General features: G+C 47.6%; 1 protein-coding gene across 2 annotated transcripts; it reads left to right on the top strand.

The window, feature by feature from the left end:
* Positions 1 to 4,892: 4,892 nt before the first annotated feature.
* On the top strand, positions 4,893 to 159,255 carry LOC146829944 (nicotinamide N-methyltransferase-like). 2 transcript variants are annotated; one of them, XM_085604207.1, is made up of 6 exons: positions 4,936 to 5,226; positions 56,954 to 57,082; positions 69,443 to 69,650; positions 79,102 to 79,150; positions 100,652 to 100,701; positions 157,483 to 159,255. In XM_085604207.1, the coding sequence occupies exons 1-6, from the start codon at positions 5,076 to 5,078 to the stop codon at positions 157,916 to 157,918; spliced, it is 1,023 nt and encodes a 340-aa protein (XP_085460333.1). In that variant the 5' UTR covers positions 4,936 to 5,075; the 3' UTR covers positions 157,919 to 159,255. The 2 variants fall into 2 exon arrangements, with proteins under 2 accessions (XP_085460334.1, XP_085460333.1); XM_085604208.1 differs by lacking the exon at positions 56,954 to 57,082 and having other exon boundaries at positions 4,893 to 5,226.
* The last annotated feature ends 46,734 nt before the right edge of the window (positions 159,256 to 205,989 follow it).

Raw genomic sequence — 205,989 nt, 5'->3', positions numbered from 1 at the left:
TACGGGGCAAAAGACGTTGGGTAGGATCTGCTCCTCGGGGACTAAGTGCCTGAGGACACCGGTGATGCTGGCCCCGGTGTCTCGCAGGGCTTCTATTTGGTGGCCATTGATCTTGACGAGCTGCCCGTACTTCTTCGTGTTGGAGGGCAGGAGGCTACCAGGGACCATCTCTCTATCTCCCAGGGATACTAGGGCCATAGCTGCGGGTTCCCACTCCCCGGTGTCCTCAACCTCCTCCCCCAGGGCTACGTTGGCTATCTGTCTAGCAGGGTTTGCAGCAGGGGGGACCTGGGGGGCCATGGGGCACTCCGGGTCATTGGCGTAGTGCCCGGGCCTCTGACAACGGAAACAAGTGATGGTTACCCGGTGCCCCCGTTTCCCGGGGGGTCCGGAGACTGGTGGGGGGGGGCGCCGGGAAAGGTGGAGGTTGGGCCGTCGGGGGACTCGACTGGGACTCTCTCTGCCCTCCCTGGTTCCCTCCCCCTCTCTGGCGGGGTGGTCCCTGACTGGCTCGGGGGTATTCTCCTACAATGCTCCGGGGGACCCGGGTGTTGGTCCAGCGGTCTGCTTCCACAGCCAGCTTCCGGGGATCGGTGAGTTTGCTGTCGAGCAGATGCTGGCGTAGTTCCACAAAGCAGTTCGCCGCCAGGTGTTCCCACAACATGAGGTCGGTGAGTTCCTCGAGGGTGGTGACCTTGCTGCCCTTGATCCACCCATCGAAGGCCCGACTGAAAAAGTTTACATACTCCACCCAGGTGGTGCCCGGGATCTTCCTGCAGTCCCGGAATCGCTGACGGTACATCTCTGGGGTGAGGCCGTACCTAGTGAGGAGAGCCTCTTTCATGTGGCTGTAGGAGGTCTGCAGGGAGAGGGGTAGGTCGAGCAGGGTGTCCCTTCCTTCGCTCAGAAACCGTCCCCACAGCCCTGCCCCCCAGTCCTTCTGCGGGACCCGATGAGAGGTCATGGTGACCTCGTAGGCCCTGAACCATTGTTGAATGTCATCATTTTTATAATATTCTTTGACCACGTCCTTGGGGATGTGGACCTTCTGTTCCGCCGGGGAGGCCGCCTCTCGGTTCCCCGGGGGCCTCCCTTCCTCGTTTCTGGCTTTGAGCTCGATCTCCTTCAAGCTGCGTTCGTGCTCTAGTTGGAGCTTCCTTCCTTCGTGCTCCCGTTGGAGCTTCTTCTCTTCCAATTCGCCTTGTACGCGCATTTGTTCTACTGCTAGCTTTTTTTCCGCTAATTTCAATTCGCCTTCGATTTTGAGTTTGGCTAACTCGAGTTCGTGATTGCGACTTCTCTCTCTGTCTGCGAGCTCTTCCGGGGAAAGGCCCCCGTCTGGCACGAAGCCTCGCACCTGATTGCTGCTGCTTTCGCCTTGGGTGGGTTCTGCTTCGTCGTGTCGCTCCCCCATGCCTTCTGGGCGGGAGGCCCCGGCATCCACCCAAGCTTTCAGTGCTTTCTGCAAATCTTGTTTGGTGTTGAGACCGGTGGTAGCGATTTTAAGTTCTTTGCAGAATTGCTTCAGTTCTTTGTGCGTGTATTCTTCTAGTTGTTCCACCTGGAACACCCTGTTGGTGTTGGTTTCTGCGGGGCTCATGGCGCTTCCTTCTGCCATCTTTGTCGGTAGTGTGTCAGTCGTTCACGGTACGATCTCAAGGTTATGGGCCCGAATCCCACCGCTGCCACCAATGTTAGAAGGCGACCTCAGAGGGGCCCGGAGGGGGCCCTGACTGTCCTGAGACCCACCCTCAAAGTATCGTAGCCGGGCACTGGCGGGAGATTCCGCAGGGGAGGAATCTCGTAACTAGGATCGTACACTCGGCACCACACGACAAAGAGACACTACACCGAGGGTTCTTAGGATTCAAGCTTTATCAAATCGAAGTGGTAGGATTCTTATGATCAGCAAGGCAGATATTTACAAGTAGAGCGTGGGCTCACAGAGTCTTGGCGGGGGTAGGAGGTAGCGGGACAGTCTTTGGGGGGGATATAGATCAAATGCAGGAGCGTACCCGGCGCACAGCTCACAATCCTCGAGCTGGGGGATACGCTTGTCATCGTGGGGTCCGGCGGGACCAAAGAGAGTCTGGGGGAGCCGCGAGTCACTCAGCAGGCTCAAGCACGAGTTCGGAGGTCTTACGATCTTCAGGGAGCCGCGAGTCACTCAGCAGGGCTCAAGCACAAGTTCGGAGGTCTTACGATCTTCAGGGAGCCGCGAGTCACTCAGCAGGGCTCAAGCACAAGTTCGGAGGTCTTACGATCTTCAGGGAGCCGCGAGTCACTCAGCAGGCTCAGGTACCAGTTCGGAGGTGTTACGATCTTCGGGGAGCCGCGAGTCACTCAGCAGGGCTCAGATGTTCCAAGGCGAATCTGCCGGACAGTCCCGGAGCACCCCTTGTTATAGGTCGACCCCTCTTTGATGTCCGGAGTCTGTGCAGGCAGGGGTCTTGTCACCTGGGGGTCGCTTGTCGAGGTTTCCTGCCATTGTCTTTTGATCCTTTCAGGGCCGGGTCGGGAGGAGTCCCAGACACCCAGCAGGCGTGGAGCCAGCCCTCAGGGAGGCCGGAGGGCCGATCGAAACCCATCGTCCCAGGGGAGTTCAGAGGTGCGATAGAAACTGCTCCTCCCTCTCTCATCCCCTGGAAGCGTGATGTCCTCCAGCTGGAGTGGCGCCTCTAGGCCCGGGTTGTGCTGGGGCCGGGCGGCCATCTTGGTGCACGAAGTGGGCACGCGTGCCCGGGGTGGCCGAAAGGAGAGAGGCCATGGACGGGGAGGCCCGGGTCGAGTGTGGGTGTTCTGGTGGGAAGGATCGGCTGGGCCGTGTGCTTGGGGTCCCAGGTACCAGGTTAGGTAGTGCGGGGACAGGAAGAGCCATGCTACGAGGCCGGGTCTAACAGAAAAAGTATGACAGAGCCTAACTGAAGCCAAGGGTCTGGAAGAGAGAGTCAGAGGTGGCCAACAGTGGGAGAAGATAAGCCCGAGCAGGAGAGAGAGCGCGAGTGAGGAATAGAGAGAGCGAGAAAACATGGAAAAAGCGTGACAGAGCCTAACTGAAGCAAAGGGTCTGGAAGACAGAGTCAGGGGTGGCCAACAGAGGGACAAGATAAGCCGAGAAGGAGAGAGAGCGCGAGTGAGGAATAGAGAGAGCGAGAAAACATGGAAAAAGGGTGACAGAGCCTAACTGAAGCAAAGGGTCTGGAAGAGAGAGTCAGGGGTGGCCAACAGTGGGACAAGATAAGCCGAGAAGGAGAGAGAGCGCGAGTGAGGAATTATGGGGCATATCAACAACAACCGGCGATAATTATCGCTAAGCGCACTTAGCGCTCGGATAATTATCGCCGGCTAGCGTTGATTTTTATCGCTGAGATAGCGTGCTATTAGCAACGCTTATCTCAATAGCGATAAAAATCCTCACGCTAAGTGGCTAACGTGAGATTATCGCTGGAAACCCAGCGATAATCTCACGTTAGCTTGTTGATAGGGACAGGCAAACTTAGCCATGATATCCTCCTTCCATAGGATATCATGGCTAAGTCAGAAAAATACCAGACGTAAAAAAGCAGCGTTAACCACGGTTAGCGCCGCTTTTTTTGTCTCTAACAGGGTTAGCGATATTCTTGACAATAGGAGAAATGTCGCCTAGCGACATTTCTCCTATTATTGTACTCTGGAACGCCCCCTTTGCATCTCATTAGAGACGCAAGGGGAAGCGTAGAGTAAAAGGGTGCTAACATGCAAATTTGCGTGTTAGCACCCTGTTGTTGATAGGGCGCTAGTTTTATCTCTGCTTTTTTGGCTTTTAAAGCCAAACAAGCAGAGATAAAGCCCTTGTTGATATTCCCCAGAGAGCGAAAAAACATGGAAAAAGGGTGACAGAGCCTAACTGAAGCAAAGGTCTGGAAGAGAGAGTCAGGGGTGGCCAACAGTGGGACAAGATAAGCCCGCGCCGGAGAGAGAGCGCGGGTGAGGAATAGAGGGGCATATCAACAACAACCTGCGATAATTATCGCTGAGCGCACTTAGCGCTCGGATAATTATCGCCGGCTAGCGCCGATTTTTATCGCTAAGGTAGCGTGCTATTAGCAACGCTTATCTCATTGGCGATAAAAATCCTAGCGCTAACTGGCTAACGTGAGATTATCGCTAGAAACCCAGCGATAATCTCACGTTAGCTTGTTGATATGGACTCACAAACTTAGCCATGATATCCACCGTACATAGGATATCATGGCTAAGTCAGTCCTGAAGCAGCTGTTAGGAAAATAGCGATAACACAGGTGTTATCGCTACTTTTCCTGCCGCTATGCTTCATAGCGTGGGGCTTGATGATAGGAGAAATGTCGCTTAGCGACATTTCTCCTATCATGTCAGGTCAGGTACGCCCACTTTGCATCTCATTAGAGATGCAAAGCTGGGCGTTAGAAATCCCCACGCTAAAGCAAGGTTTCACGCGTCAGCGTGGCCTTGCTAATATGGCGATAAAATTATCGCCGCTTTTCGCCGGAAACGGCCGCTAAAGCGGCGATAATTTCTTATCGCCTCGTTGTAAATATGCCCCAGAGAGAGCGAGAAAAGCAGAAAAAGAGGTAGACGGTAGAACTAAGTGAAAGTCCGGAGGAGGCGATTTGGGTGGCAGAGCCCGCCCTCCTGCCAGTGGTCGCATCAAGGCACGGACATGGGGCATCGTCCCTGTTAAAAGGAGTTCCCCTGGCGCTGGACTCCTCCTTTCACTTGCGGGTCCCTCGCCGCGGGGCAGTCAGAAATAATGAAAACCAGAGCAACATGTCACGTGGCGCTGGCGGGGTGACGTTCAACAGGAAATGCAAATAAGGATCCGGAGGGGGCGTATTTACAAACCCTTGCGCAGCAAATGGGACACTTTTTCTAAGGGAATAAGTGACGTCACGGCAGCACGCGGGGCTTGTAAATAGCCCCAGGTTTGAGCCGAACGGATCTGTCTGTAAACAGAGCACCTTGTGTTTGACGATCATGTATAATTCACATGACTCTATATGTATATATAGCCGAGTGCGGGCACCGCTGCAGTTCAGGTTGGCACAGCCCCGGCAGACATGGCGCCCACCGCTGCTGACGTCAGGGCCTTCTACGACCTGCACTTTGACCCCAGGACAGTGATGGAGAGGCAGCTGTCCCCACAGGCGCCCTTCCTGGCAGACTCCTTCATCCACGCGCTGCCCTATGTGCAGAAGTTCTTCTCAGCAGGTACGTGCCGTGTGCTTTGCACCAGTGCAGCGCCATAGCGCTTGGTGGCTGCGTCGGTGAGCTGTGCCCACCGATGGCCTCTTTACCAGTGTGAGGTCAGGCTGGTGTTTTCAGCTCCTTGATCGAGTGAGCAGTTCTTGTCCACAGTGGGGTGGGGGGGGGGGGGTCTGTTTGTAGGTACCTACAAACTTTTCTTTGCCTCATTCTCATCCCGGAAAAGATCTAAGGTGTACTCCTTCAAAGGGAGGAGTAAATCCATTTTCAGTGTAAAAAGGGATCAGAACCCCGCGAAGTAAATGTGCAAATTCCCAGCGGGCTCTCAGCTCAGTGAAAACATCTCTTCTACGAGGGGAACCAATGTGCCACTGGCCCAGTGGTCGAAGTGGGGGAAAAAAAGTAGGGGAACTGTGGGCGGAGACTCAGGGGGCGGGAATAACCCAAGGATTGGATTAGTGGGCGGAGTCAGAGGTGTGGCTAGAAATAGCAAAACATACCAATTTTTGAACGTTTGGCATTTCACTGACCAGTTACAGCTTATAACGTTATTTAATTCAAAGACTCAATAAACATGTTTATTTGAGGTTTAATATATAAGTTGTTTATATTTAATTCATTTACAATGTGGGACATGTTTCCAATCACAGAATATTCCAAATACGCTTATAAGTGAAATCATAAGCCATTTGTCTCCGAGCCATGCAGTTTCTTTCATCTGCACTTCTCCTCCCTTTTTCTAACCATTTCTGAACATAAAATTCCGGTTTAAATTCTATGACAGGTGGCCCCACGATATTTATGAACATTGTAGAAGACAGACGATTGATTGATATTCTGTTCCGCAGTGGTGCGGGCACATCATTCATTACACTAAAGCCCCGTTCACATTCAGCAGTTGAGGTACAAAAGGTGTTTATAATGTGCATTAATGGTTTCAGGCTTTCAGAGATGCAATTTTTATTTTGTTTGTACTCTCTGAAACCAAGGATGTACTGCCTGGTATCAAATACATGCAACCTGCTACAAAGGTTTTGTAATTCTCCCTCACCGTATAAGATGTCTGCTGGATCTGGCCAATAAACTGGTTGTAGGGGTTTCATTCTATGTACTAACTCTTTGTATTCTATTTCATCATTGTTTGTGGTTGTGCATCTAGAAACATTTGATGCATTAGACATTGTCATCCTTTTTCGCAGGTTATTTGCTAAGCTCCTAAAGAACTGTGCCCTATTGATGCTAACACAGCCTTTGTTCTGTTGCAGTCCTACACCAGCAAACTGCATCCGTTCAGCAGCATCTAATGCAGTTGTAGCAAACAAAGGGCCCAGGTGCATCAGCCATTGATTCAAACACTAAAATCTGCATCTGTATTGAACGATCGGCCTCATATATGGTCATATCACGCCGCTGCAGCCTTCTGGATAGGTCACTCAATTCTGTGAGAGCATCATATAAAATGCCCATATTTTCAACAAACACCAGGGAGGTTAATAAATGGTTTAAACCATCATATTTCCTCTGCTCAATGTCACTCCTCGTTGAGTCTTTGGAAGATTCCATGAAATGTTTAATAAGTCCTTCATAGTTATTCCAAACAGCTCTCAAAGATCTTTCACTTGAGGACACCCAACGTACATCTAGCACCTTTCCAATTGCCAGAAGTCTTACTTCTACCTCCAGAGCACATTCCCCAAGCTCTCTCTGATTTTTCGGAGAGGCATGATAGGTGGTATATAGTTTATCAAAAAAAAATTTGAGCTGATTAATGCCTGCGACTTCTTTACAAACATCACCCACAGCAAGCTCCAGCTTGTGGTTAGCACAGTGCCATACACTCAACTGTGGATATTTCAGTTTCAGAAGAGTTGCCACACCGGATTTCCAACCTAACATATTGGAAGCACCATCTGTTACAAGCTGAACCAAATGACTTTTTAAATACTCATCAGTAAAACCGTGTCTCTCCAAGCATGCAAGTAAGGTATCTAAGATTAGATTTGCTGCTGTGCTTGGCAACTCAACAAGGTCCAAGAAAAAGGTCACTGGCTCATTGTGTTTATCAATACATGCTCTTACACAGATAATTAGTGTGGTCAATTTACTATTTGTGAGCTTAGGGACATATTTATGGGAATGGTGGCGCAGGGCAGCACAGCAAGTTACTTTGCTGCGCTGCTCTGCGTCACAGGGAAAGGGCGGGAATGTGCCGTATTTATCCAATATGGTGCATTCCGGTCTTTTCCCCCTGCACTGGCGCCATTTCGACAGCCTAGCTTCAACGCAGGCACACTTGCCCCATGGCGCAAGGGTGCCTCCTTTGCATGCAGGATTGTTTTTGTGCAGGAAGGGGCACCTTCCTGTACAAAAACAATCTTGAGAGGCTTTTTAATCTTTCTATGTGGGCTGCAGAATAAAGCACAGTTTGAAAGAGGAAAAAGCAAGGAGAAATAAAGATATTTCTCCTAGTTATGCCTCCTCTGGGGCAGCGCAAGATTTTGCTGCATTCCCAGGATTACAAGTCCTTGTTACCTTAACGCTTTTACTCTCGTTCAGAAATCAATGAGTATTTTCTGTCTCAAACATTGAGGACATGAATATAGGGCTCCTCCTGTACACATGTGTTAAGCAGGGCTCAGAGACAAAGGAACTCTTCAAGAGAATCTGATCTGACTCACGGAAACCCACAAGGGCTCCTTCTTATCCACAAATTGTGCACTCTTGATTGTCAGCGCCAGGATGCCTGTTAGGTGACAGTGCGCTTTACAAGTGAGATAAATAAATAAATAATTCTTATTCATGTCAGCCAGCTAGCTGCTCAAACATAGTATAGCACATATGTATTCAAGTGTCCTGCAAAGAAGAATGAGTGCGAGTAAGTAAATGTGGGTGTGAATGATTGAGTGCCTGAATGTAACTGAGCATGAGTGAAAGAGTGTATGTCGATGAAAGTGAGAGAAAGTGAGTGAGAAGGAGTCACGTAGAGTAAGTGAAACTGTAAGTTAGAATGAGGTAATCAGAGTAGGAAAAAGTGGTGAGACTGATTGAGTGAGAATGTGATACCGAATGTTGAAGAGTGAGTGCAAGTGAGCAATTTTGAGTAAAAGGGAAAGTGAATGAGAATGAATAATGGGGGTAGTGTGCCTGAGTGAGATAACATGTGAGCAAGCAGGACAAAACACAGGCCTTGGCAAAGTGGAGGTAAATATTTACTTATGGGAGGAACATATTGTGCATCTTGAAAAAAAATGTGGTCAACTCCTGGGGATGTTGTCTTGGCACAGTAATGGCTTTTGAGAGAATTTGTGTAAAAATGGGGTGTTGAAAATAAAATGCAGTATTTGACCCTATAGTTTTTTTTTTCAAAATTATCTTGGGAGTAGCAACACCCAGACTGCAAATCCTCCGGGCCCTCCTTTATCTCTTCTTAGTCTTACAAGGCCCAGTAAATCGCACGCTTTTCCAAATCTCTTTCTAAATATTATCACTCTCAAAAACTGTTTTTTCTATGTAATTTTCCTTTGATGGGAAGAGGAGGTTTCTGAGGTGGTAGTATCAGGCAAGTGACACTACTTGGGCTCCCTCTGTTCGAGCCTTCATGGAGGATCCCTCTTCATTGCTACCTCCACCTGACCCCAGACTCCGCAACGCACTACCTTACAGGCTTGATTATCCACTACTCCTCTCCAGTGCACCTTATCTCACAGCTGACCTTGGGCCCCAGCCCCATATCAGGCACCATCGGGCTCCACTTTCATTTTTCCCGGTAAAAACATTAGTAAAATCACCTTCAAACTTAAAACATTGAATATAGCAGTAAATACAATTAGCACACACTTTAAAGTATGTTCCACAGTAGCCCTTATGACCCGACTGCTAATTAAATAAACAAAAACAGAAAGGCCATGACAAGGCCGGCTTTAGCGCTGATGCGAAAGTCTTTTTTGGCGCCACACCAATAATCACTGCCATACGCCACAAGTGCTCCTCATCTCCCCATAGCCCCTCCCCCTCATGACCTCCTCCTCGGATTTCCTCACTGCCACCCTCCACCAGTGCCCTTCATTTCTCTGTAGCCCCTCCCCCTCATGACCTTCTCCTCAGAATCCCTCACTACCATCCTCCAGCAGTGCCCCTCATCTCTCCCTAGCTCCCCCCTCCCCCCCATGACCTCTTCTTCGGATTCCCTCACTGCCACCCTCCAACAGTGCCCCTCATCGCTCCATAGCCACTCCCACTACCTCCTCCTCGGATTCCCTCACTGCCACCCTCCAACAGTGCCCCTCATCTTTATGTAGCCCCTCTCTCATATGCAATTCATTTGTTGTGTAGCGCTACTCATATCAGTGTAGTGTGTGTCAGTACTTTACACCACGCACACATTATACAGAGACAACGAATCATACAAGTATGTAAATCAGCCTACAGGGAATGTCACATAAGCCAATGAGGATTACAAGGTGTATGAATCACATGTCATCCATACTGGTGGGCAGTTATTTTAAGAGGGTTTGGTCTGGAGAAGCACAAACTCAGGATTTAAAGAGTACTCCAGTGGTTAGGGGTTGGCTTTACTGATAAAAATGTATATCTGCCCAAAGATACTCATTTTAGCAACATTAGAATAATGAAAGACTGGGGAAGTTCTAACTATATCACAAAACAAAAAACGCGAAGTTCTAACTATATCATTCAGGTTTGCATACAGCTCTTTGATGACAGTTCATTGGTCACTGTCCTAGGTTAGGATTGTAACTTCTGAACTGCAAGTAACACAAGGATCTCTTGTCACAATGACAGTAACCCACTGAGCTTCCACATACAATACAGTTCATCTGCACTTAACTACTAACAGAGAAATGATTGCTCTCCAGCAGGATCATTAATACCCAGCGTTATCTGGGCATTTTTTTATTGTCCTATTGTTGTCCTGCATCAGCCATGATAACGATAAAAACGGATTAAATGAAGCACACAGAAAGTACATGTCCTGCTGCGCCTGTGTAGAATTTAAAAAGAAAAACAAAAAGTGACACATTCTCCTACCTACTCCATTAGTCAATCTTAGTGTCGCAGCCTGAAGTGATAAGCAGCTGCAGGGGTTGGGAAAGGTGAATCGAAATAAACAAACTTCTTTTCTCCTGCGCTGCATAGAAAAAGAATATCCACGCAGCAGGACAGTAGGCAAAGGTTACCGCGGCCGAAGAAAGGATTTGTCGCCTTTCGCCATGCCCCTGTTGGAGATGAAGGGGTGAAAAAATAAACAAAGCCTCGTTAACATGTAAATGGTCTTTTAAAGACCTGTGAAGTACTCAGGTACGGCTGCGATAATCTCTGAAACTGTCTGTGTGTGAAGCACTTTGATCCCCTTGGCGCCTACCTTCAAGCCCTTACTAGAACCGGGTCTGAATTAGGGCAGTCCCGGGACGCTTTTTTTTAAATCAAGAAGTAGGGGAACGGACTAGCATAATTTTTAAAAGTAGGGGCACGCCGTGCCCTTCCGTTCCCCCCCACTTCTAACACTGCACTGGCCCCGATGAAAGCCATTTCTCCTTCTCATAAGATGCGTCAGTAAATTGGACTCACGGACGCCTCCTGGTGGGCAGCGCCGACCTGCGCCTGCTGCACCTTGGGGGCCACTCTTGCAGTCCTTGTGAATTCAGAACAAGCATTTGCAATGCAATCGGTCTCGCCTCCGGGACCTTATATGTATTTAGCTGTGCAGCACATTAGCCTGGGCGATGAAACATCTACTGTTCTTTAAAATGGAGGGAACGTGAGCACCAAACTGGGGAACACGCAGGTATGGGAACACATGGAGAGAAATATTACCTTTCAGAGGGAAATGGTATAGCCCAAAGCTATTTTTAACATAAAATCAGGACCTTTGGTGGTCATATCACTGAAAATACAAGATTTGACAAAAATATTATTGTCAAGTACTCGTGGAAGACAATTTCTATGGACTGGAACCTAGAGAATGCTAAAGTGATTCTGGTATTTTACTGACCTCTGCTGGTCGTTTTCTATCAAGAAAATTAAATAGAGGCAGCTGCCAGAAAAATAGAAAAAAGAAAGTCCTACAGTAGAAAGCAATTCTGGCATTTTACTGACCTCTACTGGTTTTCTATCAAGACAGTTAAATAGAGGCAGTTGAGCAGAAAAAAAGTCCCTAAGCGGAAGCAGACAAGTCCTAGGGCTAATCTCCAGAGCCCACAAAGTACATACACATATAATTATATAATAAGTATATACTAAAGTATATACAAGATGTCTCGAATGCTCGACCTAAAAACTGGCGATGTGTGAAAGCTACTTGAGAACATTGGTGATATTTCTGAATGTGGCACAGGATTGTTCTTCACTGAAACTTCCACTGTTTACTTTTTAGGTCTCGCCTACGCAGCGCGCATGCGCTGCATAGGCAAAAAGACCTTTTGCGATCGCTTTGGCTTTTCAGCCAAAAACGTGCACACGTTCCATTGCCTTCAATGGCAACTCATGCACGTCTGGAGATTCACTTGCGTGAGCGCGCGGTGCCATATGGTAGCAATTATCGCTCCAGGCACTGCTCGCTCTCACAAGTGAAACGCTTTCACTCGCCCCCTCCTCTCGCCCCTCCCCCTGCTGCCTCCTTTTAGTGCGAGGAACGCGCTTGTTTTTAAATGTCCATCATAACCTGATTACTATCACTACACCGTGCACTCTGTGTGCTCCCCCGACGTCTGCCTCCTCCCTCTCTTGCTCTGTCCCTCCCCCTCCCACTCTGACCCCTGAAGCCAGCTACTCACACCTGTGCCATGGGTCCTCCTTTAAACAGCCCCTGGGGAAATTAACAGCAGAGCTTTGATTGCAAGAGTAGTGTCTGGATCAGAAGTGACCCCCCTCCTCCTTCCCCCACGCCCCTGACACAGAGACAGCAGGAGGCACGAAGGTCAGTCCTTCGGGGTAAAGAAAAGTGGCCTCTTATTGATTTATTGACTGGACAGCAAGCTAAACTGATTTATAATCCTGGTGTTACCACTTCCCGAGCAAATAGTGTGACCCCGGACGAATTACTTTATCTCTGTGATTAAGTTTCCATACTTTCCAAAATATGTAGGTGCATGAAACAGGTCACATGTCACTGTTAAGTGCTAAATTAGGGAGACAGATAATGACATTTCTCAACCTTTTCTTTGTGCTCACTTTAGGGTTGAGAGTCAGAAAATGGCAGACGTAGGACAGGTATCCACACAAAAGGCTCTGCCCACCCGAACCTCTCCCATCTGACAAATGCTCGACCTACAAACTGGCGATGTGTGAAAGCTACTTGAGAACATTGGTGATATTTCTGAATGTGGCGCAGGATTGTTCTTCACTGAAACTTCCACTGTTTACTTTTTAATGTCCATTATAACAGAGGATATAAGGACATTGTTTTGTTACCACTTATTTTTCAGGCTGCCCAAGTGTGACACATTTTTATCTGATATGTAAGATTTCAATATAACACATATTTTCAATTCCCAGTCTTTTAATCCTTTGCCTGAAAAGAAAATGCAGTAAGCACCGAGACGTGTCTCTCCTTCTTTATTTGTGATGAGCTAACGAGAAATCAGGAGTGATAGCTGTCCTGGTGAGTGAGTACAAGGTTGCAAGATATTCAACAAACTAAGGGGTTCATTTATGGGATTTTGACGTAGGGCAGTGCAGCAAGTCAGCGTCCTGCACTGCCCAACACCAAAGTGAAAGGGCAGAGATGCGCAGTACTTATCCAAAATGGTGCATTCCTGTCTTTTCTCCCTGCTACGGCACCGTTTCGGCACCCTAGCCCCAATGCACGCACCCTTGAACCATAGTGCAAGGGCGCCTTCCTACACAAAACAATCCAGAGAGGTGTTTTACTCATTCTATGTGTGCTGCAGAATATATCACACATGTGAAGTGGTAAAAACGAGGAGAAATAAACATATTTCTCCTTGCTACTCCTCACCTCAAAAGGCGTACGTATTTGAGTCTTCCCCAGGTTTACATGATTTGCTAAATCTGGGGCAGCGTCAAATTCCATGGCTGTTGCAAGAAAAGCCCACCACCACGCCCATGGAACGCCTCCTGAGTGCAGAGTAAGGCAACGCGGCGACTTGTGCTGTGTCATCTTGGTGTCTTTGTGTGACTTCAGAAATCTTTATGAGAGCTCTGTCTCATGCATGTACCACTTTATGTGGTGCAAAGGTGACACAGAGCTCTCATAAATAAACCTTTTATCTTTTATCTCTTGAGTTTTTCTTTTTTAATCAACAGTCTTTCCGTCGATTGTCACCCAACCTGCATCCATTCCGTGATTTCCACACAATATACTGGGCCACACCACATAAAGTGAGCACCAAGGGCCTGATTTACAAACATTTTGGGGCATATTTATGAAAATATTTAGTCAGGGCAGCCGAGCAAGTCACCTTGTTGCGCTGCCCTGCATCACTGGGAAAGTGCTGCAAGGAGCTCTATTTAAGCAATACGGTACATTCCTTTACTTTCCCCTGCACTGTTGTTGTTTTGGCACCCTAACGCCAATGCAGGCACCCTTTCACCATGGTACACGGGTGCCGGGGTTGCATATAGGATTGTGTTTGTGCAGGAAGGGTTACCTTCCTGCATACAAAAAATCCTAAAACGATTTTCCTCCTTCTGAGTGTGTGTGCAGAATGCAGCACACATATGGGCCTATTTACAAACCCCTCGCACTGCCAATACGCGACTCACCGGCGGAGCAAGGGGCTCGTAAATAAGCTCCATAGAAAGAGGAAAAAATGTGGAGAAATGAACATTTTTATCCTCGTTACGCCAGGAACTCCTGGTGCACTGTGCTGGTCCCAACAAGCAAGGCAGCACACTTCAACTTTCAACATCTGACAGCAATTCTTCGGAGGGCCTCAAAGAGTGTCTGGAAACAATTTTACTCATATCCTCTAAGTAGTGTTTCCTCAGTACCTACCGCTGCTGCCAGAGGGGGAGCTTCTCTGTTTCCTGGTTACTCCATGTTAGAACTGGGGGTCTCTAGTTGGCAGAGGTAGGTACCTTTGACAAAATAGGGAACCTTGATTCGAAGTCAGGGAAAGGGGATTACACTACTGGATAACCCCTGCTCACCCCCTTGGTAGCTTGGCACGAGCAGACAGGCTTATCTCAGAGGCAGTGTGTTAAGCATTTGTGAACACATACAGTAATACAGTGAAAACACTACACATGAACACCACACAGGTTTTATAAAAATAAGTATTCTTTATATAGACTTAACACAAGACCACAAATGACAAAAATCCACAATACTGTACTCAAAATTGACTTGAATATGGTGGAATTAGTTTAGTTCAAGCTGTTGCTAAATGCAACACAGTTCTCACAAAAGTACCTGGATGCGTAACGCAAAATAAACAAAAGGTTTGCAGCGTTGGAGATGCGTCAGTTCCTTGCTTCGGGGGAGATGATGTGTTGCGCCTCAATGCCTACGCAGAGTAGGGGATGCGTCTTGATCCTTACCGAAGAGGAGGTGATGCATAGGTTCTCGTGCTGCAGCCCAGTTGCGATGCGGCAAAATGGTGCCTCGATGCAATAATCCGGTGCGATGCGATAAGATGGCGCCCTTGATGTGACGACGTTGAGACGGTGCGACACGCCCTGGCAGCCTTGTGGCGACTCTGTTCTTTGGAGGCGCGACAGGCCCTGCGATACGCTTTTTCGATGATGCGATGGCGACCCTCACGGTTGCGACGCTCTTCTCCGGTGATGCGACAGCAGTCAGCTGCGACGTAGGCACGCTTCTGGGAGATGCGGTGGTGGGACTTCTCTGGCGATGCGATGACTACAGCTGCGGCGGCAACGCGCTTCTTCTCGTGGCGTCGCGCTTCCAGCTCCCAGTGCGACACGCAGGCTTCTGCAGATAGAATTCCCAGCAAGGAAATTCAGAGGGGAGCTGGTGGTGAAGTCTGTTGTCCCTGAGACTTCAGCAGGAGGCAAGCACAATTTCAAGCCCTTGGAGAAATATTCTACAAGATGATGAAAGTTCTGTAAAAGTTCCTTCTCCTCTCCTTGGCAATGAAGAAACCACTGCAGGCCAACCCAACAACACAGCACACAGCTTCCCTTGGTTCTTCTCCTTGCCAGAGGTTTCTTCTTGTTGTTCCAGAAGTGATCTAACGTCTTGGGGTTTGGGTCCCCATATTTATACTACTTTTCTCTTTGTTCTCTGAAGGCAGAGAGGCCTTTAACTAGTCCAAACCAGTTCTGGTCGGTCCTGGAGCACTTTGTTTACCTGACTCCTTCTTTCCTTTCAGAGTGCAGGGCAGCATTGTGGAGGGAAGGCACAGCCCTATTCAGGTCCCAGGTGCAGCTCCTCCCACCACTCTACATGCAGATCTTCCTATTCAGCCCTGTGCTGACTCACCCTCTCCCCTGGAATCCCCAGCCCCTGTCACTCACAGAACCAGACACACAATACACAACCTAGCAGTGGCAGGCTTGGATGGTTAGACAAGAAAATACCTACTTTCTAAAAGTGGTATTTTCAAACACAGAGGGGCAGATTTACAAGCCCTTTGTGCCTCATTTACGCCGCTGTTGCGTCACTTTTGTGACGCAACGGTGGCGCAAATCCTGCGCCATGGTGCGGGGTACTTACAACGTGATGCATCTGGGAGATGCGTCACGTTGTAAAGCCCTGCACCAGAAGTAGGCGTTCCTGCGCAGGGGGGGGAAGGCGTTCCATCGCAGGAACGCCTCCTAAAAGTGGCTGAGTGAAATCTACAAGATTTCACTCAGTCACTTTTAGGCCCATGCTGTGTCAAAACCCTGCACCTGCCTGAAGCAGGCGTAAGGATTGACGCAGAATTGTAAAGATAGGGCACCCCAGAGCCTTGCTGGAGCTGCGTCGCGCTTGCAACGCAACTCCAGCAATGTGCCACTTGTACGGCACAGATGCGTCACGCATCTGTGCCATTTTTGCCCCATGGTGCGCCGCATTGTAAATGCATCCATGGTGGCGGAGCTGTGGCGCACAATAACTGGCGCATCCCTGCTGATATGCAGGGATGCGCCAGTTATTGTAAATATGCCCCAGAATGTTTTTTTTTTTTGTTAAATAGTTTTTATTGAAGATATAAATGCACAGAAATACAACTATGTACTGAGCCAAGAAAGAGAAACAATGCTTAGTATATGACATTGAATTACAAACATTCTAGGCAGATAATTAAAATAAATATAATAATTCAATAGGAGAATAATTTTCATTTAAAAGGGAAGAGGAAACAAGAGAGAGGGAGAGAGAAAGAGGGGACAGAAAGAAAAAGGAAAAGAAGGGGAGAAGATGAAACAAAAAAGAGTAAAGAGAAAGAAACAAGAAAATAAGAATAGGTTGAAATTATGATGGTGATGATAGAAAAGAAGTAAAAGGTAGCCAGAGAAGGTCAGATTTAATTTGTAGGTGAATGGAAGATTGAGGAATAGAAGCAATTCTATGTTCATCACATATATAGTTCCACCAATGAATTATCCTTCCAGCTAGAGAGTATAACTTTAAAAGCAACAGCGAGAAATAAATTCAGTAATGGTGAAACGGGAGGCATTAGATCAAAATCTGGCGAAACAGTGCCTAAAAAAACATTTTGAATACTAAGTTGTACATTATAGGAAAAAATCAATGAACATTTTAGCCATATATCATTCCAAAAAGCAAAAACCTTAGGACAGTAAAATAATAAATGTACTAAAGAACCTTCAGCATTAGAACAAGACCAACAAGATGATGTAACAGAGTGGTTGAATTTATGTAACAAAAGGGGAGTAATGACAACTCTATTATAAATAAAAAATAAGGATTGTGTGATATTAGCAGCTTTGGAGGTCTTGAATAATTTCTGCCAAAACTTATCCCAGTGTGATAATGATAAAGACAAAGATAAGTCTTGTTCCCACTCCAGTTCCACCTTAGATTTAGTCCTTGTACAGATAGAGGTAGACAAAGATTTATAGATAAAAGAAGCACTAGGAATAACATCAGGAGAGATTTGAAATAATGAAGAATCAGGAAGAGAGGAAGTAGGTTGTGGAAGAGAAAGAGAAAGGATTTTCTGGAGGCACCCCTGTAGTATTGAAAGTAAAGTATCATATTGCTGGATGCAGGAATCAGGAAGGTGAAAAGATTCTTGCAATTGATGGAAAGAAAGAAACACATTATTAACAATCAACTGATGTACATAAATAAGGCCCTTTTCCTTCCATTGTTTGTAGTAGAAAGATTTGTGGCGAAATTTAATGTACTTGTTAAACCAAATTGATGACGCAAGAAAGGATTGGTAGGTATTCAATTTCTTAAAGAACAGTGCGTGTAACAAACCTTGAGAGTGTTTCAAAATAGGGTATTTGGAAATAAAAGTACAGTTAGACATGTGAACAACATCTCATATTGAAAAATCATTTAACAATAAGCATTCAACTTTAACCCAAGAAGGTTTAGGTAAATCCCGATAATCTTTGGACAAGGCAAAAAATTGACGAATCAAAAATGCATTATGGTACAAATTAAAATCAGGAAATCTTACCCCCCCCCTTCATTCTTAGGACGAATCAATTTAGACAAAGAAATACGTGCATGTTTGTTATTCCATAGAAACTTAGTGCATAACGAATTAATCTGAGAGAAATAATATTTAGGAATTTTAAAAGGTAACATAGATAAAATAAACAGTATCTGAGGGACAATCATCATTTTAATTGTATCAAGTCTACCCCACCAAGAGAGAAACAAGGGAGACCAGAGATTTAACAAATTAGTGATTTTAAGTTTTAAGGCAGAGAAATTATGAGATAATGTATCACGAATGATAGGGGAAAACCAAATGCCGAGATACTTAATTTTTTTAGGACACCATGTGAAATTAGACGATTGAAACATATATTGATAACAGGAAGAATTTAAGGGTAAAATCTCCGTTTTAGAGAAGTTTAATTTGTAACCTGAAACCTTAGCATATGATGCAATTTCCTGCAAAAAGGGGGGAAGGGAAGACACAGGGTTAGACAGATAAATAAGAACATCATCAGCATAGGCAGACACCTTAATTTGGTGAGATTTAAGGTGAAAACCAGTAATGCGGGGATTATTTCTGATACGTTCCAAAAATGGTTCTAAACAAAACAGGAAGAGTAATGGTGAGAGAGGGCAGCCCTGACGCGTACCTCTTTGAAGGGAAAAATAAGGGGAAAAAATGCCATTAACAAAAATACATGCTTTAGGATTGGTGTATAACAATTTAACATATGAGATACATTTCGGCCCAAAACCAAACCATCTCAAAGTATGAATCAAAAACTCCCAATTAACACGGTCAAGGGCTTTTTCGGCATCCAGGGATAAAGCAGCTAATGGGGAAGGATACTTTTTACTAAGAGCAAGGACATTAGAAAACATTCTGGCATTATCCGAGGCCAGGCGACCTTTGACAAAACCAACTTGGTCCGGATTAATGAGCAAAGGGACAATTTTCTCTAAACGTGAGGCCAAAATTTTTGCAAAAATTTTACAATCGTAATTAATGAGTGAAATAGGGCGGACATTTTTACAATAGGAGGAATCCTTATCTGGTTTGGGGATCACAATGATAAGGGCTTCCAAAAAAGAACCACAAGCTTGGGAGTTGGATATAAAAGAATTAAAAAGTTCTAATAATTTGGGCGCAAAAATTGAGGAGAAAGCAGAAAGCAATTCAATTGAAAAGCCATCGGGCCAGGTGCTTTTGCTTTCTTCAAGGCTTTAAGAGCATCAGTTAAGTCTTGTAAGGAAATATCTTCTTCAAGGGATTGAAAAATATCTTGGGAGGTTTTAGGTTTAGGGATATCTCGGAAAAAAGAGGCGAGATCTTCATCAGAAGGCTTGGTAGTTTCTGTGTATAAGAGATTGTAATACGATTGAAAGGTGGCAGCAATATCAGAATCAGACGAAAGGAGAGAATCATCCAGTTCTGAGTGAATGGGGCCAATGGCTTTACGTTCTGATTTAATTTTTAAATAATTTGCTAGCAATTTCCTAGCTTTGTTTTGCCCCCCGTGATATTTTGACTTAATCTTGAGAAGGACATTACAGGCATCATTTGTTACGATTTTATTCAGGGTGGATTTAGCTTTGATTAAGTCTTGAAGTGATGAGGGGGAATTGGAGGAGTAATACGTATGTTCTAATGATTTTATATGGGCTAAGGTGTCTTTATATTTAGTGTGCAGCAACTTCTTCTTCTTGGAGGAAAAGGCAATGGTGAATGCTCTAAAAGATGTTTTAAAAGCATCCCAATTATTATGTAGGGAGGTATCTGAAGAATTATTGAAGGAAAAGAATTCCTTAATAAAAGAGGTTGCTTCTGAAATAAAAATAGGGTCTGATAAAAGGAAATTATTGAAGCGCCATCTGCCCTGTTTGGAAGTGGTGAGAGATAAGTCAATATGGGTGGAGACAGGGGCATGGTCAGAGATAAAAATAGATCCAATGTCAGAAGATTGTAGACATGGTAGTAGTGATTTGGACACAAGAATATAATCAATACGGGACCTAGTATGATGTACAGGAGAGAAGAAAGTAAATTCGGAGGAATCAGGGTTACATGTTTTCCAGGAATCAAAAAGTGGGCGAGAGGAAATAGCTGATTGAAATGATTTGTGGGTTTTGTCAGGTTTGAATTTACACTTGGATTGCGTATCTGTGAACGGGTCCAACCAATTATTAAAATCAACCCCCAACCACAATATCAGAAGTGGAAATTGATGATAGTTTCAATTTTATAGATTGCCAAAATTCAGTGTCAGGTTTAACAGGACCATAAATATTGAAGAAAGTCACTTGTCTTTTATTTATGAGTACCTCAGCCAATACCCAACGACCATTTGGATCACATTCAGACGAAATAATCTGTACATTAATAGACCTGTGAAATAAAATAGCGACACCATCATGACGATCTATAGCAGGAGAGAAGACAATCTGATTTACCCATTGGCGTTTAAGTTTAAGTGATTCTTTATCATTGCAGTGGGTTTCCTGTAAAAAAGCAACCTGGGTGTTAAGTTTAGCAAGATGAGACAATACCTTCTGACGCTTGACGGGATGACCCAGACCACAAACATTCCACGAGACTACATTAACCATACTTCTGGATGGAGGGGAACGTACAGGAATAGGACCACAAAACTGCAGGAAGGACTAAATAAAAATAGGAGGGACATTTTACAATGAGTAAGACAAAAGACCAACTCTTAAGAGACGAATCTGAACAAGGAAACAAGGGCGAAACTAAGAGAAAACGAGGAGAAGGATAGGAAAAGTAAAGAAGAGGGAAAGGAGGAGGAAAGAAAAGTAAAAGGAAAAAATAGAGACAAGTGGACAGATCAAGGAAAAACATCCAGACCTGTAAAGAGAGAGGAAATTTGAGAACGGGAAGCGAGGAGACACCGAAGGACGCGGACACATTGAAAGCAGATGCAGAAAATGATAAATGGGCTATAAGCCCAATAAGAGTAGAGATTAGAGAGGGACAGAAATTCAAAGGAAGTAGACAAGTAAATCAACCAAAACAATTAAAGAAGAAACAACCCAACACTATGATTAGAATTAAGAGCCAGTATCCATGCCATGTGAGGGGAAATTATGAAGAAAAAGTTTGAGTTTATCCGGATCCTCAAAGGAACGCGTGCGACCATCATGAGTGATCTTGCAGAGGCAGGGATGAAGAATTCCATATTGAATATTAAGCTGACGCAATTGAGGTCGAAGAGCAAGGAATTCTTTGCGTCTGGCGTTGGTAGCAGTAGAGACATCTTGGGATATAAAAATGTTATGGCCAGACCAAAGAAGACGACGTTTGATTCTCACAGCCTTCAAAACTTGCATAAGCTCGGTGAATTCCAAGAACAACATTATAATACCACGAGGCTTGTTAGACGATGGCTGAAGCCGACCCAACCGGTGTGCTCTTTGAATGTTGAGGGGAGTAGATGTAGACTGAAGGTCAAGAAGCTCTGGCAGGAATTTTTGTAGGAATGAGACTAGGTCAGCCCCTTCAACGTTTTCCGTCAGGCCAAAAAGGCGTAAGTTATTTCTACGATTTCGATTTTCAAGATCCTCTGTGTGGAGTTTTAGTTTATGAATTTCTTGCTCAAGGAAAGGAATCTTTACAGAGACATCTTGAATATCACTGACCCGTTGCTCAAGGTCTAAAACCTTACTTTCCATGACAATCCATCTTTCCTCAATTTGTTTGAGCTTGTCGTTGGTAGCAGACATGAAAGGCTGAAGGCCTCGAACCTCATCCAAAATGGAGTCCAGAACAGGATTTTGTGATGATAGGATTGGCGAAGGTGGGTCATTTTTGTGCCGTTTCGGTTTTGTACCAGAGACCGATGGCCTGGACATGAGGGGATCATTAGCCATCCTTAAAAAGCAAAAAGGCAGAACACAGCAATCGCCGAAGAGAGCAAAAATCGCCAAAGAAGCGAGAACTTGACGATACTTTACTGAAGATAAAAAGCAACACCACGCCAACAGGGGCACTGCGTCAAATCCAGGAGAGGCAGCAGGACATGAAAGTAATCCGCTACATGTAGGAGACAAATTCGAACCCAAGGTGATTATACCGCCGGAGCACAGTCACAAAATCCAATGGGAACACATCTTATCTGAAAGTGGCACAGCTACGGTAGGCTGAAGGCACCACACAAAACCAGCCAGAGCAGAAGAAGTCAGGGGCAATAATGGTAAATCATGTTATAAATAGTCGGAGGAGCACATGAACTGCACCAAGCGCCAAGACAAGGCATAGCTGTGACAGGAACTGATGACAATCCGGAATTAATGGCAGTAATAATGCCCCTGACCAGTTTCAAGCATTTGAAAAAATCATATTAGAGGCAAAAAGAGCCTCAACGCAGATGCCAAGACGAGCTGACAACAATAGGAGAAGAAGATGCGAGCGCCGCGAAAATGCACCTCAAAATGGCGGCCGCTCGCATCTCTGAGGAGAAAAAAACGTCGCAACAGTAAAAACCGTTAAAAACAAAGATATGCAGGAACAGAGGCGGCCAGCGGACTCACTGCGACATCTTATTCCAGGACAGTCCCTCCAAGCAGTAAAAACTGCAGAAATGAAGAAGAAAAGAGGCTCCGAGTCCCGCGTCGGAGCGGAGCTCACTCGGGATCCGCCATGACACTTCGGCGGTCAAGCCACGCCCCCCGCCCCAGAATGTTTAAACCAACTTCACTAAGAGATGTATTTTATCATTCTGAGTTCAGGCATACTAAACTCAAATGTCTACCATGTTCCCAGAGTCAGTTAGGATTATAAGATGTAATAATCAAACTGCCCATTCTAGCCTATGGGGAACAGTTAGCCTTGCAATAGTGAAAAACGAAAATGACTGTAATTCACTATTAGGACATGCAACACACACCATTTTGCATGTCCGACCTTATATTTACAATGCACCCCGCCCTTTGGCCTACCATAGGGGTGTCTGATATGAAGATAAGGGAAGGTTTAGGAACTGGCAATTGGGTGCACTTGGTCAGTCAGCATGGCAGTACCAGACTGTACATAGGCTCTGCAATGGCAGACCTGAGACACACTTTACAAGCTGCTTCTGTGGGTGGCACATCCAGTGCTGCAAGCTGACCAGCAGCATTTGAGTTACAAGCCCTGGGCACACGCAGTGCACTGTACTAGGGTCTGACAAGTAAATCAAATAATCCATTCATGGAGTCACTAATCAATACATCAATTTAACATAGGGAGCACTTGCAGTGTGGCACTGAATAGCAGTGGCACAGTGCCCAAAGCATCTAAACCAGCAAAACATATAAAAAACAGAGGAGGCAATCGGAAAAAATGGAAGGGAGACTCACGCCAATGGTACCAGGTGTAACACTCCATATGGTGTTTTCTGAGTACCTTCCACTTCCTCCAGTGCCTGAACTTCTCTGTCTTCTGAGTTATTTCATAAGTGTGTAGGAAAGTGGAATCTGACTGCATGGTTGTCCCCACTATTTTCCTGGTGTTTTGCTGGTTTTCGACTTAGTCTGGCTGGGATCCTGCTATTCAGGACCCCAGCCTATCTGCTTTCTCCCTTAAATTAATTACATGTACTTTAGGTACACTCCAGATTGGATTCTGGAGTACCTTTATGAGTCCCTAGTATATGGTATACTATGTACCCAGGGCATACGTACCCCAGAGGCCTACCAGGGGCTGCAGCATATATTATGCCACCCCTGGGAAGCCTTTCAAAATGACATCGCAGGACTGCTACTGCAGCCTGGGTAAGGAGGTGCATGCACCCCTTACTGAGATATAGGTTCACTATATCTCTCCATATCACTGCACATATAAAGCTATCAGTCACTCCTATTGGAGACCTTACTAATCCTGAAGGCAGGGTGCTGGGTTTTATGTGAGAGGGTGCCAATGCATGAACAGAGCCCCTCTGCAGCCTTCTGGACCTTTATTCCGGGGTTGTTTGTGATGCAGCCAAACCCTATTCTCTTAAGTGCATTATAACCAAACAGTAAATGCTAACTTTGGGATGGCTGCACGGAAACATGTCGTGTTTGGTGTCACACACCTTGGAATCATACCCCCACACCAGTAACTGAGTATGTTCCCACGCTTCTAGAGGGAGAGACATGACAGCACAGGTATACCCAGTACCAGCTAAAAGAGCCCTGGTATCACAAAATGGATGCTGCCAGCCACAGACACGAGTCTGCCCCCCTGCTGCTGGATAAAACTCCGGCAGGGGAGGCCTGGACAATAGGTGTCCTGTTGCAGGGAGGTGTCACCACCTGCCAGACAGGCTTTAGTGTATTGGGGCTGGGTGGGTGCACTCCAAGAGTGCCATGAAGTCAGCACTGGGGGCACATTGGATGTCCCTGTGCATAGTCCAGTTCAAACCGGTTGCCGGGGCTACCAGCCCCTGCTCTGGCACAAAACAGGACAAAGGAAATGAGTGTAGCCACCCCTCTTTGCCTGACCCTCCCATAGGTGGGTCCCTAGAGTTTGTACCACCCCTTCCTTGGGTATAAGATAGGAACCCCTGGTAACAGGACTTTAGATTACACCTGGGCGAAACTCTGATACTGAATCCTGGAACTTCGACGATCTACATTGAACTAGATGACTGAAGAATCTCCCTTGGAGTAAAGGAGTTACTCCCCTGCAAGGCAGGCACCAAAGACGCATCTGACTGGTTTGCATCTCCGAAGCTTCCGCCGGACTCCGAAGAATTTTGCAACACAGGAGATGGATTTCCGTGGTCTTAGAGGTCGATCAGTGCCCACAGCAAGTCTGAGGCCTGTATCCCTCTTGGCGACCGTGCAACCTGAACCCCGGACACCACGTCACTTTGCAGAAGTATCAGCTTTCCAACAACTCCTACAGCTGAGCTTTGGGTTACTTGTAGCCCTGACCCCGAGCATCATTTGCACCGAAGATTGCCCACCTACATTCCACGAGTGTTCCGTGAGCTGGTCCTTTGTGTTTTCTCTCGAGGTCCCTTCGCGATCCCTGGTCCGTCGACTGGTGGGTCCCTGTGAAGGCAACTTTAACTTTAATTGGGCTTACCTAGTTGCTCCAGATGTGCCCTGACTCTCCCTTGCTTGGAGAGTCCCCAGGACCTTGCTGGTCCACACCGAAGCATCTTTTCTCGTCCTGCATGGGTTGCTGTTGCCAAGGCTTGTTGGGTCCAATCCAGGCACCGACACTGCAGCACTCGACATCCTTCATGGGACAGCTAGAATCCAACTCCTGGTTATCGTTGACACCTCCTGGTCCTCGTGGCTGCAGAGTCAAGCCTTACCTCTTCACCTCTTCGCACCTGAAACACCCGACATCGGTAGGCATTCGTCTATCATGCCCCTGGTCACTGGCAAGCAATTTAAAAGACAAATTAGTTCATACATGGACAGTGGTACTGCAGAAATCAAACGAGACAACAGTCCCCTATGGACACTATCCCTATGGGACCTGTTCGGTGTGTGGACTGATTAAGAAGACATTGAGTGTAGTCCTAAATTCAGGTAAAGCATGGCATTTGACACGATTTAGCAACTGTAATACCATGAATGTGGTGTACAGGTTGACATGCCAGTGTGGCCTCCATTATATAGGACTCACTACCAGAAAGATCAAAATCAGAGTGCAGGAACACCTTAGCACCATTAAAACAGGGAAGCTAACTACGAAACTAGTGCAGTACTGTCAAGAACAGAAACATACCTTCACGTGGGTAGTACTGGAGAAAATAGTAGGGGATCCACATAACACCGATGGCCTACTGGCTTCAAAAGAGGCACGTTGGATTTTTCAAGAGGCAAACGATCAATTTGGGCTCAATGACTTTATGGAATGGAACAGGGTTAAATAGTAAGTGGTTTGGCATTAGATCTTGGGCAGAATGTAAACATCTGTGGTGTCCGCGAGTGCGCCTTGCACCAATGTTCCCATTTTGGCTATATGTGACAACACCCCCTGACATTAGCCCATAAGAAATGCTTGTTGAGTGAGCCTGTTTGTTGACAGTAATGGTTGTCAACAATGACGCCCATCAAATAGATGACGTGAAGCAAGTTTAGAACTCTATATAACATGCCCCTCGAACTCTCTATGTTTTTTTGAGAAGCTGGGTGGCCTTCTAATAAAAATTAGAATAAGATCTAGAATGTTTGGAAATGAATAAATGACTTGAGGCGTTGTAGATGAGGTGCGTGTTTGATTTGCCCACCGATGTGCTAACAGGAAAGAGAGATGGTTTTTTCTGAAAATGTTGTGAATATTAAAACAGAAATACAAAATATAAATGGAATAAGAATTTTGGAAATCGTTATGTCTTTAGAAAAACGAAATGTTTATGGTTGGGATGTACCGTACTTATGATTGAGTATTGAAAGATTTGACTATAGCTGACTCCTTTCTAGGATAACGGTGCATTTACCAGTTGTTGTTCTCATGAGTAGGGCAACCCGTAAGAGTGTATAATTAGTACTTGAAAAAGTTCTCCATCGCATTTTGAATAGCACAGGGGCCGTATGCTATAGCCGTAGCTAAACCCGTTCCAAGATGGCGGCGATTTTAGAGTGGTCTCACGGGTTTGGAAATCTCCACGCGAGAGTTTTAAATATGAGGTGCCTGACCGGGAGCAAGAAACGGTTGAGACAAAGTGCTCCGTGAGGCCCCGGGCGGTAAGTGTATGTGAGAATATGAGTGCACGTTGAACGATAAGAAAAGATTGAAGGACACCGGTTCACGTGCGGATGTGTGTACAATGTTTGAACATTCTGAACATACAATTGGTTGCTTAAAACAAAGCCGCAGTAACGTAAATTCGGGTGTGAAAAGAAAGCATCAGGTTTGATTTTAGAGTACTTGTGAATAATGATACCATGCGATTGTCTGCCGAAACCGCGGACATTGTCTGCGATACAACCACCTCAATGGAAATAAAAACACAAACCACAACACCAAAAAACCTGTGATGGACCACAGCCCGATGAGGAAATCAGCAATAAGCAGTGCAACCCACACTGGGCAGGTGAGAAAAATCACCATAAAAGTAGAAAAAAACACCCAAACACAAATTGACCAACACCCAAGCACCAGGGAAGGAGCCGGCGCAGGCACAGAGGACGAGCTCAACCCAACAAGCACACCGGACAACCAGCCCGGGACCTCGGGGACAGGGAAGGGCAAGGACAAGAAGATGAGGAAGACGAAGTTCAGTCCGCAGGCGAACAGGATCATAGTCACGGAGGTGATGGAACACCATCAACAACTGTTTGTCACCTCCAACGTGTCATTGGGCACCAAAACTGGAATGTGGCGGGACATCGTGGACAAGGTGAATGCCGGCGAAGAGCACAAGAGGACAATGGACGAGGTCAAGAGGCGATGGAATGACATCAAGTGGAAGACCAAGGAGAAACTCGCAGCCAACCAGAAGGCAGCAATGTAGACTGGAGGACGGGGACCAGCGCCACAGGTCGTGCTGGATGACATGGAGGAGCTGGTGTCGACAGTCATCAGTGTGAAAACTCTGGCCGGAGATGGGGGATCGGACACTGCTCAACAGGACACAACACAACCGCAACAGGGTGAGTGACCACCAGGTACTGGGGGGACGGTGGAAAGATGGTCACAGTGGCACACATGCACAATCAAGCAGAGCACAGTGCACACCCTCAATGACTCTGGGTCATCGCCCGGATCTATAGAATGTCACAATGTACAATGCCATGCTGTCTGAATGTCAACATGTACCATGGGGCTACATACATGTGGACACATTACAATACACCATCACCCCTTCACATTGCAGGGGCACCGTCAACACCCCTGCAGAGCAGTCCCAGCCACTCTTCACTGATGACAAGGAGGACAACCCCAGGATCGACACCCAAGCCCTCCTAGACATCATTGACATCATCCGCGACTCACCTCCAGGATCAGGGCTGACCAGCTGCATCGAGGAGACCACACCCACCACCCAAACCACCTGCAGGAGCACCCACGGCCCCGGCAGTCTCCCAAGACCCCCAGGAACAACACACGGCGTTCCAACGCCGTGTGCTGGAGGCCCAGAGGGTGATGGCTGAGCAGGTGCGAGTGGGGTTCGACCTCATGGCCACTAAACTGGACGCCATCCATGGCGGTCTAGGCCCGCTCAATGGTCTCCAACGAGCCCTAACTGACATCGCTGAAGTCCTGACACCGAGAGAAAAACACCTGTCCGCTCAGAGGGGCACCAGCGATAGCAGCTGTGAGCTGGCACACATGCAGAGGCTCATGGAGGACATGGTCGGATGGAGGCGGAAAGGATGTCAGCCAACGCTGCACATCAGCGAAATGTAGCTGGGATCTACCATGCCCTGCAGACCATCATCATGGCATCGCTGCCACAATGCGTTGCGCTGATGAATGCTGCTGCCCCCACACCATCCACATCTCCGCCCTCTGGTGTGTCAGTGCCTCACAGTGCAGCAGGCGTATCCACTCCGGCACCCGATGTGTTACTGCCACACAGTGTGGCAAACAATCCTCCTCTGGCCCCTAATGTGTCAGTGGCACACAGTGCCGCAGCCAGTACTGCAACTCCCACAGGTGGGGCAGAGCACACATCTGGGGACGAGTACGTGGATGGGTTTGTGATCAGGAGGCACTAGTATTAATTTCCACCACCTTGCATGTTTCTGCTTGGTGCCGCACATGGCCTCATGACCTTCCACTGACCCCCGATACACTCCGATGCACTCACCTTGAACAGCGACATGGATTGCTATATCCTGTTTGATGACCAATGACACGGCGACCAGACTGTGGACTGTACCCTTCCTCTTCCGCAGTACTTGTCATCCCCGGATGGACTCTGGCTGGCCCTCCACGGGCCCATATTGTGTAGTGTGCTCGGCATTGCCCTGTACCGCTCCAGCTGCAGAACTGCACTGGATGTGCAATAAACATCCAGTGACACACTGCTGTGTCATGTCTTTCATCATTCATGTATGCATGTGTGGATGAATGTAGGGACAGTGATTTCCCTTGTGTCAATGATGCTCATCGTGTGTGATGCCACTCAGAGGGTGCCACATTGATTATTGTGTACCAGGTCCCGTGAATACTACAACATGGACACACACATCAGTCACTTCCATGTCCGAACATGGACTGAAACAAGCCCAGAGCCCTGCTCTTGGTCTGGCATATAGCAGGCCATACCACTCTGCTAACGCTCCGAGGGAGGGCCCTCATTGCTACCCGACGCAGGCATACTCGCTGGTGGTGTGCAGGTTACTGGTCTAGTTGTCAGCATGTCACAGCCACTTCCTGAGGGCAGGTTTGCACGCACACCACACCTATCCGGCGAAGGCATCACAGGCCATGTGACCCCACAAATATAAGGGGCTGACTACGTCACCTTCCCCTCTGCCGGTGGTGACTGGATGATGGACGCTCCACGGTTCCCAATCATAAAGAGCCCATGACTTGTTGCGCACAGGGTTAGTGCATCCGAAGCCTTGCGGCCGTCACAGGCCTACCACCACGTGGCGCTGACTGGGGTTGCACAGGGTTAGTGGCACCCGGAGCATTGCAGCCAGCACAGACACCCCGCCATGGGACGTTGACTTTGGGTGTACTGTCAGTGGCACCTTAAGCTGCTGAGCAGGTATGCAGTCTGCCATGATGCCCCGTCCCGGCGGTCCAGAGAGCTCAAGTTTTGTGTGCCCTGCTGGACTGCAGTGTAGGCCAGAGCCAGTGGAGAGCACGGGCCTACTGCCACGTGGCATAGCTTCCGGGATCCCAAAGTTAGTGGCACCCATTGGGCTGAGCGGGTGTGCAGCCTGCGATGATGCCGGGTGCACTGGTATGTCCTATGCCATGGAGCACCAAACGTGAGACCTGGTGACCTGTGAAGTGTGGCTGCATGGTGTGGAGAGTGCCATGTCCGCGGACCCCAGGCTTGTGTCTTCCAGCAGCACGTGATGGGACCTCCTGTCTACACGCCGGTGGCGGAAGGTGAGCAGTGAGGCCTGGGTATGCAGGCGATGTTGTCTTGTGCAAGTGTGTGTACTGTGCCAATCATGTTTCAGGACTCTATTTCAGATGACAGCTCTGTCTCAGATGTGTGATCTGGTGTACTGCTATACGTACCGGCAAGTGGTTGGAGATACACCGGTGGCAGCAGGTGGGAAGTATGGCCTGAGTGCGCAGGGGCGGCACTCTCTCTCTCTCCCCCTTTCTTCTTCTTCTCTCTTTCTCTCTCTCCCCCTCTCTTCTTCTCTCTTCCTCTCTCTCTCTCCCTCTCTCTTCTTCTCTCTCTCTTTCTCTCTTTCTCTCTTTCTCTCTCTCTCTCCCCCTCTCTTCTTCTCTCTCTCTCTCTTGCTCCCCTCTCTTCTTCTCTCTCTCTCCCCCTCTCTTCTTATTTATCTCTCTCCCTCTCTTCCTCTCTCTCTCCTTTGCTCTCTCTCTGTCGTTTGATGTGCGCAGTACACACCTTCTCATCATGATTTTTATCTTGCAGGCTGTGACCTACGCATTGTCCCGAGGGGAGCCGCCATGTTTCTTCATTTCATTTCAGTGTTCCTTTTAATAAATTTTCATTTGTTGCTTCGAAAGTGAATGTGTGATGCTCATTTCTGTGACGACACATGCATGTCACCAGTTGTGATTGTGCGACATGAAGCGGATTATTTTCTACGTGTTTAGGTGTAGCTGATGTGGCATGTCTTTGGTCGGGGGGATGCCGAGGAGTGGGGGTCCTGGGAGTTGGTGGCGGAGGTTGTTGTTGCCCTTTTGGCCCTCCGGGATGCATGTTCAGTCACCCGGGGCATCTGTTGTTCTTCAGGTGTGGCTGTGGGCTGTGCTCCCTTTTGTGGTGCAGGCTGCAGTCCGACTTTGCACCAGGTCGGAGCAGGTGTTATTTTCCTGCTGCTAACGCACCTTATTGCCTGGTTTGTGTTCTTATCGCAGTTCTGCCCGGTCATTGTGAATGTTGTGGAGTGGTGTTGTCGCGGGTTTTTGGCATGGGAACCCATACTCTGCATCTCATTAGCGATAGTTGCGGGAGTCTGTGGCAATAATTTTTGCGGCTGCTATCGAAGGGATACTGGTGGTATTGGCTGTTAGCACCAGCTTGTGAATAGGGCGGCCACTTTGGCTGCGATAAAGTGCTGCTAACTCGGCGATAAGTCCTTCAGAATATTCCCCTCTGTCTCTTGAGTTGCTCCATATGGTATTTCTGGAGTACCTTCCACTTCCACCAGGGGTCGAGCTACTCTTTCGCTTGAGTTACTCCGTTTGATGTTTCCTGAGTACCTTCCACTGCGTCCAGTGGGTAAGGTTCTCTGTCTCCTGGTTACTCCATATGGTGTTTACCTACCACCTTCCACTGCCGCCAGAGGGGCGAGCTTCACAGTGTCTTGGTTACTCCAAATGGTGTTTACTGAGTACCTACCACTTCATCCAGTGGGCAAGCTTATCTGTTTCTTGAGTTGCTCCATATGGTATTTCCTGAGTACCTTCCACTTCAGCCAAGGGTTGAGCTTCTCTGTCTCTTGAGTTATTCCATATAGTGTTTTTCTGATTACCTTCCAATGCTTCCAAGGGGCGAGCCTCTCTGTTTCCTGAGTTACTCAATATTTCCTGAGTACCTTCCACTGCTGGCCCGCAGCCAAGCTTCACTGTCTCCTGAGTAGCTATCACTGTGGCCGGGGTTGACCCTCTCTGTCTTTGAGTCAGAAGCTGGGTTTGAAGTACCGGGGATTTTAGGACCCCAGCGGTGCCAGGGATAGCACCCTATGACTTCGGGTTATCCTGTTGCTGTAGTATTATAAAAGACGCTCTCATGGTAATGCAACAAAGAAACTGGCAGAAGAAGCTGAAATATGAAAAAGACATCTTTATTAAACATTAAATGAGTGAGACTACGTCGCACAGAAGCCTTAGCAACTGAATGAGGCAGTCTCCAGAACAAAAACCAGTGTTCTCTTTTATAATGCATATTACGCTCTGGGCAACACCGCCCTTCTCTTGCAGTTGGTCATTCACATATTTTACTTCAAAGAACAAGCAGAGTCATGATTGCAATCTCACATTTCAGTTCAGCCAGCCCGCAATTATTTACCCAGCAAGGCTCAGATCCCACATCTGACCCCAATAAACATGAGCATCTCCTGTTTTGAGAAACAGGCCATAAAGCAGGAACAAGCAGGTGCGAAAGTGATTAGCCGGAGGCTTGTGTGCGATGAAAGGACTTTATGGTGTGTCAAGCCCTGATGCTAATCACAGGTGGCCGGAGGAAGGGGAGCTCGTGAGACCGGACTGACCTGGGGCAGCGGAGACCAGCTGCCCAGGTCATGGAGAAGTCAAGCAGAAAGTACATGTATTCTAAAGGCCCGTACTTGCTTATAATGTGTTTGTCTATGTGAGGGCAACTTATAAGATGGCCACCACTCCAAGATGGAACCCACGGAGTCAATGTATAATAACGTATACATAGTGCATTTGGCAATGGGACGTTATGCAAAGCGCTTGTACATACCGCATTGACCAATCGCGGTTTGCTAATACATGAATAAACAGGGGTAGGGCCCTGTCTCCTACGTGGTCCCAAATACCAAAGTACGACAGACCCTCCTTTTGCCCTTACATAGGCAATCACTATACTCATACTGATCTTAGTCCAGGTCTACAGACATGAAGTCATGGAGATGTTGCTGTAGCATCATCCTATTACTTAGCGACTCTCACGGGACACATGTAGTAGCACAAAGGCCACATATGGCAGGACAAAATAAGGAATACCTCTATCTAGGTGGCATAAGATCACACCCCCAACAATTAGTGCTGTTTACTACTATCTAGTGTCGATGCAGAAGCTGTATAGAAGAATTGCTTAAGAATTCTGATCTTTTAACCTGCTCATGTTCAGGAAAAGGGTGAAAAAGAGTGCAAAGAAACAGTAGTGGGAAAAGACATAGGTTGAGAAGCGGGTGCAGAAGTCAATTGGGTAGAGAAAAACAATCCCACCCATAAATGACAACGTCATGTTTAAAAAACACTAGAAAACATAGAGACAACGGGAGAAAGTAGTAACCACTATTACAAATGAAACAATAATTTTTATGTTCAGGTGAAACAGTGGTGACCCTCATCAATGCTCTGAGGTGAAAAGGGGGCACCTTTCCACAGAAAATGGATTTTATTCTGCTTATACTAGACAATGCCAGCAAAACAAACAGTCTTCTAACACCTAGTCTATACAATCACACGGAAACCTCTCGTGAAACCACCTATGCCCAGAGTCCGTTCAAAAAGCCTCTCTGGCAGGCTTCTATTGTCCATCAAATCTTCTTCTGTTGTTTTCTTTTGCATGGGCCTCTTCATTCAAGCCTTTCATGAAAAAAAGAAAGTACTGCTCAGTTGGAGTGCCCTCCTGGCAAACACTCACAGCTCACGGTCTCAATGTTTCAAGGCAGTGCACCTGTGTCTTTCCTCTGCTGCAGACACTACAAATAATATGCTCTTCATTGGTCATGGGCACAGATCATCTTGTGCAGACCCGGGACCATTCTCAGGATCCAACACTCATCATTCAGTGTCAGAGGACGCTCAGGCTGCTCTTTCATGGGCACTGGAATGTAGTGCCTTCTGTCAATCTTGGATCCGCCGGTGCACTGCACTTCCATTGAAGCAAAGGAAAAGAGGGGGTGTGTGTGGCCAAAAACTCAGGCCAAGGGGCTCAAGGGACTGCACACTGTCAGAGGTTACCAGCACATGACAGGCGCTCTTGTGTACTGAAATTCTGGTTCTGTGGCAAAACCAGCTCCTCCATCTTTTCTGATGTTGAACGCCTTATGACGAAGCAAGTGTAATGCTTTAACCAGTTCGTTGTGTAACAAGGGGACTGTAAACAGGTGGCCTGCGGTCCTTCAAAGGAGTGGCCACACGCCATGGGACAATTTTGGTCCAGAATACACTGTCTTTCTTAGGAAGCAAATACAAATAAAAAAAGGCAGTAGGCAAAACAGTGCCTCTAAGCTTTTAAATTGGGTTTCCGTGTGAGAGCCTTCATCATCTAAGGGTAGATAACTACACGAGAATTCTATCTAAAATGGATGTCTTCACATATGGTGGCATTGTCTAATAGGGCAAACACACATTTTTTTTCTGAATGATTACATATAAGTGTTTCTAAATTCCTTATCTAGGACATTTCAATAGAGAAATCACATGGTACAGATTATCATACGCATGTAGAAACCTTTCATATCAGGTGCACTAGGCAATACATAGGCTAATAGTCAGATATGAAAACAAAAGACAAGAACTAGAGGGTCCTGATATTTGCATGATTAGAACACATCTGATCCCACCAAAAATTAAAGCAGCAGGAACAAAAAGGGTAAAAACCACATTAAAAATAGACATTGAAAATTCGTCATGTTCAAAAGGGTAAACGCAAGATATCCCCTATTGGTATGGAAAACTTGTCTTACTATAATATTGAGTCAGTTAGCCAGGCTATCGCTACCCTGACAGTCAGGCTGGAAAACATTGCAGCAGGCCTAAGGAAAATTCTTGGAAACCAGTCTGGTCATGCAAAAGGGAATTGTACATAATATGGGGGTTCCTGGTGCATCACTGCAGTCTGGAAGTATGTACCTGAACAATACACCTACAATAATAAATGGGCTGACTGGTGAAAGGAATACGGAAAAGGGAGCCAATTTAGACATGCACTGGTGAAGTGTTGCCTCTCATGTTCACAGCATGAAATATCATTAGCTGTGGAATTTAGTAACCAGAACAAGTTCAACCAACTGTTGCGTAGCGATGGGCATCGTCATGACCATCCCCATACAATATAGGAAAACTTGTAATAGTATAAAAAGCAGCAACAAAAACAACGAAAACATGCAAAAAATAATAAAAACGCACAAAACGTAAAGCCATCAGATATACTTGCTGTATATCAAGCACAAAAAAGCATAGACAAAACAATAGCATATGTAAAAAGCGGTGACACACAACACCATGTCATGTACTTTATGCACTGTAAAACTGCAGCCCAAAACCCAATATTTGGGCCTGTTTAATTTGTCAGGTTTAAAATACTTACCCTCCTTTTTGACAGTAGATCACCAGGCAATGGAAATCTGCTGTCAAACATAACTCTACTGTTTCTCTTCTAACATACAGGACCAGCAAGAACAATTCATGATAGAACCAAATACACAAAAATAAATTGCATTACTTAACTGTTACCCTCTTGTCAGTCCTTTCAACATCCAGCCACTCAAGTTTTACATTTCTAGAAATAAAAAATCGTTACACTGACACTCCATAGTAATTTGGCACCTACAATTTCCACTGTGAAAAAGAAGTCTTAATTGGCAATGCATTCTCACGTAGGCATGTAGCCTTAAAGAAATTTTAGAAAAAGGCTGCATCTTGTTTTCTGTCTAAGACTTAATGCAACACTTCGTTTTCTGTTAAATAAGAGCAACTATAGCAGGCATCATTCTATTTTTTAGAGCACCAATGTATCAGCAAAGCATTTAACATGATGTTTGGACTTTCAAAGAAAACCCCTTTTCCCGGTGGAATTAAGTTCTTTAGTTTTAGTGATGCTATGGAGAAACCAGAAACCCCCCCTTTAGAGGCCCGTGTAGCAAGGTCATTCTGCATTCCACAGAGGCAAGGCCCTAATTTAAAAGGTCATAAAAGTCAACGTGGCAGCCTACTCATTGTTTACACTAAAGATAGCATCTCAGCAGCCTGACCGAGCCAGCCTCTGCAGCTCCCAACCCCCAGCTTCTGACACTCTGAATTCGTCAAAGCCAGAAGGCCTTCCTAATCCCTCCTAACTTGCAATAATTCGCTCTATGTTGAAAAATAATTTCTCCTTTTTAGGCGCTAAAAAAATTATCCCTATTCCCAGATTGTTAAACTACATGTACTGTGAATAATTCACAAAACTTAATAACACACATACCAGTTTTTAGAATAAATGCTTGTTGTAATCCTATGCAATGGTATACATTTCATCAACCTTAAGTGAATTGTATTCACAATGAGTTTTGATATTTTCTTCATCATTTAGTCATTTGCCTTTATTCGAGCTCTGTTTGTCGCTTTCATATTAGCATATGAAACTCAGTGCCTCCCGCCAGGTAATTACAATATTTTCACCCCTACTGCTAGAACCTGCAATCTCATCTTTCCCCTCCTACTTACTCAAACCGATACCACATTCCTCTTCATTCCCTTCGTCAATACAACCTTCCTCACGCTACTCTTCATGTCTTTATTACTCCCCTTCATCATCTCTCTTCCCTCCACGGCATTGTATTTTCCCAATTGTTCTTCTCCTTCCTACGTATTACCCAGTTCCTATAACCGTAGTTGTACATTTCTCCACCCCTCTATCATTACTGACTTCATCACGTACCTGCTCACAAACATCATCTTTTTCCTTCATCAAAAAACAATTCTCCATTTCTCTTTCTCTATGTGGGTGCTAAATCCATTAAGGCCGTTTTTTATTAACATCAAATAGTTGCGGGTTGTGACGCCATATTTTATTTAATTTCTCCAAGTTTTAAAAAGGTCCTGTTTTTCATAGCGTGTTCAGTAGTATCGTGACAGACACAGCTAAAGTTAGAACCTTCAACCCTGATATTAAAACAAGCCTTTGTACTGGCACATTGACTCATTGAATCATAAGAAGGCACAACCCGTAAATATATATCAAAACCTAAACGTATGCATTTACTGAAGCCTGAGACACTTTAAACAGTACTCTGAATGAAAGAAAATGCAATTGAAGCAGTCTTTCTACCCAAATTCGACTTTGATATTTTAAGCATTAAAAAATGAATATCCTACAATTTTCTTGCATAATATGCATTACCAGAATGTCTATTACATAACCCATGAGTCAGGCATTGGAAATAATAACTTATACTTTATAAAAATGAGCTTGTTTGCGCCTGCGCCAAGGGAAAATTGTACGCGCGAATGCTTGTCATTTTAGTGATGCAACACAACTTAAATCAAATTTTAATGCTAGGAGGTCATAGTATGAGCATTAAGCTTTATAAATATCAAAAAACGATTTTGAAAAGCACTTATTTTTTAAAATAATTTTTCCCATGATTAATAATTTTCTTTTAAAAAAATCCCAATTATTCGTTTTTGTGATAATCCCATGTATAAAAAACAAGCTGCATCCCTTGCCTATAATTTTGGGCACGTTTACTCACAAGCCTAAGCGCATAAGCCGAATTTGAAACGCGCCACATTTTTGCACCACTTTCATTTAAAAGGACGGTTCTACAAAATTCCACCCGTGTTTAACTGCAGCTGAAAAGTTTGCCTGTGAACATCTAATAAACTGCATCTAAGGAAAATGCTGTAAATTTATTTACTCTTGCAAAAATAGATAATTTCGTTTTTGGGGCCTGATTTATATCTATCGAATGTGTTTCTAATTTTATCCTTTAAGCATTTAACTGCAGTTTTGTATATGTGCACAATTGCTCATTCTATAAATTAAAGAGCAACACATAGCTATTGTAGCACATCACATTGTTCATTTCTGGATTTTTGTTTTAAGTTTCTACTTGATATTAATTAACCAGCAAACTACTTAACAGACTGGAAACATCAGAAGACCCACAAACACATATTGAGCTCATTTCAGACATAAACAGAAAGGGGTCAAACAGACAATACAGCGCGCTTTAGCCATTTTTCATAAATAGCGCCGTCGCAATTTACTTACAGAAGTTGCACTAATGAAAAAAACCACAGACATTTAAACACACAGTTGACTTACAAATCAATACGCATGACAGAAAGAAAGAACAGCTCACAGACTATACTTGAAACAAACCATTTGCAAATACTGTTGTAGGTCATATTTACAAGCAACGCTTTTCAATAGTGTTCCAAAAGGCTGCATGAACAGCCCCACAGACAGATGCATGTCCAAGAAGTAGTGAATGCACTCAATTCACTAGCTCTGCCTAGCAGAACACCACACAAAATCGTTGTGCATATCTTCATTCGTGAAACTGCGCAGAATGAAGGATCCTTGTTTTGTATTATGTCATATTTTAATTCCCTGGGGATACAAAATCACCAAGGAAGAAATATGTTTCTAAATCTAACCTATTTAGATATTTCCCACACTATGGTACCTTTCAAAACAAAAAGCAACACATTTTTCCATGTGAGCTTACAAACAGGCATGCCAAAAATATTGCGGAAAACGCAAGTATTATAATCAAAACCAAATGGAGAAATATCTCCTCATTACCTGCCTACACAAATTGCAATTCGCATATCCAAACTTATACAAACCAAAAGCTACATTTCCAAATTTGCTAAGATCAGGCATCTTATAGCTCACTAATCTAGCTCCAAACTTCAAGGGTTTATCTCTACCAATAAACTCGCAAATATGCGAGACCCTCGGTTTTGGTAATTGCAATGACCAAATCAGAAACCAAGAAACCAACCCCTCGGCTTTGGTAATTGCGATAACCAAATTAAAGACCCAAAGAACCAAAGGACTGGGAGCGACCCATTTATACTTAACTCTTACTTTTATTAATCAAAAGGTTATCCAAATTCTAACTGTCAAGTTCTTCATAACAAAACGTCTTTTATAATACTCACGCCAAAAAGGGTTCTAATCGGGAGTGACATCTTTTGGAGAGTCAAAGTCAGAAAGATCAGAGATATACTGGGCCGCAGAGACAAAGAATCCCCCAGAACCTCGGTACCTGCTTAGTGGATTTCTGTCCTGTTCTCCCCAGTAGATCTCTGTCCTCCGACAAGATCGCTCCTCCAGATAGTCACTTGTATTGATGCCACGCTGTCGGGCGCCAACTGAAGTACCGGGGATTTTAGGACCCCAGCGGTGCCAGGGATAGCATCCTATGACTTCGGGTTATCCTGTTGCTGTAGTATTATAAAAGACGCTCTCATGGTAATGCAACAAAGAAACTGGCAGAAGAAGCTGAAATATGAAAAAGACATCTTTATTAAACATTAAATGAGTGAGACTACGTCGCACAGAAGCCTTAGCAACTGAATGAGGCAGTCTCCAGAACAAAAACCAGTGTTCTCTTTTATAATGCATATTACGCTCTGGGCAACACCGCCCTTCTCTTGCAGTTGGTCATTCACATATTTTACTTCAAAGAACAAGCAGAGTCATGATTGCAATCTCACATTTCAGTTCAGCCAGCCCGCAATTATTTACCCAGCAAGGCTCAGATCCCACATCTGACCCCAATAAACATGAGCATCTCCTGTTTTGAGAAACAGGCCATAAAGCAGGAACAAGCAGGTGCGAAAGTGATTAGCCGGAGGCTTGTGTGCGATGAAAGGACTTTATGGTGTGTCAAGCCCTGATGCTAATCACAGGTGGCCGGAGGAAGGGGAGCTCGTGAGACCGGACTGACCTGGGGCAGCGGAGACCAGCTGCCCAGGTCATGGAGAAGTCAAGCAGAAAGTACATGTATTCTAAAGGCCCGTACTTGCTTATAATGTGTTTGTCTATGTGAGGGCAACTTATAAGATGGCCACCACTCCAAGATGGAACCCACGGAGTCAATGTATAATAACGTATACATAGTGCATTTGGCAATGGGACGTTATGCAAAGCGCTTGTAAATACCGCATTGACCAATCGCGGTTTGCTAAGACATGAATAAACAGGGGTAGGGCCCTGTCTTCTACGTGGTCCCAAATACCAAAGTACGACAGGTTCCCTCTCCTCTTTGCTGGGCTTGATATGAAACTTCAGAGGTTCCACTGTTGCCAGATGGTAGGTGTACTTGGGTTCAACAGCCACTCCCATGACAGCCTGCATGGCCACTTCTTTCCCCCATGCGTAATCACATGACTCACCAATCGTTAATCACCTGAACGGCTGGTGCGTGACAGACTGCATCACCTCTTCAAGACACGTCGCATCACAGATTGCAAGCCGCTTTGTGACGTCTCACCCCACAACTGCCTGATGTTGAGCTATAATATTCTGGTCTTTGACAACTTCTGACAAAACCAGGATAAACCACTTTGTAGGAAGGTTCAAGTCCTTTCTGGTCGCCGACATCGCAGCACTAGATAGTCTTCATGGGACAGCTTGAATCCAGCTCGTGAACTTCGTTGATGCCTCCTGGACCTCGTGGCTGAAGAGTCAAGACACCCATCAACTCACTTGAAGCACCCGACATCTGCGGGCATTGGTCCATCCTGCCCTAGGTCACTGGCAAGTGACCCAGACTCTGTCCCCTCTGCTTTCAGGTTCCTTCCTTCCTAGATCCAGGCTTGGATCTCTTCGGACACTTCTCCTCTTCACGGCAGCAGCAGTTCTTTGCAGGCTTCCATTGAAATCGACAACGCGACCCGACACCAAAAGACACCTCTGCACCCGGCTTCCCTGGGTGAGGTAACTCGAGTACTCCGGTACTCTCATGGGTGCTAGCCCTAGAACTACCTAAGTCCAAGAGGGTTTGGTCCTGACTCGATTAGTAGTGTCCCTGAGCTTTAAATTTCCAACCGCGACATTCCCCATAGAAAGTAATAGGAACCGCGGGTCACCTGTGTCACTACCTTCGGTGGTTCCTTGGGGTCCCAGCGATTCTAGAGGCAATAGGCCTAGTGCCTATTACAGTTGTGGTTCTTATACAACTTTTTAAGTATATGGCTTGGTATGCCCCTAGGGCCCAAACGTGTATTTGTGCTTTTACTGATGCTTAATCACTTGTAACTTAAGTACTTTGAACTCCAGTCTCATAAAGAGTCTAGAGGGGTGTGTTTTATCTTAACTACATATATTTTGAATATATACCTGGTGTGGTTGTCTTTTCATTCGATCATTCAAGAGATTATAGACTGGTGAAACAAGCTGCTTTACATTCCTTCAAGACTTAGCCTGAAGGCTGCTCTCCATAGCTACCACTAGGATAGCTTTCAATAAAGGTTGTCTTTGACCAATTCACCATAAGGGGTTGTTTGGACTGATACAAGGTGCCCACTATAACTAGTGGACAGCATATATCAGGCCAACTTATCACACCTGCCCTCAGGGAGTGGCTGTGACATGCTGACCTGCACACCACCAGCGAGTTCGCCTGCTGTGGGGAGCAATGAGGGGCCCCCTCTGAGCCGGACCAGCGCAGGGCTTGCTGCAATGACAAGTAGGCACTGGGTGTGGTTCAGTCCATGTCAGGACCAGGAAGTGACTGATGCATGTGTCCCTTTTGTAGTGTCCACGGGACCCGGTACACTAAATGCAATGTAGCACCCTCTGACTGGCATCCCACAGGATGAGCATCATTGACGCAAGGGTAATCATTGTCCCTACATTCATCCACACATTCACACATGACTGATGAAAGACATGACACGGCAGTGCGTCAATGGATGTTTATTTGCACATCCAGTGCAGTTCTGCAGCTAGAGAGGTTCAGGGCAATTCCCAGCACACTACACAATATGGGCCCGTGGAGGGCCAGCCAGAGTCCAACTGCGGATGACAAGTCCTGCTGAAGGAAAGGGTACAGTCCACAGGCCGGTTGCCGTGTCACTGGTCATCAATCCGGAACTGGCAGTCCATGTCGCTGTCCAAGGTGAGTGCATCGGAGTGTATCATGGGTCAGTGGAAGGTCATGAGGCCATGTGCGGGGCCAAGCAGAAACAGGCCAGGTGGCGGTAATGAATGCCAGTGAGCAGTCCTTCTGACCACAGTCCCATCCACGTCCTCATCCCCGGGTGTGTGCCCTGCCCCACCTGTGGGTGTTGCAGAACCAGCTGCCACACTGTGTGCCACTGACACATCAGGGCCTCAGTGGATACGCCTGCCGCACTGGAAGGCACTGACACACCAGGGGGTGGGGATGTGGATTGTGTGGGGGCAGCAGCATTCATCGGCGCCACGCCTTGTGGCAGCAATGCCATGGTGGAGGTCTGTAGGGCATGATAGATCCCAGCTTCATTTCGATGATGCACAGCGGTGGCTGCCATCCTTTCCGCCTCCATCCGCACCATGTCCTCCATGAGCCTCCGTATGTGTGCCAGCCGTGGCTGGCATCGCTGGAGCCACTCTGAGCGGACAGTTGTTCTTTTCTATGCGTCACAACTCCAGCGATGTCAGTCAGGGCTTGTTGAAGACCATGGGGTGGACATAGACACCCAAGGATGGCGTCCAGTTTGGCAGCCATGATGCCGAAGCCCACCCGCACCTGCTCAGCCATCTCCATCTGGCACTCCAGCACACAGCGTTTCTTTTCTACTATAACTAACTACTGTCACTTTTATCCAACTCTTAACAGCTGAAATGTAACATTAGACCGGTACCATCTTTCCTCCCCCCGTGCTATTCGGTGACACATTTCAAGAAGATCAATAAGCTACTTTGTTACTGTGTGTACGCGCGTCAATTTTGCTATTCTGGCAGGAGTGCACACAAAGTATTGAACGCCTCTTCTTCTTGTAACGTTTTCGCTGCCTTTCAGTTTCCTTGTGCTTTTTTTGTAGTAAATAGGTCTGTGTTCTGCATCCATTTGAAAATACTCATCTTTATGTGCTTGTGACCTTCTGAAATTGTGTTTCAGACCCCTGTGATCCAAACATGGGCACAGAATAGAAGTTACGACTGTGAACTGCCCTTTAGACTGCTTTGTGTCCACATTCTTCTGAAACACAAGGCTCCGAATCTGCTGGCTCGTTCTTCAAAAATGGCTTTCCTTCTCAGACTGCTTAACCGTCGCCAGAAGATCAAACATATGTGGGCTTTGCTCTCAGTGGCAATGACATGTTGTGATAGAGGCATGGCAAGATCCAAAGACAGGTCGCCTTATGCACCAAGTATTCCTCGTACAGGACTCCCGCGGGTCCCCCTCTCGCGCAGCGGCAGTGGCAGGGCTGGGAGGAGGCAGGAGTGCTAACGGTTGGGGATTGCTATCGAGATGGTACGCTACTCCCGCTATATGACTTCCTGGACTATCATGACTTACCACAGGGACAGTCTTTGAACTATCATAATATACGGGGAGCACTGGCTGAGCTTTGGGGAGGAGACACTATGGAACCTGCCAATCATGCGGCCCTTCATGCAATGGTAACTTTGGGTATGGCGGGACTCCTGGTAAAATGGCTCTACCTAGCAATAATGGAAACGACTACCCGGCCTTGGCCTCGAGTGAAGGAGAGATGAGAGGGCACCATAATTAGACAGCTGACTGAGAAGGAGTGGAATACGGTCCTGGGAAGCCCAAAAAAGTGTCTAGAAATGCGGCTTTTAAGCTCCTACAATTCAATATCCTGCATAGAACATATCTTACCCCCCACAGGTTGAATGTAGTATATAGCAGGAGCGATCAGGCCTGCGCCAGAAGTTCATTACTCGATGCCAACTTTGACCATATGGTATGGTCTTGCCCTGGGCAGTAGACACTGTCAACAGGGTCTTGGGGTGCAAACTAGTATACTCCCCGGAGGTGTGCTTTCTGGGACTCTTCCCAAGACCAAAACCCCAAAAAATGGATCACAGGTTTGTAGACTTGGATTTCCTCTTGGCTAAGAGATGAATAGCCTTAGGGGGAAGGCAAAGCTGAGTCTATTCATTGTAGATTTTGAAACTGATGTATCCTGTTGGGTTAGAGCACAGGAGAAGGCCTTGATCTGGGAAGATAAGATTTCGAAGAGGCGCAAGTCTTTGGCTGAGCCGTGAGCGGACATACTGCAAGCATGGGACACATGCAGCACACCGGATCAAGAGTCACAAACAAGCATGACTGACTATGAGAGTCCAGGAGAGGCACACCACCCCGAATAACTAGCTGACTAGAGTGGTGCTTGGGCAAGATTTAGCCCCGGGTAAACGGACTTTGTTAGCCCCCCTATATCAGGCAGCTACTAGGATGCCTCCATGGATATGTGTGTTGCTGGTCCCTGCTCCTAAATATATGGGGCTCTCTTGGCATTCCCCTCTTCTTTCTCCCCCACTCTGGAGCCCCCCAACCTATTAGTAGTGCTACTCACACTGCCTTTGTTAATGATAATGACTGAAGAACCCTGGTAGGCGTGCAGTTGTTAGTTGTGCATCACATTTATGGATGCACTGAGTTAGTTTACCTTCTTGTTTCCTTTTTTACTTTAAATTTTTCTGAACTATTGTATGGCAGTCACATATGCACCCAAAAACATAGGTATGTGTGTTTTTTAGGGATGAAAACAAACCCAGCCATTCACTCTCACACACGCTGCCACAGCGAGAGGTTAATTTATTGTTAACATAAAGCCAGAGGCGATGATCACGTTGGAATCAACAATCATGATCTCACTCATGCAGTGGGCTGATATCTTGACTCAGAGGTATATAAATAATATCACAGTAAGAGAAATGTTAGAAATGATGTCTGCAATGACATCCCTGCTACGGACATGAAACTGTAATTAATGTGGACATTTTACTATTCTCCAAATGCCAATAAAACCGATCTTTTAAAAAAAACAGGGATTCAGTAGCTTCACCTGGTCCATCTTTCTCTATGGAAAGCGAATAGGATGGGTTACAGAGTCATTGCTTGTTAAGGGTAATGGTGGTTGTCATCCAGCAGCCAATATGCCCCCTTTGTCTTTAAGAAGCGAGGAGAGCACTTACGTGCTTTGCAGAAATTACAGGGCAGTGAGGGCCCATCTCCTTGTTGAGGCTGCTCTGCAGTTTTTCAAAAAGGAGCATTCTGTTTGGGTCTTGGTAGGTTTCCCTAGATGGATGCCGACCCCGAGACCAAAAACGCAGATGCTTCCTAGGGGATTCTGGGTAGGGAAATGTTGGGGGACCCACGCAAAACATACCTTGCTGTACTCCCCCGGGTGTCTAGTTTTCAGAAATGTGTGGGTTTGGTAGGTTTCCCTAGATGGCCACCGAGCCCGGGGCCAAAAACTCCTGGGACCCCCTTGCGAAACCAGGTTGTTTTGAGATTGGTAATTTTGATGTCACTTCAAAAGGTTTTGGGCCAGTGCCTGTCGCAGGTACTTGACCCACCCACGTGAGTGACATACCATTTTTATCGGGAGACCTGGGGAAACACTGGGTGGTAGGAAATTTGTAGATCCACGCATATTCCAGAACTTTCCCACACAGAAATTTGGAAAAAAGAGATTTTTTCAGCTAAATTTGAGATTGCAGGGGATTCTGAGTAGGGAAATGTTGGGGAACCCACGCGAGCCATACCTTGTTGGACTCCCCCGGGTGTATAGTTTTCAGAAATGTGTGGGTTTGGTGGGTTTCCCCTGATGGCCGCTGACACCGGGGCCAAAAACTCATGGGACCCCCCCTTGCAAAACCAGGTTGTTTTGAGATAGGTATTTTTGATGTTGCCTCATTAGATTTTGGGCCCATCACTGTTGCGGGTACTTGACTTACCCACACACGTAAGTTACTATTTTTCTCGGAAGAAGTTGGGAAATGCGGGGTGAGTGGAATTTTGTGGATTCACAGAGATTCCAGAACTTTCCACCACAGAAATGTGAGAATTCTTTTTTTTCTTTTCTTTTTTATACATTTTGAGGTTTGCAAGGGATTCTGGGAAACAGAACCTGGTGAAGGCCAGACAAGTCACCCCATCCTGCATTCCCCTAGGTGTCTAGTGACTGTGAAAATGTGGTTTGTCCACTTTGCGTTTTGGGCTGTTTCCTGTCAGGGGAACTAGGCCTACCCACACAAGTGAGGTGCCATCTTTCTTGGAAGACTTTGGGGAATTTGGGGTGTGTGGAATTTTGTGGATCCAGGCAGAATCCAGAACTTTCCACCACAGAAATGTGAGGAAAATGTGTTTTTTAATTTTTTTAATTTTGAGGTTTGCAAGGGATTCTGGGTAACAGAACCTGGTGAGAGCAAGACAAGTCACCTGGCTTTCCCTGGGTGTCTAGTTTAAAAAAATGTATAGGTTTGCTAGGTTTCCCTAGGTGCCGGCAGAGCTAGGGTTCAAAATCTACAGCCCAACACTCTTTGGGGGTTGGGGGGTTGAGTGGGGGCATTTGCATGCCCATTCTGGGCAACCCCAACCCCGCGCCTATAAAAAAATAATCCCTGGTGTCTAGGGTGCTTTCTACCCCCATGGGGGGCAGATTGGGGGCTAATGCCCCCGGGGGGACAGAAGACTGGAATTCGTGGGGGAAGGGGTGGGGGCAATTGCATGCCCATCTTGGGCAGCCCCCACCCCTAAATTAATTGTAAAAAAAAAAACTGTCGTCTAGTGGGCTTTATGCCCCCCGAGGGGTCAGATGGGGGTTACTGCCCCCATCTGCACCCCAGGGGGGGCAGAAAGACTCTAATAATACTGGGGGGATGGGGCATTGGCATGCCCATATTGGGCAGCCCTAACCCCTAATTTATGTGGTAAAAAGAATTCCCTGGTTCTAGTTTGCTTTCTGCCCCCCGGGGGGGAAAAAGAAAGACTGAATTTAGCCCAAACTTTATGGGGGGAGCAAAGGCCCTTGCCCAAGGGGCTACTCCCCTTCCCTTGTGCCTAGTGGGTGGATGCCTGCTTAAGGCTACTGCCCCCATTTGCACCCATGGGGGCAGAAAGACCGTTATTGTGCAGGGGGAGGGTGGCTTTGGCGTGTCCATATTGGGCAGCTCCCACCCCTAATTTACATATTAAATTAAATCCCTGGTTTCTATTGGGCTTTCTGCCCCCCGGAGCAGAAAGACTGGAATTTTGTGGGGTGAGGGGTGGGGGCATTGGCATGCCCATCTTGGGCAGCCCCCACCCCAAAATCAAACGTAAAAAATAACCCCTGGCATCTAGGCGGTTTCTGCCCTCCCGGGGGCGAAAAAGACTCTAATTGTGCAGGGGGGATGGGGGCATCAGCGTGCCCATATTGGGCAGTACCCCATCACTAATTTATGTGGCAAAAAGAATTCTCTGGTTCTATTGGTCTTTCTGCCCCCCAGGGGGGCAGAAAGACTGAATTTAGCCCAAAATGTATGGGGGGAGCAAAGGCTCTTGCCCAGGGGTTCCTCCACCCTCCCTGGTGCCTAGTGGGTGGATCCCTGATTGGGGATCACTCCGCTGGGGCAACCCCCAAACAGGGATCCACTAGGGACATTCTCCCCTTTCCAATGATACCTCTCCCGTCTTTCTACGTGCTCGGGGGGCTGAGATAGCCCCCTGAGCATGTAGAAAGTGAAACAGAAATGAGCCTCAAGGCTCATTTCAGTTTTGGTTTCACTGAAATGACGTCAGCGCGACATGCGCTCTGATCGCCATTTTAGGGAAACCAAATGTTGGACCTGGCCTCGTGGCGTGGTCCCTAACCCTACGGATTGTGCCCGTTCCCCGTCCCGGCCTTCACGGGCCCCCCGTCTGAACTGCACCAAGGCCCTTCACCCGGAGCGGCACGCGGTCGCATCCTCCTCGTGGCTCCGCCATCTTGTTGGCATCCACGTCACACTCTGCACCAGCCAGCGCGTCCCTGCTCAACCCGGCCTTGACCCCAGCGAAGCCCCGACATCCAGGCACCACGAACTGGCCAGGGGGCGCCGCAGGGACCATTCATCGCCCCCGGCGGAGGGCAGTATCGATGGGACCCCCAACTGCCCTCCCATCCCTAGGTGTGATCGGCCTGCAACTCTCTCGGGCCTGGCGCCACTCCTGCTGGGCGTCTGGCCACCTCCACCCGGCCTCTCCGCCCCCCCTCGGGCGCCTGGGTCCGGACATCAAAGGGCTCCAGTCCTATATCTGGGGTGACCCCGCCACAGATCGACAGTTGTATCCCGGAGTCGAGAGCCCTGCTGATTGAATCGCGGCTGACCCTACGGAGACGAACTCTTGCCGAAGCCATCACGAGCCCTGCGGACTGCGTCGCGGCTCCCTCTTGTGAACCCTTTAAAGCCACCTGGAACATCGGAGCCCTGCTGACGCTGTCGCGGCCCAACCTCGCTGGAACCTTCCTCGGAGCCCTGCTGACGACGTCGCGGCTCGAGCTGAACAGAGACCATCTTGAGAGCCCTGCTGATTGAATCGCGGCTCTCCCCGAACTGTGCGCCAGAGCCCTGCTGACGCCGTCGCGGCTCGACCCCTCCGAGATCGGAGGTCCTCCAGCGTGAGGATAAGAACTGGGCCCCAGGTACCCTCGTACCACATTCCTGCCAAAGACTGTCCCGCTACCCCTACCCTTCCAAAGAGACATTGAGACTTTTTGTGGATCCCTCGATCCCTGCATGTAAATATTGAGAGCGTAACCTTCTATTGATGATAAAGAATTGCTTGTCTTGAGACAACCCCCTTGAGTCCGGTGTGGTGGTATTACTGTGCCAGTACGTAATAGGAGAAGGATCTCTCAGGAGGCTTCTCGGCAGCGCTCGGCTACTTCATACAGCGTGAGGGCCCCCCCCCTTGGTGGTCTCGCCGACTCCTCGGGGTCCGCCTTCCAACATTTGGTGGCCAGCGACGGGATCCGAGCCGAACGCAGTACGTACCAGCCAGTACCCACTAGCTACCCATCCAAACGAACAGTAATCATGAGCAGCCAGGAAAACAACGCGACAATGGAGTTCCAGCCCGAACGGCTGGAAGAATATACGCACAAAGAATTAAAACAGTTCTGCAGAGACAAAGGCATTGCAACCACCAGCCTCGGTACCAAGGAAGAGATGCAGAAAGCTCTGAGGGCATGGTTGGAGGCTAGGGCAGGCCCCTCCCAGGAAGAAGGGCCCTTGCCCCTGACGGAGACCACAGCAACCGCACTGACCCCGGCAACCGGAGGAAGAAAGAGCCTAGAAACCGGCCTCTCCGAGGAAGAAATACTAGAGCGGGAAAAGGTCCGAAGCCACGAACTAGAGCTCGCCCGCCTGCGGCTGGACGGCGAACTCCAGCTGGCAGAAAAGAAACTGGCCCTCGAGCAGCTACGCCTTCAAGAAGAAATAGAAGAGAAGAGACGACACCGGGAGCTGGAGGAAAAGAAACTAACTCTTGAGCACGAGCGCAGTCTCAAGGAGCTCGAGATCAAGGCCAAGAACGGAGGGACCAACACCCCCAGTACCAGAGACACCCTACCGCCCCACGAGACCAAGGTGCATATCCCGAAGGAAGTCGTCAAGGAGTATTACAAGAATGACGATATCCAACAGTGGTTCAAGGCCTACGAGGTGGCCATGGCCTCCCATCGGGTGCCCCGAAAAGACTGGGGCGCGGGCCTGTGGGGGCGGTTCCTCAGTGAGGGTCGAGACACGCTGCTCCAGCTGCCGGAGGAGGTGATGACCTCCTACGATCACATGAAGGAGGCCCTGCTCACCCGATACGGGCTAACAGCGGAGATGTACCGCCAGCGGTTCCGAGACTGCAAGAAAATCCCGGGTACCACATGGGTGGAGTATGTGGACTTTTTCAGTCGGGCCCTAGAAGGGTGGATCAAGGGCAGCAAAGTAACCACCTACGGACAACTGGTCGACCTCATCGTCTGGGAACACCTTTCCAATAATTGCTTCGTGGAACTGAGACAGCACCTCCTCGACAGCAAAATGACCGACCCGCGAAAACTTGCCGTCGAGGCCGATCGATGGGTCAACTCCCGGGTCCCCCGGAGCTCAATGGGGGAGTACCAGAGGAACCCCAACGGACCCCCACGCCAGCGCGGTGGGGGGGGAGGGCCGAACAGGAACCGAGACCCTCCCGCTGGGGCCCCCAGGAGCCCCCCTCGAGGGCCACCGCAGCCCCATCTCTCCCCGAGCCTAGCGCGAAGGGTGGGCCCGGCCCGACCCGGACCACGGCCACCCGTGACCTGCTATGGCTGCCAACAAACCGGACACTTTGCCAGCGACCCGGCCTGCCCCCTGAACCGAAGAAATGGGGCCGGCGGGCCCCCGCCCCGGCAGCTGACAGCCGCCGCCTTGGGGGGAGAGGGGGAAGAAGAGGCCCTCGACCAAGGAGACACTGAGTGGGAGCCGGCAGCCATGTCCCTGGTCTGCCTGGGTAGCCGAGAGATGGTACCCTGCACCCCCATCCCAACCAACACCCAGAAGTACCGGCAGCAGGTCACGGTCAACGGACAACGGGCCGAAGCCCTCCGCGACACCGGCGCCAGTATCACCGCTGTCCGCTGCCACCTGGTGACCCCGGAACAGATTCTGCCGAATGTACTGTGCCCTGTGCGGACGGCCGACAACAGCGAAAGCCTATGCCAGATGGCCCTGGTCCCCTTCGAGTGGGGAGGGGTGACGGGCCTGCTGAAGGTGACGGTGCGCGACGACGCCCCGGTCGACTGCCTCCTGGGGAACGACTTGGAGAGTTCCCCCTGGGCTCAAGTAGAACGACGAGAGCACCTCCGAATGTTGGGACTGGCTGATTGGGCCTGCGCCATCACCCGGTCCATGACCGCCCAGGCCCCCGCTCCTCCTCGACCTCCAGGACGGCCCAACCCGAGGGGCTCACACCCCCTCCCGCCAGCAGCGAGGAGGCGGCGGATACCAGCCCCGGGCCCAGCGAATCCTCCCCTGAAGGGATGACTTCTCCGAGCGCCCTACCAGAACTGACGCAATGGCAACATGAAGGGGGCCCCACCCGAGAGCAGTTCCAGCAAGAGCAACAATCCTGTCCCTCTCTCGAAGGGGTCCGACAGCAGGCAACCGCGCAAGCCAACGGTGACCAGACCGGCACCCACTGGATCTACTGGGCCGAGGGCCTGTTGTACAGTGAACAGAAAGTGGCAGAACTCGGGGCCAGCCGCGTGTTGGTGGTCCCCCTCCGCTTCCGGGAGTTCCTTCTCAACCTGGCCCATGATGTGCCCCTCGCCGGACACTTGGGGCAGGATAAAACGTACAGTCGTCTGGTGACCCACTTCTACTGGCCTCGGATGCGGAGAGATGTGGACAACCACTGCCGGTCCTGCCAGACCTGCCAAGCCAGCGGAAAGACGGGGGGTCGGGTCAAGGCCCCCCTCCAGCCCTTTCCCGCCGTCAGTACCCCGTTTGAACGAGTCGGAATCGACATTGTGGGACCCCTGGACCCCCAAACCGCCCTGGGCCACCGCTTCATCCTGGTCCTCGTCGACCACGCCACCAGGTACCCGGAGGCGGTCCCGCTCAGAACTATAACGGCCCCTGTGGTAGGCCGGGCCTTGATGGGGATCTTCTCCCGAGTGGGATTCCCCAGCGAAGTGGTGAGCGACCGTGGCACGAACTTTATCTCCAAGTACATGCGGTCCCTATGGCAACAGTGCGGGGTCACATACAAGTTCACGACCCCATATCACCCTCAGGGGAACGGGCTGGTTGAGCGGTTCAACCGAACATTGAAAGGGATGATCCAGGGCTTGGAAGGACCCCTCCGGCGGAAATGGGATGTCCTGCTGCCCTGCCTCCTGTTTGCCTATCGGGAGGTCCCGCAGAAGTCCCTGGGGTTCAGCCCGTTTGAACTATTGTATGGGCACCCGGTCCGCGGACCACTCAGCCTGGTCAAGGAGGGCTGGGAGATGAAGCCCCAAGGCGCCCCTCCTGACGTCTACCGATACCTCCTGACCCTCCGAAACCAGACCCGCAAGTTCCGAGCCATGGCCGAAGCCAACCTCGAGGCCAGCCAGGAGGACATGAAGCGGTGGTACGATCGAAACGCCTCCACCATAGAATTCGAGCCAGGTCAGAAAGTATGGGTCATGGCCCCGGTCGAACCCGGCGCCCTCCAGGACAAGTGGACCGGGCCCTTCAAGGTGGTGGAGAAGAAAAGTCCCGTCACCTACCTGGTCGATCTGGAGTCCCCCCGGAACCCCCTCCGGGTCCTACATGCGAACAGACTAAAACCCCACTTCGCCCGGACCGAACTGAGCCTGCTGCTGGCGACCGACGAGGGGAGCGAGGACGACTCTGAGCCCTTACCCGACCTCTTGCAATCGAACAGTCACGATGGATCGATCGAAGGGGTCCAACTCGCCTCGTCCCTGACCCGGGAGCAGCGCAACGACTGCCAGCGATTACTGCGGGACTACGCCGCCCTCTTCTCTCTCACCCCGGGGGTGACCCACTGGTGCGTCCACGACGTCGACACCGGGGAGAGCCCCCCCATACGACACAGAGCCTACCGGGTGCCTGACCGAGTGCGGGCCTGCATCCAGGCCGAAGTAGCAAAGATGCTGGCCCTGGGGGTCATCGAGCCTTCCGACAGCCCGTGGGCCAGCCCTGTCGTCCTGGTGCCCAAGGCCGCAGCTCCCGGTCACCCCCCGGAGTTGCGATTCTGCGTGGACTACCGAGCCCTGAATGTAGTAACAAAGACAGACGCACATCCGATACCCCGGGCCGACGAACTGATCGACCGCCTAGGGGCCGCCCGCTACTTGAGCACGCTGGACCTCACCGCCGGGTACTGGCAAATCCAGCTCACCCCCGGTGCCCAAGAAAGATCCGCCTTTTCTACTCCGGATGGGCATTACCACTTTCGGGTGATGCCCTTCGGAATGAAGAACGCCCCGGCCACCTTCCAAAGACTGGTGAACAAGGTTTTGGCCGGGCTTGAGGCCTTCAGCGCGGCCTACTTAGACGACATTGCCGTGTACAGCAACCACTGGGCCGAGCACCTCCTCCACCTGGAGGCCGTCCTGGCCGCCCTCCAGCGGGCCGGGCTCACAATCAAGGCCAGCAAATGCCAAATCGGCCACGGATCCGTGACCTACCTGGGCCATCAAGTGGGGAGCGGGCAGGTGGCCCCCCTCCCAGCAAAGATAGATGCCATCCAGACCTGGGAACCCCCCACTACCCAGACCGCTGTCCGGGCCTTCCTGGGCCTCACCGGATACTACCGGCGGTTTATCCGGGACTATGGGAGCATTGTTGGCCCCCTCACAGAGTTAACGTCCAAGAAACAGCCCAAGAAGGTACACTGGACGCCCCGCTGCCAAACAGCCTTCGACACCCTCAAAACGGCCATGTGTACTGCTCCGGTGCTGCAAGCCCCGGACTACCAGAAGGAGTTCGTGGTACAGACGGACGCCTCCGAGTATGGGATCGGGGCCGTCCTCTCCCAAACTGACGAAAGGGGGCTCGACAGACCAGTGGCCTTCATCAGCCGGCGACTACTGCCCCGGGAGCAACGCTGGAGCACTATTGAGCGCGAGGCCTTCGCTGTGGTGTGGGCCCTCAAGAAGCTCCGGCCCTACTTCTTTGGCGCCCACTTCCGGGTCCAAACCGACCACAGGCCCTTGCAATGGTTAATGCGAATGCGGGGCGAGAACCCCAAGCTGCTGCGATGGTCCATCTCGCTACAAGGGATGGACTTTGACGTTGAACACCGGCCCGGCAATGACCACGCCAACGCCGACGGCCTGTCCCGCTTCTTCCGCCTTGACGAGGAGAATCCCCAAGGAGATGGGTGACTCTCCATGCCTTCGGCTGGGGGGGACGCCTGTTGGACCTGGCCTCGTGGCGTGGTCCCTAACCCTACGGATTGTGCCCGTTCCCCGTCCCGGCCTTCACGGGCCCCCCGTCTGAACTGCACCAAGGCCCTTCACCCGGAGCGGCACGCGGTCGCATCCTCCTCGTGGCTCCGCCATCTTGTTGGCATCCACGTCACACTCTGCACCAGCCAGCGCGTCCCTGCTCAACCCGGCCTTGACCCCAGCGAAGCCCCGACATCCAGGCACCACGAACTGGCCAGGGGGCGCCGCAGGGACCATTCATCGCCCCCGGCGGAGGGCAGTATCGATGGGACCCCCAACTGCCCTCCCATCCCTAGGTGTGATCGGCCTGCAACTCTCTCGGGCCTGGCGCCACTCCTGCTGGGCGTCTGGCCACCTCCACCCGGCCTCTCCGCCCCCCCTCGGGCGCCTGGGTCCGGACATCAAAGGGCTCCAGTCCTATATCTGGGGTGACCCCGCCACAGATCGACAGTTGTATCCCGGAGTCGAGAGCCCTGCTGATTGAATCGCGGCTGACCCTACGGAGACGAACTCTTGCCGAAGCCATCACGAGCCCTGCGGACTGCGTCGCGGCTCCCTCTTGTGAACCCTTTAAAGCCACCTGGAACATCGGAGCCCTGCTGACGCTGTCGCGGCCCAACCTCGCTGGAACCTTCCTCGGAGCCCTGCTGACGACGTCGCGGCTCGAGCTGAACAGAGACCATCTTGAGAGCCCTGCTGATTGAATCGCGGCTCTCCCCGAACTGTGCGCCAGAGCCCTGCTGACGCCGTCGCGGCTCGACCCCTCCGAGATCGGAGGTCCTCCAGCGTGAGGATAAGAACTGGGCCCCAGGTACCCTCGTACCACATTCCTGCCAAAGACTGTCCCGCTACCCCTACCCTTCCAAAGAGACATTGAGACTTTTTGTGGATCCCTCGATCCCTGCATGTAAATATTGAGAGCGTAACCTTCTATTGATGATAAAGAATTGCTTGTCTTGAGACAACCCCCTTGAGTCCGGTGTGGTGGTATTACTGTGCCAGTACGTAATAGGAGAAGGATCTCTCAGGAGGCTTCTCGGCAGCGCTCGGCTACTTCATACAGCGTGAGGGCCCCCCCCCTTGGTGGTCTCGCCGACTCCTCGGGGTCCGCCTTCCAACACCAAAGAAACAGCCTCAGGAGCTGGGGAAGCTCTTCTTCTGCTCCCGAGGCTGTTGGGGGGTAAAGGGAATCATTCTGATGCCTGCACCAGAGGGATTCCCAGTGCCATGTGATCAGACGGCCGGGGGCCGTCCTACGCACATGAGCATTGGTGCGTCGGACAGCCCCAGGCCGTCCGTCGCACCCAAGGGGTTAAAGATCAATGATATGTGGGAGGGTTGGAATGGGATTTATTGTTTAAAGGTTCTGTGAAAGGCAGGAATTATATTGACATAGAGTATCTTTTAAAATCGCCTTAGATCATGTTTAACATGGCTTTTCTATCTTTGTATACCTTATTAGTAGGGAACAGTGCCTTAAAGGTGTCGGCACTCACATCTACTAAGTACCGGCACTTATACATTTTCTCCTCTGAAGAATGGAAACGTCTCTGTGCAAAGGAGAGACAAATGTGTTGTGTCAGAATAAAGTGCATATCTGCAGCACTTTTAAAGTCAAAGCATTACCTCTGCTGCTGTTGAGCTGATCAGCCATTTAGGCGAGCTCATTTACGTTCACTAAGGGGGCTGGAAGGGGCCTGAGTCCCCTACAAACAGTTTCAGGGCCAAATTGTCCCAGCATAGTGGTTAGTTAATAAGCTGTATTTATGTTTGAACATATAGTCGTTTGATTTTCAGCGATTATATTTGTCAGTAAAGAAGGTGATTGCATGAATGTCAGAGCGCCTTGGAAGGTATATGTTGTTTTCAGTTAATAATTTGTGGTGATAAGTACATTTTTCAGTATAGGAAAATATATAGCATTAGTTTGGGAAACCTGTTTCTTTAAAGTTTAAGCGTCATGGCAAATATGCAGAATGTTGGTGTTCCTCCACCATTTCTCCAAACACCGGGTGATCCCCCTGTGTCTTGGAGAAATTGGTATAGAGCCTTCACGAAATATTTAGGGGCAATTGGTGGAAATAGATATCGACCAGAGTGGAAAAGGTTTTTGCTAGAACACAATCTGGGCTTCGAAGGTCAATCTATATATGAACATCTTCCACCGTATGTCATTCCCCATGACCAAGAAGACTTAAACGAATTTCAATTAGCAGTGAAAAAATTGGAAAAGCAGTTTGATGTTCAACCGAGTCTAATTGTAAATAGACATACGTTTTTTACAAGAGAGCAATTGCAGGATGAATCCATAGATACTTATGTTGCTGTTTTACGCATGTTGGCTGCAGAATGTGAAGTTGAAAATTTTACAGACCAACTCATACGCGATCAAATAGTAGTACGTTGTTTTGACAAAAAAGTACAAGAAAAACTGCTCACAATGCGAAATCCCAATTTGATTGAAACAATTGATATAGTAAAAGGGATTGAGGTCTCAAGAAAAGCTCTTAGAGACCTTACACGTAAAGAAACCAGTGGTGTGTTTGTGGTGAATGAAAGTACTGTTGCAAAGGCACATGTGAATGAAAGCACAGTTTCAAAACAACATATTACTGGGAAAAAATTAACAAAAAAAAGAGAGTATAAAAAAAAAATTCTCTCAAAAGAATGTTTGTTTTAGATGTGGAAATTCGAGGCATGGACTTAACGGGAGACCGTGTCCAGCAAAAAACGTAAAATGTAAAATATGCAACAAAATTGGGCATTTCGGTAAGGTTTGTCAGACACCCAAAGATAGAATTAATTACGTACAAGATGGAGAGGTATATGATAGCTCAGAGGAAGAACAAAATTGCTCTAGAGGTGTCAGAGACATGATTGTGGTCGTACAGGACGATGAGTCTGATTGTGTAGACCCGTATGAAACATTGTGGTAGATGGTAAAGATATCAGACTTCTTATTGATTTGGGTGCTAGAATGACAATGGTAACTGATGAGCTGTTTGATGAAATATGGGGTAAATGCAGGTTGTTTCTTCCAGATAGGAATCCAGTTACATACGATGGAAGAAAAATAGAATTGTCAGGATATTTTGAGTGTGAACTTAAATTCAAGGATCGTAGCATCTTTGGAAAAGTATATGTGGCAAAGAAAGGGTTAAATAATCTTGGGTGGTATCACCAAGGCCTTTTCGGTATGACGCTTAGACCTGGGAGAGATGTTCAAGTTTCATTAGTAACCGATGGAGATGAGAAAAATAGTGAAAACAGTAACAATTGGGCTGGAAAATATCCCACAGTTTTTGGTGACAGGTTAGGTAAAATCAATGGATTCAAACATAGGATTAAGGTCCAGGAGGATGCTACACCTGTGAAACATAAATTGAGAAATGTACCGTTCAGTGTACGTGAAGATTTAGCAAAAATTCTTTAAAAAATGTGCGATGATGGGGTGATAGAACCTATAGAGTCATCATTATGGTTAAGTCCATTGGTTATCGCGAGAAAAAAAAATGGTCAATTGAGAGTGTGTGTTGACTTAAGAAGCCTAAACAAGGGGATTTGGGTTGATTCCCACCCTTTGCCCAGAATTGACGACATTATAAGTACATTCTCAGGTGCTAATTTTTTTTCCAAAATTGACCTAGCATCTGCATATCATCAAATTGTGCTTGATGAATCACCACGACATTTGACTGCTTTTGTTTCTCCAATAGGTCCTTACCAATTCAAAAGAATGCCTTTCGGCCTCGCATCGGCCGCTGCAGTTTTTCAACGTGTGTTGGAGAATGTGCTGAAGGGAATTGATGGGGTAGTGATCTTCCAAGATGACATCCTTAAAGCTGGTGAAAATCAAAATGTTAATGACAAATGGATGTGTGCTGTTTTAGAAAGATAAAAAAGAATTGGTGTTGTGGCTAATCGAGGGAAATGTGAATTTAGTAAGAACACAATAGAGTATTTGGGACATTTAATTTCAAAAAGAGGAGTAGAACCCAGACCCGGTTTGGTTGATGCCATCACCAAAGCACCTACCCCCAAGTCTAAAGAGAATGTAGCTTCATTTTTAGGGCTTTGTGAGTTTTACTCAAAATTTATTAAGAATTTCTCGGCAAAAACTGTTATGCTAAGGGAATTATTGAAAAAGGACAAAAAATTCTCATGGGACGGAAGTTGTCAAGCTGAATTTGATGGGTTGAAAGAAGAAATTGTCTCAGCTGGAGTTCTTGGACCTTTTGAACCGTCACATGAATGTATAATTACTGTTGATGCAGGCAATGATGGTCTGGGTGCCACCATTGCTCAGATGAATGGGAAAAATGAGGTGACAATTGGGTTTGCTTCAAGATCTCTAAGGTCTAACGAGAAAATTTTCTCTGTCATTGAAAAAGAGCTTTTGAGTTGTTGCTGGGCAGTTGAAAGGTTTAAGTGTTTTATTTGGGGAAGGAAAGTTCTGCTTAAGACTGACCACAAACCTTTAGTTAGTATCTTAAGCGGAACAACTATAAGAGATCACACCCCCAGAATAGCTATCTCGTTCACTGTTAAGTTTTACAGATTACAATGAAAACTGTGAGGAAAATGACGAAGAATGTTTAATTGCTAGTATCGATATTTGTCATGACACCACATTTAATTAAAAAGAATCGTTGGATGAATCCTCAAAGGATTTGGAATTGGATAGTGTCAGGGAGTATGTCATGAGTGGGTGGCCTAAAGAAAAACATCTGCCACAAAATTTACAACCATACTTAAAAGTTGCAGATGAGTTGTCGATTGAAGAAATAGGGATGCTTGTATGAGGAGAAAAATTCATTCCACCCGTTTCTTTGAGGGAAAGGATTATCCTTTATGGTCTTGAGGGACATCTGGGACAAACCATAACAAAAAGGAAAATTAGGGATAGCTATTGGTGGCCCGGAATGGACTCTGCCATTGTGGCCACTGTTCGAGGATGTGTTTTATGTTCTTCTAGCAACAAAAGTCTTAAAACAGAGGCGGTTCCCTTACAGCACGTCGAATTACCCAACACAGTTTGGTCCAAGCTTGCCATAGATTTTATAGGTCCTTTTGGCATCCTTCCACGGAAGTTAAGATTTGCATTCGTAATTGTAGATTACTACAGCAAATGGTGGGAGGTGGAGTTCGTAGAAGAACCCAAAACTGTTAGTGTAATCAAGTTTTTGAAAAATCTGTTTTTAAGAGAAGGGTTTCCCAAAGAAATTGTATCGGACAATGGTGTCCAATTTGTATCTAAAGAAATGGAGAGTTTTCTTGGTTGCAATGCCATCAAACACAAGTGTGTCGCTTTATACCATCCACAGGCAAATGGTCTTGTGGAAAAAATGAATCGCACATTAGTTGAGTGTATTCAATGGGCCATACAGAATAAGCTTGATATCTGTAAATCTATTGAGGAAATGCTGTGGTCACAAAGATGTTGTCCTGTTTCAGGTTTTGCACCATTTGAAATGTTAAGAGGACACCCACCTGCTTCTAGACTGTGTCCTGCATGGTTGAGAGAGTGTCAACATAAAAATGATCATATGTTAAAAACGGACCAAATCGTGAGGCCAAAGGTTGAAAATTTTCAGAGAAAAATGAAAGGTCATTTTGACACTACCCATAGAGTCAAACCTGTAGAAGACAAATTGCAGATTGGAGACTGGGTTCGTATCAAGGATCCCAGTCACGTTCCCAAGGGAATGTCAAAATTTAGACCTCCTGTCAGAATTGAGGTTGTGACTAGGAATGCAGTGAGGACTAGCAAGAATGAATGGTGGAATAAGGGAAGAGTGGTGAAAGTGCATAATCACATTGTTTTTCCTAATGATTCTTCTTTTCCATCCAAACCGGTCTTGCACTCCTGTGTTTCTCCTTCATCTTCTTATTCTGATATTGATGTGTTAGAATCAAGGGGTTCTTTTCATCCTGAACCCGTACGTAGGAGTAATAGGCGAAATATTGTCAAACCTTTAAGATATTGCAATTGATGTTCATTCTTATTAAGTTATCTACTGTATGTTTATGATTTGGTGTATTGATGCCATGAAATTTTATTCGCTGTTTATCTGTTTTCATTCATTGTAAACAAGGGAGATAGTGTTGTGATCTTGCATTCATTCCATCATGGTGACATGTCATTGGAATGTGGAATGTACTGTGTGAGCTTGTAGCTCAGAGATTCCAGAGGTGACGGTTACTCTGGACTGCTGCAGCTGTGGCTAATAAACACACATCTTGAAGTATCCCTGCCTGATGTCCTACATTCCTTCATACATCATTACAGTATATTATAAATATTCAATGCACCTCAGGTGACAAATTGAATCCTGGCGAGGCAGATTTGACTTTCATCCTTCCCATGCTGGGAGAGGGAAATCTGCGTGTAGTACCCGTTATTAAAGGCATTCAAGTGCAATATGAAAACCTATATACAGACAAAAATGCAGTTTTGGTTCTCAACAGTAACAGTAAAAACCCTTTATATAATCCATAGCTGTATGCAATGCTTGTTTACAACTCACATATTGGATGAGCATACATCCTCTCACTTTGTAATGCCATGTGAAGTACCTCAGGGATCGGCACTTTCACCTACCCTGTTCAACATATACGTTTCTCCTCTGGCTAAACTAATTCGCTCACATGGCTTTAAGGCCGTTTGCTATGCTGATGACACACAGATTATTATCTCTTTAGCCACAAATCCAGAGACTGTGGCTGAGCGTTTTAAGTTCTGTATGAGCCAGATCATTTGCTGGATGCAAAATAACTGCCTGAAATTGAATACCGGGAAGACGGAGGTAGTTACGTTTGGAGGAGACATGTCTCTTTGGAATTCAAATTGGTGGCCGGAAGCAGCAGGACTCTGCCCCCAGCCAGTAAAGAAGGTAAAAAACCTTGGAATTCTCATTGACGACCAACTCTCCCTTATTGACCAGGTAAATAGTATAACCTCCTCCTGCTTTTACACAATTAAAATCCTTAGAAAAGTCCTTCCGTTTATTCCCATGCCGTTGAGGAAAATGGTTGTAACAGCACTGATCCTGTAAAAAATTGACTACTGTAACTCACTCTACATTGGAGCCAAGAAAAATGTAATCCAAAAGCTCCAGACTCTGCAGAATGTTGCTGCTAGATTGTTACTGGATCTACCTAAATTCAGCCCTATTAGTCAAATTATGCGTGAACAGCTACATTGGCTGCCCATAACCGCGAGGATTCAGTTTAAATCAATGTGCATGATACATAAGAGCCTGCACAGGCTAGGACCGTCACAGATAGGTCAATACTGTAAACGGTATACCCCTTTGAGACGTTTACGCTCTGCGTCAGCCCACCTGCTTGTGGTGCCAAAAGTAAGGACTCTGAAGTGGGGGGGGCAGAAGTTTTCGGCACCTGGCTCCTAAAGTTTGGAATACTATGCCGCTGCATCTTAGAATGCAAAACGATTTATTACAATTTAGAAAGGGACTAAAAACATGGCTTTTCACAGGCATCCCTACAAAATCGTAAGTTTATCCGATCCAGATGTAATGGCAGTAAGCGCTAAGACGCCAAGGCAAACACGCGCTATATAAAAACCAATTTTCATTTCATTTCATTTCATTACATATTCACTTCCATTATACTTCCCCTAAATGTATTTGCTTTTTCCAGATGATTCTGTAATAGTAGGGCCCGATTCACAGAACTAACAAGACAAAATCCTAAACTCATTACTTTTGGTATTCACAGAAGTTAGGATTTTGTCTTAAGTTTGTCTTAAGACAAACTTAAGACAGACTTAAGACAGACTTAAGACAAACTTAAGACAGACTTAAGACAGATGTAAGACAAACTTAAGAATGACTTAAGACAGATTTAAGACAGACTTAAGTTAGGATTTTGTCTTAAGTCTGTCTTAAGTTTGTCTTAAGTTTCTCTTAAGTCTGTCTTAAGTCTGTCTTAAGTTTGTCTTAAGACAAACTTAAGACAAACTTAAGACAAAATCCTAACTTCTGTGAATACCAAAAGTAGTAAGTTTAGGATCTTAAGTTAGTTCTGTGAATCAGCCCCCTATTGTTTATGCAACAATCAGGGAGTGTGAGTTTCTCACAGAACATGTCAGTGGGTGATAAAGGTGGTAATACTAAATGCACATCCAATCCTTGGCTTCACAACAGAGAGCAATGGTCGCTTATGTGCAGGGCTGCTGTATTTATGCCGCACCACCCAAGCATCAGTGCAGCCCCCCACCTTAAAAGAACTCAGCACCACTTCAGCATCACTGAGCACCACCTCACCATCACTGAGCACCACCTCACCATCACTGAGCACCGCCTCACCATCACTGAGCACCACCTCACCATCACTGAGCACCACCTCACCATCACTGAGCACCGCCTCACCATCACTGAGCACCACCTCACCATCACTGAGCACCGCCTCACCATCACTGAGCACCACCTCACCATCACTGAACACCACCTCACCATCACTGAGCACCCCCTCACCATCACTGAGCACCACCTCACCATCACTGAGCACCACCTCACCATCACTGACAACCACCTCACCATCACTGAGCACCACCTCACCATCACTGAGCACCGCCTCACCATCACTGAGAACCGCCTCACCATCACTGAGCACCACCTCACCATCACTGAGCACCGCCTCACCATCACTGAGCACCACCTCACCATCACTGAGCACCGCCTCACCATCACTGAGCACCACCTCCCCATCACTGAGCACCACCTAAACATCACTGAGCACCACCTCACCATCACTGAGAACCACCTCACCATCACTGAGAACCACCTCACCATCACTGAGCACCACCTCACCATCACTGAGCACCCCCTCACCATCACTGAGCACCACCTCACCATCACTGAGCACCACCTCACCATCACTGACAACCACCTCACCATCACTGAGCACCACCTCACCATCACTGAGCACCGCCTCACCATCACTGAGAACCACCTCACCATCACTGAGCACCACCTCACCATCACTGAGCACCGCCTCACCATCACTGAGCACCACCTAAACATCACTGAGCACCACCTCACCATCACTTAGCACCACCTCAATCTATCCTTGGAATATGGCATCTATTCACTCCCCCCTCCTGTCTGTCCCCTGCTCGCATTATATTTCAATAACTATTTCACCAACCCTATCCTTCCATTATTTATGTCCCCCCACCCTATAACAAACAAGCCTATAACAAACAAGCATTGCAACAAGCAGAAAGAAGATGCCACTATTTCAAGGGCAAAAAATATGCAAAACATTGATTATGATAAATAATTTTTCAAAAAGGTCTTCAGTTGTACACAATGTCTTCCAGGTGATATTTAAAGGACAAACATGCTCATAATACTTTTTTATTCTAACTTATAAGCAAGCTGTGCAGCAGCCACATTACTCTACAACATAGCTTACAAAAATTGGTAAAAGCAGTAGGTCTGGCTAAACATTTAAAAGGTCCCAAAGGCAAGACCTATTGGCTATACCAATGTTTCCTCTTTGGTCCTCATCGTTCTTGGTCTTTCTTTGTTCTCTGCTATTTTTCTGTTTGTATCAGTTTCCATCCTTAAAATAAATCATTTCTTGATTTACAGAAAAAGAGAAATATATCCAGTAGACATCTACAATATGGCTAAAATACAATGGTAGAGCGAATAGTGCTCGAATAAGTGAGAACTATTGGCTTTGCCAATGCTTGTTTATATTGCTGAGCCGGTCAATAAGTCTGTCATTTTGGATGGCAATTTGGAAATTCAGACCACTCACCGTGTGAAAACTACAATTGAACTTTTGAATTAGTGAGCTCAACAGCCAGATGCAAATGTGAAATAGATGTGGCAAAAGCACTGATCCTTGTGGCGCCCCAATGTTCAGAGCCCTTGTTCCAGAGAAGAACGTATCCCCCATAAAGGTGCGGCTTTGTCCTTTATTCCACAGTCCAGAAGTCTAAAGAGGAGTAGATCAGGGCTCACCGTGTCGAATCCCACAGACAAACGCAGCAACAGGCAGTGGAACCGATTCTGTCTCCCATTCAGGTGGACCCCTCCTTGAGGGTCACCTAGGGTTCGTGACTCAGTCGTTGGCCGGCTACAAGGCTTTCCATGACCCTTGAACCTGCAGTACGAGGAGTAACTGGCCAATCCCTGGAGAGTTCTCCAGGGTCAAGGATGGGTTGCATGAGTAAGAGTTTTGCTATTCACTGTTCGAGGTCTGTGGTTCCTAAACCATGTGTGAGAGCAATTTCACTCGTCACCCATCAGTCAATGTTTCTGTGTCTGACCTCAGCATCAGCACCAAAAGAAAGACAACAGGTCACTTTCTTTCAGTTTATGAAATTAAACTTTCATGTGAAATCTACAAAGTGTCAAAACATAGAAAAGGCAACTATCTGACAAGAGGGAATCTTTGAAATAAAATAATATTTATATTTCAAGTTAACATTTTTATGGAGCAGAGAATTGTTATTATTCCATGCAATATCAAAATTTGAATGGGAGAAATTAGGTTGTAGGTTGCCCTGGGTGCTAACCCTGCTCAAGCAGCAGCCACAATCCCTGTCAGGGTGATGCACCTCCAGCGGAGAGTGTGGGGGACTATCTGGGGCACAGTCAGAGACTTGGGCAACGTTGGACTTGGCCCTTTTTGCAGGGTCATCCCTAAACGTTTTGCCTTTCTCCTAGCCGTTTCTCTGACATGGTGTTGGTGGTTTTAGGCCTCTGCGCACTTTAGCACTGCTGTCCAGTATAAAGTGCGTGCGCTCTCTGTGTTACATTTGATAAGATTGGTCTACACCTGTTTGGCATATTTAATTTACCTGTCAGTCCCTTGTAAAGAGGTATCTCATATACCCGGGGCTGGTCAATTAAATGCTACTGGTGGGCTTGCAGCGCTGATTGCGTCATCCACCAAAGTAGCCTTTGCAACCTGTCTCAGGCCTCTGCCATTGCAGGGCCTGTGCACGCAGTGTTACTGCCACGGTGACATGGCACCTAAAGTGTGTGCCGAGTCTGTGACCCCCCTTTTTCCTGCATGTCAGTTACCCCTAAGGCAGGCCCTAGCTAGCCCTATGGGCAGGGTGCATTGTAGGTAAAAGATAGGACATGTGCCTTAAGTGTGTGACATGTGCTGGTAGTGACAAACCGGCATTTTAGTTTCTCACTACTGTGGAGCTGCCCTCCCATATGAATACATTGGGGATTCCCTGATAAGTGTTTCAGTGGTATTTCCTGATATGAGAGGTGCAGCGTGGTCAAGTTTAGTATATTTGGAATTGTCATAATAAATGCCGCGCAATGGTGTGCGCAGATTTATTATAACTATTTTAGAAATGCCATGTCATTTCTGCGTGCTATGTGTCCGCCTTCCTGAAGTGAATTGCATGTCTGGCTTTTGAGTGACAGGGGCGGGGAGGTGTGTGTGGCTCCAGGAGGGGCAGGGTGAGTCAGCACTAGGCTGAATGGGACTTCTGCATTGGGAGTAGTGGGACAAGTAATCCCCTGACCCTGAATAGATCTGTGCCTAGCCTGAACAATGCTGGCTCCGCCCCCTGTGGTCTGTCTAATCACTGAGCCCCCACCTGACAAAGGGGAAGAGGAGCCTGGTACACAGAGTGCTCCAATTCCCCCCTGAACCAGTTGAATCTGGTTCCCCCAAGCCCTGTGCTGCAGACAAAGAGAATCTGGGTATAAGTATAGGGGCTGTGACCCGATCAAGGTGTGCTGTTCCTGAACCTGCTGGGGCGTGCTGCTGCTGGGGCCCAGGAGGAACTGCCATGAGGGATTGCTTCCCTGGGCCTAGACTTGCCCCCTTAATCTCTAAGGACTTTTTGGTGCTTCTTGCGCCCTGTGAGCGCTTTCTTTTAATTTTCCCAGAAGCGGAAAGCCTGGGCTTCGCAGCACGGAGCTGCAGCCCCTTTCAGAGGGAATCCCGGCGTGAGGGATTCCCCTGTGATGCCTCGTGGAATGGGTGCCCATCCACATTCTTTTCATACCGAGTGGGAGCCCATCCCGCATTTATGCTTACTTGGAGCAGCGGGTGTCCACCCCGCATTTGCCCTTATTTTCGCGGGTGCCCACTCCACATCTGTGCTATTTTGAATATGCGGCTGCCCACCCCGCTTTGTGGCCTGAGTGGTAGCGGGAGCCCACCCCGCATTTTGTGAGATCACCGCTGCGGCCCGAGCCTCCGAGAGGAGAGCGCGGAAGAACGGAAGTCAGGCACTTGCGCCTGACTGTGGGCGGGGCCTGCGTGCATGGTGGAGCCAGAGCCTTGAGGGCTCCTTTTCCGAACCTTCCGCCGAGGAGATCAGGGGAAGTGATGCCCCCGGTGCCAGAGAAAATAGATGAAGGCAGGCGGCGCCCACCCCACCTGCGTGGAGACTACTGAGTGTGGCCGGATTCCATACGGGGCTCTCATGAGCAGAGAGAGCCCCGCGTGTTGCTGCACTGACGGATCCAGCCTGGAGAAGTCCTGCCTAGAGCCCGGTGAGTGGGGTTCATGGGGGTGCTGTGTAGGTGCCAGATAAAGGCACAGAGAGGAGCCCGGTGAACGGGGCTCCAGGGGCGCTGCCAGGGCATCTTGGTTTTCCACACAGCTGCACCGCCATTGCAAGCAGCTGCAACATTTTGCCATATTTGTGTCCAGGGCCCTAGTGGGGGTCCAGAGGGCACCGAGGTGCCCGTGCCTGCTCTTTGTTTGTTCACAGCTGCGCCGCACCAGCGTGGGCCGCTGCAACGTTTGGCAGCATTTTATGATAGGAGTCCCAGTGGGGATGGAGAGGCACAGTGGTGCCAGGCCAGTGCGGGCAGCTGCAATGTTTTGCGCACACTTGTTTTAGAGAGTCACAGTGGGGACCCACCCAGAGGGCACAGTGAATGCCCATGCCTAGTCCTCATCACAGCTGCACAGCAATTAGTGGCAGCTGCAACGTTTAGGCATGCGCAACCGCACACTTTTGATGTTGCTGCATTGGCAGTCCAAGCCCTGACATTATGGACATAGGGCATTTGAGCCCTCTGAGAAGGCCAGTTGGCCAGGGGGACAGTGTTAGTTTGATAGGGCACCAGGCCCTAGTGTGATTTATGTGGTGCGCAGGAAACATTATTTATGCACCCTGATTTATGCCTCTAATGTGGTTTATGATTATGAGGTTTTGCATACTTTGGTTTCAGTTTATGAGGTTATACTCTTCTGTGATTTATGCCTCTAATGTGATTTATGATTAGGAGGTTATGGTCGAATGTGGTTAGGCTTATGAGGTTCGCGCATAATATATTTTACGCCCAATGTGATGTTGATTGCATACTATGATTTATGGTGCGGGATATAATGCTGAGTAGAGTGTTTTGCCAGTAGTCACTGGTTGTGTTCTATATTTACTATTTTCACTTTGTGATGGTTCTTGACAGTGTCCCAATTGGCCCTGTCATGTGTATATAATCCCCTGTAAATATTGCCTAGTGCCAGTTGGCACAGTGTATATTGTGTGATTACTATTCTTATGTGTTCATGACAATATAAAGGTTATTTTTATATATAACTTTGTGTGAAGTTCCTTTTGTGGTGTGCCTAGTGTTTCACAGCTGTGTGTGTGTGGTGCAAACGCTTTACACATTGCCTCTGGGATAAGCCTGACTGCTCGTGCCAAGCTACCAAGGGGGTGAGCAGGGCTTGTCTTCAGCGTGTAACTCCCTTGCCCTGACTAGAGTGGTGGTTTCTGCCTGGCTTAGGCCGAAGCCCTAGCCAACCAGAGATCCCATTTCTAACATTGGTGATCAGCAGTGAGGAAAGGACTTGCGTTTGCGCAGTACCACAGCCACAACTGATTGCACTACAAACTCTGCATTTATATGATCACATGTTTGGGGGTTATTGTTTTGATTTTGTTTAAAGCATCATTTGGGGGTCCTGCCAAGGACAGAAACCAGAGAATCTGGAGGAGTTTTGTACTGCCCTTGTGCAGACTGTTATTTCTGGGGTGGCCCTGCCGCGCAAGCTGGAGGAGGTAACTGCCCCTGTGCTGTCTGCTACTTCTAGGGCTGACCTACAGTGGTGACTTAATTGGCATGGAGAAACTAGCTCGGGGGGTAGTTTATCCCCTAAGTGCAGATGATTCCCTTTGAAGTGCTTGAAGTTTGCTAACTCCCCTGCACAAGCTCCAAGCTGGGAGCATGAACAATGCAGGCGTAACAAGTCCTTTGTATGAAGGCAGAGCACAGCCTATTCAGTTGCAAGTGGTGTTGGGCCCATCTCTGAATCCCCCCATCCTGACAGTTGATAGTCCATCCAGGCACATCTAATCCATCTATTGTGTGGCTGTCTGGGACAAATTCCAACTGACAACTACACTCAGTCATGTGACCTAGGACAGACAGCAGACACCAAATAGCAGGAGCAGGAAAATACCAACTTTCTAAAAGTGATACTCCGGGCACAAACTTGCGCACCTGTCTGTCGCACTGCTATGTGGGAAACGACCCTCATATTAAACCGCTCATTATAGAATCATCCATTTCTACCATTTAGTACCAGTGATTATAGGATGCCTTGTTCCATCACTCTTCAAAACTTTATTGAATCACTGCGGAGACAGCGAGGTTCCATCCTTTTTCTTTCTTTAATTTTTTCATATGTCTACTGAGTGCCCATAGGCATTTCACAGTGACACATTAAAATAAAGGTCAAGGTAAAACGTACAGCAAAGAAGACTCATTACTTATGCCCAAAGCACTTCGAGCCCATTGGCTCTTTGTCGGGGGTCTCTGCAACAAAATAAAATTAAAAACTCAGCTGACCATTCACTGCTGACCTTCACAATACAAAACAAACATGACACTCCCAATGTCCCCACTCTCGCTATACCACAACTCCTGTACCTAACTCATTAAAAATCAAACCAAACGGGTCCCTGCCCCTCCCGCGACTCAACCCCCTTCACCCTTTCATAACTGCAGAACTCACTACTGAAATAAAAATGTGAAGAACTAGTGTGCGACTCTCAAACTAATAATGTTAATGGATCCCATGATTTTACTCTGATTTCACCCTCTCTTAAACCAACTACCCCATGTCCCTTGTTTTCAAAATTATCATAAATACCTAGTAAAAGTCGCCGCAAGCAACCTGACCGCCTTGTGCTCATCTCTCCTTCCTGATAACAGTGTTTATTCTCACTAGCGGTCTGACCGATAATTTAAAGCAAAACCTCCCCTGCATGTGCCCAATCAAATGCAGTTCCCCTCGACCCGACCCCGTGACTTATGACCCCTAAGGTTATACTAAATGATTCAAAAACCCTAACATAATGCATTCCCCAGTGTCGTGGCTAAAGCGAAATGAATGTGAATTAACCATAATCCCACCCTTAAGCTATCACAAAACAACATCACATTCTCAATAAACTATAAATTAATGGTGTTATATTAATAATCAAATGCATGAAAAAAGTCACTTGCTCTAACAAACACAATCCTTGTGAAGAAAAGCAATGAATCAATCATAATTCAACAGTCCAGTGATGGGAGGGTGCAGTATTCTGGAAGGGGGTACAGAGGGAGTAATTCCTTTCAGAGAATATTATCCATACAGGCACACAAGCAGATGTGTATCAAATGTCAACGCTCAAGAAAGATTACAACTTTAAACAAGCATTGGCATAGCCAATAGGTCTCGCCTTTGGGACCTTATAAGTGTTTAGCCATGCAACAGTTGCATAACTAAATACTTATAAGGTCCCAAAAGCGAGACCTATTGGCTATGCCAAGTGGCCGTGCAGCCGTGAAAGTGAAAGTAATCGCGTCAAGTGCGGCGCGCGTGCTCGCGCACATGCACAGAAGCCCTAGGCTGGCCTGGTAGCACTTTTTGGAGCCCTCTCAAAAAGTCTCGCCAGACCAGCGCATGCGCTGGGTCAGGCGAGACCTAAAAATGAACATGTGAAATGATGTTGTATTTACCCAGGCCTAATGTGACCGCTTAACACTTATAAACAACCATCTTCTTCTGCTCTTCTGTGAAGGTGTAATATGCCCAGTCCTGAAGGAGACTAGGCAGCCACACCGTATGTGTAAATGCTAACGATAAGAGCGCTGCAGATGCATGAAGATTCCAGTTTGATGATTTTAAAGACATTGGGCTCATATTATAAACTGAAATTCACTCACGTGTACTATTTCTCTGAACAGGTGCTGTGAAGGGAGGGACTCTCCTTGAAATGTCCCTGGCCCCGTTGGCGCATTGCGCTGTCACCGTCAGTGACCATTTCACTGATACCTACTTCGCCTGTCCCAATGCTAAGGCCATGGAGGAGGTTGAGAAGTGGGTGAAGAACGAACCAGGTTGTTTCGACATTACTGACTTAATAAAGACGACTATTGAGCTCGTGGGCAGTGGGTAAGAATCCAACTGTGTATTAACTTTATACAACTTTGCCTTCCTATTAAGATTCGCATGGAGTCTCAAGAAAACCCTCATAAAGATACTCTTAGGTCCTGATCCGCAGTTTATCATCATCATGCCAGGGTATGGCGCTGTTTATCGCAGTCTGTGAATAATGACTCCTCCAGGTCCTTTGATATTAAGTGCCATATTAGGAAGGACTTGCGATAATCATCACAAAGCGCGCTTAGTGCTGTATTTTTTATCACCGGCTATCGCTGGTTTAGATCGCAGAGATACCGCGTTATTATCAACGTTCATCTCCAAGGCCAACGATAGCGGCGATTCTCCATCAATAACGTGGGAATCCCAGCGATTAATTCCCATCGCTAAGGAAAAGGTCGCTAATAGGCAGGTGAGGATTCAGCCGTAGAATCCACCTCCCATAGAAAACAATGGCTAAGTCAAGATTTTAGCAGGTTTTAAAATCCAGCGATAATCGCGGTTAGCGTGAGTTTAGTTATCGCTTTGCGGGCATTGCTAATGGGAAGAAGTTGTGTTAGCGACTTCTTCCTAATACTTTTAGTGAGGTACGTCCACTTTGCATGTCATTAGTGATAAATATCGCTGACATGCAAAGCGGTAAAAAATCGGCCGCTATCGCCATTAAGTTGTTAGCGACAGCTTGATAATAGGGCCATAAAAAAATCACCGTTTTATCGGCAAAAAAGTGCCGCTAAAGCGGCGATACTGCCCTTGCTAGTATGGCCCTGAATGTGATAAATAACACCTTGGAGAACAATAAGCAGAGTTTGGTACTTACTGCACCAACATCAGCCTGGAACGGTATATCATGTATGCTTTCCCTCTGTTAAGTTTCAGCATTTAACTCCTGCCGGAATTTACCAAAGGGTCAGCTATTTACCAAACGCAGGGATTACTGGATTTGTTAAATAAAATCCAACTCATAATTCCAATCCCTCTGCAAACACCAACCCGCTCCAAACCAAGGCCATAGACTGAATAAGAAGTGACCAGCACATGTTCCTTATATGAGAGCTTCCACAAGACTGAGATATTCAAAATCGACCCTTGACCTTGATGGTAGGTCGCTCCCCCACCACACAGCTGCGCCTGTGTGTCCTGACCCTGCCCCAGCTGCCGCTGCTGTAGAAGTTGAGGCCCTCCTCCACCCGCAGGCTACCACCTGCGCCTCATCCCTGGTGGCCAGTGGTAGGCCTTAGGTTTGTATCACTGTCGCTGTCTGTCTTTCCCTGTACTGCCCATGCTGTCTTCTGGTGTCCGTGACCGCTGTTGCTTGTCTCCGCCCTGTGCCTGCATTCTTATCTGTGCCAGTTTTTCTTGCCTTCTGTTCCCCCTCAATGCCCCTGATTTGTGCCCGTTTTTCTTGCCTTCTGTTCCCCTCATTGCCCCTTCATTCTGTGCCCTCTTTTGCCTTCTGTTCCCCCTCGCTGCCCCTGATTTGTGCCCGTTTTTCTTGCCTTCTGTTCCCCTCGTTGCCCCTTCATTCTATGCCCTCTTTTGCCTTCTGTTCCCCTCGCTGCCCCTGATTTGTGCCCGTTTTTCTTGCCTTCCGTTCCCCTCGTTGTCCTTTCATTCTGTGCCCTCTTTTGCCTTCTGTTCCACCTCACTGACCCTGATTTGTGCCCGTTTTTCTTGCCTTCTGTACCCCTCAGTGCCCCTTCATTCTGTGCCTTCTTTTGCCTTCTGTTCCCCCTTGCGCCCCTGATTTGTGCCCGTTTTTCTTGCCTTCTGTTCCCCTCATTGCCCCTTCATTCTGTGTCCTCTTTTGCCTTCTGTTTCCCCTCACTGCCCCTGATTTGTGCCCATTCTCTTGCCTTCTGGTCCCCCTCGCTGCCCCTGATTTGTGCCTGTTTTCTTGCCTTCTGCTCCCCTCGTTGCCCGAAACGCACACACGGTTCCTTCACCTGCCGGAACTGCAGCTACACCAGCCTCAGAGCCGCCGAACAACCCTCCAAGAAAGACCTCAACCACCTCTGATGCATCCTACTGAAAATCCGCTCTGCACGCAAACATGCCGTCGAGCTCTGGGACCTGCTCGCAACATCATTCCCGGATGTCGCCTTCCTGACAGAGACTTGGATGAACGATTCCTCCGCACCCGACATCGCCATAGCGATCCCTGACGGCTACAAGATCACCCGCAGAGACCGCACCAACGGAGTCGGAGGAGGAATCGCCATCGTCCACAAGAACAGCATCAGGGTCTCGACCAGCACCGACGACAATCTCAGCACCGCCGAACACATGCATTTCCAGATCCACACAGACCCCAACTCCACCCTCAGAGGCACCCTCGTCTACAGACCCTGACCCCAGTTCAGCGACTCCATCGCCGACTTCATCAGCACGCACGCCCTGACCTCCACCGACTACATCCTCCTCGGAGACCTGAACTTTCACCTTGAGAACAACAACGACAGCAACTCGACAACCCTGATTGATAACCTCATTAACCTCAGACTGAGGCAACTCGTCACAACGCCTACCAACTCCGCCGGCCACACGCTTGACCCCATCTTCTCCGCAAGCCCCCACGTCTCCTTCAGCCACACCACTGCACTCCTCTGGACCGACCACCGCTGCATCCACTTCTCCTTCCAGAAACCCATCACACACCACCGCACCCAACAGATCCCTCACCGCTGCTGGAGAAAAATCCCCGAAGACCAACTACATGCAAACCTCGCTCTCAGTCCACCCACCAAACCCTCCAACACCGACGACGCTGCCCACAGCCTCAGGTGCTGGATTGGCGACTGCGCCAACACCCTCGCCCCGCTGAAGAAACCCCCCCACAGAGACACCAGCAAGAGGGCCAGCTGGTTCACTCCTAGCCTTAAAGCGAGCCTGCTGGAAACTAGAGAAGAAATTACACAGCGAACAGACTCCGGATAGCCAGGCAGCCCACAAGGACGCCACCCGCAACCACGATCACCTCATCAGGACTGCCAAGAGGACCTCCTTCAAAGACCACCTCGACAACAACGCACACAATAGCAATGAGCTCTTCAACATCATGAAGAAACTCTCCAACCCCAGCTCCAACACCAATGACTTCCCGCCGTTGCAAGCCCTGTGCGACTCCCTCACCACTTTCTTCCACCGCAAGATAGCAGACATCCATGACAGATTCAACAGACAGCAACTCAACAGACTCTCCGCACACCATCGACTACGACCCCCTGCTATCCTGGACCAGCGTGAGCATCGATGACACCATCAAGACTATGAGCGCAATCCACTCCGGCTCCCCGTCAGACCCATTTCCGCACCAGATCTTCAACAAAGCCAGCATCTCCATTGCACCCCACCTGTACAAAGTCATCAATCTCTCCCTCGAGACCGTGACCTTCCCAGAGAGCTGGAAACACGGCAAGATCAACGCCCTATTAAAAAAACTCAAGGCAGACCCTAGAGACCTCAAGAACTTCCGGCCCATCTCTCTGCTTCCCTTCCCGGCCAAGGTCATTAAGAAGATCGTCAACCGACAGCTAACCCAATACCTTGAAGAAAGCAGAATCCTGGACCCTTCCCAGTCAGTTCCACGGCAACCACAGCACTGAGACCGCCCGAATCGCTGCCACCGACGACATCAGGACCCTGCTGGACAATGGTGAGACTGCAGCCCTCATCCTCCTGGACCTCTCCGTCTGCCACCGCACACTACGTGCACGTTTTCACGCCATAGGGATCCGAGACAAAGCCCTGGAATGAACCACCTCCTTTCTCTCCGGCAGAACCCAGAGCGTCCGCCTCCCCCATTCCAATCAATCAATCAATCAATACATTTATAGAGCACGCTACTCACCCGTGAGGGTTTCAAGGCGCTGAAGGAAGGGGGGGTGCTGCTACTGCTCGAATAGCCAGGTCTTGAGGTGTTTCCTGAAGGTGAGATGGTCCTGGGTCAGTCGTAGGTGTGCGGGGAGGGAGTTCCATGTCTTGACTGCCAGGTAGGAGAACGATATTCCTCCGGTGGTGGTTCTGCGAATCCGTGGGACGGCGGCGAGGGCGAGGCTGGCGGAGCGGAGCTGGCGGGTGGGAGTGTAGAATGAGAGGCGGTTGTTGAGGTATTCGGGGCCCATATCGTGGAGCGCTTTGTGTGCGTGGGTGAGGAGCCTGAACGTGATCCTCTTGCTGACGGGGAGCCAGTGCAGGTTTCTCAGGTGGGCGGATATGTGGCTGTGGCGAGGGATGTCGAGGATGAGTCGTGCGGAGGCGTTCTGTATGCGTTGAAGTCATTACTGAAGTTTGGCTGTGGTTCCTGCATATAGGGCGTTCCCGTAGTCCAGTCGGCTGGTGACGAGGGCCTGGGTGACCGTCTTTCTGGTTTCGGTGGGAATCCACCGGAAGGTTTTTTGTAGCATGCGCAGGGTGTTGAAGCATGAGGACGAGTCAGCGTTGACTTGCTTGGCCATCGTGAGGGAGGAGTCCAGGATGAAACCCAGGTTGCGTGCGTGGTCCGTGGTTGTCGGTGCGGTGCCCAGCGCTGTGGGCCACCAGGAGTCGTTCCAGGTGGATGGGGATTGTCCGAGGATGAGGACCTCCATCTTGTCTGAGTTCAGCTTCAGATGACTGAGCTTCATCCATTCTGCGACGTCTTTCATTCCTTCCTGGAGGTTGGTTTTGGCGGTGGCTGGGTCTTTGGCGAGGGAGAGTATCAGCTGGGTGTCGTCGGCGTAGGAGATGATGTTGATGCTGTGTTTGCATGCGATGGCGGCGAGGGGGCTCATGTAGATATTGAAGAGGGTTGGGCTGAGCGAGGAGCCTTGGGGTACGCCGCAGATGATCTCGGTGGCCGCGGAGCGGAAGGGCGGGAGGCGGACTCTCTGGGTTCTGCCGGAGAGGAACGAAGTGATCCAGTCCAGGGCTTTTCCTTGGATCCCAGTGTTGTAGAGGCAGGTTATTAGGGTGCGGTGGCAGAAGGCTGCCGAGAGGTCCAGGAGGATGAGGGCGGTTGTTTCTCCGTTGTCCATCAGGGTCCTGATGTCGTCGGTGGCTGCTATGAGGGCGGTCTCGGTGCTCTGGTTGCCTCGAAATCCGGACTGGGATGGGTCGAGCGAGTTGTTTGTCTCGAGAAATGCAGTCAGCTGTTTATTGACGGTCTTCTCGATGACTTTGGCCAGGAAGGGAAGAAGAGAGATGGGGCGGAAGTTCTTGAGGTCTTTGGGGTCCGCTGTGGGTTTCTTCAGAAGGGCGTTGATCTCTGCATGCTTCCAGCTCTCAGGGAAGGTGGCTGACGTGAAGGAGTTGTTTATGACGTTCCGGAGGTGGGGTGCGATGATGATGTCGGCTTTGTTGAAGATATGATGGGGGCATGGGTCAGAGGGGGAGCCAGAGTGGATGGTGTTCATGACGTGGGTGGTGTCTTCAGTGCTGATGGGGGTCCAGGCACTTAGGGTGGGGGTCGTTGGTTCGGTGTCTGGAGGCGGAGTCTGGGGTCCGAAGCTGTCGTGTATATCTGAGATCTTGCGGTGGAAGAACGTGGCGAGGGAGTTGCAGAGGTCTTGCGACGGTGTGATATCGTTGTTGCTGGCGCTGGGGTTGGATAGCTCTTTGACGATGCTGAAGAGTTCCTTGCTGTTGTGGGTGTTGTTGTCAAGCCGCTCTTTGAACGATGTCCTTTTGGTGGTGCGGATCAGCGGGTGGTGTTCGCGAGTAGCGTTCTTGATGGCTGTCATACTTTCTGTTGTCCGTTTGTGGCTCCAGGTTTTTTCGAGGGTTCGGCCAGATTTCTTTGAGTCTTTGAGGGCGTCTGTGAACCATGTGGTTTTCCTGTTGCCGGTAGTGCCTGGGGGGTTCTTCAGTGGAGCGAGGTCGTCGGCGCAGTTGGTGATCAACTGTGCGAGATTGTGGGCTGCGTCGTTGGTGTTAGGGGTGTCGGCTGGCGGGTTCTGGCTCAGTGATGAGAGGAGCTGGTCTGTGGTGATTTTGCTCCAGCATCTGCGGGAGATCTGTTGCGTGCGGTGGTCCGAGATCATTTGCGGCGTACCCCAGGGATCCACCCTCAGCCCGACACTGTTCAACATTTACATGGGCCCGCTCGCACACGTCGCCCGACAGCATGACCTCAACATAATCTCCTACGCCGACGACACTCAATTGATCCTCCCCCTCACCAAGGACTCCATCATCGCCAAAGCCAACCTCCACGATGGAATGAAGGCCGTTGCCGACTGGATGAAGATCAGCCGACGGAAGCTGAACACGGACAAAATGGAGGTCCGCATCCTTGGCTCCAACCCTTCAGCCTGGGATGACTCCTGGTGGCCGACGGCACTGGGGGCAGCCCAGACACCCGCCGACCACGCATGCAGCCTTGGAATCATCCTCGACTCAACGCTCTCCATGACCAAGCAAGTCAACGCCGTCTCCTCCTCCTGCTTCAACACCCTCTGCATGCTCCGCAAAATCTACAGGTGGATCCCGACAGATACAAGAAGAACAGTCACCTAGGCCCTCGTCAACAGCAGACTCGACAACGGAAACACCCTCTACTTGGAAGCCCCGACCAAGCTCATCAAACGACTGCAACGCATCCAAAACGCCTCGGCACGACTGATCCTCGACGTTCCACGCCATGGCCATATCACCCACACCTGAGAAACCTGCACTGGCTGCCCGTCAACAAGAGGATATCCTTCAAGCTCCTCATCCACGCACACAAGGCACTCCACAAGACCGGTCCAGCCTACCTCAACAGATGACTTTCCTTCTACATCCCCAACTGCCAGCTCCGCTCCACCGACCTCGCGCTCGCCACCGTCCCACACATCCTAAGAACAACCACCGGTGGGAAGATCCTTCTCCCACCTCGCCGTCAAGACCTGGAACACCCTCCTACTGAGCCTACGACAGACCCAAGACATGCTGACCTTCAGGAGGCTACTCAAGACCTGGCTGTTCGATCAGTAGCGCCCCCCTCCCAGCGCCTGTAGTGCGCTCTAAAAATGTTTGATTGATTGAAATCAAAGGTTCACCACACCTCTGTAAGGGCTCCTCCACTCTCTTTTTCATATTTTTTGCTGAGCTTGAGGCTCCGCTTGGAAGATTTGTTGGATTATGTAAAAAATATACATAGGTCGAATCAAGAACTTTATATATAGTAACGATCTACACAGTTTAAAGAAAAGATAATATACAAGGTCAGAACAAGAACAATATATATAGATTAAAAAAAGCATAATAAAAATGCCAAGTAAGAACAATATACAGTGGTGAAAACAAAAACAATAGTCACAGGTTAAATCATGAACCATATATATCAGATAATGTACCATCAATGTAAATTATAAGAATATTGCAAGTAATTGATTAGTTCCATGAACATATAGAGAAATGAGGCTGAAGGCTGAGTTCCTTTATAAGGTCATGTATCGCCAAGAAACTTGCTATATCTGTCTAATGTGTAGCAGAGGGTATTTTATTCCTTCTAATAAATAGTTGCACCAACACCATTCCCAAACACTGCTTAAATCCTTGATAACTTGTTCTTTCATATTCATTGCAGACAAGAAGAATAAAAGCAGAATCTTTACAGTGAAATTAAACATACCAAAGGAACATTAGTATTTTTTGCAAAATTATATTAAAATCCGTAGAACAAATTATGTGGCTCAGCAAATTTACCCTATTTTTTTCTTTCCTCGTTCCTATTCTTCCCTCATTAGGCTCTCATTTCTGAACCAACAATGAGGGAAAAGGGTGACAGCAAAGAAGGAACTGTCATTCACTCTGCCACCGTGCTGGGAGAGAATGCTGTTGCGGAATGCACAAATGGATTGTAGACTCACTGTCCCACCATACACGGATAGAGAATGCTGTCTGTCATTAAAGAGAATGCTGTCTACTTTGGTAATCCATTTTTGGCAGAAAAACATTCATTCACTGTCCGGCCATATATTGGAAGAGAATGCTGCTATCGGAAGTGCCGATAGAATGGATATTCCCTGTTCACCCATACACTTGGAGAGAATGCTGGTGCAGACAGTGGAGATGGAATGGACATTCACTGCTCAGCCATGTAGAATGAGAGAGAATGCTAGTGTAGGCAATGCATGTCTAATGAACATTTGCTGCACAGCCGCATAGAAGAATCATCAGACCAATTGAGCTGTCACGGTCATCGCCCTTAGTGGTTACATGCAAATGCAATGGGGAGTTGAGGGTATGTGTTGACTTCTTTGGTCTCAACAAAGAAACATACCTAGATTCACACCCTGTTTCCAAGAGAACAGAGATGCTGGCAGCATTGGTTAGTGCCACAAGAGCTTGATAGTGTGTGATCTAATTACCAAGAAGGATTTTCCCCCCAATCCTGGCATTGCACTACTATTGTGTTTGCTGTGGGAAATCATTTTTAAAGGATATCTAATTGAGGCAGTCACTGGACAGCTAATGAAAATTGAGCAATTATGTTGCTGTCTTTCAATAATTACAGATAGGTTGGTATGAGGAAATAATTCTCTGCTGTGTAGTGCTTACTGTTTATAAATCTAGCTTGTTGTGCTCAGTACTGACAAGCTTCTTCTCTTCCATAGTGCTGGTACCCATTATGAGTTGGCAGGAGCAGTATCCCCAGGGGAGATAACCAGGTGTTGGAAAACTGGACCCAGTTTAAAGGGGCAGGAACTCACCCAGGCTGCGGTGCCTACCACATGATGCAGGGATATGTATGCCCTTGACCCAGTCCCATGGATTAAGGGGGGCCCACTACGGGCCCCCAAATCCATTTCCACCATTTGCTTTGCTGTGGTTTGTCTGCCTCAAAACAAATGTAGGAAAGGGATATCATAATCGCAATGTTGGGTTATGTTTCTGTTCCGACAGGCGGTCGAAAAAGGACCGTCTGCCAGAACCGTGGAGGACGGTCTTTACAACCACCACGCATGCCCAACGATTCCCCCCATCATAATATGGCAGGGGGAAAACAGCAGTACGATGGCGGAAGGCCCGCCACCGACCAGCTGTCGGTGGTGAGCCTTCCGCCATTGTAATAAGCCCCTAAGTGCCATGTGGCACACACACATGCCCTTAGGGCATGTATGTGCACCATATGTGCACACTTACTTTTTTGAGGTGGCATCACGTTGGCCTTTTGGCCCCCTATCTCCCTTGTAATTGCATTCACAATTTGCAATTAATAATTTTGTAATCACATATAGCCTTTAGGCCCATAGGAATGAATGGGAAGGCATTCCTTAATAGCGAATCGCAAATTGCGATTCGCTCTTAAGGAATATGTAGTAATCGCAATTTTTGGGGCAAATCCTACATACGTTGCATTTTGCGATTCTTAAATAGAGAATCGGTAAAATAATCTATTTATTAAGTGCAAAAGCTATTCTTGATGCATCTGGCCCTTTGTCTCAGACTTTTTGTTACTGACCAATTATTACCCATATGTTCTTTCTTGTCTTCATAGTCTGGACTCCCTGTTTGGCGTCTCCCTTGGAATCAAAAGTGTACCTGTGGTGAGTATGGTACATCTCTACCTCTCAAGCTCAATTTTTTTTTATATTTCTTCTCTTTTACTTATGCTTCTCTCTCTGATATTTTCTTCTTTCTCCTTCTTTTCACCCAGATTTCTCTATATGTTTTTTAAATTATGCTCTTGCACTCTCTTGACTCTACTATCTCCAAGCAGGAAGGAAGAGAGAAAATGTTTTGCTGAAAAGAAATAACATATATAGTGTAATTTTCTTGATGAAGGGTTTTCTTTTTCTGTGTTAGAGTATATCACTCTTCTCTTCTTTCCTTTTTCTGAGGGATTCTCTGTTTTTATAAGTTTTATCCTTAATGTGTTTATTTTCCTCCTACTATTTATTTCTTGATTGTTTTTCCTCTTCTTCTTTCTTCTCTTTAGTCATAAACTACCATCAAATCTTTCTCTCCCACATGCCCACTCGTGCCCCATTCCATTACCTGCATTCAGTGACCAGTCTTTGGGGAGCTGCAGGTCTATACTTTCATGATTCTAGGGGCATGTGTGTTACTCACCCCACCTTGATGTGTGCCCCTCTCCCTCACTGCTGCTAATGTTCTCCCCACTGTCGGCCTAGGGATCTTTCTCAATCAGTTAAGTAGGATTCTTTTTTCTTGGTTTATGCCTTAATTTTGACAATTTTGGATTCCTATGCTTGCGGCCCCTGCCTTGGTCTGGTGCTCTAAGAATCCCCTTTTCGGGGGTTGTGACTTGGAGCATGAAGATGGCGGTCACACTCTAAGAGTGCTCCAGTCCCCTCAGTCATCCTCACCAAGATTCGCAACCATAAGCAGCCATCCATCCCTTTAACCTGTTGCCAACATTTTGCCATAACCTATAATACGTGTCCGTGACGAGGAACGCCGTAACATCGGGTGCAGCACCTGGCTATTGGCCCAGGTCTCCTGCTCGCCCTGACTCCAAAAAGGCAGCGGCTGTTCTCTGGATCCGAGGCCCTGATCTGTGCCTTACGCCGTGAAACCAGCGGCGGACCTATCCCACCTGCTGGCTGGGACCCCCTGCGCTCTGACCTGCGGACCCGGTGGCTCACCTGTTGGTGGGAGGAGGAAGAGCTGTGGGGCCGTGAGTCATTCCCGCTCACGGCAACCCAGAGTGAGGCGTCCTGCTGTGTGGCCTAGGGTGAGGCCTTCTTCCCTTTGTCGCTGTGGGGGCCTGCTAGGTAAAGACTGCAGCCAACAGCTGTGCTGAAGGGAGACTGGGTGATCGTCTGCCACCTTGGGGACTCACCGGCTGCCCTGTCCCCCCCTCTGAGCGCTGTGATCCTACGGGGGGAAGACGGCCCGGACTCGACTGGGACTGCCAGGCCCGAGTGCGGTGGTGACTTTCGCATGTGCCTATCGGAACAGCGGGCGTGCCCCCAAGCGGACCGGACGGTGGATGAGCGGTTCCCCTCAGATACCCCGATGAGAGCAAGGGTCAGCGATGTAGGGGATCCAGAGGCCTGTCCTGAGTGAATTCCCTGGCCTGGTGTGGTCGCAGTCCTGGGGGCCCGCATCATGACGGGTCTGGGATGGGGTGAATTGGCTGCACTGATTGGGCAGCGGGGTTTCAGGAGGGGCCCCCCACCCCACTCCCTCCACTCAGGCATGCCTGACTGGCACTGCAGCACTAACCCCCATGATGCTTGGTTAGGCCCCATTTGGAGACCGTCCGCCATCCGCTGCTGCCAATGTGTCACCAGCGCACGGTCTGAACCTGGGGCCCCGGGTCTCATAGAGGGGTGTCCTGCTGACTGGACCCCAAAGAGACCAGACAAGAAACCAGGGAGGCACCCGTCCACACAAGTCTGACACCAGAGCTGTGCGGGGATTGACCCCTGGACTAACCCTCCCTAACCCATCGGATTCCACGAGTCTGCATGGCCCTGGCCGGCCCTTAGACCCTTGTGAGGCCTTGCATATGGCACACAAAAGCATACCGAGCCCAAGTGAACCCCTGGAGCGGACCTCTCAGGGTCCCATCCTATGCAAGGTGGTGCTGCGGGAGGGGACGTTTGGGTGGGGTTGGGCTAGCCTAGCTGCCACTGAGATCTTCCCAGGGGTGTGACATCCGGTGTCTGACACATGGGGAATCGACTGTGACGTCACGCATCGATGGGCTACTGGCAGGGCCCCTGCCCTGCCTGATAAATCGGCATGCACACTGTCTCACAGGGCAAAAAAAAGCACTTACTCCTGGTGGGCTGCTGCCTGGCCATACTGGGACCGGCACCTGGATGACAGACGACCACCAGACACAGAACACTCACCTTTATCCTTGCAGGTGACACCGCCCAGAGGCGCCCAGGCCCTGGGCACAGTCACCCTGATTGAAGCCGGTCACCACTCACCCTGACCGAACTATGACTGTGCGTCAATTGGACGCTTTTCCCCTCAAGGCGACTCCACCCAATAACCATTTCAATCCCAACTAGGATACACATGGAGTCCTCTCCACAGTAAAAGACCACCAGTCACATGTGGAAGCTCTACACCACCCGTGTGGGCCGGCCAATACCTCTCCCCTAGTGGGATCGTCTGTCGACTGTCATGGGGAGAGACCGGGGACCAAAGACACCTGCGACTCATACCATAATGGACCAATACAGAGTTACTGACCAGGGGACCCGGTACGAAGATGCAGGAGGTCACACTCCAATGAGTGGAGTCCTCAACACGATCCTGCAAGCCATCTCCACTTCGCAGGCTTCAGTCGAAAACAAGATTGGAGAGTTCCGGGTCGACATGGCCCTGATCAGACAAGATCTTCTAAATGCAATGGCCAGAATCACCGAAACAGAATCTCGTGTCTCCTCAGACGAAGAAGATGTGACCAGTCTAAAAGAACAGATGACTCGCCTGCAGATCCAAGCTAAAGAACTTCACAGGAGGGCTGAAGATAGAGAAAACCAATCCAGGCGTAATAACTTGTGCCTAGTGGGATTCCTGGAGGGAGTTGAACACGGACCGATGGAATCCTTAGTTGAAACTTGGATTAACTCCTGGGTGACCAATGACAAGCTCTCCACTTGGTTTGCCATTGAATGAGCGCACAACTCCCTGGCTCCAAATCCACCCCCCCCTCCGGGTGCTCTGCATCGACCCATCATAGCACGGATCTTTAACTTCAGGGACAGGGACCTGATCCTGCAGCAAGCCCGTACCATTATGATGTTTCCAGACTACACCAGGGAAGTTCAAACACAGAGGTGCTCCTACACAGACGTGAAACAGAAACTCTGCACCCTCAATCTACACTACAGGCTCCTCTTTCAAACAAGACTAGTGGTCTTCCAGGATAAAACACGCTTCTTCAACAGTCCCAAAGTTGCTTGGACCTGGCTGACAGTGGAACGGCCACTTCGACTCAAATCCAGGTCTATGGCCCTGGGGACTCAGGCAGCTGATACCCACAAGTCTGCCCCGAGGGGAAAACGCACGCAGTCTCGCAGGGGCCAGAAGGCAGGGCCGGATCAAGCTCACAAAGGGCTGGGTCCCCAAAGTCCCAGTGCCAGGCCCCATCACCGAGACCCTGTCATCCACATGATGCCAACTCCCATGATGGTGATCGTTCACCTACAGGGAGCACTCGTATTCTGACTATGCCCACCTGAAGTTCCATGGGGTGCTGAGAACGAAACTCTTCACTATAGAACACACTCATCTGAACAATGGCGAAATCCAAACCAATCTGATATCCCTGCTGATGTACACCTTGATCTTCTAGCAAGAGGGATCTCCCACATTTCATTGACTCTAAACGTAATCGTTTAGTTCATCTTAACAGTTATGGGGCGACAGATGCTTCCTTTCCTGAAGTATAGGGTGGGGGGGAGGGTTGGGGCCATTGTCCCGAGTTACTAGTTGTTTAGCAATCCAAGGTTCATAGCATTCCAGCTCCACACTAACGCAACAGGACCTTGCAAAGGCACACCAACAGGTGAAACACAAGGCAAATACATCTCAGCTTCCAAGACATCCACTACACAGCAGGCCCCCGCACCACTGCAGGTCTCTCTTGTTCATCACGGCACAATGACCTATCAAGGAAACCCTCTCCGAATCATGTTGTGGAATGTTAATGGACTACTAGATAATATCAAACGGACCACAGTCCTGCGACAAGCCCAAAGACACACTCCCGACAATCTCCTGCTCCAAGAAACCCAACTCCTGGGCAATCTCTGTCCCTTCCTCGCAAGATATGGCTTTGATAGATCCTGGCACTCAGGCTTCACACAGGGTTCTCGTGGGGTCGCTATCCTCTTAAAGTGCAATCAACGTTTCGTACCTGCTCAAATTACCAAAGACCCCAACAGGTGTTTTGTTACCCTCTCCAGATCCCAAGGTGAGGAAACCCTTAATGTCCTTTACATTTACATTCCAAGCGCCACCCACGCACAGACCCTAAACTGTATAGGCAACATACTCTCCTCCCTGCCTCCCGGAACAACGGTTTTAGGGGGAACTTTAACGTTGTCATGCAACCCATGATAGATGCCACAAGGACTCCCTCTCTCACATGCACTTCCCGCGCCAACAGCTTATAGACTGGGCCGAAGACATGGGTATTTGTGATGTATGGTGAACATGCAATCCATGGGAAACCCACTACACTCACATCTCAGCAGCGCACCACAGTCACTCTTGTATTGACATGATGTTTATGCCTGCCCCTGAGTGTAGTAAAGTCTGGGAAATAGGTATCCTGCCTCAGGGCATTTCAGACCACTCACCACTACTTCTGACCCTGGGCGGTCCACCCACTGCTCTCTGCTCAATGTGGAGGATTGTTAGACCTGGCGATTTCCGGTTGGCTAAGGCTTGCGCCAAAGCCAGGCAGAAACCGCCACTCTAGTCAGGGCAAGGAAGTTACACGCCAAAGATAACCCCTGCTCACCCCCTTGGTAGCTTGGCACGAGCAGTCAGGCTTATCTCTGAGGCGATGTGTAAAGCGTTTGCCCGCGCACCCAGCAACAACACCCAAGGCCCACCACAAAGGAAACTCCACACAAGGTATTCTATAAAAATAGCCTTTGTATTATACACAACACATTAGATAAGAACACACACTTTACAATGTGCCAACAGGCACGGGCAGAATTTACAAGGGATTCTGTACAAGACAGGGCCACCTGGACCACTGTCAGGAATTAGCACTTTTAGATATTTAGCACATAAAATATATAAAATCACTGTAGCACAAAAGTAGTATGTATAGCACACAACCAGTACTTACTGGTATCAAGACAGTATCACCTACGCAACCCTAACCACCTTAGGGGCGGTCACGCAGGGAACTAGAACCTCACTAGCACCACCTGTACTAGGAGAAAGCAACAACCACCTACGTATCACAATACAATAGGGGTAATAGAACGTTACACATGATGCATCACATTCAGAGGTGTAGGGAAGGAAAACACATGATGCATAAAACATTCAGAGGTGTAAAGCAATGGCACATGACGCATCAAAACACATTCAGAGGTGCAAGTAGGAACAATTGCGCAAGGCTCCACATGAGCCACCACCTGTGGCAGTCCCTGGGCCAACTGGCCTGGAAGGGGCTAGGACGCCCTGCGTTTAGTCAAGCTGCGCCAGCTGCGCAGACTGAAACGAAAATGGTCCCCCACCTAAACGTGGCAGCTGCCCACTAAGTGCTGGGCAGCTGGGAAACTGAGCATGGACACCACCAAGGTGCCCTGGGACACGTAGGAGCGGCCCGCTGCCTTCCGGGGCCGCTCTGCTCACTACGAAATGCCCCCTAGAGCCTCGGGGCTCTAATCAACAATGACAGCCTCCTGGAGCCTTCTAGGCTCGAGTGATCAACACTTTGCCCCTCCGTTGGAGCCACGGGGCTCAGGAACCAATACGCCCTATCTGGGAGCCTCACAGGGCTAGTGAGCAATGCGGCGTTGTTGGAGCGCCACGCGCTCAGACCTCGACAATGTCTCTGGTCCGTCAGAGTCCCACACGTACGGAGTCCCCCAGCCCTTCACCACTTACCGGGCTCTTCCCTGGGGACTCCGGCGTCAGGACGGCTCTCTCTCGCGGCGGGGCAGGCACCGACAATGTGCCTCGGGGCCCCGCCGCCTCAGCAGTCCTTCTCCCCTGGGGGAAGCGCGGGGTAGGCTCCTGCCCGCTTCCTCCCACGACGTCCTCGCTTCACCCGGGCACTACGCAGGAGCGCGGGGTAGGCTCCCGCCTGCTTCCTGCTTCGAAGCCCCGCCCCCGTCTCAACAAAGGCTGCCTGACTTCCGGGTTTCCCCGGACCGGGCTGCGGCGGTGATCGGAAACCTCAGCAATAAGAGGGGTAGGCTCCCTCGAAATAAAACGCAAATAAGCGGGGTGGGCACCCGCAAGCTGAATCCAAGCGCTCACAGCGCTACCAAGCCCCACAGCGCTCCCAGCGCTCAAGAGCCCATAAAAGCGCTCCCAGCGCTAGAAAGATAGCACAGTCCAGGAAAACAGCGCGCACAGCGCTACGAAGTCCAGAAAGCGCTCCCAGGCGCTAGAAGCAACGTCCAGCAACCAAAAGTTCCTTCAGAGAGCAGGGGGGCAAAGGCTGGGCCCAGAGCCAGCTCACAGGGCCCTCCAGCAGGGAGGCAGTCCCCAGTGGCGGTCTCTCCTGGCGCCCAGCAGCAGCAGGCCCCCCCTCAAGTGGATCCTGCAAGAGAACACATGTAAGGGGACACAGCCCCTTTTTATACAGTACAAGGCTTTGTCTAAGGTGCAGGGAAGGGGCGAACCAGTTACATCTGGTTCCTGAGCACTTTGTTTTGCTCAGCCCCTCTCCCTATTCACTGGCAGGGCTAGGGTCATCAGACGCACCACAGGGGCCGGCGCCAGCATTGTGTGGGGGAAGCCCTGTCCTATTCAGGACCCAGGTACACTCCTCCCCAGCCATCTACATGCTAACTCCCCATTCACCACTGGGTGACTCCTCCTGACTCTGGGGAATCCCTAGCCCGTCACCTGACCTCACCAGCCAATCGCCAGACAAGCCACACATTTCATACTGCACACTGAAGTGCCCACTTCTAGAAGTGGCACTTCCACACCAGGTACATGCACGCCGCACACATCAACGCGCAGCATTCACTCACACGAGTCCGCACATACCAAACACGGGCCTGCACACCCCACGCGTCAGGAACTACCAGGGCACAAACATTCCCCCATGCATTCCTATGGGAGGGCAGGCCAACCTCACAACACGCACGCACTTTACCCTGGGACACAGCGGTAAAGTGCGCAGAAGTCAATAAAATCACTAAACCAAGTCACAGTATTAAGCAAAAAGTTCCGGGGTGAACCGGACAGAAGGGCCAAGTCCAACACAACCCCCTTCCAGCCAAAACGCAGGGTAGACCAATCCCCACCGTGATGGACTTCCCTGCTTGGGGCGATAGAACACGGACGCGGGCCCGCAACTGCCGGGACACCCTCCTGTTCTACGCCACGGTGAACCCATGGGGTTTCTTCTCAAACCACTCTCCGGACCAACTGGGCTACCCCACTGGTACTCCCAAGCTGTCCGCGGCCAAGACCAGGCCCTAGGCCACCCAGGTGCCACTGGTCCTTGCCTAACCACAGAGTGGGGGGTAGTAACCCCTGGCACATAGCAGCCATTCTCCACTCTACCCCTCATCAGGGCAGTTCTAAACTGCCACTGATCTTCCAGCCTAGGGTCTGTACCCTCAGGCTGACCAAAAGTCACGGGTGAGGCTCTCCTCCCCTACCTCTTCTTCTAGGGTTCCGCCCTCTCTTCCTCTGAGAGGCGACCCCGTAACATAACTCACCAACCAGCTCAGGACCCCTCCCTGAGAACTGGTCTACCAACCTAGGGTTTAACCCCTCAGGTTGCACCGGGGTCAGAGGTGGGCTCTCCCACCCTCTGCACCCCCTTCCAGAGTCCTGCTCCCTACCAACTGGGGCGGTCCCTCTGGAAGAAGAACCGGTCAGGACACGGGTTACAGTAGTCAGACCCTTCAGGTCAGGCTGCTCCTGAACCTGGCCTCCCAACCTCTGGTCTAAAACCTTCGGTGGAATAATTGCCTGGCACTCCAGGACTTCTGGGGACTTACACACCATCCCCCTGAGGCTGACACATGACCCAGGTGTCGTGTGACTGTCTGCCTGGCGCAGATCTCCCGTCCCCTGTCCACCTGACAGTGCGCGAAGATCCCCCAGAACAGAAGTGGCGCCACCCGGGTCCCCCCAAGAAGATCTAGCCCAACTGGCTAGTCCCTGTTCCACTGGTGTATCCACTGGGAAACTCATCCCCCAACCACTCCTCACGCTGGACTCCTGTACCCTCCCTACCGGAGCGGTACTGCCAGACTCTAGAACCACAGGAGCCCTGCTTACAGGCGCCCCAGGTCCTCTACTCACTAGGTGATCCTCCTCAAATGGGCTAACAGGACAGCCTAGGTCCCCAACTTGGTGTTCCCTCATGAAACCACCCAAGTCCTGAGGCAGGGTTTCGTACGTCTGGGGACCCTCGGTCACCCACTTACTCCCGCTCCACTGAGCCAGGCCGTAAGCCCCTACACCCTCCTCGCTATCCTGGGACCTAGCTGGGCTACACTGAGCCTCTTCCACCACGCTGGGCTGGAAGATACCTGACCCACTACTTTTGGATTCACTCCCTAATGACTCCAGAGAACCTTTAGCGCTTTCCCAGCGCTCCGCTTCCTCTGCCAGCTTCCAAAGACAAAAGCAGTCATACCTCAACAGGTGTTGGCGCAACCCTGGCGAACAACTACTTAGCATCTGCTCTTTGACAATCATTTTGAGCACTATATCCACATCCTCTTCCGTGTTGACCATCAGCCAGTCCACCAGTGCATCATGACAGTCATCCACAAACCACCCCCACGACTGGTGAGACGGTTTTCTACTGCCCCTGAACTTTAACCTATACTCCTCCTCTTGGGAAACAGGTACCAGACTGGGGGAACTGGGACTTCCTATACTGAAATCTATCTCGCTGCCACCACTGGACTCAACCCTCCCTGGGGAGCCCAGAAAACTACCACTGCCCTCTGGGGACAACTTACCCTCCAGAGCTAATCTCTCCCTGGCGAAGGCCCTCTCAGCCTCCGCCATCCTCTCCTGCGCTAAGACCCTCTCGGTCTCCAGCTTTTTCTCTTCTCTAGTCAGCTGCGCCATCCCCCAGGCATGCTCTAACCTGAGCTTCTCCATGGCCAGCTGATGCTCCCTCTCTTCCCTCCTATCGACCCACTCCTCTGGGGACAGGGAAAGGGATGGGGTGCTGCTCCTGACACTGGACCCAGCAAGGGACTCCCTATCTATGGGGTCTCCACTCTCTACTGGCGTCCCTGTCAGGTAACCTTCCTCCTCTTCAGATTCCTCAGGGCTCCCCTCAGACCCACCACCCTCTCGGCGTGCGGCCCGGGCCCTATCTTCCTCGCTGCGCTCTCGCTCCCACTCCTCCTTTTGCCAAAGGATCAGGTTGTCCCTCAGTTTGGACTGGGTATCTGACTCACCCACCTCTATGTCCCTCTCCTCACAGAACCTTACCAGCTCCAACCTACTGTACCTAAACAGACCACAGAAGTTAAAAGCAGGCTCCATTTTGGCGGACGTTCCTGAGAAGAGTTTAACACAAGGAACCTGGGGATCGGAGCTACACAGGAGTACACAATTCACAAAAGGTTTCAGTGAGCTCTCTATCCTGGAGAACTCACACTCACTGTCTAGTGCCACACACACCATCCACACACAACCCTCCCCTCGGACTGGTAAGGCAGTTTCTACCACCCCTGATCCCTCAACCTGACCACCACGTGACACAGGTACCAACTCTGGGCGCAGGGCGGGGGACAAATGTACTGGACACAATTACACAATGATACCTTCAGGAGAAGAAATAAAGGAACTTCAAAACAATAATCCCTAAAATGTGATTTATCTAATGCAGAGTTTTGCAGTGTAGCCAGTCGCTGCTGCGGTACAGCGCAAACGCAAGTCCAAATCCCACCGCTGATCACCAATGTTAGACCTGGCGATTTCCGGTTGGCTAAGGCTTGCGCCAAAGCCAGGCAGAAACCGCCACTCTAGTCAGGGCAAGGAAGTTACACGCCAAAGATAACCCCTGCTCACCCCCTTGGTAGCTTGGCACGAGCAGTCAGGCTTATCTCTGAGGCGATGTGTAAAGCGTTTGCGCGCGCACCCAGCAACAACACCCAAGGCCCACCACAAAGGAAACTCCACACAAGGTATTCTATAAAAATAGCCTTTGTATTATACACAACACATTAGATAAGAACACACACTTTACAATGTGCCAACAGGCACGGGCAGAATTTACAAGGGATTATGTACAAGACAGGGCCACCTGGACCACTGTCAGGAATTAGCACTTTTAGATATTTAGCACATAAAATATATAAAATCACTGTAGCACAAAAGTAGTATGTATAGCACACAACCAGTACTTACTGGTATCAAGAAAGTATCACCTACGCAACCCTAACCACCTTAGGGGCGGTCACGCAGGGAACTAGAACCTAACTAGCACCACCTGTACTAGGAGAAAGCAACAACCACCTACGTATCACAATACCTATAGGGGTAATAGAACGTTACACATGATGCATCACATTCAGAGGTGTAGGGAAGGAAAACACATGATGCATAAAACATTCAGAGGTGTAAAGCAATGGCACATGACGCATCAAAACACATTCAGAGGTGCAAGTAGGAACAATTGCGCAAGGCTCCACATGAGCCACCACCTGTGGCAGTCCCTGGGCCAACTGGCCTGGAAGGGGCTAGGACGCCCTGCGTTTAGTCAAGCTGCGCCAGCTGCGCAGACTGAAACGAAAATGGTCCCCCACCTAAACGTGGCAGCTGCCCACTAAGTGCTGGGCAGCTGGGAAACTGAGCATGGACACCACCAAGGTGCCCTGGGACACGTAGGAGCGGCCCGCTGCCTTCCGGGGCCGCTCTGCTCACTACGAAATGCCCCCTAGAGCCTCGGGGCTCTAATCAACAATGACAGCCTCCTGGAGCCTTCTAGGCTCGAGTGATCAACACTTTGCCCCTCCGTTGGAGCCACGGGGCTCAGGAACCAATACGACCTATCTGGGAGCCTCACAGGGCTCGTGAGCAATGCGGCGTTGTTGGAGCGCCACGCGCTCAGACCTCGACAATGTCTCTGGTCCGTCAGAGTCCCACACGTACGGAGTCCCCCAGCCCTTCACCACTTACCGGGCTCTTCCCTGGGGACTCCGGCGTCAGGACGGCTCTCTCTCGCGGCGGGGCAGGCACCGACAATGTGCCTCGGGGCCCCGTCGCCTCAGCAGTCCTTCTCCCCTGGGGGAAGCGCGGGGTAGGCTCCCGCCCGCTTCCTCCCACGACGTCCTCGCTTCACCCGGGCACTACGCAGGAGCGCGGGGTAGGCTCCCGCCTGCTTCCTGCTTCGAAGCCCCGCCCCCGTCTCAACAAAGGCTGCCTGACTTCCGGGTTTCCCCGGACCGGGCTGCGGCGGTGATCGGAAACCTCAGCAATAAGAGGGGTAGGCTCCCTCGAAAGAAAACGCAAATAAGCGGGGTGGGCACCCGCAAGCTGAATCCAAGCGCTCACAGCGCTACCAAGCCCCACAGCGCTCCCAGCGCTCAAGAGCCCATAAAAGCGCTCCCAGCGCTAGAAAGATAGCACAGTCCAGGAAAACAGCGCGCACAGCGCTACGAAGTCCAGAAAGCGCTCCCAGGCGCTAGAAGCAACGTCCAGCAACCAAAAGTTCCTTCAGAGAGCAGGGGGGCAAAGGCTGGGCCCAGAGCCAGCTCACAGGGCCCTCCAGCAGGGAGGCAGTCCCCAGTGGCGGTCTCTCCTGGCGCCCAGCAGCAGCAGGCCCCCCCTCAAGTGGATCCTGCAAGAGAACACATGTAAGGGGACACAGCCCCTTTTTATACAGTACAAGGCTTTGTCTAAGGTGCAGGGAAGGGGCGAACCAGTTACATCTGGTTCCTGAGCACTTTGTTTTGCTCAGCCCCTCTCCCTATTCACTGGCAGGGCTAGGGTCATCAGACGCACCACAGGGGCCGGCGCCAGCATTGTGTGGGGGAAGCCCTGTCCTATTCAGGACCCAGGTACACTCCTCCCCAGCCATCCACATGCTAACTCCCCATTCACCACTGGGTGACTCCTCCTGACTCTGGGGAATTCCCTAGTCCGTCACCTGACCTCACCAGCCAATCGCCAGACAAGCCACACATTTCATACTGCACACTGAAGTGCCCACTTCTAGAAGTGGCACTTCCACACTAGGTACATGCACGCCGCACACATCAACGCGCAGCATTCACTCACACGAGTCCGCACATACCAAACACGGGCCTGCACACCCCACGCGTCAGGAACTACCAGGGCACAAACATTCCCCCATGCATTCCTATGGGAGGGCAGGCCAACCTCACAACACGCACGCACTTTACCCTGGGACACAGCGGTAAAGTGCGCAGAAGTCAATAAAATCACTAAACCAAGTCACAGTATTAAGCAAAAAGTTCCGGGGTGAACCGGCCAGAAGGGCCAAGTCCAACAAGGATGAACGCTTGGTTCCTCCAAGACCGCAAATTTAACGAAACAATCAAAGCTCAAACTAAGCAATACTTCCTCACAAATCAGGATTTCGTCTCTTCACCGGGCACCCTGTGTGAGGCGGGAAAGGCCATGATCCACAGGCTCTTCACAGCCCAAAAAACAGCAAGAGACAGTAGGTTCACACTCCTTGAATTCCAAGCGGTCCAGCTGGAGAGAGGCACCACTGGTATGTCGGGTGAGACTCAGTTGCGTCACCTGACGTTAGTGCAGGATGAAATCAGACAAATTTAGTTAGATTATGCAAAACCCCTTTGGAGGTCCTTGGTGGCCCGAGTTTAGGGGTGGGGTGATAAGAACGGAAAAATATTGCACATACTACCATCCTATCCCCTGGCAAATCGGATGATTCCAGAGATCCGTGACTCAGTGGGACGTACCCATTGCTCTCCCCGAGCGATAGCCCGAACCTTTGTGGATTTATACTCGGACCTATACACTACTCGGAAGCCAGAATTTTCATTGATAGAACTGATCGCCTTGAAGGACATCCACCTTCCTACTATAACTACAGTTGAGTCTGATGGAATGAAAGGTCCGATCACTCGTGAGGAAATATAAGGGGCCCTCTTGCCAATTGGGGCTGGTAAAACTCCTGGCTCAGACGGCTACCCACAGGAATACTATTCCACAAAACTTATCTGGCATCCCTATATGATGAAGCCATAGGAAAAGGCTCTTGTCCTCCAGAGAAGGATTCGGCTACCATAGCTATCATTTCCAAAACGCAACTACCTTCAACAGCGTGCGCAAACTACCGCCCCATCTCCTTGATTAATACAGAGATCAAAAAATATGCCACGGTCCTGGCTCAACGTCTTAAACCATACCTCAATGAGTTGGTCCACCCTGACCAATGTGGATTCATGCCGGCACGGAGTACTAGACACTGCCTACGGAGTCTCCACGTGGCCCTGGCCAACCGTCTGTCACTAACGCTCTACTTGGCGCTCCTCCTAATCAACTTTGAGAAAGCATTCGACTCTGTCGACTGGGGTTATCTGGGGGACGTCCTAAGGGTCATGGGCCTGGGTCCCAAGTTTAGCCATAAGGTCCAAGTCATATACTCTAAACCAACTGCACAGGTGCAAGTCAACGGTGCGCTCTCTGACACTTTCCCAACTGGAAGAGGAACGAGGCAGGGGTGTCCCCTTTCACCCTCCTCTTTGCCTTAGCCATGGAGCCTCTGGCCAACCTCGTCCATTCTCACAATCAGGCTCGGGGCTGGCAATGGGGGGAAATCACATGAAGACAAAATTGCTTTATACTTGGACGATGTCTTGCTGTTTCTCGCAGACCAGGTCCGATCCGGCTCCCAATGCTTACACATATTGCAGTCCTTTGAACGGGTCTCTGGACTGCGTATGAACTTAGCCAAGTCGACTCTGGTCCCTCTGCACCTCTCTAGGAATTGCTTCGACTGGCAGTCCACTATCCCTATCAGACCACAATCTTTCAAGTATCTAGGTATATGAGTTGCCCTATTACCCAACCTAGTCTGGGCACCCAATGTGACCCCCTGAGTCACTAATACCAGGCAGGACCTGCAGAAGTGGCAAAAACGACCACTCAATCCACTAGGGAGGATAGCACAATTCAAAATGATGATCCTCTCCCGGTTCCCTTACATCACCGGTCCTCATAGTATGGCCCGCAGACCTTGCAGACATAGTGCCCTGTGCTTGTCAGCGAACACCGCCGGTTACAGCAGCGCGGAGCTGCGAGGCCGGGAGATTCTTTTAAAGGTCATTTACTTGTTAATGAGGCTTTGTTGTATTTCACCTCTTCTTAGCGCCCCTGCATCTTCACTCTGATTGAGTGGAGATGCAGGGGCGCTAAGAAGAGGTGAAATACAACAAAGTCTCATTAACAAGTGAATGGTCTTTAAAAGACCTGTGAAGTACTTGGGTGCAGTGGCCGTGTGCATTCCCTGGAAGCAGTCTCAGCGCGGGGTGAGGTGACAGAGGACAGCAGGGTGAGGTGATGGAGGGCAGCAGGGAGTGAGAGCAGGGGGTGAGGTGACAGCGGGAGGAAGACAGAATGCGACAGAGGGAGGAAAAGGGAGGGAGAGGAGGAAGACAGGGAGAGGAGGAAGGGAGGGAGAGGAGGAAGAGAGGGAGAGGAGGAAGAGAGGGAGAGGAGGAAGAGAGGAAGAGAGGAAGAGAGGGAGAGGAGGAAGAGAGTAAGAGAGGGAGAGGAGGAAGAGAGGAAGAGAGGGAGAGGAGGGAAAGAGGGAGAGGAGGGAGAGAGGGAGAGAAGGAAGAGAGGGAGAGAGAGAGGGAGAGGAGGAAGAGAGGAAGAGAGGGAGAGAGGAAGAGAGAGAGAGGAGGAAGAGAGGGAGAGGAGGGAGAGAGGGAGAGAGAGAGGGAGAGAGGGAGAGGGAGAGAGGGAGAGAGAGGGAGAGAGGGAGGGAGAGAGAGAGGAAGAGAGGGAGAGGAGGGAGAGAAGGAAGAGAGGAAGAGAGGGAGAGAGAGAGGAAGAGAGGGAGAGAAGGAAGAGAGGAAGAGAGGGAGAGAGAGAGGAAGAGAGGGAGAGGAGGAAGAGAGGAAGAGAGGGAGAGGAGGGAGAGAGGGAGAGAGGGAGAGAGAGAGAGGAGGGAGAGAGGGAGAGAGAGAGAGGAGGGAGAGAGGGAGAGAGAGAGGAAGAGAGGGAGAGAAGGAAGAGAGGAAGAGAGGGAGGAAGAGAGGGGGAGAAGGAAGAGAGGAAGAGAGGGAGGAAGAGAGGGAGAGAAGGAAGAGAGGAAGAGAGGGAGGAAGAGAGGAAGAGAGGGAGAGAAGGGAGAGGAGGGAGAGAAGGAGAGAAGGAAGAGAGGAAGAGAGGAAGAGAGGGAGAGGAGGGAGAGAGGGAGAGAGAGAGGGAGAGAGAGAGGGAGAGGAGGGAGAGAGGGAGAGGAGGGAGAGAAGGAGAGAAGGAAGAGAGGAAGAGAGAAAGAGAGGGAGAGAGAGACAGAGACAGAGACAGAGACAGACAGACAGAGACAGACAGACAGAGACAGACAGACAGACAGACAGACAGACAGACAGACAGACAGACAGACAGGCAGATATGTGTGCATACCGGGTCTGGTGGCTCAGTGGATGAAGGCGTCCGCTGCAGGGGCCTGTGTTCAACCTCATGGTCATAGTTTTTTTTTGCTCTAGCCCCGCCCCCTCCCCCACTGGCCCCGCCCCCACCGGTGCGGCCCTCAGCCAGAAACCACACTGTAAATTTGGCCCCCGAGAGAAAGTTTGTGAGTACCCATGCCTTACATTATCAAGAATATTCTGCTCTACAACCTCCGAGCCTGGTTCAGAGGCATAGACAGTCTAATCATAACATTTCTCTGGAACGGCCTGCGGCCATGTATGGCACTCCGGCACTGCCAGATTCCACCCTTTGACGGAGGCATGGGCCTAAGGAACCTCTACCTGTATTATCTTCCAACCCTCCTCCTGGTAATACAGGATTGGTTCAATGGCAGTTGGTCTGACCGGGCCTACAAGACCGAACTTAAAGATTTGGGCCTCTCCCAAATTCAAGCTATGTTATATGGATCTCTTCAGGGACCTCCCCACAGTGACCCGTAGAGTCCTTCCGGCCAGGCGCGCCTCTCTACAACACACTTAGTGGCCGGACAAATTGACTCAGCAAACACCACTTTGGCAGGGTGCATGGCTACAGGAGGTGGGGGGTTTGGATGGTTTTAGGGCTTGGGAACTCATTGGCATCTCGCAACTTGGAGACGTGTGGGTCAGTGATCATATTTGTTCCTTTGCCGACCTGCAGACTAGATCTTCCCTTCACTCTTCCCAGTTCTACAGATATTTAAAAGTCCGACACACCCTAGAGAAACATATAAAACCCGGAACTTTACTGCCAGAACACAGCCTCCTTGAAGCCCAGGTCATGATGGGTAGCCTCGGGAAGAGTGAAGTCTCACGCGTATACCAATCCTTAACAAATAATGGTCCTACTTCCCTCGACCAGCTGAGAAATAGATGGCGGACAAGGCTGGGTCTGTTGGAAGATGAGGATTGGAGGGATGCACTGCTGGCAGCTAAAACTATCACTGTCTCAGCTAAACTTCACCTGGTCCAGCTCTATTACCTGCACACCTGATATCCCGCCCCCAGCCACCTGCACAGAGCAGGCCTAATTCCACATCCAAGATGCGGTACTGAACCTGCAGATTTCTTTCATATGGTATGGTCATGCCCACACATTACTGGGCCGCATTAGAAGCAGAGCTTCCAGAGATACTGGGATGGGAGTTCCCACACAACCCCCTGAACATATTATTGGGTATCACTGACGGGTTAGATGGATGCAGGGCTGATAAGGCGTTCCGGATAACTGCTCTGGCAGTAGCCAAATGCGACATCGCAACGGCGTGGAAGAACCCCACAGCGCCCACCATAACTAAGTGGCGCTGAGGAGTTGACTGGTGCACTGCACAGGAACTACCATTATATGAAGCCAGAGGTTGCCCAGCCATGGCTAAATCTCCGCCACCGGCCGGAATCCCCACCTCCGGGCCAGAAGCTCCGCCTCCGGGCCGGTATCTCCGGCCCGAGTGCGGACGTAAAGTTAGTAGTCGTAAATGCATTCTGTGAATACCAAAAGTAGTAAGTTTAGGATTTTGTTTTAAGTTGATTCTGGGAATCGGGCCCTAGGCATTTTCTTGCCTCACCATCCAAGCCTGCCTCTGCTAGGTTGTGTATTCCATGTCTGGTTTCTGAGTGACAGGGGCTGGGGGGCTCCAGGAGACAGGGTGAGTCAGCACAAGGCTGAATAGACCTATCTGCATGTAGAGTGGTGGGAGGAGTACACCTGGGCCTGAATAGGGCTGTGCCTGCCTTCCACAATGCTGGCTCCACCTCTTGTGGTGTGTCTGAGGACCCGGGCCCTCCCTGCCAAAGGAAGGAAGGAGTCCTGTAAACAAAGTGCTCCAGGACTGCACAGAACTGGTTTGGACTAGGTACATGCCCCTCTGCCTTCAGAGGACAAAGGACTTTGCAGTATAAATATGGGGACCCAGACCCCAATATTTTAGATCACTTCTGGGAATCAAGATGAACCTTTGCTGAGGAGTAGAACCAAGAAGCTGAAGGAGGAGACTACCCCGGTTCTGTGTGTTTGGGGTGGGCCTGCAGTGGTTGCTTCATTGCCAAAGAAAGGAGAAGAGGACTGAGTGTGCTTTTCATCAACTTGAAGAAGAATCTCGAAGGGCTTGAACTTTGAGCTTGCCTCTTGTCTGAAGTCTCAGGGATACAAGACTCCACCAACCAGCTCCTCCCTGAATTCCCTTACTGGGAATTGAAGAGACTGCTGTTGTGCTGGGCCTTCTGAGAGACTGCGTGTCACTGGGAGCTGGAAGCGCGACTCAACGACGAGTAGCGTGTCGCCGTGGCAGTAGTTGCCCTCGCAACACCAGGGAAGCGTGCCGCCACAGCCGCTGTCGCCATCGCATCGCCAAAGTGCGGCGAATCACCGGAGAAGCATGCTGCCACCGTAGAGGTCGCCACCACATCACTGGAGAAGCGTGTTACAGGGCCTGTCGCGGCTCCAAAGATCATTGACTTGCCGCACGGCCATTAGGCGTGCACACATCGTATGAACATTGTCACAATAGAACCAAGACGCCATTTTGTCACATCGCACCGGAGAAGAGTATCACATCGAGGCGCCATCTTGTCCATTTGTACAGGAGAGCAGTAAGAAACCAACACATCACCTCCCCACACAGTAAAGAAGCGAGCGGCAACTCCCCTGCGCAGCAGTAAGGAACCGACGCATCCACTCCCCTGAGTGTAAGGAACCAACGCATCACCTTCCCTGTGACCCTTTTATTTGCTCCACGTTACGCATCCAAGGTACTTTGAGAGTAAAGTCGCATTTACAATCTTAAGAGAACTGAGCTATTTCCTACCATTTTAAAGTCTATTTTTGAGTACAGTATTGTGAATTTTTGTTGTTTGGTCTTGTGTTAAGTCTATATGAAAATGCTTATTTTTATAAATACAACCTGTGTGGTGTCCATCTCTAGTGTTGTCATTGGATTACTGTATGTGTTCACAAATGCTTTACACACTGCTTCTGAGATAAGCCTGCCTGCTCGTGCCACGCTACCAAGGGGGTGATCAGGGGTTATTTTGGGAGTTTAGCCCCTTACCCTGACTAAACGCAAGGGTCCCTATTTGGTCAAGGGTACCTACCTCTGCCAACTCCAGACCCTCATATCTAACATTTCACCCGAGCCTTATCTTATCTTCTCCTACCTTACCTGTGTTTCCTCTTTTCCACACTTCTTCGTGTCCTGCCCTTCCATGCCAGCATTTCCTCTTTCTCTGCTCTGCACCTACTCTTTTCCTCTACTTCCTTTTCTGTGTTTCCTCTTCCTCTTCTACATGCCTGCTCTTGTTCTCTCTTTCCTTACCTCTGTTTCCTCTTCTGTTCTCCGCACCTTATCTTGTTCTGTCCTTCTTTGATTGTGTTTCCTCTTCCAATTTCCTGGTCCTCCTCTTGTCCTCTCATTCCTTACCTGTGTTTCCTCTTCCTCTTCCCCACACGTCCTCTTGTCCTGTCCTTCCTTGTGTTTCCTGTTCCTCTTCTCCAGGCCTCTCATTGTCCTGTCCTTTCTTGCTGTCTTTCCTCTTCCTCCTCTCTGCGCCTCCTCTTGTCCTCTCCTTCTTTGCCTGTGTTTCATCTTCTTCTTCTCTATACCTCCTCTTGTCCTCTTCCTACTTGCCTATGTTTCCTCCTCCTCTTCTCCACACCTTCTCTTGTCATCTCCTTCTTTGCCTGTGTTTCCTCTTCCACTTCTCCACACCTCCTCTTGTCCTCTCCTTCCTTGTCTGTTTCCTCTTCCACTTATCCACGCCTCCTCTTGTCCTCTCAATTCTTACCTGTGTTTCCTCTTCCTTTTTTCCGTGCCGCCTCATGTCCTCTCCTTACTTATCAATGTTTCTTCTTCTTCTTCTCTGCACCTCCTCTTGTCCTATTCTTCCGTGTGTTTCCTCTTCCTATTCTCCATGGCTTCTCTTCTTATGTTCTTCCTTGACTGTGTTTCCTCTTCCTCCTCTCTGCTCCTCCTCTTGTCTTCCTCCTCCTTGTCTGTGTTTCCTCTTCTTCTTCTCCACACGTCCTCTTGTCTTCTCCTTTCTTGCCTATCTTGCCTCCTCCTATTCTCCAATTCTCCACACCACTTCTTGTGTTGTCCTTTGCCACACAGGTTTAATCTTCCTCTTCCTCTTCTCCAATCCTTCTTTTGACCACTCATTCCTTACATGTGTTTTTGTTTCCTCTTCACTGAGAGTAACAAAGAGGGCATGTGATTCGCTTGATGTACAGGTCAAGGAAATGCAACATCCCCTCCAAGACATCGCGTAGCACCCGACTAAACATCGTTTGCGACATACCACCAGCAGTAGCCACAGTGTACTGGAAGGTACCAGTAACAAAGAAGTGCAGGGCTGCCATCACCTTCACCTCTGGGGTCAGTGCTGTAGGGTTTGTCCGGCCAGGTAGCAGATGTGGCGCCAACTGCTCCACCAACTCCACAATCAGTGGCCTGGTGAAGCGGTACCGTCGGATGCAGTCGCGTTCCTGCATGGTTTCAAGGTCTGGGAACGGTCGATGGACAGCTGGTGCCCTGCAGAACAGAGATGAACAAAGGTTCATCCACCCACGTGGCCATGACCAGGCTCAATATCACAAGATAGATCATGACATTACACAATGTACTGAGGTGTGTGCTGTTGGGCATGGACACATATGTCACCTACTTGATCATCACCTCATCTGGCTGTGTCACCCGACCTATGTGCTGCTGTGATGTTACAAACACACACCACAGTGACAAGTGAGGCCTGATGTCTCCCAGGCATCACAGATCTTTTCCATACAGATGCACAGGGTCCTCTCTTCCAACCCTTCTCTTGTCCTATCCATCCTTGCCTGTGTTTCCTGTTCCTCTTTTCCATGTCTACTCTCTTCCTATTCTTTTGTGCCTGTTTTTCCTCTTCCTCTTCTCCACGCCTCTTCTTGTCTTCCCCTTGACTGTGTTTCCTCCTTCTCTTTTCCTTCCTTTCCTGTGTTTCCTCATCCTCTCCTTCACGCCTCCTCTTGTCTTAAACCTCCTTGCCCTGTTTTCTCTTCTCCAGGCCTCTTATTGTTCTCTTCTTCCTTATCTGTGTTTCATGCTCCTCCTCTTCACGCTTCTTCATGTACTCTTCTTCCTTCCCAGTGTTTCCTCTTCCACTTCTTTCCACCTCCTCTTGTCCTCTCCTTCCTTTCCTGTCCTTCCCCCTCTTCTTCTCCAGACATACTGCCTGTTCTGTTTCCTCCGCCTCTTCTCCCACCCTCTGCTTGTCTTGTTCTTCCTTGCCTATGATTGTTCTTCCTCTTCTCCATACCTCTTCTTGGCCTCTCCTTCCTTGCCTGTGTTTCCTTTTCATCTTCTCCACACCTCGTCTTGAGCTCTCCTTGCTTGCTTGTGATTCTTCTTCCTCTTCTCTTTGCCTCCTTTTGACCTCTCATTCTTTATTTGCGTTTCCTCCTCCTCTTTTGCACGCCTCCTGTTGCCTTGTCCTACCTTGCCTGTGTTTCCTTGTCCTTTCTGCATACCTGATCTTGTCCTGGCCTTCCGTGCCTGTATTTCCTCTTCACTTTCTTCATATTCTTATTCTCCACTCCTCCTCTTGTCCTCTTCTTTTCTGCCTGTGTTTCTGTTACTCTTCACCACACCACCTCTTACCCTCTACTTCCTTGCCTGTGTTTTTTCATCCCCTTCTCCACGCCTTCTCTTGGCTTGTTCCTCCTTTCTTGTGTTTCCTCTTCTCTCTCGCTCATGATCTTTTTCTGTTTTCTTCCCTTTGAAGGTTGGCTCTATTCTCGGAATCGTTACTCAGACAGTCACATCTGTAGCTTCGTAAGTATTCCCATGACTGTAACACTTTTCCTCATATGATTCTCTCTTTGGTGCTCCAGCAACATCCAGTCTATGAGGTCTTTACTTTATTCTCCAAAGCATCCCTTACATCAGGAATCTTCCCTGCCCTCTTTGTGTCCTCCTACATTGCCTACCTTGCCAGTCCTCAATATATGAGCGATGTCTCTATCCCGCGCAGGACTCTTTTTATAGACTGTTTACCTCGCACGCCCCCAGTATGCCCACTGCAGGAATGCGTGGTTGTAAGTAGAAATAGGAGGTGCCAAGAACTTCACCAGCACTTCCTGTGTCGTTCTTTGTCTTCCGACAGGATCATCCAATGTGGAAAATATAAATTTGTATTTTTTCACCTTTGCATTGTTTTATTTATTTTATGTTTTTGTGCATTCCACACCAATAGTAGGTCTGCTGTTGTGGAGCAGGTGTTGGTCTGTCATGCAGCATGGCTGTGCCTGCTACCTTCTCCACTAACAAGGTGTTAGTTTTACATTGACATAGTCCTATTGTGATGCTCACCTTGTGTAGGCCACACTCATTTGTTGGTCACACGTGTTGTTAGTTACATTGTATGTTCTAAGTCATAATCACTGTTGTGGGCATTTGTCACAGACTACAAACTGTTATCATTATGTTAGGGGGGATTTATTTTGCTGACATACATAATGTTGGAGTGTGATGGATGTGTGGTGCATCATTCATCCTATGGGTGGGAGTGGCAGTAGTGCTGGGCAACAGGTCCCCTATGAGTGGGGGTGGTAGGGGTGATGGGCAACATAAGCCCTATGAGTGGGGGTGGCAGGGGTGATGGGCAACATAAACCCTATGAGCGGGGGTGGCAGGGATGATGGGCAACATAAGCCCTAGGGGTGGGGGTGGCAGTAGTGATGGGCAACAGGTCCCCTAGTGGTGGGGGTTGCAGTAGTGCTGGGCAACAGGTCCCCTCTGAGTGGGGGTGGCAGGGGTGATGGGCAACTTAAGCCCTATGAGTGGGGGTGGCAGGGGTGATGGACAACATAAGCCCTATGAGTGGCGGTGGCAGGGGTGATGGGCAACATAAGCCCTAGGGGTGGGGGTAGCAGTAGTGCTGGGCAAGAGGTCCCCTAGGGGTGGGGGTAGCAGTAGTGCTGGGCAACAGGTCCCCTATGAGAGGGGGTGGCAGGGGTGATGGCCACATAAGCCCTATGAGTGGGGGTGGCAGAGGTGATGACCAACATAAGCCCTATGAGTGGGGGTGGCAGGGGTGATGGGCAACATAAGCCCTAGGGGTTGGGGTGGCAGTAGTGATGGGCAACAGGCCCCCTAGGGGTGGGGGTAGCAGTAGTGCTGGGCAAGAGGTCCCCTAGGGGTGGGGGTAGCAGTAGTGCTGGGCAACAGGTCCCCTATGAGAGGGGGTGACAGGGGTGATGGGCAAAATAAGCCCTATGAGTGGGGGTGGCAGGGGTGATGGGCAACATAAGCCCTATGAGTGGGGGTGGCAGGGGTGATGGGCAACATAAGCCCTAGGGGTGGGGGTGGCAGTAGTGATGGGCAACAGGTCCCCTAGGGGTGGGGGTGGCAGTGGTGCTGGGCAACAGGTCCCCTATGAGTGGGGGTGGCAGGGGTGATGGGCAACATAAGCCCTATGAGTGGGGGTGGCAGTGGTGATAGTCAACATGAGCCCTATGGGTGGGGGTGGTAGTGGTGCTGGACATGCAACCCCTATGGTGGCCTGTTTTTAGTGGCCAGGATATGGATCCCCTGTGTGTGTGTGTGCCATTTTGTGGGTATGTGTGGTTTGTTTGTGTTGTAAGTGTCCGACTTACCGTCTGCGCCTTTGCCGTCGGTTCCTGATCTGGTCATAGATGTAGAGTACTGGTATGACCTGCGCGATAGGATTCATGATGTGTTTGTGTCGTACACTCTGCTTGTTGCGACGTCTTGTACCCGTTGCAAGCTGGTCTGTCTCGTAGCCATGGATTGAGTTCTGGCGCGAATCGTAGCTGATATGCTTGTTTTCTAGATGCTGTGATGTGCCATACGTGGCGACCCGTCTGGCGCGTAGGAAGTACGCATCATACTTGTCAGGGCGGAAACTGCTATGGATACTGCTTTCGGGTGACTCGGTTCGGTGTTCAGGGTTACGGATCGGACGGAGAATGAACCTTGAATCACAGCCTACGTGTCGGTCGTGTTTTTGGCAGTTATGCGCATCGTACTTCATCTACAGGACGAACCGGCTACGGGTACGTGTCAGTCGCACGGTAAGGCTACAGACAGCTCTCGGAGAGCTGTCCGACACGGATCGGAATCGACCCCTTAATGTAGGAAATTCAGAAATAAAGCTCTCTCCGTATACTCACGCGCGAAATAAATATTCACAGTTAAATTATGTTAAATAGGAAGCATGTAAGAAGGCTTTGGCATCGCTAGAGTAACGTAATAAGGCTATGTTAGAAAAGGTAGACGGACCGGGAGGGTCGGCCGGGGTCAGGAGGAGAGGTCTCCGGGGAGAGCCGTCTCCAGCGATCGTACAGACAAGTAACTTCCCCCCCACAGACAGATATCACACACGGATAAGGTTCAGTGTTCTTTATAAGCACTTAGTTAAGGTACGGTTGAATGGTACAAGGAGGTCTGGACTCAGGGGTCCCCTCGATTAGAGTCTTGCAAGGTAGGGAAGGGGCTAGCGGGACAGTCTATTTACCAATCAGGTAATTCGGATGAGGTGATGATGAGCTCACAATCCTCGAGCTTGGTGGTTAGGTGGTACGGACCGCGGCAGCGCCAGCAGGTCCCCGGAAGATGTACGGTCCGCGGCAGCGCCAGCAGGTCCCGGTGAGGATGGTCGTTACAACGGGCCGCGGCAGCGCCAGCAGGTCCCCGGAAGATGTACGGTCCGCGGCAGCGCCAGCAGGTCCCGGTGAGGATGGTCGTTACAACGGGCCGCGGCAGCGCCAGCAGGTCCCGGGAAGATGAAGGTTGCAGAGGGCCGCGGCAGCGCCAGCAGGTCCCGGTGATGATGGTCGTTACAACGGGCCGCGGCAGCGCCAGCAGGTCCCAGGAAGATGAAGGTTGCAGAAGGCCGCGGCAGCGCCAGCAGGCAGGACGATGGTTCACAAGAGCGGGCTACGGCAGCGCCAGTAGACCGTCAAGGCTGAGTTCACTCGGTGTCTCTCGACTCCAGGATACAACTGCCTTCCTGCTCCGGAGCTGCCTCAGTTATAGGGCTGGTGCCCTTTGATGTCCGGACCCTCGCACTTGGAGGTCGGAGGGTCCGGGATGAAGGTGTCCAGACACCCAGCAGGGGGTGGAGCCAGTGCCTGGGGGAGCTGGGGGCGATCGGCACCTGGCGGGGGAGAGGCCTTGACACTTCGTTCTCCCATTGATCTGCCAAGTGGTCCGCTCACCTCCTGGGTGGATGGTGGTGCCGGGATGTCGGGGCCGGCCAGGCCCGGAGTTAGGGTTGAGGGAAGGCCATGCGGCCGCGTGGTGCAGGGCCCAAGATGGCGGCTTGACCCGGCCGGGGGAGCCGGTGGGGCTGGACCCCGTGATGAGTAAAGGTCCGAGGGCAGAGGGTCCGTCGGGAGACGGAGAACAGGTGCTGGTCGCGGGGGTATGCCTGGTGGGCCGGAGCTCGGGCCCTGTCGTGCGGGGAGGGAGCAAGCCCTCTGTGTGGCCTGTCCAACATGCGTCCCCCCCAGCTGAAGGCGGGGAGAGTCACCCATCTCCTTGGGGACTCTCTTCGTCGAGGCGGAAAAAGCGGGACAGGCCATCCGCGTTGGCGTGGTCTTGGCCTGGGCGGTGCTCCACAGTGAAGTCCATTCCCTGCAGGGAAATGGACCAGCACAAGAGTTTTGGGTTCTCCCCCCGCATCTGCATCAGCCATTGCAGGGGTCGATGGTCGGTTTGTACCCGGAAGTGGGTACCGAAGAGATAGGGTCGGAGCTTTTTGAGGGCCCATACTACTGCAAAGGCCTCCCTCTCGATGGTGCTCCAACGCTGTTCTCGGGCCAGGAGACGTCGACTGATGAAGGCCACCGGCTGGTCATGACCTTCGGGGTTCAACTGAGAGAGGACGGCTCCGATGCCGTGGTCGGAGGCGTCGGTCTGCACCACAAATTCTCGACTGTAATCGGGGGCCTGGAGTATCGGGGCGGTGCACAGGGCGGCCTTCAGCTCCTCGAAGGCCGCTTGACAATCAGGAGTCCAATTGACCCGCTTCGGTTGATTCTTGGATGTGAGACCCGTGAGGGGCCCCACGATGCTGCCGTAGTCCTTCACGAACCGCCGGTAGTAGCCGGTGAGTCCCAAGAAGGCTCGGACCTCGGTCTGGGTGACGGGGGGCTGCCAGGACTGGATGGCAGCAATCTTAAGTTGTAGTGGGGCCACCAGGCCGCTCCCCACTTGGTGCCCAAGGTAGGTCACAGACCCTTGGCCAATCTGGCACTTGCCGGCCTTAATGGTGAGGCCGGCCCGCTGGAGGGCTTGTAGGACCTCTTGGAGGTGTCGGAGGTGGTCGGACCAGTGGCGGCTGTATACAGCGATATCGTCCAGGTAAGCAGCGCTGAATTCCTCAAGCCCCGCCAAGACCTGGTTCACAAGGCGTTGGAACGTGGCGGGGGCATTCTTCATGCCAAAGGGCATGACCTTAAACTGATAGTGGCCATCGGGGGTGGAGAAGGCTGACCGTTCCTGAGCCCTGGGTGTGAGGCCGATCTGCCAGTAGCCCGCCGTTACTTCGAAGATACTAAGGTAGCGGGCGGCCCCCAGCCGGTCGATCAGCTCGTCTGCTCGGGGAATGGGATGAGCGTCGATCCGGGTGACAGCGTTCAAGCCCCGGTAGTCGACGCAGAATCTCAGTTCAGGGGCGGCGCCGGGGGCAGCGGCCTTGGGAACTAGTACGACCGGGCTGGCCCAGGGACTGTCTGAGGGCTCGATGACCCCGATCGTGAGCATTTTGGCCACTTCCTCCTGTATGCAGGCCCGTACCCGATCTGGTACGCGGTAGGCCCGGTGCCGGACAGGGGGACTGTCCCCGGTGTCTATGTCGTGCAAACATCAGGGGGTGACCCCGGGGGTGAGGGAGAACAGGGCAGCGAACTGCAGCAGGAGGTCCCGGCAGTCCTGGCGTTGCTCCGAAGTGAGGGCGTCAGAGAGCCGGACCCCGTCCACGGAGCCGTCCTTCTCCTGAGTCTTCAGGAGATCCGGGAGGGGCTCGGAGTCTTCTTCTGTGCCACTGTCTGTAGCCATCAAGAGGCTTAGTTCGGAACGCACAAAGTGTGGTTTGAGCCGGTTGGTGTGGAGGACCCGCAGGGGGTTCCGGGAAGACCCCATGTCGATGAGGTAAGTGACGGGGCTTTTGCGCTCGACCACCTTGAAGGGCCCTGTCCACTTGTCTTGCAGGGCACATGGTTCGGTGGGGGACATCACCCATACTTGCTGCCCAGGTTCGAATTCAACGGAGGAGGCATTGTGGTCATACCACCTCTTCATGTCCTCCTGGCTGGCCTCGAGGTTCGCCTTGGCCATCTCCCTGAAACGCCGGGTCTGGTTTCGCAAGGCCAGGATGTATTTGAAGACGTCTGGAGGGGTCGTTAGGGGGGCCATCTCCCAACCTTCCTTGACTAGGCTGAGGGGCCCTCGCACAGGGTGCCCATATAGGAGTTCGAAGGGGCTAAAACCGAGGGACTTCTGGGGAACTTCCCGGTAGGCGAAGAGGAGGCACGGGAGCAGTACATCCCACTGGCGACGGAGAGGCTCTTCCAATCCCCCAATCATCCCTTTGAGGGTGCGGTTAAAACGCTCCACTAGTCCGTTCCCTTGGGGGTGATAGGGGGTCGTGAATCTGTAGGTGACCCCGCATTGCTGCCAGAGGGACTTCATGTATTTAGATATGAAATTCGTGCCTCGGTCGCTGACGACTTCTCGGGGGAAGCCTACCCGGGAGAAGATCCCCATCAGGGCCCGGCCAACCACCGGAGCGGTCACTGTCCGTAGGGGCACCGCCTCGGGGTAGCGGGTGGCATGGTCCACTAGTACCAAGATAAACCTGTGTCCTTGTGCCGTGCGGGGGTCCAGAGGTCCCACAATGTCTATCCCCACCCTCTCGAACGGGGTGGTGACCACAGGGAAGGGCTGTAGAGGGGCCTTCAGCTTCCGGCCACTCTTCCCGCTGGCTTGGCATGTGGGGCAAGATCGGCAGTGGTTCAGGACGTCATTCCTCATTTTCGGCCAGAAAAAGTGGGTCACCAGGCGACTGTACGTTTTGTCCTGGCCCAGGTGTCCAGCCAGGGGGACATCATGGGCCAGGTTGAGCAGAAAGTCTCGGAAGCGGAGTGGTACCACCAGAACTCGCCCGGCCCCCAGCTCGGCGATTCTTTGCTCGCTGTAGAGTAGGTCGTTATCCCAGTAGACCCAGTGGGTTCCGGTGGTGTCCCCGGCGTTTTGGGTGCTGGCTTGTTGGCGGAGTCCCTCGAGGGAGGGACAGGTCTTTTGTTCTTGGCGGAACTGCTCTTGTGTGGGCCCCCCTTCTTGCCACCACTGCGCCAGTTCCGGAAGGTCCTGGTGTTGCGGGTCTCCTTCGGTAGTCGGGTCCGGGAGGTCGGACTCGCCGTTGTCCTCTACGGGGGCAACCGGGGGCGGAGGTGCTGGCCATTCGGTTTCTTCTGATCGGGGGGCGGCACGGGCGGCCATGGATCGGGTGGTTATGCAGGCCCAGTCTGGGAGGCCCAGCATCCCCAAGTGCTCTCTTCTCTCGACGGTGGCCCACGGGGAACTCTCGAGGTCATTCCCCAGGAGGCAGTCCACGGGGGCATCGTCCCGGACCGTCACCTTCAGTAGGCCGGAGACCCCTCCCCATTCAAACGGGACGCAGGCCATCTTACACATGCTCTCCGAGTTGTCTGCCGAGCGGACGGGGCAGAGAATGTTCGGTAGTATCTGCTCGGGCTTCACCAGGTGACAGCGGACGGCTGTCACGCTGGCGCCGGTGTCGCGCAAGGCCTCGGCTCTCTGTCCATTAATGGTCACCCACTGACCGTATTTTCTGGTGTTGGCGGGTAGGGGAGCCCTCGGAACCATGTCCCTTCCCCCTAAGCATGCCAGGACCATGGCGGCCGGTTCCCACCCTTGCTGGGCCGGCTCATACTCCTCGGGTCCCTCTGATGATGGCTCTTCCCCTAGGGCAGCGGCAGCTACCTGGCGGGGCTTGGTCGTTTGGTTTAGCGGGCAGTTCGGATCATTGGCGTAGTGGCCTAGTCGCTGGCACCGGTGGCACGTGACGTTGGCTCGGTACCCAGGCCGCAACGGGGGGTTGCCCCGGCCGGCTGGGGGCGGGGTGCTGGCCACGGGTGTTGCTGGTAAGGCGTCTCTCCCTCGCCCCTGGCCCCCTCCTCCTCCCCGAGGACGGTGCTGGCCTTGGTTGCTTCTGTTCTGGTCGTGTGGCCCTTTCCGGCCCACTCGGGTGCTTTCCCACCTGTCAGCTTCGGCGGCGAGCTGCCGGGGGTCAGTCAGCTTACTGTCGAGTAGGTGCTGCCTGAGCTCGATGAAACAGTTGTTTGATAGGTGCTCCCATACCATCAGGTTGAAGAGTTGTTCGTAGGTGGTGACCTGACTTCCCTTGATCCAACCCTCGAAGGCCCGGCTGAAATAGTTCACGTATTCCACCCAAGTTGTACCTGGGATCCGGGTGCAATCTCGGAACCTCTGGCGGTACATCTCGGGCGTGAGGCCGTAGCGGGGGAGGAGGGCAGCCTTCATGTGGTCGTAGGACGACATTTGGTGATCGGGGAGCTGCAGCAGGGCATCGCGACCCTCGTTGATAAATCTCCCCCAAAGCCCGGCTCCCCAATCACTCCGGTCGATCCGGTGGGAGGTCATTGCGATCTCATAGGCTTTAAACCACTGCTGTATGTCGTCTTCTCGGACATACTCGCGGACCACATCTTTGGGGATGTGAACTTTTTTCTCAATGGGCCCCGGGGTGTGTGGTCGTTCAGGCACCCCCAGGTCCTTATTCTGTTTGCGCAGTTCTATTTCCGCCAGTCGGCGCTCGTGCTCGAGCGTTATTTTTTTCTCTTCCAGCTCTCTCTGTCTCTGCTTTTCTTCTCGTTCCTCTCGAAGTCGCATATGCTCGAGGTTGAGTTTCTGTTCGGCTAACTTGAGTTCTCCATCCATCTTGAGTCGTGCCATCTCTAATTCGTGTAATCTGACTCTGTCTCTTTCTCGTATCTCCTCCTGCGAGAGGCCCGTTCCCCGCTCCTCGGGAGCCGTGGTGTTCCCCTCTGGTGTGATGCCGTTTTGGTCTGGTGTGACGCTGCTTTGGTCGGAGGGTCCTGCGACCCCAGTTTCTGTCCATGACTCAAGAGCGCGTTTTAGATCATCCTTGGTACTCAGGCCGGTGGTAGCAATGCCAAGTTCTATGCAAAATTGTCTCAGTTCGCGGTGGTTGTATTCTTCTAATTTCTCCATTTGGAACTTCTCGGTGGAGCTGCTATCTTTGGTCGACATCGTGCTTTGTCATGGGGTGAGCTACTTTCTGTACGATTACGCGTTGATTCGGATCGCGCCGCTGGCCACCAATGTTAGAAAAGGTAGACGGACCGGGAGGGTCGGCCGGGGTCAGGAGGAGAGGTCTCCGGGGAGAGCCGTCTCCAGCGATCGTACAGACAAGTAACTTCCCCCCCACAGACAGATATCACACACGGATAAGGTTCAGTGTTCTTTATAAGCACTTAGTTAAGGTACGGTTGAATGGTACAAGGAGGTCTGGACTCAGGGGTCCCCTCGATTAGAGTCTTGCAAGGTAGGGAAGGGGGTAGCGGGACAGTCTATTTACCAATCAGGTAATTCGGATGAGGTGATGATGAGCTCACAATCCTCGAGCTTGGTGGTTAGGTGGTACGGACCGCGGCAGCGCCAGCAGGTCCCCGGAAGATGTACGGTCCGCGGCAGCGCCAGCAGGTCCCGGTGAGGATGGTCGTTACAACGGGCCGCGGCAGCGCCAGCAGGTCCCCGGAAGATGTACGGTCCGCGGCAGCGCCAGCAGGTCCCGGTGAGGATGGTCGTTACAACGGGCCGCGGCAGCGCCAGCAGGTCCCGGGAAGATGAAGGTTGCAGAGGGCCGCGGCAGCGCCAGCAGGTCCCGGTGATGATGGTCGTTACAACGGGCCGCGGCAGCGCCAGCAGGTCCCAGGAAGATGAAGGTTGCAGAAGGCCGCGGCAGCGCCAGCAGGCAGGACGATGGTTCACAAGAGCGGGCTACGGCAGCGTCAGTAGACCGTCAAGGCTGAGTTCACTCGGTGTCTCTCGACTCCAGGATACAACTGCCTTCCTGCTCCGGAGCTGCCTCAGTTATAGGGCTGGTGCCCTTTGATGTCCGGACCCTCGCACTTGGAGGTCGGAGGGTCCGGGATGAAGGTGTCCAGACACCCAGCAGGGGGTGGAGCCAGTGCCTGGGGGAGCTGGGGGCGATCGGCACCTGGCGGGGGAGAGGCCTTGACACTTCGTTCTCCCATTGATCTGCCAAGTGGTCCGCTCACCTCCTGGGTGGATGGTGATGCCGGGATGTCGGGGCCGGCCAGGCCCGGGGTTAGGGTCGAGGGAAGGCCATGCGGCCGCGTGGTGCAGGGCCCAAGATGACGGCTTGACCCGGCCGGGGGAGCCGGTGGGGCTGGACCCCGTGATGAGTAAAGGTCCGAGGGCAGAGGGTCCGTCGGGAGACGGAGTACAGGTGCTGGTCGCGGGGGTATGCCTGGTGGGCCGGAGCTCGGGCCCTGTCGTGCGGGGAGGGAGCAAGCCCTCTGTGTGGCCTGTCCAACAGGCTACTAAGGAAACCAAAATGGCCGTCAATGATGTTGCACGCTCTTGACGTTTACACGCTCTTGACTCTGCGTGTTGCGTGAGCGCGTTGATGATCGAGCTTGTGGCAGTGTTGAGGAAAGCGTTCTCAGAACAAAGCTAAAGGTGGAGAATGGATTCCATATGTCACCCGCTGCTTTTGAAGAATGCAGCAGATAACGGAATGGTGGTATTTCTCCTTTTCCAGTTTGAAAGATACAGGCAGGTCACGGTGAAATGCGGTAAGCCGATTTTACCGCTAGGATTTAGACTGGTTGTAATCCACTGCCCAGAAGTCATAAACGCTGTGAAAACTCCCGCAGGTGCAATCAAGGCACTTCATAGAAATAAAACAAACAGCCGCTGGTGCGATCTAGGCACTTAAAATGAAAATTAGAAAATGTAAAATATCTAGGAGATGCAGAAAAAAGTATAACTGCGATGCCTTAAGGTGAAAATGAAATCAGTGATAATAAACAGGTATCTGATAAATAATTTCCAATAGGAAGAAAAAATGGAAATAAAATCCCTGGGTTCAAGAAACTCTCTGTACCCGTGCTGATGATCACAAGAGTGGTCCTTCAGCTCGTCACCAATGTTAAAATGAATCCTATTTCCAAAAATAAATTAAATGTAGATTTAGGGGCCGATTCCGATCTGGGTCGGAAGGGTACCGAACGCGATCGGCCGGAAAAACTACGAGCCGTACGCGTGTTTCCCGCCCGACTCGTACAGCTGCACGAGCGAGCCAGTACGATGCGAGCTGCATGAAATTCACCGACTGAGTCGTTTCTGGGTCCGAACCGCTCCGTACGTCTCGGTCGTAAGCTAACCGTGGTGTGCAATGGATGCAATTCACGCCCAAGCCAGTACGATGCACGCGTCAGACAGCCTGTGCGAGCTGGAGTGTCCGGCTCGCAGAAGCTCCCAGAGTCGGACTTCGGGGGTCTGCGTCGGACCCCCTGACACCCGCAGCCTTACGACTCGCACACAGGGGGAGACCCATTGGTCTCCCCCACACAGGCATGTACGGCGCGGATGGCACTGGCGCGTACCCACTGTAGGGGGCGCACTTGTTTGAGACATACCAATTCAGTCAATGGGAGCGCATGTACGCGTCGTACAACTGGCTCCCATTGACTTCTATGGGGTCCAGCTTGGTCGGAAAACACTCCGGATCCGACTCGGTCAGAGTGCTTTCCGACCCGGATCAGAATCGGCCTCTTATTGTCAGCACGGTAAAGTAGGTCCTTCTATGTACAGCTCGAGATGCAACTGGGCAACAGAAAGGAACCTTGTAGAGAAACAGCCATACAGAATATGGAATGTAATAAGAAAATAAACAGAGTGCATGCCAAGGTTGGCAAGCAGCAGGGTGACGTAATAAAGATGGAAGGGAGAGATGAAAAGAAGGGATGTAAAAGCATTAAGGAGAATCTAACACCTCTCTCTTGCCATAAGGAGGTGGGGGAGTCAAACAGTTCTACTACAAAACAGTAAGCAGAGGTGTATATAGAAACTGCAGCAAAAGTGTGCAGGATTACCATTGTGGACTTTTACCCCATTGGTTATGAAGGGGCCAGGAGTCACCCCTCCAACAAGACCATGCCAGACATACTTCTCAGAACACTAATGAGACTGAGGAAGATCCCAAGAGGCCTAAACCTGCTCTCTGTGACCTGAAGGAGATGTGAAGGACTGGGCCTGCTCTGTTTTGTACCAAGCGCACGGACACAGACCGCAATATTCATATGGTTGACCTCCTGTTCAAGTTACAGGAACACACAGATCTCATAGGTGCCTGTTCCAGCAAATGACCAGCTGATCAATACCTAATATACCTGCTGTAGGCCTCTGCTGCAGTGAGTCCTGATTCACAAAGGTTTTTCTCCTTGATGTCCTGGACCCCTTGGCTGTGTCTGGATGGGCTTATACCTTCGGTGAAAAACTGGGACTTAGAAACCTCCAGAGGAATAGGAGAAACCTGTGAAGGTGATTCTCCCAAGGTGTGTTGCTGCTCGGCTAAGGATTCAGGTTTCTCCCACTCAAAGCTTAGCTGTGGCAGCACATCCAGTTCAGTAGGACCTTGTAGAAAAGGTACCCGGCCTCATGGAGTCATCATCAACTATAGCTTCTATCTCGCCCTGATGAAGGGTTCTGAGCGCCAAAAAATTGTGAACGTACATACCTTGACCAGGTGAATGCACAACCAGTATCCAGCAGGCAAGAGGATTTCCCTTAGTGCAAAATCCAAATTTCTCCAACTTTGACCTTTTCCTGTCAAAACTAACAGCTTTATGAGGTGGCCTTACAAGTGCTAGGGCCCGATTCACAGAACTAACTTAAGACAAAATCCTAAACTTACTACTTTTGGTATTCACAGAAGTTAGGATTTTGTCTTAAGTTTGTCTTAAGACAAACTTAAGACAGACTTAAGACAGACTTAAGTAGGATTTTGTCTTAAGTTTGTCTTAAGTTTGTCTTAAGTCTGTCTTAAGTTTGTCTTAAGTCTGTCTTAAGTCTGTCTTAAGTCTGTCTTAAGTCTGTCTTAAGTCTGTCTTAAGTCTGTCTTAAGTTTGTATTAAGTGTGTCTTAGGTTTGTCTTAAGACAAACTTAAGACAAAATCCTGACTTCTGTGAATACCAAAAGTAGTAAGTTTAGGATTTTATCTTAAGTTAGTTCTGTGAATCGGCCCCATCGAGTCCCAGAGGAGGCCTGAGGGGCTAGCCTGTTTTAGCACATGTCCATTCCTGGGAGGCATGCACTACTTGCCTTAGATGCCCCAAAAAAGAGGCACTCAATCTAACCTAAAATAACTATTGCCTGAAATTCAGAGAAATTCAGAGATAGCCAGGAGCAGTAAAACCAGTCTTGGGTGGACTTTGTAAATACCGCTAATAAGGCCATAAGTAGGTGTGTGAAGGAAGTAAAATAAAGCGTTATGATGGACTATGCAATTTCTTATTAGGAAGCGCAGCTTGAGTTATTATTTTGCAGGACGGACCCCATCCCAGAGAGGTTCCAAGCTAACGGTACCAAGAGACCTTGGGAAAGAGGCTGACCAGAGTATCCAAGAAGGGGGTACACACAACAAAGGTTGTCCACGCTCCCTCCACAGAAGGAACGAGGAGACAAATACAACACAAGGGAGTTCTATAAAAGCTGGCGTCTGGACCGGGCAGGTTTCCAGTGCCGTCACCTGAGTAACCCCCCTAGATGGTGTGGGCCTCCTACGCCGCTTAATCTCAAGGAGTAACCCCAACTCCCTTTTTAGGTCTATTGCAAAGGGGGCATAACAGACTCCTTAATCACACACTACCTGGTTAGGAGACACTATACCCCCCTGTTGCCCAGTGAGAGGGTGATTATTACCCCTCCCACTACACTTAGTCTGTGCACCCCTTTCGCATTACTCCCCTCTACTGGTCCTGATGAAATGCCAGGGATCGCTTTGACCACTTAAGGCGCGAAACATGTCGACCATTTTTTGCCAGCTATCATAGACACATTACGTCTTGAAAGGTAACAATTAACTCACGTTTTTTATTGTACCAAGGGTACCTCTTTATTAAAATACTCCCTTAGGCAACCCTTTGGTATTTTTATCTTTGCACACACTACCCCCACCACTGACCCCGGTACTCTCCCTCCACATACCCGCATGCACCCATCGGCAGCTCTCTAAAAGATCTCCGCTAAAGAGACCCTTCGGGGGACCCGTAGGGCATTGCACCGCCGGCCCGACGAGGAGCACACGCCCGATGATGAAGCATGACATCCTTCGGGGTGTGTGAGGGCAACAAGAGACACTTTGCTGTCTCCCCCCATCTCTAGTACCTTACCCTAGACCCAATATCTATATATATTTTTTCTTTGTTCATTTTTCTTTATTTTTGTGGTTGGACTTGGTTGATCCACAACCATACCCACCCCGGAACAGTGCCTTCTAGTGATTATCTCATTGACATTTCGGAGCATAGGCACTGGACCATTAACCAGCTCCTGGTCCCCCCCCTCTTCCCTTTCTGTTGATACAGTTCTATAAAGGGCCCTAAACAAATCTCATCTTCCTCTTCAGAGCATAGGAGAACCGATTTTCTTGGGGAAGATTCTAGAAACTGTTTCCACTCTGGGCAGAAGATGGTTGAAGTCATATGTCACTAGAGGATGTCCCTCACTGTTTGGGTTAGCATTGGAGAATACTAGACACTGTGCGTTCCTCGGTATAATGTGTGAGATGACAAAAGCATCAGATAAAAATCTGTGCTCTGCCCCCCTAACAAGCGTACATGTGTTCCTGTAAAAAAGTGCAAGCCACCCATTCTGGGAAGTATCTGCTACTATCAGTGGTCCCCATCCCAGTGAAGGGTGATGAAGGGCCCCAGATTTCTCCAAGAGGCTTGTCTGGTCATGGACTGTGTATTTGATCTGCTCACATGCAGCCACCATGGCAAGCGCTGACAGCCAATCAGCAGGGGTGGAGACAGACTGTGTTCTCCATTGACATATTCTGCCCATGTTTGCAGTAGATAGAGACATTACCAGCCAGTGTTTTGTGTACTTTTTAGGCACCACATCATCTACCATGCGGTAGAGAGGGGCAAGGTGTTTCTAAGTAGGGATGTGTATTCCGGGCATGTTTATAGTACGGGCCACACTGCAGCCCAGTGGAGTCTCAGTGCTGTGCAGTGCCAGAGGATGCGTGGAAGAGTGCCACCCCAGGCCACATTTCCAGGAAGTATCAAGCAGCAACATCCTGGTTCTGTGTAATCCCTTGAGTGTCCAGTACCAGTTGTGTGTGATTTGAAAAGGGCAGAATTTCATTCAGCAATATTCTGCTTCTGCATAATCTCTTGTTTCTCCCGCACCAGTTGTGTGTGATTTGAAAACGTCTGAATTTCATGCAGCAATAATCTGCTTCTGCATAATCTCTTGTGTGTCCAGCACCAGTCGTGTGTGATTTGAAAAGGGCTGCATTTCACACGGCAATAATCTCCTTCTGTGTATTCTTGTATGTGTACAGCACTAGTTGTGTGTGATTTGAAAATGGCTGAATTTCATGCGGCAATCATCTGATTCTGTGTAATCCCTTGGGTGCCCAGTATAGTTGTGTGTGTTTTGAAAACAATTGTATTTCATGCAGCAATAATCTGGTTCTATATAATCCCTTGGGTGTCCAGTACGGGAAACAACCTTTACAATACAGTCATTACAACGCAATGCCTTTACAACGCAACCATTACAAGGCAGGTACACTTACATTGCATGATTTTACAACGCATGCTATTACTCCACGTATATAGTTACAACGCATGCGTTTACAATGCATTGGTAAGTATTGTATGGTAAGTGTTTGTTATATTTTTAGATAATGCATGTTAATTAATTTAAGAAATATTTGTTTATAAAACAGGATAATTTATTTATAGTTCATTCGTTTTTATATATTAAAATTGTTATTAAAGAGTTAATATGTTTGTTAATAATAATAAATAATTTATGGAATAGTTATAAGTTATGAGTAAATTAATACTCAGGTATTATTATTAATGCTACCGTTATAATTAATATGGAAACCTTTATAGAAAATGTATTTTTAAATATGAGATATATATAAAAAATACTCGGGTATTAATTTTGTTGGTAAATAATTAATGTGCATGATATTAGTTATTTACTTTATTTTAAGGTTTACGGGAAAAGATTTACTAAATTAATACTCGGGTATTAATAATGTTTATGAGTATTTATTTGTTTTGTAAAACGTTATAGAAAATATTATTGTACACTAATTAAATATCATTCAATATTTTAAATAACAAAATATATAGAAAAACAATAAAGTTAATTTTATGTTTAAATACTATTACTGTTAAGAGTAAATTGTGAATAATGATATATATATATATATATATATATATATATATTAATGTAAAGTATATGTCAATAATTATTCATAAATGTCAAATATATATATATATAGATTTAAATAAATAAATAAAATTGTATTTTCTATTTTTATGAAAGATAAATAAACATGTACAAATAAATGGGAAAGAGGTCATTTCATTTTTCAGAATTTTTTATTGTTAATTTAACATATTCAGAATCCTTTTAATAAATTCAGAACCATATATAGAAGAATAGAGTATATATTAGCATATGTTATAAAAATGGTTTTGTATTTTATTATGTTGAGTAACATTTTATAACACATGTTTTAATAAGTTTCTCATGCTTTTCCATTGCTTTCTATGAGAGAAAATGTCCTTTTATAATTTTTACTAAAACATATGACGTTGACGCGTAGACACATGTTCCATCATTACGGAGAATGTTGCTGGAGAGAACAGAAGCAAGGGAGAGCTGCGTTAAGGTAAGGTGAAATTACATAATTAAAATAAATAGTGTAGTGGCAATGTTTATTGTAAGGAGAGATGAGGGCGGTATATCTATTTAGTAAATGTGTTTTACGTATGTTTCATGTATCTTCACAAACTAATTTCCTCCATTACATGTTGCAGTAGTAGTCCCACGTCGGGTCTATTATTTCCAAAACTAAATTTGTTTTGTTAAGTGGTTAATAGTATATATATTAAACACTTAATTGAACAAAAGTGTTTGGAAATGTGTACCTTTTTAATTTAGCGGTACTTTGTTTAATAAATAATACATTTTTATCATCTTCGCGGTTCGATGTATTTAAAGTTTGTTTAAACTGTAATACACTTTGGATGTGTTCATCATTTTTTTTCTACAGGATTTTGGCCCAAGATGCATTTTTGGAATTTGTTGAGTTTTTCAATGTAAAAAAAAAAACTATCGGTATTTTTTTCTTGGGTTTCCTTATTTTGGATTTCTAGCGATTTGGAAATGTTATTGGATTTTGATTAGAATTGGATTGCAACGTTGGAATTTGTTGTGATTTTAAAAAAAAAAAACATTTTTCGGGATTTTTTTATTGGGTGCGTATTTTGACATATGCACTGATTTTAGTGTGCATATTAATATATTTTTCATCGGGTGATGGATTTTTAAAATGGATTCGCTGTTATTTACTATGGATTAAAGAAAAAAGGAATCTTGGTGAAGTAAGGGATGGAATGTAAGTCCAAGAGTTGAAGATAGAAAACTTCTGAAGTTAAGAAGACCCGACTTTTATTTATAATTTTTATATTTATTTAATATGATCAATTAAATTAGTAGGAGTTGTTTTAGGGTAAAACAGACAAGTGAAATAAATGCGTTTTAAAAGTGTCGGATGTGTGCAAGATTATAAAGGTAGTCTGAAGCCACTGTCAACATAAACTGTTGAATTACTCCTGATAGTTTTTCAGACATATCCTTAGTTCTGGTAGAAATACGTAGGTTCAGACTACCTGATAATGATTGCGACATTCCCATTTCTTGGAAACTTTGCTCCTTCTTCAAAATTTCCCAAAAATGATAGAAATTAGGATGAGGTTTGCCAATTGCTTTGTTGAAAGAGTTGTGCCACCCTTCTATGGCATTGTTAGTATTTGCTCGTCCCTCTAAGCAGGTCGAGTAACAGTTCCACCACTCCACATGGAAACGTGGTCTCCTCCTGTGCTGTGACCCGACCTGTTTAGATGGCCAATCCATGTGTCTCCAAAATAATTTAGTATGGGTGCCAATTTATCTTCATTTGCTATAAAATATTGAGATTCAGTAATTGAAGTGTAGTATTCGTCTACACTGTCAGGAGGAACAAAGCAAAGTGCAGTTAGTTTTTTGAGTTCAAACTGTAGTTTACTGTCTGATATATAATCCTCAATTAAGGATTATTTTCGAAGTTTGCACCAATATGCCTGAGAAAAGTGAAAGAAACATCCTTGAATTTGGGTTTGTGGAAAAGTTTTTGTTATTGTATTAATCATAGTTAATTCAAAGTCAATTATTACTTTTCTAGGACTTTTGTTAGATGTTTTAGATTTTATCACTAATACAAATTTAGTGTGTGTTAAGGATTGTTTATCAAAGAGTAAACTGTATACTAAGGGAACTATTGTATTGTTAATGTATGCTTGAATAGTGTATATTTGGGTGAATGGATGGGGCGTGCTTTTAAACGTTTCATCCATCATCCAAATATCATTGTTTTCTAACCTTACTAGATTATGTGGTGTGCTGAAGATTAGGATTCTCTTTTGAGGGTTTTCGTTATCATGCAATAGGAACGGTTCATTAGAAACAGTAACAGAGAGTTCAGGTGGAATTGTAAGAGTATGTTTGGGGTGTTACTCTTTGTGGGTTACTTGTCTGTTTTTTATGTTGAATAATTCTTTTCAAATTAGGTATTGTGGGCATACTACTTGCAACATGTGGGGGAATTTGATGTGATACCTCCCTTAAAAGTGAACCACAGGGTTCATTGGAGGTGGATGCAATATCTTTAATTTATTCTTTCACGAACTTCAATCTCCATTGCAGAGGCAGAGTGGTTATGGTTTGTGGTCCTTAAAACAGTGTCACGAAGAGTAACCACTCTGCCTGTGCAATGGTTTGAGTAATATTGCACACACCTCCAATGGCACCTGGGTTCAGATAGGCTCTCCTTACAATAAACATACCCACTAGGGTTCAGCAGTCTGTTCCATCTTTTGCTTTGGATGTACTTTGCTTCTTTGGATGGTGTTGCCATTTTTTTTCTGAAAAGAGAAGAAAGAAAGAAACAATGTTTACAATTTAGTGACATATACCTGTTTAGAGAGAAAATGACAGTATGTTTCATATTAGTTTTTTCACAGTTTATGTATTTTCAAAATATGATTATTGTTTTTATTTCGATGTATCTCTATTTTTGTTGTATTTTAACATAAACAATCCTCCTTTATTGGGAGGAAGGAAATGTAATTAATTGTATAGAAAAATAAATCAATTTGCTTACCTTTGAATTAGATGTGGCAATGTTCTTTTGTGCTGGAAAATTAGTTGTGGTTTTCTGCGTTTCGGAAAATAAAAATATATTTTGAGTTTTATTAGATATATATAGTTTACTGTTCATGTTTCCTACTGTGAGTAACTAGGGGTCCATTACGATGGCAGGCAGACTTTCGTCGCCACGGAGCCAGGGACAGACCGCCTAAGTGGCACCGGTCCCGCCATGTGCATTAGGATGTGCCCGCCACACTGGCAGGCGCATCCTGGGCCATATACATTGTGGGTGGATCTGCTGGCTGCAGACCCACTCAGAATGTATACAGATTGTGCACAGCATTGCCATGCACTACGTGGCAGGCACCACATGGTGCCTGCCACGTAGTGCATGGCAATGACGGGGGTACCTTAGGTACCCCCATGTGCACCCCACACCCCCCTCCAGCACCATGGGGGCCTGCAACGGGCCCCCATAAGCAGGAACCGCATGCCTTTTCATGGCGGCAATGCTATCCAACACTATCCAGCTTTTTCTGTGAGGCAAGCACCCTTTGGAGTAGGAATAGTAATTTTAACATATTATTATCCTACACATTTTCAGAATCAAGCACCTTTTGGAGTTAGAATAGTTTTTTAACCTAAACACTATCCAGCATTTTCTCTCAGGTTTTGGAGTTGGAATAGGTATTTTAACTTAAATACTATTCAGCATTTTCTCTTAGGTAAGCATCTTTTGGAGTTAGAATAGTTATTTGAAGTTAAACACTATCCAGCATGTTCTCAGAGACAAGCACCTTTTGGAATAGCAATTGTAATTTTAATATACTAGTATCCTGCACATTTCCTGAATCAAGCACCCTTTGGAGTAGGAATAGTAATTTTACCTTAAACACTATCCAGCATTTTTTGTGAGGCAAGCACCATTTGGAGTAGGAAGAGTAATTTTAATATATTATTATCCTGCACATTTTCTGAATCAAGCATGGTTTGGAGTTGGAATACTTATTTTAACTTAGATACTATCCAGCATTTTCTCTCAGGCAAGCATCTTTTGGAGTTGGAATAGTTATTTTAACCTAAACACTGTCTAGCATTTTCTCAGAGGGAAGCATACTTTGGAGTAAGAATAGTAATTGTAATATATTTTTATCCTGCACATTTTCTGAATCAAGAATCTTTTGGAGTTGGAAAAGTTATTTTAACATAACCACTATCCAGCATTTTCTCTTAGGTAAGCATTTTTGGAGTTGGAATAGTTATTTAACCTAAACACTATCCAGCATTTTCTCACAGGCAAGCACATTTTGGAGTAAGAAAAGTACATTATTATTCTGCACATTTTCAAAATCAAGTGTATAAAAATGTTTGAATGGAAACATTATTTTAACTTTGAATATATTTTGTAAAGTGAATAATAATTATTTTTTATGGTTCAGTCTCGTTTGTTTTCGGATTATTTACTATACAACAACTATTATACATTTGGTTTTAAACGGGAAAAAAAACATATGTTGTAACTTACTTTAGATATAGATTGTCCCAAATAGAGTATTTAGTAAAGTTGGTTGGAGTTTGTAAAGTTTTGTAACAAACTAAAAAAAAATAATACTATGTTGGATTTTAGTTTATTTGCATCTCTACAATGTATTAAGTAATTAGCATTTTTATAGTTTGTACTTACTTCGAGTTTTAGCTGGTTTTCTTCGACGAGTAGAATTTGCAGTGTGTAATCCCTCCGTGCAGTCTATGGTAATCAGGTAACTATCGTTGTAAAAATGGTGGATGGGTCCTTTTATACGTTTTGTTGTCTTGAACGTTATTTGAAAGTAAAATATGTTTTGAGTTTCATTTTTCTTTTTGTTTTTAATGCTGTGTGAGAATATAAATAATTATTTTGGTATGTTGGTTTTTGTATCTTTTTATTTTAGTATGTTTTAACATCTGTTTTGGCTATTTCCGGCTCAAAGTAATTTCATTGAAAGTGTTGTAGGACATTTTATTTCGCATGTTTAAAATGGAAATTTTCTTTTTGGTGTTGATATTAGTTGTTTTATACTGTTTTTGTTACGGGAAAATTTACGATTTACTGATAGTAGTTTAATTTGCGTTATTAAGTAGTGATTTCATGTTTGTGTATTTTTTTGTGTTTACATAATAACATTTTGAAAATGTTGGTTAAATGTATGTTATGTTAAAATGTCGTAAATAAATTATTTCATAATAATTTAAGTTTCATATTTAACCCCTTCGCTGCTAGGCCTTTTCCCCTCCTGTGCTAAGCCTTTTTTGGGCTATTTGGGGTAGTGCGCGCTTAGGCCCCTGTAACTTTTTGACCACATTAGGGGCCTCATGTAGGTAGCCAAATACCGGTCGGTAACGGCCGATATTCGGTAAATATGCCGTTACCGACTGGTATTCAGACAAGTGAGATGTAGGAGTCCAAAAACCACTTTTCGGTAAAAATGAGGCGGTAAATACCGATTCATATTTACCGAATTCCAAAATACCGAATCAGATTTACCGAATACATAATTAACGAATCGGTAAATATGAAGTGGTAAATATGAAGTGGTAAAAATGAAAATGACATGTAGGAGCACTCGGTAATTAAGAAATCCAAGAAAATCGGTAAATAAGAGTCGGTAATTAACACGGATTGGAAGCAGGTGGTAACCATCAACAGTGCAGATAAGCAATCCCAAAATGCAACAGCGTGGACTACATGGCCGCTATGTACGTCATTGCAAGGCGCCTACGTCTACAGGCAGCAGGACTGAGGGTTTGGCGACGGGAGGAACGCATCTACAGACAGCGCATCACACTCTTCCAGCTGACTGATGCAGAGATACATGAGAGGTACAGGCTACACCCCGAAACCATCATGGACTTAATCAGGGACCTGCACCCACTCCTGGACCAGCCAATAAGAAGGGCGCACGCCATACCCCCACATGTGCAGGTGCTCTGCAGGCCACATCTGTTGTCATCCAGCAGTAATCAGGTGGTGACAGCTGCGGTGGGTGGTGTATCCCAGAGTTGCCTGTCCCGTTCCTTCAGGAATTTCCTGGATGCCATGATGCAGAGAATGCACCACTACATCAGCTTCCACAACACACAGGCTGCACTGCAGAAAAAAAAAACAGACATTTCTCACATGGCACAGTTCCCCCATTTCATTGGCTGTATTGATGGTACACACATCCCAATCTGTCCACCAGCTGACACAGAGCACATCTACAGGAACAGAAAGTCCACCCACTCCATCAATGTGCATACCGAATTGAATGATTTTGTGAATGGTCCTGTGGGTGGCAGAACCAAAAGGTGGGCGTATGCTATTGACAACGAAGTCTGCAAGTTGTCGCACAGTGAGGCGGCTTCCAGATTGAGAGCTATTGACCAAGCAAACATGGAGAAGGCCTTAGCCGTTATGGATAATAGCTTTAGCACTGTCACTTCTAGGATTCATACATGAGACAATAGGCACATGCAAGTACACGGCGCATGCAATGTACAAGCCCCGAATTTGGCGTGCGTCCTACGAGGTATCCCAGTGCCTGTGATTACACCTTCTTTCACTCTGCTTGCAAACGGTATTTATTTAATTTTGAATAATGAAGCTTGCTGCGGGATGTGAGTGGGAATCCCGTACATAACTGTCTCGCATCAAGTTGTCTGCTGCAATACTGTTCTTTTTCCACCCCCGCATGTGCGGCTGGATGTTTCCATCTGGCCTTCGATTCCAACCTTGAAAGCAGAGTTCAACAAGTTGAGCAGAATAGAGCGCTATTGTCCCACAAAGAGGTGCCTTTGACTTCCTCTCGTGAAATATTTGTCCTTCACGTTGCTAATACGCGCACTGAGGTACAGGCGCCTCTGAATACTGACCTCCCCCTGCATTTCGGCTCTTTGATCCAAACTATTTTCAATGCCTCGTCCACGACCGGCCTGGCTCATTTTTTTAAACATGTGGGCTCGGGTCTCGTGACCTCTTTCCAAACTATTTTTGGTGTAATTCCGCCATTTGTTCATTCACTTTTCTCGAGCATCTTTGGAGGTGTCCCGCTGCTCCTGGCGCTAGTGGCAGGTGTGCTGCTTTTCCTTTTCATACTCCGGAATGTCTGCTCCTTCTGTGCCACACGAGCACCTGTCCCGTCTGCATCTTCTTCGTGATAGGATGCTTGACTTCTATGGTACTTTGCCATTGGCGACTTTGAGCCTGGCTTATGGATTATCCTTCAGGTATTCCTACTTCACCTGCGTACAACCTGTATTTCACTGCCTGGATTGTCCCTTTGAATGGCCTCTGGATTTGTGCTTGACCAACATGGTGTCTCCGGTGCCGGATTTCGATCGACTGATGAGGCCCTTAGTGTCTCACGAGTTGTCCTGTTCTGGTGTCCGGATCATGGCGTGTGGTGCGGCGCATGGTATCCTGGGTAATTGGGACATCTCAGCGGCAGCCTACGACTTCTTGGCTATGAGCTATTTGGAGGAACATTCCGGGTGCCCTCTGATTGTGCTAGAGGCTCCGTTGGTTGGAGAACACGTATGTTCCTTTTCTTTACTTAATTGGATGGCTGAGACTTTTAGTGGCCCTGCAAAGATTTTTTGTTGGAAGCCGTGGCCACATATGCTGCCTATACATTCATGGATTAACTGGACTGTCGCCCATTGCGCCTGTGCTACTGGACAGCACCCTGGCGCAACATTTATTTCTTTTATTTCTCTTTTTTGTATTCCTGATGGTCGGCTTGAGTTTTTTACTATACTTGCATTGTTTTTTTTGGATTTTTATGCAGCAATTAATTGGACTTTAGGACTTTGGCGCTGCATTGGTTACGCCTTGTTCTGCTCTGACGAAACTGAACTCTGCGTTCTCTCTTTTCTTGCCTATGAAATATTGCTTCGCTCAAGGGGGCGTGTAGTGAGTTCTCCCTGAATACGTACATACATTGTTCAGTTAGCATAACCACGTTGAATGTTATGTAGCCATCTTTTTGTCTTTGCACACGACACTGCGTTTACATGTTCTTTCTTGAATAAACTGCTGACTCGAGACTTCCATCAGACGAGTGCAATCTGTTGTTACCATCCCAAGCTCTGCGCAGCGACCTTGGTCTGTACATGCTGTGACACACAGTCTGGAATTTTACGCAATGCATGTTTTCCACTCTAGGTTGTTGGACCCACTATTTAGCCATGACACACGCGCAGCTGCAAATACCTGCAAGTTGGTGCTTTTCATATCACAGACATCATGTTTATTATTCAGACCGAAGACGAGCCTTCCTGCGAGAAGGCTCCTGATGCTCCTGTGATGTGATTTCACTAAGCTGATTTTTGAGGTATGGGGTCCCCTATTCAAGCCTAAGAGACCTTCTATTATAGCATGATTATGATATTAGCTACTTAGTTGAGGGAAGGTGGTAGTATCCTCGGTATTTTCCGAATCGCTAAATACCACCTCGGTATTTACCGATTTGGTGAATTCCGATTCGTGATTACCGAATGTTACCGAATCGGTAACTGTTACCGAATTTTTACCTACATATAACTTACCGATTCTAATTTACCGATTCGGTACGGCTCGGTATTTAAGAACCGGTAACATTTATTTACCTACATGAGGCCCTAGGTATCCACGCCAAATTTGCGTCCTTTTCTTCCAACATCATGGGGATTCTAAAGGTACCCAGGGTTTGTGGATTCTCTTAGAGGGTTCCCAGAAATTAGTCAAAATACAGCAAAATTTAGATTTTTTTGTGAAAAATGGGAAAAACTGGCTGCAAATGAAAGCGTCTGGGTTTTTCTCTGCAAATGGTATCAAGTCAAGTCAAGTTAATCTTTATTCGGTTATTAGTACAAAATAACCATAAATGTACATAGACAAAATTACACTTATATAAAAATTACAATTATAGGGCCACATATAATAAAAAACCGAGTAAGTTCAGATCTCAATTGTTTTCCGTAATTTAAAAACATTTTTAAGGAATGAGGAAATAAATACGACAGTTAAAATATTATCCAGTTTCTGTACAGCTAAAAAAGCAGGGCGACACCGATTAATTTCCATCATTTTTAGCAAAGGAACAACAAACATTTGTCTTGGTCTTGTATAAAATTTACAAAAGAAAAGTATATGCATATCAGATTGCACTGATAAATCATCGCAGGGACATTTGCTCATGATTTTTGACCAATTATTCATAGCTGGAAAGCTGAGTGATCTGAATAGTAGATTAAATCTAAAACGTGTCAATAAAAACCTTTCGTAATCACTCGTTTGTAGCTTTAAATATGGCTGTAAACTATTGCAAATTACAATTTGCTCATGAGCTACTACCGTAGATTTCTTAAACTCTGTTCTAGCTCTGGTCTCTTGCAAATAGGTCATACATCTATCTTTTAGACATTTCCTAGAAATATTACAAAGAGAGGGCGGGTCAGTATAATAATCCCCTAGCCCTAATAGCATAAGAAAATTATTAATATAATGCAGCCATCTGATTTTCCCACACTTCTCTAAGCCCATTGCATTTTCCATAATCATTCGGTTTAAACCAGATTCATCTGCGGTCCATATTCTATGCCATAATAGTACTGGTGCAGTTTTTATTATATCTTCTAAGTATGGTTCCCCTAGTTCTATATGGCAAGAATATGTTGAGACACTCTGTGGGACGCCCAGGAGATATTTCATAAAATTGTTTTCGACAACTTGTAATATGCTGACGTTTGCATATCCCCATAGGCCTGCTCCATAAGTGACGATAGCTACACAAGTTGCTTTGTAAACAGTCAATATTTCCTTAATTGGTTTCCTCCCTATTTTCCGACTAAAATTTTTTAAAGCCATGATAGATTTACAGTACAGCAGTTTCCTTGTCTTAATTGTATTGTTCCATAGCCCGGAGCTATCAATTAAGACCCCTAAATAGGGAAATGTTAAGGTGTCCTCTACTGGGGTAGTTCCAATATAAATTGCTTTTTTCTTCCTCTGTGCACCCGGCCCACAGTGCATGGTGAATGTCTTAGAACAATTTATGCTTAAATCAAGCTGATTCATAAAATCCGAAAAGGAAGTAACTACTCTTTGCATGGCCTGCGGTGTTCTAGCCGTCAGTACCGCGTCATCTGCATATAACAGAATTGGGATTGATCTATTTCCTACCATTGGTACGTCCCTACACTCTGTTATCAGTGTCTTTTCCACGTTATTAATATAAAGTGTAAAAAGAAACGGCGCCAGGACACAGCCCTGTCTTACACCCCTTCTGATTGCAAAGGATCTAGTGCATTCACCATTTTTCCCATATCTTACTCGGGCCGATGCTCCTGCATAAAGGTCTCTCAGGAAGTCAATAATCTGCTTATCCACACCCAGTTTGTCCATTACTAACCAAAGTTTACAATGTGTTACTGAGTCGAATGCTGAGGTAAGATCCACAAAAGTTAAAAACATTCGTCCCTCTTTCACTTTGGTATATTTTTCAATTAAAATATGCAAATTCAAACACTGTTCAATGGTACCAAGACCTTTCCTAAAGCCATACTGCAGGTCACTTAAAATATTAGCTTCATTAGCCCATATATGTAACCTATCTAAGATTACCCTTCCTAGAATTTTAATAGTAGAATCCAGGAGTGATATTGGGCGATAACACTTGCAGTTTTCACGGTCGCCCTTTTTAAAAATTGGAACTATCAGGGATTCACACCACGATGGGAGGAGGCCTTCTTTCAGAGTGGCATTAAACAAACGTGTAAGGATTGGTGCCCAGAGTTCCTTGTTATTTTTAAATAAGTCAACAGGGACTCCATCAGGGCCTGGTGCTTTTCCCGCCAAACTTGCATCAATACATTTCTGCACCTCTGTTATTGTTATTTCAGGTTCAAGTTGGATACTCCTCTGTGCACGATCTCTCAATTGGTTATCATCATTGGTACCAACCGTGTGATCCTGTACAATGGAATACAGCTTAGTAAAATATTCGGCCCACTCACTCTCGGTGATTGCTACATCTAGTGGGTCCGTATCACTGAAATTTAAAAAGGGGGCATTAACAACTCTCCAGAATGCGGCAGAATCTTTACTTAGCGAGGCGTCACATAAAGCATCCCATGCTTCCAGCTTTAATGCATTTTTCCTATTTTTAAGGGTCTGCTTATAGACACTCCTACACTTCCTGATTAAGTCAGCATCCTTCTCTGTAGCATGTATAGCATGCTTTAGACTTCTGTACGCCTTTGTACATTCAAAATCAAACCACCTTTTCTTCCTTGTGTTCCCTCCATTTGTACCAACCCACAATAACTTCCTTGTTTGGGCAATAATCAATGAAAAATTACTAATAAAATCAGAATCATTGGCATTTACATCTGTACAGACATAAAATTGAAGCAGCATGCTTTTAATTAATTTCTCCTGGAAATCTATGGGGCAAATTTTTGTCCACTTCAGAGCATAGCCATTTTTACGGACCATAACGATGTTATCTATTATCACTTTAGATTTGGTCCTACCACGATATTTCTTACATCCCATGGTTATTTTAAAGCTTAATGGGAAATGATCACTAAGTGGGCAGTCCAGGATTCTATAATTCTGGATCATATCCCTATGTCTAGAGGTCATTAGGGCATAATCAATAGTTGTATTTGCCCCTCTGCCATTAAACGTTGGTAAAAAGGGGATTTCTGGACTAATCAGCTTATTTACAAAGTCCAGATCATTTTCAAATATTAATTCATTTAAACAATCCCCTCGTCCAGAATGTTCAAAATGACTAGAGCCAATGTCTCTATCCAATTTTATCCCACATAGCCCATTCTCACCGCTCCTGCATATTTGGCAGTTAAAGTCTCCTGCCCAAATAATACAGGTATCCTCTGTCCTCCGCCCAGTTGCCGAGGTGATGTTACTACCTAATAATCTAAAAACATCCATTGGGTCTTCTCCTTGGATGTTATCATAGAAATTAATCAAAATTATGGAAAACCCCTTGTTGACTGTGATCCTTATAATATGATAATATACATTGTTAAAAACTAACTCAGTTTTAACTCCTACTAGCAGGTTCGAAACATACGTACACAAACCTCCTTTAGCCGTACCATAAGCTGAGCTGACCGCTGGGGAAAAGAATGTTTTAAATCCATTAATGTGTATAGGTTCAGTTGTCCATGTCTCCTGGAGGCTAATAACATCAAAATTGTCTACCAGTTTTTCCCAGTTTTTATTGCCCAATTTGGACCTCAGTCCTGCGATATTCCAACTCATAAGGGACCAAGCCTCCCCACTAGATTGATCATCCACTAAATCATTATTACTATCAAGAGGTGTTTCTTCACCACAAAATACCTCAATTTGTGGACTATCGCTAATAGAGACCACCTTAGCTGTCTCTATTTCGGCGGAGGTATTCCGAAGCCCTTGGTCCCTTGTCTTATAACTTTTGAGAATATTCAAATCAGTGGGTCTGTTGTCTCCCTTGAGTCAGTCAATGTCTTCTAGCCCCTGCAGGATCTGAAATCTATTTGCTAAAGGGATTTTAAAATTTGGGCTAACATTACCTCTATGTCTGAACCTATAATCCCCAGAATACCAGGTATCATCTCTCCTTAAATCCATTAACGGGTAAAAGTAGGTTAGATCTAGAGTATGAATTCTGCCAGTATTATAATTTGGTTCCCATTGACAAATAAAACTCACAGCTCTTCTGTCCCTCAAGTTTACGATAATACAATCTCCTTGAATATCTTTATGCCTCTGTCCAATCCAGTGTACCCTCCTAACATTTAGAATTTCTACACGAGTTTGTCCAGGCAGTGGCCTATTGTGATTCAGCCAATAAATTACCTTATTCTTGAGTTCCTGATAGTTTTCTACCTTTCCGTTACTCAACTCTGGTACCCCGGTCAGCACTACTGTATAGGGTAATGACTGTGGAGGGAGGTCAATATGTATTCTCTTATCCTTATCATTCTGTTTATAGACTTTTTGGTCTGCCATTCCCTCCTTCTCATCATATCCCTTACCTTTCTCTTTTTCAATTCTTTTTCCACCAGTATCTATTTTATTCGGCATATTTGCCCCCATAGGTAGAATAAGGGGTGCATCATCCTTCTTGCTCCTTTCAGGTAGAGTCGCAGGTGCTAATGTGTGCGGTACATTAATAGCAACATCATCTGTATTAGTAGTACTTAATGCAGCTTTAGATTTAATTAATGCACCAAAATGTTCCAAAGTTTCTAGAGTACCTGCCCCTTGCTTTTCTAAGCCCTCAATTTTATCAAAAAGGGTCTTTAATCTTCCTACCACTGGCAATATCAAGGACTTCATTACCTGCTCTATTTTTATCATGAAATCTACCAAATCACTCAATGTAATGGCTTCTTGTAGGGTGGAGTTATCTTCAATACTATTTAATGACTTTCTATTAACTCCATCCTCTTGGCGAGGGGGTAAAACAAATTTCTTATTTTTCCCTTTTGGTTTCCCTTTCTTGCGCACAATCTGCGCCACTTTTGTTTTTGGTCTACTCTCCTGTATCTCCTGCAGGGAGGTTACACCAATTGTCGAACCCATAGTGTTTATATCTTCATTTTCACAAACAATTATCTCCTCCCTGTGATCGGGGACATTATTTGTATTAGATTGTCCCTCACTTAGTCCTAATCTAGGAGTTAGAGACAACCTGTTATCTCGATTCATAAAATCATCAGGAGGTGTACTTTGTGAGATTACAACACAGTTCGAGTCCTTGACCGGGAAGTCCGCATAAGTGGCCATTAATATAGATTCTTGTGATAATTGCATACTCAGCATAGCATTGGAGCGATCCTCTGTGTCCTGTTGCTGTTGCGCTAACAAACATAGGCTAGGAGGTAGTGATAGCCGCCTCTCAGTGCTCTCAATAGCATTGGCGACTACTCCAATTGTTTTTTGCAACATCCTGTCTATTGCTGTTAGACTTGGAAGAGGGGTCTTGGTTGGGGCTTTAGTTTTGACAGATGAGCGAGTGGCCATCCGTGTAGATTTCCCCATTATTCACAGTCAACGTACGCTCAGTATATACACTTAACCCCTTAGATTAAGAGAGCAGCTAAATACCTGTAGTATGGATCAAGGGGGGTGGCCCAGCCCAGCCACGGTCTGCCCCGGACGGCCACAGACGGCCCGCCCTTTGCCCGGGCTTAGCCCGGCGTTGCCCGCGCGCGGTCCCGCGACGCGGGGGTCGCGGTGGTGTTTTGTGCGCCTCCTGGCGCGAAAACTGCGTGGGCGGCTCCCCTGCCGCTAAGGGTTCTGGGGGATGTAGTCTCGTCCCCACTCCGCGGCCGCAGATGGTGGAAGCGGCGGCGGGGGACGGAGCTTCCAGTGACAGGGGGTGTCCGGCGTCAGAAAGCAGCGGCGGAAAGCAGCGACAGCGACAATCCCAGGTAGGTCCAGAGGAGAAAGTGGAGCCCGCTCTGCCGGGGTCGCGGTGGTGTTTTGTGCGCCACCTGGCGCGAAAACTGCGTGGGCGGCTCCCCTGCCGCTAAGGGTTCTGGGGGATGTAGTCCCGTCCCCACTCCGCGGCCACAGATGGTGGAAGCGGCGGCGGGGGACGGAGCTTCCAGTGACAGGGGGTGTCCGGCGTCAGAAAGCAGCGGCAGAAAGCAGCGACAGCGACAATCCCAGGTAGGTCCAGAGGAAAAAGTGGAGCCCGCTCTGCCGGGGTCGCGGTGGTGTTTTGTGCGCCTCCTGGCGCGAAAACTGCGTGGGCGGCTCCCCTGCCGCTAAGGGTTCTGGGGGATGTAGTCCCGTCCCCACTCCGCGGCCGCAGATGGTGGAAGCGGCGGCGGGGGACGGAGCTTCCAGTGACAGGGGGTGTACGGCGTCAGAAAGCAGCGGCGGAAAGCAGCGACAGCGACAATCTCAGGTAGCTCCAGAGGAGAAAGTGGAGCCCTCTCTGCCGGGGTCGCGGTGGTGTTTTGTGCGCCTCCTGGCGCGAAAACTGCGTGGGCGGCTCCCCTGCCGCTAAGGGTTCTGGGGGATGTAGTCCCGTCCCCACTCCGCGGCCGCAGATGGTGGAAGCGGCGGCGGGGGACGGAGCTACAGAGGAAGGGTGCGAGAAAGGGTGGGGGAGGGAAGGAACCACATGGGTGAGGCAGCACATCCACGAGCAACGAAGCAGGGACCGGGAGACACCATTGAACACGAAAACATTCCTGCCTGGCTGTGCTCCCTGCGGCTCCTTCAGGCCCCAACGACTGCCTCCTCCCTCCCCGGAAGCCTGCCTCACAAGCGGAGCCTGCAAATGGTATCAAAAAAGGGTTTGTGGGGCTGAAATCACCATTTCTCCAGCTTTTAGGGAATGACAGATTTTTGTCAGAATTCCAACATTTTTTACACAGTTTTGGCATTTTTCTGGGACATACCCTATTTTTGCTATTTTTTGTGCTTTCAACCTCCTTCCAGTTAATGGTAGAAATGGGTACAAAAGCAATAATGGATCCTGGAAAGCTATACATTTTTGAAAAGTAGACAAAATTCTGAATTTAACAAGGGGTCATTTGTGTAGATACATTAAGTTTTCTTTCTAGAAACTAACAGTTAAATATAGGAAAAATTGAAAATTATTTGAAAAAAGCAGCCTTTTGTGTCAACGTTTTCACCTGTAACTTCTTCTAATTATGACATCTCTTTGAAAGCAATGTACCGTTACATCCGCTGGACCTTCCTGGTTGTGGGAATATATAGGACTTGTAGGTTCCACAAGAGCCCAACGAACCCAGAGTAAAAATCTGAGCAGCATTTTGTAATGGTTTTTTATTATGTTCCGGGTATATAGCAATTATTGTGGGAAAATGTATACATGGAAAAATCGGTATGAAAGACACCTATGTATTTCTGAAATGGGAACAAATTACAGAGTTTAGAAACAGTGCATATTTGCACATTTTCGAAATTGGGAATACTCATACTAGCATGAGAATTATTGGTCATTTTTCAAAATGACTTTTTTTTACACAATGCCTTTCATTTGGAATGGAGAAATGGATCAAAAATCAATAGGTAATAACAGTTTCTTTACAAATCTGAACTACTCTTAGTCTCCCGATAAAAATGGTACCTCACTTGTGTGGGTAGGCATAGTGCCCACGACAGGAAGTGGCTCAAAACCTAACGTGAACACACCACATTTTTTGCAAAGCGTCTAGCTGGAGTTTTTGAACCCTAGCTCTGCCGGCACCTAGGGAAACCTAGCAAACCTATACATTTGTGAAAAGTAGACACCCATGGGAATCCAGGATGGGGTGACTTGACTGCCTCCCACCATGATCTGTTACCCAGAATCCCTTGCAAACCTAAAAATTGACAACAAAACACTTTTTCCCCACATTTCTGTGGTGGAAAGATCTGGAATCTGCGTGGATCCATACATTTCCACCCACCCTGTGTTGCCCAAAGTCTTACGAGAAAAATGGTACCTCACTTGTGCAGGTTGGCCAACTGCCCGCGACAGGAAATTGCACAAAATGCAATGTGGTCACACCTCAATTTCGTAGTGAAAATTGACCCTTTTTTGGCAAAGTGCCTAGCTGTAGTTTTTGAACCCTAGCTCTGCTGGCACCTTGTGAAACCTAGCAAACCTATAAATTTTTGAAAACTAGACACCCAGGGGAATCCAGGATGGGGTGACTTGACTGCCTCCCACCATGATCTGTTACCCAGAATCCCTTGCAAACCTAAAAAATTGACAAAAAACACTTTTTCCCCACATTTCTGTGGTGGAAAGTTCTGGAATCTATGTGAATCCACAAATTTCCACCCACCCCGCGTTCCCCAAAGTCCTACGAAAAAAATGGTACCTCACATGTGCGGGTCGGCCTAGTGCCCGCGACAGGAAACGGCACAAAACGCAACATGGTCACACCTCAATTTTGCAGTGAAAAATGACCCTTTTTTGGCAAAGTGACTAGCTGTAGTTTTTTAACCCTAGCTGTGCCGGCACCTAGGGAAACCTAGCAAACCTATACATTTTTGAAAAGTAGACACCCAGGGGAATCCAGGATGGGGTGACTTGACTGCCCGCCACCATGATCCGTTACCCAGAATCCCTTGCAAACCTAAAAATTGACAACAAAAAAACTTTTTCCCCACATTTCTGTGGTGGACAGTTCTGGAATCTGCGTGGATCCACAAATTTCCACTCACCCCGTGTTCCCAAATGTCCTACGAGAAAAATGGTACCTCACTTGTGCGGGTCGGCCTAGTGCCCGCGACAGGAAACGGCACAAAACGCAACGTGGTCACACCTCAATTTTGCTGAGAAAAATGACCCTTTTTTGGCAAAGTGACTAGCTGTAGTTTTTTAACCCTAGCTCTGCCGGCACCTAGGGAAACCTAGCAAACCTATATATGTTTGAAAACTAGACACCCAGGGGAAAGCCAGGATGGGGTGACTTGTGTGCCTCCCACCAGGGTCTGTTACCCAGAATCCCTTGCAAACCTAAAAAATTGACAGAAAAAAACCCTTTTCCCCCACATTTCTGTGATGGAAAGTTCTGGAATCTTTGTGGATCCACAAATTTCCACCCACCCCGTGTTCTCCAAAGTCCTACGAGAAAAATGGTACCTCACTTGTGCGGGTAGGCCTAGTTCCCGCGACAGGAAACGGCACAAAACGCAACGTGGTCACACCTCAATTTTGCAGTGAAAAATGACCCTTTTTTGGCAAAGTGACTAGCTGTGGTTTTTGAACCCTAGCTCTGCTGGCACCTAGTGAAACCTAGCAAACCTATATATTTTTAAAACCTAGACACCCAGGGGAATCCAGGATGGGGTGCCTTGAGTGCCTCCCACAAGGGTCTGTTACCCAGAATCCCTTGCAAACCTAAAATATTGACAAAAAAAAACCCTTTTCCCCAAATTTCTGTGTTGGAAAGTTCTGGAATCTCCGTGGATCCACAAATTTCCACCCACCCCGTGTTCCCCAAAGTCCTACGAGAACAATGGTACCTCACTTGTGCGGGTCGGCCTAGTGCCCGCGACAGGAAACGGCACAAAACGCAATGTGGTCACACCTCAATTTTGCAGTGAAAAATGACCCTTTTTTGGCAAAGTGACTAGCTTTAGTATTTTAACCCTAGCTCTGCCGGCACCTAGTGAAATCTAGCAAACCTATATATTTTTGAAACCTAGACACCCAGGGGAATCCAGGATGGGGTGACTTGAGTGCCTCCCACAAGGGTCTGTTACCCAGAATCCCTTGCAAACCTAAAAAATTGACAAAAAAAAACACTTTTTCCCCAGATTTCTGTGATGGAAAGTTCTGGAATCTGCATGGATCCACAAATTTCCACCCACCCCGTGTTCCCCAAAGTCCTACGAGAAAAATGGTATCTCACTTGTGCGGGTCGACCTAGTGCCCGCGACAGGAAACGGCACAAAACGCAACGTGGTCACACCTCAATTTTGCAGTGAAAAATGACCCTTTTATGGCAAAGTGACTAGCTGTAGTTTTTTAACCCTAGCTCTGCCGGCACCTAGGGAAACCTAGAAAACCTATATTTTTTTGAAAACTAGACACCCAGCGGAATCCAGGATGGGGTGACTTGAGTGCCTCCCACCAGGGTCTGTTACCCAGAATCCCTTGCAAACCTAAAAAATTGACAAAAAAAACACTTTTTCCCCAGATTTCTGTGATGGAAAGTTCTGGAATCTGCGTGGATCCACAAATTTCCACCCACCCCGCGTTCCCCAAAGTCCTACAAGAAAAATGGTACATCACTTGTGCGGGTCGGCCTGGTGCCCACGACAGGAAACATCGCAAAACGCAACGTGGTCACACCTCAATTTTGCAGTGCAAAATGACCCTTTTTTGGCAAAGCGACTAGCTGTAGATTTTTAACCCTAGCTCTGCCGGCACTTATGGAAACCTAGCAAACCTATATATTTTTGAAAACTAGACACCCAGGGGAATCCAGGATGGGGTGACTTGAGTGCCTCCCACCAGGGTCTGTTACCCAGAATCTCTTGCAAACCTAAAAAATTGACAATAAAAACTTTTTCCCCACATTTCTGTGATGGAAAGTTCTGGAATCTGCGTGGATCCACAAATTTCCACCCACCCCGTATTCCCCGAAGTCCTACGAGAAAAATGGTACCTCACTTGTGCGGGTCGGCCTAGTGCCCGCGACAGAAAACGGCGCAAAATGCAACGTGGTCACACCTCAATTTTCCAGTGAAAAATGACCCTTTTTTGGCAAAGTGCATAGCTGTAGTTTTTGAACCCTAACTCTGCCGGCACATAGGGAAACCTACCAAAGCCATACATTTCTGACACACGGGGGCTTCCAGGGAGGTATGGCTTGCGTGGATCCCCCAACGTTTCCTTACCCAGAATCCCCTGCAAACCTCAATTTTAGCTGAAAAAATCACTTTTTTCACACATTTTGGTGTGGGAAAGTTGTGGCATCACCGGGCTCACACAAATTTACCACCACCCAGCATTCCCCCAGGTCTCCCGGTAAAAATGGTGCCTCACTTCTGTGAGAGGCCCAAGTACCCGCGGCAGGCAAGGGCCCAAAACGTAGTGAGGCGACATCAAAATGGCCTATCGCAAAACCACGTGGATTTGCACAGGGGATCACTTGGGTTTGTGGCCCGGTGCTCGGCGGCCATCTAGGGAAACCTACCAAACCCATACATTTCTGAAAACTAGACACCCGGCGGCTTCCAGGGAGGTATGGCTTGCGTGGATCCCCCAACGTTTCCTTACCCAGAATCCTCTGCAAACCTCAATTTTAGCTGAAAAAATCACTTTTTTCACACATTTTGGTGTGGGAAAGTTGTGGCATCACCGGGCTCACACAAATTTTCCACCACCCAGCGTTCCCCCAAGTCTCCTGGTAAAAATGGTGCCTTACTTGTGTGGAAGGCCCAAGTACCCGCGACAGGCAAGGGCCCAAACATTTTTTGGATAGGCAATGTTGATTTCGCCTCACAAAGTTTTGAGCCCTTGCCTACCACGGGTACTTGGGCCTCCCACACAAGTGAGGCACCATTTTTACTGGGAGACCTGGGGGAACGCTGCGTGGTGGTATATTTGTGTGAGCCTGGTGATGTCACAACTTTCCCACACCAAAATGTGTGAAAAATGTGATTTTTTCAGCTTAAATTGAGGTTTGCAGGGGATTCTGGGTAGGGAAACGTTGGGGGATCCACGCAAGCCATACCTCCCTGGAAGCCGCCGGGTGTCTAGTTTTCAGAAATGTATGGGTTTGGTAGGTTTCCCTAGATGGCCGCCGAGCACCGGGCCAATAACCCAAGTGACCCCCCCTTGCAAAACCAGGTGGTTTTGCGATAGGCCATTTTGATGTCGCCTCACTACGTTTTGGGCCCTTGCCTGCCGCGGGTACTTGGGCCTCCCACACAAGTGAGGCACCATTTTTACCGGGAGACCTGGGGAAACGCTGGGTGGTGGTAAATTTGTGTGAGCCCGGTGATGCCACAACTTTCCCACACCAAAATGTGTGAAAAAAGTAATTTTTTCAGCTAAAATTGAGGTTTGCAGGCGATTCTTGGTAAGGAAATGTTGGGGGATCCATGCAAGCCATACCTCCCTGGAAGCCGCCGGATGTCTAGTTTTCAGAAATGTATGGGTTTGGTAGGTTTCCCTAGATGGCCGCCGAGCACCGGGCCAAAAATCCAAGTGACCCCCCTTGCAAAACTAGGTGGTTTTGCGATAGGCCATTTTGATGTCGCCTCACTACGTTTTGGGCCCTTGCCTGCCGCGGGTACTTGGGCCTCCCACACAAGTGTGTCACCATTTTTACCAGGAGACCTGGGGGAATGTTGGGTGGTGGAAAATTTGTGTGAGCCTGGTGATGCCACAACTTTCCCACACCAAAATGTGTGAAAAAAAGTGATTTTTTCAACTAAAATTGAGGTTTGCAGGCGATTCTGGGTATGGAAACTTTGGGGGATCCACGCAAGCCATACCTCCCTGGAAGCCGCCGGGTGTCTAGTTTTCAGAAATGTATGGGTTTGGTAAGTTTCCCTCGATGGCCGCCGAGCACCGGGCCAAAAACCCAAGTGACCCCCCTTGCAAAACTAGGTGGTTTTGCGATAGGCCATTTTGATGTCGCCTCACTACGTTTTGGGCCCTTGCCTGCCGCGGGTACTTGGGCCTCCCACACAAGTGTGGCACCATTTTTACCGGGAGACCTGGGGGAATGTTGGGTGGTGGAAACTTTGTGTGAGCCCGGTGATGCCACAACTTTCCTACACCAAAATGGGTGAAAAAAGTTATTTTTTCAGCTTAAATTGAGGTTTGCAGGGGATTCTGGGTAAGTAAACGTTGGGGGATCCACGCAAGCCATACCTCCCTGGAAGCCGTCGGGTGTCTAGTTTTCAGAAATGTATGGGTTTGGTAGGTTTCCCTAGATGGCCGCCAAGCACTGGGCCAAAAACCCAAGTGACCCCCCTTGCAAAACCAGGTGGTTTTGCGATAGGTCATTTTGATGTCACCTCACTACGTTTTGGGCCCTTGCCTGCCGCGGGTACTTGGGCCTCCCACACACGTGAGGCACCATTTTTACCGGGAGACTTGGGGGAACGCTGGGTGGTGGAAAATTGGTGTGAGCACGGTTATGCCACAACTTTCCCACACCAAAAAATGTGAAAAAAGTGATTTTTTCAGCTAAAATTGAGGTTTGCAGGAGATTCTGGGTAAGGAAACGTTGGGGGATCCACGCAAGCCATACCTCCCTGGAATCCGTTGGGTGTCTAGTTTTCAGAAATGTATGGGTTTGGTAGGTTTCCCTAGATGGCCGCCTAGCACCGGGCCAAAAACCCAAGTGACCCCCCTTGCAAAACCAGATTGTTTAGACATAATTATTGGTTTGTTTCCACAGCGTGAGAATTTTGGAACAATAATGCAATGAAAATGTGGCAGACATTTTGAGGTTTGCAGGACATTGGGGATAAAAAAACTTTTTGAATTCACAAGAGACATCACCATGAACTCCCATGGGTTTTCGATAATATCTACAGTTGGTGGGTTATTCTTACATGGAAAGTACACCTTGGCAGAGAAACTAAAGACAAAGATTCCTGCACAACCATCTATTCCTCAAACACACACACATACTGGTTGGATTTGGCACGAGGGCAAGTCATGGTTCAGTGTATTAAATTTTATTAACAAGAGATTTCACAAAAATGAAATGTACTGTCAATAATTAAATGCACATAAAACCAAACCAATGACTCGCAGCTCGTGAGCTGTAAAGCCACGTCAAGGCACCAACCACTTTACAGGCCATTCACACACCTTTCATACGTGATACAAACAAGACCATTCACACCATCAGGCACAAAAGCAACACATTACAAAATTCACAAAAAGGGACTAGGTACACCCTTCTTCAGAAAGACAAATATTACTGCACAGCCATCTAATCCTCAAGCACACACACATACTGGTTGGATTTGGCACGAGGGTGAGTGATGGTTCAGTATATACAATTGTATTAGCAAGTGATTTCACAAAAATGAAATGCACTGTTAATAATTGAAAGGGCGAGAAACTGAACCATTGACTCACAGCTCGTGAGCTGTAAAGCCACGATAAGGCACCAACCTCTTTACAGGCCATTCATATACCTTTCATACGTGTGAGACATACAAAACCCTTCACACCGCCAGCCGTGGGCCCATCACATAACAAAACTCACACCAGCACACAGCGCCATTCAAGGGCCCATCACTTTCACACGCCCACAATCCTGACACAGCAACTACACAGGCTGATGGATTGCGTGGAGAGGCACTCAGCTAGCAGTGTGTGTAGTGACCAGCAAAAAGTCACTACTCACACACAGCCAGCCGAGCACCAGTCCACACACACCGCTAGCAGAGTGCCAACCCACGCACACCGCTAGCCAAACACCAGTCCACGCACACCGCTAGCCAAGCGCCAGTCCAGACACACCGCCAGCCAATCGCCAGTCCAGGCACACCGGCATCCAATCGCCAATCCACGCACACCGCCAGCCAAGCTCCAGTCCACGGACACCACCAGCCAAGCACCAGTCCGCACACACCACCAGTCCACGCACACCGCCAGCCAAGTACCAGTCCACGCACACCGCCAGCCAAGCACCATTCCACACACACCGTCAGCCAAGCTCCAGTCCACGCACACCACCAGCCAAGCACCAGTCCACGCACACCACCAGTCCACGCACACCACCAGCCAAGTACCAGTCCACGCACACCGCCAGCCAAGCACCACTCCATGCACACCACCAACCAAGTGCCAGTCCACACACACCAACAGCCAAGCGCCAGCCTACACACACTGCCATCACATTTAGGATTTTTTTAGAAAAAAAATAAAAACACAAACAAATCGCAAATAGATACAAATCTACAAACACAAAATCAGCAACTAAATACATTGCACTAACGCCAACCTTGAAACAGAATCAAATTTTCCAAAGAATACAGACCAGGCAGTTCACTTTACCACTCATGAATGCTCCCAAAAAGTTTTTTGCGTGTGGTACGCTCTAAAACAAGCAGGGACACACAGCCCAGGTTTAGAAGGACAATCGGGGCAGTACATACGAATCTCCTTCCGCGTACCTCTTCGCCAACAGACTCTACATCTCCTACTGGGAAAATCTTTTGAGGGTGTGGGAGGAATGTGATCAGGAAAGTGGCGATCTCTCAATCTAGCAACATGCTCCACCACTCCTACTCTAGGAGCACTTGCCTGTTCCACTACAACAAGGCTGCCTATTACAGACTCCTGAAACTTAGCAAAAGTCATCTTTGACTCAGGGCAAGAATCCTGGAACACAACAAAAGCATTAAAGATTGCCAAGTGGAATAGATGGATAGCCAACTTCTTGTACCAAATGTAAGCCTTACGAAGAGCAGCGTAAGTTTCCTACCTCTGATCTACTCTGTCAACACCACCCATGTGCCTATTATAGTCTAAAATGCACACAGGTTTGCGCGCTTCAGCGACCTGACCCCAAACAGTCACAGGTGCAGTGCTTTCATCATGGATGGTAGTCAGCATGTAGACATCTCTCCTGTCTGAAAACTTCACAGCAAGAAGCTCCTCGCAACGCAACGCACTGCACTGTCCCCGCACAAGCTTTTGACAAACAAGTTCTTTTGGGAAACCTTTACGGTTAGAGCGGATTGTGCCACAAGCAACAGTGTCCACTTTGGCCAATTCCCTGAACAACCGCACACCAGTGTAGAAGTTATCTACATATAAATGGTGGCCTTTGTTAAAAAATCCTCTACCAAGTTCCCAAACAATTTTCTCAGTCACTCCAAAAGTGGACGGACAACCAGGGGGGTTAATCCTGGATTCCTTACCAGTGTACACCCTGAAATTAGAGACATATCTAGTCCTACTGTCACACAGCATATACAGCTTTATTCCATAGCGTGCCCTCTTACTAGGAATGTATTGCCTAAAAACCAAGCGGCCCTTGAGCAACACCAAAGACTCATCCACTGCAATTTCTTTCCCAGGAGCATAGATCTCAGAAAATCGATCAACAAAGTGATCAAGGACAGGCCTAATCTTAAAAAGACGGTCACACTCAGGGTGATCTTGTGGCAGCGCTAAACCATTATCAACAAAATGCATCATCCGAAGCAGAAGCAAATACCTGTCACGACTCATGACTGCCGGAAAAATAGCCGTTGTCATCAAGGGACTAGTAGACCAATATGAAGACAGTGATGGCTTCCTTAGCAAGCCCATCAAAAAAGTTAAACCCAAGAACTTCTTCATCTCTTCAAGATTTGTGGGAGTCCACCGGGTAGCTCTAGAGTGTGGCTTTAGACTGGCACTGCAGTCCCTCAAAAACTGTTCAGCATACAAATTAGTCTGCTCAACAATCTCTGCCAAAAACACATCGTCCATAAACAACTGAAAAAAATGTATCGGCAAAAAGTTTTCTGTATTCACTCTACACCCTGGAACACCAGTATAGTCTGGCAATGCCGGCTGCACCATGCCAGGGGCAACCCAGAGGTCATCACTTTCAAAGGGAAGCCTTGCAGCCCCAGCCTGCAGCCCAGATGCCTCTTGCCGCACTACACCAACGGGAAGCCTTGCAGCCGCAGGCTGCAGCCCAGAAGCCTCTTGCCGCACTACCCCAACGAGAAGCCTTGCAGCCCCAGGCTGCAGCCCAGATGCCTCTTGCCGCACTATCGGCACATCAGTCTCCTCCTCTAACACAGGCACTTCATCCGCACTAAGAGTATCTTCATCATCCGATGACTCCATATGGAGAGAAAACTCACTGCCAGAGTCGTCCCCTGCCTCCTCTCCCTCAGATGCAGAGTCAGTCTCTGAACCATGGTCAGAGGAAGACTCAAACAGCAAACCAACAACCTGCTGAACATTAATCCTGCGGCTAGCCATTATACTTACTAAGATAGAAGACTCCACAAACAAGTCAACAACAACCAACAATGTGCAAACCAAGTAAGTAAAGAAATGTGTACCTTTAGCACAAAGATCAATGTACTCAAAAACTATACAATTCAATTATAAGAGACAGCTGCCCTCACCAGAACCTACTCTGCAGTGACACAGCAAAAACCAACGATATCCAACTAGAAAGAAAAAAAAAACAAATTACTCACAAGACAACAAAATACACATCGAGCACCAATGCAAACAGTTTTTGACACTCAAAAACAAAACATACTGCTATTATTACACCATTTGCAAAAAAAAATTTATGCAGAGAAATCAAACACATTTACATTGTAAAAAAAAAAGTCTCTTATCAAACTACACAAACAGCAGAACCACCAGTAACAAAACCGCAAACTGGAAAGAGCAAAAGCCTTCACCTAGAACAAAAAAGTAAAAAAAAAAAACATTACAATTGCAATTCACAAAAAATATAACAATAAACATTATAATAGGCTTTGTTACTACCCAAATGGTCAATCGGGTTGTGTGCCAGGTGGGGCAGAAAACAGCAGGAAAAAAAACAGGCTAATCTGTCCAGGGGCGGGGGGTCCAAATACATATTATAAAAATTGCCCGCTGGAAGCGACCCTTGCCGCTTCCATTTTTATTTAAACTAATTCCCTGGTGTCTAGTGGGCTTTTCTGCCCGCCCTTGGACCAGAAACGGCTACACACAAGACCGATCTGCCCCCAGTGGGGGCAGAAAAGTCTTGATAAATAATTGGGCCCCCAGGAAGCGACCCTTGCCCAAGGGGTCGCTTCCTTTACTCAAAAAATAACATCCCTGGTGTCTAGTGGGCTTTTCTGCCCCCTCCTGGGAGCGGAAACGGCTACATAATCAACCGATCTGCCCCCAGGGGGGGGCAGAAAAGTCTTAATTATATTTTTAGTCCCCAGGAAGCGACCCTTGCCCAAGGGTTAGCTTCCTAACACTACAAAAGACATCCCTGGTGTCTAGTGGGCTTTTCTGCCCCCCCTGGGAGCAGAAACGGCTACATAATCGACCGATCTGCCCCCAGGGGGGGGGCAGAAAAGTCTTAATTACATTTTTGGCCCCCAGGAAGCGACCCTTGCCCAAGGGGTTGCTTCCTAAAACTAGAAAAGACATCCCTGGTGTCTAGTGGGCTTTTCTGCCCCCCCCCACCCCCCTGGGAGCAGAAACGGCTACTTATGCGACCGATCTGCCCCCAGGGGGGGCATAAAAGTCTTCATTCAATTTTTGGCCCCCAGGAAGCGACCCTTGCCCAAGGGGTCGCTTCCTAAAACTAGAAAAGACTGTTGCAGGGATTCTGCTTATACACAGAACTATGCGTAGAACCCCGGGACCTCAGTGAATTGTGGTGTACCAGAAACTCACCTCAGAACCCAGAACCCAGTATCCGGCTAGCATAAGTGTCCCATTCGTTATCCGAGATTTAGCTCGGCGGTCCCAATGAAAAGACAACCCAGAACAAGCGACTCAGTATACTCTCAGGAATGGTGGGAATCGGATATACCTGTTTGTATATTATTCTCACATCAGTCCAAAACAATAATCAACAGAGACATGGTGTAAATAAAAAGAGTTTATTTCTATAGACCACGTGTCCTAAGATGCAGTACTTTGGCTAATACAAGCAGACAAATGATTAAAATCAAAACCATCAACATAGTTACAATACCATAGAATATAAAAGGGGTGATCATATTATAATGACAGTGGATACTACCACCTTCCCTTTACTAAGAAGCTAATATTATTATTATGCTAATAGAAGGTCTCTTAGGCTTGAATAGGGGACCCCATACCTCAAAGATCAGCTTAGTGAAATCACATCACAGGAGCATCAGGAGTCTTCTCGCAGGAAGGCTCGTCTTCGGTCTGAATAATAAACATGATGTCTGTGATATTAAAAGCACCAACTTTCAGGCATTTGCAGCTGCGCGTGTGTTATGGCTAAATAGTGGGTCGATCAACCTAGAGTGGAAAACATGCATTGTGTAATAATCCAGACTGTTTGTCACACCATGTACAGACCAAGGTCGCTGCGCAGAGCTTGGGATGGTAACAACAGATTGCTCTCGTGTGAAGCAAGTCTCGAGTCAGCAGTTTGTTTAAGAAATAACATGTAAACGCAGTGTCGTGTGCAAAAGCAAAAAGATGGCTTTCTAACCTCTAACGTGGTTATGCTAACTTAACAATGTATGTACGCATTCAGGGAGAACTCACTACAAGACATCCCTGGTGTCTAGTGGGCTTTTCTGCCCCCCTGGGAGCAGAAACGGCTACTTATGCGACCGATCTGCCCCAGGGGGGGCAGAAAAATCTTAACAAAATATTTGCCCCCAGGAAGCGACCCTTGCCCAAGGGGTCGCTTCCTAACACTGCACAACACATCCCTGGTGTCTAGTGGGGCATCCCTGCTCCACGATCGCGACACTGTGCGCGATCGTGAAGCAGGAATGCCCAGCATTGAGACATTCAGGGAGAGGAAATACTCTTTCCTCTCCCCTGATGCCTCAAGGCATCCCAATTTCCCCCCCCCCCGCCACACCGGAGGCAAACACCTACCTTGTTTGTTGGACGCGCTGGAAGAAATGAATTCCAGCGCGTCCAACGCTTCCTGATGACGTCAGCGCGCGCGTGCGTGCTGACTTCATGGGGAAGCGTGGGGGGGCTCGGGGATGGCAGCGGAAACTCTTCCGCTGCCAACCCCCCAATTGGTTACAAAATCGAACCCCCAGGGGGGGAGCGCCAGCGCTTCCCCCAGGGGCTGTGCTCATGACAGAGCGGTTCCGTCATAAGCACAGCCCAACCGATGCTCATGACGGAACCACTCCGTCATGAGCATCGAAGGGGTTAATTTATATGTGTATTATGCATGTTGGTAATGTTTACTAAAATTATAAAGTAAAAAAAATCCCCAAAAGTACTCGAGCATTAATTTTGTTACATGAGTATTCTTCTTACTATTGGGTAATTTAATCGAATATCGTGTGATCGAATAGTATGTGTTGTAGCAATTATTTTAATAAATGTACATACTCTTTATATTTGTAATTATTGATATTAACAGTGAGTATTAATTTTAGTGCTTGAGTATTAATTGTAATGCTTGTGTATTACTTTTCAATAATTACGTTTTAATACAATTCCCCATCCAAAATCCCTATTTTCCCTGCATCCAGCTCCAGAGGTTTATTATACAAAAATATATAAATATATATTGCGTGGTAAATGTGCGCGTTGGTGTAATATGCGTTGTAATGGATCATTCAATTTATTATACTACATTTGCATTGTAAAGGTTTGCGTTGCAAAAACTTGTGATGTATTGGTAGTTGTGTTGTAAAAGTTGCCTTGTATTTGTTACATTGTAACGCCATATATTGTTCCAGTACAAATTGTGTGTGGTTTGAAAACAATTGTATTTCACATAGCAATAATCTGGGTCTGTGTAGTCTCTTGGGTGCCCATGACCAGTTGTTTGTGATTTGAAAATGGCTGCATTCCAAGCAGTAATCATTTGAAAATGGCTGACTTTCATGCAGCAATAGTCTGGTTCTGAGTCATCTCTTGGGTGTTCAGCACTAGTTGTGTGTGATTTGAAAATGGCTGCATTCCAAGCAGTAATCATTTGTCTCCGTGTAACCTCTTGGGGGTCCAGTAGCTGTCAATTTGTTCTTACAGAGGACGGGAGGATGTGAAGGTCTACTCAATATTCAGTTTAGGCTAGCTATGTTTCTCATATACTCAGTAATAGAGATGGAAAAGAGTTCCCCTATGAGGACAGCATAGAATCAGAAATCACACTCACATCTGCCCCACATCTCTCATGTGTGGAGTATGGAAGAGAGTCGAGGTTCATCTACCACACAGCAAAGTCTCATTTGGATGTTTGGGCATTCTTGGGGCTGGTCTAGGTTAAATCCACATTGGAGGTCCTGAAAAGATGCAAGAGTATCCCATATGAACAGTTTGGCTACGCCCATGACCTCCACACGACCCAGGACACTTGTAACCCTCCTAGCTGTATTCCTCAGTTATGCAAGATCGGGGTAGTGTCATTGAACCATGGGTCAGCTCCTAGAAGTCTGTGACTGTGCTTCCATTTCATTTGCATGGCTTCAATGACCAGGTTGAACAAGCTCCTATGTTTCTTACACCTCATAGTAAGTAGATCTCCATGGTAACGCAGGGGGGGTCCTAGGATCCAATGTCTCAAGTGTGAGTGGTGATGGGACATATAGGGGCCGATTCCGATCCTGGAAAAACCGGGTATGAACCGTCGGACGGAGCGTTTTCTCCGTCCGACTCGGGAAAAACACCTTACAAACCCCCAAGTACGATTCGTACAGAAACACCATATCCGTACAAAACGTAAAAAACACCGACCGGCTAAAATATACCCACAATTCGGATCTGGGACACCGCGTACGTACAGTGCGTACCCCCACCCCTGTATGTACGCTGGGGGTATGCACTGTACATACGGGGGTGGAGGTACGCACCGTACATACAGGGGTGGGGGTATGCTCCATACATATGGGGGTGGGGTGGGGGTACGCACCGTACATACAGGGGTGGGGGTACGCTCCGTACCTACGGGGGTGGGGTGGGGGTACGGCGCGTACTTGGGGGGGGTGGGCTGGAGGGGTGTTCGGCACGTATGCGGGCACATGTTTGGACGTCTCCATGGTTGCTATGGGAGTTCGCTCCGTACGGTGTTTTTTCCATACGGTTGTGCATTCGGACGGACGGGACGGATCGTACTTGCGTGCTCGGACTTCAGTTTACCGATTCGTACGTAATGTCCGGGGACGTGTCGGACACTTTTTCTGACCCGAGGACGTGTCGGGGAATTTTCCCAATGCGATTCATATGGATTTTTTAACATACAAATCGTACTTGCCAGTTTGTACGGGACTTGTACGATTCGTACGTAAAAAAATCCGGATACGATTTGTACGGGGAATATTTTTAACGGATCGGAATCGGCACCATAGTCTGATGGTCCATGAGTTAGCCTTAGCCCTCCTCATTCGGGTCATGCATGTAGTTTTCAATTTTAAGTCTAGAATGGTTCATCCCCTGTATTGATGATGATTTGATAGTTGAGCCAAATTCCACCATCAGTCTTTTGGGGATTAGAATAGACCTAGGTATATTAACGCAAAATGAGCATCTTCACGGCTTGAACCCGGCCCCAAAGGATTATTTAAAGACCCAACCGTCTGTAAAAGTTGTTTTTGTTTTAGTCAACTGGGTTAGTAAATTATCACCCAGTTATGTTGGCTAAACTACTGACACACTCCCACAAAGCCCTTCATGATCACAAACCAACAACAAACATGAACCACCATTTGAACGTCCACCAACCATCCAGAAACCTTCACTCTGTCTCACCTCACATCTGTCATAACCACAGTGGAGGATGCTACTTCTCCCAACTCCCCGTCAAGTCCTGGAACGGTCTCCCTCTCCACCTCCGAACATCTCCCTAGCTGATGGACTTCAGGAAGAAACTCAAGGCCTTGTTCTTCAACTAAACCCAGCAAGCTAGCACCTGTATACCCTCAGGGATGATAAGATGTTCTTTACAAGTACTGTTTGATTTTTGAGGAGAAACCCATGGGACTTCATCTGCTTCGGCACACTTCTGTAGTGGTATCTCTCCATACCGGGTCTTGCAGTGGCCTGGGACATGGGCATCACCTCACATCTGTTTTGAAGAACTAGAAAAAGGTGCTCAAGAGATCCCTGGGAGCTGAATGTGACTCCTCAGGCTTACTTATGGTCATTAGAATGTTGTGCTTTAACAGTGGTCATTCGCAGGGATACGCCATGAATATGAAGGGAGAGTCTAAGTGCCAGGGCTAATAAGAACAGTAATGGGCACTAGGTTTAGCAATGCTTAGTTACACAATGTATAGAAAACTGACAGATTGGTAGATGACACCTCAGTTCACTCTAGTGTGTTAAACCGTTAGCAGGTGTCCTAGCCGCTAAAGAGATGCGGGCTTTAGAACGCCTGGATTCTCATTTGGGGTTGGCCTTTCAGATGCTTTTGTTACTATTCCCCATGGAAATAATTGTGGTCCCGACTTCATGTGCACAATGCAGATTGTTTCTAACTTGTTTATTCAACGTTACTGCATGTATGTGTGTGACTCAGAGCCCCCTGCATGTATGTGTGTGACTCAGAACCCCCTGCATATATGTGTGTGACTCAGAACCCCCTGCATGTATGTGTGTGACTCAGAGCCCCCTGCATGTATGTGTGTGACTCAGAACCCCCTGCATGTATGTGTGTGACTCAGAACCCCCTGCATGTATGCATGTGACTCAGAACCCCCTGCATGTATGTATGTGACTCAGAACCCCCTGCATGTATGTGTGTGACTCAGAACCCCCTGCATGTATGTGTGTGACTCAGAACCCCCTGCATGTATGTGTGTGACTCAGAGCCCCCTGCATGTATGTATGTGACTCAGAACCCCCTGCATGTATGTATGTGACTCAGAACATGTTGCATGTATGTATGTGACTCAGAACCCCCTGCATGTATGTATGTGACTCAGAGCCCCCTGCATGTATGTGTGTGACTCAGAACCCCCTGCATGTATGTATGTGACTCAGAACCCCCTGCATGTATGTATGTGACTCAGAACCCCCTGCATGTATGTATGTGACTCAGAACATGCTGAATGTATGTATGTGACTCAGAACCCCCTGCATGTATGTATGTGACTCAGAGCCCCCTGCATGTATGTGTGTGACTCAGAACCCCCTGCATGTATGTATGTGACTCAGAACCCCCTGCATGTATGTATGTGACTCAGAACCCCCTGCATGTATGTATGTGAATCAGATCATGCTGCATGTATGTATGTGACTCAGAACCCCCTGCATGTATGTATGTGACTCGGAGCCCCCTGCATGTATGTGTGTGACTCAGAACCCCCTGCATGTATGTATGTGACTCAGAACCCCCTGCATGTATGTATGTGACTTAGAACCCGCTGCTTTTGCACCTTAATGTTCAAACAGTCAAATTCAATTAAAGAAATCGGAATTAGCATTGGAGTCTTATATTAAACCGTATTTCTCTTTATCAAAGTCACAAAGCACTCCAACACTAAGGAATCCCTTCTATCTATTGCTCTCACCTTTAACTAAACCTGCTGCAAGCAAGAAAATGCAATAAGGCCATGCTCACACAACAGGGCAGCACGCGACAAAAGCATTGGTAATTCATCTGTTTTGCCTATGTAATGAATAAAGAGCTGTTTTCATCAATCATCGTCCGGGATAACGAAAGAGCTCCCTGACAGATAACATGGGAGTGGAGAGAATGTAGTGCAGCAGCCAGAGCTGCTGACTCCAGAGCTGGGAATCCTGGCACAAGTCTCAGCGGAGCCGCACAACATTCTGTGATTCTATGCAAATCACTTAGGGAACCATTACGATGAGAGTTGGAAAGCCTCCGACCTCAGGTCGGTGGCTTTCCAACACTCATCGTCAGTTTCAATTCCGCCCGGCTGATTGTGTTACAGCCGTCAGAATTGAATGCGGCTGGTCATTCCGGCTGGCTTCCGACAGGCTCCAGTCAGAAACCAGCCCGTAATCAAAATGGAAGTTATATCTGCCTTCTGGATTATGAAGCACGATTTCAGGCAGGGTTTTCCATGCCGGCCTTTCCTAAATGTAAACCCTGTCGGAAACCGTGTTTGGGGGCAACTAGCAGGGCCCCCTTCAGTTTTTGCCTCCGGTTGGGGCCAAGGAAGCGCCATAGGTGCCGGCTTGTTGATCCTTGTACCTTGTGGAAGACACCTTGAGGTGCCTGCCACGGTGGCAGGGATGAACGCAGACTCCCATTCCTCTAAGGGAGCTTGTGTTGCAGCCAGTTTATGGCCGTGACACAAGCTCACACAGAGGAATGGGAGCAAGTGGCCGCACCATGTTCGGTCGCATTGTGATTAGGCGGTCGGGACCGCCGACCCGAGGTCGGTCGGTCCCGTTTTCGCAAAGGTCCGCCCGACATCAGATAAGCCCCAGGTGATAAATTGTTATATAAACATGCAATATAGTAAAAGGCAAAACTTTATGAAAATAGAGTTCCACCAAAGTGGATGTTAACAGTGTTAAGTCAGCGGGAAAAGAAAAGCAGACGAGGAATAACCATTTGTAAATGCTGGAAAATATGCTACAGCCAAAAGAAATGGAGGAAAGGTAAGTGCCACGCACAGGAACCAATGAGAAGCCAGGAAAAAGAGGAGGAGGGATGTAAGTCCCTTTTAAAGTTTCTAATAAAACAATAGCTTTCTCAAGCACAGCGCAAGCACTGTGCAGGCGAAACCTAAAAACCTGTGGGCCAACCAGACATGCACAGGAGCAGAAACAGGAAAACAGCAGCAGATGTGCCCTCCCAGTGTTGTTGCATCTGTGCAGAGGGGGAGCCAGGAGCTTCCTGTGATCCCATGTGAGCTGAGGATGAGAATGGACAGTGCCGTGCACGAGGCGTGTCACCTCAGCTATCTCAGCAGCTGCATCAGCAGCGATCTGTGTTATCTTCACCTGTGGTTCAGCTATGATTATCTTTTGTATTTAATCCTACCTCATAAAGTAACCCCTTGACTCTCTAGGCTATCTGACAGAATTTAGAATTGATTACTTTTGCTATGGAAATTAAAACACAAAAGCGAGATTGAGGCAATAACTTAGACTTCATACAAAAAGAGTCAGGGAGCAGGCAACTGTACCCCCAATAACCTGCTGCCGCTGTCCCAAAGGCTGCAACTGAGGAGTCCATTGGTAAGGTTTATAAAACACAAGGCATTTCAATTGTATTTTCTCGGTAGATGGAATGAAGTGCAGATGGTAAGTGGGATCTGAGTCACAACAACGATAACAGAAATACTCTTCCATATAAATATGGTGGCACAAATATTGTTTATAAACGTATGGCTCCATTGGGTGTAGGTTTTCTTATGGGGTGGCATTGTTATATTTGATATTTAGGGCACACTGGGGCATATATACAAGAAGATGGCGGAGTATTGCCTTAAGCACAAAATGCTAACTCTACGCATTCCAAAAATGCAGGGATGAGCCCATATTTACAAAGATACCGCACACCCCTGCGCCTTCCGGTTCACTGACAGAATATCGAGGAAAAATATCGAAGAAAGAGTATAGAATGCAAAAATATCAACTGCTTATACTTAAAAAGGTAAGTACAAAAATATCTGAAAAAAAATATTGTTTACCAAAAATAGTTGTATAAAATATCGATTTTTAAATATACATAATTTAAAATATTGAAATAAACATATAATAAAAACTAACATTAATTTATTTAAAAAATATATATTTAAATGTATATTTTAGCAAATATAACAAATAAACTTACTTTTAAAAATGTAACATACAAATATATATGTGAACATATGTATATATAAAAATATAAATAAACTGATATTTTAAATAATAATATAATTTACAAAATCGTAAATGATGTAGCATAATCAAAAATATATGTATACATATTTAAATATACCTAAGCATAGAAGATAAAAACTTTTTTAAATTTAAAATACAAAGTAAACTACACATATTTTTTGTAATTGAATAATAAATAACTTACACACACAAAATATTGACTGTTTTAAATATTACAATTATAAAAAATCAAACACATAACTATTTCAATTAGAACATAAATTAAATTATTAAAAATTAAAATAAATACATATAAATTCACACCACATTAAAATAAAACAAAAAAAAAAATATATAAGAATAAGTAGTCCCATTGAACACAACACAACAAAACAATAAAACAATTCTTTACATCACACAAAAATAAGATTTACTACTCTAACTGCAATAAATATAAAATTAATTAAAATATAACATTTACTATTCCCATTACTATTCCTAGTACAATTAACACAACAAAAAAATCAAAACAAAAATATTCTCACTCCCATCAGTGCAACAGTAAAGAAAGTGTTGAATTGCGGAGGGGTAAAATTTACTATTTCCACTCCTGTCAGCACAACATTAAAAACAAGTCAAATATCTTAAACAAAATTAAAATAATTTAAAAACGTAAATAACTTAAAATATATGTTACAAATGCCTATGCACACGTTTTTTATCAATTGCAGAAGCAATACTGCATAATCTCAATTCATGCAAATTCAGGGTACATTTTACTATTCACACGTCAAAAAGTGAAATAACAGCAGAACACTCCAGGTGTATCGTGTTCTTATGGTTCAATGAGGATCGATTGCCTAGCCAACACGTGTTTCGTCAGGTTATAAACCCACAACTTCTTCAGGGCTAGCAGATGTACAATAACAAGGTCTCAAAAACTATAACAACATGTATTGAAGTTCAGGCAACAAGTGACTTTAGTGTTTTACACCCTCGGTGACAACCCAAAATCTTGTGTACCACCAATTCTGATGTATCGGTCCTATAAGTGATGAGTGAGTGGACCAGTGTGATGAAGGGGTGTCAAGTGACATCCTAATTTGGTTCACATAGTTCCTAGTGCAAAGATATCGCTTTAGCTGTTTCTAGTGATACCTTTTGGTGACTGATCTAGAATCAAAATGCCCATGGTAAAGTGGATTTTCAAATATAACAAATTAATTTGTTTCATGATTGCACCACTGTCATTCAAAATATGATCAAATAGTCCGCATTGAATCCATCAAATAATTAAATATTTTTTGAAACTTTAACGGGACTTCGCGTGGCGGGAGATCGACAACCACTATGTTGCTTACACGACAGGTAGTGCCGTGATGACCCTGCTGTAATCATGGACTAAGGAATGTTTGGTGACTATCATATCACAACCATATTTGAAGATACTAATGGAATATGACAACAGCACTTTTTTCAACCTACAAGTTGATCTACAACCATCGGGCGTATAGGTCACTTTGGATTAGGACGACACAGTCATAAATATCATACCGGTTTTCCTTCGTGGAAATTCTAAATGCCCTGAAGAAGTTCTCTGTGGAGAACGAAACGCGTTGGCTGTGTGTTTTTTGAAAGAAAAGAAGATCACGAATCAATAATAAAGAAGGACATTTAATTATTTGATGGATTCAATGCGGACTATTTGATCATATTTTGAATGACAGTGGTGCAATCATGATACAAATTCATTTGTTCTATTGACCCTGTGTATCGGGGTGGTTCCTTTGGACAGAGGGTGCCTTTGTGATTCTGCACACAGAAGGATTTTATGGTTCTGGTGGTAATAATTTTTGGTTTACTTTATGAATTTGGTGCCTTTTGCTAAGTTGGTCTGCTGTCCAGTTTGTGTGTGAACAATGGATTTTCAAATATCAATAGGTCTAATCTTGCAAAAACTAATCTCTTACAGTTGTATTGTTTAATAAAATACATGTACGGTGTGCTGATCAACACAATTCATGACAGGTTCTGCGACTTAAGGAATAGGTGTGTTAAAGGATTGAGAGAGTGAACAAAACAAAAAATGAAAAATTGGAGGGGAGGAGGGGAATGAAAGAGAAAAGACCCAGAGTGAGTCCAGAGCAAGGATCACTTAATAGAAGATTAGGGCTACCAGTGAGATATCAAAATCGTTCCTCTATGGCAAATGCAATGACATAGTCGATCTGCAAAACAAGGAGTAAGAAGGTGTGGATCAAAGATATGTCCATACCACAGGGCTGTGGTTTAAGCAACGCTGACGTCTGCGCAAAGTCCAATAGACAATATGAGGGAGACTTACCACACCGCTGGTTGTGCTTCTGTCCCGGCTGGCATAGGAAGGAAATAAATTCCCAAAGACAATCAAAAATGAAACTATCAAATCGAACGAACCACTCACTGTGGACAAAAGGAAAATAGTTGTCTAATACTAGGAAATGCAATGTGGTGTATGCATCAGACCCCTCAGTGCAAGGTCGCAATTAAAACAAATGGCCAAAAAATGTTATTATTATAATGGCCATACAGTGGCAGGGACCCTGAATGACCTGTAACAGTTAAACCAAGCTCTGGGGGTGAGGCAGCCCCAATTTACATGCCCTTCACCAGCCTTAACTACAAGGACACTGTCATGGGGAGTAACGGGTCTGTAAGGTATCTCAAATGATGTGCCTACTATTGCTGCATCGAAAAGACAGAACAGCATTGCGTGGGCTTACCCTATTGGCACAGTATGTAAATTTAAGTCTAGTAGAGTCATCATTATTAATATCTGTAACACATGCCGCAGGGCGCGGCGAAACATTAGTGTAAAATCTACCTCCAAATAATCTTAAGTCTAGGCAGCAGGGCATGATGAAACACAGAGCATAAAATTACCTTTAAGCGATGTGATAGTATAACATGGCTCTTAAAAGAAGAAAGGGCCGAGTTTGGCTCTATCCAGGGTCCTCTATGCAGTGTGAATAATCACATAAGGTACCATTCAGTGAGGGTGCACACGACGCTATATGAATATAAAAAATATAAACAATTAGCATAATTAATTATCGATAATTATATTAATTTGCTTCTAATTATCAATTAATCAAAAAAATTGCTTTCCACCACTTACCCCTATAAATCCCACAACCAGCAAAAAACATTCCATTAAAAAAATAATAACAAAATTAAATATATCAAATAAATAATATTAATCTTTAAAAAATCATTAATTTATTATAACTAAATCACTTCCCACCATATACCCCTATCAACCCACAACCACCTACAGAACTAAAAAGCACAAAATGTAACTAAATTATATTTCATAACTACAAAAATGTAATATAGTAAGAAACATAAACAATAATGAAACAAAATAATTCTGTCATATACCTTTAAAATATATACTAAAAAAATAACAATAATAAAAAAAGATATTTTAAACAACTAAGGGGTCTATTCCGATCCTGTATCTTTTTTTTTTCCGTACGACTCGCATCTGTAATTATTTCCGTACGAATCATACAAGTCCCGTCCGACCCGTGAAGTACGATTCGTACGGGAAAAAGTACGATTCGTACAGGAAAAATACATACGGATTGGCCCGATCCGTACGAATCGGATCAGGAAAAGTTGTACGAGACGGACCCGGACACTTTTCCGTATGAATCCTAAAAATACAGTCCGACCATACAAGTACGATCCGGACCGGCTTTCCGATTTACGACTCGTACGGAAAACGTTCCGTACACGGAGAATGACTTTACCCGCTATGAAGCGAACTTTGTACTAGGGGTGGGCGGAATTTGCGAAATCCACTTTCGCAAATTATCGCGAAAATGTTAAAAATTATCGCAAACACGCGGAAATATCGCGAAGATGCGGAAGTTTTTTCCCGCATGTTCGCGAGACTTTCTGCATGGTTGCGGCTCGCCAACTTACCCATGTGGTTGCTCGCGGGCGCGGCCATCTTGTTTTCAGTTGTCAAGACAGCGCAAATGGCTAAAAACAATACAACATCTCATGGAGAACGCAACCGGATCAAGAAAACTTGTCGGCGAACGCAGGGATTCAGGTAAGGCGATCGCGCGCGCGAGAATGTATTATTTTACAGCGCGAGCAAGAAACAAATTATCGCCAAGCTGCGGAATGCGGAAAGTTTGAAATTTTCGCGCTTTCCGCGGAACACGAAAATGTCAAATTATCGCAATTTCCGCGAACGGAACGAAATTTTAGCCCAGGCCTACTTTGTACGACTCGTATCCCGGGAAAAGTTGTTCCCGGGGTGTGAGTCGTACAGGTGTACGAGTAGTACATACAGGGGTACTAGTAGTACAGGGGTACGAGTCGTACAGGGGTACGAGTAGTACATACAGGGGTACGAGTAGTACAGGGGTACGAGTAGTACATACAGGGGTACGAGTAGTATAGGATAGGGGTACGAGTAGTACAGGGGTACGAGTCGTACAGGGGTATGAGTAGTACAGAGGTACGAGTAGTATAGTACAGGGGTACGAGTCGTACAGGGGTATGAGTCGTACAGGCCCCCCATGCATATGTACGCACCTTACAACAACATTGCGTATGTACGCACCGTACATACGCAATGTTGGGGTATGCACTGTACATACACAACACATGTGGGTATATGCCTGTATGACTTGTACCCCTGTATGACTCGTACCCCTGTACTACTCGTACCCCTGTACTATACTACTCGTACCCCTGTACTACTCGTACCCCTGTATGACTCACACCCCTGGGAACGTGTCGGAGTATGACTCATACTGCGGAGATCATCGCGTACCGGGGCTCCGTAAGAAAAGAGCCTTACGAAGTGCCGTAGGGACGAATCGTACTTGCTGGTCCGGAAACCGCTGCTTACATACGTCCGGACGTCGCGTACAGGCTGTTCCAGATCAGAATCGTTGTTTTTTTTTACCTATGGTCTTCTGTACGATGCGTACGGAAAGAGGCTTTCTCTACGATTCGTACTTCCTAGGTTGTAAGGATAGTTTACCGGGTACGAGTCGTACGGAGAAAACGCTCCGTACAACGATTCGTACAGCTTTTTTCCAGGATTGGAATCGGCCCCTAGATGTGGCCTTAGTGTGATGGTGCCAGGCAGTGTATGTGGCAAGTGTATAATCTCTTGTGCATTGGCAGGTGGGTGTCAACTTACTTCAAACAGGTGAATTGATCTGGAGAAGTCTGATACAGAGGCCTCGATTAAGATGTTGGACGGACCTGTGTCTGTCTGACATCGATTGGGTACTGGGACTGACCAACCTTCTATCGGCAGTCCCAACCCAACAATTAGGATGGGACTGGATACTGTTCGGTCCCACTCCTATTCTTGACAGTGCGAGCAAGCATTCTGACCAGAATGCATGCTCTCAGTGTAAAGTGAAGAGGTGCTGTTCATCCCTGCACCCCGTGGCAGGCAGCTCATGCTTGCCACGGGGTGCAGTGATTAACAGGGGGGCACCACAGCTGCCCCCTCGGCCATCATCAGGAGGCGTTGCACCCATGGAGGCCCTGCTGGGAGACCCCAAAGTCAACTACCAACAGCCTTTCTGTGTCGGAAAGGCTGGCACAGAAAGGCTGTCAGAAACTGACATTGTAACTCCATGGGATTACATGGGGCTTTCCGAATGGCAGACCGGCTCTCCAACCCTGTTGGAAGCCATTCAGAAATCCAGTTAGGTTTCATTTCTGACCTACTCCATCTAAATGGGTTGGTTGGAAATGACTCTAAACTGTTGATTACAATGCCGCAGGAATGGCTCAGTCCGAGGGTTGGAGCCCTTTCCTGCGGCATCGTAATCCCCCAATTGTGTACATCACCAATATTTGTGGAACTTAGCTCTTATATCCCGGATGAATGTAATACTTTCCACCAAGAAAAAACGTATTAAAATCAAACAGATAAGTGTGTGTTACAAAGTATACAGCAGTGCCCATCTTGAGACGTTCTACCTCATTTGATCAAATCTGGTAACAATGATGGTAGCTTATGATACACACAAGTTGTTGATGAATAATTCATTGCATGTTAGTAATGACATATATCTTTATTTTCAGAGGTGTTTTGAATCAGATACAAAGTGTGTTCCGAAGGCAAATCAAGCATATTCTCCCATGTAATTTCATGAGCAGCAATCCAGTGGCGCCCACCGTCCTGGCCCCGGTGGACTGTCTGGTCTTGTCCTACTCACTGGAGAACTTTGCAGCAGATGAGAAGTCCTACATCGATTGTTTGAGAAATGTCTCCCCTCTGTTGAAAAAGGGAGGACATCTAATGATGTATGCCTGCCTTGGAGCAACATTTTACAAGGTTGGGGATATCAGCTTTCCTCTGTTCTGCCTCAAAGAGGAATTTCTTAGAAAGGTTCTCATTGAAAATGGTTATAACATTCTAGAATCAAACATTTTGAAACGGAAAACACAAGGTTCATACGATGTATCCGATTTTCAAGGCTTTATCATTTTGAAAGCGTACAAAGAAAGAGACATGTAGAATCACTGTGACTGACAGTGAAAGAGAGATCAGCTCTTACCTGCATCACATTCCTTCATATTACACCTTTATCATGATCATTTTTAAATGCTATCTTTAAAATATTATGCAATATAGGCAACTATAATAAATCAGTTTAATGATATAAATTAAACAATTAAAAAGCATTCAGGTCTAAATATGGGCAGCATGATTAAAGCCTGGTGAAACCTTGCTGAAGCATGCTAATAAACGGGAGATGATTAAAATCAAACTGGTGAGCAGTAAGATAACTTTACTTCACAACCGTGTTCCTTCTTCATTCCATCTTGAGCCTTCTTTGTTCTTGTGAACCATGCTTCCCTCAGGAAGTCTCCAGCTTCCTTCCCCTATTCCTTCATCTTCTTGGTTCTTGTAGACCATGCTCCTTTAGGGAGTTTTCCAACGTCCTTCCCCTCTCCCATGCTTCCCTTGGAAGTCTGCCAGTCCTTGTCCTGTATCTTCTTCCTTTTGGTTCTTGTGGACCATGCTTCCCTCAGGAACTCTGCCACCTTCCTTCTCCCCTCCATTCTTCTTCTTGGTTCTTGTGGTCCATTGTTCCCGAGGGAGTGTGCCAGCTTCCTTCTCCTCTCGCTTTATATTGGTTCTTGTAAACTTTGATTCCTCAGGGAGTTTGCCAGCTTCCATCTCCTGTCCCTTCTTCTTATTGGTTCTTGTGGACCATGCTTCCCTCATGAATTCTCCAGCTTCCTTCTCCTCTCTCTTCTTCTTATGGACCATGCTTCCCTCAGGAAATCTGCCAGACTCCTTCTCCTGTCCCTTCTTCTTATTAGTTCTTGTGGACAATGCTTCCCTCAGGGAGCCTGCCAGTTTCCTTACTCCTCCCTCTTCTTCTTCTTGGTGTTTGTAGACCATGCTCCCCTCAAGGAGTCTGCAAGCTTCCATACTCCTCTGTCTTTTTCTTCTTGGTTTCCCACTACCTAGGCTATGGTCTGAGTGGCCCTGTTTCCTTCTCTATCAAAAACACAAACTGCCTTCCCCTGGTGCTCAATTTTATATAATGACCAGAGCCTCTGGAGGGGCTTCAAAGCATCTCTCATCAAATCTAAGAATACACATGCTGGGTCAGAGCTTGCTTTGTTCTGTAAACTCTCAAACATCAGAACCCTAAGACAAGATATTGTTTTTGGCCTAAAGACATGGGAACCTTTTATCTGGTTAACTGTGAGTCAGCATTATTGTTCACTCTTTACTGCACACTCTTTATCTCATTAATTGTGACTCTGAAACAGACTTGGGAAGTAATGTGTAATTCATATTACAATGTGTACCTGACCTAATAAAACCTGTGAACCCTTGTTTTCTGTGCCTGGTCTTTTTTGTTTTACATTCAAGATAAAGCCATTGAGCAGCAGCTACATTGCAATAATATTGTTCACACAATACATTGCAGATGACACCATTCTTTGCCTATAAACCCCTTTGTAAGAATGGAGGAGCAGGATAATATTTTGCGTTTTATGGATGGCACTATTACCTAACCAGAGAAATCAGCAGTTATAGTTAGCTGAGCTAACTATAACTTGCGTTCCTGCAACGCACTGCTTATGACCTCACATATCAATGGAAAAAAAACAAGGACCCCCTGAACAGCAAATCGTTGTATTCCTAGGACAGGGTAATATTCATGTAGAAAAATAAATTCCTAGGCAATCTCCAATTTCATAAGTAAACATCCATCGTATTTAAATTATAGGAAAACAAGAGAAAAAGCTAAAACATGCATTTAGTACAGGTGTTATGGATTTTATTTCTTTATGTTACTCACAAAATCAACAAAAATTTGACATACAATGTAAATTTAAAAATAATGAAACAATAATAAAAGTGTATATACAATACAATATAAAATGGGTGGCAGCTAGTAATGAATATTGGCAATCGACGCGCGTTTCGGCGTACACAACGCCTTCATCAGGAGTAGCCACTTAGGTATTTTCACAAATCAAAGGATAAGAGAGATCATCTTGAGAGCGATCCTATTTTGATGCGAGATATAATAGAGAATCTTTTGTGTCCCTTAAGGATCGGTGAGAAAATGATGATCCGAAAAAAGCCTTGGTCTGCGTGATAGCCTAATTTAAATGTTTTGATAAAATCGGTTGAAGTAGAGTATCATGGCTCAAATTGCCTTTCAGTTAAACGATGTTGTTGTGATACCTCTACAATTCTAAAGGGATTCCACGAATGGTATTTCTGGAACCTTATATCGTTCTAGTCGGGCAGAAAATGGCCTCCGGCATATCGCGCAGCACAGAAGAAAACGGGATACTGCTATCCCGTTTTCTTCTGTTTTTATCTGTCTGATTTTATCAAAACATTTAAATTAGGCTATCACGCAGACCAAGGCTTTTTTCGGATCATCATTTTCTCACCGATCCTTAAGGGACACAAAAGATTCTCTATTATATCTCGCATCAAAATAGGATCGCTCTCAAGATGATCTCTCTTATCCTTTGATTTGTGAAAATACCTAAGTGGCTACTCCTGATGAAGGCGTTGTGTACGCCGAAACGCGCGTCGATTGCCAATATTCATTACTAGCTGCCACCCATTTTATATTGTATTGTATATACACTTTTATTATTGTTTCATTATTTTTAAATTTACATTGTATGTCAAATTTTTATTGATTTTGTGAGTAACATAAAGAAATAAAATCCATAACACCTGTACTAAATGCATGTTTTAGCTTTTTCTCTTGTTTTCCTATAATTTAAATACGATGGATGTTTACTTATGAAATTGGAGATTGCCTAGGAATTTATGACCTCACATATTACATCACTCATGACGTGGTCAATGACATCACTCATGACATCCTCCAGTGACTCTGAGGGACCGATTACGATATGGCCCGTAAAGGCTCCGACCTCCCGGTTTACTTTCTGACTGCCTCATTATGTTGGTCATTCCGGCTGGCTTCTGACTGGCTTGGAGAGCCCGTCCGCCAGTTGTAAACTGGCAAGTAATCTCAAGAGTGGGGCTTTCTGCCCTTGAGATTACGATCATGGTTTCTGACATGGTTTTCATGCCGATACCAAAGGGGATGATGGACGGAGCGTTTGAGCAAATCTAACACTCACCCCCTGTCAACTGATCTGGGTTTAATCCATCATTATTCTTTAGCTCACTCCACCACCCAAGTTCAGACATGGCCATATGCAAATAAGACTGACCCTGTGCCTCATGGGAACAGTCTAGCCCGAACTGCCAAGCCCTGTCTTCCCTGGACCGGAAACAAGCATCCTGGGATCAGTTTTGGGTTCATAAGCCTCATCAGCCAGGCTATCTTGAATCCAGTGGCAAAGTGAGCAAGGGACCCACATCTGGGCATACCCTACCAACTTAGGGCAGTTCAGGCTGGACTGTTCCCATGAGGCACAGGGTTAAGACTGATTTGCATATGGCTGAGTTCAAACTGGAACGGCATGGTGAGCAAAAATCGATGGATTTAGGCCCAGATCTCTGTACTGGGGTGAATGTATAACATTGTTCTGCATTCTGTCCATCAACTGTTGTTTTTGCATTTGTCACCCCGAGTGAGAAGGGTATGCCCAGACGTAGGTCCTGTGCTCTCCATGCCACTGGAATCAAACTATCCTGGCTGAAGAGGGGTGAAACCCCAAAACCAGTCCTAGGATGCTTGTTTTCAGTCCAGGGAGGACCTGGCTTGGCAGGTCGGGCTGGACTGTTCCCATGAGGCACAGGGTCAAGACTGATTTGCATATGGCTGGATTGAAACTGGAACGGCATGGTGAGCAAAAAAACAATAGATTTAGGCCCATATCTCTGTACTGGGGTGAATGTATGACATTGTTCTGCATTCTGTCCATCAACAGTTGTTATTACATTTTTCACCCCGAGTGGGAAGGGTATGCCCAGACGTGGGTCCCGTGCTCTCCATGCCACTGCAATCAAGCTATCCTGGCTGAAGAGGGGTGAAACCCCAAAACCGGTCCTAGGATGCTTGTTTTCAGTCCAGGGAGGACCTGGCTTGGCAGTCCAGGGCTGGACTGTTTTCATGAGGCACAGGGTCAAGACTGATTTGGATATGGCTGGGTTCAAACTGAAACAGCATGGTGAGCAAAAAAACGATGGATTTAGGCCCAGATCTCTGTACTGGAGTGAACGTATGACATTGTTTTACATTGTGTCCATCAACAGTTGTTTTTGCATTTGTCACCCCAAGTGGGAAGGGTATGCCCAGACGTGGGTCCTGTGCTCTCCATGCCACTGGAATCAAGCTATCCTGGCTGAAGAGGGGTGAAACCCCGAAACTGGTCCTAGGATGCTTGTTTCCAGTCGAGGGAGGATCTGGCTGGGCAGTTCGGGCTGGACTGTTCCCATGAGGTACAGGGTCAAGACTGATTTGCATATGACTGGGTTGAAACTGGAACGGCATGGTGAGCAAAAAAACAATGGATTTAGGCCCAGATCTCGGTGCTGGGGTGAATGTATGACATTATCCTGCATTCTGTCCATCAACTGTTGTTTTTGCATTTGTCTCCCCGAGTGGGAAGGCTATGCACAGACATGGGTCCCGTGCTCTTCATGCCACTGGAATCAAGCTATCCTGGCTGAAGAGGGGTGAAACTCTGAAACCAGTCCTAGGATGCTTGTTTCCAGTCCAGGGAGGACCTGGCCTGGCAGTTCGGGCTGGACTGTTCCCTTGAGGCACAGTGTCAAGACTGATTTGCATATGGCTGGGTTCCAACTGGAACGGCATGGTGAGCAAAAAAACAATGGATTTAGGCCCAGATCTTTGTACTGAGGTGAATGTATGACATTGTTCTGCATTCTGTACATCAACTGTTGTTTTTGCATTTGTCACCCCGAGTGGGAAGGGTATGCCAAGACGTGGGTCCCGTGATCTCCATGCCACTGGAATCAAGCTAACCTGGCTGAAGAGGGGTGTAACCCTGAAACCGGTCCTAGGATGCTTGTTTCCAGTCCAGGGAGGACCTGGCTTGGCAGTTCGGGCTGGACTGTTCCCATGAGGCACAGGGTCAAGACTGATTTGCATATGGCTGGGTTCAAACTGGAACGGCATGGTGAGCAAAAAAACGATGGATTTAGGCATAGATCTCTGTACTAGGGTGAATGTATCATTGTCCTGCATTCTGTCCATCAACCTTTGTTTTTTCGTTTGTTACCCCGAGTGGAAAGGGTGTGCCCAGATGTGGGTCCCGTGATCTCCATGTCACTGAAATCAAGCTATCCTGGCTGAAGAGGGGTGAAACCCTGAAACTGGTCCGAGGATGCTTGTTTCCAGTCCAGGGAGGACCTGGCTCGGCAGTTCGGGCTGGACTGTTCCCATGAGGCACAGGGTCAAGACTGATTTGCATATGGCTGGGTTCAAAGTGGAACGGTATGGTGAGCAAAAAAACAATGGATTTAGGCTCAGATCTCTGTACTGGGGTGAATGTATGACATTGTTCTGCATTCTGTCCATCAACTGTTGTTTTTGCAAGGTTTTCATGCCAGCCTGTCCGAAAGTGTTTTTGCGGGCCCCCATCAGGGCCCTCTTTGGTGCACGGCCTCCGGTTGGAGGCCGAGGGGGCAGGGATAAACTGTACCTCCCTTTTCTCAATGGGAGCCGTAACACAAATTCCGATTGAGAAAAGTTGAATGCGACCGAACAGTGTTCATCATAATAGGCTGGTCAGGACAGTTGACTGGGTGTCGGTCGGTCCCATGACTTTTTGGTGTCGGGCCCAATAAATTCCGCCCGACATTGAAATAAACACCTGAGTATTTTTAAAAAGCTTATGAGTGTTAAATATATATATACCAAGGTGTATTGGTGAATCAGTGGGTGGATAAGTGCCAGTATGAGTGATTCACTGTGTGCGTGACTGACTGTATAATTGAGTGATTAGGTGTCTCAGTGAATGTATGGGTGTGTGACTGGGTTGCACAAATGTCTGTATCAGTCTGTCAGTTGGTGTCTAAGTGGCTGCATGGGTTGGTGAGTGGGTATGTGAGTGGCTGTATGGGTGATTTATTGGTTGTCTGAGTACCTGTATGAGTGTCTTTGTGGGTGGGTGAGGGTGTGTGTGACTGCCCACATGGATAAGTGAGTGGGTGAGTCAGTGGCTGTATAGGTTAGTGAGTATATCTGTGAGGGCTGTATGGGTGACTAAGTATGTGTATGGATGTGTCAGTGAGAGGATGGATGTGTCAGTGATAAATGGGTGAGTAACAGCATATGTGAAAGGCAGTATAGGTGAATGTTGAAGTATATGAGTGACGTTATGGGTGACTGAGTAATTGTAGGAGTGCCGTATCGCTGAGTGTGTGTTGTGTCAGTGACTTTATAGGTGAGGGAGTATGTGTAAGTATCTGCATGAATAAGTGAGTGAGTGTTTGTATAACTGTGTAGGTGAGTACGTACTGTGTGATTGATTTTATGGGTGAGTGAACAGGTATGAGTAGGTCTATGGTTGACTGAGTGTTTGAGTGGCTGTATGGGTGTATGAGTAGATATATCAGTGGCTATATTAGTGAGTGAGTTGGTGTATTTGTGGCTGTATAGGTAACTGAGTGGATGTGTGTGTAGTCCTATGAATCACTGAGTGGGTGTGTGAGTACAGGTATGGGTGTGTCATTGGTTTTGAGTATGGTAGTGTGGAAGTTGGAGTGGATGTATGAAAGGTTATATTGGGGTGTGAGTGGGTGCATTAGAAATTCTGTGGATGATGTAATCAGTGATGTCATTTGAGATGTCATCAGTGATGTGATCAGATATGTCACTGACCATGTTATGAGTGATGTAATATGTGAGGTCATAAACAGTGCACTGGGGGTACGAGTTATAGTTATCTCAGCTAACTTTAACTGGTGATTTTCTCTTGTCTTGTACAAGTGAAGTATCAGCCTAACTATAACGTCCCTGTAACCTTTGATTTTTTCATTGAATTTGTATGGTTTTTAAATTACTAGTCACGTTTTCAAGGTCAAATACCAAGATCCAGCCAAAAACTGACCAATGAAGTGTACAGTGGAACGTTAGGAAAGGGGGCACTACGTCTTACATCGAGACGGTGATGGGGGCACCAATCCCAATTCTGATGATGGTAATATGGTAATAATATTCCATTAAAACAGTCAGGATAATACACACTAATGATTCACTCGACTGATAACACGTTAGTTATGGGGCGCTTAGCCAATAATGGTCAATAGTATGATAGCAACTCAGGACAAACCATCCTTCTTAGTATAATCACTATGGCAACAAAAATAAGTAATTCCACACCAGATTAGATTCACAAAATAGAATGAAAGAAAAGAAAGTAATTCGATATATATGTCCACTTTATAAATAAATGTGGTTTTAATCAAATGCATTTGGTTGAAAACTACATATCCCTGAATGCTTCATTGTTAGCTCATTGGGTATCTGTGTATAAATGTGGAAATAAAGAAGAGACTCAGTAAACCCTGGTCAAGACCTTGGTGTTTAAAACTTGTTGGTGATTGTGTGGTAAAATAAATACATTGACTAACGGCGTATGAATTTTTTAGTGAATAAATATATATTTATATATATTCACTAAAAAAAACATAGGTTTCAGGGACGTTATAGTTCGAAATTGCCATTTAAAAACCTTAGAGATAGCATCAGAAGTTTAGATCTGGTTATTCTAAATGGGAGAGTGCCTGCTGACAAAATAGCACATTTTACTTTTCATTCTCAACACATTCAGAGTCTTTTAGACTACGTGACTGTCTCCTATCAAGCGTTTGGGGCTTGTGATAATTTCTTTGTCCTCCCATCGATATGGAGCCGCCATAGCATAGTGGGTATGACAGTGCCTTTTGATCTACCCATCCTGGATCCGGGTAATATTGGTCAGGGCATGGCTACTTTTAACAAAGCAAATGGTTGGTCCTTCTGGATGAAAAAAAACACTCTTGAAGTAGGTTCGATTGTGAAGGTTTATGTAGAAAAGCAGGGTCTTGCTTACACCAATATTATTCACTTCTTTGAGGCCCAAATAGAGAAAATATGTAATTTAAGTTCTATATCTTCCAGACCTCGTTTGCTCAAACAGGGTACATCCCCTCAGATACCTTTAAATCAAGCCATTAACCCTTTGTCCCAAAACAGTATATACATTTCCTTACTGATCAGCAACAGGAAATTAATCACCTCAAGTGAGTAAGGAGACGCTGTATGCTTAGTGGGAAAAGAAGGGAGCTTGATGCTAAGTTGATTGGGCTGAGGGAAGCCACAAGGGCCAAAGACTCAAGAAAATACTGGCACCTGATCGCGGAATATTGTGATTCTAGGCAGAGGGCTCTACCCAGAGAAGGACTGGGTGGACTACATCGCCCTATTATACAAAAATAACAGCCCAGTTTCTCCCGTGATGACTGATGGGGTAAATCCACTTTTATTGAATTTACTGAATTTGGCCCCCCGTCAGGGGAGGAAGTGGTAAGCTATATAAAGAATGCTAGAACCTCCAGCTCACAAGGGCCGGATGGAATACCGATTCCACTAATCAACAAGCATTTGCAATGCAATAGGTCTCGCAGTTATACGAGTTTGAGCTATTGGCATTATAAATGACAGTGCCTTTTATTTATGTTTTTAAAAAACCAAACTTAAATAAAAAGCATTGTCATTTACAATGCCAATAGCTCAAACTCCTATAAATGCGGGACTTATTGCATTGCAAATGCTTGTTATGCTTTGCAAACGTTACCATGTATGGTAAAGGAAGTAGCTTTGTAAGTGCATTACTTTATATAATCTTATATGCTTTTGTGACGTGGTGCTTAAAAGTCCAACTCTTTGGTAGTAGAAAGTGCAAAAGGGGCCATCTTTTCCGTTCGTACTAGTTGTACATGGTTATTCCCTGAACATTCAAATTGTTATGGTCTAAATTGACAGCGCAGCTGTCACCAGATATTTATTAGAGAATCCCCAGGAAGAGGGGCTTTGACTCCGCCTTCATGTTATGACCCACCAGTACATGCTTTGATTGGGCAGAAGTTGTGAGCTTCCACAAAAAAAGTGCTTGCCTTCCACATAGCTGTCCCCATTTTATTTATCCAACTGCCTGAGCTTGTCAGGGGCACGCACATGCCACTGTAATGCTTTTAGAGTGTCTTAGATAGCTAGGAAATGAAGTGCATTTTTTTCTTGCAGCAGCACTGATTGGAAGAGGGTAGTCATGAACATACAATAATTTTTAGGTCTACCTTGACAGTACATTCATAAGAGAGCCCAATTGGCATTACTAGCGTTTGTAGAAATTTGCGGAAAATACATGAGCTTGTAACAATGCAGCTACACTACTACTTAACGTACTTCAACCCGCCTTAGTGACTAGGTAACAATTACAAAGTGTAGAACCCAGCAAGATCAACGTATTTTTTTAAAAGGATCGTTTGGATACTAAACTAAATTGTAATCAAATCCAACCAAGTTTATTCAGCACTGCAACCAACTCCTGGCATCTTAATTATGGACCCATCATGTTATTATATGAACCTTTTCATACACACTTGCGTGAATTGGGAAGGTAGTATTCTTTCACTCAAGATTTATTTTATATTTGTTTGCAGTTTTATATAGCGCGAACTCTACCTGTAGGTATTGGAGTGCTTTACACGAGCACCAGTTACATTACTCAAAGACACATTCATGTTTTGGAAGGCACAGGGGTTGTTGATGCATATTTATATAGCGCGAACTCGACCCGAAAGTATTGGAGCGCTTTACATGAGCACCGGTTATTACACGAGGACACATTCATCTTTTTTGGTAGGCACCGGGAGAATAAGTGATTTTGCCCAGAATCACTGGATTTGAACGCGACCCCGAGGCTCTAACCTTGGTCTTCCAGCTCCAAAGTCGGCAATCTAGCCGTCAGACCACATCCTCTCCACATTTAAACCGAACTACACGATAACTGAACTCAAAGCTAGAAAACAACTACATTGTTATCGTTTATTTTTTAATGGTTGAGCCGACGCCGAGACTAGAACTTGGTTCCCCAGTGCCAAAGTCGGCAGCTCTCGCCGTTAGGTCACATCCAATCACATTTAACCCGAACTGCGCGATAACTGAATTCAAAGCTAGAAAAATAACTAAATTTTTGTCGTTTGACTTTATAACGCCTCCAAAACAAAAGTTACTCAGAACGCGCTGAAGATCCAAATGCATCCAAGCGCTGGGTAATAGTTGCATGATCCCGAATGCCGTGCCCCATAACGGCCGCACTGCGCCCATTCCAGGAACCGTACCATATTTGTGCATCTGCATTACTAGAAAAACAGCCAACAATCGTCGTATGTGGTGGTAATTGTTGGCCGCAGTTTTATTACATAATCACACTTGTACAACTCCCCCTGACACCCCTTGGAGGCCGGGGTCATAAATCGTTGTCACACATTATTACAAATGTGATGTCACGCATTGTCAGCTGGACATCATAAATCATGGGCCATAAATCATTATGCATCATAAATCATTCTGCCACAATTGGCCCTTACTTTGTTGCCATAAATCACTCTGCCTGATCCCCATAAATCAGCAGCCCCACATCATGGGTCGTAAATCATTGGTCATAAATCATTCTGTCACAAGCCATCATAATTTCGTTGTCATAAATCATTTTGCATGAGCATCATAAATCATGGGTCATAAATCATGGGTCATAAATCACCGGTAGGCCATAAATCATTCTGTCACAATCTGTAATCATTCGGCTGTCATAAATCATTCTGCATGAGCCTCATAAATCATCAGCCATAAATCATCGGCTGGCCATAAATCACTGGTTTGTCTTTTTGCTCATTTGCAACTCCTAGGGTCGTAAATCACCCTGACAGCTCATAGATTGTTCTTTGTTGTTTACCACGCCCCTTTGCGTGTGGGGGGTAGCCTTTTCCCTGGAGTCAGGCCCCCAACTCGCTACCTTGTTAGTCTCTTTTGTGCCCCACCTTCTGGCGGGGGCTGGGCTGCGAGCGCCGTCTCCGTTTGCTACCCCGATTTCGTCAGGCGCACTCACCCTGCCGTGCGGCATCCCAAAGTGAGTGGCCCTCCTTCTACACACCACCCTGTTGGTGTGCTCCCATACAATACCAATACACTTGTTGTTTCCGCCACGCCGCCAGGGAGGTTTACGTCTTCCTGCGGCTCCCCCCAAATCTGGTCAGCTCCGACGGCAATCTTCCCACAAACGCAATGATGCACTCTGCTCCGTCTTTGCCGTTAGTGCCCTGGCACACTTGCATCTTACTTCGATGTCTGACAGTTCTGTCTCCACCCGCAATGGGTCATACCTCTCGTGGCTGACGTCCGGTAGGCTCTGATGGCAATCTTCAATCCACACGCCCTGGTGCTCTGCTCCTTCCTCGCCATTTTTGAGGCGGGACGCTTGCGTCCTGTTCGGAGTCTTACAGCTCTGTCTCCTCTCACCATGGACCAATCATGAAAACAAAATTGGGAGACAGTCAGCTACAGTTTGTGGTGGCATGATACAATAAACATTGCTCACATCCCATCCTCTACTTCACCCCTGCTCCTGGCAGGCTCTTCCGGTAGGCACCTCTACCTCTCCCAGGCTCCGCTACTAAGGTTTACGGTAACTGCTGGATGAGTCGGTTTACGGTACTCTGGATGGGTCGGGGGGGGGGGGGCCTCAGTGGAATCTCCAAGAGGAGTTTTGTAATCTTTTACTCAGCTGACTTCTGCTGTACCGCTAGGTCACCGCTCACCCCCGTGTAATGTACTTACTATTCAGCTGGTCCTCTGGGTATAGACCACCGCGCTGTTACACCTGAAGTGTAATGTGTTACCCGCACTAATCTGTTTCCGCGGCACCGCCTTTGTATTCTGCGCTAAAGTACTGCGACTAAACTTGCGAGGCTATGCCGCAATACACCGGTGTATTACTGCTTTCCATGTTTGGACTAGCCAATCTCTCCCAAGGAGACACAATCCCTTTCGGTAAACACAGGACCTATTACTCCCGCTCTGAATTTTTTTTTTTTTTTTTTTTAAATAACCCGGACACTTGCCAGAAATGAGGAGCACAAATACCAATATGAATGACAATTCGGTAATTCCGTGCACTACACCTTAACTTCGCACTTGGCTGTCTTCATTAATATCCAGTCAACAGGATTGGATCAAATGTGAAGAGCGTGTATGCTGCTTGCTCATGTCCACACAACCATCCGGTAATTCATTGTTGTGTGGTCTTTGCAGCAGGCCTGCTAACCCGAGGCGCTGCGTGCCGTGACTCAAAACAAACTGATCTTATTCCTTGGGGGTGAAATCACGAGTTGACATCCCACTGGTTTTTTTTTAATTTTTTTATTTTTTTGTCCTTGTCCCCGTGAACCAGGTTATTAACAGAAGGTTGCCTTTTTCACGCTCAACTGGTTTACCGCTAACCCTTCCTTCTTCCTAAATTTTTTATTGGATATTTTTGGCTAAAACTTAGTATGCGCGCCCAATGAAATGCAATGTTTTCCAAACATTATCCATGTCACATTCTTGAAGTGCATTTGCTTCTTTAATTTACCGGATTCCACTTTACAACACAACTGTGTATTATGTTGTGGTACTTTCACGTCGGACATTTTCTTTACATCCAGTCCACTGAACTGTGGGAGGATGAAATGCCGAGTAGGCCCTGCCAGGGGGCGCAGGGCACATAACCTTAGTATTGCTATGGGCTCCTCAATGCGGTACACTGGGCGACCTCTGCGCAACGTGCCAGACCACCCTGGGCACTACTTAGCTTGCAAATGGCCCTACCCAAAGGCGGCAATCGGTAGATCGTGCTCCTCGAACCTAAGAACGTGCTAATGCCACTTACCCAAGGGAAGTCATTCTTTATATTATGAAATAAAGCCTGCTTTTTCAACCCCCATCCACTACAAGCCCATTTTCAGAGCGCTTACAGGGGCACCAGTTGCGTTAGAGGCAGACACATTCATTTTTGTTTGACACAAGTAATTTAATTGAATTTCCAGAATAAATACATGGTGATCAAGTCACTGCCGGGATTTGAACCCCTGACCATCAAGTGTGTCGCACAGGTCTTAGAAGCAGGCGTTTAACCAAATCAAGCCACTGCTGGGATAACCATTTGAGCTAACTGTCCAGGTCCTCCCAATTTAATTAAATAACGCAAACGATATAATAAATCTTTCCCCGCTAGAATATTTGGACCTATACGTCCTTACTCCATTATTGTGGCCTTTGCCTCGATACTTCCGAGGGCACGAAACGCAGTTCACTGGAGCACCCAACTACCTTCCACCAGGGCATGTCCGTTTCGTTTTTTGTTTTTTTTTGTTTTATATCACAGGTCACACGGACCTTTTTTCTCGGCTCCGATTTGGGTTAAGGGCTTCATCCCGGAAAGGCTGTTGAGCCGCCACGCGCCCTCCTTCTCCTTGGCCGATTTTTTTTTTTTTTTTAAAGCGACCGGCCCTCACTGTCTTTCTTCGAAGACCGGATGTGCATCCGGCGCTGGGACTTGAACCTGGGTCCCCCGTTTCAAAGCAGAAACTTGCGCGGGTGTTTTTAAGCTTGCAACCTTGTGCTTGTTTTCATTTTAAATGTAAAGAGTTAACCTTGATCGCTACTCGGTACTTAATACGATGGTACATCACAGATGGCTCTATTACTTATGACAAATTAGGAACATGTATCGGGCCGGAGCATAATATATATATATTTTTTTATAAATTGTAAGGGTATCAGATGTGTTGGTCGCCCCCCGACCCTACTCCCGCCGGGATGCGCCGCACCTACCCCCTTCAGCAACCTTGATGACAGGCCCGCCACGCCTGCGTCCCGGCGCCCGGAATGCCCTTGATGGGGGGGGGAGAGGGGGGGGAGGGAGGGGGGGGATGTTGAAGTGAAGACACAGGCCCGATCACCGAGCAACACAACAGCTGTGCTCCGCTAATTGCAGTAGCAACCATCTGAGCGCACTCATTCACCGCTATACACTAGACTCTGGGCGCATATCTAGCGCTTTGGAGGGCATGCCTGTCCTTTTGCCACAAAGCGGCTCAAGCCGCCAGCGAAGACCGGAGATAGAAACGCTTCTGCGTTTTTTTTGGTTTTTTTTTGGCTATTTGTATAGCGTGACTCGACCTGACGGTATCGGCGCGCGTTACATAGCACCGTATTTAAATTACACATTCCGGCACGGGTAGAGTAAGTGATTTGCCGAGGATCACCAGGTGAGGACGCGACCTCGGGGCTTGAATTCTGCCATCTTAGCAGCGGCAGCACCGCTGGTGAGTCGCACCCTCTCCTCGCTTCTCCCCTCCAGTCCTACTCCTGCTATGCAGTCGGGATGCGCCTACCCGCACGTCTTTGGCACTCATCCCTGCCAACGGTGGGTAAGGGGGGGGGATTGGTAAACCTGCAATGCATCGTTTGTTCTATTTCTAGGCTACCTTAAAGTGAGGAAGGGGCACCCGCTGCGGTGGCGGCGTTTGTGGAGCACATAACAGCCCTCCGCTCGCTGAGCCACCATCCTATAGTAACGCCACATTTGCCTACACTTACATAGCTCGCACATCGCCATTGCGCTATAAAAAAGGCAGGGCAGGACAACTTATTATAACATTGCCATGGTGACCGGCAGAGACGCCGCCACTCCTCGCTCCTCGAGCCCTTACCCTGCCATTGCTTCCGGCGCTGCAGGCCTCGTCATACTGCCTGGGGAGCTGGGGGTTGTGCCCGCGTGTCTTGGCTTCGGTCCATTCCGTCCCGACCTTCTGTGCCCCGGCAGGGGTGGGGACACTTCGGGCATGTCGTCCTCCGACACCTGGCACCTCCTGTGGCGGCTGAGTTCCCTGTTCTCTCTTGCTGGTTTGGATCCTTCATCTCCTGGGTCATGATGGTGGATACCGCAGCTGCTCCAACGATCCCAAGGCCGAGTTGAAATCTTCCCAAAGTATTCGAAAGTCGTTGGCGCCGCTCCCCCAGCTCCCATGATATGCAAGTGGGCTGCCACAGGGGGGAGCGTCGTCTTATATCTCCCCTTCCTATTGTTCTTGGAAGGGAGAGGGTGGGGGCCTCAGGGCATTCTGCCCCGCGGCGCTTCCCGCTGGTGAGAACCAGTTCCTGTTCCTTGTCGGGCTCTGGCGGCCATTATGGCGCCGGCCCTCGAGCCCCCTGCGGGGGCGGCCTCTGCAATAACCAACTGGGTAATGACGGTGGCACCCCACGCAGCTGCAACTGCAAGCAGGGGAATTGGAAAACAAGAAACTCTAAGAAGCACCTAAAACCGCTGAAACGCACCAGAAATGGAAGGGCACTGCCTGAGGACAGACTGCTGATATAAGGTAAAGAGGGCAGGCTGGCACTGCAGCTGGTCTGAATATGATCTAATTAATCTGATCATTCATGACGGTGCATCAGACCATCCTTCCTTTAAGCCAGCCTGCGGCAACTGGACCTTCTGGTTCCTACCCGGGCACTGGCAATCAATAAGAATGGCATGAAAATGCATTACACCACTTTGAACTCCAGGCGCTCTCTGACAATCGAGTCTCCACTCCAAGACGATGTTAAAGGCCCCAACTACACTGAAATCCTGAAAATGTCACACATCAATCTGAAACCTTGTTAGCTATGAACACGGTCTGATCTCATCCTCAGTTGCGGTCTAATTAGAGTCAGTCTAAGTCAGCAGAGTTTCTCGAGCCGCCCCGCGCTGCATAAGGCACCAGACATTAAGCATCAGAGAGTCAGTGCCGACGAGGTTATGACAGACTGATCCACACCGTCACTAAGTTACATTATAGGTCACAGCCAGGTGACCTCGGGCTAGCTGTATTTCAAAAACTCCGAAGTTGTTTCCTGTTTTACAGGCTCAGTCAGTCAGCCAGACACAGAGCCCCGGCCATAACTGCAGCAGATCACACAAGCTGCAGGCACAGTGCCGCCAGCAGCCACTCGCTCAACTCTGCTAAACTTTACTGACGGGCGCCATAAACAGCCTCATGCATCAACCCAAAATCCAGTCGGTAAAATACCGATTCGCTAATAGCTCCCGGTATTAAGTTAAAAATACCAAATCCCAATGCATCAACCCAAAAGCAGAAATCGCTATTTAAGGAATCCTTAAATAGCGATTCTTTAAATAAGGATTCCTTAAATAGGGATTCCTTAAATAGGGATTCCTTAAATACCGATTCCTTAAATACCGATTGCATTTAAGGAATCCCAAAGTGAGATTCCTTAAATGCAATGCATCAAAGTTAAAAAATTTGCGATTTCGCTAATAGGGGGAGCAAATTACCATGAAGATGAACTGCATGGTAATTTGCAAAAACTTTGGAAAATGCACTTTTGTGCATTTTTCAAAGTTTCATGTTGCGCACACACATGCCCTTAGAGCATGTGTGTGTGCAACATATGTGCACATATCATTTTCAGGGGTGCTATAGGGTGTCATTTTGACACCCTTGCACCCTTGAAATTGCATGAGCAATTAGCGAGAACCTACTGGTACTCGCTATTTGCTCATGCAATCTCCGATTCATTCCTATGGGCCTGCAGGCCCATAGGAATGATTGGGACGGCATTCCTTAATTGCTACTCGCAATTTGCTAGTAGCAATTAAGGAAAGTTAAGGAAACGCTATTTGAATAGCGATTCCTACATGCATAGCCTTTTGCTATTCCTTATTAGCGAATCCTTATTTTTCGCTAATAAGGAATCGCAAATGCTAATGTTGATGCATATGCCCCATACTTCTTAGCAGCGAGGCGAGACTAGCGGAGCAATTTGGTGAGGCCAGCGCAACTTTCATTATAGTTACAGCTCGGACTAGAACCACCAGCCGGCCGGGGTGACATGAAGGGAAATGACTGGCCATTCATGATTCTCGGTGGCTGGTCATGTGTCCTCAGCTCTGAGGGTCTCGGCAGCGCTGGCTGCCTTTTCCCGATGGCCTGCTCAAAATCGTCCCGTTTAAAAAAAAACAAAAAAAAAAAAACACAAGCAAAACACAGGCAGTGCAGCATGGCCACAACAGAAACGGCAATCTTCGCCTATAATTAACTGGATTCTCTGCAAGTAAGCAGGTGGTGGTGCGTGATGTGCCTAGAATGAGCTGTGAAACAGGCCCGTAATTAAAGAGTAATGTATCGCGTCACACAGGCTCTGCGTGCTAGCACATTGGACCGCAAAACTCTAAAATCATGATACCTGGGCAACGCTGGGCACTTCCTGCCTGGAGGGCCGGCGAAAGGTAGTGCTGACCAGCCTCCAGCAGCCCAACTCACTCGGACTCCGCCAGCAGCATTGTGCAACGGCGGCCGCCGGGCATGCTTGAGGGTCGTGGCTCCGGCTCAGCTACATAGCTGCATATTAACATTTCTATTCCATACAGACTTGCAGACTCAACGGTCTTGAAATGAAGATTTCTGGTGAAGGAGTGCGCTTGGAGCGCTGCTGCAGATGTCGCAGTGAGCCTCGGGTGGAAGGACAACCGGCAGCGAGTGGGGGGGGGGGGTGCTGCGTAAGCTCCCAAAAGTAATCGACTGGGGATCAACCGCATGGCAGCCGACGAGGCCCAGCGAGTCTGGGACTGCTCCAGCTAAATGTAATTAGAGCGCCCTATTGGAGCGCCCTGGACGCGGGGACTGAACGGCCGCTGCGGTGACCCAACAGCGCTGCAGGAGGGAGCAGATAAGTGTCGGTTTTATGTGACAAAGTACAAATAAGCCTCCTGACAAGAAAACGTCACAATACCTTCTTTGTGTGTTGCATCTTTGTCTGAAAAACGTGTGGGATTTTACATGGCAGTGTGCAATGGCAACATACAAATGAAAGAAACAGAGTTAAACAAGGTGCTTGCGGCAGCCGACGAGCACGGTCGGTCATGACCTGACCTGCCCCAAAGCTCCCCTGCATGCTCAGTAGATTCCATCACCCCCCCCTTACCGCAGACAGCCTTCGGATGAAGAAGATATCCAACCGATTGGATTTAAATAACGAAGCAACGTGCAGCTGTAGCACTGCAGTCTCAGAGGACAAGCATTGTCCGCACGCGCGACTTGCGCTTAAAGTTTATAAAAAAAATTAAAAAAGACAAGCTCGGCGGAGCGTGGCGCGCGCGAGCTTGGGGGCGGGGGAGCGGACCCTTTGAAGTGCTCCCAAAAGGCGGATTGCATGCCGGCACGATGTGCGTGATTGTGCGCGTGCTAGCAAGGCAATCCGCTTTTTGGGAGCACTTTTTAAACCCGCTCTCTATAGTCTCGCTTTGCGATCGCTCACGCGATACCAAGGCAAGACCTAAAAAGGAGCCAGATGCTTGGGGTGATTTTTTAGAGCCACTGTACAACTATTGTTTTTTACTAAGAAAATCCCCCCCTCGTGGAAGGGCAGTATTATAGTCCCTCTGTATAAAAAGGGACCAAAAACTCTGTGGGCTAGCTTTAGACAGATTGCCCTGTTGGACGACTCAGGCAAACTATTCGCAAAAAGTATATTATGTCATCTTCAACAGTGTGCGTATGATCAGAATATTCTACCACCGGAACAAGCTGGTTTTAGAAAGAACAATGGCACCCTGGACAATGTATCGGTCGTTCAGACTATTGTGGAGAAATATGTTTTCTCACGAGGTTTGTCAGTGTATACAGCCTTTAATGATTTCTCCAAGGCGTTTGACAAAGTGGATCGTCAAATTCTGTGGAGAAAGCTCCTTCTCCTTGGCATACCACATCATCTTCTGGGCCTTATTATGGAATTGCATAACGATACCTGGTGCCAAGTTCTGATGGGAGGTTCATGGGGGATATCATGTAAAATTGGAACATACAATGGGCTTAAGCAGGGTTGCCTACTAGCATCTCTTTTTCTTTGTATATTGCTGATCGTCCCGGCGCACTGAACTCGGTTAGGGGTGCTGCCCCCAGAATCGGTACAGTGCCCGTTGGCTCTCTATTATATTCAGATGATGTTGAAATATTTGATCTAACGCCCATTGGCCTGCAACGTCGTCTGTATGCCCTAAGTAAATATGCAGAGGCAAATTTCTTGAAAATCAATATTGCAAAGAGCAAGGGGCCGATTAACAGAACTAACTTAAGACAAAATCCTAAACTTTCTACTTTTGGTATTCACAGAAGTTAGGATTTTTTCTTTAGTTTGTTTTAAGACAAACTTAAGATAGACTTAAGACAGACCTAAGACAGACTTAAGACAGACTTAAGACAAACTTAAGACAGACTTAAGACAAACTTAAGACAAAATCCTAACTTAAATCTGTCTTAAGTCTGTTTTAGGTCTGTCTTAAGTTTATCTTAAGACAAACTTAAGACAAAATCCTAACTTCTGTGAATACCAAAAGTAGTAAGTTTAGGATTTTGTCTTAAGTTAGTTCTGTGAATCGGGCCCCAAGATTTTGGTCTTCTGCAAGAAGGGGATTAGAATAAAGAGATGTCTAGAAATGGATGCTTGGTTCTGAAAAACAGGAATTGGTCGACTCGTACCTATATTTGGGGAAGGTTTTTTCTAACACAGCCCGAGAGTTGGAGCACATTAAACACTGTGTTAGTAAGGCTGTCTCCCAGGCGAGTGCATTAAACAGATTTTACCTAACTTGCGGGAGACCTCACTTTGGCCATGTTTTATCAGTTTTTAAGGTTCAAATCCCTCCTTCACTAACATATGCAGCTGAGTTATTGGATATGAATTATTGGCTCTCCATTGATAAGGCGGAAGGACGAATCCTGCGTCAAATTTGCAATCTAAATTCTTTGGCCGCCACATGTACTGCGTCTTGAATTTGGTTTAGCCTCGATTTTTATTTTATCCCTGGTAGCGACTCTGGGGGGGGCAACACCCTCTCATTGGGGGAGGAGGGTGCGCTTAGGGTTGCCCTGAGAACAGAAATTTTCAACACACTAAAAGATCAATCAATGTTTTTTAGGTCCTTTGTATATGCAAATGAAACATTTGGTCTTAGTCTGAACTTCGCTTCTCCTATACCTAAGTCTGTATTGAAACAGCTTTTAAAGAAGTCCATACCCCCTATCAGTTTGGTGGGAGGTTTGCCTTAAGTCAGCTCAGGTCCAGTAATGAGGTGGTCAGTGGGAGTGCCTTGGGGAATGAACCACACTTTTATTTATCTTGGAATATCCCTCACGGGCTAGAAGGCTGATACTCCTTTTTGAAGCCATTTTTTATCAAATGTAATATTCACTCTGCCTAGGAGGCCTGATTTCTGGTTCTGTCTCCTCCGAATGAAATGGTTTCTCATAAGATATATAATTTTTTTTTAAACATTTCTGTCTATTTATTAAGACATTTTTAATAGTAATTTCTTCCTATGTCATAATATGTGTGTTTGTTGGATATTTGACCGTCTTATATATTTATTGCACTATTTGCACATTATACAGCACGCTTGATATAAGAATTCCCCTTAGGAGGCAGTGATGTATAAAGGAAGAATTTTGTATTGTATGTGCAATTTGTTTTTTATAATCTGCTGATGTGTTTTCGTGGACCTTCGTCGGAGTTCCAAAACAAAATAAATAAATAAATACCTAAATTGAAATCGAAATTGACTAAACTGTGTGAATGTCTGTATCAGTCTGTCAGTAGGTGTGTAAGCGACTGCATGGGTTGGTGAGTAGCTAAATAAGTGTCTATATGGGTTATTGTTTGGTTGTCTGAATATCTGTATGGGTGCCTGAGTGTCTGTGTGGATGGGTGGGGGGTATGAGACTGTGCAAAGATGTGTGAGTGGGTGATTCACTGGGTAAATGGGTTCAAGAGTACATCTTTGAAAGGCTGCATGGGTGGGTCAGTGTGTGTATGGGTGTGTTGGTAAGTGAATGAATGTCTCAGTGGTACATGTGTGAGTAACTACCTATGTAAAAGGCAGTATATGTGAGTGTTGGAGTATGTAAATGATGATATGTGAGAGTGAGTGATTGTGAGAGGGCTGTATGGATGAGTGTGTGCTTGTATCTTTGATTGTATAAGAGAGTAAGTATGTGTTAGTATCTGTATGAAAACGTGAGGTGGTGTGTGTATAACTGTATAGGTGAGTAAATGGGAGTGTGATTGATTCTTTGAATGGCTGACTAGGTTTGTGAGTAACTATGGATGAGTGGTGATGTGTGAGTCTCAGTATAGGTGTATGAGTGCACATGATAGTGTTGTATTGATGAGTGACTGCACGTATGAGTGACTGTATAGGTGAATGAGTGGATGTTTGTGTAGACCTAGGAATCAGTGAGTGGGTATTTAGTAACTGGCATTGGTGTGTCTATGGTTTCAAAAATGGTAGTCTGTATTTTAGAGTGGGTGTATCAAAGGTTATATTAGGGTGTGTGGAAGTGCATCGGATTATCACGTGGATGATGTCATCAGTGATGTCAATTGAGATGTCATCAGTGATGTCACTGATCCTGTCATGAATGATGTAATATGTGATGTCATCAGCAGTGCATTGCGGGGGCGGGAGTTATAGTTAGATCAATTAACTATAATGGTTGAATTTCTCTGGTTTTGTACAAGTAAAAACTTCAACTAAATATAATGTCCCTGAAACTTGTGGTTTTTTCAGTGAATTTCTAAGGTTTTTTTAAATGCTAATTTGTAACTATAATGACCCTGAAACTTTGCTTTTTTTCAGTGAACTTCAAAGGTTTTTAAAATGCTAATTTCTAACTATAACATCCCTGAAACTTATGGTTTTTAAATTAATTTCAAAGGTTTTTTAAAAACTATTTTCTAATCATAACGTCCTCTGAAACCTATGTTTTTTTTAGTAAATTTCTAAGGTTTTTTAAATAAAAATTTCTAATTATAACGTCCCTGAAACCTGTGTTTTTTTCAGGGAATTTCTAAGGTTTTTTAAGTGCTAATTTCTAACTATGCCTACAGAGGTAGGACATGCACAGACAGAGGAAGAAAGGCACAGAAAGAAGCAATAGAAATGCATAAAGGGGCAACAGAAGTCCAGAAAGAGGAAGAAAGGTGCAGAAAGAAGCAAGAGATATGCAGAAACAACCAACAGAGGTACAGAAAGAGGCCTTATTGCAAAGTCACTCTATGCCCTGGTCACCCCCCCAACTTTTTGCTGACTGGTACTGGTGGGGACAGGCCTTCGCCATCCTGGCCGCTGTTGTAATGGAGCGATACCCAGACCAGGGACCGGGTCTGTTCCAATACGCCGGCATCATCACCAATGAGGCTGAGACGAACGGGGGATGGGCTGGTACAGGTACGATTGTGAGTTTAGGAAGAAGATGGCCATCTGTCCCGAACTAGGGTGGGACCAGCTGGAGGTGCGACTCTGGGTCCAGCACATGGGCAAGGGCAAGGTTGAGGCTGAGGAGAAGCCTAGTTCCTCCATGAGGAAGGGTGAGTTAAGCAAGGGACAGAGGCAGGACAGGAAGGGGCAGTTCAGGCAGCCCTTTTGAGGAGGCCGGGGTGGTGGACAGAAGCAGGGACCCAGGAGAGCCTTCCATGGCACGTGTAGGCGTTTCAACGCTGGCTCCTGCTCCTGGGGCAAGGCCTGCAGATTCTCCCACACCTGCAGCAAGTGCAGTTCCCACCACTCTGCCACCTCCCGTGACAAGTGCGAACACGCCTCCTTGCCTGCCCTACCAAGCCCCCTCGCCTCCTCCCCCCTCAGATCAGGCCCCACTGCACCCCCCGCTCCCCCCTATGCCCCTGGCCAAGGGTCCTTCCCCCGTGGTCACCGCAAACCTGCTACCACTTCTTAGGGAATACCCCAATGCGAAGGACAAACTGGCCCTGGTCCAGGGGTTCATGGAGGGGTTCAGTATCCCCTACAAGAGTCCCCTAGTCAACAGAGATGCAGAGAACCTCAGGTCAGCCAGGGACCACCACGAGGTAGTAGGGGCTAAGATCCGGAAGGAAGCAGCTCTGGGGAGGGTGGCGGGGCCTTTCCGGCACCCCCCCCTTCCGAACTTCATTGTCCCTCCCTTGGGTGTGGTCCCGAAGAAGGAGCCTGGGGCCTTCAGGCTGATCCAGCACCTGTCCTACCCGGATGGGGATTCAGTGATCCACTGGCTGGAGGAGGGTTCGTGCTTGGTCTCCTACTGTTCGCTTGACATGGCAGTTGACATGGTCAGGAGGGCGGGCAGGGGAGCGTGGCTAGCAAAGGCCGATATTGAGTCTGCTTTCCGCCTCCTACCGGTCCACCCTGACAGCCAGCACCTTCTTGGGTTTAAGTGGCAAGGTGAATTCTTCTATGACAGGTGCATGACGATGGGGTGCGCGGTCTCGTATGCCTTCTTTGAAGCCTTTAGCTCATTCCTGCAGTGGGCCGTATCGGCTAGGTATAGCGTCGAAGGGGTGACAGGTGTGTCTAGGCTCCCTGCTGAGAAGGTACAGGCTTTGCGGCAGGACATCCGGTCACTGCTGGGGAAAGACAAGGCGCCCCTGTTAGGCAAGTTAAACTTGGCAGCGAGAGTCATCCCAGTGGGGCGGGTGTTCGCCAGGAGATTAGCCAGGGCCACAGGTAACTTGTCGAAGAAACACCACTGTGTCAGGTTGAGTACAGGCCTGAAGAAGGACCTTGCCATGTGGGGAGATTTCCTGCTGCACTTCAAAGGGACGGTCATCTGGAGGGCCCCCTGAGTGGACAGTCCCGAATCAGCCTGTTCATGGACGCCTCGGGAAGGGAGGGCTTTGGGGCAATCCTGGGCGAGGAATGGTGCGCACAGGAATGGCCCAACGCTTGGGGCAAGCACGGCATTACTTCCAAAATCACAGTTCTAGAGCTATTCTCTATCATTATATCCCTCCACCTGTGGCCATCCATCTTGTCCAACAGGAAGGTCCTTTTCTGGTCGGACAATATGGCGGTCGTGCAGGCAATCAACGGGCAGACTGCCAAGTGCCCTCTGGTGCTCTGCCTGCTCAGGGAGCTCGCCAGAGGGAGCCTGCGTGGCAACTTGGAGTGTAGGGCTAGACACATCGATGGGGTTAAGAATGTTGCGGCTGACGCTCTCTCTCGTTTTCAGTGGCTCTGATTTCGAGAGGCGTGGCCGCAGGCGAGAGAGGAGATGACCCCCTTCCCCGCAACCCTCTGGAGGATCTTGGAGTTAAAAAACAGCTAAGGGCTATGGGGCAATAGGCCCTCGCCCCCAGCACCAGGAAGCGGTACCTGGCGAGCCTTACCTGCTTCAACAATGTGGCTTCTGTGTTGGGCCTGGCCGGGGTACCCATTGAGGGCAAGGTTCAGGCCTTCATAGTGTGGGCCAAGAGACAGGGAAAGAGTCACTCTTGGGTCTGTGGTCACCTAGCGGCGGTCAGCCACAACGCTAAGCTTAGAGGGGGAGAGGACCCCACCAAGTCCTTTACCACCAGGGCGGCGCTAAAGGGGTCGGCTAGGGAAGAGCCCTGGGTACCAGACAACAGGTCCCCCATCACCTTTACCATCCTGCAGGCTATGCTAGATGTCCTGGGGGGGCCACCCACTCTCCTTATGAGGCGTCCCTCTTTGCTGCTTCCTTTTGCTTAGCATTCTTTGGGCCTTTCAGGATCAGCGAGTTAGTGGCCCGGTCCAAATCTGACAGGTCAGGGGACGCCCTGGGCATAGCAGACGTACAGTTGATGGACGAGCTCTCGATCCACCTCAGAAGGTCTAAGACAGATCAGAATGGAAAGGGGATAGTGGTGGTGCTACTGCCGCTGGGAGAACCCAAATACTGCCCAGTCGCCAGGGTCCAGAAGTTCATTCCTCTCCGCCCGGATGCACCGGGGTACCTATTGATTCACACCAACCTCGTCCCCCTAACCATCTTCCAGGTAGACAAGGTTATGGTTGCTAGCCTGTCTAAGGCCGGCCTTTTCCGGGATGATAAAAAGTATTCTAGCCACTCCTTCCGGATTGTGGCGGCCACCACTGCATCCGCAGCAGGCATGGAACTGGCACAGGTCATGAAAGTTGGGCGCTGGAAGTCCACGTGTTATAAGCGATATATCTGCCCTTGAGGGGTTCAGCGTTGTGTTAGACTGTATCTTGCATTGTTGTGTGCCACTTGTTATGGTTTGGTGGTTGTAGTGCTATTTTTACTGTTTGTAATAAACTTTTGAGTTGAATCGTGTCCTTTGTTTCTTCAGGGTCACGTGTGTGGGTCACTGGGCACTCTGCCATCTCCCAGTTGGCCCGTTGGGTATCGATCCGGAACTGGATTCGGCTCTTCTCTCAGACTAAGATTGAGTGGTTGGGTTTCCCAGGGATGAGATGGTACAGCCTCATGAACAGACTGGAGCATTCGTTAGCCACGCTGGATGCCCCGCCCAATTTTTGGGTGATTCACTTGGGGGCAATGACTTGACTGCCTCGGGGAGGACCCTGCTCCTGCAGTCCATGAAGACTGACCTGGGGGAACTGAGCAAATGCCTGGGGCAGTGCGAGGTCTGGTGGTCAGAGATCCTGCCGCGGAGGGTGTGGCAGGGTGCTAAGTCCAGTGAGGCGGTGGAGCGGTCCAGGAAACGGGTGAACAGCTCCATGCGCAAGTTCACTCAGCAGAGGGGTCTAGGATTTATCAGACACGAAATGATTCAGGAAAGGGTCAAAGGTTACTTTGAGGCGGACGGGGTACACCTTATGCCGGTAGGTATGGACCTGTTCCTGCTAGACTTGGAGGAAGCACTAGCCTCTGGGGCTGTGGCGGAGTTACAGGGCGATCTGGATGCACAAGGGTACAGAACAGTACCGCTGCACGGCACACGGTGGTGACAGAGCCGAACCCCAGGAGCCTCATGGGAGGTTCACAGATTCTATGTTGGCGCCCCGTAGTCCTTCGGGCGGTTGGGGGCCTGACCAACCGGGGGCTTGCCTAGCTCTGCTCCGCCCAGTAGGGCGTGAGTATAATGGACCTAGGGTGGTCAGATGATCCTGGAAGGGGATCGCCAATAGGGCAGCACTAAGTGGTTCGCCACGGTGCTGCTAGGTTCATCAGGCGGGCAGGTGGCGAGAAGGCTGCCTGTCCTTGGATCGCCCGTAAGCTAACCCACCAGATTACAGAACTTTGTATGTAATAAACCTGCAGCAGTTTTTTCCCAATATAGCTTGTGTGGTGTGTTTCTTTGCAGGCGTTCTGATTGTGGGGGGGGTGTCTGCTGCCATGATGCCATGATGGTGCTATGCGGCTGCCCGAGTCCACCACAGGGGGCCACTCAGGAGGGCGACCCTGTAGTGGCATCGGGCATCCACCCCCTTCCTCGTCAGTCCTCCCTACCCCCTTTTCCTTGGGGGGGAGCAGCTTGGTCTAGGGAGGAGTCCCACCTGGGTCGCGGGTGTCCCGCGTCACGTCCGGTGCGCGAGGTGGGGTGAGGGGTACATAGGTATCCCCCACCCCCTCGTCTGCCTTTTTCCCACACCCGACGCGCCGTGGACACCTCGCCTCCAACATGCTCACCCCCCCTGCCGCTTGCCCGGCGTGGTGGTGGGGGGAGCACATTTGAACTTTGTAATGTTGTTGTACTTTTTCGTTGCAGGCGGAGTAACAGGGCGATCTGGATGCATAAGGGTACAGAACAGTACCGCTGCACGGCACACAGTGGTGCCAGAGCCGAACCCCAGGAGCCTCATGGGAGGTTCACAGATTCTATGTCGGCGCCCCGTAGTCCTTTGGGCGGTTAGGGGCCTGACCAACCGGCGGCTTGCCTAGCTACGCTCCGCCCAGCAGGGCGTGAGTATAATGGACCTAGGGTGGTCAGGTGATCCGGGAAAGGGTTCGCCAATAGGGCAGCACTAAGTGGTTCACCACGGTGCTGCTAGGCTCAACAGGCGGGCAGGTGGCGAGAAGGCTGCCTGTCCTTGGATCGCCCGTAAGCTAACCCACCAGATTACATAACGTTGTATGTAATAAACCTGCAGCATTTTTTTCCCAATATAGCTTGTGTGGTGTGTTTCTTTGCGGGCATTCTGATTGTGGGGGGGGTCTGTTGCCATGATGGTGCTACACCTCCTGGCAAGCAAAAATAGTCAATCGGGCAGTCAGACTGTGTAGGGCACACATGTGTGTGTCTGTCCATTTCTGTGGGTGGCTGTCTAGTGTTTGTGTGTGGATGCATGTTTGTTTGCCTCCGTGTGTTTATGTTTATCGACATACTTGTGTTAGGGGCTTGTGTGTCTTTCGGCGTGTCTGTGTGTGACTACATTTCTGTGTCTGTACGTTTTGGTATGTTTGTGCATCTGTGTGTGGGGGGGTGGGGGGGGGGTGCCTGAGTTGTTGCTGTGTCAATGTGTGCGTATTTGCGGGCAGTATGCAGGGTGTGCATATAATTGTTTACAGTGTGTCCCGGGAGGTACATGCTGTGCATGTGGGATGTCACAAGATGGCTGCTGCAGTGCACACGCTGTGCCTCGAGCAGTGCATGCTGTGTATACATATGAGGTCTCAGGGTGTGTGTGCTGTACACCTGGTGTCTAGCAGGGTACATTCTTTGTATACACAGTGTGCATGCATGGGCATGGATTGCATAGTATGTGTGTCATGTGGTGCATGCTGTTAGACGGGATGTCTCAGGGTGTTCATGCTGCGTACAGGCTGTGCACATGGGAAGCCATGGCCGAGTGCGGGCTGTGCTGTGCACACGGGGGTGGTTCAGGGGTCTGTGTACACAGGATGTCAGGGCGCGTGCAGGCTGTATACATTGGGTTTCTCGGGGGAGGGGGAGGTGCATGCTATAGGCACAGGCTGTCTTAGTACCCTCTGTGCACATGGTGTCTCTGAAGCCGTCCTCGTGCTTTCGTGCACTTTTGGCTCATATATAACCGCTCTCTGGCTCTGCTGGAGCAGGCTGTGTGCTGTGCATACAAGGTGTGCGTCTGCGGAGTGGAGGTGAAGTGGGTAATATTGGCGGGGTGGGAGATGTCTTCTTTAATTTCCGGAGGATCTCCTGTGGTTGGGGAAGTCTCTTAGCGGTGCCTTTGTGTTTTTTTTGTTTTTTTATTTATTTATTTTTTGCTGTAGTTTTATGTGGCGTGAACTCGCCCAGAGATGTTGGAGTGCTTTGCATGAGCACCAGTTGCATTTGCACAATAACAGATCCATTTTAGGTACGAGGAGATTGTGATTTGCCCAGGGTCACAAATAGCTTTACACATGTTGCAGATGTGGCTGGAATTAAAGGTGCAGGCTTTTTAACAAGGGATGGGCGTGCACTGTAGCGTGTAGGCAGGGACTGGGCCCTGTCACATTGGTAAGTGGTCTTTGTGCAGAGGCCAGTCACTCCCAGACACTACAGTGCACCCCCATGGAATATACATCTGTAAAAGATGCCGGTCCCTCTTCAGAGGCTATGGCGCATGCTCATCACTCTAGGATGTGGTATGTGAAGCGAGGGCTGTCCCTCCTCAAACCCTAAAAGTTCACACTCAGCTCCCAGGAGACTGATCTTTATGGAAAGGCCAGTCCCTCTCCATACCTTAAAGGGCATGGCCATTGCCAAGAGGAGTTTCCTGGAAGTGGAGACCAGTCCATGCCCACACCATACAGTGCATAGGTAGGGGTCTGTACTAAGAAGCCAGTCCCTCGCTACACCCTAGAGCACATGCTCAACACCCAGGGAAGTAGTCTGTGTGTAGAGGCCACCCCCTCCTCACACCTTATAGTGCACGCCCATTGCTCAGTGTAGTCGTCTGTCTGGAGAGCACATTCTCTCCCCATACTCCTAACTTTAGGACTCCTAAATGCCTTCTGTGAATACCGAAAGTCTTAAAATTAGGATTTTTCCCAGTTTAGTAGTAGTAAAATTACGACTACTAACTTTAGGACTCCTAAATGCCTTCTGTGAATACCGAAGTCTTAAAGTTAGGATTTTTCTCAGTTTAGGAGTAGTAAAGTTAGGACTCCTAACTTTAGGACTCCTAAACTGAGAAAAATCCTAACTTTAAGACTTTCAGTATTCACAGAAGGCATTTAGGAGTCCTAAAGTTAGGACTCCTAACTTTTGTGAATACCGAAATGAGTAAGTGCCTTCTGTGAATACCAAAATGAGTAAGTGCCTTCTGTGAATACCAAAATGGTAGTAAGATTAGGATTTTGTCTTAAATTAGTTCTGTGAATCGGGCCCTAGGTTATTAGCCAGGGGAAGGTGGTACACAAGGTATTATAGGACCTGTTTCCACTATCATTATAATATGATTTCTCCCTTTGTTTTCTATGGAATTGTAACTATGCTGAGGGTATTATTTCTAATCATTTGTTTGCTTATGTTAGCCAAAGTACTGCATCTTAGAGCACATAGTTAAAAATAAACATTTTAAACTTTTCCGTGTCTCTGAATACTCATGTTGTGGACTCATATGAGAATAATAAAGAAAAGGTATTCTTGATTCCCACCATTCCTGAGAGTACTCTAAGTCGCTTGTTCTGGGTTGTCTAATGATTGGTAGCTTCGAGATGATACGGAGAACGAATGAGAAACTGATGCTAGTCGGATAGGGGTTCTAGGAACTGAGGTGAGTTTTTTGGTACACCACAATTCACTGAGGTACTGGTTTCCTGCGCATAGTTCTGTGCATGAGCAGAATCCCCACAACATGGAGCACCTAACGTTTTGGTCTTATGATTGAGACGCCTTAGTAGTGCTTACATTTGTCCACAACACCCTCACTCTTGTTTCCGGTTGACGGGACTGACGGTTTAAACCTACCTATATTGTTGAATTATAGGTTCATTCAAGCTTGACAATTAAAAAGGTTTCATTTTGAATTACTGACCCTTTTTGGGCTACCGTTTAATATAGATTCTTTTTGTTCTCTGCGTCCTTATGGCTGAAGTTGCTATTGCAGCTCATAGTCGCGCACCTCTGCGGCGTCATTTGACGCCAGACGATGGAATGTCGATTATCTTTGTAGTGAGTGCCGATGCACCGTTCCCCCATGAGCTTTTTTACTCTTGGGTTACTTTTCCGGAGGTGAATGCGGATGATAGGACGTTCCACTCATACAGCAAATTACACGCAGTATAGGACGCAGGAGATTCCGATTTCCGCATGGCAGCATTGTATTTGGTTCAATGGGGCCCTCCCCCACACCGTAACTCCAGTTCAATTAGGTCCCTTGTCCATTCCTCGGGCCACTTGGGCAGTCTTGGTCGGGTTCACACCACATCCACGTTATTTGCAAGCCCAGGTGGATGACTTACGTTAAGTCCATACCGCCTTGATCGCGGTGCATAGGGCTTTGGTGCAATACGCCTCTCGCAATGCCCAGGTGGGGGCACCTGGGGTTGCGACACAACTAGATGGACCGGCCGGGATCACTATTAGTCCCATCATGGTTAATTAGGTAATAGGCAAGTGCCCCCAGAATAAGGACGATATGCCTTATTGGCTTGCTGAGAAATTTGACCAGCTGGAAGCCGTATTTCCTAATTCTACTCCTGTGGAAAAACACAGGATTCTTACAATTAGTTTGCAGATAGACTTAGTCCCTGAGTTAACAGATTGTGAGAACTGGGGTAAAGTATTTGCAGTAGTCTACGCGAAGTGCTTCGGCACACCGTCTATGACTGTGTTGCCCTCCGTGATTAAGCGTGTTCAGGATGAGCATGGTCCGGAGGCGGCAGTTGAGTTAGGAATGAGGCTTGTCTGTGTGTTCGATGTAGTTGCTGATCTCATCCTTGCTAACGTCAAGGGAGATGCTGTTAACTTTCAGGTGTCGAATGCGCTGCTCCTCGTCAACGACGTCGAAAAACCCCGACAGTTACCAATAATTATTGCGGAGGCTAATAAGACCATTGGCCGCAATATTTTGGGAATTAAGCCATTTGCTAAAATAACAACGCAACCACAAACTCAGATGGTTAAGTCTACAAAAGACGACTGTCCAGTTTTTCCTAAACAAAATTGGAAAGGCAAAAAACAGGGAAAGCTGCAACAGAAACAGGGTTCACGTTCCTCATCACCAATATCAGTGACTGCTGAACGCACATATGAGTTGCGTGATCGCACAAGAATTAGGTCTCCTGATAGATTTCAGGTTCCTGATCAACGTTCTCCTCGTTCTTCACAGAAAACATCGGTCTCACAGTCAGGTGGAGGAGAACGTGGCAGAGGTCAGGGTGCCCCACAAGGACGTGAGCAGCCCCGCCCAGCTGATGTTAAAGGCAAGCAGGATGACTTTGCACGTCAACGACCTCCGTTTCGGAAAAAGAAAGTTGCTGCACTAACAGCGAGGTATCCCACAGATAGTGAGAACACAGCTTCGGAACCTGACATGGGCACTAACGCTGCTAGACAGCGCAGAGGAGGTTACAATAGTGCGGCAAGCACTGTGTCCATATCTGAAGGCGACATTTATTACTGTAGAAGCTGCTGACACTAGAGTGGCTCCCCCTGACAGACTATATGACATAGTCCTTTTAATTGAAGGGGACATACAGCGTACCATAAAAGGGATTTTTTGGGAAAATCTGACCTCTACATATGACATTTTGTTAGCAGAGGTGGACTGGCCCCCAGCTTTTGTTTTGGCCACTTCCAGAGTTGAGGAGGTGATCCTCCCATATTTCACACACACAGTGCCGAAGGAGCAAGCTCAGAACTTTGCAGAAGAGTGGGCACAAGTGCTGGCTCCGGCACTGTACTGTACTCAGGTTAGGTGGGATAAATTATCACGAAGCCATGAGATTCTTTTACGGTCTTTGTCACAGCCACAACCCCAAAATCCCATGCGCCGGGAAGCTAGATTTCACATCGCAGAAATCCTTGAACAATTGGAATATCAAGGTGTAATTGAAACATGTGTGTCACCCATGAATAATTCTCTTTTCACTGTAACCAAACCTGATGGTTCGTACCGCCTAGTTTTGGATTATCGGCATTTGAACTGTCATTGTCGGACATGCGCGGTACAGAATACCCATAGTTCTGCCCTTATTGATAGTCTCGTGAGAAAAAGGTTTAAATTAAGACCACACTTGACATCTCCAATGACTTTTATAGCCATAACCTGTCCTCTATTAGACGTCAATGGACAGCCTTTACTTCAGGTGGCAAACAGAAACAGTTTAAAAGATTAGCTATTGGATAGAAAAACAGTCCAGGGGTCTTTGCCGCACTTGTGGTCTATCTGTTAAAGAGCATTTACCCTGATGCGTACTCATATGTTGATGATATTTATCTCACAGACGACGAATTATGGCAGCATCTGTGTCGCGTTGACCGCATCATGGTCATGTTTGCTGACTTCGGTTACAAATTTAACTTTGCAAAATCACACATTGCAGAGTATACAGTGTTGTTTTTGGGCTATGAACTCAACAATGAAGGTCGAGGTTTAGCACCTCACTTCCTGGAGAAATGCGCATGTTTGCGCGCTCCCACAACTCTGAAAAAACTACAATCTTTGCTGGGTTTTTTAAATTTCGGGCGTACTTACATTTCCGATTATGCCCAGCGTATCAAGCCGCTATATGCCTTGGTACAACCTACTTTTACCAAATCGAGCTGGCTGCCGGAGCATTCAGCTATCTTGCAATCTTTGCAGGCTGATCTTCTTGCTTCTAAATACTTATTGACACGTGATAACCACACAAACCTCGTAATCAGAATTGTGCCTGGCGCAGTGGGTTTCACGTACTTGACATTTAATGAAGGGGACACCGTCCCCATTGCTTACAAGTCACACTTGTACACTTCGGCTGAAATGCGCTTTTCCACAGTAGAGAAGGTGTTAACTGTGGTTCAGATGGCGCTTCTAAAAGATACAGCGCTATCGCAAGGAAAACGCATGTTGGTTGTCACACCGTATCCTGCCCTTTAGGCAGTGACGAAGGCCAGTGTACCGAATTCTAAAGCTTTGCTTCCCCGTTGGATACAATGGGCCACTTCTTTGATGTCTCCAGATGTCACTTACATCTTTGATGCCTCATTGCAGACTCAGGAGTATTTGCAGTGTGAATTTGTTAATCCAGCTCCTCTGTCCTTGCGCTCGCTTGAGGATTACTATTGTATCATTTACACTGACGGTTCGGCGCAGCCGGCGACGGAATCTAAGCATGCTTATTCAGCGGCCTGCGTAATAGTGGCTGGTACATTTGTGAATGGAGAATTCAAGTCAGATGTTGTGCATACGCAGACATTGGGTGATTGCACTGCCCAGTTGGCAGAGCTACGTGCTCTGGTGCTTGCACTAGAGTTTGCCGCTTCTCGAGTGACTACTCTTATTGTAAGTGACTCATACTACTGTGTACAGTCTTTCAATGACAATTTATTCTTTTGGTCTCAAAATGAATATCGTGATTCCAGAGGTAGCACAATCAAGCATAAAATGCTTTGGGTTCAAGTCGCAGAACTCAAACAACGTCTGCCGCTCGTGAATGTAATTCATACTCTTGGTCACCAACGCGTAGGGGTACACGCTGTTGGCAACCGTTTAGCTGATGAAGCAGCGAAAACAGCAGTTGCAACATATCTAGTAGCAGCAGTTACAAGATCTAAAAGTAAGATTGATGATGATATCTTGGCAGCAATTGCTGCAACAGAGAAGGGGGATAATTACGCTAGAGGTTTCTCTTCTAAATATTCTTATCATTTAAGTCCTGATAAAGTTCCCTATGTGAGAATTAACGACGTTGGTGACAGGCTGATTCCCAACACGGACCGCAGACTTGCATTGATAACAGCCGCAGACGAAGGTATGGCCTCAGCCCATGTGGACGTCTCAGTGACTGTCACTATCTTACAACAACGTTACTGGTGGCGCGGATTGTATAAACAGACTCGTGATTATGTCCTTACTGCTGAAATTTGCCAGCAGATTAAACCTTCGACTGCTGCGCCTCCGCCTCAAACACAGTTGTACATATCTAATAAACCACTTGGATGTGTTTATTTAGATCACTGCGGTCCTTTCTTATCTGATACTGCATATAAGTTTATCTTAGTTGCAGTGGATTCGTGCACACGTTTTCTATGGGTCTGGCCACAAAGGAGTGCTGATGCTTGAACTGTCATCAGGGATTTGCATGTCTTTGTGGGAATTTGTGCATGTGGTACCCTCCATTCGGACCAGGGTCCGAAGTTGGCCTCTAAGGCGTACAAGGATGCTATGAGATCTTTGGGGGTCCAAGTCAAATTTTCGTCTCCATATAGGCCTGAGGGCAATTCTGTTGTGGAGCGAATGAACTGTGACTTAAAGCAATCCTTGACAGCTAGGGTTTTAGGTAAAGGCAGGAACTGGTTGGCCCATTTGTATAGCGTTCAACGTGCACTTGATAATCTCCCTGGAAGGTCTCTGGGTGCAGGGCCGGACTGGGAACAAAAACCGGCCCTGGCAAAGTGCTCGGCCGCCTCCTCCTTCGGTGGTTGATGGCACCACCGAGCTCTTTGCCAGGGCCGGTTTTCGTCGATTTTGTTACAGGGCTGATTTTGCAAAAACGGCCCTGAAACAAAAACGGCCCCCACCCGTGCGGCGCACCGGGGGATTGCCCGGTGCCCGCTACGGCCCGTCCGGCCCTGTCTGGGTGGGCGGACCCCATACGAAATGCTCTTTGTTATAAAGATGTTTGTCCCGGACCTTGATGGTCTAGACATGGCGGCGTCAGCCACACCCTTTGACGTAGATGATCACTGTGCTGTATTACAGAATCTATAAGAGGCTCAAGACAGTCTCGTAAAGGAACATTTCCCCTCCACGACTGATGCTGCGCTTCAGATTCCAGTAGTTGGCTGGCTACCTCGAGTTGGTGACCTGGTCCGGGAGAAGGTGGAGAACAAGAAGGAGTTTGGCCCCTCTTATCGTGCACCTGTTCCAGTGCTTGGCGTGCAGGGTACAAGAACAGTCATTTTTACCTCCACTTCCTGGTAGCAAGGATAACAGGTACATTTCCATTGACAATGTCAAACTACAATGATTCTTCTTAGTATGACTCCAGCGGTCTCTTGTCCACCAATGCTGAGAAATTCTGTTTTGGCTCCGGCAAATACGAACAGGCTTGACATTGCTATTGAGATGCATACAGTTACTAATCCATTATTGTGTCCACCGGCTGGTGGTCCCCATGAAGTTGAGTATGCCTATCCCACAGATGTGTCGTTGCCTGGTTTACATTCAAGTGCAGTTGACCATTCACGTTTCTCCTTTGACACTAACCCTATGACTTCCAATTCCCCATCGAAAATTTATATTTTTGCTGCTTGGTTTAAAAGACATTTTTTAATTCCCCCTTGGACTTACATTTGACTGGTGCTCATATGTATTTTTTTGTTTATGTCGATTGGATTTGTGGTCGTCTTTTTTCGTCTAGTGAATGGACATTATCTATCTGAAAGATCTACAATTAGACTAATTGATGGAACTTTGGCCCCCACTCCTCATCACACATCATGAAGAGGGACCAGACTTTTGTTAATATTACTGCCTGGCCTGTGTTAGATGGGATTGCGTGGGATGCCGTTAAATTTCAAATTCATGGCCCTACAGAGGTGGTTAATGTCCCCAATGTACTTCGTGTTTCTATGGGGAATGTTGTGAAACAAAACATACGCTCTGGTGATTGGGATGTCCAAGCCGTTGAGGCTTTTTTTTCTGATTTGAAATATTATGCTGCTTTTGATGCTGAAGATTTGTATTTAGACTCAGCAAATTATGGAGAGTTATTTTGCTACAAACACTAAGGCAACCATTTCCTGTATAAAGCGAATGTATTTAGAAATGTCGTTAATTATACACAATGGGAACATTGTCCAGTTCCCAGTGAAGGGAGGTCAAAAACTTTAGTGAAGAAATTTACATATTTTACTTATTTCATTGTATCTAAACCTGAAGCCTTTTATTTTAAAATGTCTGCTGAGTCAGCTTCCAGAGTTAGACTGACACATACTTAATTATTGTCTCCAAGTCCTTTATGGATTAATTAGCTATAGGGGGTTATGAGCTGTGGAAAAATACCATGGATCTTAAATCTGTTTGGGGTTCTAAATCCTGGCAGGTGCAAGGCTCTGAGGCTTTGCATCGTGCGTGCCTCATCCCGACCCATATGTTATTTTTCAATTCTACTATTTTTCAGACACCTTGCTTTGGATTGGCTACTTCTCAAAAGATGAATGCCCCTACCATTCCTGATCTGGGTGCTTATCCTTCCTGGGATAATCAGACAGATATGTCCCTTGATGAATTGCATTGTCAGGATGTGTCAGCAGCGCCAAAACAAGTAATGCCACTAACCTTTAATACCACCAGCGGGGACGACGGGGTGTAGAGAAGTCCCCCTACTTCCCTGAGCACAACCACACACAGAGTAGATATACTATGCTATGCAAGGAAGCACCCCGGGGAATGGGGAAAAGGGATAAAATAATAAACTCTGCTGCTGTGTTGGAGTCTTCTTACACCTTAAGTCTGGTCTATGGCTCGGTATAACTTCAGAAGTCACGCCACAGACATAAGCTGCAGATGAAAGAACAGAGAGGGATATGAGAATAACTCAGGGATTCATTTATATCACACAACTGGATGCTCCTATAGTCAGATACTCACAATATAACAAGCAGCAATATCCTGAGACTATCCAATCCCAGTGAGACCATACACTGAGAGACGATGAACTGGAATGCCAGGGAGTTTATGAGCTCACTGAACCCAAGGAGGATTTCAATCAACAAACAAAGTCACGGTAAATGGTGCCTTAAGAGGACTATGAACAGCACCATAAAAGAGCATAAGAACGCTGTTAATAGCACAGCAGAAGAGCGAAGGAATAAAGTTGTGCACGCAGTAGTCACAAGCTCAAGTTCAAAACCACTGAGCAATTAAGCGCCAAACCACTGTTTGCAAGCACAGTGTAGATTGTAAGCACAGGCTCCAAAAGAGAAGACCAGCGTGGAAATAGTTACGAAGTTAAACTGTTTCAAAAAGCAGAAGGAGCACTCCAGCACTTCCTTTCCGAGTGAGGCTAAATACCTTGGGGCAGATTTATGACGGACTTGCGCCACTTTTACGCCGCTGTTGCGTCACTTTTGTGACGCAGCGGTGGCGTAAACCCTGCGCCATGTTGCGCCCCATTTACAACGTGACGCATCTAGGGAGATGCGTCACGTTGTAAAGCTTGCGCCACATGTGGGCGTTCCTGCGCAGGGGAGGCGTTCCGGCGCAGGAACGCCTCCTGAAAGTGGCTGAGTGAAATCTACAAGATTTCACTCAGTCACTTTTCCGGCCATGCTGCGTCAAAACCCTGCGCCTGCTTGAAGCAGGCGTAAGGATTGACGCAGCATTGTAACGATAGGACACCCCCCGAGCCTTTCTAGAGCTGCGTCGCGCTTGCGACGCAACTCCACCAATGCGCCAACCTTCCGCCATCAGATGCGTCACGCATCTGCTTATCCTTGCACCACGATGCGCTGCATTGTAAATGCGGCGCATCTATTGTGGCGCAAGGGTAAACTTTCGTGACGCATCTTCCCTGGCGCATCCATGCTGATTTGCAGGGATGCGCCAGGGAACATAAATCTGGCCCCTTGTGTTTCCAGCGTTGGTAAAAAACAGAATCCTCTGACCTTGAAAGCAACCCTTCAAACACTTCGGAATGAAGAAATGTCAGCAACAGTGATTAATGTGAACCAGCTGGAACACTCCTCAGAGAAAGCCCGGGCCTCGGAAAGCAATTGCCTTGCTTGACGAAAAGAGTTTCATGTGAATCAACTGGAAATCTCCTCATAGAAAGCCTGGGTCTCGGAAAGCAATTGCCTTGCTTGTTGAAAGAGCTTCAGCAGGAAACAACAAATCCAAACCAGAAATCCAGTGAGGAATACCATCCACTTACTCGAACTCAAAAACAGGTGAGATTGTCAAGCCCCGACGCCAGGAAGGGGAGGGGCTTTATAGGTAGGCCTGGGCTAAAATTTCTTTCCGTTCGCGGAAATTGCGATAATTTGACATTTCCGCGTTCCGCGGAAAGCGCGAAAATGTCAAAATTTCCGCATTCCGCAGCTTGGCGATAATTTGTTTCTTGCTCGCGCTGTAAAATCATACATTCTCGCGCACGCCCGATCGCCTTACCTGAATCCCTGCGTTCGCCGACAAGTTTTCTTGATCCGGTCGCGTACTCCATGAGATGTTGTATTGTTTTTAGCCATTTGCACTGTCTCGCGACAGTTCGCGCCCGCAGTGACGTCATGCGTCACGCGATCACGTCTTTCTTCTCGCGATCATGCACCGCGAGACAACTGAAAACAAGATGGCCGCGCCCGCGAGCAACCATGCGGGAAAAAAACTTCCGCATCTTCGCGATATTTCCGCGTGTTTGCGATAATGTTTAACATTTTCGCGATAATTTGCGAAAGTGGATTTCGCAAATTCCGCCCACCCCTATTTATAGGAGCAGAAATCCAGGCGTCTCCTTATCCTTCTACCAGCATTCTGTCCCAAGGGATTCTGGGACATGTAGTCCGCTGTGCGCCATTTGCCAATAGACCTGGTAACATGCATACAGGGGAAAAGAGCCTTAACTGTAGGTGCAGGGAAACCCATCTTTTCTGACCTACGCTGAAGAATCGCGACATGCATTCACTAATTACTAATACACCCTTCAATATTTCCAATTTTGATCAAGCAAATTTGGAAAAAGTGCTTGCTGTCATTTACAATAGCATTAACACTCTTTCTTCCAGAATTTACACATTAGATAATATTGTTCCATCTGTTGTGGATATTGTACAGGATGACATGTCTGTCCTATACCATGGTCAAAATCAATTGCGTTCTATAATGCAGTTTGCATGAACTTTACAAACATTGAAGGCTGGGAAAGTTCCCTGGGACTATATGAATACATCATATTTATTCCTGCCATTTAATCTAACTGATAAACAACAGTTCATGTCCAAGAAGGATGCGATATATTCATTATTGCATATTGAAAAGTTGGAACCTTTACCATTCTCTGTGGCCGAATCAAACTCAGCTGTGTGGCTTATCCATGGGTTAATCACACTACCTTTTTCATTGTTTAAGTTCAGTTCATGTATGAAACATTATGCCCTAGGCAGATACGAACCATTGGGTACTGCTTTCCTGCATGAAGTTTGGTCACTCCCATTTACATACAGGTGCCTGAGAGAGGGTAAAGAAGTTTATTTAAAAGGAGAGGAATGCACTTCCACACCTGATCACTCAGTAGTTTGTAGGAACATCCAATTGCATGGCGCATGCAACGTTCACGCCCCACATTTAGCGTGCATTTTGAAGGGAAATCCTGTGCCAGCAATTACACCAACTTTCACGTTATTAGCTAACGGTAGCTATTCGCTTTTAAATAATGAGGCTTGTTGCGGGATGCTAGCAGGGATTCCATACATTGTAACTGTCTCCCAACGGGTAGTCTTTTGTATGAATGTGCTTTTCCCACCCCCACATGGGAGACTCGATGTATCCATCTGGCCTTCCATACCAACCTTGAAAGCAGAGTTCAACAAGATAAGCAGAATAAGTGCTCTATTGTCTCAAAAAGAAGTCGCCCTAACTTCCTCTCGTGAAACATTTGTTCTTCACGTAGCTAACACCCGCACCGAGGTGCATGCTCTTTTAAATACTGATCTCCCACTTCATTTCGGTGCTCTGATTCACACTTTATTCAATGCCTCGTCAACAAATGGCTTGGCGCATTTTTTCACAGTTGTGGGCTCCGGCCTTGTGAACTCGTTCCAAACAATATTTGGTGTGATACCGACGTTTTTTCATTCTATTTTTTCTAGCGTCTTCGGCGGGCTTCCGTTAATCCTCACCTTGACTGCTTGTGTGCTGCTGTTGGTTTGTTTGCTCCGCAATGGCTGCACTATCTGTTCCACACGACAGCCTGCCCAGGCTGCTCCAACTTCGCAACCGGATGCTTGAATACTATGGAACGCTACCTCTGGCCACTTTGAGCGTAGCCTATGGATTGTCCTTCCGGTTCTCATACTTTACTTGCGTGCAACCTGTTTTCCATTGCCTAGATTGTTCATTTGAGGGGGCTCTGGATTTGTGCCTGTTAAACGCGGCGTTTCCTGCCCCGTATTATAATCGACTGATGAGTCTCTTAGTGGCTCATGAGTTAGACTGTTCTGGTATCAGGATTATGCCCTGTGCAGCTGCGCACGGAATCCTATGAAATTGGGATATATATGCAGCAGCCCATCACTTCCTGGCGCGAAGTTATCTCGAAGAACACACCAGTTGTCCTCTGATGGTGCTAGAGGCTCCGGTAATCAAAGAACATGTATGTTTGTTTACTTTATTCGATTGGATGGCTGAATCATTTACTGAAGATTACAATGACTTCCTCTTGGAGGCTGTTGCAACATACTGTGCATATACATTGATGGATTAAATTGGCAGTTGTTCATCTTCCGCATGTACAACCTCGAATTGTTTTATTTTTTGCTCCAGAATGGGCTGTATATCGCCCCTGATTGATTTTTTTGTTTTTTTAATTCGACCCAACAAACGTTTCGAACTTTTCACTACCAATTAGACGGATTGGCAATATATGAACTTGGTTCTGTCTCACTAGAACTTGAACTCTGCGTTCCTACATTACTTCCCTATTTTGTTTGTGGTCCGATCAAGGGAGGGTGTAGTGGAGACAGGGCTTTGCCTGCACACATTGCTATGTTAGGATAAGCGTTTTAGATGTTAACGCCATCTTGCCACTTTGCTACTTTTGCACACAACTCTACAGGTAGCTGTTATTATAAGTAAACCTGCTTGTTTGCTTTTTCTTCACATGAGAATGGTCTGTTTTTCACATCTCTAGACGTGCCCTGCGAACTTAGTCTGAACACTGTGTGCAGAAACCGTCAAGGTCAAATAACAATGTATGCTGCAAATATCTGAAACTCGGGTGCCTTTAATATTGCATTTGCATGCATGATTCAGGCACTTGGAGAAAACCTTTCCAGACACAGAGAGCAGAGCTGTTCCTGTGATGTGAATCACCTAAGCTGATCTTGGAGGTATGGGGTTCCCCATTCAAACCTAGAGACCTTTTATTATTATTATAAAACTAGCTTATTAGCCAGGGGAGGGTGGTACACAAGGTATTATATGACCTGTTTCCACTATCATTATAATATGATTTCTCCCTTTGTTTTCTATGGAATTGTAACAATGCTGATGGTAATATTTCGAATCATTTGTTTGCTTATGTTAGCCAAAATACTGCATCTTAGAGCACATAGTTAAAAGTAAACATTTTAAACATTACCGTGTCTCTGATTACTCTTGTTGTGGACTGATATGAGAATAATAACGAACAGGTGTTCTTGATTCCCACCATTCCTGAGAGTACTCTAAGTCGCTGGTTCTGAGTGGTCTAATCATTGGTAGCTTTGCTGTAGTACGGAGAACGAATGAGACACTGATGCTGGTCGGATTGGGGTTCTGGGTACTGAGGTGAGTTTTTGGTACACCACAATTCACTGAGGTCCTGGTTTCCCGCGCATAGTTCTGTGCATGAGCAGAATCCCCGCAACCCTGACCTCAATGGAAAAGGCCACTATAGGGACATATAAGCTTCCACTTATGTGTCCACACCTTTAATATAATGCACCCTGCCTCCTGGGCTCATGTGGCCTGCCTTATCGGTGTCTGGCAAATATTACAAATAGTGATTTGACCTCGCCACTCATGGTGAGGGCGAAGTTGAACTTAAGCACTGCTCCTGCTCCCTTAAAATGCCAAATCTGCACAGTGACACCAACTTCTTACAGAGAAGAAGACCTGAAATAGCGCTACATGAAATCCGACAAAACTTTCTGGGTCTGGGGTTGATAAGCAAGATGCCAGATTGTCTCCAAATCACTGTAGCCTCGGTCTTCGATAATCCACACGAGATATTACTTTCCAAAAGTGTCTCTCTTCTTCAATATCAACCCCTTGGCAGGCGAGAAGCAACTCCAAGGCACGGATGGTACACAATGAATGTCATATTTTATGACATGGAACCTAGAATTCATACAACAGAGATTCTACAAATTAATATACCTTCTGCCGATACGACACGGATCATATTTTATTGTTCAAATAAGGGACACAAGGTCATAATGAGCCTTGGAGTCTGACCTTATATACCTGGGGTGCTGTGTGTTACTGCTGCTAGCCTCACTCCTCTCCAGGGTTTTTGAAGATGGAGGACCCCGGTGGGTGTTCGATGTGGGCTGGGCCAGCCGGGAGCTGCTGCCGGTAATTGATGAAGGGACCGGACGAGAGTACAGGCCTGCACCCAGTTGTGGGATTAATAAAGAGCCTATGGCTCCTTGGACCATCTCTATCTTGCCCAGCTATGGCATTCCTGTGAGGGACTTGGCAAGGTATGGGCAGTGAGGGACAAGGGGTCGACCAGCAGGATGTGGAAAGTGTCCAGGGGTAAATAAAAACTATGGGAAGAGATCTGAGTGTCCTTTAGGGTGTAAGCCAGCTGGCATGGGGTATCTACCTGCCCATGAGACAGGTTGCTTTATAAATGTACTTGTCCTGTAAAAATATCCACCTGCCCCTTTGGTGCCAGCTCTGATAGCAGGTGGTGGGGTGCAGTTATCACGCTGCGCAGAGTTTTTGTAGGGGCCTGTACCAGTTATGAAGTGTTTTGAAGAGGGTACACTTAACCTTGGCCTCTCTGAACCCTTTGGCCATATCCTTGATGACTGCATCCTAGTCATCCTCCATGCAGTCGAGGTGGAGGCGTCGTCACCATCAAGTGCGCAATTGTGATGGAGTATGAGATTATAGAACCGTAAACTGCTCCGGTAGGAAAGGGCCTCTTTCGGCATGGTCGGCCTCCACTTGTTTCCATATTTCTGATGTAATTTTGAACGGTAAGTGCACTTGGTCCCAGTGCCAGATCTCTTTCCCCAAAACTGTACCACGATTTACACACCTTCCGGTTTCCCTGTAAGTCCCTGGTAAATTGTGCCCCTGAAGAGGGTCCTTGAGGGCTCCAGCTGTCTATGTGCCACGCCAGAGACCCCTCACCAATGCTATGCACTCTGACATACATGTCTTGGTGCAGCAAAACTGAAGAGTCAGCATGTCACACTGCACAGGATATAGGTAAATCACCCCTACTGCAGTCCTTTAGCCCTAAGACAGGGTGCACTTTATCCTATGTGTGGGCATGTCAGCATGAGCAGTCATGCCCCTGCAATGCCCAGCTCATTTTCGACCGTGGATACCGCAAACAGGTGGGTGTCAAAGAGTTCACGGAGCAGATCAGCTATGTAGGTCTCCATATTGGCGATAGCCATTGTCTCCGGTATGCCTGTAATACGCAGGTTGTTACGGCGCGACCTTGCCTCCAAATTCTCGTTCTTGGCACGGATGATCCCCAGTACCTTGTCCATATGGAGAAGCTGCTCCTTAGTTTCAACTTGAAACTCGTGAAAGTCTGAGGCCCAGTTCTCAAGCATGTCAAGCCTGGTCTTGTGTGTTCCCACCTGCGATTTGACAGCATCTAATTGGGTAGTAAGTGCATCCAGCTTAGTGTCGATGTTCCGCAAACTGGACCTCATCTCAAGCATCAGAGTGCGCAGGTCTTCTCCGCGATCTTCCATCTGCGACTCTGTAGGCCTCTCTGCCCCGGCTTCTGGGGTCTAATTTCGTAAGCCTCGTGGTCCTCCGCTGGTCAAATGTCAGCTTCAGCTGTTTTGCCTTGAATAACCAAGACCTTAGCTGCCTGGCGGCGCAGGGTACGCCTTAATCTCCTGAGTTCACCTGCTTTGTCGAACAGAGACACGGGACACTCCGTTAGGCATAGAAGATAGGGTTTATTAGCTGCAGCTAAGTACAGTTGTCCCAGAAGTACACTCGGTATGTTCTTAGGAGACTGCCACTTAACTTCGTGGCGCACAATCTTTTATAACACACATATCCACAAAGAACACTCCCAATGCATACAGGGTCAACCAATGAGAAGAATGTGAAAACAAGATATTAAGTAACTTAAATAAGCCTCTCTCCCAACTGTGTTTGTCACCCTTCCCCACAAGTTAATCAGTGGTAGTGTTTATAGGTCGACTTGCAGGTGGCAGGACACATTTGTATGGCCTAGAGGACAGTTGTGAAATGAGAGAATACAAGTAAAGAATAGGGAAGGCCAGAGGATAAGATAAAGTCAGGAAAGAATGGTGCGAACCAACAGATCGTTGAAACAGGGATCAGTCAGACCAGACGAGGATTAGTGGAGTCGGCCGGACCCTGACACCAGCTATAAACAGAGGCAGGAGGTTATTTGACACGTTGCAGTAGGATGAGGGAAAACAACACTTCGTTCACCGTGCCGCCTGAGTGAGGGCAACTCAAAATGGCAGAAAGACACAAAATGGTGGCTAAATACAAACGGGATCGGAAACTGAATTACCTCAGACCCTCCTTTTGCCATTAATTATTCAGGCAAGACACACAGACTCATTTTAATCTGAGTCGACGTCAATGGCCATGAGGTCATCATTTTAATGCTCTCCGTCTTCCGTGGCACAGGCCTTGGGACACACATAGTGGCACAAAGACCACAGATGGCGGGGCCACACTGCATACAGAGACAACAGGAAAAAATGATGGCCAAAACCACTCCAAGGAATGTTAATACCTTCCATCCCCATTTGGACAGTAATCCCCAAAACCATTCCAATAAAGACCCATCTCCTTCGTCCTGATGAATCGACTCGGAGATCACATGTAATTTGGAGATGGCTTGGTATACCGTAGGGGCGTCGTCAGGTATATAAATGCAACAGCTAGATCCGATCAATTTACAAACTCCACCACGATCTGCAAGAATAACATCCAAAGCAATCCGGTTCTGCAATGTCATGAGACGATCCGCCTGAAGTTCAGCTGTGAGATTGCTCAAGGCTCCCACAGTGACATCTATGGTAGTCTCAACAACACAAACCAATTGTCTCATGTTTCTACTGTTGGCCATTGGGCCCCAAAAAGGAAGAAATCCTTTAAGGAAATCACCTCCCTCTTGTCCTGCCGTGTCTTTAGAATCAATAATCCCTCTGCCATATCTGTTTCTGTGATGTCCCGAAGGAGCAGTGTATGTAGGGGGGAGAAGAATGGCTATAAAGCATGTTCCTGAAAAATCCGTTGGTAGCCACGTGTACGCTCTATCGTGGCAGACAAAATACGTGTCAACAAAAAGAGGGACAAATGGGTGACAAAATACGTGCCCTGGGATGGCACTAACTGTGGTGAATTCTGAGATGTGTGAATGTATGTATGGGAACAAACACTCTTTCCTTGTCCAGTGTCAGTAGTCTGGCCATTTATTTGTAAACAAAAGTTAACTTGATGAGGCACAGTCCAAATTGGTGGAGATTTTCCCTGTTTAATCCTATCTGTAAGGCTAGTGGCGTAACGAGTCACGTTCCAAGCATCATATGCCCGTTTCTCATCAACAGGAACCTTACTATTCTCCACAATTCTAGTCATAGCCACTATTCCTTTTATCAGAGAACTATGACTAAAATCTTGTCAACTACCATTTGAACCAGCTGGACGTCTAAATCGGTTCTGATATGTATTTGAAAACATTACAAAATAGGCCCAAGCGGAACCTTCATAAGAAAATGTAAGGGCTAAATATGGCATCCCTTTTTCTGTGGTATGAGGCATAAGTCCACACACCCTACAGTCAGTTGTGTTGACTACCAATTAGTGTTGATGCAAAAACTGGACAAATGTATTGTTAAAATATTCTGTTCTCCTGATTAGTTCATGTTGGGGAAGCGTATATAATTGGTGTGGGGAGATAGTTGAATGAAAAGGCAAAGAAATAGAAGTAGGAACAGATTTGTGCTGCATAACATGAACAATCCAACCTATACAAGCCAATAAGATACTAGAAAACATAAGAACACACAATGTTATGCCACATTGACTGTACACTAATTTACAATATTTCTTTTTCATCTCTTCCTTCTAATTATTCTTTCCCAATTTGACATCCATCCTCTAAAATTGTTGCTCACGGCAATCTTCCTTACTCACTTGGCTGTGATTATTAGCCGTCCTATGACACTGCAAGTTTTGCGGGCCTAGCCACTATACAGGTCACGAACCAAGACTCCTACCGTGACCCTCCAACCTGGACAGATGATACATGTCACGAAAGAGATGAAAATTTCAAGTGTCCTTGACCAGTCTAGGCCTTAAATTATATCGACTTCTGTTCAGTACAGTTTGGTCCTGAAATAGTGTCTGTGGATCTGTAGTGTTCAATCGGAGATGTGGTGGTACTGCTTCTTGTAAAACGTCGTCATCTTCTTTTTCACATCGAGCTCCATCTAGGTGTGCACTACTGAAAGGTACAAACCGAGGGACCCTTTCACCTTCAAAATCACCTACACCCTTACGGACCCACTGGTCAAAAGGCAAGGGCAAGGGCAAGGGCACCTTTTTTGCAGTGGATCCAGTTCTTTTTCCCTTCGACCTTCACTGCTGTACGTGTTACCAGAAGAACCTGTCGAGGCGCCCTCCAACGAGGTTCTAAATTCCTTGTCCTCTGAACATTTTTCACACAGACCCAGTCTCCCGGTTGGATAGAATGACCTGTGTCTGTGGAGGCCTCTGGTAAAGCGTCTCAAACCTGTTGGTGGAGAACACGTAATTTAGTGGTGAGGTCATGCAAGTAATCAATCAGCATTGGATACTGTATGTCAGAATACTTTTTAGGGCGAGGGACTCCCCAAACATTAGCCGGGCGCCGAAAAACAACCTCGTATGGGCTGAGTCCCAAACGAGAATGTACAGCTGTTCTAGTGGATAGGAAAGCCAAAAGGAAAAGCATCGGGCCAGGCAAGTACCGTGCTAGCCTGTACCTTTGCAAGCTTAAGTTTGAGAGTGCCGTTATAGCACTCTACCAAACCCGCTGATTGGGGATGGTTCACCGCATGGAATTTTTGGACTATACCAAGACCGGCACACACCTTTTTCATAATTTGGCCCACAAATTCACTTCCATTGTCACTCCAGACAATGCACGGCAAACCAAACCTAGGGAAGAACTCTTTCAGAAGAACTTTGGCAGTGGACAAAGCAGTGTTGTCTTTCAGGGGGTAGGCCTCTATCCATCTGGAGAAGGCACACACCACCACCAAAACATATTTGAGATTGTTGCATCGTTCCATGTGAATATATTCAATTTGCAACACCTCAAAAGGATATGTTGGGGGAGCAAAATGACCTGCTGGAGTTGGGGTTCCCTTTCCTGGATTATGTATCAAGCAAACGATACAATGCTTCACTAAATTGTCTGCACATTTTGGAATCCCTTCGTTCAGCCACACTGGAGCCAGAAGCTTACATATTCCTTTCGCACTGATGTGGGCTGGACCATGTGCCATAGCAACTACAGGCAGTACATAGGCACCTGGTAACAGCCAACGCTGATGTTCTGACAATTCTATCCAACATCCCATCGCGTCTAACATTCCTGTACTCTCTTTACACTTATTCAACTCTTTCTCTGTAGCCTCTCCTTGAATCGATCTCACACTTTCTATTGTATCCTCACACATTCCTTTTTCCTTGACCCAATTTGCAGGGCCCGCAACATACATGCGACTCAAAGCATCTCTGGGTGTTTCTTTCGCTACCTCATCCGCAAAAGCATTCCCGCGACCAACATCATCAGTAATCCTCTTATGCGCACTACACTTTATGATTGCTATCTGGGTAGGCAAAGCAAGTGACTCAAGAAGATCAGTTACCAACTGACCATGCTGTATTTTAGTACCGTGGGAGGTAAAGAATCCTCTTTCCTTCCACAAACGACCAAAGCTATGTGCCACACCAAATGCATACTGGCTGTCGGTATATACATTCACTCTCTTCCCCTTAGATAACACACATGCTCTGGTCAAAGCTATCTGTTCAGCCGCCTGAGCTGAATTATGTCTGATGCGTGCTGTCTCCACGATTGTATGCAAGGTGGTAACAGCGTAAACTGAAGTTGTTTCACCATTAGGGAGTTTAAAACAAGAACCATCCACCCATAGGATCCCATCCGGGTCCATTAGTGGTGTATCCTTC

The sequence above is a fragment of the Triturus cristatus genome, chromosome 5_1, assembly GCF_964204655.1.
Source record: "Triturus cristatus chromosome 5_1, aTriCri1.1, whole genome shotgun sequence".
In the NCBI taxonomy this organism is placed as follows: domain Eukaryota; kingdom Metazoa; phylum Chordata; class Amphibia; order Caudata; family Salamandridae; genus Triturus; species Triturus cristatus.
This window is presented reverse-complemented; position numbering and strand designations above follow the sequence as displayed.

Bases quoted from the DNA above. Each gene is read 5' to 3' on its own strand.
- LOC146829944 (XM_085604207.1), top strand. From the start codon at position 5,076: ATGGCGCCCACCGCTGCTGACGTCAGGGCCTTCTACGACCTGCACTTT. The intron at 57,083-69,442 runs GTGAAAATCAAA...TTCTCTGAACAG, and splicing joins AGATGACATCCTTAAAGCTG to GTGCTGTGAAGGGAGGGACT. The intron at 79,151-100,651 runs GTGAGTATGGTA...TTCCCTTTGAAG, and splicing joins GAATCAAAAGTGTACCTGTG to GTTGGCTCTATTCTCGGAAT.